Source organism: Lissotriton vulgaris, chromosome 7 (genome assembly GCF_964263255.1).
Source record: "Lissotriton vulgaris chromosome 7, aLisVul1.2, whole genome shotgun sequence".
Lineage (NCBI taxonomy): Eukaryota > Metazoa > Chordata > Amphibia > Caudata > Salamandridae > Lissotriton > Lissotriton vulgaris.
Window position 1 is genome coordinate 214,010,611 of NC_141695.1, and position 243,793 is coordinate 214,254,403.

At 45.3% G+C, this 243,793-nt stretch overlaps 1 protein-coding gene across 4 annotated transcripts; it reads left to right on the plus strand.

Annotated features, from left to right (window-relative positions):
- The first annotated feature begins 21,807 nt into the window (after nucleotides 1–21,807).
- LOC147701233 (retroviral integration site protein Fli-1 homolog) lies at nucleotides 21,808–242,195 on the plus strand. Of its 4 annotated transcripts, none has more exons than XM_086929976.1 (9): nucleotides 21,808–21,940; nucleotides 147,308–147,510; nucleotides 151,724–151,881; nucleotides 203,027–203,230; nucleotides 217,274–217,351; nucleotides 228,868–228,930; nucleotides 232,476–232,535; nucleotides 235,634–235,684; nucleotides 236,939–242,195. In XM_086929976.1, exons 1-9 carry the CDS (start codon nucleotides 21,923–21,925, stop codon nucleotides 237,472–237,474), a joined length of 1,371 nt encoding a protein of 456 aa, XP_086786102.1. In that variant the 5' UTR covers nucleotides 21,808–21,922; the 3' UTR covers nucleotides 237,475–242,195. The 4 variants fall into 4 exon arrangements, with proteins under 4 accessions (XP_086786102.1, XP_086786104.1, XP_086786103.1 ...); XM_086929978.1 differs by having other exon boundaries at nucleotides 235,637–235,684; XM_086929977.1 differs by having other exon boundaries at nucleotides 235,634–235,688; nucleotides 236,943–238,047.
- The last annotated feature ends 1,598 nt before the right edge of the window (nucleotides 242,196–243,793 follow it).

The window sequence follows — 243,793 nt, forward strand, 5'->3', positions numbered from 1 at the left end:
GCATAGGGGTTAAAATTATTATTCCAACTCCAGGGAGTGCAACAGTAGAGAAAGCGTTGTATAGCGTAGGGGGGTAAAAATTACTATTCCAACTCCAGAGAGTGCCACGGTAGGGAAAGCGTAGGATAGCGTAGGGGTTAAAATTACTATTCCAACTCCAGTGAGTGCAACAGTAAGGAAAGTAAATACTTCTTATATAAATATAAATACCATAAATAGTAAAATCTATTGCAAATTAATTTAAATATTTAAGAATTGTGTACATTATATTACATATTCTATTAAAATGATAAATAATAATTATTTAATAATATAAATTACCTACTAATACTAATTATTTACCTATTAACAATCAATTAATTTAACTTTTTTAAATATTTTACAAAATAAACTCAATATATTTATTTAAACAATTTAATTACTTACAATTTAATGACTTCAAAATCTATTCCTCTATAGACACACAGCCCACTACAGAAATTAAATTTATTAAATTAACATATTTATTAATTAATCATTTAAATATATTTACTAATTATATTGTAATTAATTCCCAATAAATAATTAATTAACAATTAATTTGAAATAAATACCTATAAATTAAATGACATATTTAATTCATGATTATTAAATTACTTCCCACCCTAATCCCCTATAAACCCACAACCCGCTACAGAAAATAAATTACTAAAAATAAATAATTAATCAATTAATCAATTATATTGAATTACCAATTATATTTTAATTAATTACCAATTAATGATTAATTACCAAATACTTTTAATTAAATACCAATTAATTAAATAACATTTTTAATTATTTATAATTAAATTACTTCCCACCCTATTCCCCTATAAACCCACAACCCGCTACAGAAATTAAATTACAAAAAAAATATATTTAACAATTAATCAATTATATTTAATTACTGATTATATTTTAATTAATTACCAATTAATGATTAATTAACAATTAATTTGAAATAATTACCAATTAATTAAATAACATATTTATTTAATTATAATTAAATTGCTTCCCACCCTATTCCCCTATAAACCCACAACCCGCTACAGATAATAAATTACAAAAAAATATATATTTATCAATCAATTAAAATTAATTACCAATTATATTTAAATTAATTACCAATTAATAATTAATTAACAATTAATTTTAAATAAATAAAAATTAAATAATGAACATATTTAATTAATTACAATTAAATTACTTCCCACCCTATTTCCCTATAAACCCACAACCCGCTACAGATTTATACTACACAAAAATTAAACATTAATATTAACTTACCTTAAATTCGATATTTTTGTTGTCTATATTATGTCTAGTCGATATTTTGTCCATTCTATATTTTTGATTCGATATTATTGCTATTCTAGTCAATATTACATTTTTCTAGTTGATATTTTTGTAGTCTATATTATGTCTAGTCGATATTATGTCTAGTCGTAATTAAAAACTCGATATTATGTCCAGTCGAAATTAAAAACTCGATATTATGTCTACTTACCCACCTGACATCTGGTGGCATCTTCCTATCGCCATCCTCGTCACTGGCTACTGCCGAGACTCTGTCTCCTCTGCTTTCATGTTCTTCACATCTCCGATCCACCCTTGGATCCACCCCAACACTTTTCCTCTGGTCACCTGCAGCACTTCTTTGCAGCTCTCCATAGGCATCGACGACGAAACTCGACACCAAAAGGCACCTATGCACCCGGCTTCCCTGGGTGAGGTAACACGAGTACTCTGGTGCTCCTGTGGGTCTTGACTCTCGAGGTGTCCTATTCTAAAAGGGTTCCGTCGTAGTTCAACTAGAAGTGTCCTTAAATTGTAAATTTGTAACTTGTTCGTTCTCCATAGAAAGTCAATGGTAACCCACAGCTGTGTTTAGACACTGCACGCGTCTCCTGTGTACCTCCTACATGCTAACCATTGGTGGTTCTAGGCAGCCCCAGTGATTCCACATGCCATAGGCCTGCTTTCTAACTCTCACGTGGTTCTTATACCACTATTTTAGTATATGGTTTGTGAGGTCCCTAGGGCTTAACGTATACTGTGCAACTTATCGTATGCTAATTAAGTTCCTTGTATTGTACTTTTACCTCTGACCTCATAAAGAGTGCAGAGGGGTTGTGTTTAGAATAAATACATATACATTTGATGTATACCTTGTGTGGTGTGCTTTCATTTGATACTCAAGAGATTATAAATGGTAAAACAACTCGCTTATTTCATCTCCAAGTCTTAGCCTGAAGGCTGCTCTCCACAGCTACCACTAGGATAGCTTTCTATAAGGATGACTTTATAACCTACCATCAATAAGGGTCAAATGGACTGGTGCAAGGGGCCCACTAGAATAGTGGACATCATATACCAGGCCAACTTCTCACATGGTCTATATTGATTTGTTTCTAAATTTATAATTAAACCCTACTAAACTCAGATTAAGTTGTCGAGTGGGGTATTGTGTAACGACACTAATTACACAGTAATGAGATGTTAATAAGGGATAGTTTTCTCCCTTTACCTCTCATGCAGCTATAACAATCATCGGTCTGGAGATAAATGTTTGAGTGGGCCCAGGTTCCAGCATGAGAGTGTTAGAGTCATACTTTGAGTACAAGGATTAGTCATTTTACATACATGGTACATTCCCAGGAGATACTCCTATTTCGAAACATGACTGGTATCTGATGTCATCAACTATGGGAGGTCTAACGGCAGCCATCTTGTGTCTGCAGGGATGTCGCCAATTAGCGAAGGGTCTTTACTCAGAACAAAGGGACATTCTCTTCTCTTGAGTAGGACAGAGGAGAGTTGGAGCCCTAGGATGTACTTTAGATCTCAGCTATGTGCTTTGCCGGAACCATTTGAAGCCCCTAGAGGTGATTCATCCCCTAATGCTTTCCAGAGAGGCACAGTTGTGCAGTAGGAATCCCAAGGTCTAGGACCAACCACTCCCTTTACAGCAGAATAAAGGCTCAGACCTCCATTGCTGTTAAGGTGACTGCTGTTACATATTACCCAGAGCAGGAATGGAATGCTGCCTTACTTCCTTTAAATTGAAGTGCAAATAGATATCACTTCATATAATACAAAATATAATATAATAAAACATTTACTTAATTTGATTACAGTCTTCAGCATTTGTTGCTTTGATTGTGACTAAAACGCTGTATCTCTGTTGACTCACTTCATTTAAATTTATTTGCCTTGTGCATCATAAAAGTATCTGAATTGATTGGGAACTATTAACAGTGAATTACTGCTTTATTATCTGATTACAGGAGGAACACTAGGACGTCAGCTTCTTCCCTGGTTTGGGATTACTCTTCAAGTTATGCCCATGAAGTTGCATTTACTGCACCATAAACCTCCAACAATGTCATACACTTGAGTAATCCACATGTGTGGTATTCTGTACCATATCCAGAATTCACACGCAAAGATGACTGTTACCAGTAGTCTGGGAGACCTTTCCGGGTGTTATCTACATGTCCTCACATTCACAAGTGTTCAAAGAGGTCAATTGATTAGCTTTTGTTTCTTTTTAGGTAAAGCCTACCAAGCAGTGTAAGCTGTCTGACTGCAAAAGACATATTATTAGCTTACCAAGAACTTAGAGTAGGCTTAAAGCCCAACAATGGTAGGATTTATTGTCACTCTCATTTGCTTGCTTCTTATTGGATGGCTTGTCTTGCCCATCTTGTGTTTGTCCCTCCCCAGGAGCATAGCCTCTTGATTTCTCCCTTCTACTGCCACTTTTAGGGAGCTACTTTTTATTTTATTTTTAAGCACTCCATGAGAGTGCATGTGTTTTAAAGCTGTCTCTGTTTTCTGCTTCTGTCCCCTCACTCAGTGTTGCTCTCTCTCGTCCATGTGCTTTTTGCCCCTATGATCCATGTTGTACCGCTCTCACTGATGTTCTTCTCTCCCCCTGGCTCCGTTTTGCTCTCACCTGTGTGCTTCTCCCTTCACCCTGAGTTGTTCTCTTCCTCCTGTGCATCTCCCATGCTTTTCTTGATGCTCCCTCCCGCATGTGCTTCTTTTCCTTTCTGGCTCCCTCCCACTATACTGACCCACCCTTCAGTTGCCCCATGCAACCTCCTACACAGTCCTAATGTTTTAAAATGTACAAACTAAGTTGCTTTTTAAAGCTCCAGACAGCAAATTAGTACTAGCCCTTCTACTTAATGCATAAAAGTACTTTATTTTCATATTGTGTTTAATTTATCAGTCCATCTCAGATAGGTGCATAAAAAAATGGTACCTGCATCATGAACATGAGTCCTGATGCATGCGTTTACCTACAAAATGACATGGCTGCATCATCTTGCCTTCCTTATTAGGTCTCGCCAGCTTAAGGATGCGCTATTGCATGCACTCTCACTTGCGATGCTTATGTGTTCAGTATTGGGCTTGGAGCCAGTGGCTTAGTAAAACTTGAGGGGGTCCGCTGCAAAGTATATAGAGGGGACCCCCACACTCAGGACTCAGCCAGGAGTTCTCGGGCTAGGGGCCTGGGCACAGTGCTGGATGGGGCAAATGTAGCTTGGGGGCCACCTTGCACCTTGGGGGGCTGTGGGGGCTATTTTACACCACTGCTTGGAACCAGCTCATTGCATACTGTTCGTTGGCATCACTGTTGCTCTTTTTTGTTGCCTTTTAATTGGAAAGCGCTTGCAATGCATCACTACCTTTTCTTGACGAACGAACCAAAAAAACATGTAATAAATGTATTATTAGTGACCCTCCATTGGCTATCCGCTGTTCGCCCTGAGAGTTAGGCACTATTTCTTTTGAAAAAAAGGGCTATGACACGGTCAACACTGGCCGTGTCATAGCCCTTTTTAGGTTTCGCCTGTCGAAAGCTGCGCAGCAGCATTTCGCGCAGGCAAAATCTTTTGTTTACAAGTATGTGGGCTTTGTCCCGCCTCTGTCTTCCATTGGCTAGCTCCATAAATGGAGGCTAGCCATTGGAAGAGAGAGGCGTCCGTCATTCTGCGAGGCGACTCGTGGGCTTTCCGGCGATTTTTTCTCATCCAGCCCCTTTTAGCACGTCATTCCGGCGGTGGGCGGTGGTTTATTTATTTATTTTTAATACATTTGTTTTCGGCATTTCTATGAAGATGGCGCCCGGTGGAGAGTGATTTCAGCCCCTGCTCTGTGTCTCGCAGGAGAGTGAGCTCTGCCCGTAATGCTTGTTACGATTGTAGCCCAAAAATGTGACGATTTTAAGTGCACACGCTAGTGCATGTAGTTAATTGATACTACTCGTAATTTACTTGCTTAGTTGCTGCGCTATCGCTACGTGACTTGTTGCATTTGTGAAAAAGGCAGCACGCCATTCGTTAAAGGTGTGTGAATGTCCCATCTTCTTTCCAATTGTAACCGCCCATTTTCCAACGGTGTCTGTTACGCGCAGAAGACATGTGTTTGTAATTAGCGCGCTCACTTGTCCCTGCTCTACTGCTGCTGGCCTGGAGTCTAACAATGATTTGGGAGCCCACCTTCCGTTGGGAGCCGCTGCTGCATCGGGTTAACTCGCAGGCAATGCTGCAGAGCGGGCTGAAGTCTGGCAGTGCTAGATGCAAGCTGTCCCCTGATCCGCGCGTGCACAGCCCTCCTGGTGTTTCGGAGGGAGACTGAAAGCTCTCAGCTCGGTGCCTAGAAGCCCCAGGGTGAGAAGAGAGAGACCAGCGCTGCTCGAGAGCAGACAGCGACCAAGCACTGAGTATTGGGGTGGAAGAGGAGACAGCAGGACACACCAGTGTCTCTGTGACCCGCTCTCTCTCATGCTGCTCCAGTCTCTCACTGTATAACATCCTATAATCTGATAAAACAGCATCGAGCAGACTAGCTACCTTCGGATTTTTTTCTAAGGTTGCCCCAGTCTCCCCCGCCTCTGTCGGAGCACTCCGAGGCTCTCTGTTACTTTCTTCTGTCTTTCTATCCCTGTCTCTCGCTCCTCCAACTCTGCCTCTCGTCGTCTCTCTCTGTTACCTCCTTCTGTCTTTTTATCCCTTTTTCCCGCTGCCTCCAACTGCCTCACTTTCCTTATCTGCGCCCTGGTGTGTCAATATCACATAATGTAAATATATGAAACTTCGCAATAGGTTTTGCTGACGCGCTTATCCGAACAAAGCAGAAACAGAATTCATCTCCTCCTTGTCTTTTATTTTAGATCGCTTAATTTTTTGTCCCGCATTGTATTTAAGGAACACATGAAATGGGAATGCTGTAATGGACAAGATGCCTAGACTGATACAGCTAGTCAAACGTTAATTTAACTCAAAAGGGAAGGAGTCTCATTTCCGCCCGAGGTTTTGCTAGTTAATAGCTATTTATTCATTCAATTTTTAGAAGATATGTTACAAAAAATTTTGGACATGTTATATACAGTACACATTGTCATGCAAATTTTCCATCAAATAATCTGATTGGTATTCAATTAATTGCCACAAGTGTAGTGTATTCTAGGTTGATAAGCAATTGTGTACTATACCTTGTATTTTGATTTATTGAGCAACCTTTTCTTTCTTATTATTATCATTTATTATTTATTATTATTTTTTCCTACTGACATTTCCGCAACTGAAGGAACTGTCAGATCTTGTATGAGTGTATGCATGTATTTTGTACGACTGTGATATGTCTGATGAGTATGAATGAGTATCTACATTGTTGTAATGGTGTAGGGTCTTACTGTATATAACATGTCCAAAAAATTTTGTAACATATCTTCTAAAAATTGAATGAATAAATAGCTATTAACTAGCAAAACCTCGGGCGGAAATGAGACTTCTTCCCTTTTGAGTTAAATTAACGTTTGACTAGCTGTATCAGTCTAGGCATTTTCCTTTGTTATATAGATAGAAGTGCTCAGCCTAACTGATTAGAGCCAACTCTTCGTTGCTAATACATACGTAATGGACAAGAAGCAAACACGTCACCTGATTCCATATCATAGACTGAGAGAATATAACAAATGAATACAGGCCACAACATTTAACGTGTTCTGATAGTATAGACATTCTTTAGTGGAACAGAAAATGAAGTGTAGGTAGATTAAGTAAAATTATGTTATGCCTACAGAGTCGCTATTGCTTGTTCTGTCGTGTTATTGTCTGTGTATTAACTAATATAAGCAATATATTTACGTGTAATAATGTCCATATTATTAAACGAATATCTGCGTTATTTATATATACATAGGCGCATAAAAGCTCAAATGCACAAATTGTATATCACATTGTATAAACATCATAATATCTTTAAACACATATGAATAACGTTTTTACAGTGCATAACATGAAGAGAATCACCTCTTGTTGTTCCCAAATTTGCCAGTGAAGAAACACGGGCCATACGCTGCAGGGTGGTCTGCCCAGGATCATACAATTTGGGTAAACGTGGACGCTGGGATTTGAGCCTAGGTTTTCAGTTGGCATATTCAGCCACACGAGGTATCTGCACAGTCTACTTTTGTAGAAAAAAAGACATTGCTTCGTTGATTTATACATTAATTGCAAGAGATTAAGCTAATGGCAATGCAAATGACAATGCCATTTATTTATCTGTTTTCAAAACCAACACATAAATACAAATTTTGTCATTTACAATGCCAATAGCTCTAACTTTTCCAAAGGCGAAACCATTGCATTGTAAATGCTTGTTTTACCTTCTCCCCTGTTCCTTCTTTCCTAATCTCTTTTTTACTCTCCCCTTCCACCCATCCCACAAGTCCCTCCTTGTTTTCTACATCCCACCCACCGCCTCTACATCCCACCCACCACCTCTCTTCTCCCAATAGGCGAGACCTTCTGGCTTTGTCGATGCTTGTTTTTCATGGTGTACAGTATTAACATTTTTTGTCAGTGCTGTAAAGAATGAGGAAAAGGCATTGGCTGAGCCAAAACGAAATTTCTAATAATGTAACAAAACATTTTGAAATAAAAAAAAGGTATCACTTAAGACCTTGTAACCAAATAGGTTTGAGACAATGAACATAAAAGTGCCTATTTGCAGGTGAAGTAGCTTTTTACGCTATTGAAGGTTCCAGTGAAAGAAATAAGTTTACTTATGCCAAAACACTGTGAATACTATTAGAACATCGGAATGTTGAGAGCTCAATCGAAGCCAATGGATTCGCTCCAGTCTTATAATGGCTGATATAAGCCTGGAGCTCCAACATTCCAATGTATATCTTCATGTATCCCCTTTTAATTTAGAACATTCTACCCTTAGTATGTGGAATGTTCTAATAGCCTTATAGCCTTTCTGCCTCCGGCAATACTGGTTGTTAGAGGCCCTCTCTCCCGTTATAGGACCTTGCTTGCGACTCAGGCCTATAACTTGGGTTCAGGGCCTTTAAAAACCGATATGAACCTCAACAGTGAGCTATAAGGCAATATTAGAACATTCGAATGTTAGACACTACATTGAAAACAATGACAAGGCTAAGGGCTATTAACGGCTGGTATAAGCCTTCTGGTCCAACATTCCAATGTTTGTCCTGTGTTTATCTTTTTGTTTCTTCCTTGTTAATTTAAAACATTCTATCCTTTGTGGGTGGAATATTCTATTAGCCTTCTGTGTCAGGCTATATGGTTGTTAAGGACCCCCTCCCTCGTTACAGGCCCAAGCCGCAGTTGGGTTCAGGGCCTGCAACAACCCTTGTAACCATCAGCAGTGGGCTATAAGGCTATACTGTAAGATCCAAATGCCTGAATTCACTTACAATAATAAATAGTACTGAAGCATAATGAATTATGTGCTACGTTTTTTTTTCGTACACCACAGTACTGATTGATATATTTATAGGCAGTTCACTGCATGTTGTATGTAGAATAGATTCCATCTCTTTGCCAATGGAAGCCAGCCTAAAAGTTCTCCAATTGGTTTTAATATGATTTTGGACTTCCTAAACCTCTCCTAGTTTACTCAGACTATCAGAAAGTAATGAGATTCCGGCCCGGAGGCGGAGATTCTGGCCCGTAGGTGGGACTTCCGGCCCGTAGGTGGGACTTCCGGCCCTGAGGTGGAGATTCCGGCCGGTGGCGGAGATTTAGCCATGGCCGAAATCTCCATCTACGGGCCAGAAATCCCATTCCTGGGCCGGAAGCCCCACCTTCGGGACGGAATCTCAGCCTATGGGCCGGAATCTCCGGCCCGAGTGCGGACGTATAGTTGGTAGTCGTAAATCCATTCTGTAAATACCAAAAGTAGTAAGTACATTCTGTGAATACCAAAAGTAGTAAGTTTAGGATTTTGTCTTAAGTTAGTTCTGTGAATCGTGCCCATAGTCTGCGGCAATGTTGGAGACAGAAGAGTGGGAAATAATCATGTCTGCTACAATGATGGTGAAAGAAGTCTGGGAAGTGACAATGTCTGCTGCAATGATGGCGACTAAGGAGTGGTAAGTGACCACGCCTGCTGCAATGATGGCGACAGAGGATTGGGAAGTAACCATGCCTGCTGCAATGATGGCGACAGAGGATTGGGTAGTGACAGTGTCTGCTGCAATGATAACGACAGAAGAGTGGTAAATAAACATGTTGGCTGCAATGTTTGTGACAGAAGAGTGGGACGTAACCATGTTTGCTGCAATGTTGGTAACAGGCGAGTGGGAGGTGACTGTGTCTGCTCCAGTGTTGGTGACCGAAGAGTGGGCAGTGAGCATGTCTGCTGCAATTGTGACAATGAACATGTAGGTAGTGATTCAGTCTGCAGCAATGATGGTGACAGAACAGTGAGAGGAGACCATGTCTGCTGCAATGCTGCTGACAGGATAGTGGAAAGTGACTGTGTCTGCTGCAATGTTGGTGACGGAAGAGTAGGAAGTAACCATGCCTGCTGCAATGATGGTGACAGAAGAGTGGGGAGTAACCATGCCTGCTGCAATGATGGTGACAGCAAAGTGAGAAGTAACCATGCTAGCTGCAATGATGGTGACAGGAGAGTGGGGAGTAACCATGCCTGCTGCAATGATGGTGACAGGAGAGTGGGGAGTAACCATGCCTGCTGCAATGATGGTGACAGGAGAGTGGGGAGTAACCATGCCTGCTGCAATGATGGTGACAGCAAAGTGGGAAGTAACCATGCCAGCTGCAATGATGGTGACAGAAGAGTGGGGAGTAACCATGTCTGCTGCAATGATGGAGACAGAAGGGGGAAATAAACATGTCTGCTGTAATGTTTATGACAGAAGAGTAGGAAGTAACCATGCCTGCTGCAATGATGTTGACAGAACTCTGGGAAGTGACCATGTCTGCTGCAATGATGGCGACAGAGGATTGGGAAGTGACCATGTCTGCTGCAATTTTGGCGATGAACAAGTAGTGATTCAGTCTGCTACAATGTTGGTTACAGAAGAGTGAGAAATGTCTGTGTCTGCTGCAATGATTTTGACAGAAGAGTGGGAAGTGAACGTGTCTGCTGCAATGCTGTTAACAGTATATTGGGAAGTGACCGTGTCTGCTGCAATGATGGCGAGAGTAGAGTGAGGAATAAACATGTCTGCTGCAATATTGGTGCTAGAAGAGTAGGAAGTGACCATGGGGCATATTACCAAGCGGCAGCGATAATTATCTCTGGCCGCCCTCAGCGTGAAAATGTTTAAAGCAGGCTATCGCTGATAATTATCGCCATGCTAGCGCTGTATTAACAACGCATGGCGCAATGGCGAAAATTATCCCAGCGATAGCGCTGTTTTCCTTGGAACATCGCTGGTTTGTCAGCAATGTTCCATTAAAAACGGCGATAACCTTGCTGATACGACCCTGTGGTCGTATCAGCATAATCTACCCCGAATGGTAAGTATAGCTAAGTCAGCATTTTAGCAGACGTTAGTTTTTGGCGAAAAGCGCGGTTTTCGCCTAAAACTCATACCTGCTAAAAAGCGTGGGCCACCTTGTAAATATCGCAATGTACATTTAGCGATATTTTACAAGGTAATCCGTCAGGGGTACGCCCAGTGACGCCCACTTTGCATCTCATTAGAGATGCAAAGCGAGGCATCAGGAAAACAGGAGCTAACATGCGCTAATGCATGTTAGCACCACCTTGTAAATAGGGCAAAACGCGCTGCTAAAGGGGCGGTACTGCTCTAGTTAATATGCCCCCATGTCTGCTGCAAAATTGATGACAGAAGAGTGGGAAGTAACCATGTCTTTCTATCTCCAGTCCTGAAGCAAGAATGCTCTCTGTGCTATCTGTGTGAGACCACATTTTATATTCCTCTGCAAAGGACTGGTATCTGGCCTGATTTTAGTCTCTAGCTCAGGGAACCACTCTGAAATCTCCTTCCAACCTTAAGATTCTGTTGTGTGAATGGGGTTAGATGCAACAGCCTCATCCTTCATCTGTTCTTCAGGGGTTTAGCCACACCAAACATCCTTAGAAAGAGGCTGCTGTGTGAAGGAAGTGACGTATAGGTTTTAGAGCCACAGCAACAAGAACTATCTGCCTGATTTATGGAATTTAATAAGCCCTCTGAATTAAAGAAAATGTGTTTTTTTCTATGTGCATATGCATTTTGTAGAACCACGGAGAGATGCAACCCTGAAGATAGGGCTGCCTCCAGTCCCTATCTTTGCAGTTCTTGTGTTATTTTCCATGTCTGGCCCATGGGGTAGAATACACATCAAAGCTGATTCCAAAATCGGTTTCCTGTAGTCTGTCTAGGAAGGATAACTGTAACGCCGCTTACTGTACTAATATTCTGGCATGGCACAAGTTCTGACTAGAGTTGGACTTTTGAACTACTCACATGAAAACAAAATACCTACTGTACTCTTAAAAACCCAATCACCTTTTAGACTCTCGCGTCTTGATCCATGTGAAGCTGTCATGCTACCTCATCATCATTTAGATTGAAACCAACCTGATGAATGTCTGCCTTTGTTGCTCTTGTTATGTCTACTTGCCTGGAGTATTGTCTCTATAAATGCAAAGTAAAAGGACATTTCAAGGAAGCCACTTATATCCACTTCCAACCCTTGAAATACAATTTCATCAGAGACAAAGTGCTGTCCTTAGAAGAATCAAGTGCAGGCATACCTGGAATGGCATGGCTTGCACTAACATAAGCCTTATTAAAATGAGATCCCTCACCTTACCATCCCCAAAACTCAGATCCTCCAGTCACATGGTGCCAAACACTGGCCACCCCCCACTCTGGCCTGATATTGGAAGAAAGATTCCTTGGAAACTCTCTGGGTTCCAAGATGCCAAGCTGGGCTGAGAGCCCGAACTGACCCTGCCTCTCTGAGCAGCCTGGCCAATGGGAACACTGGAAACCGCACCTTAATACAGCTACAAGGTTCATATAGCTTCAGAAGAACACGGCTACTGGTTCCATAGCTTGCGACTCCAATGGCCCCATTATGTGAGTAGCTTATTTTTTCATTCTTTGTCCCATAATCATGTTCCAACCAGAACCAATCCACCCCTAATTTTAAGAATTTGCTCATGGAAACAAGGCTCCTGTTGCTTCTTTCAAAGCTAGTTTTGCATTGATGACACAACTTACATTGCGATTCAGAAAAGGGGGTAATGATGAACAGAGTATCTGAATTAAACAGAACACTCGTACCCAGTCAACCCCCTTTTCTGAATCGTTTTGTCCACCATAAGCGTGGAAGGGTATGCTCAGACATGAGTCCCTTGCTCACTGCACCATCAGGATTCAAGCAAGCCGGGCCGAAGACGGCTGTAATGCCAGAAACCGGTCCCCGGAAGCTTATTTCCTTTCCAGTAAAAGAATTGGCTTGGTAGTTTGGTCTGCCCTGTTCCCATGATGCACTGGGCCAGGGACAGACTAATTTGCATGTAGCCAGGTTCTGAGCTGGGATGGTGCAGTGAGCTAAAAAACGGTGATGGATCAAGCCCTGATCTGTTGACTGGGTAGGAGTGTTCTGCTTAATTCAGATACTCTGTCCATCACCACCCCCTTTTCTGAATCGTTTTGTCCACCATAAGCGTGGAAGGGTATGCTCAGACATGAGTCCCTAACTCACTGCACCATCAGGATTCAAGCAAGCTAGGCCGAAGACGGCTGTAATGCCAGAAACCGGTCCCCGGAAGCTTGTTTCCTTTCCAGTAAAAGAATTGGCTTGGTAGTTTGGTCTGCCCTGTTCCCATGATGCACTGGGCCAGGGACAGACTAATTTGCATGTAGCCAGGTTCTGAGCTGGGATGGTGCAGTGAGCTAAAAAACGGTGATGGATGAAGCACAGATCTGTTGACTGGGTAGGAGTGTTCTGCTTAATTCAGATACTCTGTCCATCACCACCCCCTTTTCTGAATCGTTTTGTCCACCATAAGCGTGGAAGGGTATGCTCAGACATGAGCCCCTTGCTCACTGCACCATCAGGATTCAAGCAAGCCGGGCCGAAGACGGCTGTAATGCCAGAAACCGGTCCCCGGAAGCTTGTTTCCTTTCCAGTAAAAGAATTGGCTTGGAAGTTTGGTCTGCCCTGTTCCCATGATGAACTGGGCCAGGGACAGACTAATTTGCATGTAGCCAGGTTCTGAGCTGGGATTGTGCAGTGAGCTAAAAAACGGTGATGGATCAAGCCCTGATCTGTTGATGGGTAGGAGTGTTCTGCTTAATTCAGATACTCTGTCCATCACCACCCCCTTTTCTGAATCGTTTTGTCCACCATAAGCGTGGAAGGGTATGCTCAGACATGAGTCCCTTGCTCACTGCACCATCAGGATTCAAGCAAGCCGGGCCGAAGACGGCTGTAATGCCAGAAACCGGTCCCCGGAAGCTTGTTTCCTTTCCAGTAAAAGAATTGGCTTGGTAGTTTGGTCTGCCCTGTTCCCATGATGCACTGGGCCAGGGACAGACTAATTTGCATGTAGCCAGGTTCTGAGCTGGGATGGTGCAGTGAGCTAAAAAACGGTGATGGATCAAGCCCTGATCTGTTGACTGGGTAGGAGTGTTCTGCTTAATTCAGATACTCTGTCCATCACCACCCCGTTTTCTGAATCGTTTTGTCCACCATAAGCGTGGAAGGGTATGCTCAGACATGAGTCCCTTGCTCACTGCACCATCAGGATTCAAGCAAGCCGGGCCGAAGACGGCTGTAATGCCAGAAACCGGTCCCCGGAAGCTTGCTTCCTTTCCAGTAAAAGAATTGGCTTGGTAGTTTGGTCTGCCCTGTTCCCATGATGCACTGGGCCAGGGACAGACTAATTTGCATGTAGCCAGGTTCTGAGCTGGGATGGTGCAGTGAGCTAAACAATGGTGATGGATCAAGCCCTGATCTGTTGACTGGGTAGGAGTGTTCTGCTTAATTCAGATACTCTGTCCATCACCACCCCCTTTTCTGAACAACTTACATTGCAGCACCTAACATATACTGGGGCAGAAAAGGCTCCCTGCATGGCTCCGGATATGGAGCACGCCTGACCTTAGCTCCACATTAAATGCTCTCTGGATACTTTTGATTTTTTGCCTCAGTGCACACCAGACTCATACTTCCACATTGAGGTCCCATTGTGATGTAGAATGCAATCCACAACTGAGCTCTGTGAGCTGGAGGTGCATACCATGTGTGCCCCCTTAACTGAATATGACTACCATCAGCTCACCAGGATCTGGACAACGGACTGTGCTTGAAGCGACTGATTGTATCTGCAAGACGGGCCTTTTTGTTGTCACCTGCAAAGGGAGAGTTCCCTACTGACCTCTGCTGATTCAATTTTCCCTACTAACAGGTTGTCGCAGGGATTCTGCTCCTACACAGAACTGTGCATAGAGACTTGGAAACTCAGTGAATTAGGGTGTGCCAAAAACTCACCTTAGTATCCAAAATCCCCTACCAGACTAGCAATCAGTGTCTCATTGGTTCTTACACACCCCCAATGATTAGACAACCCAGAACATGAACTTAGAATACCTCAGGTAACGTGGAACACATGAACACTCTTTCGTTATACTATCATACCCGTCCAAAACGAGGAGTGAATGAAGACATGTGCAAGTTTGAAATATTTGTTTCTAGTACCGTGTTCCCAAGTGCAGTATCTTAGCTAATACAAGCAAACATATTATAAGCAACAAGGTTATCAGCATAGTTACTATTCCATAGAATACAAAGGAAGGGAGAAAGCATGTTAAAATGCTAAAGGGAAGAAGGCTAAATTACACCTCAGTCTTACACTCTCTTGCTAGTATATTATATTATATCTACAGAAGGTATCTTTGGGTTTACAAGGACGGCCCCATACCTCTGGTCCTAGGAGAAAGGTATCACATCATTTTCTACACCAGCTCTCTGCATGCGAATGTTCTCCAAGGGTGTGTGCATGCTTTGCGCAGTGCATTATTAAACGCGCCAAAATCAGAGGTGGCCACAGCTGCATATCTGTTATGTCTAGGACGTGCGCTGGTCAGACCGAACAACAAACACTGTGTTGAAATAACCTTGAAGGCCTCGGCACTCACTGTTCAGACATAGCTTACCAAGCAAAGCTGATACAATAGAAAAACATATTATTCTCGTGTGTAGCAAAACATTCTGCTAGACTCCAAACATTTATAATATTATGTGCCGTGTGCAAAAGCAGCAGAAAGGAAAAATGGCGTTTAAACTTCTTATAAGCTCATGCTAACTTAACACTGTGTAAAGGCAAAGCCCATCTCCATGACAAGGTCTTTCGCTCCATCCATGTGAACATGGATGTTGTGTGTCTGTTTAACCTATGCATGTGTAGTCGGATGGTCATACGGCGTAGCTATTGTGCTTGGCTGTTGCAATACAGGAGTCCATTTTGGATCTCCTGTGCATGAGTGATACATAAGATGGAGGTTGGAGGATGCCTGTCAGGCAGCAAGATGTATTGCAGGCCCCTTCCAAAGTCTTACTGAGATCTCCTCTAATACACAGATTTTGAGGCACCAAGTGAGATGACAGAGCACCTTTCAAATATAGGGTAGTTCCCCTCCTCCCCTATTAATCCCACTGAGCACCTTGTGGCGCGCTCCCTTGCCTTTTCTCCTCCGCTTACTTGTTTATTAATGTATCGCCCTCCCCAGCCCTCCCATCTGTTTCTGCCAGCATTTCAAGACTTACTAGCCACCTTAGCAATTAATCATGCTTCAGTCCTGGTACTGGGGGATTTTAATTATTGGCCCTTAGACCCTCACGAATGCACTGCTTCTAAGCAATTTTCCGATTCACTTGCATCCCTGAATTTTGTCTCTCACCTCCATATTCCTACCCATATTCACGGTCATGTACTAGACCAGGTTTGGTCTCTCAATACCTCAATCTCTTCCATGTCCGTGTCCCCATGCCCCTGGTCAGATCACGCCCTGATTTCCTTTTCCCTCTGCCTCAAGTCGGTCACAAAGATCCCGCCTGCCAAAAACATCTGGGCGCGGAACTGGAATAGGGTAGATCTTCCTGCTCTGTCATCCTCTCTTCTGAACTCCGCACCTATCTTAGAGGGTTTATCCTCCATCTCTCAAGCCGCTGCCATCGATGCCTGGCTTGCCGGAGGCTGCGACACGGTAGCCCCATTATGACGGATATCAACCCGAAGATCCAAGGAATCGAATTGGTGGTTTGGCGACGACCTGAAGACCAAGAAATTGACCCTCCAGCGGGCTGAGAGACAATGGAGAAAGGACTATTGCCCTCTATTAAAAACTCACTATCTGACTGTGCTGAATGATTACAAAAAGGCCATATTAAGTGCTAAAACTGAACATTTCTCAGCAAAAATTCTGACAGCGGAGAACAAACCTAGGGAGATTTTCTCCATCGTTCAGGACCTGGCCTACTCTGACAGGGCCACCCCTAAGCCCCCTCCTACTCAATCCCTCTGTGATTCCCTGAATGTTTACTTTTTAGAAAAAATTGGCAACATCAAAGCCAATATCCCACTCCCTTCCCCCACTTTTTCTGAGCCTTCTCCCCCTATTGTTCATCATTGTCTCTCTTCTATCCCTCCGCTTACCGAAGAAGTGTTTCTTACAATACTTCCCAAAGTAAAGTCTGGTTCCCCGGCGGACATCTGTCCAGCCCACATTTTGCAACAAATCTACTCCGTCTGCCCTAAACCGCCAATCTCCCTTCTCAACAGCTCACTGGCTCAGGGGGTGGTAATTCCAGCACTCAAAGTTGCCACCATAGTGCCCATCCTTAAGAAGCCTGGCGCGGACCCCTCTGCTCCAGCCAATTACCGCCCCATCTCTCTCCTGCCCTACCTGGGCAAAGTGCTGGAGCGACATGTAACATCGGTCCTCAGTGCCCATGTGGAAGCCAATGGGGGCCTAGCGTCCCGCCAGGCAGGCTTTCGGCCTAGGCATTCTACCGAGGCCGTCGTGGTGTCAGTCCTTAATAACCTCAGGGAGGGCATGGACCAAAATAGCCGCCAGGCTCTGGTGCTCCTCGATCTCTCCGCCGCTTTCGATACGGTGGACCATTCCATCTTACTTTCCCGTATCGGAGCGGCGGGGGTCGAGGGCTCAGCCCTGGTCTGGCTATCGTCCTTCCTGAGGGACCGCACCCAGGCGGTCCGGTTAGGGGACTTTTCGGCCACCCAACTCAAAGTCACATGTGGTGTTCCCCAAGGTTCTTCTCTTTCCCCCCTTCTGTTTAATCTCTACATCTATCCTCTGATCTTTGCACTTCAGCAACTGGAGGTCACTGTTTATAATTATGCAGATGACCTCCAGCTCATCTTTAATCTGTCCTCTTCTTCTCACTCTATTTCTAATTTTCAGTCTATTATGATTTTCATCAGGGACTGGATGAGCCACAACCATCTGAAGTTGAACCCTGATAAAACAGAACTGGTCCTTACGGGTGGTTCCTCCAGTCCCTGGAACTCTTCTTTTTGGCCCTCTTCTCTAGGATCCTCTCCCTCACCCTCTCCTTCAGTTAAGACTCTGGGCATCAAACTTAACAATCAGCTCAACCTTCACTCGCAAATCAGCTCTGTTGTTTCTTCCTGTTTTCTTGTTCTTCGAACTATTCGATCTGTTTCTCGTTTCTTCTCTCCTCTTGCACTTAAGTTAATCATGTCCGCTCTGGTCATCTCCCGGCTGGACTACGCCAACGCCCTTTACATTGGTATTTCAGCGTATAGTTTGCGGAAGCTCCAGCTGGTTCAAAACCAGGCGGCCAGATTGGTGTATGGCCTCCCCCGTTCCCATCACTCCACTCCCCTTTTAAAGGCATTACATTGGCTACCTGTTAGGGAGCGATCCCTCTTTAAAACAGGATGCATGGTCTTTCAGGCGCGCCAGGGCACTGCCCCTGCCTTTATCTCTTCTCTGTTAAAAGAGTATACCCCTGTCCGTGAGCTCCGCTCATCTACTCAATCACTCCTTCAGGTTCCCCGGTACAGACGTAAGAAATGGGGCGGAGCTAATTTCTCATTCCTAGCACCATCCTTCTGGAACTCCCTCCCCGATCACTTACGTCTGGCCACACATTATTCCACCTTCCGAAAAGATCTTAAGACTCTTCTGTTCACTCAGGCCTTCCCTAATGTAAACTGATTTCCTTTTTTTTCTCCAGTCTTCGTTCCTGCTGCTAAATGTGTTTCCACAGCGCCAAGAAACCGCATGGTGTATGTTGCGCTATATAAATATTTTAAATTCAAATTCAAATTCTTGCCCCCTGCTTTTCTAGATTGCCCCAGAGGTGTTACCCTCTAACAGTTTGAGAGGCAGCCGAATGATGAAGACTCTCCCTCTTTAGTGCCTTTGTTTTGGGTTCCCTAAAAGGGAAGTCCAACAGGGCCGTACAGGCCTTTTATTCAACAGAGCATTTTCCTGATGGGGTGGAGACCTTGGAGGCCGGTTTTGAAGCCCCGGGCATCCCCTTGAGTCTCGTCACTTTCTGCGGCTCCCCAGGGGAGGCTTGAAGAGAGAGAGGGGGAAGGAGGGAGGGAGAAGGTATAGAGCAAGTAATCGGAGAGGGAGAAGAGAGAGAGGAGAGAGAAGGAGAGAGAGAAAGTATGGACAGATGGAGCCTGAGATCATGCAATAAGAAGGGAACGGGGCTTAGAGAATTTTTGACAGGGCAGTTTTGGTTCCCTAGTCTGACCCTGAGCCCAAGCACACTCTTCCTGTCCTGCTGACACAAGAGGAGAAATAATATGGCGTGAAAAGTCTGGAAGGAATGTGCAAAAATCAGAAATTACCTGAACCCGGTCCCAGAGCAGGACAAATAGAGTACACAATCTCTCTCACTCCATGCTGGATTTGCTAGTCTTTGCGGTTTTCTTTCACTAGTGCCAGGGCTACCACATCAACAGAGACCAAGAAAGACCTCTGCACTCGATGGGTGGGTTCGCTGATGGCCAGCTCCCCTGCCTGATTCAAGAACTGTAACCTGGAAGTTGTGCATCATTCCAGGGAGTGCTGCCTTGAAACTAGGGAGCAGCACTCGACTGCTGAGAATAAGCACTGCAGGGACTTTTTCTCCAAGGAAAGGCTGCCTGGAAGGAGGGCCATGAGAAGCGGTGCTAGAACCATTGATGCTGGCCCACTATAGCCCAGGGAATGAACTGCACCAGCAGGGGAGTTGGTGAGGCCTTGGGACCCTGGTTTCCCTGCAGTATTCCCCCTGAGATTGCTCGCTCTCTGGTGCTGTACTTTAGCTTGGACATTTGGAGCCTCTCTCTGACACCAGAGAAGGCCCAGTCCTCTCTCTAGTGACCTACAAGAGCTCTGATGGCCATGCGCCTGGGACCTCTGAGTGCTGAGGAGAATCAAAACAACTCTCAGCGCTTTTGCCTTAACACCCTAAAAAAGTCTCAGCGTGACATGGGACGGGATCTTAATTTTATTTGGGGGGTGGACTTGTGTTTTACCTAAAACGTTTGAAGGCGAAATTTTAGAAAATTCTAGTATTTCACGTTATGCGACTTTTGCACTTTTTTTCCCGACTTTTGCTTATTTTCAGCTACAGAAGACTGGTTTGAGCAGCTATTGTCTCACTGGAAATATTCAACACTGGTCAAGAGGTATTTTCTGCGAGGGCCATTTTCCTACATGTATCTTCTATGACTTTGTGCAATAGGTTTTTGCCCGTGTTCAATCTTTACTTAAAAGTTCTTTGTGGAATTCTTTTTTTCTGTCCTGCACGGTGATAACTTTACTTCCAATGCCATTTTTCTAGTCGCTTGCAATTCTGCAGCAGCCTCTACTTGGCCTTACCTGCAGGCCCACTCCATCGTCTTCAGATAGTCGGAGCCCAGCCTCCTCGGACCCATCCTGAAGACGTCACTGGAGAGTGGTATGTCTCCGACCTGACGGTTCTCACCCTCCTCCTTACTGACAGGCACAGGCCATCACAGAGGCAACGGGGCAGAAGGGGAGGGGGCTCGCTTCCTGTTTGTAGTCCGGGTTTGCTTTTGAAACTCCTGCCTGCTCCCTCTCTCTGACAAAGGAAACAGTGCTCCAGTTTCCGTCCATTCCCAAGAACAGGTTGTTTACAAGATAAAATAGACAAGTCATATTTTAAGCAGCTGGTACACTGAGACCCCGGCAAGGCATGCTGACACTGCAGTGCACATTACATGGCACAACAATACACACCACACCATCACCACAACATGCACATTCTGATGGCCCAACACCCAACCAAAAACAGGCACATATCACTCACTCACATCACCCATTATAACACACTATACTCTTCTACACCAGTCAGCCTTCCACCTATGAGCAAAAACCATCACCCTCCTATCCACACAATATTGTGTACCCAGCCTCACACCCGTCACCCACCCAATCAGCAAGTAACTCAAGGACACTCCTCGCCCACTCAAGAGCACCCATTACCTACTCAAAGCACGCGTATCACTCAAGCACAGAGTGGGTTATGAGCACCAATTACTGTCATAACCACACACACCCAGGGTCTCACATCCTAGGTGCCGTTCACCTACTCAACCAGAAAGCATTCACAACTCTCACAACAGAGCACCTATTATTCTCATAACCACAAAAAAGCCTGTTGCCATTACAACCACAAAGTACCCCGCTACAAAACAATAACAGAGTATTCAGCACCTGCTCAACCATTTCTCTGAGCAACCATCACTCACCCAAACATGGGACATTTCATTCACCCAACCTCAATCCCAACCAAAAAGCACCCATTGCCTTAACAAACTTATAAAGCTTAATATCTCTTCCAGACACAGGACTCTCTTTACGCTCACACACTCAAGGACTCCATTGTTCTTGCAACTACAGGGCTCTCAGTACTTTGACAACTACAGAGCACCCTTACCAACCTAACAGCCACACAGCACCCCATTAAACACCCAACCTCGGTGCATCCATCACTATCCATCACAAACCAAAAAGAATGCTCTGAACCTTTACAAGACCCATTATCTACCCAACCAAGGAGTAAACAACAAACCTTTCACCAAAGATCTTCCAACACACTTTTAAAAACACAGCACACTAATCACCTGCCAAACCCTGTACCAACCCTTGTGCTTGCACCATCTAAGCAAACACCACTTGAGACCCGTGGCCTGGAACCACAGGAGTTACCCCAAAGTCCCCATGTCCAGAAGCTCTTTTGTTCATCAAAGAGCGCAGGAACACAGCGAGGATCTCAGTGGCTGGGGCTTGCATTGTTTTGTAACCCCCTCTCACGCACATACAGCCTGACAAGCAAAGAAAAAAAAAGAACTTGCAGCTCGAACTCAGTCACACCAATAGGAAACCAGCTTCAGTGGTTTTTGTGACTTCACTTCCCAAATATAGAAGTAGAAAAAAAAACCATAAGCTCTCATCCGGCCGTGGTGTGTGCAACCTGCTGAGCATAGCACTCTACGCTTGCCCATGGCGCGGTGATGGGACCTGTGAAGAAATTTTAACCAAGATCCGTGAGCCCTGAGAGAAGACACAATGGACTACACCATCAAGGTAGGGCTACCTGCCCCGGCCACCGCCCTGCGCTCCGTCCCTGCCTACGGGCGCCCCATCTCCCACCCCCTCTTCCTCCTCGGGCTACTTCTCACACACCCAGCAGCAAAGCCGGGGCGGGAATCTGAGGCCCCCACTCTTTCCTTTTTGTACAAAATTTCCTCTTCCTTCCCGTTCGTGGTTGTTCATGTCTGAGCTTAAATAACACATGAAACCACCCCCAGAGCTTCAGATAAAAGAGCGCGGAGAGTGTCCCGAAGGGCAGAGAGGACCTGAGGACACCCCACTCTTCTAAGGCGCTGCGGATGGGGTGGGGGGTCCCTGTTTTCAGCAAGAAGCGGGGGCTCTCAAGATGGTGGATTCTCCTGGTGGATGGCTGTGGTGATGGTTGTGAGATCTCGCTCTGACACCTGTTGATGCCTGGAGGCCTTGACTTTGAGGGTCAGTCTCCACTTGGGGTCAGACTGGGGGCTTCTTCCATGGCTTGAAATTACTACTTTTGGATGCTGGAGCAAGCAGTACTACCTCCTTTGAAAGAGCTCGGGCCCCCCATTGGTCTTCTGCATTATAAAGGGAGATGCGTGGAAGGTGCACCCATTTGGCCTAGATAATAGGGGGGGTTTCGCGTTTCCCTCCAAAATTTTGAAGGGGTCGGGAGAGAGCCGTTGTCACTCTGAGGAGATCCTTCTTTTACTTCTGAAAACGAGATTCGACGTTTGTTTTTCGAAGCTTGGACTACAGCGAAGGACCATACCAAACCCAATGTCTCCATGCCGCCCCCACCTCCCCCCCTTCGCCTTGCGCCGCGCCTCTATTTATTTTATTTATCATCCTCCTTTCTTGCTTCTTTCACTACATTATTTTCTTTTCCTTTTTGCTATTTTTTGTATTTATCCGTTTTCTAATGTTTACACACTCACATAAAGTTTTTAACACTATTTCTTTTCCTTGTGTATAACTTTGCTGTTTATTTCTGCATGGTTTGGTTATAAGCGTTAAAAGACTTTAATTTGTGTATTTTCTAATACTCTATATCATCATGAAGCATGAAACTCCCGCCAAACTTTCGTTTTTTTTCTACAAATACTTCTCTTTATCGCATAACACTTTTCTTTCTAGAAATCGAAGAATGTGTAGAAAAAGAAAATGTCTGTCTTGAAATATAAAACGGTGCAAAACTCTCTTTCCAAAATATAAAAACTTGTAATGTTGATTTTTATCAAAATGTAAATCACTTAGATCGGGCCTGCTGCAATGCAAAGAAAGGGTGTGAAAAGGGGGAGGCAGACTTTTTGGGTATAAATGCATCCTTTCACATTAAAATCGTTTCAGATTTTTTTGCTAAAATGTCGTGCGTGTACGCGTCAATAGTGGAAGTTTGAAGTGTCCCGCATTGCTCAACACCAAAGCAGAACTCGGAGTCGGGCGTACAATGCTGATAATCTTTACGGATACGTGCTGGTGAACAGCTATTTTGATAATTGCATATTTAAAAAAATAATAATAATATTTATACATATATGTGTATATATATATATGTGTGTGTGTATATATATATCTTTTTTTTTAATGTGTACTTATTGGATTTATTTTGAAGAGCTGCCTGTCTGGTTGTGTTCTGGTATTTAGTAGCTCGAGTTAAAAGAGCTAACACAATGAAAGCATTATTTTGAAATGCGTCGATGAGGGAAGGAAAGTTTTAAAAGTATGAAAGGTTAGCCCCTTTTCTCTGGCACTCTTTTCTCCTTGCTGGCTACTGCAGGAAGGGACCTCCATGGTCTAGAAACCTCGAACAATACACCGATTTTGCATATTTTTTGTGCATGTTAATTTGTTTTTACATAACACAGCATAATCTCCAGCATTTGTGTTTCTCCCTACCCTTCTCCCTCCACCCTCTCAAAGCACTCCTCCCCCACAGTAAACTGCCCTCTCCTTGCCCTCTTTTGCTTCCCCTCCCAGGCCTTTTGTCTCTGGTCTCCTATCTCTTCGCACTTTTCTTCTCTAACATTACGTGTATTTGTAAAGCGCACTTTCCCCAAGGGTATCTTGGCACTGAATCATTTATAATAAATGTATTGTTACCCAACTCAATGGTGCTCATTTTATAGACCCTAGAAGGATGATATGCTGAGTGGACCCGCCGTGATTTGAACCTGGGCCATGAGGTTGAACTCAAGCCCCTACTACAGTGGACGCATTAGTCCACTAAGGCCACCAGACTCTCCTCCACTTTGGTAACCCCTGCCCCTTCACCAGCCCCTCCATTCCTCTTGTCTCTGGCCTACACTCTATTCGCATTTCTATTGCATTTATATAGCGCTCATTATCCCTAATTAGACATCCAAGCGCTTTGGCTATTCCGCAACCCAAGGTTAGTGGTCAATCTTTGGGTACCGGTTATTGTTGGTTATTGGTAGTAGGTTTGTGTTCTCAAGGAAACCATTCTAAGCATTTACTCCAGGTCTTTGTGGTGGAACAAATTATTAGGAGATTAGGAGATGGGTGACCATCATCAGAGTAATGAGTAGGTGGGTTCATGCAGGTGGGTGGGGGGAGATGAATAGAGCTCTAGGAGATTATGTATTGTTAGGTAGCAGAGATATGGTTTTAAAACATGAGAAGTTGCGATCCCTAAACTTAAGTGCGAGCAATTTGCTACAATACAATATTACAGAATGAGGCAAACAGTGATGGACTTAGAGCCGGTTGTACTCAGCGAGTGAAGACCTGCAGACGGTGGATGGCAAGCCGGGGGGGGGGGGGGGGGGGGGGGGGGGGATCTAGGTCAATTTCCCATGCAGGTTTTTAGGAATACATTAGGGGGGAGGCTTTTTGAAGAGGCGTGCAAACTGAGGGTATTACATTCTAGAAAGAATCATGTGAAATAGTGTATTGTATGAGCCCCTTTGTGGTGTGGTGAAGCTCATATCCACACGGATAGGATGCTACACAATGTGGGTGTGTGGTCAGAACTGTGTTATATTTACTTTGAGTCTTTGCGGGATGTGTTTCCCTGTCATGCATGATGACCACCAAGGTGCGGTTACCATGTTATGGGATACAGCACTTGACGGTGTGATGGATGAGGAAGTGAGAGAGATAAACAAGCATTTGTATAGTTTGCATTAGGCTAGCAGCACTGACTAGCTCTGCAAGTCCCTTTATTGAGATGCTAATTTTTCTGCATGCTCTCAATCTGGTTACCTCTGCTGGCTGTGGCAGGAGATCATTCACTTTGTGATCTTATGGATCCTCAAGAGGTAACCGGTGTCGAGAAGGAGTGAGTGGAATTCAGAGTTCTGCCTGCATAGACTGTGTTAGAGTACTCCTTTATAGGACTGACATTATGAGACATGTATGAAGGAGATGCCCTGTGTTGTAAACACCCTTTCCTCATGATAGGATGCTGGTGTTCAGGATGAGGGAGTGATTGGAACTTGGAAGGTGGACTATGTGACCATCAGTGTGTGGCAGAACTCTCCAGACTTTGCAGAGATTTCTGGTTAGTAGCAAGGGACTAGTTAGATGGGCTGGCATGGGATGAACCTATCTCCCCCCTCCGGAGGACTGTAAGTTTCTCCACAACCTTTCAGACCTCAAAGGCCTGTCCCCTGGAAGATGAGGTATCCGGTTGTGAGTTGATATATGGTATCATAAAGAGACACAGGCTACATCAGATTGAGTCTGGGAAGACAATCAGAAAGACGACTAGTTAATGTCCTTCATTTTATCTATAAATAGAACTAGTTGCTACTGGTGTCAGAAAGGGAGTTGATGTCTTAATGGTGAGATAAGTTGTTGCCTAGTTGAGCTACTGGTGGGCTGTGCCCAGGGTGATTGGCTCCTAGAGCCCAGTAGGTTAGCTGTTTCCAGGAGGGATATTCACTTAGAACCCAGTAAGTAGGGTGGAGCTATGAGTGGTAATCACTTAGATCCCAGTAGGAGGGATGTAACCAGGAGTGATACTCACTTAGAGCCCAGTATCAACAATCCTTGCAGGGTGGTTGCATATGAGGGCTTGTGCTCAGGTGCGCTAAACCTAGAGTCCCAACACGTGTATCTGCTGTTGTGGTGAGTAGCTGCTTACCTGGTGGTCTGGAGGCAGAGAGGCAGTGTTTCTGACCCTGGGCCCATCTCAGGCCCTAACAGGCAGCACCCTTAACCTGTCACTCTTTACCCGGACGCTCGGTCTGGATGCCCTCACAGGATCTGTATAAGTAAGATGGAAAACCCTAGCTGTCAGGTAATTTGGCTCCAATGGGAAGCCCAGGAGTCACAAACTGGGGGGCCCAAAGATGGGCCAAATATGAACCCAATGTCCTGTTTACCAGGTGGAGCCCCACTGCAAGGCAGCACTCTGACTCAGAAGAGGTAAGGAGAAAAGGAGGTTAAGTTGATCAAAATCCGTACCAAGCTCCCAGAAACACATTTTCAACAAAAAGCCATGAAAGTCAAACAGTTTTTAGTCAAAATGTACTCACAATTGTTTAACACAGAAGCCCTCTCCTTACATTCATCCAACTGCTCTTCCCATCTTGTCTTGTCTCTTTGTTTCCTCTATGTTTGCACTTCTATGAGTGCCCTCTCTCACTCCTCTTACACTCCTTCCAGGCCCTATCTTGTCTCCTGCCTAGATACACTTCTCTTTTTCTCCCCCACCCTGTCTCACTCACCCTTCCTCAGCTCCTCTCTTGCCTTGCCCTCCCGTCTATCAGCATCTCTCGTTCTCAGTTGTCCCTCTCACACTGGGCAGCGGTGTCCTTCTGTCTACCTTGTCAGATGCCTCTCTGAGAGTTATCTGGTAATCACACATTAGAGAAGCAGTGGACGCCTAGGCCTGTATTCTGTTAGCAGGGTTCATTTCTGTAGGCATGTTTACTGTATGGATGGGTGGGGCAGATATATTGGGTGGATGGACAGACCTGTGGGAGGATGCATGAGGACAGGTGGTGATCTGGCCAATAGATGGATGGGTGGAACTTTTGGTATGTGCATGGGTTGTTGAGTGGGTGAATAATTGGAAAATGTGGGTGGATGAATGGATGGAAGGGTGGTGCATTTGATGGATGGGTGGATCATAAGTAAATGGATGGATGGTTAGTGGGTGAGTAGAATGGTGAGTGGGGCAATGAATGGACGGGTGGAGCGCTGGTAGGTGGGCTCATGGAAGCATGAGTGGGCCACTGTATGGAGGGGTTGGGATGGTTTTGAATATGAAGGGTTGAAGGCATCAGATAAAGAAGAATAACTGGAAAGGTGGAGGATTGAGTAAATGGGTGGATGGATGGACCAGCAGACAGATGGATGGATGAATGAATGGATGGATTTGGGGGGGGATAGCTTAGACAGATGGACATACTCGCCCAGAGGTGGGTGAGCTTTATAGGGGTGTTTAGATGAAAGGATGGATTTGATTTATTTTTAATTTACATTGATGGATGCATGATAGAAAGAAAATATTTGGATGGATGGATGGTTGGCTGGATGGATGGATAGCTGGATGGATGATGCATAGCTGGGTGGATGGATAGCTGGATGGACGGATGGATTGATGGATTGATTGATGGATGGATGGATGGACGGAGGATGGTTGGCGGACATACACTGACTAACCAGTGAACCAGTGGTGGGTAGAAAGGTGGATGAGTGGCTTTATAAGTGAGTGGATATTGAACAGATAGGTTGTAATGTTCTTGAAAATAAACATATGGGTTGCTGTTAGAAAGAAGATACATCAGTAGATGGATGAATGAGTGAATGAATGGCCTTTGGGTTCAGAGGAGCCAAGTATGTGACTGACCCTGCTCCACTCCTGCTAGCCTTTGTGATGAACTGATGTGTAGACATCTCACCTCTGGAGATGATGTATAGGAATGGGAGTGGTGGTGAAGACTGAAACATGCTGCATGAAATGATTGGTAGCCGCTCGTTAGTGCATTATGCTGTTGAAGCTACTTTTAGCATAAACATGAGCTATAACTCAAGCGCTCCTCAAAACAGGTTCATGTGAATATCAGACAGGCCTATTTGTCATGAAAGAATGTTCTAATCACCAGTGATTACCAGGAAGTAAACTGAGATCAGACCTCGCAGTGCCAGAACCGGAAGGGGAGGGTGTTGAACAATGAAACCTGCGAGGGAAGGATCACATGAGTACTTACTACGTTTGTAATTATAAATAGACACAAGCATTGACAAAGCCAATAGGTCTTGTTTTCACTCTGTGTACTGACTCAAACGTTTACAAACTCCCAGCAGTGAAGTGAAAAACCAACAAAAAATGCTTTCTGTACACAGTGCATCCACGAGAGAACGAATTTAATGTGTGAGATTCAGAGTACGTTTAAGATGTAAAATCGCCCATCATGCATGGCAATGCAAGCACTCCATAGGAGGTGCAGTGGTAGAGTTATACTCCTCTGAGTGCAGCCAAAGCCCTTTCTGTGCATACTTAACAAAATGCAAATAACAATAGACTTCAGACAGCTACACTGTCAAACAAACCTAAAAATAACTACCAGACTGGACATAAACAGAACTGTAATTTTCACAGACAGCTTCTATCACCTCCATTTCTGTTACCATCTTCACAAAATGCCGACAGATGTGAATAATTCAAATACTGTTTATTTATCCCACCGTCCATTCAGCCATAACCATATGTCTGGCTAGCCCTCTTTCCCTCAATCGGTCCCTCTATCACTCTTTCTTGCAACACATGCTTCTAGTCCTTCCTCTATTCTTCTGGCCCTCCCTACGTCCAGGCGATTCTACAGCTCTCCACCCAGGCCTTCATCTGTCACCAACCCATTGTCCTATCCCACCTCGCCATTTATATGTACACCTAGCTCGCTGTCACTCCTTGTGTTTCTCCACTAATCCCTGTAGATTAAAATCTGTCCATCCATGTACAAATTTACAATCTGCCCATATGCCCTGGTACCCATCTTTCATTGCCACCCACTTCCATCCGTTGACCTTACCACTCACATGCCCACCTAGCCCTTCTACTCTCCTTTATATCGATGTTGCCCCTCAGTCTAATCCCCCATGTGTTCATCTAGCCCTTCATCTGTCCATCGTGCCTCCTTTTGTGCACATGTGATCCATCTGTGTATCACCTCTGTCCAACATCTCTCTATATCTCCATCATTCTTCTATCCTGCCCTCCATCTATCTGGCATCTCCCAACACCCTTTATCAATATCTGCCATCATACCAATGTGTGCATACAGCAGTCCATCTAGTGTCCCATCTGTTTATCTAGTGACATATCTGCCCACCCAGTCATCCGTCTCGCGATGGCCTTCATATCTCCTTGCAGGGCTTCAGCTCTTTAGCTACTGCTTCACCTCTCCAGCCACCCCTCGGTGTTACAATCAAACACTCCTCCTGTCCAGCTATCACACTCACAATGCATTCATTTGTGGAAAGTTTAGCTGTGTGTGGGCCACACTACTAGCAGTGACCTCTGCGATAGGTCTTTATTAAGCCGTGAGGTCTTCCAGCTTGGCCACCAGTCTTCAGAAAACCCACTGGGCAGTGATTTCAAAAAAGAGGCCTTCTGACTTACATTTAAAAGTCTGATTCAGGTACACCAGGCACCGACATCAGATTACTCCTTCCCAAAGCATGTGGAAACCTCTTTGCAGCTAGTCTCTAGGCACACCTTAAGACAGGGAGGCAGCCTGTCCACCCTGGGCAGGGGGCAGGTCTATGGAGAGGCTGGCAGATGGGTCACCTGGTTAGAGCTGAGGTGGTATTATACCGGGTTGTGTCTGGCTTGGGCTGTTCCTCAACCCAACCCTACATTTACAGAAGTGGTCCATCTGATACCCAGCTCAGATGCCACCCGCAGAGGCAAGCCTCCATGTAACAATGCATTGATGGCCATCCGTACTGTCTCTGCCAGCCCGTCCTGAGGTTACTTAGGTAACACTTCCAAGGCAGGGCTTCCTAGACCTGGTCTCTCCATGGACTTCGAGGTCCCGCTCTCTGGCTGTCGGTGCTGCACCACAGTTTGTGAATGTTGTGGTTTGTGCATAACCTGATGTTTCCGTAAGACGTCTGCAGGAGAGTTCTAATCAATTCTGGGAGTCTTCGGTAACTTCATCTGAACCTTGAAGAGTGAAATAACTGAATGCCCTCGTTTTCAGAAGGCAAAAACTGGTGTCTTATCACCTGGTAACACAGAGTCCTGTGGTGCCTCTAAACGTAGGCATCTGGGCTCCTTCAGCCCCTCAATCAGGAGTGCTTGGGGTTCCCTACAATGCTCCAATCCCTGTTTCAGAGTAGGGATTCCCACCTCCAGCCTGCCCTTCCATGTACGATTGATTTTGTTACATCTGTCCATGGACCCGGGTCCTCTGCTCGGTGGATAACTCGAACGCCCCATCCATCCATCGGACCGCGTTGCCATGGAAACCCCCACTCCGGGGCCCATGGGCCCGCGCTCAGTTTCCAGTGGACGGAAAGGTTATTTAAAGCAGCCTCGATTAAAGGCTCTCTGCTCCCCATTCAGAATCAGGTGGCCTTATCAGGAGCAGCAGAAGCTTCCGGTTGCTCAGCCTCAAACTTCCTGTCCCCACATCCTGTGCAGCTCGCGGCTCAGCCGAGCCAAACGCAAACAGCTTCTGAAGTCGAGTGTCGCGTACACCCGGAGGAGCCCGGGCCTTTATTGGCCTCTGAGACTCATACCGACACGGACTGGTGAAGCCTTCGGCGTTCAGAAAAGGCTGGGGCAGAGTCAGGCGCACGTCAGTCAGGCTACTTGCATTTGATTTACCTGTGCCCAGGTCTACCCTTCTTTTCAGAGACACTGGTTTTCCTAAACGCCAGAGTGATTCTGCGTACATTTTTTATTTATTTATGTAATGCGATTTTATATAGCGCGAACATTACCCGAAGGTGTCAGAGTGCTTTACAAAAGAACCAGTTGAGTTACATAAGAGATAAAACAGAACAGGAATTGCAAATGTACAAGTGGAGTGAAAGGAGGGAAAAAATTGCAAATGTACAATCTGTAAAGTCACTCAAGGAAGAGATACAAACAGATAAGCTCTAAAATCACATAGAAATGGTAGTAAGTACGAAGGTCTACTACATATACTCGTGATTAGAGATAAATATATATACAAATTGTAAATTCACTCAGGATTACATTTTAACAGCGATTAGGCTTGGACAATTATATATTACATATTTACCGAGCAGGAAATTCTTGCCATCATTCAGCCAGGTGTTCAGGTGGTGTTGCACTCAAGGGTGGTTCTTGGGTGACCGAAAGTCTTGGGTCCAGAAATGGGAGGGGGGAGATGATGAGGATGGCATGATAGGAAAGGGTATGTAGTTTGGCTGCCATCTTACAGTGGCTTCGCTCCTGCATGTTGCTCCTCTTTTATACTTTCTTTCTGTGATATCATGGACTTTATTGGATTCGGCTGAGATGTTGTACTTTTGTTTAGGAAAATGTTTCAGCTTATTTCGACATAAGGGATACCCACATAATCAAATGATAAACTGCTCATCTATCGTGTCTTTGTAATGAGAAGGTGTCATGAATTTACCGCAGTCCAGAAGGAACTCTTCGGTTACATCTTCTTCAAGCAGGCTTTCGACCATATGTAGAGCCCGTTTATACAATTCAATCTTCCTTTGATAGCTTCCTCAAGAGCCTCCTTTCTCTTTGCAGCATTTTCACTTTTCATTTTCACACTTCTCCCAAGGCCAACTACGGAAACACGACAACCTTTCTTACTCCTCCAACATGGGCGTAGAAGCTGTGCACGACCCTCTGTGTGGGCAGTTTCCAATCACCATGAGCAAAAGACCAGGAGGCAAGACGAGATCTACGGTTCTAATTGGACCAGAAATGTAAGGCCCAATGGAAGGTTCGCAATATGGAAACGTTTGAATATGGGGAAAGAGCTGGTGCCTTATTAGCATGGAAGGCAAGAGTAGATAGGGCCAAAAACACCATTAGTCAACTTATAATTGATAATGTCGGAACCAAATCCAGTGAGACGGCAGTTATGCAGAATTGTCTTCTGTCCCGCTTTGCGAACCTTTATACGGAGGATATTGATCCTTCTTCAGAAGCTATAGGTTCGTGGTTGAAAGATAAAACTATTCCAGTCATTACGGATGCAACCAGAGATTTTTTAAACTCCCCTATTTCAATGGAGGAGATTAAGGAGCAAATAAAAAGGGCCAAAACTAAGAAGGCTGCGGGTCTTGATGCCCTACCTAGTGAAATTTTGCTCGATGAACTTTTACTGGTACTCCATACTTTATTTACGATGATATACAGCCCAGCAGGGAAGATCCCTAGCTCATGGATGGAGGTTACAATAGTCTTGTTATTGAAGCCTGGGAAGGACCCTCTGTTACCTGACTCTTATCGCCCAATCTCCCTGCTGAATGCTGACTATAAGATCTTCATGAGCATTTTGGCAGGGAGATTGGGTAAATTTGCTCCAAGTCTGATTAACACCGATCAGAAGGGCTTTATGCCCGGAAGAGTCATACAGGAACAAATCCAACTGTTAATTGGCAATATCGATCTAGCCTAAAACAGAGGGGACCCCTTGCCGGTAGTGGCATTAGATGCCGCTAAAGCCTTCAATCGAATGTGCTGGAAATATCTATGGGTGCCTGGGTGGTGTTGGAGGGAATGGATATGGGTCAGACGTTTGTTCAGACCTTAAAGAATAGTTATCATGGAGCATTGGCGAAGATCTTATTAAATGGCTCCTTGACCCCTAATTTTGAATTCAAAGAGGGACAAGACAGGGGTGTCCCCTATCTCCCCTCTTGTTCAATATTTATATTGAGCCCCTTGCGCAGGCAATTAGGCAGGATAACAACATAAGTCCTTTTAAGTCAGGAGATTATCAATCTAAAATGACCCTATATGTAGATGATGTTATAATATATACTGCAAATCCTGACATCTCTATCCCGCATTCAGAAAATCTGTTGGTGGAGTTTGGCGCCATCTGAGGGTATAAGGCAAACTCCAACAAAACCGAGATTATGTGTTGCAACTCTGCGTATAGTCATGGTCCTGTAAGTAATGAGTTTAGATACTTAGGGATAAAGATTGTAAAGGACTTAAATTGAATACCGTTGATCAACTGGAAAAAGATTGAAAAAGATGTACACTTTCTCTTCGCCAGGCGGAAACACCTCCCTTTATCAATCTATGGGAGGGTCAACCTGGTGAAGATGTCGGTTCTACCTAAATAGACCTTCCTTTTTGGTGCGGTTCCTCTTACCTTTTCGCTGGAATGCATTAATAAGATCCAGGGGAAGATAGGTAGCATTATTTGGGGGCAGGAAAGTGCCAGGCTATCTTGGAAGAAACTAAGAAGGAAGCTCTTGAAAGGGGGCCTGGCACTTCCAGATATAAATCTATATTTATTGGCCTTTCAATTTAAGGGCATAAGGATGCTACTATCTACACTGGTGGAAACTTCTTGGGGCAGAATTTTGGGGGAACTTGTAGTAGATGAAGGTGCTAATGGACAGGATGGGTTCTTATATAAGTTTGGCGCACCCAGATTTTTCAAGCGGGTACGCCTTAAGGTTTTAAAAACTGCTTTGCAAATATGGTATAAATTAAGGCGTATCTGGGGTATTGGATATTTTTCCCCTTTCTCTCCAATCTGGGATTCACCGGGGACCCCCATCTGTCTGGGCGATAGCTTAGCAATTCCGATCAGAAGAGCAGGTTTGGAGAAGTGGTCAGACTTGCTGGATTTAGACGGGGTCCTTCCTTGGGAGGTACTGCTAGATAAAAGTGTCCCTGCATTTTCAAGATTTAAGTACCTTCAGATAAGGTCATGGTTTGAGGCGGAGGCCCGAGATAGAGTTGGGAATTGGGAGCTTAAGCAGTTGTTTCAAAATGCCGGCTGAAGGAAAAAAGAGGTATCATTGTGGTATACAAGCCTTTTAAATGCAGTAGATCATGTGGTTCCCCCACAGTCAGCAGTATGGAACTCCACTCCCCTTCTCCGAGATATTGGAAGCCTTTTTGAGTTATCCATCAAGTTAATGTACAAATATATAAAACCTGGAATATAAAGAAAAATCTTTTTTATGTCCTAAATAGGATTTATTATACATCGGCCAAAATCGCAAAATTTGTCTCTTCTGCAGCCGCAATTCCTGTTTGCCCGAGGTGCTCTATTAATAGGGTGGATGATATTCATATGTTCTTAGAATGCACAGAATTAGTGGTATTCTGGAAAGAGGTGGGGGACACTTTGGCAGATATTTTTCAAACACATATAGAGGTTGATCTTTCTCTAGGGATATTTGGTTTTAATAATCATGATGCTAGGTTACTTCCACACCCTCAGATAGGTCTTCTTCTCTATCTTGTGATCCTGGCTAGAAGAGAGATATGCTTTAGATGGAAGGACTCTGTCCCCCCCACTAGAGAAGGTTGGATTAAAGCTGCCTTAAGAATGGCAAACTTAGACCAATAACAAGCCCCTGTAAACATCTGGTCTCCCTTGCTTTCTTGGGGATGCCGCCTGTACATGGTAAATAATTAAGATTGGGTGACTGGTATTTTTTGTCTAATGATTACACCTGTCCTCGGGATAAAGAGGAAGGCCATGGTCGGCCAGTCAAAGGCAGTGAGTCGAGAAGCTCCCAGTTTAGTACATATCGACTTGTTAAGATCTGCCGGAGTCTGAGGTGAGATGAGGACCAAAAAAAGCAACAAAAAAAAACCAGGAGCAAAAGACCACAGATTGGAGCGGGCGCAGCGTTTCTAAGGACAAAATGCCCCATTCCAGCCTCGGGGCGCTATAGTAAATTGGCAGACGCAGTCCTGTGACGAGACCTGTCAAAGTAATAGGTCATGCCTTTTCGATCTACGTGCTTTGCCAGTGCCTTTTGCTGATGCTCACCAACATCGGCAAAAAGAAAAATACTTTTTACCAATGCTGCTTCCACTCTACAAAAACACACTTCATTTCAGGGCACTTGCATGCGTGATGATGTATGCAAGCATATGCATCAGCAAGAGTCAGCACACCTAGGAAAATGACGTAATGACGGAGGTGCCATTTATTCTGCACAAAGTAGGAGGGTTGGCAGGTAGGGGGAAGGCAATAGGGTGTAGTTGGTGGGGGCAAGAGAAGCGTTTGAGGGTGAACCTGGAGGTAGTAAAAATAAATTATGAAAAAAGCGGGGAATAGTGAAGAAAGCAAATGAGGGTTTGGCAGGGGAGGGATGAGGGAGCAACATGGAGCACACCGTTTTTTGGCCACTGGAGTACGACACGAGGGAGCGAACAAGAAAACACGCTCACTATCACAAAGTGCTGGGAAAAATAAATTGCTCCTTGAATTTGAGAGGTGGAGGTATACAAGTCATCCAATCAAAATGATGGTAAAGTAAGTATGCTCCATGGGTAAGGCAAATGCATAAAGAGGAAGGCACACCATGGAAAAAGAAGCAAGCAAATGGGAGTTGCAATAAAACGAAACAGGCGGGATCAACCCCGCTGTAAGTTTATGGTATGGTTCACAAAAGGCTGTCACCTACCAACAGCTATAAGTTGTCTGATATGTCTAATAGGCAAACCCTAAAATGGCAGACCACGTGAGGAAATATAAGGCACATGCAGCCAAGAGATGCTCTAGAGCAAAATGGTATGCGTAGGTCTGAGATGCCCATAAGCAAAAGGGGAAATGCAGATCTCACATGCTTAAGGTTAAAATAGTGGACCTTATGAACATCAGAGCAAAATGACAGAGACTGCCTTGCCTATAAGTAAGTGTACAAAACACTGATGGGTGGAATGCTTGGATTCATCTCAGCCACTGGTAATCACCCAGGCCTCATCCCATTCTATTGTTATTCTGCACACCATGCAACCTCAATTTAGACCCAGCTATATGCACATCAGTCTTGACCCTACCCCAATAGGAACAGTCAAGGCCGAACTGACAGGACAAATCCTTCCTAAAGCAGAACACAGTCAACTCTGGACCGGTTTCGCCATAGTTATAGGCTCAACAGCCGGCTACAGCTTGGTTCCAGTGACACAGTGTGCACAGGACCCATGTTTGTGCATACCGTTCCCACTCAGGGCGACACAATAAGTATACAAAAAAGTGATGAGTGGAATGCTTGAAATAATCTAAGCCACTGACAATCGCTTGGCCCGCATCCCTTTGTTATTTTGCACACCATGCCACCTCAGTTTAGACCCAACTATAGCCAAATCAGTTCTGACCTTTGCACAAAAAGGAAAAGTCCAGCCTGAAATCTCAAGCCACCTCCTCCCTGAACCGGAACACTTGCAATCCATATTTCGCCCTAGTTATAGGCTCTTCAGCCGGGTACAGCTTGATTCCAATTACACAGTGTGATGGGACCCACATATGGGCTTACTTGTCTCATTTAAGGTGACACAATAAGTATACACAACAGTGATGGATGGAATGCTTGCATTATTCTCAGCCACTGGTAATCACTTGGGCTGCATCCCAGTCCATCGTTGTTTTGCCCACCGTGCCACCTCAGTTTGGACTCAGCTATATTCAAATCAGTCTTGACCCTACTCTAATAGGAAAAGCCCAGCCGGAACTGCTCATCCAGGTCCTCCCTGAACCGGAGTACATGCAACTCAGGACCGGTTTTGCCCTATTTGTGGTATGCCTAGACATGATGATTCAGGGCCTCATTTAATAGAAACGGACCATTGGCGAAGCATCAGTTGCCTTGCTCCTGTGTGAAATGCCATTACGACACCATGGATGCATTGTATTTATAATACAGGGCTCCATAGCGCAAGGGTTAACAGATGCATCAGAAATTCTGACGCATCTGTTGGTGCAAAAGTGGCGCAATGCTGGAGTTAGTCATATAACTGACGCATCTCCAGAAATACGTCAGAACAGAGAGGCCAGACCCATTGTAAAAGCCCTTCGTCAATCCTGATGCCTGGTCTGAGCAGCTATCAGGATTCTGATGCAGTGAAGTTGTAGATGTAATTTTCACTGCGCCACTTTTCCATGGCTTTTTTGAGGGAACGCCTACACTGCATACATTATACCTGGCGCAGGTATAATGCATGCAGGGTTCCACAAACTGAGGCATTGGATAGAATGCATCAGTTTGTGGATAAAGAGCAGTGCGACACACTGATTGCGCCGCCACTGCGTCAAAGAAAAGTGACGGCGCGGTGGCACAAGGAGCTTGTAAATTAGACCCTGAATGTACTTTGAGATGGAAAATAGTCCATTGTGCCATGCAGACATTGCAGACACAGGAAAAGATACATTCAACAGCCCATAGCATGAGCTGAGCGGAAAATGCTCCATTTAAGTATATTTTATTGGATTTGTATCAATAATTATTTTACAGCTGTGCTATCAAGCTAGACCTAAAAAGGTGTGATTCACAAGTTGGAATTCACATGGGTGTCTACTTGCACGTGTGCACAAATACAAAGCGAAGTGAACGCAGAGCCTTGTTATATAGTGTAAAGTTCCTTCCCTCCTCACCCTGTTGTGAGTTTCACCATCAAATGAACACTTGTGCGCTGGACTCAACTGCAGTAGTAGGAGGTGATGCGGTGCACGAGGCTACATCTGAAATCACTACGATCCTCCAAGCAGCAGTTCTACATTTCCGAATTATTTCAACCCAGTTGTTTCAAAATAAATAAAACCGAATCATTAGGGCTCTCTGCGTCCGTCGGTCTTCATCCGCGTCCGTCGGTCTTCCCTCGCGTTTGTTCGATAGCTAAGGGAATCGAAGATTGCTAGGGACAATCTGCAGAATTGTATCCTTTGCCAAGACATCCCGCCACCTTCCATTCTGCCTCCGGGTCATTTCGCAGAGTGGTTGTGGCCTGTGACCTTTGAACCTACGTAGACGGCGGAAGCTGTGCCCTGCTGATGCAGCGGTCCTCCTGGCCACAATGGACACTCGGGCCCTCTTATCCTCCTGCCCAGATCGCCAGGAGCAGCCAGGGTGTCAGAGCCTTGATGGACTGTCACTCACCAGAAATGGCGGTTTCCTGCAGGGCGCCCCCGGGCGCTGCCCTTTCCCCTTCCTGCTCACTTAAGGTGTTTGTGGCTTTTCATGCTTACACACTGTATACTGACCAGGAGAGGCGTCTGAATGTTTGCTGATGCTGAGTACAGTCACATCCTATACCATGCAAATGACAATCTCCTACCATAACTTTCCATCCCATCCCAGAACAGGTAGTTAGACATGTGGCTGTCTTGCCCCTTGCTGCTAATCTCCAAACAATCCTATAGCCCCATCAGCTCTGCTGCTTTAGAGCAGAAAGTCTGGCACAGATCTAAATAACCTCACTGCTCTACCAGCTAACAGCCAGATTTAGGTGAAAGCAGTGGTTGATGTGCATTAAAAAAAAGTATGGGACTGTGATGCTGTGTACAAAGGGCGCAGTGCTTAATTTGTAAAAAAAAACTTAAATGCAGGGGTTCTTCCCGGAAGGCCACTACAGCCTGCACCTCCCATACGCTGCCAATGACAGTACCTACATGACACCTACCCATTGCACTTCTACAAGTGTGACACTTCAGACTATTTCAGCCACACAAAGCTATAATAATGTTATGAGAGTCTGGTGGTAATCATTTTCAATACATATTAATTAAATAAACATGATCGTTGTGCTCATCTCGAAATAAAAAGACAGAGCCACCATGCGATGAACTGTTACTAGTGCTGGTGCTGACAATTAAGTGCTGGCGCTCAGCACCGGAAATCACGGGCACAAATTAAGCACTGCAAGGGGGCAGGGTGAATGAGTGTGGGGCAGGGTTAAAGACTTAGCTAAAGAAAGAGAATATTCTGTACCTTTTTTTGGTGTTTTCCCTGTAGGTAACTACATATAAAGCAAGGCACAGCTTAAATGAAAACAAAATGCAAGTTAAGTTAGTCAGTGGGAAATTAATTATTGTACATTATGAAACGTCTATTAGTTAATGCATGGTGGAGGTCTGTGTCTGTAACCAGAGCCACAGAAGTGAATCCTGGTTGGTGCAGCGAAGAATAGTGACTAGTATATGTTTTGTGCTACGAGGTCACTGTCTGTAACAGAAAGCACTGGGAATATTTAAGTAATTTTTTTAAACTTTCATTACACACAGTATAATATGGGCTGCTACAAAATGCGAAACAAGGTTTAAGATAAAGAGGTGCTTCCAAAATATAGATCTTTGTAATACTCAGCCTGCACATAGTGCATTAAAAATAATACTTTCCTTTAAAAGCATGCACTTCACCGTTTAGCTGTTAACTCCCTCGCAATACCACTGAAAATAATAAATCTGTGTCATCAGAAAGCCTGAAGTGATTCCATCTATGAAAGCCAATACGGGCTTCCAGGCACCCTTCACATTTGCAGATCAATCAGTTGTGCACATTTACATTTCTTTAGGCAGGCAGGCACCCTGGCAAGAAGGCTTGTTCAGCTGTCTGTCCCTTCCTCATCACAGCACAGGAGACTCCCTACCTTACATTTCAGATGAAACATTTAATCTCGCGAAATGAATCCTCCTGGAAGACTGTCTTTTCGCAAAAAGTAGGGGAATGTTTTAACTTAAATTTTAAAAGTATGGGCACATCGTGGCCCTCTGATCCTGCCCACGTCGACCCCTGGATCTGGAACAAAAAGAGACTTGGCTAATCCAGACGGGACATTCGCCAGGTTGCTTCACTTAATGCGTCGAATTCCTTGCACGCTAAACTCTGACTCAGTTAGTCCACTGCTCTTTTTAGCCATCTCTTCTCCTCCTCACTAGGCTGCTATGCTCCTTTCCCTGCTGGCTTCCCTCTACATTGTCTCTGCTCTTCAGTCCCCATCATTTTCTGCTCTTCCTCTTCTTCCGCTTTTCTAGTTTTCTTTGTATTTTTGTAATCTGGTGCCCATACCATTCTCTTTCTCTCCTTTTCCTCTCCTCTCCCATGCCTTTTCTCCCTCCTGTTCTAACCCCTCTATTCCTCCTACCAACCTCTAGTGTTCTTCGTCCGCAGTGTTCCTCCAAACGGGAAACATTGTTTACAACGCAGTGTTTACACCGTAGTACCTTTACAACGATGCCATTACAACGCAAGTCGTTACTACGATTTGCGCTGGATGGCGCTGTTGGATTAGGAATATCGTAATTTTATACTCCAACACCTTTCTTACTGTTACGTGGGCTGGTGTTGGAATATAAAATTATAATAATCCTCAATCCGCGCACACCAACGCAAGTCGTTGTAACGACTTGCGTTGTAATGGCAGCGTTGTAAAGTACAGCGATCTAAAAGATCGCGTTGTACTGACGTACATCCCTTCAAACATTAGAGTTTGGCGAGCCAACAAATTTACTGGGCGAGGAGAGCCAAAGATCTGGCCTGGCTCTTATCGCCCGTGTACGGGCCAAGCCCTAAAATTGTTTGCTATGTAAATCATACAACAAACATCACATAAAATATGATAAAACCTCTGAAAAATTAATTCAAAGACGTGGAAGCTTTGAGATCAATACATAACAATATATCACTGCACTGAGAAGTACTAATTAAAAGGGATAGTTTTAAAAATCAACTTAAACCATTCTACACCCTTGTTGCCACCCTGGCGGCGTTGCTATTAGTGAACTACGAGGAAAAACAGTAATCACATAAACCCTATATGTGGCCCAGATTCTTAGAAATGCAGGTTTCTGGTTTCATTTTGCACATCAGCAACTAAATGGGTATCTAGCTGTTTCTGCTTTTTTACCTTAAACGCTAATGCTTTCGTTTTACCTCTATGTGCATGAGGGAAGAGAGAGGGTGGCACACAGAAGCCACAAAGCCACATGGAAAGCTTGGCTCGTTATGAGCTTGAGTTTCCAACAGGACCTCGAGCTGAGCCAGGGCCAGGCTTCAGGCCCCAGGCTTGCTTGAGCTTTCAGTGGCTCGCTCACCTCTACCAAACACCCTATAAAAACTGTATTTTACTGTTCTCTAACCCTTTCCTCCATATCTTTTCATTATTCTATGCTCTCCTTGCTGTTCCTCTCCTGTTGCCTTTACTACGAACTCCAATCATGTTGGAAAGAGAAGAAACACTACAACAGCCCAGGGCAGATGTTACTTGCCTTAAATTTCTCTTTCTGTATTTTTTTTAAAGTACTTGTGTTTCGTACCATCCGAGCCCGGGCTTAATGACCTGCTTGTGGGTTTTATTTCTTCAAGTTGTCAATGTGACTGTGGCCTCCTTGAAAATCGAAGACCCGCATAAAACTCAGCATCAAGCAAGGAAAAAAATAAAGGGAGGAGTGTTCCACTTTAACTGTCAGGTTATGCTTATCGCTGATGCGTTTGCTGACACTCTAAAGATGACGATAGCAACCTGTCTGCCTTTGATGGAACTGGCAGGGCTACTGGTGAGGTCAGTGGTTAATTTGAAAACAAAAAATAGTGCCAGGGTTCTCACCAGGAGGCCACTGCAGCATGCACCACACATTGCTTGCCCCTGCTATGCTGCCAATTATAGTAACACAACTAACCATCACATTCCTACAAGCGGGACAATTCGGACTATTTCACACCCCCAAAGCTATAAGAATGGATTGAGCGGCAGGTAATAGCCATTTTTAGGTCTCAACTATTATATCCCGCAGGGATAAATAGACAAGAGTAATGTGGTTGAAACAAACTCTCTGACCAAGTAGATTCCATGCGGATTTCTCACAATGCATGTTAACTCTTGAAGCGTGACGCTTCTCTAGCGCATGCTTGGCCTCGCACACCACCATCAAAGGCTTCTGCTCCCCCTCACTCACTTTCATCCCCATATGCTCCTTTCCTTCCTCCCACTCACTGGCTCCCCCACCCCCCCCCCACCAGGCTCTTGAAGCGCGACGCTTCACCAGCGCTGCCCTCCCACTCGCTCACTCCCCTTCTCCCCCGCCCCCCCCCCACCCCCATCCGACTTGTTTTTGGGACTCGAACACTGTTTCCTATGCCCAAAGTCGGCAGCTCGCTTCTGCCCTTCTCTGCTCTTCAGGCCCAGCTTGTTTTGGTTGACTCTTCACTTTTGGAGCTCACACACAGCATTTGCAATTCTAGGTTTCCTGCTAATCCGACTCAGTCAGAGGGCATTTCTAATCTAACGTGGTTCCAGGGCTTTTTTCCATGCATCCCTTCACTTCCACCTCCCGCTTTGGCTTTCGAGCAGCATTTGAATGTCTTTGATCAGGGCGGTTTGAGGGCGCCTGCTCCGTGCATTGCCCCCAACCCTTGTTTTATTTTGCTCTAGAATGTTTGTTTACCGGATCCTGGATGTCTTTAAATTTCATTATTACGTCTGCATTTTTAAAATAGAGCCGGCGGGACTCGAACACTGTTTCCTACGCCCAAAGTCGGCAGCTCGAGCCACATCCCTATACGTGTATACTTGCAGCCAATCACAATATGGCCACTATTGACGGCCGATCCTTTCAACTCCTCTTTCCATGTCAATCATGTTGGTATTTATATGACGCCTGAGGTTTAAACAATCGGCCTCAGAGTTATTTACATTGTGTGTCTACTCTCGTAAATGCCTTCAGTTTCTTACACTTCTGACGGGCCTCAGACAGGGGTTTTTCAAAGGTTGACAGAACTAGATCAGTGATGTGCTGCTCACTTGGGTTAACTCTTGGGTTCACATGTTAGCTCTTGAAGCGTGACGCTTCTCCAGCGCACGGTAAGCCTCGCACACCACATCAAAGGCTTCTGCTCCCCCTCACTCACACCCCATCCCCATATGCTCCTTCCCTCCCTCCCACTCGCTGGGTCCCACGCCCCCCCACCAGACTCTTGAAGCGCGACGCCTCACTAACTAGATTATGTTGTATCCTGAAGAAATGATTGACACTGGCTGACCCAAACGCCCATCTAACTTGGAAACCCAGATATATACGCACTTTCTGTGACTTCTGCCCAAAGGCCAAACCATTTCTTGTTGCCGTGTGTTTCTCTTTAACTCGCTTCTATATTCCGCACCCAGTGCTTTCCCCTCCGGTGCTGGCATCTGAGATCCCCTTTAAATAAGAGAATCTAATTTCCATTCCTGTCAGACACGTATCTAGATGTCAATTACATGCAGCCTACCGACTCTCATTAGCTTCTCATGGAACGGCCTCTCTAGAGGGACGTGATGTAAACAATGTTATTTCCTCCTCAAGCTCCTGCAGCCCATTTCCAAAGACTAAAAGCATATTTACAGCCAAATAATTTCTCATTGCCGTGTGTCTCTTTAACTCGCTCCTATATTCCGCACCCATGTGCTTTCCCCTCGGGTGCTGGCATCTGAGCTCCCCTTTAAATAAGAGAATCTAATTTCCCTTCCTGTCAGACACGTATCTAGATGTCAATTACATGCAGCCTACCGACTCTCATTAGCTTCTCATGGAACGGCCTCTCTAGAGGGACGTGATGTAAATAATGATATTTCCGCCTCAAGCTCCCGTGGCCCATTTCCCAAGACTAAAAGCATATTTACAGCCAACATGATAACTTTCCACAATTTCCCACTACTGATCTTAAGCGCTCCCAATAGCAGAGGCATAGGCATGCTTTCAAGACTCGTTTTTTATTTGTTTCTTAGCCTCTTGTTTTATATTGTCACATGACTATTGCAATTCAGGAAAGTTGACATTTTCCAGCAAAATAACATTTGTGGCATGCTTTGAGGGGGAGCAGGCAGTGACTACTTTCAACACATTTTTTAACATTCTAAGACATACAAAACATTATTCTTTACATTTATGTTGCATCGTCACAAAAAAATAGGAAGACGATCTAATTAATCTATAGGTGTCCACAGTCCGCTCCTGCGCAATTAAACCACTGGATATTTTCTCCAATAGAATACCTCCAGATCTGTTTCCCACTTAAACATACCTTGTTTTTTTTATGTGTTAAGGCGCCATGAAAGATGCCCTCTCCACACTGCTGCATCTGTAAATTCAAGCCCCCCCATTCCCTGCCAGGTTCTTCTCCCCTTTCACTTCTGCCCGATTTTAATTATTTATTTAGTTGCACGCATTGCTTGTTTAGTGGAGCCAGCTTCAAAAAAACATCTGTTTGTGTTTGAGCGGCATCCAAGAGCACCTAGCCGCACTGCTGCATCTGTAAATTTAAACCACCCTTCCCTGCAGGTTCTCCTCCCTCGTGCTTCCTGTAACTGCCCATAGTCCCCACAGCTATAAGCACTCCTACAATACGGCCACACAAGGCAAAACCTTCTTCAAACAAGCATTTACAATGCAATAGGTCTCACATTTACGCAAGTTTAAGCTATTGCCATTGTAAATGACAATGCCTTTTATTTATGTTTTACAAACAAAAACATAAATAAAAGGCATTGTCATTTACAATGCAATAGCTCAAACCCGCATAATTGCGAGACCTCCTGCATTGCACCACTCAACGCCACAGCACCACTCAATGGCACAGCATCCCACAATGCCACAGCCTCCCTCAACGTCACAGCATCCCTCAACGTCACAGCATCCCTCAACGCCACAGCATCACCCAACGCCACAGTATCACTCAATGCCACAGCATCACTCAATGCCACAGCATCACTCAACGCCACTCAATGCCACAGCACCACTCAATGCCACAGCACCACTCAACACCACAGCACCACTTAACACCACAACACAACTGAACGCCACAGCACCATTCTATGCCACAGCATCACGCAACGCCACAGCACTACTCAAAGCCACAGCATCATTCAACGCAACAGCATCACTCAGCACCACTCAACGCCACAGCACCACTCAACACCACAGCACCACTCAACGCCACAGCATCACTCAACGCCACAGCATCACTCAACGACACAGCATCACTCAACGACACAGCATCACTCAACGACACAGCATCACTCAGCACCCCTCAACGCCACAGCACCCCTCAACGCCACAGCATCACTCAATGCCACAGCATCACTCAATGCCACAGCACCACTCAACACCACAGCACCACTCAACGCCACAGCACCACTCAACGCCACAGCACAACTCAGCGCCACAGCACCACTCAGCACCACAGCATCACTCAATGCCACAGCATCACGCAACGCCACAGCATTACTCAAAGCCACAGCATCACTCAATGCCACAGCATCACTCAGCACCACTCAACGCCACAGCACCACTCAACGCCACAACACCACTCAACGCCACAGCATCACTCAACGCCACAGCATCACTTAATGCCACAGCATCACTCAACGACACAGCATCACTCAACGCCACAGCATCACTCAGCACCACTAAACGCCACAACACCACTCAACGCCACTGAACCACTCAACACTAGAGCACCACTCAACACCACAGCACCACTCAACGTCACAGCATCACTCAACGCCACAATCACTCAGTGCCACAGAATCACTCGGCACCACTGAATGCCACAGCACCCCTCAACGCCACAGCACCACTCAATGCCACAACACCACTCAACGACACAGCACCACTCAGCGCACAGCATACCTCAACGCAACAGCATTACTCAACCCCACAGCATTACTCAATGCCATAACACCACTCAATGCCACAGCACCACTCAATGCCACAGCATCCATCAACCCCACAGTACCACTCAACCCCACAGTACCACTCAATGCCACAGCACCACTCAACACCACAGCATCACTCAATGCCACAGCATCACTTAGCACCACTCAACGCCACAGCATCACTCAACACCACAGCACCACTCAACGACACAGCATCACTCAATGCCACAGCATCACGCAACGCAACAGCATTACTCAAAGCCACAGCATCACTCAACACAACAGCATCACTCAGCATCCACTCAACGCCACAGCACCACTCAACACCACATCACCACTCAATGCCACTGCATCACTCAATGCCACAGCATCACTCAACGCCACAGCATCACTCAACGCCACAGCATCACTCAACGACACAGCATCACTCAGCACCCCTCAACGCCACAGCACCACTCAATGCCACAGCATCACTCAATGCCACAGCATCACTCAACGCCACAGCACCACTCAACGCCACAGCACCACTCAACACCACAGCACCACTCAATGCCACAGCAGTACCACTCAACGCCACAGCATAACTCAACGCCACAATCACTCAGTGCCACAGAATCGCTCGGCACCACTGAATGCCACAGCACCCCTCAACGCCACAGCACCACTCAGCGCCACAGCATCACTCAACGCCACAGCATCAGGCAACGCCACAGCATTACTCAAAGCCACAGCATCACTCAATGCCACAGCATCACTTAGCACCACTTTACGCCACAGCACCACTCAAAGCCACAGCACCACTCAATGCCACAGCACCACTCAGCACCCCAGCATCACTCAACACAACAGCATCACGCAACGCCACAGCATTACTCAAAGCCACAGCATCACTCAGCACCACTAAACGCCACAGCACCACTCAACGCCACAGAACCACTCAACACCACAGCACCACTCAACACCACAGCACCACTCAATGCCACAGCATCACTCAACGCCACAATCACTCAGTGCCACAGAATCACTCAGCACCACTGAATACCACAGCACCCCTCAATGCCACAGCACCACTCAATGCCACAGCATCACTCAACGCCACAATCACTCAGTGCCACAGAATCACTCAGCACCACTGAATGCCACAGCACCTCTCAACGCCACAGCACCACTCAATGCCACATCACCACTCAACGACACAGCACCACTCAGCGCACAACATCCCTCAATACCACAGTATTACTCAACGCAACAGCATTACTCAACGCCACAGCATCACTCAACGCCACAGCACCACTCAATGCCACAGCACCACTCAATGCCACAGCACCACTCAATGGCACAGCTCCACTCAATACCACAGCACCACTCAACACCACTGCATCACTCAATGACACAGCATCACTCAGCGCCACAGAATCACTTAGCACCACTGAAAGCCACAGCACCCCACAATGCCACAGCACCACTCAATGCCACTGCTCCACTCAATGCCACAGCACCACTCAACGCCACAGCACCACTCAGCACACAGCATCACTCAACATCACAGCATCACTCAACGTCACAGCATTACTCAGCGCCACAGCATCACTCAATGCCACAGCATCACTCAATGCCACAGCATCACTCAGTGCCACAGCATCACTCACCGCCACAGCATCACTCAGCACCACTCAACGCCACAGAACCACTCAACGCTACAGAATCACTCAGCACCACTGAATGCCACAGCATCACTCAGCACCACTGAATGCCACAGCATCACTCAGCACCACTGAATGCCACAGCATCACTCAGTACCACTGAACACCACAGCATCACTCAGCACCACTGAAGGCCACAGCATCACTCAGCACCACTGAAGGCCACAGCATCACTCTGTGCAACCATTCAACAACAACTGGTTCTAACATGTTCTCTCAATGTTTCAAGCTTTATTACAAATGTCACAAAAAGATGTTAATATTTCACTTCTGTTCTTGGATTTACATCACAATGAAATACACTGAACATAATCTTCCCAAAAGTTACTTACAAAAGTTTAAGCTATTGCCATTATAAATTACAATAACTTTTATTTAAGTATTAGTTATTAAAAAAAATAAAAGCCATTGTTATTTGTAATATTAATACATCTAAGTCATGTAAATACAACACATATTGCATTACAAATGCTATAGGTGTCACGTTTGCGAAAGTTAAAACTATTGGCATTGTAAATGACGAAGCTATTAATTTCACTATTTTCAAAACCAATTCATGAATAAAAAATGTGTCATTTACAATACCAATAGCTCAAACTTTCCTAATGCGAGACCTATTGCATTGCAAATGCTTGTTAATGTATATTGAATGAATGTTCTGGTCATCTCTCAATTAGCCAGACAGCACCACCTTGTGCATTGATGTCACAAGCGCCGGAGTTGACGATTAAGCGCCGGTGTCGAGTACCGGAAACCACCGGCTCAAATTAAGCACTGGATCAGGTACTAACATAATGTCCTGATCGCTTTACAAATTCTAGTGGTCGATAGTCCGCAGAAACGAAGCCAGCTTAGACCTTGGTGAACAGGCACTGTAAGATACTTGGCTTATCCTGGTAATTATATTGAAAAGTACCATGGCACAGATTCGCATAGTTTTCTTTTTGAGTAGGTAATATTTACTTCTGACTTATTTCTAAAGTTCCAGGAGTAAGTCACATCTCCTGAAACTAAGAGTGAGTGCCATTACTGGAAGAAAATTACCTTATACTCATCAGGGAGTCATCTCAAGACTAACTGCTTTGGATCTTGTTGACGTGAATCAGCCAGACAGATAACTCCGCTAAGGACTCGCCACATATGAATCGAGGTGCCTTCAGTTTCTCAACAAAGCCTTCAATCTGAAATTACAAGCAGTTCTTGAGCTGGGCTTCAGCAGTGAGCTAAGAGCAGGATCATATGATCAGAAAGATGGCTATCCACACTGCAAGTCATTGTAGGCTGGTATTCAGGCTTCCTCCATAGTGGCTCCATTGTTGAGATTACTGTACTTCCTCGATTATTGTCCACACATGGGGACCCATATCCCAACCTATGAGGTTACCAGATTTGCCAGAAAGCACTTACGCAACATAAATATATAATAAAGATTGTGTCAAGACAGATGTTTCAGAGGTCCATAATCCCCTCTCTCTTCGTCACTGATATCTCCATGCGAAGTGCTGTCTTTGTTTGCATCCTGTTTTCTGTTTCTGTTTTTCGCTAATTTGATGATGCTAGTTCTGGTGGATCTACTGTTATCAAGGAAGAAGACAGCAGTGAATCTCGTGTTGATAGGTCTACTGAATCTGGTTCGGACAGATCTACTGAAACTGTTTTAACGGCTGTACTGATGTCTGACATATGGGTCTACTGATGTCTGACATATGGGCCTACTGATGTCTGACATATGGGTCTACTGATGTCTGACATATGGGTTTACTGATGTCTGACATATAGGTCTACTGATTCTGGTGCTCCTGGGTCTACTGGTGCTCATGGTTGTGTGTCTACTGATGCTGGTGCTGATAGCTGCAGTGATGCAGGTGCTGACCGGTCTACAGATGGTGGTGCTGACAGGTCTATTGAAACTACTGTTGATGAGTGTCTTGATGCTACTGGGTCTACTGATACCGATAATGGTGTTGCTGTGTCTACTGATGCTCATTCTTATGTGTCTACTGATGCTGGTGTTGCTGTGTCTGCTGGTACTCATGCTTGTGTGTCTACTGGTGTTGGTGCTGGTAGCTGTACTGATGCTGATAGCTGTAATGGTGCTGATAGCTGTACTGATGCAGGTGCTGACCGGTCTGCTGATGCTGGTTCTGACAGCTACTTGAAGCTACTTCTGATGAGTGTCCTAATGCTACTGGCTCTACTGACACTGATGCTGGTGTTGCTGTGTCTACTGGTGCTCATGCTTATGTGTCTACTGACGCTCGTGCTGATAGCTATGCTGATGCAGGTGCTGATTGGTCTACTGATGGTTGTTCTGACAGGTCTAATGATATTGTTGCTGATGGGTGTCCTGATGCTGTTTCTAATGGGTCTACTGACACTGATGCTGCTGTGCCTACTGATGCTGGCACTGATAGGCATACTGCTGTAGTTGCTTAGTGAGCTGGGTCATCTAATGCTGGTGTTGATTAAACTGCTGATGCTGACTCGTCTCATGATGTCGATGGGTCTACTTTGCACTGACGCTGATGGGCCTACTGATGCAACTGCTGACAGATCTACTGACACTGTTTCTGACCGGTCTACTGATGTGTGTACCTATGGGTCTATGGCAAATGATACTGATGGTTCTACTGAGTGCTGATAGATCTGCTGACACTGATGAGTCTACTGACGCTGGTCTGATGGATCTACTGGTGCTGACACTGATGCTGACAGCTCTAAAGATACATGTGCTGATGGATATATAGATGATAGTTCCTATGGTTCAGCTGATGTGGGTGCTGAAAGGTCTACTGATTCAAAATGCTGATATGTCTATTGATGCTGGCGTTCCTTGGTCTACTGATGAGGCAGACAGGTTAACTGGTGCTGGTGCTAACAGATTTTATATGGCTGGTGCTGAGGAGTCTACTGATAGTGTCTCCAATTGTCAGCTGATATAGTCCCTGAAACGTATCCTGATGTAGATGCTGATGCTTTCACGGAATCCAGTGGTGAAAGGTCTGGCAGATGCAGCCATGCCGGTGCTGATGGCTGCTAATGCTGCTGCTATCGGGTATGCTGAAGGTGGTGCTCACGGATCTACTGATGTGTGTACCTAAAATGCTACTGATGTTGGTGATGACACCTCCACTGATGCGGGTGATGACAGGTCTACTAATGCTTGTGATTATGGGTCTACTGATATTGGTGCTGGTACCTCTACTAATGCTCATGCTGGTGTGTCTACTTGGCATTGATGCTGATAGATCTCTTGACGATGGTGTTGAGGTGTCTACTGAGACTGATATTGTTGCTGATGGGTCTATAGATGTGAATACTGATAGCAATACAGATGCTTGTGATGATGGTTTTACAGATGCAGGTGTTGATGGGTCTATTGATGATGGTGCTGATGGTGCTTACAGATCTACTGATGGTAGTGGTGACAGATTTACTTGCACTGGTGTTAACACCGCTACTGATGCTGACACTGCTACGGATTCTGGTGCTGATGGGTCTACTGGCACCAATACCTATACTGATGCTGACAGTGCCACTGACACTGCTGCTGACACTGCTACTGATTCTGGTGGGGAAGGGCCTAGTGGTGCAGGTGCTGGTACCTCTACTGATGCTTGTACTGGTGTGTCTAGTGTAACTGGCACTGACGTATCTATTGACAGTGGTGTTGATGTGTCTATTGATACTGATATTGGTGTTGATGGGTATACAGCGGCTTGAGAAGATGGTTCTGCTGATGCAGGTGTTGATGGGTCTACTGAGGATGGTGGTTAAACATTTATTGACACTGGTGCTTATGGTTCTACTGACAGTGGTTCAGATGGGTCCACTGACACTGGTGCTGACTGGTCTACTGATACTGGTGCTGACACCTCTACTGATGCTTGTGCTGGTGTGTATAGTGACACTGATACTGATGTATCTATTGACGGTTGTGTTGATGTGTCCACTGATACTGATATTGATGCTGATGGGCATACAGACGCTTGTGATGATCATTCTGCTGATGGAGGTGTCTGATAATGGTGTTTACAGAACTACTGATGCTGGTGGTGATGGGTCTACTTTGCTGATGCTGACACCGCTACTGATGCTGTTGCTGACACTGATACTGAGTCTGGTGCGGATGGATCTATTGGCACTGGTGCTGACACCTCTACTGATGCTGGTGCTGATGGGTCTACTGACGCTGGTGCTGGTACTTCTACTGGTGCAGGTGTGTCTAGTGACACTGGTACTGATGTATCTATTGACGGTGGTGATGATGTATCTGCTGAAACTGATATTGGTGCTGATTGGTCTACAGATGTGTATACCGAGGAGTATACAGACGCTTGTGATGATGGTTCTACTGAGGCAGGTGTTGATGGGTCTACTGATGATGGTGGTCAAAGATCTACAGACGCTGGTGCTGAGGGGTCTACTGATGCTGGTGCTGACACCTCCATTGATGCTCATGCTGGTGTGTCTAGTGACACTGGTACTGATGTATCTATTGACGGTGGTGTTGATATGTATACTAGTACTGATACTGGGGCTGAAGGGTATACCGACACTGGTGCTGATGGTTCTACTGATGGTAGTTCATATGGGTCTAATGATGCTGGTGTTGACAGGTCCACTGATGCTGGTGGTGACACCCCTACTGATGCTTGTGTTGGTGTGTCTAGTGACACTGATACTGATGTGTCTATTGATGGTGGTGTTTCTGGGCCCGATTCACAGAACTAACTTAAGACAAAATCCTAAACTTACTACTTTTGGTATTCACAGAAGTTAGGATTTTGTCTCAAGTTTATCTTAAGACAGACTTAAGACAGACTTAAGTTAGGATTTTGTCTTAAGTCTGTCTTAAGACAAACCTAAGACAAAATCCTAACTTCTGTGAATACCAAAAGTAGTAAGTTTAGGATTTTGTCTTAAATTAGTTCTGTGAATCGGGTCCTCTGTGTCTACTGATACTGATATAGGTGATGATGAGTATACAGACGCTTGTAATGATGGTTCTGCTGATGAAAGTGTTGATGGGTCTACTGATGATGGTGGTTAAAGATCTACAGACGCTGGTGCTGATGGTTCTACTTATGGTTGTTCCGAAGAGTCTACTAACTCTGGTGCTGACACTTATACTGATGCTGATGTTAAAAGCAATACTGGTACGGATAATCAACAGATGCGGTCCCTGACAGATATACTGATGTATCGCTGACATAGGTGCTGATAGGTGTACTAACGCTGATGCTGATCTGTTTACTGGTGATGATGGCGTGCTTCGTCTGCACTGTGTCTACTATTCAGAATCAGATTCCGATTTAGATGACTGTAAAGAGACTGATTCAGAAAAGGGGGTGGTGATGAACAGAGTGTCTGAATTAAGCAGACCACTCTTACCCAGTCCAAAGATCAGGGCTTGATCCATCACCGTTATTTATCTCACTGCACCATCCCAGCTCAGAACCTGGCTATATGCAAATCAGTCTGTCCCTGGCCCAGTGCATCATGGGAACAGGGCAGACTAAACTACCAAGCCAATTCTTCACCAGAAAGGAGACAAGCTACCGGGGACCGGTTTCTGGCATTTCAGCCGTCTTCGGCCCGGCTTGCTTGTATCCTGATGGTGCAGTGAGAAAGGGACTCATGTCTGAGTATACCCTGCCACACCTATAGTGGCCAAAAACGATTCAGAAAAGGGGGTGGTGATGAACAGAGTGTCTGAATTAAGCAGACCACTCTTACCCAGTCCAAAGATCAGGGCTTGATCCATCACCGTTATTTATCTCACTGCACCATCCCAGCTCAGAACCTGGCTATATGCAAATCAGTCTGTCCCTGGCCCAGTGCATCATGGGAACAGGGCAGACTAAACTACCAAGCCAATTCTTCACCAGAAAGGAGACAAGCTACTGGGGACTGAGGCAGCCTGTAAACTGCCATCTCTAATTAAAATAACATAATTCAGTGTTTTTCTGTGTAATTCTAATTTTTCATTGTTTTCCACTTAGTAAGTAAAATGTTTCCTGAAAGGTGACACTGTTTCAATCACTAATACAGTAGCTATCATCTCCGAAAGTCGTAAAGTTCAACTTTTGGTATTCACAAAGGGCATTTATGAGTAGTAAATGCCCTTTGTGAATATAAAAAAAGTCATTAAGTCAGACTTTTGTCTCAGTTTACTTTTGTGAATCCAAACCTATCCCTAAACCCTAAAAATACCCCTGCACCCCAAAACCCAAACCTAGCCCTGAACCCTAAAATACCCCTGTACCCCAAAACCCAAACCTATCCCTGAACCCTTAAAATACCCCTGTACCCCAAAACCCAAACCTAGCCCTGAACCCTAAAAATACCCCTGTACTCCAAAACCCATACCTATCCCTAAACCCTAAAACTACCCCTGTATCCCATTAACCCAAAACTATATCTGAACCCTTAAAATACCCAAACACCCCAAAACATATACCTCAGTACCCCAAAACATATACCCTCATACCCATACTTACCTTATTCAAACATTTAAAAAAAACATGCTTTTACCATTCATGCATTTACAACGAATTTCGTTGTAAATGTATGCGTGGTAAAAGCATATAAAGTGTAATGCCATGCGTTATAATGGCATTGCGGAGTCATGGTACTTTCGTAATGAAAGTATGCGGAGTGATGGTATGCAGAAAGAAAGTTGCGGAATAATGGGTGTTTACCCTCCCCCGGTAAGTACATTGGTGGCACGGCGGCCCACATCTCCAGCAACATACTCATATTTTTTCACAACCCATTTGAAAAATGCACAGGTCTCTCTCATAGATGGCCAGCACCGACATACACTTTTAGACACACCTCCCGCCACAAGTTCTAGAATTGTGAACTTTAGAGCTGGGGAGCTACGTTTGAATCTCGGAATCAGCTCAACATCCTGTGATTCCAGGCAAATCGCTTTGTCTCCCCGTGCCTACCACAAATGAATGTGTTCTTCTGTAATGTAAATTGTGCTCATACCATGTTGTCGGGTTCACGCTATATAATATTGCAAGGAAAAATAAAGTAGGGAAACTCGAGTTCACACACTACTGAACGCGCACACTTAAGTGCATCAGCAGTGCACTGTGAATTGGAGCGTTTCACAGGCCTGTCACAGATAAGAAATGCTATCAAAACGAAATCCTACAAAACAATATACTACTGGCCGGCAGCAATTCATACCCGGACAACGTCGGGACGGGCTGCTAGTGCGATGATAAAGGAAAACAAGGCATAGTGAAATAAGGTACTTGCCTAGAATAAAACAATATGCTCAAGTGGGAAAGCCGGGATTCATCTCAAGTCTGCTGGTTTAATGTTGTGCAAATCGGCCACAAGAGGAGTATTTCTTTCTCTCTCCTATTTTATTACAGAGCTCATTACATTCTCTTTAATTCTTTGAGGCCCTACATAAGTACACTGTGTTGAATACATTCACACATTTCATGTTAAATCAAGTTGAACCAAGAAGTCTTTCAATTAAAAATTACAAAGTTAATCCAAGGAAAGGCAAAGGTACTTTCTTTTAATGTCGATCCCCCCCCTGCCCCCCCCCCCCCCCCCGACTTAACCAAGAGGCTGATTTCAAGAGTGGCTCAACAGTTTTAGTGAAGTCAGTTTTCAGGCATTAACTAAACATGGGCCTGGAAAGGGCTGCCAGCAGGCTAACACGCCTTCCAGGCTTTACACCCTCGATGGCAAAGTTTTCAGATGGATTTACCATCAAAACACTGCAAAGTGCCGTGAAAGTGCTTGGAGTGAAATCCTCAGCATAGCCTACTCTTTTGCTGGAGTGACCGGGCGGGTAGAGAGAGCCGATTGCGCCCGGCACAAGCCACACGAAGGCTCGGCTCGATCTTGGCTTGCGGGTAGGAGTGGACCTCGAGCTGAGCCAGAGAAAGCCAAGAATCCGGCTCGAGGCTTCAGTCTCTCGCCCACCCATAATGACATCAACGGATTCCTGGAAACTGAAGGCTTGAAATCGGAACTGCGGCAGTCTGCTTTTCAGTAAACCCACACCCCGGCAGCGGTGACTGAAGAAGCTCGGATCAGGGCGCTACCTTCAGAGCTGGGACTTCAGCTTTCACATTCTTTCTTTCACCCCACACAGACCATATGTACACAGCGTTCTCAAATCTTAAAGGAGGGACATGGTACTTTATAAACACACGAAATTAATAACAAAATAAATTACTGCTGATACTTTATTACAATCCACCTATTAAGACGATTGCGGCGAGGGACCTTAGCATTGTAAAGCATCTATTAATAATGTAAAAACAGCTTACACCACATTTGCAATAACTCCTCGCTCACAAGGGGCCACAACCTTCGGTCTCTTATGAAGAGCTGCTCTGATCACGTGACTTCAAGGCCTGCTGAGTGTCTTGAGACTCCAAACCACGCCTGGTGTGTTCTTCTGCAACGTGAGCTCCGAGCAGCGTATAATACGGTACTTCCGACTTCCCCAGCGACGTCGCCTATCTTGGAAAACGTCAAGCAACATTATTGAGAAGGCTGAGGAGTTTCACACAGGTAGGAACCCCTTTTACGAAAGTAGGTAAGGTCCAAAATGTGTTCCACTTCAAATGTGAAAAGGGCACGGGCGTAGCACATCACATGCACGTGTGCCCTTAGCAAAAATGGCGGCTGAAGACTACGACCTGCCAATAGGAACGGTGAGTGGAGCCTGAGTTGGCTCCAGTAACGAATACTATTGATCGCCCATTGACGATTTGCTACGCCCTAAGAAGCATCATCACAGATGATTAACAAGAGGGTAGAAAAAGCAGCAACATTTTATTATGAACTCTTGGTTTTTGATCGGGTTATGGTTATGCACTCAATGAAGGATTATTTACACTTCCTCTTGACTTATTACATGGGCATGCTGGGGGCCCCACGAACGAGCACAGGGACCCATGCAGACCAGATTTTAACACTAGTTTTCAATTAAACATTTTTATTTCTGTCAGCAGTTGTGTAGGCAGGGCCCAGTGCATTATAGCCCCCACCCCCCAGAGAGGGTGGGGGCCCTAATTACAGCTCCTGTAAAATGGCGCTTGTCACTTCATTGCAAGGACTGACAGGTGCAAAATAACTGGGGAGACCAGATTTTATGACCCAAAAACGGGGACATTTCGCAAAAATAGAGGAAGGAATACAACTGTACATCAACGAAATGGCAAAGAATGACAGCCCTCATCAACATAGAATCACAGAAGGGGCACTAAGCAAATAAATGAAATGTCATTTTTAAAAACAGCACCATAACTGTTAATAAAAGTGCTTACTTATAACAGCTGTTAACTAGTCCTGCTTTGGAACACCTTGAAAAGTGCCCTTCACTGTTTTCAGTTGACCCTGCTTTGTTTGTACCTGCCTTGCACTTTTGCACTTTTGACCGGGGCCCTGCCAGCCGCCCCGCGGGAGGAGTCATCAGTGCAGGAGCGCTATTTCAGACGCGGGAGATCCTGCTGCGCGGGGACTCGTGCGCGGACGCCGAGCGGGCCAAGACCGGGCCAAGACGGGTCCGTCTGAGCCTGTCAGAGGCCGAAGGAGGCTGGGCTGGGCCACCCCATTTGGTCTTGCTGTTAACGACGTAACCCCGAAGAGAAAGACAAATGTGAGTACCCTGCAACTAGCAATCATTTTTGTGTTATTGCATCAGGGTGAATTTGCCTCCCTGTCTCATAATGAGTAAGCGGAGAGGGGTAGCTGGAACATTGGACAATTTCATCATAAGGGCGGAGTCAGTACTTATGCATGAGATCCAGATGACAGAGAGAAGACTGTCTCTGGACCCAGCTGCATTGCAATCACGTTTGTCGATGGAGGGCCAAGTCAATCTTTGTACACCGGACACTGCAAATATATCTTCAGCAATAGCTGGGCCCAGTACTCCTAATTTATCTCTGCTGTTAACACCACTTCAGGCCCCTCCAAATCAAAGTGTACGTGCTATTAATACACTGGGGAACGCTCGAAAAACAGCGAGAAGCCACATCTTAGCTGCTCCACCAGCCAAAGGGACGAAAAATGGTGGTAAAACAAGCCATGTTAGACCCAATCAGAAAGCCAAAAATGCTAACAAAGGAACACTAAGTAGCAGTTTAGAAGTTGTCGAGACTGTAAAATCAAACTCTGTCGCTACACAGACAGAAAACAGCCCAGAGAATGGTCTCCACACGTCAGATATGGGCACGGCAACCCTGGACACTGTAATGGAAATTAATCCTGCTCGCACAGCAGTAACTTCATCTCAACGCTAGCAGTTTGCAATTTGGTCCAAATAATTACCCTACCTACGCATAAAGCAGGTCACACGCTAGATCTGATCTGCTCCAACCTACCATCTATCCGGGCCACATCTCCTATCCCGGTTATATGGTCGGACCACTTCCTCATCCCTTTTGAAATCGACATTCCCTGTCACGTCAGACCCGCTATCTCCCCTAAATCATCAGGCAGAAACTGGAGTCGTATCACCCCTGAATCGCTCCTGGGATATCTAAAACACACTCTTCCCCGTCCGTCGTCCGACCCGGACTCACAGATTGACCACCTGGACGCATGGATCAGTCAGGCCTTAGACGCCCTGGCTCTTATCAAACCCCCTAAAACCTACAGGGCGGCACCCTCCGCACCATGGTACTCTGATGATCTCTGACAGAAAAAGGCCTCCTGTAAATCCCTCGAACGCCTCTGGAGACAGAACTACTCCTTGGATAGCAAAACCACTTATAAATCGGCCCTTAAAGAATACCGGAGAATGATCGAAAAACACAAACGAGATTTTCTGGCCTCCAGAATCAAACTTGCCAGCAATGGCGCTAGGGAAATTTTTAATATAGTGAGATCCTTCACAAACCCCAATACGCTGACTTGTACTCAGCCTGCCTCTCAGTCGCTTTGCGACAAACTTTTACAATTCTTTGATGATAAAATCGAGGCTATCTATTCCTCCTTCCCCACCCCTAACACAGAAGGGCGAAAAAAGGAACTCGTGACTTCCTCGCTTCCGCAGCCCATCCTACTCGAATTTGCATCCATATCAGAAGCAGATTCTATGGCTGAACTTATCAAATGCAAATCAGGCTCACCCAAAGACCCTTGGCCTGCCAAGCAATATAAAAATCTTGCATCCCTTCTCAACCCCCACCTCAACCTTATCTGGAATGACTCCCTCAGAACGGGCTGTTTCCCTGCCAAATGGAAACATGCCTCCTTAGTCCCCATCCTTAAAAAACCCAACTTGGATCCAGACAACACCAGTAACTACAGGCCTATTTCTCTCCTGCCTGCTCCAGCCAAGATCCTGGAAAAACTGGTACACTCGCAGTTGTCGAATAACATTGAAACCAATGGGCTTCCCCACGACTCCCAGCACGGTTTCAGGTCGGGCCACAGCACCGAGTCGGCCCTAATCGAAATGGCTGACTCGGTGAGGTGGACGCTTGACCAAGGGTAGAGGGCGGTGTTGGTGCTGCTGGATCTCTCGGCAGCATTCGACACCGTCTCTCACAATATCCTGCTGGAAAGACTGGAGGACCTAGGGTTGGGTGGCGCTATTCTGAAATGGCTCTCATCCTACCTTTCGGACCGCACACAGCAGGTCTTCACTTCTCCATTCACCTCTTCTGCCAGACCACTCAAATGGGGAGTCCCTCAGGGTTCTTCCCTGAGCCCGCTCCTTTTTAATGTGTATTTCACCCCCCTGGCCAAGCTGATTGCACAGACGGGGATTAAATCTACTTCCTACGCTGACGACATCCAGCTTCTCTTCACTTTCGACTCCCCCTCCGCCTCAACTTTTGATCCACTTAAATCCTGTCTTAGGGACATTTCGAGCTGGATGGATGCCAATTCCCTCCGACTCAATGCTGGAAAAACAGAGATCCTCTTTTTCAACACACCATCCCCCCTGGACTCTAGTATATGGTGGCCAGAAGACCTGAGCCTAGCTCCCACCCCCAAAGACTCGGTGAGAAATCTCGGATTTCGCTGGGACAATCAACTTAGCTTTAACAATCAGGTGCAAACAGTTGCATCCTCCTGCTTCGCTAAGATCCGCACCATAAAACGCCTCATTAACTACCTGGCGGCGGACTGCCGTAAGACTGTGATCCAGGCACTGATCATATCCCACCTCGATTATGCCAATGCCCTCTACCTTGGTATCACAGCAGGCCTCTGCCATAAACTTCAGACGGTCCAAAATGCCGCCGCCCGGCTGGTGGAGAGAATCCCTGCTAGACACCATATCACTCCACACCTCCGCAAACTTCATTGGCTGCCCATAGCTAAAAGATGTGTGTTCAAGGCCATGACACTGGCCTTCCGAGCATCAAAAGGCAGTGGATCGGCAGACCTGAAAAACACCTTGCAACCCTACGCCAACTCCAGGACTTTACGATCCAATACCCTCCACTTCCTGGAAACTCCCCGATTTAAACGCTCTCAGGCAGGTGGAAAAACTTTTGAGGTATGTACCTCTCAGCGCTGGAACAAGCTCCCACTAGCCTTACGCACCTGCCAGACAGAATCAGCTTTCCGTAAATCCCTGAAAACACATCTATTCTCCTCTTAACAATGGAAATCTGACCCCATGACCTCTATTTTTCAGAGTTCTCAGCGCCGGGACGCCCCGTTGGGGTCGCTGCGCGCTCTACAAAATTCTCAAATAAATAAATAAATAAAATGGAAGGGCTGGAGACAAGATTGGAATGTATAAGGGAGGAGCTCGCAAAAAAATTTGACCTGATCTGGGGCAACTTGATGCATATTAATTCATTTTTGGACAAGTTAAATGGGGAAAAGTTGATTAATGATTCCATTATGGCTACTAAAACCATACCAACTGTAGTAGCCAATCACAATAGTAGGATGCAATCATTAAGTACTATTGCAACCATGGTTTCTCCCTCAATTAACCCATGTGTATCTTGTGGGAAGCAAGGGGCTGCTCCCGTGCTTAATACTAACTGTACTGAGAGAGTCAGCCAGGTGACATCGGGATTGGATAATCCAGGTAACCAGAATATGATGACAGGAAGGGCCCCTGACAGACAGCCACAGTTTGGAACTGCTGAGGATGAACGTCCCGAAGAGACCAGAGTGTGACCCTGCAATTTAAACATAAATCCCAATTCCGATGTTTTAAATTTGCCACCCGCTGCCAGCCCTTATGTGCTAGTTTTAACAGGCATCCCAAACCTTGTTAATGGTCAGAGAGAGACATGGTCAGATTTGCGCAAGAAATCCGTGGACTGGCTTCAAAAACATAGAAATTTTGATCCCCGCCTAATGGATGAAATAATCATGGTAAGGAGAGTGGGGTGAGTTGGCCAATCAAATAAGAGCATTGACGGTGACTGTATTGTCCTCAATTTTTGTAGACCACAAATGGTCCGTCGTTTACTATCTATTAGAGAGCAGTCATTCACCATTACAACAGACATCAGTGCACTTCCTTTGGGCTACTTTTACGGACCCTCAACAACACCAATAAGGAGTTCAAGTCAAGTCAAGTCAGGATATTTTATTGCGCACATATCACGTCCAAAAGAGTCTCATGGCGCATTTTAACAACTAATAGGTTTTACGCACTTTCCAACCTTGACAGTCAAGACTGACTATTACCCTGACACTCATTACACAAACTCCTGAAGGCCCATTGTCATGCTCAACCCATACACCCATTACAATTACAGAAAGGTTAGTTGATAGCATGAGAACAACAAACCATCCAAGTTCATGTGAAATGGGCGATACCCTATTATAAGGTACTCAAGTTCAGGGGTGTAACGCTCAAGTAATTAAACAAGTAGGACATGACTTGGCAATCAAAGAGTCAAGGAAGGGTAAAGATTGGGAGGGGAGAGCAAGGGCGATAGAGCCGCAACCTATTTACGCGGGGGAGCGTGTAAGAATAGCCTATTGGAATATCCCCGGGCTTCAATCCAAAGTTAACAGTACAGTTTGGACTGATGTTGTTAAGGATTTTGACATTTTATGTCTACAGGAGACCTGGTTGCTGGAAGAAATACACTTTGATGGTTTTAAAACGTATCATGTCCTGGCATGCCGTTCAGCTCACGGGAGGCACAAAGGGGGGATTTGCATGTATATTTTAAATTTACTGAGGGTGTTACGGATAAAAATGTTAAAATCGACCAGTTATTATCACATTGTTGCTGTTGACATCTCCTTGCAGGTGGAATTGGTGGTGATCAATTTTTATAAAAACATAGATAGGAGTAATGTCTCCGATGTGTTATTCGGCATGAATGAGGAAATTAAGAAGCTAAATGAGACATCGGGGAAGGATTGTATTTTAATATGGGGCGGGGACTTTAACACCAATGTATGCATGCAGATTTTGTGCGGGTATTGGGATCTGGATGAGGAAGTTATAGGTCAAATGCCCCACTTTATACACCCAATGGTGGATGAAAGTTTTAATGAAGTCATGGCAATGCACGATATGAGATTCGCCAATATGATGTGTTTCCCAGCTATTGATTTTGGTCCCACATTTGTAGGTCGTGGTCATAGCACACTGATGCATTTTATCATTCTTCCTAACCGATATGCGACATGGGTGGAGGAGTTCATCACCCACCGAATAGGGATCAGTGATCATTTTCCCTTAAGCATCAACATCATATTGCCTGACAAAACCTCCGGTTCTGTGGTACAGAGTTTAGCCTGTACCCAAGGCTGTACCCTGGGTCGACAGAAAGGATACTCAATACGTTGGGCCAAGAGCGACCGTGAGGCATTGAGTTCTAAAATAATGTTAGAGGCAAAAATCCCCATAACAAAGTGTTTACAAGAAGAGATCTCTCCTAGTGAGATACTGGGTGCTTTTTCTCAAATTACCGAGATAATCCAAAAAAATTTTAAACGTCCGGGTAGAAATCATAAATTAAAAAAAAATGGTTGGTTCGACTCTCACTGCACTAAATCCTATTCTCTTTTAAAAGGTGCACTACATAAACCAGTAAAGGATTACCAGGAAATTAGGGGGCTGAGGAAGGCTTATACCGAAGCTAGAAATAAGCGAAAGAAGGATATCAAGGAACAAGCTTGGATAAATCTGTTTGAGGCATCTTTACGGCGGGATTGCTCTCTTTTTTGGGAGGCAGTGAAGGCCCCTTTTTTCTCGACCGGTGGGGGAGCAACGATCGAGGTGGCAATAAGCGTAGATTCTTAGGTTGAATTTTTTTCCTCCGTCTATGGATCTGGGGGTAGCGCCACTGATCTACTGAACGAACAAGCAAGATGTAATGAACATAAAAAATGTTTTCCAATTGATATCAAATTTACGCATGAGGAAGTACAAGTGGCCATAAGAGAGAGCAAAGGAGGGAAGGCTCCAGGGCCGGACGGGACTCCGATCGACCTGTACAAACACAAGATCGAGTTATGGGCCCCTTTATTAACACGTGTGTTGGAGGCCAATTGTGAAAGGGGTCTTATTGAAACTTGGTCAGAGTCCATAATCATTCCCATCTTTAAAAAAGGAGATCGGGAACATCCGGCATGTTACAGACCTATCTCCTTGCTCGACTCCCTCATGAAAGTGGCAGGTAGAGCCATATTGAATAGAATGCAGCAATGGGTGGAAGATAATAAGGTACTTAGCCCGGTTCAATATGGTTTCCGGGAGGGGAGGGGGACTATTGAGCAGGTCCTAAACTTTACCATGCTACACGGAAAATATACGCAGACTAAGCAAGGCTATCTATTTGCGGTCTTCGTTGATCTTACTGCAGCGTTTGACTGCGTAGACCACAATAGATTATGGCAGATCCTAGAATGTCTAAAAGTTGAACCTCCCCTTATATCTTTTTTGAGACAATTATATGCAGGGGCTACTGCCAAGGTGAGGTTCGGACTAAAAGGGGAATGTACAAAGCCTTTCAACGTAAAAAAAGGTGTAAGACAAGGCTGCGTACTCGCCCCGTTCCTCTTCAGTTTATACACCAATGAACTGGAGGAGGCACTGATGGCTTGTGTGAGAGACTCGCCAATAGTCAATAACAAAAACATTGTCTCACTTTTATATGCAGATGATGCAGTTTTAATGGCGAGAACACAGCTTGGTCTTAAAAAGGCCCTTAGCACTTATATCGACTTTATGGCCAATAGGGGTTTGAGGCTCAATGTTAAGAAAACATTTGCCATGGCCTGTGGCAAGGGTACGAAAAGGTCCTGTACCCTTGTAGCGGGGGAAGATAGGATTGAACTTACAAAAACATTCTCCTATCTCAGGATCCTATTGGAGGACTCAGGTTCTTGGGGACCAGCAATAAAGAATAGGGCCTTATTATTTAAGAGGTCGACAGCGGCAGTGATGAGTCTCGCCAACAAAATGGGTAAGAGGCCACCGAAAATTTTATTGAAAATTTATCAGGCAAAGTGTATTAGTGTGGCTATATATGAAGCAGGGTTGTGGGGTTTTCACAATGTTTTACCAATTCAAATAGTAGAGAATGCTTTTTCAAAGATTTATTTGAGCTGTTCCACAAAGTGCACCTGTTTTTAATTGTCATAATGAATTGGGAATCCGCTATATTACAGATGTTATAAAAATACAACCAATGCTATTATGGCATAAAGTTTGGACGTCACCAGATTTAGAATTCAACCTGGAAATAATTAAAGATTGTATGGGTTTGGATCAGGCGAGAAAGATTCTATGGTTGAATTACATCCATAATCTCTCAAATGACTTGGGTAGGCCAGAATTTTATAGCAACCCCTATTCTTTATTTAATGTTTCAAGAAAAGATCTTAAAGCACTGTGTTTGAACCATTTTGAATCGATACGATTGGGGCTGGAGCTAAGTAAAAAATCAGTGATGAATCACCAACTTACTATGGTTTCTACTAACATCCAGCCCTATCTAGTGTGATGTTTACGTGGTTATGGCAGGCATATTTTGACACGGTTTAGATTTGACAGCTTCTTCGCCTGGTCACATTCCCGAACACCAATGACTGGTCCAGAATACCTATTAAATGTCTGTGTGATAATATATCAAATCAATCCTTATTACACATGATCTTTTTCTGCAAATTTTATGCGACTGAACGGGCCAGATGGATAAAACCCTTTTTAAAGCAGGGTCTATGGCGGCAATGCCGACCGGCCCTTTTATTTTTGCAACTACTGAATGATGAGTATTGTGTGGAAATCATGTTGGGGTTTTTAAAAAGTATTTTGAGGAAAATAAAATGTATTAGCTGTTCTTACATTTATGTATGTTTGTATATCTGTAATGAATTGCTGCTTTTATGGTTTTATTAATTTGTGAAATCGAATAAAGCATTTTCCAAGTCTAAGTCAGTTGACCCTTTCTAAAAACCGCGACATGAGCCAAATATGCCAAAATCTTCCGGGACAGCTGTTGAAAAGCTGGGACTGTCCCGGCCTAGTCACCCTAAATATAACCCCTGTCTGGGTGATGGTGGACAGTCTGCTAAATAATTGAGATCAGAGAGTATCCTCATTCGCAGGGACTTTAATGACCTCGCACTCTTATATTTGAAAGCCCTTAATTCAAGGGGTGACCTGAGTGTACCATTCTCAATCCGGTGCCCTCTGTGCCTCATTAACAAACATCACCATCTCTTGCACATGCACTATGCCAGGGTGGAGCTCTCTGCACAACAAAAGAAAGGACAGACAAAGGTGTATGCCTCCACACATAGTTTTTGAATAGCATTTTGCTCTCCAAAGTGAGTCAGCACAGAACAAAATGAGTGCAATCAGTGCCACTCGAGCAAAAATGCAATGTGTAGAAGGAGAAACCAAATAAAGATTTAAACCCCCCCAAAATTCAGAATATATCATTTCTAATATCGCGTAAAAAAATCATGTATGTGGCAAAGAGGTATAGAAAGGCATTCTTACTATTGCAATGCAGATTTTCTTTGTTTTAACTGTCAAGGCCGAGGTGTGTCAAAGTGCTGTGATTCGTCTTTAAATTAACAATGGATATACTTTTCAAAGTGAGCATACCTTGTACGACACTTATGAAATTGGCTGTTTAGGGGCTGGCTTGACAGCGTTGCTGTCACCAGACAATTATGTGATAATCACGAGGAGTGGGCATTAGTTCCGCCCAAACTTCGGGAGCCGGGCGTACATGTTTTGATTGGGCAGAAGCTGTGTGCTTCCACAAAAAAAGTGCTTCCACAAAAAATGTTGTTTAATTATTCAGCTGCCTGAGCTTGAACTTACAAGGGCACACACATGACATTTTAATGTATTTAAAGTGCCTTAGAGAGCAAGATAATTAATGGTGATTTTTTTTCCTCTGGCAGCAGCACAGATGGGAGGAGGGCAGCCATTAACCTGCTTGGATTTCTAGGTTGGGATTACATTGAAACTGTCCCCTGAACTTTTAACCTACACCAATATTATTTTACTGTTCTTTGCTTCCACATAAATACATGTTCATTCCCACACTATGTACTTGTAATGCTTCACATCAGCATAAAACAGACCTATTGGCAGTGCCAATGCTTGTTGAAAATTCAGACAGTTTCCCACGGAGAAATATGCATTTCTTTCAAACCTTTAGTAGACATGTATGTAACATATTTTAATGATATAACACATAGTTTGAGAAATTCTGGACCACTGTTTTACCTGGGACCACAAGTTGATCCCTCATAGAAGAATATGGAATGGGGAATACCATGTGGAAATCATGCTATTGCTCCAATTTCCGCATGTAAACCTATAACCTCATTGCTTTTATTGTCCATGGAGAAGTTATCTCCGGTAAAAAAATGAGGTGTGATTGCACCCAGTAGGACCGCACCACTGGTCAGTCGGTCGGGATTGGGCAATAGGTGTTAACAGTCCCCTTGGGAACAACAGCAGGGCCACTCAGTGTGGTCATTATGAAGAGAGATTTCTATGCAAGCACCGTACATTTAAAGAAATCTTTTAATGTACATTTACTTTCTTCTTATATATTACCCTCGATATTACCCACAAAAAACGGATTCTATATCAGGTACACATTCCTCTGAGGATGTGACTGAACGAGGAAATTAGACTGTGAGTATAAAAGTTTGATTTTGGTCAGGGAAGTTTTGTTAAGGGCCAGATTGTTGTACTCGATGACGTTTCCAAAGTTCATGGGTTACCTTTGCCTTGACTGGCACAAAGTTTTGCTCCCCATAGTGAGATAATGTTCTCTATATTTTGAAATAACTTTATTCGAAGCTAGCCAAATTGAAAAATGCATGTAGATTTTGCAAATACAAATTTACCTTCTGAAGAGTTTTTCTATGGAAATTGCATTACTCAAGATAATAAAACATTTTCTGCAAAGTATATCTAAGTCAGAGCAATTTTTCAAACTTGATGCTTGATAAATGCACAAAAGGTCACCTAACCGCCAACTTTCATCAACGCCACAGAACCAAGCAAGACTGTACTGTTGCAGCAATACTGTGAGGCGCAGTAAATTGGACTTGCTGTTTAGAGTCCTTATTCTGATCCATTCTGTTAGGATTAAGGACATATACAAGATAAATTGGTGCGAAAGTTGCAATGTCGCAAAGTGAATAACTTCCAAAACATCACAAAGTTGCCATCAAAACCTCCTTTCAAAGGTTGAAAAAAATTGCACATTTACAAAATCTGTTCTGGAAGATCTGTCTGCTGATTTGGCCACAAAACTACTAATTTTAAATATGTAATCTAGAATAGAATACTACCCACCGCAGTTAAATATCTACTCAAAGGCAATAATTAAAATGCAAGACTGGAAATGCCTAATTGGTTTTCCCAAATGAGCCTATGTTTCTTGGAGGATGCTGTGGCCCACGATTGATGAACTGAATTTTGCAGCTGGGAAAGACCAGGTTCTCCATATAAATCTTGAAAGAGAGAGCAAGAGAGACTCAGAACAAGAAATAAATGACAAGTCCAATACTTCTCACCTATGGAAAATTGCTGAAAAAAAAGGCAAACGTATTTTAAACTAGGGCAACAGAGAAACAGGTCGGCTAGAGGGTGGGATGATGAAGAGAAACATCATGCACTAAGGACAGAGTATCAAGGAGAGTGGGGCAACGAAGATGGAGAAAACATCACAGGGGCTAAGGGAGATACACATTGGTGAGATAAACACATGTATGGGAGAGAATAACACAGAGTGCAGGGGTAAGAGAAGAACCCAAGTGAGACAGCTGTAAAACACATGCACACTCATGAAGTGTTTAAGCAAAAAGAAAAATAAGCAATTCCCTAAAAGTGAGAAGTGAAATGACTCAAGTAAACAGGATATTCTGTAGAGCAGTTATACTCATAATCCAGCCCCTGGGCTGCTTGCGGCCCTCCGAACCTTTACATGTGGCCATCTGGTGATCACTAGCACTGGGATGCTGTTTACTTGAGAGAGTACTAACATTCAGAAAGATGTTAAACGGGCAAGCATTTATTTACACACTAACTGAAGTAAAGGAAAATAAGCAAATAAAGTGCCCTGTACCTATTAACTTTAGGAACAAATTCATTTTTAAAGTTATCTTAGAACAAATGTGTACAAATATGATAAAGTCTCTACAAAAATACAAAAAGTGTTCATTAATGTGCAGAAGTAATTTCACCTTAATACAGCAGATTATATCAGTGCATTGCAAAGTATTTTTTAAAAGTGATTGTTTTTGAAAAGTGAACATAGAAACGTCATGCCTCCTTCCACCCTGACAATGCCAAGAATGAACTAAGGCAACCCGACTGTCATGTGTGCCCTTTTGGGCTACGTGGGATTAATTATACATAGACAACATTATAAATTATTAAATCAAACACAGGTAAAGGTTTTCTACAGTGCACATCCCAATCTGATGGATTCAAGGTGCTCAAGAAAGAGTAGGCAAAGTGAGATAAAACAATTATGTAGGCTCATGCAAATTGATCAAGTGAGGAAGCAATTCAAATTCAATAATCAAGTGCTTCCTTTTTAGGTTTTGCCTGCACAGTGCTTGCTCTCTGCTTGTCAATATGTCAAACCAAAATTCCCTTTGGATTATTCAGTGAGAAGACAACAATTCTTACAAGCTACCAAACAAATATCAATCATACATCAAGACCTAACAGTTGGAGCAATGCAGTACATAACAACACAATTCTGTCAAAACTAATAAATTCAGTGTGCACAGTTTATTCAAATATATAAAACACCAATTAAAAACAGATAAATGTTAAAATAGAATAAAATTAAAATTTTAAATTTTGGGAACACAGACAATAAAAACGGAACAATTCATATACAATATCTAAACCTAAACAGTTCCTAGTGCTAATAAGGGAGGTGCAAAGTAAAGGTAAAGATTCCACAACAGTCAGAATGATCCTTTGCAAATGTATATTGCACTTCTCCCTTTCACTCAACGCGTTTCGACGGACATTAACGATATAGCCGCCTTCATCAGGAATATTTTATGACTATTATCCCAAAATTCGTTTAACTTGGGTCCTTGGTTTATCAATAAATATAAAGGGCCATCCTCCTTTCAGTAATGAGCAGCAGCCGCAAATAAGTCAGCCGTGGTTAAGACAATGAAAAGATATCTTAGTATCCTTTATTGAACAGCACTAAGGAGTCGGTGTCAATAGGGACGTATTTTTCGATGCTTGACAATATACATAGGACTTTTTAAAGTTAAAGAAAGTATTTCAGCACGCGGTACATAACAAAGCCGCCCTTCATTCAGTTTAAAAACGTGCTTCTTTAAACGGGCGCCTGGTCAAATATCCCCGTTATGTTTATGGTTCGTACCTCAGCCTCTTCTGTATTAAAGCTTGAGGCGTCCCGCGTGAATACCCGATATTCTTCAAAAGAAAGAGTCTGCTTGTCAAACCTTTTGTTTCTAAAATAGATCTTGAAAAAGGGCTTACATCCTGCCCCCTCGCTTTCCATTGGTTCCTGTGTTTGCCACTTATGTTTTTCTTTCATTTCTATTGGCTGTAGCATATTTTCCTGCATTTACCAATGCTCGTTCATCGTCTGCTTCTTTTATCAGTTTCCCATAGCCAAAACACTGTTAACATCTGCTTTGGTGGCACTACTTTTTCATGAAGTTTTGCCTCTTTTTGCTTTTTCGTCTTGCAGCATAATTATGTAGCGCAACTAATCACCTGGATAGATTAAGTGATTTTCCCAAAATCACAGGCTGTTGCACCACCGAGAACCGGGCTCCCCAGCTCTTGAGTCAGCAGCTTTGGCTGCTGCGCCACATGCTCTCCACGCTTCTGTCTCTCACTCCCTAATACTGTCTTTGCCCTCCTAACGCTATCCAGTCCTTACTACAACTGTGAAAGCTTTCCAGAAAACACTAGCCAGATGGCCCGTTGCCTGTGCTAATGAGACCCCCACAATTTATATCTGAGGCTTCTCGGAACTGTTTAATTTTAACAGTATATTTAAAGCCTGCCCAAGTTTGTCTGTTTGCTTAGATGATGTATATATCACTATTGTGCCGCCTGGCCACTTTAAAGTGCCTTGCTGCACTGTAAATATATATAAATACGAAAAATGTTTAGTGAAATTCAGAAAGTACAGACACTCACAAAAAGCACAGCAGACAGTGTGCCTCAGTGAGTGCGGGTGAAGGTTATGCTTGCTGGGATCCTAATTCACCGAGATTGTTATCAGGTGAAAGCAGAGAAACATCATCAGGCCCGTTCGCTCCCGTTTGGCAAACGTTCACTCATATTCCAGATCCAAGGAGTGCATTCCATGGCCCGACATTACTCAGCCCTATGCTGTACTCATGTAGTGCTCTCTAATTGTGCTTATAAGATAGTTCGGTAATTATAATTAGTTCTCCCGGTTTTATGGATTTTTTTTTTGCCATTTATGTCTGTATTTATCCATATTTATTTTTTGCTAATTTTATCTATCTTTATCCATATTTATTTTGGGTTTTGTGGAAAAATTCAGCTGAAATTAGTATATTTCCACATTTATTTAGCCAATAAATATACGCTCATGCTTGAATGTCTGCCAGGTTTCAGTGCTGTGAACAGCTGCAGTTGATAAATCAGTGGACTTTTATGAAAATATGCAAATTTCAGTGTCAACCTTGTGCATATCTATTACTACTAAAGCCTCTTTACTAAAATCCCCTTCTTTTTTAACCCCCTTACCTATCAATCCACACATCTATTGGCCTGGCAGTCTTGGGAGACAGTATTTAGAACTACTCAAAAAGCAACCCAATTTTCGTTTTTATCCACATTTAAAAATAAATGCAGACAAGAAAATAAATGTTTTCTGTCTGTATTTATCTGTAAATATCAGTGAAAACATAAAACAGGGAGCCTTAATTATAATGCTCATCACTGGCATCAGCTGTCACCCCAATGGCATGATTTTGAATCCCGGTGAGTCCAACTTAGCCTGGCACTCTTCCCTGGGAGACAAATGGAGTGCCATAAAACTGGATAATATTCAGAAGTTTGGTTTATGATTTAAAATATTTGGTTTAAGGGTTGAACCGACTGCCATAATATGGCCAATCTTTACTTCTGGTTAGGAAAGTAGAAGTTAGTACCAAGCATTGCAAATAAAGGGCACTTCTGAGCATGTATTTATTTTTGCAGTTTTGCATAGTGCAAACTCGACTCAAAGGTATCAGAGCGCTTTACATGAGCACCAGTTGCATTACAGATGGCCACATTCATTTTTAGGCATCTGAAGATTAAGTGATTTTCCCGGAACCACAAGATGTTTTAGCCTCCCGCCTGAATCAAGCATGGTTCCCCTAGCTTCAAAGTCGGCCCCTCTAGCTCTTACGTGCCCCCAAATGGGGTTAAAATTCTTGTTAAGCCCTTGCTCAGTTCCCTTTTTTGGACACAGGGTGGGTTAGATTACACACATGGCCAGTTCATTGATCTCTAATTGAAATTACATTTTGCTTCTCCGACCCCTGGTAAACCAGCTATATTCGTCTCTATAGGAGTTAGTTATCTTTGACCTGATTATAGTGCCATGAGGTAGCTACTTAATTATGTTAGCAGTTTTGTGAAGTGTTGCACGTTGCCTATGTACCTTGACAAATATATATAAATACATGTATATATTCTCAAGATACTTATGTTTGGCGCTAAGCAGCTTAAATCTATACTTATCTATATAAACTTACCGTCACAGTGTTTTGGTGTATGATATTTTAGCCTCAGTCTGCTGTAGGACTTGCCTTTGGCGCTGTATTTTGGCTTGGTTTGTGCCTTACAAATAAAAAAATGCATACATCCGTAAGACTATATTTTGCCTATGATAGTCTGGTAGCATACCTTTCATCATCCTACAAATCCAGAAATCTTCCTGCTTCCGGGACTCCTAGCAGACAAAGGATATGATGTCACTGGAGCTTAGTCCTCATTCCTCCATTTCACTTCCCTTTTTGCCTGTCCTTCCAGTTTTAAATCATGAGAAGGAACGATATTTAAGTAACTTTGACATATACAGATGCTGTATGTTTGAATATTGACTTTTTAGCTGCACCTTCTAAGACCTTCTCTTTGATTCAAGTCCCAGGTGCTCCACCTGCCATGTTGTAACAGCACACAATCAATACATTCAATGAATACATTATTCCTTATCAATCTTGACCACTTCCAGGAACGTAGCTGTGCTGTGGTCGTACATTCTTATAACCATGCTTCTGCTGCTCCGGCTGTCGGTAGTAGCTTCCAAACACCAGGTCAGTGGACATCCTGCTAACCTCTTTTACAGAAATATGCATGCAAGGCTTGGGTTGGTCATTTAAGCTTCCAGGCACGTCTACCATGGAACAACTTAATTTTTTATTAGTGAGTATTATAATAAGACTGCTAAATGTTGCTTCGACCTAAGGACTCTGGACCATGGCCTTATGTTAAAGTAAGGCAACTTCCACCATTTCCTAGGGATTAAATATCTTTACGTCTAATTACATGTAGGATTAATGAAAAGATATTTTAGTCTGGTGTAAAATTTAATTCCTCTTCAATTTAAAGTCCCAACCTTACGAAACATTTTGTAGCTGACATTAGTTTCTCTCAATAGTGTGTGTGTCATGGCCAAGCTGCATTTCTGATGGTTACATCAGATCACAAGGAATCCAGACTAGGAACAGGCACAATTAAGAAACAGCTCCTGAGAGTTAAAGCTTTTCACACATCCTTGAGAAAGACCTGCCATTGGTTAAAACACGTTGGTTATAACGCTTTTTGTTAACATCCACACTGTACCTTTTTAGAACAACTAAATACATTTTTATTCAGATGAACATATACTTCATTAATGCTATGTCATCCCGCCCCTCGTTTTACTGGCTGTTCATTAATTTCTGTCCTTGCCACTTAGTTTTCCTCCATTTCTATTGGCTGTAGCATATTATCCTATATTTACCAATGCTTGTTCATCGTATTTGCCTCTTTCTGCTTTTTTAGGTTTCGCCTGCGCATCGCTTGCGTTGTGCTTGTGAAATCTCTTGTATTTAATATTCCTAAAGGGGGCTCTTATCAGTTCCAATTGTCGAATTACTGTGTTCATTCGCTTTTGTGTGAAACTTTTTTGTTGTTGTTAACTTCTCCTGGCTGCACGCATTTACGATGTATATCTACTAAAGCTGTTCACACTGTTTAAGCCCCTTTCACTGTCAACATAAGATCTCTTCCCACGGAAAAGTCAGACAGCCTCTAACATAACACTTTAACTAGCTATCTAGAACTTATATTGTACAACTACTCAGCAAGCTACAACTTACAACAAAAACAGCTAGTATTATTCACATAGGCGAAACCTAATGCTTTGACCAATGCTTGTTACACTTGACTCTCCAAATGCAGCACTATCAAGCAGAGAAGGGGCACCACAAGGTAGGACTGAAGGATGTCGATTCAGGTACAGCATAACACATTTCTGTCGAATCTATGACTCTGTTAGACACACAGTATGTGCCATGTACCTTTGGCTTCACCCTGCTGGCAGAAATGTGGCCTCGACCATGATTTTTGTTCCCTGGGGAAAAGTTTGCCAGTACCCATGTTCCAGAGGCTATACTTCAGGGGGGAAGGGCCGGGGAGGGAAAGTAAGTCATTGAATATGAGATTGACAATAGAGTCAACCAGTGGCAAGCAGTGGGCGGGCCTTTATCCGACTGCCCGACCTCTTGGTAAGCTAACAATAGGTCTTTCACACAAGATGTCTTGTAGGCTGGACCTAAAAGCGTCAGGCAGACAGAAAGCCAGAGACAGAGCATGAACTGAGGTGACTGGGCCAAGGGGGTGTGAAATAGAGAAAGAATAGAGGAGTTTGAGGCATGACAGAGTCAGATAGAGACACCAGAAAAGTTTGTGCAGAAATAGCGTCTCATTGTGAGATAGAAGAACAGGGTAATAGTGAAAGGCAAAGAGTGGGAGACACGAGCCGAGCGTTTGGATTAGAAAGAGGGTGGCACACAGAAACTGCGGGACTTTGGATCAAGGTAGAGAGAGACAGAGAGAACAACGAAACTTGGGGTTGAGAATGAGAGAGACATAGAGAGGAAAAAGAATGTTCGAGATAGGAAAGAGAGGGACAGAGAACAGCTGTTCGCCTAAGAGACAGGGAAGAGGGAGACAGAGAGAGGCCTCTAGTGGTACGAAGGAGAGAAGCAGAGAGAACAGAAAAGGTTGCATGGGGGACAGCAGAGGGACAGAGCTGACGTGGGAGCCTGCTGTCAGAAGGCCTGGGGTGAGAAAGAAGAAAGGAGTGTGAGTCCAGGGGAGAGAGAGAGAACCAAAAGGAAGAAGCACCGAGCGAGAAGAGGAGGACGGGGACAGGATTGAGGGGCCTAGGAATGAAGTAAGAGAGAGAACAGTGGCCTAAAGAGAGAGAGCAGAGATAGCAAGAGTCGCTGAGCTGGGGGCGTGAAGTGAGAGAGAACAAAGACAAACCACGAAGCTGCAAGAAGTTGCAGAAGTGATAACATCTCTGGTTGAGGCTGCAGAGCGGGGAGTCGGTTCTGCTTTTCACGGTGTGCACTGTCAGAGCCCTGGCAGATAGCATCAGGGCCACAGCCCATGGGTCAGGAGGAGGGGCTGGAGGGACGGGGGGAGCTAACAGACAAACTTAACACAGATAACCGCCTAATGACAATAGCGGCAGAAACGTTCCCTCCCACACCATCAACAGAGAGAGAGAGAGAGAGAAAGAGAGAGTGTGTGAGAGCGAGAGAGAGAGAGAGAGAGAGTGAGAGCGAGAGAGAGGGAGAAAAAGAGAGTGTGAGAAAGAGATGGGAAGAGAGCGAGAGAGAGAGAGAAACAGAGATAGAGCGCGTGAGAGGAAGCGTGTGAGAAAAAGAGGGAGGAGAGAGTTAGAAAGAGCGAGCAAAAGAGAGAGACTGTGAGGGGGCGGGGAGAGAGAGGAAGAACGAGAGAGAGAGGGAGGGGGAGAAACAGGGAGAGGTGTGAGAGGGAGAGAGACGGGGAGAGAGAAAAAGAGAGAGCATGTGTGAGAGAGAGGGGAGAGAGAGAAAGAGCAAGCATGTGTTAGAGAAAGAGAGGGAGAGAGAGAGAAAGAGAGAGAGAGAGAGAGAAAGAGAGTGAGCGAGACGGGGAGCGTGAGAAAGAGAGAGAGAGAGAGAAAGAGCAAGTGAGAGAAAGAAAGTGTGTGAGAGAGATGGGGAGAGAGGAAGAGAGAGTGAGAGAAAGAGAGAGAGAGAGAAAGAGAGAGAGAGCATGTGCGAGAGAGCATGTGTGAGAGAAAGAGGGGGAGAGAGAGAAAGAGAGAGCGAGAGAAAATCAGAGAGAGAGAGCGTGAGAGAGAGGGGGGAGAGAAAGAGCAAGAGAGACAGAGGGGGAGAGAGGTGGGGGAGAAAAGAGAGGTAAAGGTAGGGAGAGAAAGAGGGAGAGAAAGAGTGATAGAGGGAGGGGGAAGAGAGAGAAGTGGAGCGAGGGAGAGGGCGAGAGCGAGAGAGAGGGAAGGTGGGGGGAATAGAAAGAGCAAGAGAGAGAAAGAGAGAAAGAGCGTGTGTGAGAAAGAGGTGGAGACAGAAAGAGGGAAGGAGGGAGACGGAGAGAGAGAGAGCTCTTGTTGAAAACCAGACAGCCCCTCCAGCACCATCTCACCCTCGAGAAAAATCCATACCTCCTTTCTCCTGTACCATCTCTTCAAGAGAAACATCCCTTTCTGCATCATTTCTTATTCAAGAGAGAGAGAGAAAGACAGAGAGACATCCCCTCCTGCATCATCTCTAGCTCAAGAGAGAGGCATTTCCTCCTGCACCATCTCTGCCTCAAGTGAGACATCCCCTACCGCATCATCTCTAACTCAAGAGACATCACTTCCTACATCATCTCTTTCTCATGAGAGACATCCCCCTCTTCATCATCTCTAACTCAAAGAGAGAGCCATCCCTTTCTGCACCATCTCTAATTGAAGATGCCTCCCTACCTGCACCATTTGTAATTCAAGAGACAAGCCCCCTTGCAACATCTCTCCCTCAGTGGCAGATACTCCCCTATGGCGGAGGAGCATAGCCTCACTGCTTTTAAGCAGTGGGAAGCAGAAACATAAAATTGTAATAACTTTGCCTTATTATCATTTTATTCTGCTTCCTGCTGCTTTGCGAGTGGGCGAGGCTGCTCTGATCTTGGAGGAGGGCAGGGGAGGAGTCGTTTGCCCACTCCTAAGTGTGCCGTCCAAACCAGTCATGCACACTTTCCCCGTTCTCCATGCAGGCTGCATTAGAGCCTGCATGGAGAGCATGCCCAGGCCCCCATTCCCTGATTGAGCGTTGAAGCAGGACGTTCAAAACCAATCACAACGCTGCAGTATTTTAATTGGCATGGGGAGCCTGCTCCTGTTCCTCGATGTACAAGAGGAGAGCAGGGGCAGAGACGCAGGACCAGGGCGGCGGCAAGGTAAGTAAATGTTTAGGGCTCGCCTGCTAATTCGCTTGCGCATTGCTGGCGAGAAATATTGGGGCTTAAAGAGAGCTTAACTATCGGGCGATTTCATGCAGTGCCCGTGAAAAGCGCGTGCACATCAAAGCCATCTGCTTCCCTCCCACAGCTTCCTCCAGCGTGCGCTCTGCCTCAGGCATTTCTCCTCCCCTAATTATTCACGGCCGGCCGGCCGTACTTTCACTTTTACGGCCGCCAGGCCGTGTCTCGTTCTTTCACGGATTCCATACACATCCTTCAAGATTACAGCAAACGTTTCCCAGAGCCCTAAAGAGAACATATCGAGACTGCCACTTTTTCACAACTTTGAGGAATGTGCTAATGTTGCTGGCATAGCTGACATAATCACACTTATAGTGCCATTGCGCCCTTCCTTCGTGTAGTCTTCTATTTCCCTTCAGCTCCGGATTAATTATGCAGACCATGTTAGTGACTACACCAGAATCTATTCTGCTTTTCATATACTAAATATATCGGTATATAGAATGATGTTAAATCTACAGATTGAAAAAATGCATAAATATTTCTCTGTGCTAAAGCATCCCGTTACGTTGAAATTGTTCTCTTTCTGCAAAATTCTCACTCTATCTTTCTGGTCTATCTCTGTCTCTGCTCTCCTCCCCCTGTTCGCCTCCCTGTCGTCTGTCCTCTGTCTCTGCATCTCCCGCTCTCTCTGTGCTGCCCTCTGTCCTTGCAATCCTCCATCCCTCTCGCTGCCCCTGCTGCTGTTTCCCTTTCTCTGCAGCTCGCCTGTTCTCTGGCTGTCTACAGTGACGTGACCTGGTCTCTCTCTCTGCCACACTTAGGCTGCTCTCTGACTGTCTTCAGTGACCTCTCTCTGTCGCTGCTCGCCCCTCTCTCAGCCGCCCTCTGTCTGTCTAGGCTGCTCTCTGACTGTCTCCAGTGGTCTCTGTCTGTCTCTGGTCACCCCTCCTCACCATCACACACCCTCACATCCACTCACCCTCACACCATCACCCTCACCCACCCTCACACCCTCACCCACCCTCACACCCCCTCACCCTCACACACCCTCATTCACCCTCACCCCCTCATCCTCACACACCCTCACTCACCCTCACACCCTCACCCCCCTCACAACCCTCTCACCCTCACACCCCCTCACCCCCTCACCCTCACACACCCTTACCCTCACCCCCTCACCCTGACACACCCTGTCACCCTCACACCCTCACCCTCACACCCCCTCACCCTCACCCCCATCACCCTCACCCCCTCACCCTCATACTCCCTCACTCACCCTCACACACCCTCACTCACCCTCACACCCCCTCACTCACCCTCACCCTCACACCCCTCACCAACCCTCACACACCTTCACACCCCCTCACACACCCACTCACCCTCACGCACCCTTACCCTCACCCCCTCACCCTCACACACCCTCAGTCACCCTCACACTTCCTCACCATCACACACCCTCACATCCTCTCACCCTCACACACCCTCACCCTCACCCACCCTCACACCCTCACCCACCCTCACACCCCCTCACCCTCACACCCTCACTCATCCTCACCCCCCCATCCTCACACACCCTCATTCACCCTCACACCCTCACCCTCCCTCACAACCCTCTCACCCTCACTCACCTTCACACCCTCACACACCCTCACCCTCACACCCCCTCACCCTCACACCCCCTCACCCTCACACACCTATACCCTCATCCCCTCACCCTCACACACCCTCAGTCACCCTCACACCCCCTAACCCTCACCCCTCACCCCCTCACACACCCTCACTCACCCTCACACACCCTCACCCTCTCACCCCCTCACACACCCTCACCCTCACACCCCCTCACCCACCCTCACCCTCACACCCCCTCACACCCCTCACACACCCACTCACCCTCACCCTCACACCCCCTCACCCTCACACCCCTCACACCCCTCACCCTCACACCCCCTCACCCACCCTCACCCCTCCTCACCATCACATACCCTCACATCCTCTCACCCTCACACACCCTCACTCACCGTCACCCACCCTCACACCCTCACCCACCCTCACACCCCCTCACCCGCACTCACCCTCCCCACCTCATCCTCACACACCCTCACTCATCCTACCCTCACTCACCCTCACACCCCCTCACTCACCCTCACACCCCCTCACTCACCCTCACCCACCCTCACACACCTTCACACCCCCTCACACACCCACTCACCCTCACACACCCTAACACCCCCTCACCCTCACACCCCTCACCCTCACACCCCTCACCCTCACACCCTCACTCACCCTAACACCATCACCCACCCTCACTCACCCTCACGACCCTCTCACCCACACACACACCCTCACCCTCACACCCCCTAACCCTCACACACCCTCACTCACCCTCACACACCCTCACCAGCATAGTATAACAAAACCTAGCATAGCATAGCAAAACATAGCATAGCATAACAAAACAAAGTATAGGATAGCAAAAGAAAACCTAGCATAACAAAACAAGAAATAGCATAGCAAAACACTACAAAGCATAGCATAGCATAACAAAACACAACAAAACATAGCATAACAAAACATAACAAAGCATAGCAAAACAAAACATAGCATAACAATACACAACAAAACATATCATAAGATAAAACATAGCATAACAAAACAAAGCATTGCATAACAAAAAATAGCAAAACACAAAGCATAGAATAACAAAACACAGCATACATAACAAAACATAGCATCCCAAAGCATATCAAAACATAACATAACTTAGCATAACAAAACACAACAAAACATAGCATAGCATAACAAAACACAACATAGCATAGCATAACAAAACAAAGCTTAGCATAGCATAACAAAACATAGCATAACATAGCATAGCATAACAAAACATAGCATAACAAAACATAGCATAGCAAAACAAAGCATAGCATAATAAAACACAACAAAACATTGCATAGCATAACAAAACATAGCATAGCATAACAAAGCATAACATAGACACACTCCACACAATACCACTCAGTGCCACATAATTATGTTACATAATTACACTACACTCAATGCAACATACACTCCAAACAATACCACTCAGTGCCACATAATTACACGCCACACAATTACACTCTACTGAATACCTCAAACACTCCACACAATACCACTCAGTGCCACATAATGATATGCTACATAATTACACTGCACTCAAAAAAAGTTAACTTACCTTTACCGGCCCGGTACGGTCCTGTGTCGTCCAGCGTCGTCACTGCTTCTCTGCTCTACACGGGAAGCAGGCAGCCGACCTCCCCTCCCCTAAGCCAATCACAACATTGCAAAGGCAGCGTTGTGATTGGTTGGGACGCCGACCACACAGGCATCTATGGGGAGGCCATTTTCTCCATGTAGGCTACATGGAGAAAAGGGAGAGTGAGTATGACTGGTTTGGTCGGTCCTGACCCTCAGCGTAGGCAAGCCACTCCTCCCCTGCCCTAGAGCAGGACCACCCAACCGCCCGCCCCCAGCCAAATCTGTCAGCTTTCTCGCAGTGCGAGAAGCAGAAACATAAAATGGTATTCATATTACCATTTTATGTTTCTGCTTCTTGCACTGCGAGAAAGCAGTGGGGCGACGCTCCTTCGCCCACGTGGAGGAGCCGCCCTCTCCTGCACCTTCACTGTTCGAGAGAGAGGTGGTGATCAGGGCACAGGTTTCACATATAAGGATAATTCCCGTCCCAACAAGGTGCAGGAGTAGATGTCAAGAGAGAGACATCCCCTTAAGAACCGCCTGTCTCTAGAAATTGCATGGGGTAGAAAGAAGAGCAGTAATGCCACCATTCCCTTAGAGTTCACACCATCATCAGTGTTACACTCTAAAATGGACACCCCCTGCTGCACTCTCAACTCAAAACAGCCCCTTTGCAGCAAAACTGGTGTAAGAAACACGCGGGGTAACGCCCGACTGCTGTAGTTTGATGCTGTGGTCAAATGTTTTAAACATTTGTTTGTAAACAAACAAGCATACACAAAATTGCCCTGATAAACAGATGTGTTACAGCCTTGCCAAGTTTCCCAGGTCCATTATGTACTGCTCTAGTCCAGTTTAAATTCTGGGACTTGTAGTCTTGTTTACCCCATTATAAAACAGGGACACAAGTCCCAGAATTCAGAGGTAAAAACCTTGACTGGTGCAGCACATTACTCATGGACCTGGGAAACTTGGCAGCAGTGGTGATAAAAATGGAGAGAACAATCTCTTTCCTACATTTCTATTGGGTTCCTTCCTGGGCGCCCTGCAGATTCCATGTCTGTTTGTAGCTTGTTCCCTGCGCTCAAGAGGCACATGTGCTTTACAGGGCTACCCAGGCATCTGTATCACTAAGAGGGAAGCGAGGAGGTGTAGAAGGGGAACATAGGGCGCACATTCTTGTTCATCTCACTGCAGAAGGGTTCATCTGGGATCAGGGGAGCACCAGGCTCAATCTCCCCCTACATCATGATCAACGAGACAAGACAGAGAAGGAGCTAGAGAGTGACAGTAGCAGACAATTTATACATGAGTCGAGCACAAACAGAGAACACTAACTTGAGAAGTTACCTAAAGCAGAGGGGAAAGAAACACTGGCCTGAACAGATACCCCTCAAATCATTCTTGAAGAAGGTACCTGCCCAAATCAGACTCACGACACAAGCACAATGAAGGAATAATGTCCAAAGAAGCTACCCAACAAATCAGACTCCATGAATCGAGTACAGAGAGGGACAATAGCCTGTGAAGAGTAGCAGGATGCAAAGCTCCTCCCTGATCCATTGATCAGGCAAACTACTACTGGTAAACACAGCAAACCTCAAAGGCTAGTGAGGCAATTACATTAAAGTGAATGTAATTTTAGCTTACTACTAGGCCATGTTATGTTATTTTATGTAAAGTGACGTTATGTTATGTTTAGTTAGGTGTATTTATAAAGCCCACAACTCACCCCAGAGGGTATCCTGGTGCTGAAGCAGGAGCTGTATGGGCTGAGCCAGGGACAGGGGTAGGTGTAGAACCAGGGCTCATCAATGGAGGTGGAGGCTTTGATGTGCAGGGGCAACTCCTTGCAAGATTTGGAAGTGAGGTAGAAGACCCGGTTGCTGGATTGGATTTTGCGTATACGAAGGTGGGGTGCGAGTAGGAGTTCCAATGTGCAGAGGTGTCTGGTAGGTTTTTGGAAGTTCAGTCGGTTGTTGAGGTACATGGGTCCAATGTGGTGAAAGGCTTAAAATGTGTGCTGGGTGAGCTTGAAGGGTGCTCGTTTGTGAATTGGGAGCCAGTGGAGCTTTTGAGGTAGAGGTTGACGTGCATGCGGGATGGGAGGTTGGGCCGAATGCGTTGAGCAGAACAGTATTCCCAGAGGAATATTGCAAGTCCAAGTGGCCTGCTATAAATATACATGAAATTACAAGGTATGATGATTTGAGTGTGAATCCTGGTAAAACCATCATAGTTTCACGGCATGCAGAGAGAGGGCACAACCCAGCATCATAGGCCCTGACTTATAGCACGCGGAATCAGACCCTGCTTCCCCCAGCAGACCTTGAACTTGACATGCCCCCACATTCTGCCCATCAAGGAGACCCCGCAGAGCGACTGAGCGGGCCCTCTTACTCACATTTGCCACCTGTTGGGAGGTGGTACGGGGTCCACTTGTGCTCTCCTTCTTCCAGGAATGAAATCTGGTCATTGCCGTAAACTCATGAGGAGCTACCGGCCGGAAACGTAACCCTGACCTGGGTGTCTCCCCACAGAGGGCAATCTTGGTTCCAGTCTTAGAGGTGGACTGTCTCTATAAAATGGATAACCCAAGTGGGACATTCAGGTTTTGCAGTTGATGGACCACTAGCAGGAACCATAACATTGACAGTGTTTAAATCTGGAATTGATGCACAGCACACTCAGTGAAGGTCAAACTCGGCCAACCAGAGAGGTTCCTGTAGCGGGCATCCCCTGTGAAGAGTCCCAGGTCTCACTGGAGTGCATCCATTACAAGGCAACCATTACTTTGCACTGCTTTTACAACGCAACTGTTACAACGCAACTGCCTTTACATCGCATGCCATTACAACGCATGCCATTACAACGCATTTCACTCCAACGCAGACCATTACAATGCATGCCATTACAACATATTATGTAATGGAGATTTTTAAATTTTAGGGTGGGCATGGGTATTGGGGTAGATGGAAATAGTAATTTTTACCCCTACACAATCCAACACTAACCCTACTGTTGCACTCACTGGAGTGGGAATAGTAATTTTTACCCCTACACTATCCAACACTTACCCTACTGTTGCCCTAAAAGTATTATGCGTTGTAATGGAATGCGTTGTAATGGTAGTTGCGATGTAAAAACTGCATTGTAAAAGCATGTGTTATAATTGCTTATGTTGTAACGTCATATATTCGCCCTAGAGCCAGCAGGGCAGGTAGGTCTGGAGAAGTGAACATGCCCTCTGTACACATATGGCCAAGTCCCACCCACCCTAGGGGGAATATCGGTCTGCCATTATGCGAGATTTCCGCTGTTTCTAACCCCATATCACAAGGTCCATAAACACCAAACCCGGAACTACAGGGCGAGGATCAGAACCTGGCAGAACCACCGGACAGGTGTCGGAGGCTGTAGGCACAGGCACAGTGGGACTCCTGCCCGACCCCTGCACGCCACAGGGGACGCAGAGAACACCCCCCCCCCCCCCCCCCCCCCAGCCCGGCCACAACCTGGCATGGCCCCGGATGCAGCAGACACACCGTCCCCTATTGCAAGCAAAAACAAAATGCCCGGAATCGGGAAAAGTGTAGATTTTCACCCGTTATTCTTGGATCCGTATAGTGTTCACCATTGTGGGGATTATAAATCGAAGGGGCAAGAATGAGGAATTCCAGTCAGAATGAGAGATCGCTGCACCTACGTCCAGAAAACTGATCATACGGACCTGAGACTCCAAAGGGGAACATCAGTCTGAGTGGCACAACTTCCGCTGCCAGGCTTCTTTATTCAGCAGAAGTGATGTCACAATTATGGAAACCTCTTTCAAGTTCTCTTATTTTCTCCTGTTGAAATTCACTTCCTCTCACAGGATTTCTCTAGATGCACTTCTTGTTTTGGCTGGCTTCTCCAGAAACCCCTGGTGTCAGTGCCGAGCGCCAACTGCAGAGGAGGTAAGATATCTTCTTTAAGGCACTACGTACAGTCAGTTCAGAAGGCCCTACAAACAGGGAGATAAACGAAAGATTGCACGTCAGGATTAATGTGTTTCTACTGTAGTCTACCCAAGTCTCTTGCATGATAATTCGGGCCTTTTGGGCTTTGTGAAGTTCTGTTCGGGCTTTGTGATTCAGTTTTAGGCTATACAAGAGTCTTCTGTGCATTACATTGGGGTCTGTCGGGTCTTTGTGAAGGTCTACTGCAGCCTAATATAAGTCTAATGTTGAACGTACATGCTTTTACTTGGGGCTATTTGATGGCACATAGGGGACTCGATTATGGATTTTTTTCATGGGCACATTTTGTATCTGATGGGGCTCTGTGAAGGTCTGTTGGGGTCTTTACGAGACACAGTAAAGGTCTATTGTGCGTGTTACAAAAGTATGTTTTTCATGATATAAGAGTCTGTTGGAAAAGTGTGATGGACTATAAGGAGCTATATGGTGGTCTATTATCGACTTTCTGGTGGGTCTAATGATGAGGCTCAGACTGAGCTGGTAGGTTATTGGGGTCAGGATACACCTACGGTGTTGTCTGCTATACTATAGCAAGTGGATGAAAGACAAACTAGAGGAATGTGTGTCTAAATGTAGAGGCTGCTGAGTCACCAGGCCCCATGTAAGGATGGGTTCTGCTCCCTGGACCATGAATATACACTGAATGCATCATGATGGGTTATGACAGAAGAATTTGGACAGGGAATGGGCCTTTATGCAGCACAACAAGTTTTGGGCGTGTGCTACAAAGGCAGGATTTAATGTAAACAAAGGAGAAAAACAGGGCTGTTCAGTGACGCTTTTTCTCAGATGTTGACAGTGCAGTATGTAGCACAGGAACCAATACACCCACCAAGGAAAATAATCCATTCTGATTTTTGTTGCATGCCCAATACATAGCACTCTTACTCGACCACTGTGGGTATTAAAATCTCCCTGACCGGTGCTTATGAATAGTTTCAGGCATTCTCTGTTCTGCTCTGTACTGTAGCTTTGTAGAGTACACTCTCACCTCTGAAGGTATCCTGGCAAGGAGAAGGCGATAGTCTAGCCACACCGCGGTCCTAGCGGGACTACTCAAAAAACCAGGTCTTCGGCTTCTTCTGGAATTCTAGGAGTGAGGAGGAGGTGTTTATGTCTACTGACTGGTTGTTCCATGCATTAGGAGCGATGTAGGATAAGGCTTGATTGCATAGGATTTGTGCAAGCAGAGTCCGGACAAGCAAAGGTGTCTGAAAGATTCGCTGGGTGTGGATTGGAAGCCATTTGAAAACCTTCCTCAGCATTTTCAGGGTATGGACAGGGATAGCATTGACTTGGGTGGTCATGTCAAGTTTGCTGTCCATGATGATCCAGAGGTTCTTGGTGTGGGTGGTGGGGGTGGTGTCAGACCCAGCTCTGTCGGCCAGCAGGTGGAGTCCCATGGTGATGCACTTTTCCAGAAGATCACAATTTTGGTCTTGTCTGTGTTCAGCTTTAGACAGTTGGCTATCATTCACTGGGCAATTTCTATCATGCAGCCATTGAATTTGAACCAGGTACTGGGCATCTTGTCCATAAGAGAGATAATGGGTTGCATGTTATCGACGTAGGAGAGGACGTTGATATTGTGAGAGCAGATGATGGTGGCTAGAGGGATCATGTATTGGTTGAAGAAGATTGGGCTTAGAGAGTATCCTTGTGAATCTCCTCAGATGAGGTCTCGGGCATCCAAAGTGTACAGGGCCAGGCTGATTGACTGGGTCTTTCCAGTCAGGGAGGAGCAGATCCATCTTAGCGCATGTCCTTGGATTCCAATGTTGTATAGGCATTGGATGAGGATGGGTGGAAGTCTGTGCTAAATGCTCTAGAGAGCTCCAGGAGAATGAGGGCCGCCATGTCTCCTCTGTCCAGAGTCACGTGGGTGCCCTCCGTGGCAGTGATGAGGCCAGTTTTGGTGCTGTGGTTGAGTCTAAAACCAGAATGAGTTGTGTCGTACAGTTGGTGTTCATTGAGGCATTCGGTGAGATTTTTGTTGATGATTTACTCTAGGACCTTGGCCGGGAATGGTAGCAGGGAGATCAGTCTGTAGTTGACGAGCGTTGAAGGGTCCGCAAAGGGTTTCTTCATCAATGGGAGGGTAGTTGCGTGTTTCCAAGTACCTGGGAAGGCTGTAGAAGTGGTGAAGGCATTCAGAATGGGTCACTGATATGTTTCAGTCCTCTGGAGTAGACGTGGTGCTGGCTGGGGTTCGATGGGAGCCCCGAATGGAATGACTTCACGGTGGTGGCCGTTTATTTTGGGGTGATGATAGGGCATGTGGCAAGTTTTGGTTCTTTGGATGAGATCGAGAGGCGTTTCCGGTTGTGGGCTGTAGCTGCTCTAAATGGTGGTGCTTTTGTTGCTAAAGAATTGAGAGAGATTACATTTTTTGCAATGGCTAAGATTGCTTTCCTTCTGTAGGTACTGGCATCAATGCAGTCACCCCGAGCGGCATGTTTAGTGGTTCGGGTCATTTGGTGGTAACGTCTAAGGGCAGATTTTTACATCCTCCTGCCTGCATTGTCCTGGCTCGGTCTCCATTTGCACTCCAGTTGTTTGTAATGGTGTTTCATCAGTCTGAGCACCTTTGTGTACCAACTTGCCTTGGGCCTGGATTTTGTTGTATTGCTGTGTTTGACTGGCCCCAGGGAGTAGGCGCAGGAGGTGAGCCAATTATTGAAGTTCTTGATGGATTTGGGGAGGCTGTTGCTGTGTTCAGGTGAGTGGGTGTTGAAAGTGGTGTTCCAGTCCTTATCAGTGATGCTGTTCCAGTTGCAGAGGGTGGATCTGGCAGCGGTGCATGTGTGTTAGACCAGGACAGGGATGTTCAACTTAATGGGGATATGGTCTGTTTAGGAGACTGGTGTCGACTTGTTGATTTGGATGTTGTCAAAGTTGTTGAAGATAGGGACAATGAGGTGCCTGGTGTACTGGGTAGGTCCCATTACTCACTGGGTGACACCCAAGCTTCCAAGGTCTTTGATGAATGTTCTTGAGTCAGCATGGTCTTGCAGGAGGAAGTTCAGGTCTCCAAGTAGGATGTAATTGCTAGCATTGACGGTGGTGCAAAAAACTCCATGATGGTGTTGGTGAAGTTGGTACATGGTACTGGTCTGTAGATGATAGTGCAGCTTGGGGTGAAGTTTGCTGTGACGTGGAGCTTGAACGACAAGTGCTCCATGTTGGAGGCTGACATGTCTGTGGATGCATTGCAGCTGATGGTGTTCTTGCGGATGCTAGCAATTCCACCTGCGAGCTTGTGAAGTCTGTCCTGCCTGGTAATCTTGTAGGTGCGGGCGGGGTCGGTGGGGTGACTTCGACAATGCCAGGTGCTGATGCAGGGTGCAGCCAGATTTCCGAGAGTAAAAGTAGGTCAGAGGGATTGCCATTCAGCAGGTACTAGATGTTTGTGGCGTGTTTGGTGAGTGAGCAGGTGAGCTGCACAACTATGGTCTGTGAGAGAGTGTGGTGTTGGGTGCTGTTCATGCAGTGAGTGTTGGGTGTTGGTAAGTGCATGAAAACTGTATGAAGCACAGGAGAATGCTCCCTTGGTGTTGTGTGGTGCTGCAAAAGCAATAGTGTGTTGAGAGCTCCTGGAGTTGAGGAAGATGAGGGTCACAGCTGTAGCAGTAGGTGGGGCCAGAACCAGGGTTCCTGGCCCTGGGTGTTGTCCAGGTGCAGATAGGTTCACCTTTGGCACACCAGCGGCATGCCCAGTGCCCATGCCTGCTGTGTGTTCATGCTGTGGGTGCCATTAAGTAGGCCCTGTGAGGTGATAGGAGTGTTGTCACTTCATGTATGGAGCGTGTATATAGCACGAAACTGCCACCCTTGGGTATCCTGGCGCTTCGACTTCAGACTAGTCAGCACGAAGATTAACCTGACCTGGTAGTGAAGATCTAATTTTCAGCCCTTGTAAATAACCAGGTTTTCAGATTCTTTCTGAAACAGGACAGTGAATCGGCCTGTCTAATGGTCTGGAGCAAGTTGTTCCAGAGACATGTAGCTGCCACGCCAAAGGCTCTGCCTTCCATCCTGGTTTTCTTGAATCTCGTCATTCATATTAGGCTCGCATTGGAGGAGCGGAGCTGTCTTTTCGGATTATGCCAAGTAAAGCTTTCCTGTAGTGGAATGAGGCCCAGGCCATGCGCTGCTCTATACACTATACAAAGAGATTTAAAATACACTCTCTCTTTAACAGGCAGCCAATGTAGGTCTCTTAGGGCGTGGAGGCCCTACGGGGTCTGTTCAGTGCCAGCTTTGCTGCCAAAGACTGGACTCTCTGCAATCTCTGAAGAATGTACTGCGGTGCACCCAAATACAGAGCATTGCAGTAGTCCAGTCTACTAAGGATTACGCTCCTTACCACAAGCGAGCGAGCATCTTCTGGCAGAAGTGGGAGGATCTGATGTAACATCCGCAACAGAGAGAAGCAAACATTAGCAGTTTTGTTTGCTTGAGACTCCATTTGGAGACTACCATCCACTAATACCTCCAAATTGCGTACCGTTTTGTCAGGGACTAGGGGATCCTCCTCTGAAATGAGCTTAAACTCTTGCATAGAGTACTCCTGCAGGCTGGTAGGCGGGCAAAATAGCACCTCTGTTTTTCTGCTGTTAAATTGCAGAGAGTTTTGCCTAAACCAGCTTACTGTCTGGAGCATACACTCTTGAACTTTGTCCATGGGCTCCGCCTGTTTTTCTTCAAGGGAGAACACCAGTTGAGTGTCATCCATATAGTTAACCAGGTTGATTCCATAGGACTTGATTAGCAGGAGTAGAGGGCGCAAGTAAATATTGAAGAGGATGGGACTAATTGCAGACCCTTGTGGAACTCAAATGCGTACGGGAGGCTGACTGGCCTCAAACGGTGGCATAGTCACCGTCTGTTGCCTTTCTGAGAGATAGGATTGTACCCATTGCAGAGCTCGACCTTTAATTCCCAGATTTATTAGTCTTTCCAACAGAACTATATGGGTCACTGTATCAAATGCGGCCGGCATGTCTAATAACACTAGAACAGAAAAATCCCCCTTGTCGGCAAGCATCCGTAGATTATCCATTACAGTGACCAATGCGGTCTCAGTACTGTGTCCCGGGCAAAAGCCAAATTGATCATTGTCTAATAGCTTGTTATCCTCTAGATAACCTGACAGCGGTTTACTGACCCATTTCTCGAGGATTTTAACCAGGTAAGGCAACAGGGATATAGGTCTGAAATTGGCCGGGATCAGTGGATCTAGGGAAGGTTTTTTAAGAAACGGGGTTACTACTGCCCGTTTCCAGGCCTCCAGGACCACTCCTTCTTCCAGGGATTGGTTGCAAATTAATCACAGCCAGGGAAGAGTTTCTTTTCCAGAGACTTTCCAAATTGTATGTGGGAGCGGATCCCAGGAGGAGCCCGAGGTAATGATTTGGGCAAGTGTGTCAAAAAGGTCCTCTGTGAGGACTTGAACGTTTTCTAGACAAGACGTTGCCCTAAGCCCTTCTCCTGGTCTCTCTGGTGGGCCAGTCTGATTATCAGTATTATTGGGATGGAGTTTGCCCACTATTCTGGTGATTTTTTCTTCAAAATGTACGGCAATTGCATCGCAGAGTTTCTGTGAAGCAGTCACCTTGCTGCTGGTGCAAGCTGGGTGGGACTGCTCCCTAACGATGTTGAATAGAGCTTTGGTACTATTTGAAGCTGTCAGGATGGAATTGGCATAACAATCTGCTTTAGCCCTAGCTATGGACTCTTTATATCTGGTCTGTATTAATTTTGGTTCCTTTCTATCCATCTCTGAGTAGGCCCTTCTCTATTTTCTCTCCGCCTGCTTACAAGTCAGTCTTAGTGATTTCAGTTCCTCACTGAACCATGGAGCAGAGGCTTTGTTTCTGTTTTTAAGTCTCTTTATAGGGACTATGTTGTCCAGGGAGCTGGCTATAGAGCTACAATATACTTGATAGTTTTCATCAACGGATTTCGTTGGGACAAACAGATTTTGATTCGGAATTGTAAGGTGTACCTTATTTTTTTCTAGCTTGGCCCATTCTCTTCCATGTCGGTAAGTTGTCCGACAGTTATTATTAACCCCCTGCTGGGGTATCGATAGGTGAAAGTGAACTAGATAGTGGTCCGACCAGCATAGAGGCAATATATCCACTATCTTAGTATCCAGCTGGTTGGCGAATAGGAGATCTAAAACGTGTCCTCCTTGGTGCGTTGGATTCTGGACCAATTGAAGTAGGTTACAGTTCTCGCACGTTTGTTTTAGGTCTCTTAAATAATTGCCTAGAGTCCCATTTTCCCACAGATTAAAGTCGCCCAGTATAATAATTCTAGAGTGGGGGAGGGTCAGATCAGAAATAGCGTCAAGTATTGTTTGATAACGAGTGTTTGATCCTGGGGGCCTGTAGGAGAGAAGCCCAATGTCTCTATTCCTGTAATCATCTCTATCTCTAGGGGGCAAAGTCCCACTTCTCCTTATATAACACCCCAGCCCCTCCTCCTCTCCCCACTGCCCTTGGTTTATGGAAAATTCTATAACCTTCCATGCATACCAAGCCTAATTCCAACAGAGAGTCCGTGCGTGTCCACGTCTCTGTAAGGAATAGAACATCTAAGTCCATATCCTCTGCCATATTGGAGATCTCCATATGATGTTTTATCAGAGACCTGCAGTTTATCAACCTGCAGTTGAGGAAACTGTTGTTACCTCCTGTATCCATAACTTGTTGATACACCCCCTCCTCTCCCCTCTTACCAATATTAAGTAGTCTCTCCCTGGAGTATTCTATCCTGCCTTGAGCTGCACCCTGTTGGGCAGCGTGGCTGGCGCTGGGCCCGACCGGTGCGCGGACGGTCGCATACGGGCTTGCCTCTGGCTCGCCATTGGCTCGCACGCTGTGCGCTTGCATAGCATGCCATAGGTAGGCCTGCAGAAGCTATTTCCTCAGACACTAGCACGCGACCCAAGATGGCGTCTCGGAAGCGTGCAAGAAGCTCTTGGTCCCTCACTCAAGATGGCGACTGGGGGCGTGGGGGTCAAGGATTCTCAATAAAACAGCAAGATGTGCAATCAAAATTTTAAGTGCGTGTAAGCGGACCTGAAAAGGTAGGACTAATTTATTAAAAAAACTTTAAGAACGTTTTTAGCAGTGAGCACATAAAACACAAAACTATTTTTAAAAACACTTCGGCGTAAATTAAGAATAGCGGGAAGGGACCTTCCCCTCCAAGAGCGGCAATACGAGTGTAACTGATGGATAATGGGAAATCCAGTGATGTCACTTCCTGTGCTGTAGGATGATGGTAAGGGCATGGAAAGATGCCCTTGAAAAAAACAGAAGTTGGAAAGGGGATGATGGCAGATAATCAACATGGAATTTTAAAAGTAGCGTCTTCAAAATGTTCCTAAACAGTAGTAATGATGCTGACAGTGCATTCCACAGTACTGGAGCAGCCTCTGAAAAAGCCCAACCTCCTAAGGACTTACGCGAAAGCCTTTTTCCACATACATGGTTAGGCACTATCGGCCTAAGTTGGCAGGGTATGCCCAGACGTGGGTCCTTTGCTCACTTTGCCACTGGGTTTTTAAAATTTTATTTAATGCGATTTTATATAGCGCAAACATTATCCGAAGGTGTCAGAGTGCTTTACAAAAGAACCAGTTGCGTTACATAATGACTTTTGGATTGCATGAGTTACATAAGAGATACAAACAGAAAAAAATGCAAATATACAAGTTGTAAAGTCATTTATGGAAGAGATACAAACAGAAGAAAATTGCAAATGTACAAGTTGTAAAGTCACTCAAGGAAGCGATACAAATGGATAACTCAAAATCACATTGGAATGGTAGTAAGTACAAAGATCTACTACATATACCAGTGGTTAGAGTACTATATATACAAATAGTAAATTCACTCAGGATCACATTTTAACAGCGATTAGGCTTGGACAATTATATATTACATATTTACATATATATATATATTTATGAGTTACAGAAGCATGGCTCAGGCATAGGGAAAAAACAGGCAAGGGGAGTGAAATTCAGGGGAGAGAGGAAATGATTAGAGGTAGAAAGAGAGTGTGGGAAGGAAGATGTAGGGGAAGGGGTGATGAGTGATGGGATCAGGGGCATCCGCATTATTCACAAACGACGAGTAGTTCTGTGGAGAAGATAGACGATCGAAAGGTCACCCAGCTAGAGATCAGCTGGACCGGAGGTATGGACCAAGGTCGCTAAGATGGCGCATCGAAAAGTCGCCCAGCTAGAGACCGGCTGGACCGGAGGTACAGACCAAGGTTGCTAAGATGGCGGATAGGGCAAGAATGTCACAAGCTAGCCTGGCTGATGAGGGGTGTTATCTCAAAACCGGTCCCAGGATGCTTGTTTCCAGTCCAGGAAAGACATGGCTTGGCAGTTCGGGTTGGACTGGTCCCATGAGGCACAGGGTCAAGACTGATTTTCATATAGCTGTGCCTGAACTGGGGTGGCAAAATGAGCTAAAGAACGATGATGGATTCAACCTAGATCTGTGACTGGGGGTGAGTGTCTGAAAAGTTTCAGCGCTCCGTCCATCTTCTCCTTGTGTTTACTATTGTTAATTTAACATTAGAATCCATATAAAATGTTATCCCTCAGAGAAGGATCCTGTAGGTTCAGCAGTCTTTAAATCTCCTTGGGTTTTTGGGTTACACTGTAGGTTTCAGTTTCCATACTTAGGGGGTTACAATCCCCCCCTTTTTGTCCTACTATCACTCTTAACTGTACAGTCTGGGGTTCAAGGAGAATAGTTCATCGGACCTGGGAGAAAACAGTATTTTGAGTCTAGTTACTGGGGAGCCGGATACATTGGGCTCCTGGGCTCTAATGCCTGTAGTCCGTCAATATTGAGCACAAAGAAGTGGATCAGTTGGAACTCAAACTAGTCTCCAAATTTTTAAGTTGCCAAAGTGAGACCAGAAGAGAGAACAGTACCCTGCAAGAATCTTGGAATTGGACCTTCTTAGTTGAGACATTTAATATTGGGGCACTTGCGGCACTAGGGGCACTGGGGGCATCTACCAAACAAGGTAGTTCCCATCAGGATCTGGGACTTTCTAGTTTAGGGTTAGGTGACACCTAAATCTTTTAACCATGGTAACTTAGAAAGATGCTCTCACTGGCCCTGAGCTCAGTGTGACCAGTGCCTCATGATGACGGACACTCGTGGGACCCTTGACGAAAGGTTGAGAAATGCTAGTGTCCTCTGTGGGCTCAGACCAGGTGATACAAGTACTCCACAGAGTCAATGGTTTTTCAGGCCACACTGCCCGACTACCACACAAGTGCACAGTATTAGACTCTGGGATAGATGTACAGGTGAGCAGGTCAGAGAGGCAGTGCAAATCAACCTACAATCATTGTTGTTAAGTGCCTCTAGCCTTGAAGCACTTTAGATAGAGACAAAGGCTCGTGTTATCTTCACATGCACCCCAAATCATAGAGTAATGTTCTTTGCTGGTGAAGCAACAAAGGCAATATGGATCACCTGCAATGGCCTAAAGCTTGGTGCCTGCACCCACACTCTGTAGACAGTATTGTTTCTGTAGACATCTTAATAATGCTCACTCCAGGAATTGATATCCTAAATTAAGGTCTGTATCCGTGGGATGGTTTGCAATAATCTTTAGGGGGGAAACAACTAAACTGTCAGGACTCATAATAAACAAAAGGTGAGTGAATCTGCAACTTTGGCCTATAACTTGGGTTCAGGGCTTTTAACAACTGGTATAGCACTCAGCGACCGGTTTTAAGGCTATATACTCTAGTGGACAGTAGCTATGAGTTAGATGAGGAACCTGTTATTGTCCTGATAATTTGCAACTCGGCCGTCATAATGTGATCTAAGGTGCTTTCAGGGAATAACCTACTCAAATCTTTAGCCAATGTAGAGATCTTGTAGCCATCATTGCCAGTCTCAAGGCAAAGAGGTGCTGTGTGGTATGTATGGAAGTTGTTTTTCTTCCACCTTGGTCTCCTACTGTATATTTTAGTTGTATTTAATGGAGAAATGTTAATTACTAATATCTGCAAATCGTTTTGTATTATGCACGTTGCACGCTACCAAATGTTCTAAAGTTCTCTTTGGAGAGACCATGAAGAAATGCACTTCATATTTTAGTCTTCATCACCAGTTCTTGTGATTTCAAAGTAAAAAAAAACTAAAATGGTGCACGTTTACTTTAAGGGGAGCTTGGAAAGCCACCGTGGAACCCTACTTTTATTGGAAAGAAATATAATCGACCTGGACTTAATTTGAGCTTAATTAATGAATAGGACTTACCCAAAATCCCAAGGTTACTATAAGTCTGGGCCAGTTTGTAATTTGAGGAAGAAATGATTTGGAGAGGTAATACAGAAGATTGATAAAGTAAAACATATTTAAATGCCACAAAAATGTATCCTGCAAAGCGGTGGAATGGTAGGTCCTTTCACCCATTGTGGGCACACAGGACAACACCACCTAGAACTGGGCCCGAGCACTAATTCCTTCCTCTGGGCAGACCATGACCCTCCCTTCCCAGTGAGTCTGTGAATGTTTCAGCCATTCTGATTTGTTGTCTAGGACCAATCATATTAGGCAAACTACTGGTCAAGCTGATACTGTGAAGTTGCCAAATGTCTGCTCATCAGAGCACTATACTTGCGAGGACCTGAGTGATGGAGAACGTGAATGTCCTCATGTCTGGTGACTCAGTGAATGAGTCTCAGTGAGGAGACCGTCAATCGCTCTGGAAGACTGAGCATGCCATGGGTGTGCAGGACTAGCTATGCAAGCATGACAATGAAAGGACTCCATGTAAGAGCACATCATGGACAGGGCAGGCTGTTGAGGTTCTCAGGAGTGGAGATCACTAAGGGGCAGATGTATCAAAATACCTATTTTCGATTCTAAAATAGCAATTTTTTGAGAATCGCTATTTGAGAATTGCAAAATGGTATTTACATAAAAAATCACAATTTTTTTGCGATTTCTTAAAATTCCTTAATTGCGATTAGCAAATTGCTAATCGCAATTAAGGAATAATTTCCCATTCATTTCTACGGGCCAGGAGGCCCATAGGAATGGATGTGAAGTTATTCTCAATTTGCGATTCGCAATTTGACAATCGCAAATTGAGAATAATTTCAAGGGTGCAAGGGTGTCATAAGGACACCCTGATGCACCCCTGAAATGTACATGTGTGCGCTTATGGTGCACATACATGCCCTAAGGGCATGTATGTGCACCATATGGCACTTTCACAAATGCCAAAAAGTGCATTTGTAAAAGAAATTGGTGTTGGTGGTAATTTGCGATTTCTTAAGGAGAAATTGCAATAATTGAATGCTTGATGCATAGCATTTAAGGAATCGAAATTTGCGATTCCTTAAATGCTTACGCAAAATTAAGGATTCACAAATTTTGCGATTCCTTAATTTTGCTATGCAATTTCCTTCATACATACAGTTTAACGAAATTTTTATCGCAAACGGTGCTTTTTTGCGAATCGCAGCGTTTGCGACTAAAAATTGCTTTAATACATCTGCCCCTAAGTGCCCAGATGATAGAGCACTGCATCGGCACACATCATTGACTGGTGTGGTTCTATGCTGTAGAGAATATAGTGCTTCCAAATGTCAGAGCACTGCATTAATGTTCAAGGCTGTCCTGGTTCTCATTAGTGGAGACCCTGAAGAGATGTATGATGTTACAACGCATACATTTACAACCCATGCCTTTACAATGCAGCTTTTACATCACAAAATCCTTTACAATGCTTCATTTTACATCGCTTGCCATTACAATGCATTTTTAGAAACTACATTTACAACGCATACCATTACATCGCATTATACCATTACAACGCATACTATTACAACGCATGCCATTACACATTGCATTTAAGGTAAGTGTTGGATAGTGTATGGGTAAAAATGACTATTCCAACTCCAGTGGGTGCAACAGTAGGGTTAGTGTTGGATAGTGTAGGGGTAAATATTACTATTCCTACTCCAGAGAGTGCAACAGTAGGGTAAGTGTTGGATAGTGAAGGGGTAAAAACGACTATTCTAACTCCAGTGGGTGCAACAGTAGGGTAAGTGTTGGATAGTGTAGGGGTAAAAATGACTATTCTAACTCCAGTGGGTGTAACAGTAGGGAAAGTGTTGGATAGTGTAGGGGTAAAAAGGACTATTCTAACTCCAGTGGGTGTAACAGTAGGGTAAGTGTTGGATAGTGCAGGGGTAAAAATTACTATTCTAACTCCAGTGGGTGCAACAGTAGGGTAAGTGTTGGATAGTGTAGGGGTAAAAATGACTATTCTAACTCCAGTGGGTGTAACAGTAGGGAAAGTGTTGGATAGTGTAGGGGTAAAATGATTATTCTAACTCCAGTGGGTGTAACAGTAGGGTAAGTGTTGGATAGTGCAGGGGTAAAAATTACTATTCTAACTCCAGTGGGTGCAACAGTAGGGTAAGTGTTGGATAGTGTAGGGGTAAAAATTACTATTCTAACTCCAGTGAGTGCAACAATAGGGTAAGTGTTGGATAGTGTAAGGGTACTATGCGTTGTAATGGTATGCGTTGTAATGACATGCGATGTAATGCCTGCAAGCGCCTTGAGACCCTCCGGGTGAGTCGCGCGCTATACAAATTTCCTGATTGATTGATTGCGTTGTAGACATTGCGTTGTAATGACATGCGTTATAGTGACATGCGATGTAAAGGCGGCGTAGTAATGGTAGGCAATGTAAAGGATGTTGCGATGTAATGACTGCGTTGTAAATGTAGTGCGATGTAATGACTGCGTTGTAAAGGTTTATTCCCCTCTGAAGTGCCCAAGGGCATGAGACCTGCATAGATGGGTGGCAGTAGACGATCAATGCTTGTAATGGTGGAGAACACAGTTTCAGGATGTCAGAGCCCTGCATTCATGGGTTAGGTTGTTGGCGATAGTTGCGATCTACAAGGGTCCTGCTGTGACTGACTTGGCGTGCACTGACTTGGCGTGCAACACTATACTGGTCAATTTCTTGGTAGCGGAGACCATGAAAGCTCCGGATATTGCATCATGTGGCCGTTCCCGGAATATAGCAGCTAGAAGCAGTTTGCACACACACTGTCCTTCAGACTGAACCTTTGTTTTTACGGTTAAGACCTGCACATTTCACAAGTTGTGCTAAATACTCGTTTCCGGTCTATCCAGCAGCTTCCTGTGATTGTCCCCAAGAATGTGACAAATGTAAACTAGGGCAAGAGTCAAAAATAGGAGAGGACTGCACAGTCCGATGTCCACTACGCAGACCCTTCCTGTGCCTGGTGGGCGGAACCAGTCCATTTTGAGACGGACTCCTCCTCAGCCAGCGGCCGCCCTGCGATTCAATGAGAGGCCTCCTGGATGGGAGACAGAACTCAGAGACCTTTTAAGTCAGTGGCAAAATGGGTAATTGCCCTGGGCCCCCACCTTCCAAGGATTCCACGGGGGGAGGGACATCTCGCTCTAGCTCAATTCTGTGTATTTCTGTAATTTAAGCTTTAATGTATCATTCAATATTCTTTGGCACTTAGACAATTTAGAGGTTGAATTATCAAAAAAGTAATTATTTAATTTATTGTTGTTTCAAACAGCGGCCCCCAAAATATGTCTTGCCCGGGGGCCCAACATCTTTAAAATATCACTGAGGCAGCTGTCCCCCGTAGAACTCACAATGCTTAATTTGTAAAAGAGTAAGTGCTGGTTCCGAAAGATCTGCTCAGAAGCCATGACCGGCACTCTCGAGGCTGAGTGGCTTTGATTTCACCTCATGTCTCTTTCATCCAAACCAGACTCTACCTGCCCCTTTATGTCACTCTTGCGGGTTCTTTTAATCCCGGCTTACACCCTTTGTCTCTATATTTCCTTCTTTCTCTTCCTCCTTCTTTCTCTCCTTTGTTTTTGACTCTTGCTCTGGGTCAAAGTCCGAAAAGGAAAAGGATGTGCTGGTCCCAAAAAATAAGTGCCGGTGGGCCCCACCTGCGAGGATCAAATTAAGGGCTAACTTCTGCTGTCTAGGAAGATATGCCTCCTGTGACGCCTGCTGCCTTGTCTTCTCCCTAGAAGCGCCCAAGGCATGCAGTCTCTTTCTTTAAAGACAGGCAGAGAGCTGCACCCCCTCCCACCACAGTGCCTTGAGACCCTCTCGGTGAGTAGTGCGCTTTAAAATTCCCTGATTGATTGATTGTGTCCTTGCACTGGCTCCCATAGGCATATGCGGGTCATATGTCACTCTCAACCTCAACGGCTATTGGAGGAATGGAAAGGCTAGGAAGTGGCTTAGGGCATCAGGTCTGGGGCCTGGAATTAATGCAGGACACATGGTGGTGTGGGCCCAGTGCCTTGCTCTTGGTGCTACTGGCCCACTAATGCATGTGCTTCTGGTAGCCAAGATTTAGAGATTTCATTGTTTAATGTAGGCTGGTGCTTTTGTATTACTTTGAGATGCTCACCTTAGCACTTAATCATGATATTTTCAAATAACAGTAATACAACTGGCAGAGGAAAGTGACAATTTGGGCCCAATTTGGCATTAACATACACGTTCTCTGCCTGCGCATCATACGCTGACATGGACCGAAAAATAAAAGAGAAGTAACGTAAAAGAGAAGGGAAAAAACGTATAACTTCAACTTTATGGATGATGTTGGCTTACTTAAAAATCACTGATGGGCTTGGTAATAAACTTAGGGCGGGTACCTGGGACCCCTCCCTTAAAAGCCACGTGCCTCACCGCCAGTCACGTCACACTTTCAATTTAGAGGTCTCGGTTCAGCCGCCGTGGCCGGCACAGGTAAACGCTGTTGGGTGGGGTGGGAGGGGTACGAAGTCGACAGACGACAGAATAGGTATAATAAAATAAATAAATAACACCTATTCCATCGTCTGTCGGCTTCCCCCACTACCACGCCTTGCCCCACTCACCGCGCTTACCTGTGACGGCCGCTGCTGCTGTTCAGGGTGTCTCGTCCACGAAGGGGGTCTCCCAGGGTGGCGTCATCATTCATTTTTGAACAATTGCGTCCTCTTATGAGGAGTCTGCTCTCCCTTCACCCTTGGTTTTCACTAGGCGGAGAACTACCTCTTCTAAACTGTTGTATGTCCAAAAATAGGGTCAGATGTACGAAATTCTTATTATGCACTTATTATGCCCTGTTTAGGAAATGCAAAATGGTATGCACAAAATTAGCAATTTCCAATCAGCGATTCCTAAGAGTAGGAATCTCTATTAGGAAATCTCATACAGGAAATGCTATTGTATTCCTACTTATGGGCCAAATAGGAAATGTTTTGCATTTCCTAAATTGTTATTTCTTTATAGAACATCACAATTTAGGAAACACAAACCCAACAGTGCCTCTAACCTAAAGGCCCCCCTGGAGGCACCCCGAAATTAATGTAAGTGCACATATGCTCTAGGGGCATACATGTGCTTCAACTGACATTAAAAAAAGCCTTTTTAGGTGCATTTTCAAATTTTTAAACATTGTTATCATTGACTTGGAGTTGATGGTATTTTCAGTTCCTAAATGGCCAATTCGCTTTTAGGAAGTGTTTTGTACATTACTGGCAGTCGCCAGTAGGTAGTTATAGTTAGAATTTTGTTTCTCTAGAAAAAGCACTTTCTGACTTGCTTATATCTTTGGCGTGGTTCACTGACAGAATATCGACACCTAAAATATCCCCATACCAAAATATCGAGTTTTAAATATCGACGTCAAAAATATCAACATCCTATATTTATAATGGAAAGTACAAAAATATTGAGAAAAAACAAATTGATGTAAGAAATATAGTTGTACAAAATATAATTTTTATATATATATATAAATATATATAAAATAAATATTAAATATACTAAATAATAAAAATTAATAAAAAAATATAGATTTAATAAAAATGTTAACAAATAAACGTATATAATATATAATAATGTATATATATATATATATATATAATTTCTTTTACTTAAACAATTATTAAACTATGAATTTTTATTTATTTTATGAATTCAAAATTATATAAAAATGTAAAAAATATATATATTTATATATATATATATATAATAACATAAACTCTATTAAAAAAAACATTTGACTATAAATTAAAGAATTAAACTATTTAAAGATCTTTTATCTTACATTTCTCCTTTAAGTCAGTGCAATAGTAGGTAGGGAAAGTGTTGGATAGCGGAGGGGTAAACATTTGTATTTCCACTACAATGAGTGCAACAGTAGGGAAAGTGTTGGATAGCGGAGGGTTAAAATGTACTATTCCCACTCCAATGAGTGCAACAGTAGGGAAAGTGTTGGATAGCGGAGGCAGAGCTGGACTGGCCATAGCGGGCACCAGGCGTTTTTTCCGGTAGGCCGCTATGGTGGGGGCCGGTTTTGTTACCGGAGATCGGCAATATCGGCCCCGGTAACAAAATTGGTTGAAACCGGCCCTGGCGAACTGCTCAGCTGCTCTCCCCCTCACCCCAGGGGCGGCAGCTGAGCAGTTTGCCAGGGCCAGTTTCTGTTCCCAGTCCGGCCCTGAGTGGAGGGGTAAAACTTACTATTCCCACTCCAGTGAGTGCAACAGCAGGGAAAGGGTTGGATAGCGGAGGGGTAGAAATTACTATCCCCACTCCAGTGAGACCTACAATAAGGAAAGTGTTGGATAGATGAGGAGTAAAAATTACTGTTCACACTCCAGTGAGTGCAAAAGTAGGGAAACTGTTTGATAGTGGAGGGATAACATTTACTTTTCCCATTCCAGTGAATGCATCAGTAGGGAAAGAGTTGGATAGCAGAGGTTTAAAAATCACTATTCCCACTTAAATGAGTCCAACAGGAGGGAAAGGGTTGGATAGCAGAGGGGTAACAATTACTGCTCACATTCGTGTGAGTACAACATTAGGGAAAGTGTTGGATAGCAGAGGGTTAAAATTGATTATTCCACCTCCAGTAAATGCAAAAGTAGGGAAAGTGTTGGATAGCGGAGGGGTAAAAATGACTATTACCACTCCAATGAGTGCCACAGTAGGGAAAGTTTTGGATGGACGAAGGGGTAAAAATTACTATTCCCACTCCAGTGAGTGCAACAGTAGGAAAAGTGTTGGATAGCGGAGGGATAACATTTACTATTCCCACTTCAGTCAGTGCAACAGTAGGGAAAGTGTTGGATAGTGGAGGGGTAAACATTACTATTTCCACCCCAATGAATGCAACAGTAGGGAAAGTGCTGGATAGCGGATGTGTAAAAATTACTATTCCCACTCCAATGAGTGCAACAGTAGGGAAAGTGTTGTTTAGCGGAGGGATAACATTTACTATTCCCACTTCAGTCAGTGCAACAGTAGGGAAAGTGTTGGATAGCGGAAGGGTAAAAATGACTATTTCCACTCCAGTGAATGCAACAGTAGGGAAAGTGCTGGATAGCGGATGCGTAAAAATTACTATTCCCACTCCAATTAGTGCAACAGTAGGGAAAGTGATGGATAGCGGAGGGATAAAAATTACTATTCCCACTCCAGTGAGTGCAACAATAGGGAAAGTGTTGGAGAGCAGACGGTTAAAATGTACTATTCCCACTCCAGTGAATGCAACAGTAGGGAAAGTGTTGGATAGCGGTGGGATAACATTTACTATTCCCACTCCAGTCAGTGCAACAGTAGGGAAAATGTTGGATAGCAGGGGGGTAAAAAATACTATTTCCACTCCAATGACTGCAACAGTAGAGAAAGTGTTTGATAACAGAGGGGTAACAATTACTATTCCTGCTCAAGTGAGTGCAACAGTAGGGAAAGTGTTGGATAGCGGTGGGATAACATTTACTATTCCCACTTCAGTGAGTGCAACAGTAGGGAAAGTGTTGGATAGCGAAGGGGTAAACATTACTATCCCCACTCCAGTGAGTCCTACAATGAGGAAAGTGTTAGGTAGCTTAGGGGTAAAAAAATACTATTCACACGCCAGTGAGTGCAACAGTAGGGAAAGTGTTGGATAGCGGAAAAAAAATACTATTCCCACTCCAATGAGTGCAACAGTAGGGAAAGTGCTGGATAGCGGAGGTGTAAAAATTACTATTCCCACTCCAGTGAGTGCAACAGTAGGGAAAGTGTTTGATAGCGGAGGGGTTAAAATTACTATTAACACCCAAATGAGTGCCACAGAAGGGAAAGTGTTGGATGGCGAAGGGGTAAAAATTACTATTCCCACTCCAGTGAGTGTAACAGTAGGGAAAGTGTTGGATAGCGGAGGGATAACATTTACTATTCCCACTTCAGTCAGTGCAACAGTAGGGAAAGTGTTGGATAGTGGAGGGGTAAACATTACTAGTTCCACCCTAATGAATGCAGCAGTAGGGAAAGTGCTGGATAGCGGATGCGTAAAAATGACTATTCCCACTCCAATGAGTGCAACAGTAGGGAAACTGAAGGACAGCGGAGGGAAAAATTATTTTTCCCACTCCAAGTGAGTGCAACAATAGGGAAAGTGTTGGAGAGCAGAGGGTTAAAATGTACTATTCCCACTCCAGTGAATGCAACAATAGGGAAAGTGTTGGATAACGGAGGGGTAATAATGACTATTACCACTCCAATGAGTGCCACAGTAGGGAAAGTGTTGAATAGCGAAGGGGCAAAATTTACTATTCCCACTCCAGTCAGTGCAACAGTAGGGAAAATGTTGGATAGCAGAGGGGTAAAAAATACTATTTCCACTCCAATGACTGCAACAGTAGGGAAAGTGTTTGATAACAGAGGGGTACGAATTACTATTCCTACTCCAGTGAGTGCAACAGTAGGGAAAGTGTTGGGATAACATTTACGATTCCCACTTCAGTGAGTGCAACAGTAGGGAAAGTGTTGGATAGCGGAGGGGTAAAAATGACTATCCCCACTCCAGTGAGTCCTACAATAAGGAAAGAGTTAGATAGCTGAGGGGTAAAACATACTATTCACACTCCAGTGAGTGCAACAGTAGGGAAAGTGTTGGATAGCGGAAACAAATACTATTCCCACTCCAATGAGTGCAACAGTAGGGAAAGTGCTGGATAGCGGAGGTGTAAAAATTACTATTCCCACTCCAGTGAGTGCAACAATAGTGAAAGTGTTGGATAGCGGAGGGGTTAAAATGACTATTACCACTCCAAAGAGTGCCACAGAATGGAAAGTGTTGGATAGCGAAGGGGTAGAAATTACTATTACCACTCCAGTGAGCGAAACAGTAGGGAAAGTGTTGGATAGCCGAGGGTTTAACATTTACTATTCCCACTCCTGTCAGTGCAATAGTATGGAAAATGTTGGATAGCAGAGGGGTAAAGAATAATAGTGCCACTCCAATAAGTGTAACAGTAGGGAAAGTGTTGGATAGTGGAGGGGTAAAAATTACTATTCCCACACCAAAGAGTGCAACAGTAAGGAAAGTATGGGATAGCAGAGGGTTAAAATTTACTATTCACACTCCAGTTAGTGAAACATTAGGGAAAGTGTTGTATAGTGGGGGAATAACATGTTCTATTCTCACTCCAGTCAGTGCAACAGAAGGGAAATTGTTGCATTGCAGAGGGGTAAAAATTTGTATTCCCACTCGTCAGTTCCAAATTGAAAACAAAGAAAATATCCACAACAAAAAAACCAAAATAAGTACAAAATATATAAATATGTTAACAATGAAAATAAAAATATTTAAAATGTTAAAAATAAAAACATCTTATAATGTTAAATATATATAACAAATACCTACAAATATTATATTAAATAAAATAAAAAAATAATTTTCTAACAAATAAATATTTTTAAATAGAAATTGTTTAGAAACAAGTACATTTTATATAAATTAGGTTTTTATTTTCCACGCTATAACACCACCCAATTCACAACCCACAACTTTTGTTTTTAAATATACTTCCATAATTCACACAATTAATGATCAATTAAAGAAATAATATTCATTAAAAACAAATTAAAACCCTTAAACATTAATTAACATCCTATCCTTTGCCCCTATAATCCCTACAACCCACAGCTAAAATTAAACATTAAAAAAAGTAACTACACAATAAAAATGTATTGTCATTTAAAAAAACCAATAGTTTTTACCAACTAATTGTTAAGTAACATTAATTTACTCCCCACCCTTTACTCCTATAAAAACCAAAGCCTAAATACAAAAAAACAATTACCCTAATTAATTTTCAATTAATTAATTAATATTACTGATCAACTAATTATTAGTTAATTAGAGATAAATTACTTCCCACCCTATACCCCTATAAACTCCACAACCCACAGCTAAAATTATCCTGTAAAAAAATTATTACACTATTAACATTTATTTTCAATTTAAAAAAAACTAATAGTATTTAACAACTAACTATAAAGTAAGTAAAATGTATTTACTCCACACCCCTTTCCCCTATATAACCAAAACTCACACACAAAAAAATAAACATCTACCCTCATTAATTTTCAATTAATTATTAATATTAATGATCAACGAATTATGAATTAATTAAACATAAATTACTTCCCACCCTTCACCCCTAGAAACCCCAGAACCGGCACTGAAAATTATTAACACAATTTCCATATTTAATTTTCAACTAATTAGTAATTGTAATTAACAACTCATTTTAAATTAATTAAAAATAAATGACTTCCCACCCTTTGCCCCTATCAACCTTACAACCCGCACCTATTTCTTTGACACAATGACCATAATTAATTACCATTAAATCAATTAATATTAAATAACAACAAATTATTAGTTAATTAATAATAAATTACTGCCCACAAATAACACTATAAAATCTCAATTAAATAAATATTAATAAATAAAATACAATTATCAATTTATTATAATTAAATTACTTCATACCCTGTTGCCTTATAAACCCAAACCCGCTACGGAACTAGAAAACGCAAAGGGACTTCTCCGATCAGAGTCATCCGGAAACCATTCCGGAACCGATTTAGTCACAATGCTTTCCAAACTTTGATCGGACTCGGGTCCAAAAATGTAACACATTTATTAAAAAACATAAACAATACTTCTACAAAAAAATACATCACATACAGTTAAAATATATACTAAAATACATAACACTAATGAAAAAATCGATATTTTAAACAACTATAAGGGTCATTACGATTGCGGACGGACTTCAGTCCGTCTGCTATCGTGTCAGCAAATGGGACCGCGGGCCTACAAATCGGTGGTCACACAGGGGGGTATTATGATGCGAGCGCCACCGTGCCGGTTACATGTGCTATGTTTAACACTGCGGTGGGTGCTGCTAGCTGCAGCACCTGCCACAATGTTAAAGTGCATTGCTTACATTTCCCTGCACTACTTGGCAGGCACCACGCGGTCCCTGCCAAATGTGCAAAAACTAACTGCCCCATGTCAAGTGAGGCCCGCAACGGGCCTCCAGAGTCCATCCCCGCCAGCCTTTCCAAGGCGGGTGAACCACCATGGAAAGCCTGGAGGGGATCCAGCATCATTATCACACCAGCTGGGCCTGCTGGGCACCACCAGCATGTATTGTGTGCTGAAGGCCTCTGCCACCCTGGCGGGCTCTACGAGCCCATTGGATTGCTGGCAGTCTGAGTTTCCAATTGTGGCGGACGGAGTTCCCGACCGCCACTATTCCACACGCCATCATAATATGGCGTGCGGGAAATGACCACAAGATCGTGGTTCACCGTGATCGTAATCATCCTCTAAATCTTTGCAAACAATATTAATGACTTCTATACTTTTATTAAACAATATGTCTTACCTTACAATCGATATTTATGACCACAAGATTCTTGCTGTCGATATTTCTGTGTCGCGATATTTACAACTCGATATTTGTGTAGGTTGACATTTCAAACTTGATATTTTGTCTAAATACTCTTTGACATTGTGTGACAAATCTTATTGATATTTTCCCCCCAAAAAGTGTCATAGTGAGTCTTATGGTGCATGGAAAGTTTTGGTCAAGCGGGGACGGAGAAAAAGAGGGAGGGGTAAAAAAAGTGTTTTGCTTGTGAATTACCATAGACTCTTTAGACATGCGTGCAGCCCGACAAAGTTACACCAAATGTGACAGAAAACTAGCTTTTGGTCTGCAGCTTGTGCTTTTTGTTAAGTCGTGTAAATCCATTCAGTAATTGTATGAGAAATTTAAGGAAATTCAAATTTATCGTGGCTAATCCAAGAATAATAACAAGCTTGTGCAGAGATCTGCTGAGCTCTGATTGGCTGCCAGCACTTCAACCTGGAAGTTTTCATACCCATCTGGAGACTCGGCTTCAGCTGAGTCCCAAAATAACCATGAAAAAAAGAAAAGGGGTCAGGGTAGGAATGCCCTGACCCACACACCACAATCTTGGGGTCCTAGAAGGAACCCAGCAGAGCAAAAGGCATTTAAAAAAAATGTTTGCCACAAATTTACAAAATTCACAAATTTGCTGGAAAAGAAAGAAAACAAACAAGTGTGTGCTCCTGCGCTTGTCTCGCAAAGGGCCCACAGGTAGACCAGGTTCCGAGGTCATTTTCTAAAAAAGAAAAGGGGTGCACAGGGCCACTCTCCGGAGGCGTTTGAGCCCCAGAGGCTGTCACCTCCCCATGGCTTATTATTAATATAGGAGTGTGGCCACACAGAACCCCCTCCATGGGCTCAAGTGAGTCCTAAAGACTACCACCTCCCCAGGTCTTTATTTAATTAAAGGGGGAGGGCCGCACAGGCCCCTCTCCTGGGCTGTTGAAAGCCCCTGGTACCACCACCTCCCCGGAGCAAATACAATAATAGACCCCGGCGACCTGGGTATCACCACCTACCCTGAGCAAAAAATACTAAATATTATAGGGGGGTCTCCCAGACACCCCCCACGCCCTGGGGACCACCACCTCCCCAGGGCCAAAAACAGTCTCTTTGAAGTGGGAGGGGAGGCACAGTACGCCTTTCGGGCCATATACGACCACAGCAACCACCTTCTGTTATCTCCAATAAGTCCCACACAAAAGGATTGCTAAGAAGTCTTTGGAGGCAACGCCCCCTTGCACCACTCTGCAAACGTGTCATGTGGTGCCCTATTAGTTAGGGGATGAAGTCCACTTTACTTGCTACGTCCTGTAAATCCTTCACAGAGGGATTTCTGAGAGCTGGTCGGAAACCCAGTCCCCTTTTTCCACCACTCTGCAAACGCAAATACTAGTTAAAAAAACAAAACATAAAAATTCACTGAAAAAACCAAAGGTTATAGGGATGTAATATTTAGGAAATGGAATAAAGAGAGTTAGATGAGCTAACTATAACTTACGCTGTCGCAATGCAATGCAATTGACCTCACATATTACATCAGTCATGATATAGTCAGTGATATCACTGATGACATACCAAATGACATCACTGACTTTTACCCAGTTTGACGGATCTCCATAAACCTTTTCATAAAGGTACTACTTTTTGACTAGTTTGTTCATAGAGAGTTTCAAGGTGATCCATCAAATGGGGGCTGAGAAAAAAGGTGAGTCCCAAAATGCAAACTCCCTTTGCATTTTCCATGTACTTCTTTAGATAAGGCTAGAGCAAAAACTGCTGAATGGAAATACACATAATTTGGTAGAAAGCTAGATCTTGGTCCACAGATTGTGCTTTCTGTGAGTAGACTAGGCCTGGCCATAGTTCACAGAGTTTTTATGCAGAACTCTGCGAAGTTAGAAAAAAACGTTCCGCGAGTGGCGGAGTGCAGTGCGAACTGCAGTTTTTGCTGGTATTTCTGCTTCTCGAGTAGAAATTCTACCCGAGCATCAGCTCACTCTCATGAACTTACTGTTCAGGATTGCGAACTTACCGTTCGCGATCTCGAGTGAGGAAACAACTCCACTGCACATCGCAAAGCACAGTTTTCTGCACTCCGCGAACTCCCCGAAGTGCGGAGTGCAGAAAATTCTGCAAACTCCGCGAATGGAGCCAAGTTCACCGCCCAGGCCTAGATTGGATGTAAATCTGTTCAGAAGTTTTTTGAGAAATTAAGGTAAAAACAATATAGATATCTGGATGGCTGAGTTTGAGGGACTCACAAAGAGCATTCTGATTGCCCCAAAGAACTTTTTTTCCATTGGGCCAATTTGCTCCTGCGAGAGTCAGACCCTGCGGGAGTGAGCACTCTGATTGGCTGCCAGCAACATGAGAAAAATGTTACTGGAAGCAATTGCAAAACTCAGGCTCTTAGTCGCCTGCCCTTCAAAGGCCCAAGGAGCCCACTATGTGGGCCAATTTCTATAATTAAGGGAGGGGGGCCATGAGTCCCCCCTCCCTAAGCCTTCTTTTGCCCTAGGTGCCCACTCCTGGGACTGGCTCTCAAACTTAGTCCCGGGGAGCCCACTACCGGGACACAGTGGTATCCCTGTCTACACCGCGTGGGCAGGGAAACCTGTGTTCGCTCCCGCCTGGCGGGAGCATTTTCTAAATCTCCCACCAAGTGGGAATTAACACAAACTCTGCTCCCAGTGGGCGAGAGCTTTGAAAATGCTTCCACCAGCTGGGAGCAGATTTTCAAATTGTTTCATTGCCTTCACTGATGTTGGTAGTGTAACAGGTCAAGATATTGCTCCCACAAGAAGGGAGCAGCATATATAGCTGCTCCATGTGAGCGGTACCCGGGCACCCACCTATATTAAACACATGCCACGTGCCAGAATAGGCTTGGGGGGGCAGTGCTGCCCTTCACCCCTACCACTTAATTAGTGGCTCTGGGGAATTGATCTCCACAACTTTTTAAAGGTTGGAGTCCCTGTGGCCTAATAAGGCTTCGCCATTGAAAAAAAGGCCCTGGGGTCCCTAGGGTCTAATAAGGTTCAAGGAGAGGGATACGGTTCGGGGAGGGGGTTACGCACCTCCCTCCCCTTTAATAAAATGAGGCCCTGGTGAATCTGTTCCTCAGGGGTTCTCAAGGACTAAATAAGGCTCGAGGGGGCTCTGTCTTGGCCCCTTTCCCCTTTAAAAAACATCTGTAAAGTTTTCACATCAGTTTGAAGGCTGCAGGTAGTATAATCCTTAGCACCTTCCGACCTTGGTTATTTTAAGTTTAATAAACTTTAATACATTTTTTATATAACACTTTTTCAAATAAAGGAGAGTATTCACATTGCATGTAGTATAGCATCAGCAAACACAAAAAGAAAAAGCATAACGTTCCTGACAGTTGCAGCACAATCGCAGACATTATCCAAATCAGTGGAATGGCAATATTACAACTATTTTATTGACATAAAATTCATCATACAACATAGGGGAAAAAAACATAACAATATTTAAGAATAATCAATATGTGAGGTATAGAATATGCCTTTTACAGATTTTAGGATCTATAAGGGAAAAAAGGGTGGGAGGGAAAAGAAGTATAGAAGTAAAAAATACTCTACAATCAAGGATCTAGGATCAATAAATATACATGGGTACAAAAAGGAATACAGTTAATATTAAATTACAGTAATGAATATTTGTTAAAGAGAAAAAAGGCAAAGAAATAGAAAAACAAACATGGAGGTTGGAAATTTTCAGAACGATTACGGGATAACTGGGGAGTGGAGATTTTATTTAAATAAACAGTTAGTGGTAACCAAAATATATCTCTATTTCTCTGTGGATTATGACAGGATGCGAAGGCAGTATCCAACCTATGATGATGGCATAAGGTGTTCCACCAAGATTTGACTGAGTGTTTGATTGAACATTTCCAATTACATGTAATCTGTTCCTGAGACAATAAGCCAAGTGATTCTGCAAGTTATCCATGAAAAGAAGGATATTTGATAAAGGGGTATGAAGATTAAAAATAGTCGAAACCAAATTTGTGACCAAAAGGAGGCTACGTGAGGACATGAGAAAAGGTGGTGACATAGATCAGCCGATGGGTGGTCACAAGACCAGAAAGTCTTCTTGTCAGAGTGTGTAAAATTAGCAATGGAATTGGGAGTAAAAAATAATCTGTAATCTGTGGCATAGAAAAAACATTGATTGAGCAGTAGGTGCAGATCTAGAAATTTTTATCGATCTGCTCCAGTTTTTGCTCCAAAAATCAGTGCTCCATTCACAACCCAAATCTGTTTCCCATATAAGTTCCACCTAAGTCTTAACTTGTTCCGGATCAGCGGAGTTGAAAAATGTATAAATGAGAGAAACCTTTGGAGACAGCGATAACATTTTGATCAGCGCGTCTTGAGTAAACAAGCAGTTTTCAGGGGGAAGATAAAAGATTTATGTTAGATTTGAGGGTCTCTAGTTGGCACAGGTAGGTACATTTGACAAATATGAACCCTTGCCTCTAGTCAGGGTAAGGAGAATACGCTCCTAAAATAATCCCTGCTCACCCCCTTGGTAGCTTGGCACAAGCAGACAGGCTTATCTCAGAGGCAGTGTGTGAAGCATTTGTGAACATATACAGTAATCAAGTGACAACACTACAGATGGACACCGCACAGGTTTTATATAAAAAATAAGTATTCTTTATATAGACTTATCACAAGACCACAAACAACAAAAATCCACAATACTGTACTTAAAATGGTAGAATTAGCTTAGTTCTCTTTAGATCTTAAAATGTGACACTTTGAGTCAATGTACCTTTAGATGTGACACGCAGGGCAACAAAAGTGTTGCAAGAAAGGTGATGCGGTAGTCCCTGTCGCGCAAGGACGGTGATGAGTTGAAGATCTGGTGCAAAGAAACAAAGATGGTGCTTTCCCCTTGATGCGACATGCTTCCCGGTGATGCGGCGGCATCTGCTGCAACATTGATCCTCTCCCCTGGCGATGCGAGATGCTTGACATGATGTGAGATGCGACAGGCCCTGCGACACGCTTCCCAGTGATACGGCGGCGTCTGCTGCGACGTCGATCTTCTATCCTGACGATGGGAGTTGCTTCCACAACGATGCGAGCCACGACAGGCCCTGCAACACTCTTCCCGGTGATGCGGCGGCATCTGCTGCGACGCCGATCCTCTTCTCCGGCGATGAGCCGTGACAGGCCCTGCGACACGCTTCTCTGAGATGCGGTGGCGTCTGATGCGACGTTGATCCTCTACTCCTGCGACATGATTCCAGGTGATGCTGTTGCATCTGCTGCGACTTCGATCCTCTCCTCCGGCGATGCAAGGTGCTTCGTGTTGTGAAGCAGCAGTTCTGCGGCACGCTTCTTGATCTTGAGTGGCGCTTCCAGCTCCTTGCGACACACAAGTCCCAAAAAGTCTAACACAACTGCAGCAACCAACAAAAAATGAGTAGACCATGGAACAAGATTAATCTGGACTCATTTATTACCCATTTCCCCCCCCCCCCCAGATTACCGACTCCACTGATCCAAATATAGCAGCCATTGATCTTGAACGCGCTATCTCCTCGACCTTAGATATAATTGCGCCACTAAAGGCTTTTGCCACGGCAAAAAAAGTCCATCTCGAGGCCAGAATAACTCAGGCAGCTAATTCCCAGAAAGAGCTATATAAAATCGTGAAAGAATTTACAAATCCCCCCGCCTGCCAGCCAACTCCTACCTCATCCCAAGATTGGGTTAATTCTGTCTCTTCGTATTTTCATGACAAATTGATGTTATACATAAACTTTTCCCCCAACCAACTTTGTCTAATCAGCTTGCTTTCCCAGCCAATAAAGCCACCACCAACCTGAAACCTCCAGGTATAGCCCATAAGGAATTTATTCCTTTTTCAGAAGCAGATGTAGAATCTACTCTCAGAAACATCAAATCAGGATCCCCGGGCGACCCTGCTTCCTTGCAGATCCTGGCGAAAACTGCGCCCGCTTTAATCACTGACCTCACAAAGATCCTTAATCTGTTCGTAGCCCATGCTTCGGTCCCCACGCACTGGAAGGAGGCCATTATTAGACCTATCCTTAAGAAACCATCGTCCGACCCTAAACTGCTTGCACACTATCGGCCTATCTCTCGCCTCTCTTTGTTTGGCAAGGTTATGGAATCCTTGATCACTAAACATATAGGCTCCTACTTCGAGGATAACAGGTTTTTAGACCCCTCCCAATCCGGCTTTAGGGCGTACCATAGCACCGAGACCGCCCTGCTCGAAATAGTAGACAATGTTAGGATGACCCTTGATACAGGACAATCGGCCATATTGGTCCTGCTTGACTTGTCTGCTGCCTTCGACACCATCTCGCATAACATTCTCTTGGAGAGGCTTGTAGAGATTGGTGTCGAAGGCTCAGCGCTACTTTGGATTAAAAGTTATCTGTCCAAAAGGTGCTCAAAGGTGCAAGTCGGAATGTTCTCCCCCAGCCACCAGCAAAATGATAAAGGTGTTCCCTAGGGCTCGATATTAAGCCCAACGCTTTTTAACCTATATGTTTCCCCCCTGGTGAAAGTGATCAGAGCCTATGGCTTTGACACAGTATCTTACGCTGATGATACCCAGCTGCTGATCACCATTGGCCCTGATCCTGCGGAAACCAAACTAAGATTTAAAAAATGCATGGTCGTAATCGACAGCTGGATGACCAAAACATTTTTAAAACTAAATGCCAGCAAAACGGAGATTGTGCTTTTTGGAACAGCAGACAAATCTTGGACTGACAATTGGTGGCCAACCACACTCGGACCGTGCCCTCCCCCTAGGTCCTCGTCAGGAATCTGGGGTGATAGTCGACAATAGGCTATCAATGACTGAACACGTCAACAAAGTAGTGCAGACTAGTTTTGGCCTGATGCGCAGTCTGAAGAAAATTTTCAAGTGGCTCCCCCTCTAGTCCCGTATGCCCCTAGTCCAAGGCCATATCAGAAGTCGCATTGATTATGGGAATGCCCTACTAACTTCCATAAATGAAAACCTTCTGGCAAAACTGCAGATGTTGCAGAACACCGCGGCCAGACTGGTGCTTGGCCTTCCTCCCCATACCCCATCAGATCCTTCCCGTAGGACCTTGCACTGGCTTCCCATTAAGAAACGTATCCAATTTAAACTGTGCTGCTTAGTACACAAGACCATCCATTGGCAAGGGCCGGTTTACCTGGAAAAAAACCTCAAACCCCACATACCGGCCAGAGCCCTTAGATCCTCCAGCAAGCAGCTCTTAAAGGTTCCGAAAGTTCGTACCTTGAGAAATGGCGATAGGTCCTTCAGTAAAACAGCTCCTGAAACCTGGAATTCCCTGTCCCTATCTATTAGGGCACAATCAAATCCTTAAAACCTGGCTTTTCTAATTTTCTTTGTCCTTCACTTTCTGTCTGATGTCTGTGCAAGCGCTCTGAGACCTTCGGGTGATTTATGCGCTATATAAATGTAATTTACATTTACATTTACAGGCACTTCAGGAGAAATCTTGAGGTGCTGGTGGGTGAAGTCTGTTGTCCCTGCAGAGGCAGGCTTGGATAGTTAGACAAGAAAATACCTACTTTCTAAAAGTGGTATTTTCAAACAAAGAATGTGGTGCTGGTGGATCAACTTCACTAAAAGATGTATTTTATCATTCTGAGTTCAGGCATACTAAACTTGAATTTCTACCATGTTCTCTGAGTCAGTTAAGATTATAAAATGTAATCATCTAACTGCCCATTCTGTGAAAAACTAAAATAGCTGCAATTCACTATTAAGACATTCCACACACACCAGGGCATGTCCTACCTTATACTTGCAATCCACCCTGCCCTTGGACCTACCATAGGGGTGTGTGATATGAAGAAAAGGGAAGGTTTAGGGACTGGCAAGTGGGTGCATATGCTCAGTCAACATGGCAGTACCACACTGCACACAGGCTCTGCAATGGCAGACCTTAAATACACTTTTACAGGCTGCTTCTGTGGGAGGAACAACCAGTGCTGCAAGCCCACCAGCAGCATTTGGTTTAAAAACCCTAGCCACTACCAGTGCACTGTACAAGGGTCTGATAGGTAAACCAAGCCAGCCAATCATGAAATCACTAATCCATACATCAATTTACAATAGGGAGAGCATATGCACTTTAGCACTGGTAAAGTGCTCAGAGTCATAAAACCAACAAAAACAGGTCAGAGAAAGTACAGGAGGAAGGCAAAAAGTTTAGGGCTGACCCTGAAAAAAGAGCCAAGTCCAACAATTTCTAAAATTGTTTCCATCAATAACAAAAATTTGTGCAAAAACGAACGAGGACATTGAAAAGTGTTTTGGAACTGGGGAAAAAACAAGTAGAATGACCCTCAAACATGTCTTGAATCCAGATGATACCCTTAGATCTCCAAGAGCTCCAAAGCAAGGATCTGTTGTTAATAGTGAGAAGGCGATTATGCCAGAGAGGAGAACGTAAAAAAGAGTTCCTAGAGATTAATTTTGGTTGACAGTGAGGTATTAATAAAGAGCAAGTGTGTTTAAATAGTGGAAGAGATGTGAGACTATTTTTGACGGTAAAAGCGAGAATCTCTGTTAAAGAGAAAGGGGAGAAAAGACAACCTTCAATATTGAACCATAAGAGAGTAAGAGAAGAGACACCTGTATGAAGCCAGTAGGAAGCCTGCATAAGACAAAAGACTTTACGGTACAATCTCAAATTTGGGAAATTCACACCACCAATAGATTTTAACTTTCTGAGAGGAGATAAAGAGATTTTGGATTTTTTACTATTCCATAGGAATTTAGAAAGAAGGAAGTTTAGTTTGTTGAAGTAAAAAGAAAGGATATGAACTGGGAGCATCTTGATGAATCAAGGCGTCCCACCAGGAAAGAAAGAGAGGGTTCCAAGAGGAAAAAAGTTTGGAAACACGATCAAGGATTTCTTTCATATTTATTGTAGTCGAGTCCGAGTTAGAATTGGTAAACCATAAGCCGAGGTATTTAATTTTAGAATTATTCCAACAATATCATGTTAAGTCAAAATGATGTTTAGAACAAAATTTGATTATGGGGAGGATTTCCGTTTTGTCAGAATTAACTTTGTATCCTGATACCGCCAAAAAGTCTGACATTTCTTGTAATAAGGGGGAAAGAGAAGATTCCGGATTGGAAATAAAAAGTCAGATATCATCTGCATGTGCAGAGAGCTTCAAGTGTTGATCTCCATATAATAACCCAGAAATGGAAGCGTTGTTACATAATTGAGACAAAAAAGGTTCCAGGGAGTTGACAAAAAGAAGAGGGGATAAGGGACAACCCTGTTGGATACCACAATGAAGCAAAACGATTTGAAACAAGACCATTAACTTTAGTGGAGGCAGTAGGTGTAGCGTAAAGTAATGAGACCAGGGAAATGAATTTAGGTCCAAAGCCATGCCAAGTGAGTGATTTAAATAAGAAAGACCAATCAACTCTATCAAAAACCTTCTCCGTGTCAATAGATATCGCAGCTAAGGGATAGGATAGAGTAGACGCTGTTTTTAGGACAGTAAAGAATAGCCGGGAATTATCAGAAGTTAGTCTACCTTTGACAAAACCACACTGCCCTGGACCAATTAAATGGGGTAAGAATGATTCAAGGCGTGGTGCTAACAGTTTAGCCAAAAATTTATAATCCACATTTATCAAGGATGTAGGACGGTAATTTTTGTAACATTTTGGGTCTTTACCTTCTTTATGAATAAGACAAATAGGGGCTTCTAGGAAAGTACACTTGCGGCACGAGTAGTGCAAAAAAACTGAAAGAGATTAAAGAGTTTTGAAAGCAAGAGATTAGAAAAATGTAAATAACATTCTATGGAAAAGCCATCTGGGCCAGGGGATTCATTTTCTTCAGTGAGCCTAGAGAACTATTGATCTCCTGGATCGATATATCCGAATCCAGGGAGTCAAAATCAAGATCACCGGAGCATGATCAGAAATCAAAATAGGTTCAATCAAAGATGAAATGAGATATTGGGCCAAAGGTTTGGACAGGAAAAGATAATCTAATCAAGTTAGGGAGCCATGTGGAGGGGGAGAAAAAAGAAAATTCAGTTTGGTCTGGGTTACATACTCTCCAATGAACAACAAAATGGTGTACAGAGTTCCCCCGGGAGAGCTTAAGAAATTTGGCTCAACCTGTAATTCTCTCTCATAATACCTACTCTCCAAGCATCTACGAGATGTGCCTGTGTGATGGTACTATGAATTTGTTTGTAGGCTTTGTGAGGTATAAAGCGCACCTGGGACTTACGATCAATAAAAGGGTCCATGAACTGGTTGCAATCTCCACCAACGATAAAACAATCATCCTTGTGCTGCAAGCATTTATTTGTAATGGTTGGCCAGAAAGCATAATCTCGTTTAGTTGGACCATAAATATTGAACATAGTTAAAGAAATATTATCATTATTAAGTAACTTTACTAAAATCCATCTACCATCTGCGTCAATTTCTTGTGATAAAACAGAACATTTCAATTTTTGTGGCATAAAATATTGACACCATTCTTCTTTGTAGTGGGAGGAGAAACAAGAACAGAACCAACCCAATTGCGTTTGAGTTTAAGAGCCTCCAACAAATGAGGAAACTCAATTGTTGGAGGCTATTTAATGTCTTGTGGAACTGATGGATTATAGGAGGCTAAACGTAAAATAATTCTTTGCCTTTTTGTAACCTATGTGCTCTTGAATATTTAAAGATGTTGATGCTGGTAGATCCAGAAGTTTCGGAAGGAAAGTAGAAAAGAAGGACACTGGGTCTCCTCCTTCAACACCCTCCGGAAGACCATACAAACTAATGTTATTAGGTCTATTTCGGTTTTTCAGGTCCTCGGGCAGGCTTTTTTAAGAGCAAGATTTCCTTCTCCAGAGAAGAAATTTTCGTAGACGTGGTTTGTACTTCACCAACGTTGCTCAACAATGGAGATGTGATGACCACTTAGTGTCCATGTCTTGCAGATGAGTGTTAGTATCCTCTATAAATGGCCTCAGTGCCCTTATTTCCTCCAAATTGTTGTCCAATGATACAAGAAGGACCCACTTCGGTGGAGAAGGAGGGTCCTGCTTAAGACGTTTGTTCGCAGGAGAAGGCGACTGCAATTTAAGAGGAGCAAGGGGTGAAGAAACTGCCTTAGAAGAGTTGGAGTGCAATATCATTGCAGCAATACACAGAGAACCACTCAGGAGACCAGAAGCAGAATCTTGCGGTACAGGTGCGGTAGGAGCCGATTTCCTGCTTGAATTTAACAGTTTTTTACTCAAGCACATGTACCTGAGGAGATGTCTCGGACTGAGTGAGTGGAAATGTAATTCAGAAAGACCAAAGTGATAATAACTCCTCTAAAAGAACGGAACAATGAGCACTTGTGCAGTACGTTTTGTTAATAAATGTGGAGAGCAACAAAAGTTCCTGTCAGGAAAAACCAAAATTGCAGCCGGAGAAGAGCTGGAGCGGCGTCACCTGAAGCAGCGGGCCCTTAAATGGTAGTCATTGGTATCCTAGAAGTAACCAGGTGTTCCTACAGGCAGGCATCCCGTTTTTAGCGAGAAAAACAGCGAAGAAACGCCGAAAAACAAAGTGGTAGCTCCTATGCAGAGCCTCACATCAGGCGGCCATCTTAGAAATGCGCCATGCCATAGAAGCCAATCTGACATCAACTAAGGGACATTCTGGAATCCAGAACTAAACCAATCCTCACGAAACAAAGAGACAATCTGGAATCCAAAACCAGACCATTCATTATCAAAGATATGGATATTCTGTGATCCAAAACCCACTCAGATGTCACCTATGGGTCATTCTGGAATCCAAACCTAAACCTATGATAACCAAAGAGACATTCTGTGGTCCAGAACCGAACCAGGCATCATCATTTTTGCATCTTCCATACATAATGCACAGCTGTGCCTTTCTTTTGAACTTTTACCATGCAGGAGCATGCTTGCACGGTTAGGAAGAGTATTGGTTTGTCTGACCGTTTTATGGAGGGAGGCACCCTTCCCTTATTCCAGTACACAGTGCATTTCTCAAACACTTTCTGTAACCAAGGGCACAGCACAATTCCAGCACACTTGCCTTATCCCAGGATGTCATGCACAGTTTCTTATTTGACGTTTTAGCACACTTCTGACACAATTTCATTAATCTAGGATCGAACACACTACATACACTTCTCTGGCGCCAAGAACATTGCACAGTAGGTGTGCACCACGTGCATATGCCTGTGTATGTCTGAATGAGTGAGTGTGTGTCCTGGGAATCCTGTCAGAGGCTAGATAGCACCAGTGCTTTCAAGTGCTACGTATCTCGTTTTAGACTAACGCATTTGAATATATATCTGCATCGGTGCTGGGTCCAACGTTTGTCACACAAATCAGCTGAGCAGCTCAGACAATTTCATGTTCTATCATGAAAACAGTGCTGGCTCTATTCTATACTCAAACTTCTTTCTGTGAGTACATGGAGCATGTGCTGTATCTTTCAGGGGGGATATGTTTGGTCTAAGTGCTAAGTCTTTCTTGGCCACATGTTTTCACCTACGGAAGTGACTGTCTCTTTCACTATAGGCGTGCGGCTACAGTGAAGTGACCCTGCAGGATGAGACGACGGGATGTCAACATCCTATTTAATTACTAGACATGTTGCCACTTCCTTCCAGTTCTGGGTGTTCTTCCAGCTAGACTGCAGCTTACATGCCTGACAGTCTCCCCCTAGGATGAACGCAGTGTGCACAATACTTTTCATTAGCTGTCAGGCACCTGGCATTCAAGATTCATTTTTAAATTGTTGTGCCACAGACTTCATTGCTTGAATTGTCGGTGAGTGTACTTGTGCTATGGAGACAGGACCTCAGCTAGGGATGTGTGATGCTGAGTGTTCGGAAGTTCAGCACAGTAATGCAAAGTTGCACTATGCACTATTTTGCTTCAATTGATTGTTCCATGAGTGGTACATTGGCATTCCCATGCAACTGCCCATGGGCTTTGGATCAGATCCCTACCTACTAAAATTCTTCGACAGGGATTTGCACAAAACCCTTACACTTCCTTGAGACAGGCTTTAGAGAACACACACACCCATACACTATGGTGCAAGGTGTGTGCACTGGCACATGGCAGTCAAAAGTGCACCAGGGCAGGGTTGAGAAACAATGAGCAATGCCTTAATAGATACATCACTTTTTTTCTCTTTCCCTTTGACGCAAGGCAGCGCAGTAACTTTGGGTGATGTGCTGCTTTACATCAAATATCAGTAAAGCCGGGCCCAGATTCCCAAGACAGAGGCTCCTGAAGTGGCTCTGAGTGTCAGAGCAACACTGAGAGAGGGGGTGTGGCTGGTCTGTGGGCTGCAGCACAGCAGGTGTCCGCCCTGGTGCTCTCACTACTAGTCGGCACCAAAAGTGTGGGTGCAAAGGGGATGTAACTACATTAAGAGAACACAAGGAGCAGGTAAGAGTGAATGTTGGGGGCCTTGGCTTTACATAGTGGAGGGTGGGGGCTGACACTAAGAAAACAGCGCCAGGATACCATTTTTGGTCACAGTGCGCTCTATAAATAACCCCTACAATGCAATCCAATACAATACTATGGTCCCAGGATCTGACTTGTGGATATTTGTCTTTATTTAGCTGAGTATAAATGCCCTTGATTTCATAATAATATTTCTTGACTCCCATTAACATGCTGGGAGCATAGCTTCAGGGAGCCACGTGATACCATGCTGTGACAATTTCAGCTGATTCTGGCTGTTATAATCAATACATTACATCATATTTGTGTGCGAGTAGCTTGCTAATGCTGGATTTTGCCTTTGCAATCTGTTACTTACTTATAGCTCTGTTTATTCCATTAGAAGTTCCCAGAAAGTACCAGAACACAAGAAAAATAGGATTAGATAACCTACTTGTATTCATGGAATCAGAAAACTTTACAGTTGACAGATGCAACGTTTCTTTTTTTCTCTCTAAAAATGTGTGTTGCTTTTGTGGAATAAAAATTTCCTGATATTCAGCTGTAAATTTCCACTGCTGAGATATGCAGTGATTTGAAGTTTATGACTACAAATCTCAGCAAAGCCTACTCCGCCTTACATTCTTCCTATGTCGATAAATTAAACACCTTTAAACTGGCTGATAGTAACATCTATCATCATCAGCGCTTAAAATTACAGCATTGTGGTATGATGCACTATCTCTTTTTAAATCCATTGTTGAGTGCAGATCTCCATACTGAACCTGGTGAAAGGAATTCCATGCTAGTACAAACCTGTCAACTTTTAAGGAGCAAAATAAGGCGTATATTTGTTAGGCCTTCGTAAGTTGTATGGGTCGCCAGAGCCAGCAACAGCGTAATTGAAACTTTATATGGTTCTACTGCCAGGGGCACAATCCTTTATGGTGTCTTTTACCACACTGCATTCGATTATTTTAAAAAGATCACGCTGGTCGTGAAGGCACATGACCATACTTTAAGTTTGACTTTTTCCCCCGGAGTTTTATATAGTGCGAACTTGACCCACAGGTATCAGACCGCTTTACATGAACACCATTTGCTTTACACAAGGACACATTCATTTTTGTTAGACAATGGGAGATTAAGTGATTTGCCCAGAATCGCAGGATGTTGAGCGCCATTGCAGAGACTCGAACATGGTTCCCCAAATTTGAGATCGACCGCCCTATCCATTAGCCACATCCTCTCCCCATTTTTACTAATGTCAATGTAATTTTAAACATCAAGTAATAGTGATAAATGATCACAGATTAAATACAAATGGCTCATATATAGATTATTCTCGATCAACAAATATTTTCGGAGCAATCATTCTAGAATTGAAGCTGTAGTTGAGTTACTTGTGTAAGCAATTTCAAAAAGTTGTATCTGTCTTAAGTCTATTTTTAGACTCTAAAATCCCAAAATGGCGTAATGTTTTTGATTACATGGAAACAGCTGCTCAGTTCTTATTATGATAAACTCTCATCCAAAGAGTCACACATAAGGCATTAAAATATGACATGTAAACATACTCTAAACATGAAATGTCGTGCACAAGTTAGTTGAAAACTTGACAGCTATGCAGTGCTTAATTGGTGGTTTCCTGTGCTTAGCACCGGCACTTAATTGCTAAAGCCTGCACTTATGACAGCTGCCACATGGTGGCGCTGTTTGTGTAAATTAAAGACGAGCAGAAAACAGTTGTTTGTTAATTCAATACACATTCAAAACAACTAATATCTGCCACCAAAGCCATTCTTAAAGTTCTGGCGGCCTCGAACATAGTGAAGTGTCACATTTGTGGCAGTGTGATCGTTAGTAGTTGAGTAAGTACAGTGACAACGTGTGGTGCAAACTGCTGTGGCCTCCTGATGAGGGCCCAAGCGCTTATTGTTTAACAAATTAAGCACTTCAGCTATGTAGCATGTGCTTAACAATGTTCTCACCCACAAACAGTGAGCAGCAGGTGGTGCCACAGCCCAGAACCACAACTTCCTCCTACAAAGTGTTTTGTTTCTGCACAGATTTTGGCACAGCTACACAAACACTTGTTTCAACAAGCAGCTTTCTTCTCCATCCTGTGATGCCTTGGATACCGACAGCTCACAACAACACACACTACTGATGCTAATCATACATCATTCCATGAGATCACATGTGACACTCAATGTGACCATAGATGGTTTCTTTGTTTATTGTTGCATTTCGTTAAGTTTAAGCTTCAAATTGAAAACTCAATTTTTGAAGATTCCAATGGTTTACACAAAAACATTGAACAAATTTAACATAATCCACTCTGGAGCGGTTACATTCAAGCAAACGTCCTAAAATTAACATTGAACTTTCTGCCTACACTCCCTTTGCACATGGTTCACCAACTGGCAACATCAATGAAACTTCTGTCAACTCCTGCAAAACTTTCGAGGCCACTGCCAAGCACCTGTCCCAAGGGACAACACACACAAATAACCCCTACACACCTGTCTCAACAACAGAGCCCAAACCAGCACACAATCACTGACAACACAGGTCCCACAAGCTAGGGACAGGGGCGGGTGAGAGTTGAAAATCGCCAATGAAGTTCTCCCTTCCACCTGTCACCAGGTTAGCTGAGCCTAAAATGGGGATGTATGACGGTACAACGCGTACCGTTACAACGCGTCCCTTTACGACGCAGTTTTAACAACGCAAGTCGTTACAACGACTTGCGTTGGGGGGGCGCTGATAGTGAATAGTTTAATTTACTATTCCAACACTAGTCCCCGTGGATAGTAGGGAAGGTGTTGGATAGTAAATTAAACTATCCCCTATCCTAGAGCGTCCTCCAGCGAAAGTCGTTGTAACGACTTTCGTTGTTAAAGCTGCGTCGTAACGGTACCGCGTTGTACCAGTTACGTTGTAAAGGATGTTTCCCTAAAATGGTAGCAGGGAGCCCAACTAACGCCACTTTGGGCTATGATGGCTATATATGTAGTCCACAATAAAATTACAGTTTTGGACTATGCCACCCTCCCAATCTGCCCAAGAGGCAGACCTCCCTGTGGATGGCTGCCCCCCAAACTCCCCCTTGGGAGAAAGGGGCACAGCACAATCCACTGACCACTTTTGTTGTGTTAAAAGGCAGCTTTATTGAAACGGTTGTATGATGGAACAACGCATGCATTCACCACGCAGGTCTTTACAACGCGTACACTACCACGCATGACCCACATTTTTGTGGACTTGCATAAGAAGGAGAAAGCAGCGAGGTTGATAGAAGACATAGAGTCTCCATTTAATAACTAAAAGTAACTTTTTATACACATTGTATCCAGGTCATAATGTACAAAATACGCCAGGCTGTCTTCTCGAACTGTAGGTTTACATTTTTTCTACTTTTTTTTATACCTATTTATGTATTTTTTAAAGTAATTTTTCTTGATATGTGAGGTCAAATACCTATGAATTGGAGCTCTTTCCTGGTAATCAATTTTACTTGTGCTTTTATGATCTGTATTTAATTGATCGAATAGAAAATTTATTGATTGATTGAGTGGAAATGTTAAACAATATTGATAGTTCTGCCTTATTAAAAACGAATTCGGCAGTCAATAGATAGATGGACCTTTTAGGAGCACATCTTCCTTCGACCCACGCCCATCCTTTCAACACATCAATCAAAGTAACAAATCCCTCCATCCAACAACTAATCTATGTGTTCAACATATTCCTATCCATCACTTAACCCAACCACTTCCCAATAATCCTAGCAACTCAAAAACATGTAAAACATGTAAATCCAACACATTCATCCACCCAACAAATCCATTCATCTAAAACATCCTTCCAACACGTCTATGCAGTGTGACTATATGGATCTATTCCAAGCATGTCTATCCTCCCACATATCATTACATCAACACATCCATTCAAAACACACTCCTTAATCCATTACATATCCATTCCTCTAATATATCCAGCATCTACTACACTCACCCCTCTAACATGGCCCTCCATCAAACACATATCTACTACCATCCATCCAAAGCATTCACATATTCAGCACATCCAACACATCAGTATATCCAACAAATGTCTCACTTCAACATATTCACATCCTATTCATCAGTTACTCACCCATCCAGCCAACATGCCTGCATCCAACACACATCTACCTCTAACATATCCATTCACTCCATGACACATATCTACACATACTACATCTCTTATGTAAACATCATTGAAACATCCATCCGTGCAACTCATCCCTGCTTCCAACAGATTCATCCTATCCCATACCCTATTGTCAATACATCAAATCAATTAGTACATGTCTTCATCCATCATCTTTACATTCAACACATCTATCGTCCAACACTGTCCTGCATCCAACATGCCTCCGCCAACATATCCTAAGATCCAAAACAATCTTCCATTGAACAGATTCCTACGTCCAACATATCCCTCTATAATGCTTACTCCTACATTCAATACATTAATTTGCAAAACACACCCATCAACAACTGCATCCAACAATTCTCTCAAACTAAAAATCCCGTCCACCCAAAACTTAACATCCACCACATTTGCATTCCTTCCAACACATCCTCGCATCTGATGCATCAGTCCATCCAACACACCTATACAGTGCACTTCATTATGCTGCACATCCCCAGATCCAGCACATCCCTTAATCAAACACATTCTAGCCCAGCACACCTCCACAAGGCACCTCATCTAGATACCAATGCACCTCTCAATTGCTCCCAAGGATATAGATATATCCATCTAACAGGAGCGATGTTGAAGTGGTTTGAGTCATTCTTGGCCGGCCGCTGGCAAACGGTTTGGGCGCCACCTTTCTCCGCCGACATGCCGCCATTGGAGGTGGGGGTGCCTCAGGGATCCATCCTGAGCTCCACCCTTTTTAACATCTATATGGCCCCTCTGGCGGCAGTGGCGGAGTCGTTTGGTGCCCAGATCGTATCCTACGCTGATGACACCCAGCTCCTTTTTACCTGCACTAAGGACTCTGACTTTGACGGTATGCGGATCAGAGACTGTTTGGGAGCGGTCTTTGACTGGTTCAAACAGCACAGTCTGAAATGCAATTCCGATAAATCGGAACTGATTTTCTTTGGTTGCTCTCCTGATCCGAGGTGGAAGGCCTGGTGGCCGCCCAACATGTACCCTCCGGCAAACGCCTCTTCCAAGGCGAAGAATCTCGGTTTCCAGATTGATGATGGCCTTTCCTTTGGGCCTCAGATTCGCAAGCTCACAGGGAAATGCTTTGGCATTCTGAAAATGCTAAGGAAATTCCTTCCGATCCTGTCCCTGGAGCATAGAAAGACTACTGTACAGGCCTTGATAGGTTCACGCCTAGATTATGCGAATGTGCTCTACTTGGGATTGCCAAAATTCCTTCTTGCGCGCCTTCAGCTGGTGCAGAACTCCGCTGCAAGGGCAGTCTATGGCCTTCATCGAAGAGTGAGTGCATCGAAGTTGCTTAAAATGCTTCACTGGCTCATTGTCGCAAGACGGATTACTTTTAAAGCACTGACTCTTGCCTTTAAGGCGCTTCATCTTGCAGGGGCCAGATACATCAGGAGGCGCCTAGCCTTTTATCTGCCCTCTAGATCTCTGAGATCGGCGTCCCTGGCCAAGGCTTCTGTTCCTTCCATCAGGCAGGCTAGAATTAGAGGCCACTCTTTTCGATACTTGGCACCTCGATGTTGGAACTCCCTGCCCGTCTCCCTTAGGAAAATCAGCAATCTACTGGTTTTCAGGAAGGAGCCGAAGACTTGGCTTTTTACCCAGAAATTTTCTGCTGCCCTGCATCTGCCCCAGATTTCTCTCTCTCTGGTCTTTGTCAAAGCGCCGGGACACTCCTCGGTGTAACCGTGTGCTATAAAAGAGCCGCACTAACATAACATAACATAACATCTCTCTTTCTATGCATCCATACAGTGCATATCCCATTGTCCAAGCATTGCATCTCCTACTACTGCATACAATGCATCTCTAATCCGTCCATGGTGTGCCTTCCCAGTGCCCATGCAGTGTATTTTGCAACCCTACAACCAGTGCACCTCTTATTAGCACATGCGGTGCATCCCCCCTCCATCCATGCTGTTTTTCTATCGCTTCATGAAGTGCATTTTCAGTCCTCCATGCAGTGCATCTCCCAATCCTGATTGCAGTGCATCCCTCATTCCTCCATGCATTTCCCACCTGTCCATGTACATCATCTCCTACCTGTCCATGTAGAGCATCTCTCATTCCTCCATGCATCTCCCACCTGCCCTTGTAGGGCATCTCTCATTCCTCCATGCATCTTCCACCTGCCCTTGTAGGGCATCTCTCATTCCTCCATGCATATTCCACCTGTCCATGTAGCACATCTCTTATTCCTCCATGCATCTCTCATCTGTCCGTGCAGAGGATCCCGCATTCCTCCATGCATTTCCCACCGGTCCATGTAGAGCATCTCTCATTCGCCCATGCATCTGCCACATGTCCATGAAGAGCATATCCCAATCCTCTATGCATCTCCCACCTGTCCATGAAGAGCATCTTTCACTCGTACATGCATCTCCCATCTGTCCATGAAGAGCATCTCCCATTCCTCCATGCATCTCCCACCTGTCCTTGTAGAGCACCTCTCATTCGTCCATGCATCTCCCATCTGTCCATGTAGAGCATCTCTCATTCATCCATGCATCTGCCAACCTATCTATGTAGATCATTTCTCATTCATCCATGCATCTCCCACCTGTCCATGTACACCATCTCTCATTCGTCCATGCTTCTACCACCTGTCCATGTAGAGCATCTCCCATTCATCCATGCATCTCCCATCTGTCCATGAAGAGCATTTCCCATTCGTCCATGCATCTCCCACCTGTCCATGTAGAGCATCTCTCATTCGTCCATGCATCTCCCACCTGTCTATGTAGAACATCTCTCATTCGTCCATGCATCTCTCACCTGTCCATGAAGAGTATCTCCCATCCCTCCATGCATCTCCCAACTGTCCATAGAGAGTATCCCCCATTCCTCCATGCATCTCCCACCTATCCATGAAGAGTATCTCCCATTCCTCCACGCATCTCCCACCTGTCAATGTAGAGCATCTCTCATTCCTCCACGCATCTCCCACATGTCCATGTAGAGCATCTCTCATTTGTCCATGTATCTCCCACCTGTCCATGTATAGCATCTCTCATTTGTCCATACATCTCCCGCATGTCCATGTAGAACATCTCTTATTCGTCCGTGCATCTCCCATCTGTCCAAGAAGGGTATTTCCCATTCCTCCATGTATATCCCACCTGTTCATGTAGAGCATCTCTCATTTGTCCATACATCTCCCACCTGTCCATGTAGAGGACTTCCCATCCCTTCATGCATCTCCCACCTGTCCATGTAGAGCACTTCCCATCCCTTCATGCATCTACCAGCTGTCCATGTAGAGCATCTCACAATCATCCATGCATCTCCCATCTGTCCATGAACAGCATCTCCCATTCGTCCATGCGTCTCCCACCTGTCCATGTAGAGCATCTCTCAATTTGTCCATGCATCTCCCACCTGTCCATGTAGAGCATTTCTCATTAGTCCATGCTTCTCCCACCTGTCCATGTAGAGCATCTCCCATTCATCCATGCATCTCCCACCTGTCCATGTAGAGCATCTCTCATTCGTCCATGCTTCTCCCACCTGTTCATGTAGAGCATCTCCCATTCATCCATGCATCTCCCATCTGTCCATGAAGAGTATCTCCCATCCCTCCATGCATCTTCCAACTGTCCATGGAGGGTATCCCCCATTCCTCCATGCATCTCCCACTTGTCCATGAAGAGTATCTCCCATTCCTCCACGCATCTCCCACCTGTCAATGTAGAGCATCTCCCATTCCTCCACGCATCTCCCACTTGTCCATGTAGAGCATCTCTCATTTGTCCATGTATCTCCCACCTGTCCATGTAGAGCATCTCTCATTTGTCCATACATCTCCCACATGTCCATGTAGAACATCTCTTATTCGTCCGTGCATCTCCCATCTGTCCAAGAAGGGTATCTCCCATTCCTCCATTTATATCCCACCTGTCCATGTAGAGCATCTCTCATTTGTCCATGTAGAGCACTTCCCATCGCTTCATGCATCTCCCACCTGTCCATGTAGAGCACTTCCCATCCCTTCATGCATCTACCAGCTGTCCATATAGAGCATCTCCCATTCATCCATGCATCTACCACCTGTCCATGTAGAGCATCTCTCATTTGTCCATGCATCTCCCACCTGTCCATGTAGAGCATCTCTCATTCATCCATGCATCTCCCACCTGTCCATGTAGAGCATCTCTCATTCGTCCATGCTTCTCCCACCTGTCCATGTAGAGCATCTCCCATTCATCCATGCATCTCCCATCTGTCCATGAAGAGCATCTCCCATTCCTCCATGCATCTCTAACCTGTCCATGAAGAGTATCTCCCATCCCTCCATGCATCTCCCACCTGTCCATGAAGAGTATCTCCCATTCCTCCATGCATCTCCCACCTGTCCATGAAGAGAATCTCCCATTCCTCCACGCATCTCCCACCTGTCCATGTAGAGCATCTCCCATTCATCCATGCATCTCCCATCTGTCCATGAAGAGCATCTCCCATTCCTCCATGCATCTCTCACCTGTCCATGAAGAGTATCTCTCATCCCTCCATCTCCCACCTGTCCATGAACAGTATCTCCCATTCCTCCATGCATCTCCCACCTGTCCATGAAGAGTATCTCCCATTCCTCCACGCATCTCCCACCTGTCCATGTAGAGCATCTCCCAATTCCTCCATGCATCTCCCACTTGTCCAAGTAGAGCATCTCTCATTTGTCCATGCATCTCCCACATGTCCATGTAGAGCATCTTTTATTCGTCCATGCATCTCCCATCTGTTTTTCTATCGCTTCATGAAGTGCATTTTCAGTCCTCCATGCAGTGCATCTCCCAATCATAATTTCAGTGCATCCCTCATTCCTCCATGCATTTCCCACCTGTCCATGTACATCATCTCCTACCTGTCCATGTAGAGCATCTCTCATTCCTCCATGCAGCTCCCACCTGCCCTTGTAGGGGATCTCTCATTCCTCCATGCATCTTCCACCTGTCCATGTAGCACATCTCTTATTCCTCCATGCATCTCTCACCTGTCCGTGCAGAGGATCCCCCATTCCTCCAAGCATTTTCCACCAGTCCGTGTAGAGCATCTCTCATTCGTCCATGCTTCTCCCACCTGTCCATGTAGAGCATCTCTCATTCGTCCATGCTTCTCCCACCTGTCCATGTAGAGCATCTCCCATTCATCCATGCATCTCCTATCTGTCCATGAAGAGCATCTCCCATTCTTCCATGCATCTCCCGTCTGTCCATATAAAGCATCTCTCATTCGTCCATGCATCTCCCACCTATTCGTCCATGCATCTCCCACCTATCCTCCAGCAAACCCCTGAGCTGCGGAGTACCACAGGGCTCCTCCCTTAGCCCTGTGCTGTTTAACATCTACATGAGGCCGCTGGCAAGTGTCGTCGAACCGCATGGCATCAAAATCGTGTCATACGCCGACGACACCCAGCTGGTGGTCTCGCTGGCCACCGAGAACAGCAAATGCTCCCCAGCCGATCTGCTACACTGCCTAGAGGACATAAAGGGTTGGATGACCAACTCCTCCCTTAAATTAAATGGTGATAAGACGGAGCTCATGCTCCTAGGCCCACCCTCTCCAGTCCCATTCACCTCCCTGTGGCCCAATGCACTGGGTCCCCCCCCCCACCCCAAAGGAAAGCGTGAAGAGCCTGGGAGTGTGGTTGGATAACAAACTCACCTTCTCCACCCAGGCCGCAAAACTATCGGCCACATGCTTCGGCCTTCTAAGAACCTTGAGGAAGGTTCTTCCGCTGCTGCCGCTAGAAGCCAAAAAGATTGCGGTCCAAGGGCTAATCCAGTCTCGCCTGGACTCGAACAATGCCCTATACATGGGGGCACCTGAGTTTACACTTCGGAAACTACAGCTTGTCCAAAACTGTGCAGCTCGTTCCTTGCTAGAAATCCCGCGCACTCAGTCTGCTAAACCTGCTCTAAAAATTCTCCACTGGTTGCCAGTGAGGCAGAGGATAGCCTTCAAAGCATTGTGCCTGGCGCACCGCACTTTCTGGAACACAAGCCCAGCGATCAACAGGAATCTTGTCACCCCCTATCATCCTAACAGGAACCTACGATCAAAGGAGGCCTTCCTTGCCGTCATTCCCAGAGTCAAGCGAGCCAGAGCAGGGGGAAGAATGTTCTCGCTGAACACCGCTAGGCTCTGGAACGACCTTCCCCTCTCACTCCGGTCCAACTCAAACCTTCTTTCATTCCGCAAAAACTTAAAAACATGGTTGTTTGACAAACCCACTGTACCATAGCACCTTCTCCGTCACTTCTGGTCAGCTCAGCGCTTGGACGCCCGCGGGCAGCAATCGCGCTCTATAAATACCGTTACAATTACAATTACAATTACCTGTCCATGTAGAGCATCTCTCCATTGTCTATGCATCTTCCACCTGTCCATGTAGAGCATCTCTCATTCGTCCATGCATCTCCCACCTCTCCATGTAGAGCATCTTTCATTCGTCTATGCATCTCCCACCTGTCCATGAAGAGCATCTCTGATTCGTCCATGCATCTCCCACCTGTCCATGAAGAGCATCTCTCATTCGTCCATGCATCTACCACCTGTCCATGTAGAGCATCTCTCATTCGTCCATACATTTTCCACCTCTCCATGTAGAGCATCTCTCATTCGTCCATGCATCTCCCACCTGTCCATGTAGAGCATCTCTCATTCGTCCATTCAGTGCATCTCTCCCTTCTACGTGCTGTGTTTTCATGGCGAACTATGATGGCTGTTCGAATGGTCTTAGTGACTGAAGATATGTAATGCCCAAGATTACCTGGAAGTCCAAATTCTTTGAACTCAGGCTGCTTGCCTAAGATAGTCATTCAGATAATAATACAATGCTGAAAGTTCTTTATAATGTAACTATTTTGAGGCATTTGTGACACTCATCCCTTTCACCGGTCGCCTCCCAAACCTTACACATGTGAAATGGAAGACTAAAGCCTGGGGCTCCTGCTGACAATAATAGGCTCTGATTACGAAATAGTTTGAGCGCAGTTGACATTTGGACTTCCACTACATCTCATTATAAGGTAGTAGCTTTTTTCACAGCAGATTTTATGGGTGTGATAAAGGCAACCCCGATTTTTAAATCGCATGAGAATACTCCTTCCCTACAAAGTACCTTCCCTTCCCTCTTCTACTTCCTGCACCCCCCTGACTCCCACCCAGTGATCCATGCATGCATGTACCAGCTGCTTCGTGCAGGTGTTAAATGTATGTGTTAAACCACAGGGAAAGGTAAATTCGATGTGGTCTTATGACCTGAAAACTTAGGGGCAGATGTATCAAGATTCCGATTTGCGAATTCTAAATGGCGATGTTTTGCGAATCGCTATTTAGAATTTGCAAAATGGAATGTATGTACAAAATCGCTATTTTTTTGCGATTCCTTAATATTCTTTATTTGCGAATTTGCTTTTTGCGAATTCGCAAATAAAGAATAATTTCCAATGCATTCCTATGGGCCAGGAGGCCCATAGGAATGATAGTGCAATAATTCTCAAATTGCGAATTCGCAATTTGCTAATCGCAATTTGAGAATTATTTCAAGGGTGCAGGGGTGTCTCAAAGACACCCTGCTGCACCCCTGAAATTTACATGTGTGTGCATGTGGCACACATACTTGCCCTATGGGCACATGTATGTGTGTCACATGCGACCCTCAAAATTGCCAAATTTTTGTGGTTGAAATGCAAGCTTCGTGCAGCTTTGGTGCTTGAAATAGGCTAAGACCCTTACCCCGAGTTTCAAGCATCAGCAAAAGCAATGCTTGCAGCGGATTTAAGATTTTGAGGGCAGACATACTTTCTGTCTGACCCTGGGAACATATTTGCAGGATGTTTCCTGCCCATTCGACCTATGATATGTTTGTTAGTGTGGTTATAACATTTGGGAAAACCGCAACGTCATCCTAGATGCCTACGTTAGAATGGGGGTAGTAACAGCCCTGGGATAAAATGGTAATGCCCCAGTATGCCCCCGTGCTGTAATATTGAGCCTGATACAGAGTTTGCTGGACATGGTGCAAACGTGATGGAGCACCCTGGCTGTCAAGATATCAGTCTTCCTGACGCCACACCCAGGAAAAAAAAATCCATGACTGTGGGGGGTCACTAGTTATTTGTTTTTCAAAAACAAAATCCCATTTGGAAGTATGCTTTAAAAAACAAAGATTTGGACGGATGGCGTCAAAATCGATGGCTGCTCTCCACCAAACTTTTTAAAAACTTTTTGATCATCGCTGAGCAGGTGGGGATTTGTAAATTTGGCAGGCGGTAGTCCGCTAGGGTGTTAAATGTTATGTCCTCCATTACCTCTGTTGATTGACTACTGCCAGCCGCACATCTAATTCAGACCCATAGTGTCTTGTTAGGGAACCCTTGAAGGCCTTTCCTCCTCTTACCAGCTGATTCCTTCTCTCTTTTTCCCGCCTTTTCCCCTCCCCTACATGTCCCAAATGTGCTCTTGAATTCATACACAAACATTCTGATTTGGTCAGTGAGCGAGCAAGTAACCAATGTCACTGAACCGACTTGGTGGTGCTATAACCTATGAAATTATCGTCCTTCAACTTATTTGGGATCCAGAGTTTTTAATTACATCACTGGCGACCAAGATGGGATGCCTTCATCACAAAACACTTCCCTCATGAAGTTGATTGCCATATGGCTAAGATGTGCATGCAGTTGGCATGGGTCAGTAGGATTCCTGGGGGGAGAGTTGCAGAAGAAGATCTGAGCCTTTCTTACCACCCCTGCTCCATTGCTGGCATGTCCCTATTCCAATCTCTCAGAAGCAATGAGGCTGGAACCAAACTCAAGCCTGCGTGACTCAACAGTAATTCTGAAATGAAGGTAGGTAGGGCATAAGTGCAGAGAAAATTCGAAGTCATTCAAAGAATTGTACTTCACTTTACAAATTACCACAAGCACTGGCAAAGCCAATAGACCTAATGTTGGCTGCCAGCCTTTTTGCTTTATCATTGCTTGTCTGCTTTTCATGATTTTTGCTAAATGTTTAATGTGAGGAAACAAAACTTCCTGGCGCTCATCAGTTAAAAAAATATCTAAAAACATTTTTTTATCTTAAAGGCACACATTGCATAGTAGTTCCTCGCAATGAAGTGAACTATTTTGTGTGCAGATGTTCTCCTTGTTAAAGGGCAGAATGCCATCACTCCCAGTGAAGTTAGCCAATGGCAGAAGTGGGCTGAACCATTACCCCGTGCTGTAGTGGGTGGAATAAAAATGTGAAGAACACATGAGTGACACAACAACAGACTAAAAGATGAAGAGGGCTGGTTGAAAACCCCTAAAAGTGAGTACATTATATATTTAATTTTAGTAAAATCAAAAGGCATTGGTTAGCTCCAGACCTCATGCTTGTATGGCGGCATTGAGAGATTTAGCCCACATCAAGAAATGTGTATCTTTCCAAGGCAATAAGCAGTACACAATCTGATTGAAGCAGAACAATACCCAACTTTGAACAAAACCATTCCAAGGCAGAACACATAGAAAGTTCAAGGCATTATGTAGACCGCTAACCCGCATACCCCTTCACCCCCATCACTTTGGCATTCCATGATGCAATGGAGGACCTGACCAGCATGGCACCAGAGGAGGCATGCACAGAAAAGAATCGAACACCTATTTAACCCCTCTCAAATGAGACTTGGGGGAGGGTAGTGGGGAAGGGGGTGCACAGTAAATTGATCTTTTGTGCGGTTCTTGGCGGACTTTGCATAACGTTAACCCCCACATGCATCAAACTCCCGTTTTGCGTTTCCAAATTTGCGATTTTTACCGAATCGCAAATATGGATTCGCAAAACGGGATGCATCACAGAAAGTGCATAATTTTTGCGATGCGGTATAAATCGCAATTTTTACCGAATCGCAAAAATTATGCGAATTCAAAATTGCGAATTCGCTATTCCCATTGATTTCTATGGGCCAAAAGGCCCATAGGAATCAATGGAAATTGCGAATTCGCAATTTTGAATTCGCATAATGTTGATGCATTCCATGGGTGCAGGGGGGGTCCAAAGGACCCCCCCCTGCACCCCTGAAATGTTTTTTTAAATGGATGTTTCACACACACATGTCCTAAGAACATGTGTGTCTGTAACATGACATTGTGTAAAATGTGAATTTGACCATTTTAAACATTTTTCGCAATTTACCGCGAGGTTCAACCTCGTGGTAAATTGCACTTGCAATCTTCAAGATCGCAATTTTTTAAAGAATGATGCATTGCATTTAAGGAATCGCAAAATTGCGATTCCTTAAATGCAATCGCATTTTAGAAAATCGCAAAATTAGCGATTTTAAAGAAAAAGCAATGATGCATCCCAAAAAGCATTTTTGGAATCGCAAACGGCCGATTTTAAGGAATCGCACCGTTTGCGATTCCAAAAATGCTTGATGCATGTGGGCAATGTAATACTTTCCCTTACTGGGAGCCAATGTTATGCCCAAGCATCAGTGGGTACCATGACACTTTTTGTGAGACGTCATGGATCTTGGCTGCCATGTTTTGGTGAGAGTGAAGTCAGAGTAACGTTCTGAAGTCTAACTGTAACATTTGACAAAAGAGGCTGGGAATGTGAAATCACTGTGGAAGCACTTGGCCTAAATGTATGTCACCTCACCACGTCATGGCATGTCGTGGACTTGTGTATAGCTCACATTTGACTTCAAAGCACTTTTGGAAAGTCATAGACTTTCCACATGGCTACTAGGTTACCATCCAGGCCAGTGTGTGATTCAGCTCGTGATGTGTCTGTGTTCAGTCATTCTCTCGATTAAGTGGTTTTGTTTAATTTGTTGATCTGTGGGTGCACGATTTTGGTGCTTGAGGGCCAAGGCCAGAGAGCTTTGCCAATTTCTTACACATCTTCTTTGTCCAGAGAAGTGGCCGATTGCGCCAGGAGGCTGGGATATGCGTGTCTATGTGATGGAAAATACCTGGTCACTTACTTCTCTGTCGGTTACAGAACTGATCTTGATGAACAAAAGGTGACAATGATTTGGAACGGGGTTGTTAATTCCGAAGCTCGTCGGAAAAGTAAAAAGACAGACGCAGGGCGGGCTTTGACCCACAGGTCAGACCCTCCTGGTGATGTCACGGTGGCATGATCCAGGCACGGTGCATTTGAACGGTACTGGGTTTGATCTGACAAGCGGTTTGTGCTTTCTCATGGCTCCAGGTTTAATGAGACATGTGATTGGTGGATTTGCATTGTGCTGTTATTCATGGGACAAGTGGTTGCTGCATCTCAAACGTAATGGGTTTGCTGGAACAAGTGATTGGTGTATTCTGCTGGTACTGGGTTAAATAGACATGTGATTGGCGCATTTGAGCGGTGCCATGTTTGGCGCTCTTCTGGTTTTGAAGGGACAAGTTATTGGTGCATTTGAACGGTGCTTTCCATGATGGGACAAGTGAGTGGTGCATTTGAGCGGTGCCACGTTTGATGGGACAAGTGAGTGGTGCATTTTAGCTGTGCAATCCATGATGGGACAAGTGAGTGGTGCATTTGAACGGTGCCACGTTTGATGGGACAAGTGAGTGGTGCATTTGACGGTGCCACGTTTGATGGGACAAGTTAGTGGTGTATTTGAACGATGCTATCCGTGATGGGACAAGTGAGTGGTGCATTTGAGCGGTGCTATCCATGATGGGACAAGTGAGTGGTGTATTTGAACTGTGCTATCCGTGATGGGACAAGTGAGTGCTGCATTTGAGCGGTGCAATCCATGATGTGACAAGTGAGTGGTGTATTTGAACGATGCTATCCGTGATGGGACAAGTGAGTGGTGCATTTGAGCGGTGCTATCCATGATGGGACAAGTGAGTGGTGCATTTGAGCAGTGCTATCCGTGATGGGACAAGTGAGTGGTGCATTTGAATGGTGCTATCCGTGATGGGACAAGTGAGTGGTGCATTTGAACGCTGCTCTCCGTGATGGGACAAGTGAGTGGTGCATTTGAACGGTGCTTTCCATGATGGGACAAGTGAGTGGTGCATTTGAACGGTGCCACGTTTGATAGGACAAGTGAGTGGTGCATTTGACGGTGCCACGTTTGATGGGACAAGTGAATGGTGCATTTGAGGGGTGCTATCCGTGATGGGACAAGTGAGTGGTGTATTTGAACGGTGCTATCCGTGATGGGACAAGTGAGTGGTGCATTTGAGCGGTGCTATCCGTAATGGGACAAGTGAGTGGTGCATTTGAGCAGTGCTATCCATGATGGGACTAGTGAGTGGTGCATTTGAGTAGTGCTATCCGTGATGGGACAAGTGAGTGGTGCATTTGAATGGTGCTATCCGTGATGGGACAAGTGAGTGGTGCATTTGAGCGAGGCTATCCATGATGGGACAAGTGAGTGGTGCATTTGACGGTGCCACGTTTGATGGGACAAGTGAGTGGTGTATTTGAACGATGCTATCCGTAATGGGAAAAGTGAGTGGTGTATTTGAATGGTGCTATCCGTGATGGGACAAGTGAGTGGTGCATTTGAACGGTGCCACGTTTGATGGGACAAGTGAGTGGTGCATTTGACGGTGCCACGTTTGATGGGACAAGTGAGTGGTGCATTTGAGCGGTGCTATCCGTGATGGGACAAGTGAGTGGTGTATTTGAACGGTGCTATCCGTGATGGGACAAGTGAGTGGTGCATTTGAGCGGTGCTATCCGTGATGGGACAAGTGAGTGGTGCATTTGAACGGTGCTATCCGTGATGGGACAAGTGAGTGGTGCATTTGAACGGTGCTATCCATGATGGGACAAGTGAGTGGTGCATTTGAACGGTGCCACGTTTGATGGGACAAGTAAATAATTGGTGCATTTCAATGGGAGTTCGTGAAATGGGCCAAGTGATTGGTGAAGAACCTTTAATAATAAATGCACACACACGTATTCAGGATTCAGAATGTTCTAGACCTATCTGGTTGCCACAGAGTTAATTTTTCATCCATCTGCCATCTCTGCATACCCCCTTGGTTAAGATGAATGTACAACTCCTTGAGTCTGGCCATCCTCCGTGTATCTATAGAGCTCAGGGCTGGAAAGAGAACAGCAACCAGCCCTGGCAGATTGCTGCTCCACTGGGCATGAGAGAGGGGGCAGGGGCGGGTGCTAGCAAGAAGCACTTCTCCAGCTTTTGTTACAGGGGGCCAATATTGCAGCACTGCTGCAAAACTGTCCCCATGGGCACAAAACCAGCCCCCAACCATCCGGCCCACAAGGGAAATGCCGGTGTCCGCTACGGCCAGACCAGCCCTGATAGAGCTGGCAGACCTTTATAAATATTTTACGTTGTTTTTACTATTCCAGTTTTGTGGCAGATCATTCCAGGCCTGTGCTGGTCTGGAGTGGAGTGGGGGTGTGGGGAGGGGGGAGGGGGGAGAGTTTGTGTAAATACCACCTGCCAGCGGTAATTGATAACACCACAATTCCCTGGAACACAAATACCCAACATTTAGTGTTGAAGATTTTTTTATTGCAAAGTGTTACCTGGAAGCCTTCTTTAGGACTTTTTCTAGCTCTCAGCTAGATACAGGTTTAACTGTCTTTAGGCAGACCCACTGTTTTCAATATCATTTATACTTACAGTGGACATTGTTTCTGTCCTTTGTTTATTATTGGATGGCTTTGGTGTCTTTCTAAGATGGCTTTTCTTGGTTTACTGGCTTTCCTTCCTATTCCTTTAGCTTGTGGATGTCACAGTATTCTGATTGAATGAGTTATATCCTTCAAAGGCTATGGAGCACTCCATGGCAGTGCATGTGTTTTCTTGTTTTATTTGGTATTGAGCACTCCATGGCAGTGCATGTGTTTTCTTGTTTTATTTGGTATTGAGCACTCCATGGCATTGCATGTGTTTTCTAGTTTTATTTGCTATTGAGCACTCCATGGCAGTGCATGTGTTTTTTTGTTTAATTTGCTATTGAAAACTCCATGGCAGTGCATATGTTTTATTGCTTTATTTGCTGTTGAGCGCTCCATGGCAGTGCAAGTGTTTTCTTGTTTTATTTGCGATTGAGCACTCCATGGCAGTGCGTGTGTTTTCTTGTTTTATTTGCTATTGAGCACTCCATGGCAGGGCATGTGTTTGCGATTGACCACTCCATAGCAGTGCATGTGTTTTCTTGTTTTTTTTGCGATTGAGCACTCCATGGCAGTGCATATGTTTTCTTGTTTTATTTCCTATTGAGCACTCCATGGCAGGGCATGTGTTTTCTTGTTTTATTTGCGATTGAGCACTCCATGGCAGTGCAAGTGTTTTCTTGTTTTATTTACGATTGAGCACTCCATGGCAGTGCGTGTGTTTTCTTGTTTTATTTGCTATTGAGCACTCCATGGCAGGGCATGTGTTTGCGATTGACCACTCCATAGCAGTGCATGTGTTTTCTTGTTTTTTTTGCGATTGAGCACTCCATGGCAGTGCATATGTTTTCTTGTTTTATTTGGTATTTAGCACTCCATGGCAGTGTATGTTTTTTTGTTTTATTTGCTATCTGAGCACTCCATGGCAGTGTGTGTGTTTCCCTCCTCTCTCTCCCTTTTCCCACGATTGCCTCCCATAAGTAGACATGTGCTCACGCGCCATGGCCAACACATTTTGGCAAGGCAATAGCTCATCCTTTTGCAAAGCCGAGAACTTGTATTGCCCTTGACAATATTTATTTTGGTTAATGTTGTGCTGAGCATCAATATTTTTTTTTAATTAACTGCTTTGAAATAGGGCTAATTCATTTTGATTAACTTACTGTCCTTGCTTTATTAGTTATTTTATTGTATCTACTGAGATCTATACCTATGGCATATGTGTTGTTTTATTAATTGTTTCCTCCTGCAGGAACTATTTTGCTACTAAATACAGTTTAGTATTCCAGTTGACGATTGGTTTTTACTACCTACCAGTAGGTGGCAGTATCTGCAATGTTTTCCCCTCAGTTTTAGGTGGAGAACAGTTTCTTTATATGGAGCACTCTACAACACAATTGACTCCCAGGTTGGCCTGATTGGTATTTAATCATTCAATGCCTTGAATGGTAAAATGCTTTTGGCATTTGTAAGGCATGTATAGCAATCCTATGCTTAAAGACTCTGGGGTAAAAATGGAGGAGGACAGATTTAGGGTGTCGGTGGAGTTATACAGTGTTCCAGGGGGTAACACAAGCCTCTGCAGCCCCTGCGGAGCAGTGGGATCATCAGCCTTTCAGGGGCCCTCCAATACTTTAGGTGGCCCCCATTCAGCTCCCAACTAACTAATATCTATGAGATACAGGAGACAAAAGGGCCCGCTTCACATCCTGAAGGGGGAGGGGGTACCACTGCACTATGCTACTGCAGTGTTTCATATAAAGGAAATGTTCTCCACCTAAATTATGGGTGCTACCCAGTTGTGTGTGTGTGTATGTGCCTGTGCATGCACACGCACATACACACACACACATGTGCATGTGTGTGTATATTTCCACTGGACCAATATGTCCCTACATAGCATTATCAGATGCTTTTGAACTGAAGAGGTCAATTTTTTCACTCTTTTCCTCCTTTCAGACCTATTTTCTCTATGCCACTTTCACCGTGTGTTTCCTTTCCAAATAGGCATGGGGGAAACAACCCAGGAGTGCAGTGCATTCGTACAGTTTGTAATCCCACTTAAGATGCTTGAGCACAGATGGAGGTCACCAGGCTGCTAATATCGCCTGCCACTGGGCATAAGCAGGGGTTTGCCATTGAGCCCAGCAGCTGCTAGCAGGGCAGTTAACAAATATCAGGCGAAAACAAACTTTAAACAGCAAAACACATAGAAACAACCGCATCTGTTAAAAACAAGCAGGAGCCAGCGGCTATGTTTAGCTGCAAACCGCAGCCATGAGTCAGTTGGTTGCATCAATCATCTGCAGCCCCTTCCAAGGAAGAGCAGTAGAGGCCACTTCAATAAAGGTGCCCAATTTAGCCTTATCTGTCTTCCTGCATAAATACAGGATTGATGCCTGGCGCCATCTAGTGGTAAATAGTTACAGAAAATCTGTAGAAAGTTTGTGGAGGGTTGAACATGTACCAAACACTGTAAAATGGAATTGAAAAGCTGAAATTCAGTTGCTCGGCTCTATCACGATGGCTGCTCCACGAGGCACCGCTGAAGGCTAAAAATAAGAACAAGTTAAAGGTAGCACTGGCAATGGAAACATAGATGCCTTAGATAAGAAACAGAGCAATTCGAGGAATTAGAGAACAGTTAGTGGAGCAGAAAGAACATTTTAATAGGAAAGATGAAGAAATAGAAAGGACAAGAGTGAAAAAGCGGGGAATGGAAATGTGCAAAGAAGTGGTAATGAAAGAAAAGAAACAAAAGGGCAGGTGGCTTTTTTCCCCTCTACACATTTTTCCTTTTTTTCCTTTTTCTTAGCTCTCCCTCCCTCCCTCCCTCCCTCCTTTTCTCTCTCAGCTTTCTTAAATATTTCTGTTTCCCATCCCATTTGGTGTATTCCCAGTTTCTTTCCTCTCTTCTTTCTTCTCCATTGCTGTCTCAAATTCTCTTTTCATGCCCTTGTGGTTTATGTCTACCTCATTTTGTAGAATAACCAAATTAGAGAACACGGCCCTGATGATAACCCCAGTCTGATGACACGCCATTTTGCTGGGGTTTAAAAAGAATGAAAATATTATCCTTGAACAAAGTAAGGACTTGCAACCAAAGAACACCAGAGGAAGAGATGCAATGGCAAAGCAAATGGTGGAAGGAAACAGGAAAGGAGGAAATGAAACATGAGTAAGAAGGAAGGGCCTATGGGCAGAAGAGTTGCTATAGTGTAGGTGGGGGTTGAGGTGCCGGGGAATAGGAAGGGGCAGATGTGATAGGTATAGGTGTGGGTAATGGTATTATGGTGTAGGTGATTGCAGAGTAGTGAAAGACATACTAGGGTATGGTTGTAGGTAAGTATATCATTCTCAGAAATTTCTTGAGAGGTAAGTATCTTGCCCTAAATAGCGTTTACAAAAATGCCATCCAATTATTACCTCCAATGGAGCGATGTTTTTGTAAACTATATTTACGGCAATATATTTGCGTCAAACAATATTCGGACAACAATATACCCGTTACCAAACCACAGGGTATTGCTATGAGTAGCGGTACCAGGCAAGAGGTACTAGGGCATAAAGAGGAGTACTAGGATATAGGTGGGTGCAGTACCGTGTGTAAGTATACACGTAAAGGAATATAAGTAGACGTACTAGGGTATAGGTAAAAATGAATTGACTAAAGTAGAGGAATGTGTAGAGATACTATGACAGAGGTAGCCGCTGAGTTACTAGGGGATAACTAGGGGTTAATGTACATAGGTGTGGGCTGCTCACCCATACCAGGGTATAGGTAAAAGTGAATTGACTAAAGTAGAGGTATGTGTAGAGATACTAGGCCAGGGGTAACAGCAGAGTTACTTGGGTATATTGTACATAGGTATAGTCAGGTCAGATGGAAGATGGTATAGTCGGTATTACCTACAGACCTTTGCCTCCGAAAGTAGAGTTGGGGTGTTCTCAGAGCCAGTCGACCACATGGTTGGTCCTACGCTTCCACTCACTTCTGCTGAACTGTTAAAATAGACCACAACCTGCTTTGTAGACAAACACAACACAGAGGGCATTGACCACATGGGCAGGTGTGTTTGTATTTGTGCATTGGTCTTGTAGAAATACTGTTGTGTGACTTCGTGAATGTGCGTGTGTGTGTGTGTGTGTCTGTGATAAACTAGTTTTTGCGTCTGGTGTTGTATGTGTACGATTCTCATGTGCTTGTGCGTTTCTGCGTGAAATATTTTTCTATTTATCTGTCTGTGGTGGGCCTCTTTCTAATGTCCCAATGCTGCTTGTACCTATCTGTCTTATTTATATGATTGCTTGTCTTTGTGAGGTGTAGTTGTTTATGCCTCTGCTGTGGCGTGGGGGTGTTTGTGTGTTGTGTCGGCACTCGTCTCTGTCATTCATGACTTCGCAGGTGTGTCTCAGTTTATTTTGGAGGGCGTATTAGTCCATAATATAATGTGTGCTCTGTGTCTGTGGCTTCATCTGTGCATGTCTCTGTACAGCAATGATGGTCTTCAAGACCTGGCCCACCCTGAGCTTCACACAATGAAGTCTGGGTTCAGGATTCGTCCTGCTGACAAGAGTCTTAAAAATGTCCAAAACAGGAGGTCCCAGCCCTGTCAAGAAGTAAGCACCTGTGCAGGCAAACCTCCTTCACTCTCTGCAGCCGTGTGACGTAGCCACCACAACCACAGGCACATGGGCTCATATCTGCCTCAATCTGTAACAGGGCTGGTTCTAGGGCACAGGAAGCCAGGTCATCGCTCAGGAGGGCCTTCAGCGAAGAGGCGGAGAAAGAACATTGCTCCTACTAGCAGCAAACACAGAAGCAAGGCAGAACAGAGACCGTAAAAGCACCCACCACTAGTTATTTGCCGCTAACTATGCGAAAACTTGAGAAGAGCAGAAATAAACCATGTCATTCAATGGGAGGAAAATGATTTAGGGTTTTTAATGAGGTTGACATTATGCAGTTTATATTTTACAGCATTTCTTTGTGACACTACGGTCCAGGCCAGGGGTGGAGGGATGCACCTCGGCTTGGGGGCTGAAATAGATCCTTGCCCCAGACTCGAAGTACACTGCTTCACAAAAGGTGGCACAGTTCCTCCCAGGTGCTGCTCGCTAGAGTAAAGATAAGGTGATCACCCGGTGTGTCCAGAACTATAGCAAGTTTGCAGGCATGGTCTATCAGTGTGGGTTCGAGTTAACCAGGCTACCTGGTGTCGTTCTGCGTGGAGGCAGTGTTTCCGAAGATCAGCACTTCCTTCTTGTTCGTGTTGAGCTTCAGGCAGTTGGTCTTCGTCCAGTCCCCGACGCTCGTCATGTTGTGTAAGTGGTGGTGGGTGAGGGGTCTTCTGAGGACAGGAGGATGAGCTGAGTGTCGTCAGCTCAGGAAATGATGTTGAGGCAATGTGTTCTGACAATGTGGGCCAGGGACAACATGTAGGGTTTTTACAGGATGGGGCTGAGGGGAGAGCCTACAGAGATGCCACAGATGATGCTCTTGGGTTCTGACGTGAAGGGAGGTAGGCAGGTTCTCTGGGTTTGTCCTGTGAGAAAGGATGCTGTCCATTTGAGGGCGTCTCCCTAGATCCAGATGTGGTAGAGTCTCTTGATTCGAGTGTGGTGGGATATGGTATCAAAAGGTGCAGAGATGTCGAAGAGAATCAGGGCTGTTGTGTCTCCACAGTCAAGTAGCATTCTGATGTCGTCAGTGGCAGCGATCAGGGTGGTCTGGGTGGTGTGGTTGGTTGGTGTGGAAGCCAGTTTGGGAGGTATTCAGCAGGTTGTTGTTCACCAGGTGTTTAGTGAGCTTTCGGTTGATGGCCTTCTCAAGGACTTTGGCTGGGAAGGGGAGCAGAGAGATGGGGTGCTAGTTCTTGAGTTTACTGCTGTCAGAGTATGGTTTCTTGAGGAGGGGTCTGACCTTTGTGTGTTTCCATTGATCGGGGAAGGTGGCTGAGGTGATGGATGAGTTGAGGATGGAGGTGAGTTCACTGCTGATTTCCTTGCCCCAGAGGTGGAAGAAGTGGTGGCAGCAGCGGTCCCTGGGTGCTCCGGATTGGATGGAGTTCATGATGGTCATGGTGGTCTATGTTCCCAATGGTTCCCATGCGGTGAGCACAGAATTGTGGGTGGTGGTGTGAGGAGGTTGTAGAGGTCTGTGGGTTTGGGGTTCGAAGTTGCTGTAGATGGTGGAAATGTTGTTGTGAAAGTAGTCTGCTAGCGTGTTGCAGAGCTCCTGGGAAGGAGTGATTGCGTTCTTGGTGATTAACAGGTAGGAGAACTCTCTGGCATTGCTGAGTAGTTCCTTGCCATGGTTGGCGGAGACTTCGATACGGTCCCCAAAAGGCAAGATTCTTTGTGTCTTTTAGGCGTTGGTGTATGTTTTGAGGACAGACTTGAAGGTGGCTCAGTCTGTGAGTTCTTTGCTGGTATGTCATCATCTTTCTAGGTGTTTGCAGTTGCGTTTCGTGCTCCCGAGTTCTGGTGTGTATCAGTCGGCTTGTTTGGTGAATTTACTGGTCTTGGAAGGCTTGACAGGGCAACACTGTCAGCGCATTTGGTGATACAGGCGGAGAGGTTCCCGGCAGCCTGTGTTATGGTGGTTGAGGGGTTGGCCTGGGTGGTGTTGTGGAGGCTCCTCCATTGGGTTTCAGTCACTTTGTTCCAGCAGTAGTGGGAGAAGCTGTGGGTCTTCGTGGTGGTGCATGGTTCTCCTGCGATGGTAAGGTGAACAATGGTGTGGTTGGTCCAGGTGAGCTTGGTGGCGTTGCTGTACATGACTTTGTCACTGACCTTGAAGATTGGGTCAAGAGTGTTTCCTGCACTGTGCATGGGGCCAATGACCAGTTGGGTGAGGCTGATATTGTTGAGGTTTTCCAGGAGGTTGGTGGTGTTCATGTCTTCAAGGTAGTCAAGGTGGAAGTTGAGGTCCCTGAGGAGGATGTAGTAATTGTAGTCAATCGCGAGAGGGGTGATGAATTTGGGGATGGTGTTGCAGAAGATGGGGCGTGGGCTCGGGGTCTGTATGTGAGAGTGCCTCTGATGGTCGTTATGTCATTGGGTTGTAGTTGGAAGTTGAGGTGCTCCATGACTGGTGTAGTGTCAGCTTATGTGGTGGTGCAGTGGATGGATGACGGCCATACCGCCTTCGTATTTGTTGGTGCCGACACTGCATGTCATCTTGTATACATTGGGTGTTGTGATGGCGATGTAGGGGTGGTTTAGGCGTTGAGCTAGGTCTCTGTGATGAAGACCACATTGGGGGGAGGGTGGCATTGAGGTCCCAGACTTCAGTGGCGTATTTGCAGACTGATCAGGTATTAAGCAGGAGGCATTGAAGTGGTTCCTTGGAGTTCAGTGAATTGGTTGTGGTGAGGGCGGATGGTGGTGTGTAGGTGAAGAGGCAGCTGCGACAGGTCAAAGGTCCTGCCATTCATCGGGGAGATGGGAGGCAGCAGTTATTGCAGCGTGTGGGGTCCAGGGTTCGTAGATATTCAGCAGAGTATCTGTGGTGGGTGGAGGGCCAGGGCTCCTTGTGCTAGGCGCAGTCCAGGCACAGACAGGCTTACCTTTGGCATGCCTTTGGCGTAGCCAGCGGCACAGTCCATTAAGTAGGTCTTGGAAGGGGGTGGGCGCAACCAACAGGCGGAAAAAGAGTGGGCGACGTGGCAGCTCCAACCACAGCTTGATAAAAATGCAAAGTCTGCCTAAAATCAACTTGGTTACAGAAAAGCAAAGTGAGGCGGTTATCAGTTAATCTTTAAACTGAACTTGGTTACTAGAAAAGAAAAGTTAGTCCTGCCTAGGTGGCTGAAAATACCTTGCTGACTCACTGGGGACAAATGAAAGGTGTGGAGACTAGAAGGAGGCGCTGGTAGTAGGCACGCGAGGCAGAGTCTGGGAGACCTGCGGTGCTGGGGGTTCTGATCAGAGATGTACAGTGTAGGAGTGAACCACTCAGAAATGTTCTGGGTGTAGATATAAACAATACCCTAAGGGTCAACTGAGCTTGTAGTGTGTTAACCCAGTACTTGGGGTTGTGTATAGGGCTAAGTGTAGGTGCAAAGTCATTAGCCAATGCTTTCTGCACTTTGCAAAGGGTAAGTTCAACGTGGATTGGTTGCTCACAGACGGTTTGGCAGGCTGCTGGTCTAATGGCTCATTCCCTCTGCACATTGGCACTTGACGCATGGCCGGCCTCTGCACTTTCACAGCGCGTGTTACATGCTCTGCATGCCAGTACCTCAGACATGCTCTGCACCTGTGGTTTGCCGCGTGGCACTCACCTTCTTACCCAACTGCATGGTGGTGTCTATTTGCTATTTGTAAATGTTGATAGGAACAAAGAGGGGCCAGGATAATTACAGCGGGGGCACGGGCCCTGCATGCCAGACTCCACCCCCAATGATTCCACTGCTTCAAGGTCCACATGAATGGGGGAGAGGGGGGCACAGTGGTCATTATTCCGAATGCACTGCCCCTTTTGAGGGCCTCCTACATGTGCTGCATTCTTTTTTCTAGATTTCAAAGCAAGCCTGCCCTATTTCTTAATGATAATGCAGCTAAACTCTCTCACATCACTAGATGGCGACATGTGATGGCTCTGCTGTATTTTTATCTTTCCCTGGATGAAATATTGTTTCTCACAGTGCCAAACCTGCTTTGCTGTGATATGCTTCACCCAGCATCAGGGGTGCAGGGAGGGGTCATCTCAGCATACACCCATACACCCATAGGTTTAGATGCAAAGCCTGATCTAATAAGATAGCCACATCTGATGGGGCTGACCATTTTGTTGTTGTCAAAGCATAGCAATGTGTCTTGGGAGGGTATGCTTCCAGCAGAAATCCTATGATGGACAGTGCACTTACAGCTTTTACAATATTGTGATTGTTTTTGGCCAAGGATAGCAAAAGTGGTCTAGATTCGTGAGCAGTGTTATTTTGTGCAGCAAGATGTCGCTTGTATCACAATGCATCTCTTAGATGGCCAAGCCCACATAGACGCTCTGAACTTCTTCACCCTCAGTGGTCCATCTGCAATTCAGACAGCTGAATATTCATCATTCTGGCCACGTGCTCCATCATTTAACAATCAGGATTTCTGATGGTTACATGGGTAGTTACAAATCTAATCAGGTTGTTCCTGGTAGTTTTTTTTCTTCCAAACACAATGTTTCACTCTTCAATGCCATCATCCTATCCTGCCTGGACTACTTCAATACCTTTTTTAAAAAGCATCCATTAGGGCCCACAAAAAAACGGCAAACTACCCAAAAGAGATGGGCCTTCTATGTTTCATTCTTAGATCCTAGGGTACACATGCAATGCAAGGCACTGTGCGCCACACGCAACGAGACCAGGTCCAGTAAATGGAAAATCGCTGTTCTCAGACCAAAAAATCTGGAACCACTTTCAATTTGAAGCAGAAGATGTTTGTGTTTCAGCAGCAGTAGCATGAAAGACGACAAACTGATATCAGCATCTCCCCACTGCAAAAAGAATGTGGTGTCCAGTGCTCAAGGAAGAGCCTGGTCCCTTTTAAAATACATTCTTTAAACTGATGTGACTGTATAGATTGATGTATTCCTTTGCTTGGATGATGATTGGAAACACCACTGTAAGGGGCAGTCAATTTCCTACAGAGAGATTTCCTAAACATATATTTGTTACTGTTCTGAATTTATTGATTGGGACAAATTTATTCTTTGGGTCATAGAACTCTTAGATGCTCACTGCACACAGAACTATTGTTTTTAAACTCCCTGTCTTGTTGTATGCATGTATATATTCACGTGTAGTTCACAGCTTTCCTGGAGAAATCTCTTCTGCCATGCTCAGTTTCATTCATTTAAATTAGTTGGATAAAAATTATAATATTGTCACATTTCGTTTGGTTTGATTCGGTGCCATCCATCATATTATTGTACGGGTTGTATAGAGTTTATTTTATTTTTCTGTGGTAGTAAAGCACATGTAAACCAATTTTTTTAATTCTACTTGGATACCATTATTCCACCTCTCTGGCCAGCATGTGTTTCACCCATCTTGGGAGATACACCTTGAAATTTGAAGGCTTGGGTGATCTTTAGAAAAGAATTCTGATGTTCATTAAAGTTTTGTGATTCGAAACTTTCTCAGTTGTTTTTAATCATGGTTTTTGGCTTTACGAATTGCATATCTCAGGATCAAGGTTTCGTTGGGTCCCTTTGCACTGGTAAATATCATGTATTTTAAGAAGTGTTTTTTTCAGTCAGGGTCATTGGACTATTTCTTTATTTCTTATCAACTGGAGCTTTCACTGGATGATATATTGCTGTATTGGAAAATGATAGCTCCTTGCAGGATATTCACCCGCTCAGAAAACACATAGCGATATCATGTTAATCCTCTTACATGATTCAATATTACCCTTAAAAAAAAGATCTAACCAACTTCACCGAGAGCAACCTTCTCCATCCTGCAGTAATCAATACTATCATCAGCCAATATCTGACCACATCACCTGTACCAATGATGACATTCACTACTACACACTAATGAATACAACCCAAATGAAGCCCTAGTCCCTTGAACAGCAGTTAAACACTGTGTTACCATCATGAACACTGTTGATGACTAACATTGAACCATCTCACCATCCATCCTGTGCTTTCTTCTTCGCAGGAGGCTTTGTCCGTCGTAAGTGAAGACCAGTCAATTTTCGACCAGACCTATGGCGCTCAACACCTCATGAAAACAGAGATGACACCAGCAGAGGAATACAACCAAACAAGCAAAGACAACTCAGAAGCAGACCAGGAGTGGGTCACGCACAACAGTCGGGGACAGATAGTGAAGCGGGAGAACGACCACATCAATGGCACCAGGTAAGAGGTTCTTCTTATGTGGGAAATCTTCAAAAAAAGTTCAGCCCTCAGCAGTACAAGACTTCTGAAGCAGTATTCCTTCCTCATCCCTTCAAAGAAATCATTCATAGCCCTCAGAGCCTCTCTCCAACTCCTTCAGATACTGTTCCAAACTATGTGTGAACAACAAGAGAAAAGCTACTGGTAATGAGGATTCATTGGATTTCAACAAAAAGCGCTAAATTCAGTAAATAATGTGTGTGACCATCGCCAGCATCAGTGGCTAATGCAGTGAGTGTGTAGCTTAAGAGACAGACAGCTTCCCTATCACTGGCATGCCGGGCTCAGCACCTGAGTCTAATGCAGTGAGTCCACAGCTTAAGAGACAGAATGCTTCCCTATCACTGACATGCCATCTTCAGCATCTGAGTCTAATGCAGTGAGTCCACAGCTTAAGAGACAGACAGCTTCCCTATCACTGACATGCCAGGCTCAGCACCTGGGTCTAATGCAGTGAGTCCACAGCTTAAGAGACAGAATGCTTCCCTATCACTGACATGCCATCTTCAGCATCTGAGTCTAATGCAGTGAGTCCACAGCTTAAGAGACAGACAGCTTCCCTATCACTGACATGCCGGGCTCAGCACCTGGGTCTAATGCAGTGAGTCCACAGCTCAAGAGTCAAGCAGTTTCCCTATCGCTGACATGCCAGGCTCAACACCTGGGTCTAATGCATTGAGTCCACAGCTTGAGACACAGACAGCTTCCTATCGCTGACATGCAGGGCTCAGCGCCTGGGTCCAATGCAGTTAATCCACTGCTTAAGAGACAGACAGATTCCCTATCGCTGACATGCCATCCTCAGCACCTGAGTCTCATGCAGCGAGTCCACAGCTCAAGAGACAAGCAGTTTCCCTATCGCTGACATGCCGGGCTCAGCACTTGAGTCTAATGCAGCGAGTCCACAGCTCAAGAGACAGACAGCTTCCCCATCACTGACATGCCGGGCTCAGCACCTGAGTCTCATGCAGTGAGTCCACAGCTCAAGAGACAAGCAGCTTCCCTATCGCTGACATGCCATCCTCAGCACCTGAGTCTAATGCAGCGAGTCCACAGCTCAAGAGACAGACAGCTTCCTATCGCTGACATGCTGGGCTCAACACCTGGGTCTAATGCAGCGAGTCCACACCTCAAGAGACAGACAGCTTCCTATCGCTGACATGCCATCCTCAGCGCCTGAGTCTAATGCAGTGAGTCTGCATCTTAGAGGCAAAGAGCTTCTGTATCTCTACCAACTCAGTTCAGGACCAGAGTCTGATGTAGTGTGTCCACACTCCTGAGTGACAGGAGCTTCTCTGTCCCTAAGAAAGGAGTGTTAGCCCCCATGCATGTTGTAGGGTGCCTGCAGACTCAGAGAAAGAGACCATTCTAAACTAACAGCTCATTCCCAAGCCACAGTCTCATGTAGTGTCTGCAGGTGCAGAGAACCTCTCTATAACAACCTATCTTCAGCACCAGAGTTTAATGCAGTGTCTGCAAACCACAGAGACGGAGCGATCCTCTACAATTATTAAACCGTCTTCAGCACCAGAGTCTAATGCTGCATGTCTGCACACCTCAGAGACAGGGAGTGTCTCTAACACTAACTATTCCTAGCATGAAAGTCTAACCATTCCCAGCACCAGAGATTAATGCCATGTCTGCACACCTGTAAGAGATTTCTATTATTAACAATACATCTTTGGCTCCAGAGGCTTATGCAGCATGTGTGCACACCTCAGAGACAGAGAGCGTCTCTATCTCTAACCATTGCCAGCATCAGAGTCTAATCCAGTGTGTATGTACACCTCAGAGACAGAGAGCTTCTCTATCCCAACATCAGAGTCTAATGCAGTGCACACCTCAGAGACAGACAGTGTATCTATCCCAGCATCAGAGTCTAATGCAGGTCGTAAGCACACCTCAGAGACAGACAGCGTCGCTATCCCGGCATCAGAGTCTGATGCAGGTCGTAAGCATACCTCGGAGACAGAGAGCGTCTCTATCCCGGCATCAGAGTCTAATGCAGTGTGTCAGCACACCTCGGAGACAGACAGCATCTCTATCCCAGCATCAGAGTCTAATGCAGGTCGTAAGCATTCCTCGGAGACAGAGAGTGTCTCTATCCCGGCATCAGAGTCTAATGCAGGTCGTAAACATACCTCGGAGACAGAGAGCGTCTATATCCCGGCATCAGAGTCTAATGCACTGCACACCTCAGAGACAGACAGTGTATCTATCCCAGCATCAGAGTCTAATGCAGGTCGTAAGCACACCTCAGAGACAGACAGCGTCGCTATCCCGGCATCAGAGTCTGATGCAGGTCGTAAGCATACCTCGGAGACAGAGAGCGTCTCTATCCCGGCATCAGAGTCTAATGCAGTGTGTCAGCACACCTCGGAGACAGACAGCATCTCTATCCCAGCATCAGAGTCTAATGCAGGTCGTAAGCATACCTCGGAGACAGAGAGCGTCTCTATCCCGGCATCAGAGTCTAATGCAGTGCGTCTGCACACCTCAGAGACAGACAGCGTCTCTATCCCAGCATCAGAGTCTAATGCAGGTCGTAAGCATACCTCGGAGACAGAGAGCGTCTCTATCCCGGCATCAGAGTCTAATGCAGGTCGTAAGCACACCTCAGAGACAGACAGCGTCTCTATCCCGGCATCAGAGTCTAATGCAGGTCGTAAGCATACCTCGGAGACAGAGAGCGTCTCTATCCCGGCATCAGAGTCTAATGCAGGTCATAAGCATACCTCGGAGACAGAGAGCGTCTCTATCCCGGCATCAGAGTCTAATGCAGGTCATAAGCATACCTCGGAGACAGAGAGCGTCTCTATCCCGGCATCAGAGTCTAATGCAGTGCGTCTGCACACCTCAGAGACAGACAGCGTCTCTATCCCAGCATCAGAGTCTAATGCAGGTCGTAAGCATTCCTCGGAGACAGAGAGTGTCTCTATCCCGGCATCAGAGTCTAATGCAGGTCGTAAGCATACCTCGGAGACAGAGAGCGTCTCTATCCCGGCATCAGAGTCTAATGCAGGTCATAAGCACACCTCAGAGACAGACAGCGTCGCTATCCCGGCATCAGAGTCTGATGCAGGTCATAAGCACACCTCAGAGACAGACAGCGTCGCTATCCCAGCATCAGAGTCTAATGCAGGTCATAAGCATACCTCGGAGACAGAGAGCGTCTCTATCCCGGCATCAGAGTCTAATGCAGTGCGTCTGCACACCTCAGAGACAGACAGCGTCTCTATCCCAGCATCAGAGTCTAATGCAGGTCGTGAGCATTCCTCGGAGACAGAGAGTGTCTCTATCCCGGCATCAGAGTCTAATGCAGGTCGTAAGCATACCTCGGAGACAGAGAGCGTCTCTATCCCGGCATCAGAGTCTAATGCAGTGTGTCAGCACACCTCAGAGACAGACAGCGTCTCTATCCCAGCATCAGAGTCTAATGCAGGTCGTAAGCATTCCTCGGAGACAGAGAGTGTCTCTATCCCGGCATCAGAGTCTAATGCAGGTCGTAAACATACCTCGGAGACAGAGAGCGTCTATATCCCGGCATCAGAGTCTAATGCAGGTCGTAAGCATACCTCGGAGACAGAGTGCGTCTCTATCCCGGCATCAGAGTCTAATGCAGGTCGTAAGCATACCTCGGAGACAGAGTGCGTCTCTATCCCGGCATCAGAGTCTAATGCAGGTCGTAAGCATTCCTCGGAGACAGAGAGTGTCTCTATCCCGGCATCAGAGTCTAATGCAGGTCGTAAGCATACCTCAGAGACAGAGAGTGTCTCTATCCCGGCATCAGAGTCTAATGCAGGTCGTAAGCCTTCCTCGGAGACAGAGAGTGTCTCTATCCCGGCATCAGAGTCTAATGCAGGTCGTAAGCATACCTCGGAGACAGAGTGCGTCTCTATCCCGGCATCAGAGTCTAATGCAGGTCGTAAGCATACCTCGGAGACAGAGAGCATCTCTATCCCGGCTTCAGAGTCTAATGCAGTGCTTCATACTCAGAGTATGGTCCTCGGAGCATAGGCCTCTCCAGTCACCAGACGCGTGGGCTGCTCTAGAAAGCTCCCCAGGTCCTTCGGGTTATTTTTGGGTTTCCCCATTGTTTGTAATTGCTCTGGAAAGCTCAACACAGACCCCTCAGGTCACTTCTCACCACTCTCTTCTCTTTCTCTCACTAAAGGCAGCCCCCCATTGCCTGCGGTGCACCTCGGCGGAGTAAGGTGGCAAACAACACAGAGGTCTCCCACGTGACGTACCAGCAAACCTATGTCGAGCCACGGCCCATCACTCCCACCAATACCGGCCATACCGAGGAGAAGAGGGTCATTGTGCCAGCAGGTGAGTGTCCATCCATGGATTCTGTTCAATTCTAGTGCCTCGTTGCATGTCAACACTAGTAAGCATCAATGGCTGCATGGATCTGCTAGTATGTAAGTGTGATTCCATGCCAATGTGTTTGTCTACAGTAGCTTCATGTCAGTGTTCGAGAGCAGCCATTGCCGTAGGTCCATGCTAGGGTTTAATCATTCTTGAAAGGTCAGTGCAATTGCACCACCATGGCTGTGGATCAGTGGTGGGATTCATGGAAGTTGCCTATTGCAGCTGCTCTGTGTGGGTGCCATTTTGGCTGCAGGTCAGTTTTAGTGCCTGGCTATGCTGTTGTTCGATGTTAGTTTTCAAGTGTAAATACAGGTCTTTGTAGTTGTCCTGTCTTGGTTGCGGTTTAGGGCTTTTGGTGAATTGCAGGTCCTGGTGAATGCTTGTGTAAAACTATGGCCAATGGTCCATGCTAGTGTCCAAAGTAGCCCTTATTGTGGCTACTGATCATTGCTAGCATCCCGTGCCAAATAGTGAGAATGGCTTGTTTGTTTGAAGTGCCGAATCGAGTGCCAGAAACAGGTGTCCTGGGACTGAACTGATCTGCCGTAGATTTGGGGGAACAGCTTCATTTCCAATCACCTAGAGCATCTCAAGGCGTTGGTTTCTGACCTGTGACTTAAAGGTACATTATTACTCCACGGTTTAGGAGCCAAAACTGAAAAAGACCTGTCTCCCTTTCTTTCCAGTTTAAACCTAGGAACAATTGTTAGATGAAAGTCTCTTTACTTCCGCATCCTTCTCAGATGGGATTGTTCAACTGACCCCCCTGCGCCTGGACACCCTCACAGTGCTGAGCCACGCTATACAAATCCTGATTGAGTGATCGATTGATATTGTGCTAACTTACCTGAGATGCTCACTGGACCTGTTTAATAAAATGCCTTTTGAGCTAGACCCTCTGTTTTTGACCTGCATTCTCCGATCCATAGATTGCCAGTGTAGCTCTTTCCTAGCACTGGAAGCTGAATCATATTTTTATCTCCCTGTTACGAGTTTGGCTGCCCGGTTCTGACCTCTTTGGACATGTAGCGTAGGTTCCCAGAGACAGTACATTGAGTAGTCCAGGCGGGAACAACTCAACGCCTGGACCACAGGTCTATAAGTCTGCGCGGGTCATCACAGAAGCATCTCACGTAGAAGCCTCAGGTGCATAACACATGATGCTGAGACATGGGTGACATGTTTGTTCAGGTTTAATTCTGAGTTAATGATCACTCCCAGGCACTTTGTCACTGACTCTGGGGGCGGTGCATCTCCTAGGCTTTCAGGCCACCAGTTTCGCACCTTTGATAGCGAAACAAAGCAGATTAGTTCTGCTTTTCCTCCATTTAATTTAAGTGCATTTACTGCATTACTGCACGCCCATTTCTTGACCACTAGCATACAATTATGGAAATTCCCTGCCTTCTTTGTAACTTCAACCACTGACACGACAAACTGGATGTCATCTGCATATGACGTCAGTGACAACCCAAATCCTTGTATCAGAGAGGCTAATGGGGAGATGGAAAAGCTGAAAAGGGTTGGGCCTAGTATTGAACCCTGGGGAGCTCCATATATCTGAACCCTCTGTGTTGATGTAATAATCGGATATCCTAACTGATTGAGAATGGTTGTTTAGAACAATCTTTGACCATTTTAGTGCTTTACCTTGGACTTCCTCGGGTTTCTAGTCCATGGATCAGAATCCGATGGGAGACAGTGTCAAAGGCGGAACTAAGATCTAATAATACTAGAGCAACTCTTTACCCTCATCTGGTACTGTTTTCACAGCTGTCTCTGTGCAGTGTTGTGATCTACACTCATCCTGTGTCTTATCCAGTAACATAGAGACTGCTGGACAATGTTAGTGTCCATAAGTGGCTGCTGCTGCTCAGTGCATGTGTCCAATCATGACTGCCACTGCCCAGTGCAAGTGTCCAATCATGTCTGCCACTGCTCAGTCCAAGTGTCCAATCATGGCTGCTACTGCTTAGTGCAAGTGTCTAATCATGACTGCCACTACCCAGTGCAAGTGTCCAATCATGTCTGCCACTGCTCAGTCCAAGTGTCCAATCATGGCTGCTACTGCTTAGTGCAAGTGTACAATCATGGCTGCCACAGCTCAGTCCAAGTGTCCAATAACGGCTGCCACTGCTCAGTCCCCGTGTCCAATCATGGCTGCCACTGCTCAGTCCAAGTGTCCAATCATTGCTGCCACTACCCAGTGTAAGTGCCCAATCATGGCTGCCATGTCTCAGTCCAAGTGTCCAATCATGGCTGCCACTGCTGAGGGCAAGTGTCCAATTGTGGCTGCTGTGAGACAGTGTTAGAGTCCAATCATGGCTGTCACTAGTGGTTGCATGACAGAGGCACGCATGGTTGAACCACGGATGCCTCTATCATGCAGCCTGAACAACCAATGCGTCTCAACAACGCATTCCTTTACCAGCAATGCCTTTACCACACAATTATGTGGTAAAGGCATGTTTGGTAAAGGAATGTGTGGTAAAGTTCATGCTCCTTTCCCTCCACCATGAGTCCTAATATCCTGCCCTCCCCCAAGCCCTAAAACGACCCTACCCCTTAAATCTTAAACTGTTCTGAGTCCCACTGCCCTAAAAACGTCCCCCTTGCCCTGAATACTGCCGCATCCTCCGGCACTGAGCCCTAAAACTCTGCCCCTCTACTTAAAACCTTCCCCGACCCCCCTTGCCCAGAGCCCTAAAACTGACTCTCCTACCCTAAAAACTGCCTCTTCAGCCCCCCTGCCATGTGCCCTAAAACTCTGCCCCCCTACTTAAAACCTACCCGGCCCCCCTTGCCCTGAGCCCTAAAACTGCCCCTACTACCCTGGAAACTGCCCCTTCCGCCCCCGTCTGAGCCCTAAAATTCTGCCCCTACCTTAAAATCAACCCCGACCCCAGCCCCTTGCCCTAAACCCTAAAATCGCATCCTCACTTAAATCCTACCCTCCACCCTGACCCTAATACTGACCCCCTCCCTTAAAACTTACCCTCCAACCTCATCCTCACTTACCTCATTGTGTCCCTTTTTTCGCGCAGGTCTTCCTTTCCTGTTCCTCTCCCCGGCTGCCAGCAGATAGAATACTGACTGCCTTAACCACACATATGTGTGGTTCAGCCATATGCGCGGTTAAGGCAAGCGGTGTTCTGCTTGCGTTGAAACGGAATGCGTGCTTGAAGCCACTTTGTAAAGTCTGTTTCGCGTCGCTAGTCATTGCTAGTGTCCAAATGTGGCAACCTGGTCTGGCCATCAGACAGCTGTAGCCGAGACTTAAAAAACTAAAACCTGAAAACGAGGGAGAGATGAAACATTGAAGACATTTTTATTTTCCTGTTTATTGAGAACATCAAAGATATTTCCGAATTTATCCAAGGAAGATGGTAGTTAATATAAGGGGATAGTACCAAAAAAATCATTGTCACAATCTTGTCTGTTATAAATATAATTTCCTTAATATAATTGAGAAAAATATTGCCCTATTTTAGACAATCTTCAAACAACATTTTTATAAAATATATTTAGGACACAATATTTAACTCAGGCGGTATTTCTGCATATCATATTCTGACATTCAAACAGGAAAAGGCCACAGTCCAACATTATTTAATTGCTACTCCCAGTTTGTGAGTCCACAGTTTTCAAGCCTTTCCTGCATTGCAAGTAGTTGGGCTCTGTGCTCAAAGCATTCCACAGTCTGTGCCCCTGATTCCCCAGACTTCCATCTCAATGTTTAATCAAGTTGAAGGTTTAATGGGTTGTGCCATCCTTTTGGGAATCTAATGAGATTTTAGTTTTTGATGGCATATTGTACCTTTGTCCTTGTTCGCCTTATGAATAGAGCACAACATTTGATTGCCATGGACCAAGAGAATGATTTTAGGGATAGTTTTATGTGGTCATGCACCCCCCCCCCCCCCCCAGCAAGCCACAGCCTACTTTTTGAAGAATTTACAGCCTTTTCCCAAACTGGTTTGGAGCCCAGTACAGATGACGATGAATAAAGCTAGGTGTTCCATCCCCACAGCTATCATTTTAATGGTCTCAATAATACAGAGGAAAGGTAATTAGAGTTTTATGTACATATGCATGTGGAACGTATACAGCACAAAACCAGCTGAAAGGCAAATGAAATGTGACGGGAATGGCACCCAGCTTAGACACATAAGGGGTTTCAATGAGCAGCAGCAGTTGATTTGGAATGAAGGTGGAGGGCAGGTTTAGGAGTAGATTGCATGGTTGATCCTTAGAACACCGACAGTGTTAGATCTGTCAGCCTTAGTGTGGTCTTCCCCCAAACCTTCTGGCTGCTTACCTCCCTGTTTTTGCTGCTTCATTTTGTTGTCCTTAGGACTCTGAGCACTTTACCATTGCTGAACAGTTCTAAAGTGAATGTACTTCTCCCCTAAACATGGCTATATTTGGTATATCCACAATTATCATATTTTATTTATGTGTATGTCCCTAGTAGAGAGCACTACTTGTGCCTAGGGTCCGCAAGTAAAATGCTGTTAGTCTGCCTGCAGCACTGATTGTGCCTCCCATACAAGCAACCCTTTAAACATGTCTCAGGTCTGCCACTACAGAGCCTGTGCATGCAGTTTTACTGCCATTTCGACTTGTCATTAAAAACTCTTTGCCGAGCCTTAAATGCTCATTTTATTACACATAATTCACTCCTAAGGTAGGCCCTAGGTAGCCCATAGGGCAGGGTGCTGTGTAGGTATAAGGTAGGACTGTACTTCAAAGTTTGGCATGTCCTGGTAGTGAAAAACACCTAAATTCGTGTTTCACTACTGTGAGGCCTACTCCTCTCACAGGTTATCTTTGGGAATTCATTATGTCACTTTTAATCTGTAATTCCTGATTGGAAAGGAGTCACTCTGTCATGTTTCATATCTTTGGAATGGTATTGATAAATCCTCTTTACTGGTAAAGTTGGATTTAACATTACTATTCTAGAAATGCCACTTTAAGAAAGTGGACATTTCTCTAATCTTAAAGCTGCGTGTGCCTGCAGGCTGTCTCCAATACACGTCTGGGGTGGTTGACAGCTTGACTTTGTGCATTCCCTCTAGACAGCAACATACAAAAGTAGGTTAGGTGTGTCTTGATGGCTCATTCTGGGCAGGATGGGAGGGAGGAGATGACACACCTCAAAAGGCAATGTCCCGAGCCCACACAAAGGGTTGATTACCGCAGCAGCCCCCTGTAGGAAGTCTGGAGCCAGGGCTGACAAGAAAGAACCTCTGTGTACTTCAAATATCTTTCTTTGAAGTCACCCCCACTTCAAAGGCACAACTGGGTATAAGTACTGGGTCTCTGACCCCACCAAATCAGACACTTCTGGACCTGTAAAGAAACTCTGTCAGATGAACTGCTGTGCTGCTACAAGGACTGTCGCTCTTCTGGACTGCTACTTTGGAAGAACTGCTTTTCTGCTGTGCTGCCCTGCTGTCTGCTGCTCTCTGACCCTGCTAAGGGAGAGCTGGACTCTGCCTTGAGCTCCAAGGGCTTGCTGGCTTGCCTCCTATTTTTTGAGACTCAGGGATATCAAAGTCTCACTGCCTTCTTTGCCTGGTCCATTGGGAGTGTATCCAGGTGCTTGCTACAGTAAAATCGACATATTTCCTGTCTGCATGTAGCATAACCAGGGCATCAACCCTTTTTCTGGTGCAGAATCGGTGCATCTCAGTCGGAAACAGCACATGGCCTTAAAGAACCGACCCATCAGAACAAACAAATCGCCGGCACCGCAGTGTGGGAAGATTAACGGATCCCCTCGACTGTATGTAGAAATCTGGCGCATTTTCTACTGAACTAACACCTCTTGGCTCTGTGCTTCATCTTTGGAACAGACGCATCGCAACCACTGCAGGAAGAAAATCGACGCATCGCTTCGAATGCAAGATCAACATCAACGCATTGCTTGGCAGCACCCCGCATTTCGGTGATGCAGCCAGGATCAAGGTACTTTGTTCAGTGAGCCTTGTGAGACATGGAAGGATAGAGACTCACACATTGTTAGAGGACATGGGAGGGCATGGGTCCTCAAATTGGCAGAGAAATGATGGAAAAGCAGAGCATGCATACTGGCAGAGGGGACATGGAAGTGCAGAGGTCCGTATGCTGGCAGACAGGGCGGAAAGGGCAGAGGCCTGTACGGTGGCATAGGACTTGGAAGGGCAGAGGCCCATAATCTTGCAGAGGCCATGGAAGGACAGAGACCCACACATTGGTAGAGGAAATGGAAAGGCGGGTGCACACATTGGCAGAGAGAAGGTGTAAGAGCAGAGCCTGTATGCTGGCAGAGAGGGCAAGAAGGACAGGGGCTCATACAATGACAGAGAGGGCATGGAAGGGCAGAGGTCTTTATACTGGCAAAGGACTTAGAAGGGTAGAGTCCCACACATTGGAAGAGAAATACACTGGAGCCCATACACTGAGAGTGTGCGAGGGAAGGGCAGAGACCTATAAGCTGGCATAGACGGTGGGCAGGATAGAGGCCAAAATCATGGACATTGATTCATCAAAATGCCTTGGGTAGCAGAGGTGACATCACATGCAATGTGACCCTCACCTGAAGTTACAGGAAGTGACATCAAATGAACTTTGACCTGGCGACTTCACAGGGAGTGACATCACCTGCCCTTTGATCCACCACTATAATATCACAGGAAGTGACATCGTAAGACATTTGACATTATGACATCAGGTGACCTTTAGACCCCATGAAATCAAAGTAAGCGACATTGCATGACCTTTGGCATGATGCTGTCACAGGAAGTGATGCATTTAACTTTTGGTTACTTACATCACACACAGAGGCTAAACAACTCTACAGATACAAAAGAAGTACCCTATAAAAGACATACTGCAAATGCTATTGAAAATGCAGCTGCATATATTGTTTCAGGTAGTATCTTGAGATCTACAATTAAGATAATGTAGCATTGATTAAGAACCTATCAAATAGTGTACAACAATGGTAAATAAGTTAGTCAAGTTGAAATCAGCCGTTATCAATATCAAATAACTTTTCAAATGGGAAGACAGATGGGCCTACAATGTTCAAAACAAGTTCACTTCATCGTTTGCTTTAGAAACTGAGAATACTGTTAGACCTGGCATCATTGGTGTGAGTCTCCCTTCCATTTTGACAGATTGTCACCTCTGTTTTGATATGTTTTTGCTGGTTATATGCTTTGGGCACTGTGCCACTGCTATTCAGCGCCACAGTGCAAGTGCTCCCTATGTTAAATTGATGTACTAATTGGTTATTCCTTGAGTGGGTTATTTGATTTACCTGTTAGCCCCTAGTACAGTGCACCATGTGTGCCCAGGGCTTGTAAATCAAATGCTGCTGGTGGGCTTGCAGCACTGGTTGTGCCACCCAGAGAAGCAGCTTGTAAAGTGTGTCTCAGGCCTGCCATTGCAAGGCCTGTGTGCAGTCTAGTACTTCCATGTCGACTTGGCAAGTACACCCAATTGCAAGTCCCCAAACCTTCCCTTTGCTTCATATTAGACACCCCTATGGTAGTCCCAAGGGTGGGATGCATTGTAAGTATAAGGTAGGACATGCTCTGATGTGTGTAGCATGTCCTAGTAGTGAATTACAGCCATTTTCGTTTTTCACTATTGAAGGCTACCTGCTCTCCATAGGCTAGAATGGGCAGTTACATTATTACATTCTTATAATCCTAACTGACTCAGGGAACATGGTAGAAATTCGAATTTAGTATGCCTGAACTCAGGATGATAAAATACATCTTTTAGTAAAGTTGGTTTTAATATTCTTTTTTTTTTTTTTTTTTTGGAAAACCTTTATTTTCAAGTCGTTGCACACAGCTATTTAGCCTTACATCCCGGAGGCTAGGCAGCATATCATCGGTCAATCGTCGGGTGTACAAGAAGCATGTCACCAAATCGTACAAAGGTTTTTATTTGTAAATTTAAAAAAAAAAAATTAACTAAGATGAAGAAGGGAAGCACCAAACTAGTGCTAAGAAACAAGGCAATTTAAACATTCGTGTAACAGAGCCCGATCATAGGAAAAGCTAGGCCCAATAACATAAAAACAATCTGAACAGCACCCGTTTGCAAGACCATGGAGGGGGGAGGATACAGGATACATCCGCTAATAGAACATGTGTTGGAGCCATAGGCTACGGGGACAGTCGTTCTTCCAGGGGGGCGGTGTCAGGCGGTAGGCAAATATCACCCCTATACTCGTTCCAGGCCCCCCATATCTTTTGCCACTTTTTGGGTTTACCCCTGGCCACGTACACCGTCTTCTCTCGGAACATACACCAATCCATGTTGGCCTTCCACTGTACCACCTTTGGGGCTGTAACAGCACCCCACATCTGAGCAATATCTCGTTTCGCAACCATGTTCCCCAGGGTGACCCATTGTGTTTGTGCACTATTATAATCAGTAGGACTCCACACATTCAGGAGGCAGCGCCGGGCCTCTGCCATAACGTCTACCCCAGTCACCTCGCTCATGATCATATGTACCCGCCTCCAGCAGGAGGCGACCATCCGGCACTCCTAAATAATATGCATAAAGGTGGCTAAAGCACCACAGCCACGCCTGCAGAGGCCGTCCACTGAATGACCCATATGTATCAACCTGGGACCCGTCACGTACACTCTATGGAGAATTTTTTATTGAACCAGCCGCAGCCTGGCCGGGATCGCCACCTCCTTAGGGGAGGACACTGCATATTGCCAGTCTTCATCATCCAGCTCAATCCCATCACGCACCCACTGGTCTCTCACCCCAAGGAGGAGGTCCGTACGGACATTAATGAGTTTTTTATAGATTAAGGAAATGGCACTATCGGGCATATGACCGTCCAGCACCCTATCCTCCAACGGGGAATACTCGGGGATCTTCTCACCCTCCGGCATCGCTGCCAGAATGGCATGACGCAGTTGAGCGTACCGGAAATATTCCGTTCCACCCAGCTGGAACTCTGTCTGTAAAAGAGTAAAGGACTTTATCTCCCCTTTCACAATCATATCTTCCACCTTAGATATGCCTATCATGTCCCACTTGTCGAATCCCTTCGTGTGCCATAATTTGCCCAGTATTTCAGAATCAAAAAGAGGAGTTGCCATCGTAAGCCTACCCTTCCACCCCTGTGACTTTGTAATTGCCCGCCATATGTGTACGGCTGTCTTCATCGGCCCCGACATTCTACCATCCAGAGATCTCGAGTATAGCGCTCTATGATACTTCCCGTCGTCCAGGAGCCACCGATCCATGGCATAACCTGATTGATATTAACAAACAATGGTCCGAGACCTATAACTTGGTACAGAAGAAATGAATCAGAACTTATTTGATTTCAGAGCATAAATAATTTGGCACTGCTCAAACCAACCAATGGAAAACATAAGAATTGGCAACAACAAAGAGGTCCAAAAATATATGCAATATTTTAATCTATTGTCATATATAGCACTAATATTGCAATTTACAAATTTTTATAATATTTTCCGTATACATGTAGAATCATGAATTGTAAATGCCCCGTACATAACGTGCAGGAGAAAAGGGGTGTCAAAGGGAGTGCATGTGATAGGGTGAAAAGAAAGAAGAAATCACACAAAATTTATAAAAACAACAATTTTTCTATTCCGAAGGGGTACCAGCCAATAAATGCTGGACCAAAATACCTGACCACATTCAATTTGTCCAAGAGGACTTCTTATTCATTTTGTCAGACATAAGATGTAACAATTATCTGCACTATATCACAAAAAGAGGGGGGGATATAGGTAGTGGTCCAGGTATCAGATAGAGTGTCGACGTTTCGACTCGTCTTGCGGCCTTGCGGTTAGTTGTGCCTGGGCCATGCGAGTCTTCATCAGGACATATTAAACGGGGCAGCACAGGGTTATCTTGGTGACCCCTGTGAGTGAAGCAGTAGTCGTTAGCTGCTTAAGTTGGGTTGTTTTCTGCGGTCCACTGGCTCCTATTCTATGTACAGTTGCCAGAACCTGCACAATGAATCAGATTGGTAAATGTTCCCAGGTAAATTCCTTGTGACCACGAGGCAATTGGTCCCAGTCCAGAAATCAATCTGGCAGCTGTTGTGTACAACTCTGTTTTAATTTGAATTCCTCACACTTGTACCATGATCGTTGATCCAGTGTACAATATTCCAAAATCGGTGTTGAAGATTCAATGTGGTGGTAAAGTCGCCGTATTTAACTCCCATTCATTTGTCGGTGATGTAGTACAGGTTTTCAATGCCAAACGTCTACCAGACGAGCGGAGTGGCAGCAACTCACTCCCGGACTAGCGTCTCCCGGCATAACCTGGGCTTACTGCTGGACCGTAGAGGCCGTGATTAAGGGCCGCTAGCTGGGAAGCCCAATAATATCTCCGGATGTCAGGCAACGCTATACCTCCGTCATACCATGGGAGCGTAAGCTTCGTAATGGCGATGCGTGGCCTGCCATCCCAGAGAAGGGTCCGCTGCAGACCCTCGACCTCCCTGAAGTAGCTGGATGGGACCGGATCCTGGGTATTTTGAAGAGCATACAGGAATCTGGGCAGGGACATCATTTTAAACAGTGCCGCACGCCCAGGGAGGGAAAGCGGGAGTTTTCGCCATCCCTCTACGTCACGCCGGAGACGTACGAGAGGGGGGAGCAAGTTATTCGTGTAGCGTATCTTGGGATCCGTTGAAATATAGATCCCCAAGTATTTGAATCCCTGCTGCGCGACCTGTATGTTGCGACCTGTATGTTAGGGCAGTGTTGCGGTGTGGAATAAAGCCCGACTGGTCCGGGTGAACCAAGTCGCCAATCGCTCCAACCAAACGGTTGGCCAGCAGTTTAGCCAGAATCTTGGGTTCAGCATTCAACAGAGAGATGGGACGATACGATCGACACAGGTCTCTGGACTTCCCTTCCTTATGAATGACCACAATGGTGGCCAGTCTCTGGTCAAGGGGAAGCATGCCCGTCTCCCGTGCCTCCAGGAACATGTTCCGCAGGGGCAGGGAGATGGCATCAGGCTTAATCTTGTTAAGCTCCACTGGTATACCATTGGGGCCGGGAGCTTTGCCAGATCTAAGGGAACGTATGGCGTGGGCATTCTCATCGGCGGTAATATCTCTATCCAATTCGTCCCGCTCCGCTTCCGACAGGCACGGGAGCTCCGCTTCTGCCAAGAGCTCCCCAGAGTCAGTCTCGGACATGTCGGAGACCGAGGTATAAACGGTCTCGAAATAGTCTGCAAACGCCATAACAATGGCACTCGGATCGGTGACAGTCACCCCGTCCTCCCCCAGCACCTCCGGGACCACACGGCTGGCTCTCTTTTTTATCCAGCCAAGCGATGAGTTTGCCCTCCTTGTCCCCGACATCATAGATCCTACCCTGTTGCTCTCTACCCATGACCTTGGCAGCATCAGTAACAGTAGCTCGATACTCTGACTGTTTAAGTGAGAGAACATGGAGTAGGTCCGGTCGACTTCCAATTGGGAGTCCAGATCTTCAATTTCAGATTCGATCCGCACCACATCCGCGTCCCTGCGTCTCCGAACCTCGGCAATAAGGGAGAACGCCTCACCCCTCAAGACCGTCTTAAATGCCTCCCATAGGGTAACAGCCGATGTAACTGACCCTGAGTTTTCAGAGAAATAAAGCTCAATAGCCTTGGCCATAAGTCCACGAGTCTTGGGGTTACGGAAGTACCACGGATTAACCGATACCACCCTCTCGGTCGCCACGATGTCGAAGTCAAAGGACACCCAGACCGGGGAATGGTCTGAGATGCCCCTCGCCAGTAATCGGGCTTCAGAGACTGCCGACGCGTGGGCCGCTAGAGCCAGAACATAATCGATTCTGGAGAGGCTTCCGTGTGCCCCTGAGTGGAATGAGTATTGACTCTGGGTAGGGTGCATGAGCCGCCAGCAGTCAATAAGTCCCATGGTGTCCAGGAAGTCGGGGAGCCATGATTGCGAACCTCGGAGATCTCTGGGTGGATGTCTGTCCAGGGACCCCGAGCAAACTGCAATGAAGTCACCTCCTATAATAAGCAGACCCTCAGGGAGACCTAAAATGGCGCTCCCAATGTCCCGAAATGTGTTGTTTTGCAACCCAGGGGGAACATAAACCGAAAGCAGAACCAGGGACCGTCCATCCCATCTCCCCGAGACGGCAACGTACCGCCCCCTCTCGTCGGCAACACTAGAGTCAATCTCAAAAAGGAGAGATGCGCGCACCATGATCCCCGCCCCCCGGGACCCCGAAGAGAACCCCGAGTGCGCCACCATCTTGAAACCCTTCCTGTTAAGCGCTTGGCACGTGTTTCCCACCAAGTGTGTCTCTTGTAGCAAAATAACGTTGGGCATACATCTTTTAAACAGTTGCAGAACCACACCTCTCTTTATGCGATCCCCCAGCCCGTTGACATTCCACCACAATACTTTTAGGTTCCTACCCCCCATCGTCGAATTGTGGGCCTTCGCCAGTCCCGGCAGGCATCATATATACAGAACCATAAGAATTGCAGTTTTTACATTGCCTTGGAGAAGAGAAAGAGAAAAAAGGAAAAAACATACAACCAACAACCAAACTACCCCCCACCCTGCACCCCTGCATCAGACTAAGTAGCCCCCCCAACCAGCAGTGTGCCCGTCGCCCCAGAAAACTACACTACAGAAAGACCTTAGAGGAGAATGGAGATCACGCAGGCCCCCCCGCCACCCTCCATAACAAAGTAAAGGATATTCATTATAAAGTGCAGGAATGTGACACCGGTTGTCACCAACAGTCCCACTGTCCGATAATGTTCCGAAGACAAACTCTACTCCTGTTGCTCAGGGCCTCCCGAGGCGCCCTCCGATTGTTCTTCGCGTTCATCATGTCTCTGCGGCAAAGTGTCCAACCACTCGCTCACCACTTCAGGCAAATCAAAGAATATAGCACGGCCATCATGCTCAATGCGCAGTTTCGCAGGGAACATCATCGAGTACTTCATCCCCAGGTCTCTGAGTCGCCTCTTCACCCCCGTGAAGCTCTGTCGCCGCCGCTGTACCGACCGAGTAAAGTCCGGATAAAAGTTTATGTCAGCATTTTGGAACTTAAGCGGCCCGTTTTTTTTTTAGGCCTGCAGGATAGCATCCCGATCCTTGAAGTTAAACAGCCGTGCTATAATGGGCCTCGGCGGGGCACCCAGTTTCGGGCGTCCCCCTGGCAGTCTATGTGCTCGCTCTACTGAGAAGAAACGGCTGAGGCCCGCTGGGGCCAGATGAGTTTGTATCAGGTCTTCCACGAAAAGATCGGTGGCCGAATCCTCTGCCCCTTCTGGTACGCCGATGATTCGGACGTTCTGTCGCCTGGCACGTCCTTCAAAATCATCCAGTCGCCTTGCGAAAAGATCGTTGGCCGATCTCAAGTCTTGGACCCCTGTTTGTAGGTCCGATACATCAGTTGTGAAGCTCGCGGTTTTAATGTCCAACGATTTGACCCTATCGTTGGTCTTGCCCAGATCGGCTCTAATCAAGTTGACCTCAATCGCCAGGGTGTCGACTTTATGCGTCAGGACCTCATGTTGTTTGTGCATCTCCGTTTTGATGCCCGCAATGGCGCCCATAACGTCACGGAGTGTCGGGTCCGGCGTGTCTGGCGACTCATCTCGATGTGAGTCCTTAGGCCGGGCAGCTGCGCCTGGCGAGCTCTTCTGCTGGGCATAGCGATCCATTTTGTTCGATTGGGAATACGTAGTTTTCCTACTCCCTCGGATCGTCGCCTTGTCCGACTCGCCTTTGCCCGCCATGATGGTTTTAGGGACCCGAACAATGGATCACACACCGGGGCCTCACCGGCTCTTCGATGCCACTATCGGGCGCCGCGGACACCAGTTGCTGATCAGCACCGTCCCACTCCGCAATTCCGCGTGCTTCATTGGGCCGGCGGAGTAGTCACTCTCACAACACACCGCTTACGTGTGACAATGTCGCCGTCGTCAGCCACCGCACAGGCAATAGCACGGCACTGGCGCAAATCTTCTACACGGTGTAACTCCGCCTAGGAGTATCGGATTTAGAATCGGACAGCGAGTCCCGCCTCAACAACCATTCACCCACAATATTCCACTGTCGTGGATCAGGATTCTCATCAGGATTTATGTGGAGGATCGGAGGGTCTCCGGAGCTCCGAGCTTACGCGGCCATCTTGCTTGCCCGCGAAGCTCCTCCCCCGGTTTTAATATTCTGTGTTTGAAAATACCACTTTTTAAAAGTAGGTATTTTCTTGCATAACTGTCCAGGCCTGCCTCTGCTAGGTTGTGTATTCCTTGTCTGGGTTTGTGAGTCTCAGGGCGGGGGATTCCAGGAGACAGGCTGGGCCAACCCAGTGGTGAATAGAGAGATCTGCATCTAGATGGGAGGGAAGAGTTGCACATGGGACCTCAATAGGGCTGGGCCTTCCCTCTACAATGCTGGCTCCACCTCCTGTGGCTTGTCTGATGTCTCTGCCCTGCACTGTGAAAGGAGAGAAAGAATCTTGTCAACAAAGTGCTCCAGAGCTGTATATTCCCTCCCCTGTGCTGGCTCCCCCTTCTGTGGGGCGGCTGATGTCTCTCCCCTGCACAGTGAGAAGAAGGAGAGAGTCATGTAAATAAAGTGCTCAGGAACTGGTTTGGACTAGTCAGAGGCCTCTCTGCCTTCAGAGAACGAAGGATTTTGGGGTATAAATATTGGGACCCTGATCCCAAGAAATCAGATCACTTCTGGAGCAAGAAACCTTTTGCCAAGGAGAAGAACCAAGGAAGCTGCAGGTGTTTGACTGCCCCTCTGCCAGTGTGCTGTTTGCTGGGTTGGCCCGCAGGGGTTGCTTCATTGCCAAGGAAAGGAGAAGGAACTTTTAAGGACTTTCATCAGACTTTCTTCAGAATATTCTCCAAGGGCTTGAACTGTGCTTCCCTCCTGCTGAAGTCTCAGGGACAAAAGACTTCAACTCCATCTCCCCTCTGAATTTCCTTGCTGGGAATTCTCAACTCCAGCCATTTGCGTGTCGCTGGGAGATGGAAATGCGACGCATCGAGAGGAAGCATGTCGCCGCCGCAGCTGAAATCGCCGCATCGCCGGAGAAGCGAGCCTTCAGCGCATCTCCCTGGAAGCGTGTGCTCATTGAAGCTGCCTGCTGTCGCATCACTGGAGAAGCGTGACACCATCGTGAGAGACGCCATCGCATCACCGGAGAAGCGTGTCGCAGGGCCTGTCATGGCTCTAAAGTACAGAGTCATCGCAAGGCTGCCGGGGCCTCTACGCATCGTGATCGCCGCATCAAGGGCGCCATCTTTTTGCGTCGCAGCCGGTTCATCGCATCGCGGCGCCATCTTGCGCCCCGCAACGGGCCTGCAGGCCGAGAATCTACGCATCACCTTCACACTGGTAAGGATAATGACACATCCCCTACTCTGCACAAGCATTGAGGCACGACGCATCATCTCCCCCGGATCACGGAACCGATGCATCTCCCCTTTTGCTAGCGTTTTGTTTACTTTGCGTTACGCATCCAGGTACTTTGTTGAGAACTTTGTCGCATTTATCATCAACTTGAACTAAGTAACTTTTATCACCTTTAAAGCAATCTTAAGCTTAGTATGGTGGATTTTTGTCGTTTGTGTTCTTTTGTTTAGGTCTATATAAAGAATAAGTATTTCTATAAAACTTGTGTTGTGCCCATCTGTGTTTTCACTGTATTACTGTGTATATTCACAAATGCTTAAAACACTACCTCTGAGATAAGCCTGTCTGCTCGCGCCAAGCTACCAAGGGGGTGAGCAGGGGTTATTAAGGAGTGTAATCCCCTTATCCTGACTTAGAAGTAAGGGTCCCAATTTGGACAAAGGTGAATGCCATTGCCAACTAGAGACCCCCAGATCTAACAAGTACCATGTAATTAAGGGGCATACGTATCAAAGCATTTTTTTGTCACAAACGCTGCAATTCGCAAAAAAGCAGTGTTTGCGACTAAATATTCGCTAAACGGTATGTATGAAGGAAATTGCATAGCAAAATTAAGGAATCGCAAAATTTGCAATTCCTTAATTTTGCGTATGCATTTAAGGAATCGCAAATTGCGATTACTTAAATGCTATGCATCAAGCATTAAATTATTGCGATTTCTCCTTAAGAAATCGCAAATTGATGGTAATTTGCGCTTTCTTTCACAAATGTACTTTTTGCCATTTGTGAAGGTGCCATATGGTGCACATGCATGCCCCTAGGGCATGTATGTGTGTCCTATGCGCACACATATACATTTCAGGGGTGCATCAGGGTGTCCTTATGACACCCTTGCACCCTTGAAATTATTCTCAATTTGCGATTCTCAAATTGCGAATCGCAAATTGAGAATTACTTCACAAAAATTCCTATGGGCCTCCTGGCCCATAGAAATGAATGGGAAATTATTCCTTAATTGCGATTATCAATTTGCTAATCGCAATTAAGGAATTTTAAGAAATGGCTAAAAAATTGTGATTTTTTATATACATACCATTTTGCAATTCTCAAATAGCGATTCTCAAAAAATCGCTAATTGAGAATCGAAAATAGGTATTTTGATACATCTGCCCCCGAATCTCAGTCTTGGAATGTAGATAACTTTGCTATTTAATGCAGATCAAGTTCTCACAGCAACCTTCTTTTCCAAGACATTGTATGCATACTTTTAAACATTTGGAGCCATTAAACCTCTCCAGGTTAACGACCATTAATTTCTTCGACAGAAAACATGCCCATCACAGATTCAGTACTTGTGTTGATCAATAATATGCTTGTTCTGCATTAGCAATTCAGAAAAGGGGGTGGTGATGAACAGAGTGTCTGAATTAAGCAGACCACTCTTACCCAGTCCAAAGATCAGGGCTTGATCCATCACCGTTATTTATCTCACTGCACCAACCCAGCTCAGAACCTGGCTATATGCAAATCAGTCTGTCCCTGGCCCAGTGCATCATGGGAACAGGGCAGACTAAACTACCAAGCCAATTCTTCACCAGAAAGGAGACAAGCTACCGGGGACCGGTTTCTGGCATTTCAGCCGTCTTCGGCCCGGCTTGCTTGAATCCTGATGGTGCAGTGAGAAAGGGACTCATGTCTGAGTATACCCTGCCACACCTATAGTGGCCAAAAACGATTCAGAAAGGGGGTGGTGATGAACAGAGTGTCTGAATTAAGCAGACCACTCTTACCCAGTCCAAAGATCAGGGCTTGATCCATCACCGTTTTTTATCTCACTCCACCATCCCAGCTCAGAACCTGGCTATATGCAAATCAGTCTGTCCCTGGCCCAGTGTATCACCAACAAACATCTTATCTAACAGCCAGAATGCCCAAAGACATGAATGCTTGCTTTACAAATGCAGATTTTACAGGCCGCATATAAAAAGGACTCAATTAATCACTGTCCTAAAGCAAAACCTTCCACATTTTCAAAATCCATCACACACACACACACACATACACACACAGATAATGAATCATAAATGTGTACATCGGTGTATAGAAAATATTACATAAGGTAAAGGAGACTACAAGGTGTAGGATTCACTTGCCATCAATTCTGGTAAACAATTTTTAAGAGTGCTTGGTCTAGAGAAGCACAAACACAGGATTCAGAACATAAAACATTGGTTAGAGTTGACTTGAATAATAAGGATGCATTTCTACCCAAAGAAACATATCATACCAACATCAGGATAGAAAGACAGGGAAAAACATATCTTTCTAACCTGTACCATGCCGTTTGCATGCAGCTCTTAGATGGCAGTTCATTGCTCCCTGTGCCAGATTACGAATGTACCCTGTGAACTGCACAGTAACAACAGAATCTCTATGTCAAAAGCAGTAAACCAATGAGCTATGCATATTAAATATTGTTCTTTCATATGCATTGTACACGTTCTTTGCAGCAGGCATATTGACACTCTATGCCACTTTAGATAAGTGAAAACTGCCACTAGACAACACTCTCATCTCTCTCCAGAAAGTACATTAATAAATCAGCAGAGTTAACTTGACACTTTTATTGTTGCCTAAAACTGCTGAACATACAAAGAAATGTGCAGTGCATTTAAAACTGCTGCACTACTACAAAACCAGCCCTCATTAACAAAACCTGCCCCCCACCCTTCCAGCCTCCTGTGGAAATGGCCACCCGCTGCCCGATGCTACCAATGAGCATTCCGCCCTTGGTGGTGTTCAAAACAGACAATATCTTGTTGGCCAGTCCACCAGCCCTCACTGACCAGTGTTCATATGCTGTGGCTACATGGGTGCAGTGTTCGAATTAAAACAATGGCAATTATTGTGTTTCTCACATTACCTAAAGAATGGGTAGACCTCTATAAGGGTTGAGCCTGAAATGTGTGCTCTTTAACAATCATTTCTGTAGTCTTGCAGTGGATTTGAAAATCTTGTGTCAACTCCAAAAACAGATTATCTTATCTTGCTTTATTTGTTTTTCTTTTAGAGGTTTGCCAGGGTCTGCAGCTCACAGGAGTCACAATGACCGACACGTGCACAAGAGTTGTTGGACAGTTCAGACTCTAGTCGAGTTAATGTGATGACTCAGCCAGTCTCATATGACATCACCTGCCCTACGGCCTGCCTGAGGTCCGACCGTACAACTCAGTCATAGAGTGACAATTAAGAGAAGCAAATCACTCATGGCTCGGTCCTGCACTTGCATTGATTCTAGTCAGTCACTCTAGAGTCTTGACACCCAGCACCCATGCAGCAGACATGAGTTTGACTCGAATCTGACTCCAAGACCGTGCCTCGTCATCGTGGCTTTAAAAGCCGCGCACGGGTTGGCCAATAATTTTTGCCAGGGTGATCATCATTCGTTGCGCTTTCGCGCACTACCAGATTGAGGGCCCTGGGACGCGGTCAGCGGTCCCACAAATGGTGATACACATACCGCGATAAAGACTATAGCAACAGGGAAAGAGACTTCCCCTATGCCGTAGGGGCTAAGAGGATTTTTCACGTGGGAGTACGTCCTCCCGTGTTTTACCGCTAAACCACAAAAAATACTCCATGACAATGTGAACGAGGTCCACGGTCTAAACTAAGATGAGAGAGGGAAGCCACTACGTGAAGACATGAATCTGTACCCACTAGGGAGTGGGGAAGGAAAGGATTCCTTTTTTTTTAGTTACCCTCACACACTCTAGTGGTGTCATGCTTCATCGGGTCACCCTGATGCCTAAAAGTCAGGGTGGGCTTGACCATATTGCAGGGAGTGCTTAGTGAGATTTGGCCAGGGGGGAGTATAAAGATTAAAAACCCTCAGACAGATCCTCGTGTCTCTTTATTAGTGGATCTGTCCGGGATATTAAAAAGTGAATAAAATGGATCAGTGGGAGTATTATGGTCCTATTAGTCACACATGCATCATGGGTCCTGCCCTGCAGAGTAACCTAGATGCATGTGTGACTAAAGGGCTACCCCATCACGTCCTGAGGTCCCCAGTGACACAGTTTCTCTCCCAAAGAGGGATGGAGATAAGAGTGTAATATCAGATAAAGTATCTGTTCACTTGATTCTAAGGAGCAGCTATCTGCCCTTACATAAAAGCATGATAGGGACCCCCCATCTACTGCTTTTTCCATGGAGGACTCGCGTCTGTGCCCTGAAGAAAGCCTGGGACCTTTCTGGCCTACACTGGACTGAAACCTGTTGGCATTAGGGTCATAGGACCATAAGAATCCAGATACACTTACTGCACCAGGCACCATGTCCTCAGCCGCAGTAGGGTGCAGCAAGTGCCTGCTTGCACTTACACACATGCTGCTAGCTGCATAGTTAGTCACTGTCCAATCATGCCTAGCGTGTCTGCTCTTCATGCTCATTCGCTCTGCTACCTGGCCCTCAGCAGATAGATACAATGTTTCAAATCAAGGATTGTGCCGGTCGGCCTGGGGTCACCACAGCAAGGAGTGAGATGCGTTCTTTCCTCCTCCCAGACCCAGCTTGTAGGCCATCATGACTCTGCAGGCAGAGCTTCGGCACAGCAGTGCAATCAAGCGTTGCTCACAATGCAGCTGATTTTATGCCACCAGGGCACTTGCTAAGGCTGACAAACAGCCAGGGGTCACAAGCAAGGTGGCCGGGGTCACAACGGGTGGCTTTCGGGTCGCAGTTGCGACCCCTAATTGACGTCCTTGGCCCACATGCTTGGAGAGGACATGGAAGAGCGGAGCCTGTACACTGGCAGATAGGGCAGAACGGGCAGAGGCCGTATGCTGGCAGAGGGAGACAGAAGGGCAGAGGTATGCACTCTGAAAAAAGGGCATGCAAGGGTAGAAGCCCATAAGCCCTTACAGTTTTCAATATTGGCTTTTCGCATTGGGACACTCATGAGTAGCCGTGCGTGTTATAAATCATTGTAACATAACATAACATAACCTGGCAGAGAGGGCGGGAAGGGCAGAGGCCCACCCGTTGACGTAAGAAGTTGAGGCTGTTCTGAAACAGGGAGAGATCTGTTTTTTTGCTCCGCTTTCAGTCCAAACTGTCGCGTAGCAGCTCTGACACACATGGCGAAGTGAGCCAATCAGGGCTGGTCTCGCAAGGCCCAGGGTAGGCAGCGGCTAACCACAGCTCCCACCGCACGGCTCCCCGGCTGTGGGGGCATGACAGCTCCCACGCAGTGTGTGCAAGAGCCGGAGTGAAACCGGCCTTGAGTGAGTCATAACGACAGCTTGAAACATCTGCGGCAGGGTTTGCACTTGGGGTGTGGTCTTGTGTGCACCACATGGTCCTTTGTGAGTGCCAGTTTTCAACTCAATTTGAATACTAAAAATATAATTGTATAAAACATTATAGATTAGGTCCCATCTTCTACATTGCTAACCAGCATTCGTACTCAAACATACAATAATAAATTTTTTTACCACACTCCCATATCAAATAATTAAATTCTCTGTAATTTTAGAACATTTATCAGTCAGTAGGGTGCATGATTATGGTTTACTCAATATAGATTCAATTGTATGTTTTCAGGTCAATCTTAAAATCTCAATAATCTTGTAGAAAATCCTGGCGAAGTTGAAGGAAACTGACACATTTGGCGCTTCCTGAAGTTGTAAAGCGTGTCACCCTGCATGCAGCAAAGGCAATTTCTGCGGCAGAAATGCAATGTTTACTTTTTCCCCTCACTTTTTATCTTTAATAGATAAATGGTTTATTTTCTCTGGTGCACACCGTTTGCTGTTTTCCCTCAGCCTCCACACAGTCTAGGTTAGTTCTCAGGTTTCATTTACATGGACTCGTCCAGGTTATAAATACGGATTTTCTTTCTAAGTTTTTTAAAATCAAGAAAATTCTAGCCTTGTTAACCTTTAAAAAATAAAAATTCTCCAGCATCTCTCCACTTTCAAGGTTGCGAGGAAAGCGTGTTTCAGAGCCAGCTAGCTTTTTTTAATTGGACCAGTAAAACGAATACATGATGTAAAGTTAGGAAACACACAGTGCTTAATTTGAGCTGGTGTTTTCTGGTGCTCAGCACTTGCACATTATCATCAATACTGGTGCTTTTCATGAGCACCAGTTAAGGAAACATTAGTTTACGGGGAGACAAAGTGATATGCACAGAGTCACAGGATGTTGAGCCGATGCCGAGACTGGAACCTGGTTACCCAGCTCAGAAGTCGGCAGCTCTGGCTATTATGCCACATATGCTCCCCACTTTCATAGTTAGTAGTTGGTTCTGTTTTAGACAGTGCTAACAGAAGAAAAGAGATGGTGCAAGTTGCCTCCTGACTAGAGCCACAGCACTTATTTTTTTTACAAATTACCCACTGGAATCACAGGAAGTCCCATGAAATACGGTTACCCAATCATCGGGATCTACAATTCGCTTGCGTCATAAAATACTTGCACATCTGTGCTTAGAAATTTTGCCAATGTCAGTCCACATCTGTAAGAACTGGAAGCAGCTATCCAGCCAACATACTTACACCTATTCATGAAAAGGTGTGAATACAAACTCAGAAATGATTGACTAAACATAGGTTCAAGAGTGCTGGATCTGTAACAAAGTTTCAGGAAATCCACAAAAATAAATGTACATCAAAATAAATGGAAATGGAAATGATCACTTCGTGCATTCTCTGAAAATTGATGGATCCAGACCTTCTGGACTAGTGCTGATGGCCCAGGGACTAAACAATCTATTGTATGGTGGGGTGATGAGTTGTGGCAAGTTACGTTACTTTATACCAACTCAGCATCAGGGTAGAACAACAGCACAGTTTTATCCTCCCACAGGCAGGATTTGGGCAGTGTTGCTCAACCGTGCTTCACTTGTTGCTCTCCCATTATATTCTGTCTTTGTCATCTTTTGAACTTAGAAAGTGTGAGCTACTACAAGGATTACTTTACCATTGTATTTGTTTATTTATAGATAACCAAGTAATTAAACTTGGGAAACTCATATTATCAGCAGTTATCTCATATTATCAGCAGTAATCCCCACTCGCTAGTGTTTAAAGTAGAGATTGTGTTGACCTATAAGAAGATGGTTGAGGTCTTTCAGTTGACATTTAGTGGAAGTTCTAGGTGTATAGAAGGTTTGGTACTGCTTAGTAGGAGCTTAGTTTTCGTCCCTGGTTGACCTCACTAAATGGAATGTTAGATTAAGTTATATATCACATAGTCTGAAATCCGCAATCTGTCCATGTTATTGCTTAAAATTCCCTCGAAAATGCAAAAGAAACCACTAAGGTAATGAACACAAGGATAGAATGCAGTCTTCTGTTCTTGAATGTTTGAGGCATCCGACAATTGTTTTGCTCTGTGAACCTATGACTGTGAGCTTTCCCAAGCCCAAACTTTTTGGTCCCATAAATTCTCCTACTGCAATTTTCAGGGTTTGGTGCAGTTTGATTCCCTTGTCATTCGTAAATTGTGGTCACCCCATGCATAGACTCCTCATACTTTTTTGATAAAGTCAGGTACATTCAGTGCGTGGGTTCATGCTGCTCGAGTTGTGGTTGGGGTGTGGTTGAGCCGCGGTGATTTTTAGACCTTATTTTGCAGATCTCCTGGAAACACTGAGTGAACTAAGGTCTTTTCTGGCATGATGTCATGATAAAGAAGAACTTGTTCTTTCTACACTGCGTAAATTACCTTGAGAACTCGCAATTTCTTTTTGTATTTAGAAGCATTCCACCAGGACATTAACTTAGAATAGTAAAACCGCCTAAGTGCATGATTATTGTGTTACACCTCCCACAACTTTGCATTAGAGAGGATACTGTCAGTGATTGATATATATATTGTGCAAACAATTTGTCAATTCTTGATTATGACAAATCAACATTTAAGGAACAGATTTACCATACAAGTGTGCAGCTCAGTGCAGCAACCATGGTTGCTTCTGGTATAAAATCCTTGTCTTAGGCAATGTTATTTATGTTTCAAACATCAGAGGCATGCTGTACTGTGCAGAACACATGCAATGCCTGAAATGAAAGGCAAAAACAATACATTTCTCCTACCTAACGCCTCTGACAAAGAAGAGTTATTTTTTAACGAAAAAAAGGCATGCCAATCTTTGTAGATCTGCCCCTGCCTGCGTCGTAAATCATGGATGGCAGCATTGGAACACCCAAGTACCACCCACTTTAAGCCACCGTGGCTTAAAGTAGCAGAAAGCACTCTCTTTACTGCTTTCAGGGCATCTTTGCAGTGTAAAAGTTTTGCTCTAGAAAGTAAAAACTTTTTCAAAGACTTTGCAGCAAAACACCGCCTTCATAAGTCTACTAGGTTTTTTAGTGTGAAACACAGGGTGGAAATTTGTAAGTTTAGAAACACAATGATTGAGTGTGTTTTCAAATTTAAATACCTGGGCATTATTTTGATGAGAAATGCATATGAAAATCAATATCCTCTCAACAAATGGACATAGGTTGAGAGGATATTGATTTTCACGAGTATAGAAGGTCAAATCTGGGGGAAAGACTTACTGACAGCCGACTTGGATTTAATTTGGGAAAAGTCCGTGGGGAAATGTTGGTCGACTCTTAAATCTGCGGCACTGAAAAGAAACCATCTATATACCATACATCGAGCTTATTGGACGCCAAAAAAGCTGTCCAAATTTAAAAACGCAGGAGCAAAGAAATGCCCGAAATGTGGGGAAGAAAAGGCAGACGACATTCACATGTTTAGAAACTGCCCCCTACTAAAAGAATTTTGGAATGATTTTGGTAAGACCTTGAGCATAATCATGAACAAACAAATAACTGTAAGTACTACCCTTACTCTTTTTGGGATCGAAGATACAGTAGATGGAGGGGGTCTAAAACAATGTCAAGAAAATCTACTCTTTGTGTTAATTGTACTTGCAAGGAGGGAGATTTGCATTAAATGGGTTGGATCTTCCCCCCCAACACATGGAGAGTGAATGAACTTGGCTGTAAGGATTAATAAAGTAGATAGAAAGGGAAACATCTGTAAGAGATTTAAGTATTGGGAAAGTTTTGAAAACCACCTAAATCCTAATACAGGTAGAAACATCGGTCCTATGATTAATGCGAAACAACTTCTGGCGAACAAGTATGGTACTTGTTGAGTAGCCAAAGTGGCTAGCTCCCCCCGTTTCGAAACCAGAGTTTACATTATGTGACGGCCTAAGGATACTCCTCTAAAGATCATCGGGAAGATGATAAACTCCCCAGACAAGAGAGACCAAGGGGCAGAATCGGAAAAGAACAAAAAACTAGAGGCAGACACCTGAAACTCCGAACACATAGAGCTTCGCAATATGAGGACAAAAAAAAAAAAATTGACATAGGTACATCACAGTTCAACTCTAGTTCGACTTCATGTGAAGCATTGTGGACATTCTGAGAAGGTGGTATCGAAACTGGGCTACGATATGCTGTTAAAGCAATACCAAAGGGGATGATGTACGGAGTGTTGAACATTGCAAACACTTACCCCCAGTCAACTGATCTGGGTTTAATCCATCATCATTCTTTAGCTCACTCTGCCACCCCAGTTCAGACATGGCCATATGCAAATCAGTCTGACCCTGTGCCTAATGGGAATAGTCCTGTCCGAACTGCCAAGCCATGTCTTCCCTGGACCGGAAACAAGCATCCTGGGACCGGTTTCTGGCTAATCAGACATCATCAGCCAGGCTAGCTTGAATCCAGTGGCAAAGTGAGCAAGGGACCCACGTCTGGGCATACCCTGCCAACTTAGGGTGAACAAAGCAAACACAAGGAGATGATGGACGGAGTGCTGAAACTTTTCAAACACTCACCCTCAGTCACAGATCTGGGTTGAATCCATCATCATTCTTTAGCTCACTTTGCCACCTAGATTCAAACTGGAATGGCATGGTGAGCAAAGAAACGATGGAGTTAGGCCCTGATCTCTGTACTGGGTGAATGTATGACATTGTTCTGCTTTCTGTCCATCAACTGTTGTTTTTGCATTTATCATATGTTGTTAAACACCTGCCAATCGTCCTGGGAAGAATTTGATCAGAGACTGTGAAAAGGTTGTTGAAGAGCATTAAAGAGCGTTTTGGAGGGTGGAAGCAATCAGCAGGGAGCTTGTCATGGTTCAATACATCAGTTAGCATCATGTCTCTATTACACATTCATTGATGAATATCAGGAAAGTGTCAATGAACGATGGCTCTTATAGTGATCATTATAATTTAGTACAGGGATTGGCCCTGCGCTGTAAATGAGGCGTGGAAAGTGCTTTCTGGGATGTCTCCTAAGGTTAAAGGAGGTAACCCATCCCACCCTCTCTGAAGGTGAGAGGAAAAGCACAGGAAACTGGCCATGTGTCATGCCACACTGATACATGTTTGAGACATTGCATTGCATTGTACCTTAATTGCCTTTGTATAGTGCTTACTACCCATAAGAAGATATTTAAGCGAATGACACCAGGCAGAACGCTGTTCAGGAATTAGAAACATTGCGAAGCAGAAGGCTCGCCCATGCTTTCCTTTTGGCTCCTCTCCTGCCCCTATGCACATTTTTTGTTTGTAAAATCCCCTGGTCTAAGCTGCCACTACTTTTATTATATCTATTTTTATCACGTCTTGTAATCATCTTAACATTTTAACCTAGTGATGTGTTGTACATGCTTATGGTTTCAATTAATTGAAATAAACATACTTTTACCTTTGACCTTGGCCCACTCTGGAACCCAAGGCTAGTGTTTTTTCAGTGTTTACTGTTGGTTGGTGGGATTAGTGTTCTTAATGAAACCCTGCCAGGCATTTATTTACTCCAGTTTCTATGGGATAGAATAAATTGATGGTAGTGAGGTGTGCTCTTTAGTGGAAGAGGCGGTATGTGAATTTATGCGGGTAGTTGGCGGTGTTAATAGGTGTTCTGCAGGATAATAGCTATTATTAGGTTGTAGGGGCATGACTTTTAAAAGAGAGGGTTGTAATCTTTGAAATGAGCTGTAGGCAATTTACAGAAATGCATTAAAGGGATTGAGGTAAATGAGAATGTGACACAGACCAGGCGGAGAGAAGAAGCATGGGAAGGGGAGAGGAGTAAGGAGAGAGCCATTTGAAAGAAAAGGAGAGGCAACAATTGGAATGTTTTAATTAAAGGTATATTTTCGTGGGAATGCAGAGGGGGCTTGCATACTATCAGAGATTGCAAAATTGTAGGAAAAAACCCCATTCTTTGCATTGAGATAGTGCTTAAGTAGGTGATTTTGATTAGAACTAGAATGAGGCAAACCGTCTGCACGCTGGTAGGATACTTCTAGAGGACAGCTTCAGTAAGAACAGCTCATCCGCTCCAGGGGGGGTGCTCAAAGTAAAGGCAGGGCCCAGATCTGGGGAAATGTAGAGAGCTTTATGCTACACTCAAAGGGAGCAGTAACCTCTTGATCATAGCAATGTGAGAGAATATAGGGGGTAAATAATGCGAGCAATGAAGATGAGATCCTACAGATGCTGGGGATGTCTTCTGATATTCACCCTTATACTACGAAAAAGAAGTGAAATGTGTTGTGAACGCCCACGGGTGTAGCATTGACAAGACGGGGGTGAGGCTGGCAAGATGCGTGCAGACTTCAGCAGCGAGTTCCTAGGTCACCGAGCTGTTTAATTAATAAACAGTAGATCCACAAAATAAAATGATTCATAAAGTAAAACAAAATACCATATCAGATTATGACATTGTACACACTCACCTTAATCAGAAGGGAGGGAAGAGGAGTCGAAGTCCATTCAGTTCCCCTGTTAGATACTAGATAATCAAAAAAGGAATGGACACTGGTATCTACTATAACCATTGGTTATTTTTGGTAACCCTCATAGACGCTCTGATTTTATCGATGCGGTGTATATCTTTTTTCCGCCCCATCCGGCGTCATGCCATAGTCATCGGGCTGTCAAAATGTTGTGCTATATGCCTGCCTCACCCGAGGCAACCTCTGGTAACGGTAGAAGTGTCCAGAAATTTTAGGACCCTCCGCAGAGGAAGGAGATAGAAAAGTGAAGGTTAAAAAAAGTAGCTTACCAACGGAATTTTTTTATTAAAGAAGGTAAGTACTTTAGTAAAAAATGGTGATATATAGGGTAACCGTGCAACTAGATTCCCATATGTCTATACGGGTAGGTCAACATGTTTCAGCTCCGTTTGGCCCAGCAGGGTCTGTGGAGCTTTCGTCAGGACAAAATACAAAAAACGATAATGGTACTCACACAACTTGTGTAGTTTCCAAATTTAAGTATGGCAGTCTCATACTTATTTTCCTGCACTTATGGCGGAAATAGGTTTGTTTCAGCAGGGTGTACTAGGCCGCTTTCCGTGGTCTTATACCGCGTTGGAGAACACTAACTCCTTGTGCTGACTCTGCCCCTGGATGATCGATCCAGGGGCAGAGTCAGCACAAGGAGTTAGTGTTCTCCAACGCGGTATAAGACCACGGAAAGCGGCCCTGTACACCCTGCTGAAACGAACCTATTTCCGCCATAAGTTCAGGAAAATAAGTATGAGACTGCCATACTTAAATTTGGAAACTACACAAGTTGTGTGAGTACCATTATCGTTTTTTGTATTTTGTCCTGGCGAACGCTCCACAGACCCTGCTGGGCCAAACGGAGCTGAAACATGTTGACCGGACTACCCGTATAGACATATGGGAATCTAGTTGCACGGTTACCCTATATATCACCATTTTTTACTAAAGTACTTACCTTCTTTAATAAAAAAATACCGTTGGTAAGCTACTTTTTTTAACCTTCACTTTTCTATCTACTTCCTCTGCTGAGGTTCCTAAAATTTCTGGACACTTCTACCGTTACCAGAGGTTGCCTCGGGTGAGGCAGGCATATAGCACGACATTTTGACAGCCCGATGACTATGCCATGACGCCGGATGGGGCGGAAAAAAGATATACACCGCATCGATAAAATCAGAGCGTCTATGAGGGTTATCAAAAATAACCAATGGTTATAGTAGATACCAGTGTCCATTCCTTTTTTGATTATTGTACACACTCATGCATGTACGCATATGCACATGTGCAGGCTCTCTCTATCTTTCCAGAAAAGCAGAAATCATATGTGCCTATTATTATACGGTTCAAGAGTGAAAAACTTGTGAACCTCAATAGAATAAACAGCAGTCAGCCCTAGCAGAGTTGTGATCTCTGGGTTATGCCCAGATCTCAGCAACAGGCACTCAACCAACCCACAGAGCTACTGTGTTGACTTTTAAAAAGATATTTCCATCAAGTAAAGATTCAGCTATATGATTTTTGTGCAGAGAGGTCTGATGCAGCACTCAAAGCGGCTAAGGGGGGTGGAGGAGGGGAGATGCAAAAGAGAAGTAGTACCCTTAACTACTGAACATTGTCAGACATGGATTTTGTATCGCTAAAACCATGGAAGTCAATTCACCAAAATGCAGGGGGTAGCGGAAGTGAGATCGCATGCCATTTGACCTTTACTTTGACTCTCACACACATGCTTACTTACACATACTAACACATTCACACACTCTCGCCCACATAAACATACTCTCACCCACTAGCATGCATTCAACATACATTTAATAACACTTTTTATTTACCTTAGCTTCCAGATAGGTTCATATTCCAGCTAATGTACTCCATTTTTTATTACACTAATAGTGAATAATATTATTCATGATCTGTATAATAATAAAATTACCACACCAGGCAGGTGGAGCTCCAACCAGCGTCCATTAGGAAGAGCTGCCCCTGTGTTCCAGGCACTGATTTTGCCACCTCTGTGGCCAGGGGTCGCAAAAGCAGTGCCAGGGGTAGCAAGGGATAAGTCAGGGATCACAGAGGCGACCCCTGGCGACCCCTAAATAACATAATTGGCTAAAGCTCTTTTTAGAAAATGTTCAAACCCAGATGAGATTCTACCAGCTCACGATATGTTACACAGCACCGAGAACCCCCAACCCAAAATAAGGACTTAGCAGCAATTCAAGGTACATTCTGTTCCAAGGTGGGTACCTCGCCCTCCCTTGGAAACACAATGCTGAGACCCCCTCCTTCCCACGCCACATTCTAATGACCATATTTCAGAGTTGTCACCTCCCCGGCAGTGGGTTTATAGTCAAAACTCAGCACAGTTGTCATGTTTTTGGACATAAAGAGAACCCTCTTACCCCAATAATTCTGCATCTAAGTGCCTGGAAGCCCCTCCTCAGACAACACTTACTTGAATACCACAACAGAAAGCACTGTAACAGTACATCCTAATAAACCGTACCCTAAAGAGAACATTTCAAAACATTAACAGATATTATATCCTGAACATTCTCTAATACAGCTTTGCAACACAGCTTAAATAAACTATCCTAGTAAGGAAAGAGCCATAACAACGCATGCCTTACATCGCATGCCTTTACAATGACCGCGTTGTTACAACGCAAACCATTACATCGCAAGTCGTTTCAGCGACTTGCAGTAGGGGGCGCACTGGTGTTGGATTTAGAATCCAACACCTTCTCTGCTGTTGCACAAACTGGAGTAGGAATAGTAAACTATACGATTCCTAAATCCAGCACTCCCCCTTCAGCAAGTCGCTGAAACGACTTGCGATGTAATAGTTTGCGTTGTAACAAAGCGGACGTTGTAAAGCATGCAATGTAACGCATGCGAAGGAAAAGTATATATTCACATACAATTAGAATGGCATATATCAAATACATCATAACAAAGCGGAGCATAGCATACTATAGCACAACAAAACATATCATTGCATATCATGTGGCAAAGCACAACATGATGTAACACAACTGATATGGAAAATTGTAACCATGAGAATGCAGTTTATGGAAGAGGTACATGCAAGGCGAAATCCCCGGCCATTGAGGCAAATGTTCTTATGCCCAAATTAAAAATGCAATTTTTAAAGCATTGAAGGGGAAAAAAGGGGTGTGGGTAGAGAAGGTGGAGAAGAAGATACCTTGGGATATGTTATGGAGATCCTGAAGGCAACCCTTCAACATATATAAGGATTAAAAACTCAGACACAATAGATGTAAGATGCTGTTTGTTCTTTTTCTTTATACAGTATTCAGATAGAAAGTGTTTGCTTGTGAGGCTAAGTGGGTGCTAAATATAAACCTCTTAAAAGTAAACATTTTCCATTTGACCTTCAAGTGCTAGAACAGGAGTCAGCCCCTTCCTTTGTTAAGCCTTTCATGGCCTGGGCACTCTTGAAGAAAGACAATCCATACCACAAAGTGTACTTAGTCACATCACCACTGAAGCAGAAACTGAAAATTACATTTAGTTTCATTTGAATGTAATTCACATAAATGTACTCAAACAAAATAGCAGTTCTACTTGGAATTCCAGTTGACCACCTACAACTGGCTTCCACGGAATCTACATGAGACGTGCTTTCTGCAACATTGGTCTATATATGTCAGGTGGAAAAATCACTTAAACTCAAGCTGTTAACTTATACCATGGTGGAGAAACTATACTATTAGACATATTAGACATTAATATCCAGTTTCAAGGCACAACCAGGTTCTTCCAGAATCTTCTAAAGTGTAGTTCTTACCTTGTACAGATGGGCACAAAAGTTTTTTTGGTCACATTTTCAGTTTATAAACCATTCAATGTAAGACTTTGTACTGCCCCTACTTTACCTTGAAATGTCTATTTAAAAAAAAAGAAATTGCTCGAAATGTGTTCAATTAATGAACAGTATTGTCTTCAATCCAATAGCATGTCCCTTTTTCTGCTGCTATGGTATATTTGTACTTATTTTCTACAATATAATAAATTAAAAGAAACATATTACATCATATATTATATTGCATGATCCGGACCTCCATCTTAACCATAGTTCTACTCCATTCCTAACCTACGGCCAAATGAATAAAATCATTTTGTGGTTGCAAACCTCGCAATTCACTAAATCATAAGGTTTGCAATTGCGAATTTTTTTTTTACTATGTACTATCTCCCTTTTAGGTCTCGCCTCTCAATGCGCATGCGCATTGAGCGGAGCGAGACTATAGGGGCTTAAACAGACCTTACCTAGACTGGCGATTTGATGCTGTGCCTGTGCACTTTTAGGTCAATGCGCAAGCGCATTGACCTAAGATGCGCATGCACAGCATCAAATCGCCAGCCATCTGTTGCCCAGCTTGGTGCCGCTCCACCCCCTGCAGCATCAAAGGCTTTCACGGCCGGCCGGCCGTGCTTTCAGTTTCACGGCCGCCAGGCCGTGTCTCCTTATTGAACTTGTTTAACTTGTTTTCCCTGTGTCTGTAACCATGTAGTCCTCTCTAACTTTCTACTGCACTGTAGCCACTTAGCCCTCCTTCAGTTTCGCACGCTGTAAGCAACTTGCTGCCCTTCCCGAACGGCAGGCTCCCAGTAAGCACCGTTTCATATTTAAAGTTGCTCACAGAATGAAGTCATTTGCCATTCTGGCTGCAGTTAGTAACTCCCCTGTAACTTCAATTTCGCCGGCACTGCTGGGGGAACACTCAGCCGGCAAAAGTCAGATCTTCCACCCACTTTTGACTAAACCGCCGCTTCAGTTTCATCTATAATTCTCTTATGGGGTGACCCAGTATCCCTCAGAACCTGGGCAGTATATTTTCAAATTAAACAATGGTTCAGTCGGGTATGAACCTAGTTTCCTTAAATCATGTAAAAATCTGAAATATCTTATAACCAATGCTTCATCATATTTCAAATCCGATAAGACTATTTACAAAAAATTAGCCAGTACATACAAATCCAAACCAGCAAAATGAAAGGGTCATAGAGAGTTTAATTCACTCAGTCTGCTTATTCATAAGTCATTTCTTTTCGGGACCCATTAGAAATGCATTAGAAAATCAGTCTCCACATGTTATTTTCAAATAAACGGCGCAACATAGGAAGTGAGTGAATTGTGACAATTTGTGTATAAGTGATACAAGCATAGGCGATTTATATACATAAGTGAGTGAAAATGGGGGTGAGGGTAGAAAGCAATTTAATAGGCCAGCTATTTTCAAGTTCAGTTATCTTGTAGTCCAGTGTGCCAAATTATTTGGCTTTTGTATCCTGGATTCAGTCCACTGGTCCTATAATCTATTGTCGTCGACGTTTCGACCCTATTGACGCCTAATTGGTAGGTCAGTGCGGGTCTTCCTCAGGACAGGAACGTGGAGAAGGGTGTTGGCGCCTGTTGATAAGACGGAGTTTGGATTTGTAATTAGTGTTTATTAAAAACAGTAAAATTTGCAAAAGGCGATTAGGTGATAAGGGACTCACCTACTAATCCAATGCTGGATTAATATTCAGAACATGTCTGTCGAGTTGTCATCAAATTAGAGGATTAATCTGTGGGTTATAATGTAGGTTTCAGGACAAGTCTTTAACTCGACATTATAAACTAAGAGAGTGGCCATTGGCATCACTATCACACACTCACCCTGTATAGATATTTCCAAAGAATCAGGCTCACGTTACTCGGCGTGATTCACTGTAAATGCAGGCTGTTGGAATTACTGAGGGATAGCTGGTCGTTTGCTATTTGGCCATCTGAAAATTAAGGTGAGTAGCCATTACTATGTTGTGTGTTTCCTAGATGCAGGCATTTGATTAGACCGATGTCATAAACGTATCAGCTTCGTTTAGAAACGAAGCTGATACGTTTATGACATCAGTCTAATTAAATAACCCACAGATTAATCCTCTGATTTGATGACAACTCGACAGACATGTTCTGAATATTAATCCACTTCTCTTTGAAAATGCTGATGGTGGCCTTTGAGGGCAGTAGGCTTTGCTCTCCCCAATGTTTCCCAAACAAGAACCATTTTGTTGAACAGAACTGGTTCCTTTAAGGAACTCAAGTCCCTTTAAAAACTAAGGGGCATATTAGCAAGAACCTCGTAAAAATGATCGCTGTTTTAGCAGCAGGAAACTGCTGCTAAAACGGCGATAATGGGGTTGCTAATATGCGTTATAGAATTCCAATACAAGCCCAGGTTAGATGTGCAGGACATAATTTTAACGAGCTTCTTGCTAATATGCCCCTATATTACTCATTTTGAAATGCTACCCCAGGGCTGGTGGTCTGCTCCCATCCCAATGCTTGTAGTCAGTCAAAGCAGTCTCTCTATTTAGTATTCATTAGGCAGGTTGTTCTGCAGCTGGACATTTACCAATATGATTTAATTGTACATTGGTCATGTTCATATCACATAATTACAGACAGGTTGAAAAATGTCAGTGCACAGTTTGCGCCCTCCCTATGCGTCTGGCCTCTTAGGACACCAGGCCCTTAATCTCTAACGCGTGCCTTGACCCTAACCTCCATCCTGATTCTAACCTATTTCTAGTCTTATAACTGACCCTAACGCTAGTCTACCCCTTATCCTAACACTAATCCTAACACTTACTATTATCTGTAGCACTTTCTTTGACTCTAACCACCCCCTTATCCTAACCGTTCAATAACCCTAACCACACCTGTGACTGTCACATTAGCCCCAACCCTAACCTTCAACCATAACTAATCCTTAACATTTTCCTTGACCCTGACCTTTATCTGTAGGCTACCCTGTCTCTGATATTAAGCTAACCTCAACCCTAATCTAACACTTACCTCAACCCTAACTTTGACCTAAACTTAAACCTAACAGTTTCATTGACCCAAACCCTTTCCCCACTCCAAATTTATTTCGGATCTTAAAAATACCCCTAGTCCTAAACTATACCTAAACTTAGGCCTTTCCAGCCTTATCAAGACCAAATGGGAATCAACAGAGATGTCTCTGCAGAAATGACCGTAAATTAACCCTAACGCCGGCCCAAATTTTAACCCTTTACCTTCATTCTAACATAACCCTGTTCCTAGTATTTGTCCTGAGCCCAACCTTTGGCCTTCATCCTTTTTAATGCTAATTTTGTCAAAGATGTCTTTTTTGTGTTGTCACCTGTGAAGAAGCTAGGTAAAATAACTGTAATACCCTGTTCGAGTGCCCTGGGGCACACATGGGTTACTGTGCCTCAACCGTGGTGATTAAATCCGTCTGGCTGTGATGTCCCGGGGTCGTCCTACTCTTGCACTTGACTCCCAGGACAGCAGGTCGAGCAGTCTAACACTTACTCAGGAAGTTGGTGTGAAATTAGAGATTCAAATCTTAGTAGCACACAACATAGCTCTTAATAAATGACTCTCCAGCCAGTCTTTGTCGTAGATAGAAAAGTAATTAAATCTACACACAACAATACCATGAAGGTACTGAGACATTGATAGGGAATACCTTAGTCACCTATGGGAAAATAGACGTGCAGTGCTCACAATCATCGAGAGCTTCGGCCTCTGTCAAGAATGTTCAACCTGTCAGTCCATAAGCCCATCATTCACACAATCGTGCCTCCAGTGTACTTTTGGCAAGACTGCCCAAATGTGTCCAATACCCCGGGGAGCCTCAAGAAAAACTCAAGTGACGGCGTCTTTAGTCCATGGAGAGCACCCACAAGTTGTAGTTGCCCACTTGCAACACAGCTAATGCAAGGGCTGCCTCTCCCCAGATGCTTCTGCAGGTATCGGAGCATTCTAGCCCGGTTGTGGCTGCAGTTCTTCGCACAGTGTTCACAAGCCCAAACAAACCCACCATTCAAACAAAGAGCCCACCCTAGGAGTCTTCAATGATTGTGAAGCAGAGAGTGATAGGGGGGCAACAGATATTTCTGGAGCCCATGCTCCAGGATCAATGGTGGTTACCGAGGATGGGGTTAAAAGATACAAGTTGCATTTGCTACTACCAAGACAGGTGTAGTACATAAAGGGGAAACCACTAGTCACATCCCAGTTCTAAGTAGCCCAGGACTTCAGGAAGGGATGTGAGCCATTGGGAGCATGGAGAAACCTCCTAGAGCCGTTGGGAGCATGGCAGAGCATCCTAGCTGAAAGGCACTGCACTGCAGATGTCGGGCAAACGTGGGCCGCCCTAATAACTCTCCCAGACAAGGGAGGAGGGCTTTAGCACCGTCGAGGCCCAGTTGAGGTCAGCTGGTGACACGCATGCCACCAGCATGACCCTGGAGCTCGCCACAGTCTCTTGTCCGCTCTCTCCTCTCTGGCACCACAGTGTTCACGTTACTAATAGTAACTTATTAAGTCCTTGTTGGAAGTGGGGGTTCTTATCACTCACCACCACCACCAAATGCACGAGGCAGAAGTCCCTGACCCCTCGCTTCAATGTTAAGCTAAGTAAGGACACCGTCTGAGATAGCCCTGCTCATCCCCTTAGTAGCTTGGCATGATCAGCCAGGCTTATCTCCAAGGCACGAGCGTTCAATATGTGCAACCACGCTCACAGTAACCCCATGATGTCACCACAAATAGACTCCACACAAGTTTTAATAAAATGAGTATAATCTTTATATAAGCAATTATACATTACGACCACACAATACAAAATCAACATAAAAGAATGGGTAGTATTCTTTCCGGTGGGTTGGTAGGTTTTAGTCCAAACCACTGCCCCTAAACAACAGTTAAGCTCACTTCTAACCGTTCCCAAAGGTTAGGCCAGTCGTATTGCTAGAATCCCACACGTTGCAAAAGGAAACAAATACTGCAATGCATAACAATATTCTCTTATACTGTGCAACTGAGAAAAAAATGTCATTTGTAGCGCCACAGTCATGTACTGTGCAATTGAAGAAATAATGCAATGCGTATCACCAATAATGCAATGCGTATCACCACCAGCATTCCCTGTATCAGGAAAAAACAAAGCAATGCGTCACGCTACAATCCTGTACAGTGCTATGAAGAAATAATACACTGCGCCACGTTGTACTCAGATACTGTGCACTGAAGAAATAATGCAATGCGCCACATTACAATAAGGTAATATGCAAGGGAAAAAGAACGCAGTGCGTAGCGCACCAAGCATGTAGTTCATCAGGCCCAAATGAGGTCAGGCGTCATATTACAGTTCGTTAGCAGCAGCAATGCAAAGTGTAATAAGACAGTTTTACTTGCTACGTTAACAGTGCCCCCATTATGGATTAAATGATGACACAAAAGTACTGCTTCCCACTCCAGCCTAAGCACTGCCCCTCTTTCGGTCAGCACAGGTCGGGATCCGAGCCAAAGCAACGGCTTGCGCAGCTGACTGAAACAGGAGGCCGAGAGAGTGTCCCTAAGGGCCCACACCCCACCCCAGGTGTTGATCCACGTTACCTGGGGGGGGGGGGGCTGGACCCCACTCTCTTCTCCAAAGTCAGCGACTTGGGCCTTGATCCAGAACTCCTATTTTCAGAAACAAGGGGGACCCAATAAGTACCTAGGGACCTTGGGCAATCAACTATTATGAAAATCAGTGGTCCATAGGATTACATTTTCACAAGAACAAATGTAAATATAGACTCCAATCAGTACTATATTGATTAGTTTTTTCAGTGCCCAGCCGGGCCTGAAATTTTATTTCAAATATAAACAAAGAGGTCTAATGCAAAAGTTGATAGGGTACAAGCCTGTACCTATCCAGAGTACACTCAAAAAGAATTTAAGGGTGAGAAAGTAAGCAAAGAAAAAGAGGGTAAAGAATATCAGGCAAAAAGAACATGGGAGCCAATTGTCCCTTGCATCAATAGCATATTCGCAAGGCAAGTTCAGACAAACAATTCATGTAACAGTATCAACACAATGGGAAGGTTACAGAACTGAAAAAAGTGTCGACGGCGTTTTCGATCCCTGGCTCCTAGTGAACTGGGATCATCATCAGGACTTAAACAATGTATTGCCTGTATGTGCTTTTTGGAAAAACCTGTTGGGAATGAAAATTTTTCAGAAATGGGAAGAAAAAAGAGAAAAGAAATTCTATTTAAATACAGCACTACTTACAGGTACAATGCACATGATATTCAGTTATGCCATGCCAAAGTGATCATGTTGATTTCATTCAACAGTCTTCCAGTGTGACAATCTCATGCTTTCCGAGAAGGTGCACAGAGTATGAGCCCAGGACGACTCGATTTTTACACCGTGAGCGTTTCGACGCTATCGTGGTTGTGGCTACAAGTGTCGCTTATAGGGGTGAGGCAGTCGTGATGAGTAATGTGAGCTTCATTTTATTTCGATCTTACCGCCTGGTGAGCTTAAAAACCGTATATGACGCTTGGATCTGTGGCTAAATCATCATATTGTGATTGAGATTATAGTGACTGCGAAAACATGCGTTACGTCAGCGTGGCAGTGTTGTCTACGAGCCTATAGAATTGGCGAAGATGGTAGTGGAAGAACACACCTTTTCGAGAGGTCTACAGGAACCTCCTGTGAGTCAAGGCGCGATAGTTGGGTGGGGGGCTGGTGCCTAAAACGAAGGGAGATCGATTAGGCTCATTTAATGACAACATGCGTCAATGTGGGGGAGAGCAGGACAATTGTTTACCTCGGTTTCCTAATCCGGTAGGTATAGGATTGTTGAGAAAAGCTGATGTCCTGTATGGGATAATATCCCGCTTGGGACGAGTCAAGAATCACGTGGTGATACAGTGTATCCCGACCTCTTGTGAGTAAATACTCAAATTATTCTGGAAACAAACAGGATTGAAATTAACAGTGGGGAAGAAGGCAATACGTGCTTGTAGCAGGGAGGGAGGGGGGAACCGGAACCCTTACCTTCGCGCAGAGTCAATGCTCCTTCACTCGTAATACGAGCATTCCGCGGGCGGTGTACACAAGGGCAGTCCGCCGGCTTCACGATAATACGGAAGTGAGCCCAAGCCCGACAGCGCGTCAACTAGTAACCAGCGATGAGGGAGTGAGAGCGACAGGGGGCGGGGAGAGTGTCCAAGTGGCGGACATCTTGGAGTGGTGTCGATCAGACAAACTATCTGATTGTGCTCGTGCTCATGCATTTAGGATTGTGTCAGGATTACTATTACAGCCTAATATACATGATTGAAAAACTGACATTTAAAACCATTCAATTGCGTTTCCATAAAACAGGTTCAGTTTTGGTCGGAATAGTATTGAATTAAGAAGACAGGCAACGGCAGACATTACGTTGGAACACCTCATCCATCAACACAACAAGCACTGGAGCCATCAAAAGAGATCGTAATCGACTAATGTTCCAGTAGTATCTGGGGTTTGTTTCAAATTAAACAGTCTCTCACGTTGCCATATAGCAAATTACAGCAATCCAGCCCAGTCCTCAGTGCGGTTAAGACCATTCTGTATGGTATCCAGAAGTATAATGCATTTTAGTTCTTCCTTATTGAGAAGTTGAGCCATGCATCCTCCTCTAGGTGGTAACTTTAGTACCTCCAGAACTCCGTCACAGACTGCGGCGGGCTCGGGCCGGAGGCTAAGCTCCTCCGTGGCTGCTGGTCCGGGCCGCTGCGAGTGACTCCGAGGGCCCAATAACTTGGCCCTCCTTCTGGCAGTCTCAGTCCACCCGAGATCCACCCTCAGCACTGTGGACACTTTACTTCCAATTCAGTGCACCGCCTACTCAAGCACTCCTCACCAGCGCCTCCTGCTGCACTTCAACATGCACACTGCCGTCCGAGACTCGCCTCTTCTCTGATGCTCACGACAATCCGGTGCTCTTCACCAACGCTCCACTTGCACGTCAACACACACCCTGCATGTTTGAGTCTCTCCTTTTCTACCGGTGCACACGATGTCCAGGCGCTCTTCACCAACGCCCTGGCGCACCACGACACGCACTCTGCGCGTCCGAGTCCCACCTTTTCTCCCATGCACACGATGTCCATGCGCTCCTCACCAACGTCCTGGCTGCACCACAACACGCATCCAGCGCGCCCGAGTCTCACTTCTTCTTTTGGTGCCTACGAGGCCCAGGCGCTCTTCACCAACACCCGACATGCACCACGACACGCACCCAGCGCGTCCGAGACTCACTTCTTCCCTTGGTGCACATGAAGTCCAGGCGCTCCCCACCAACGCCCTTGCTGCACCACGACACGCACCCAGCGCATCCGAGTCTCGCTTCTTCCTTTGGTGCACACAAGGCCCAGGTGCTCCTCACCAACACCCAGGCTGCACCACGACACACACACTGCGCGTCGAAGCCTTGCCTTGTCTCTCCGTACACACCACGACCAGGCGCGCCTCACCAACGCCTTGGCCTGCACTTTAACACGCCCTCTGCGGGTCCGAGACTTAGCTTACTCCTTCATTCCCACGATCACACGGCACAACTTCTGAGTGTCTCAGGCTGCAAAAGCACACGCACACCGCATTGCTTTGGACTTCTCCGGAACTTTTATGATCCTGTATTTCCAAACAGGGAGCCAGCTCACCTCGGGCCCTTGGGGGTTAAAAGACACAGCACAAAGCACAGTGTTCTTCAAGCAGGGGGACCCAGCGCCTCCAAGCACAGTCCCAACAGCCTCTCTCTTAGTTAGAACATCAAACTGCAGATCAGTCCCAGGTCACAAAGCAAGGATTGGTCTGTCCCCAGCAGTCTCTTCAGTTGCTCCTTCTTTAGCAGAGGTTCCTCTTGACCACAGAATGGGTCCAAGCCTTTACAGTCTCAATTCATATCTGTTTAATTCCTACTTTCAGGGGTTTCAACTCTCCTAGTTATACGCCTTAATGTCTTTGAAGTTTGTATGTGCTCAGGGGTCCCTGACCCCTCCCTAAATCAGTTCTGGGTGTCTCCCTCCCGGTGTCACTTCCCTCCCTTTGATACCTGCGATCAGGATCCTTAACCTCATCGCTGCTAAAGGAATTCTCCTCCTGTGCTGGCCCCGATTTTAATGGGTGTGGTTGTGACGGAACCATTCCGTCATCAGCACAGCCCAACCGTGACTGATGACGGAATGGTTCCGTCACAAGCATCGAAGGGGCTAACCACTAAGCAGGAGATGGGTCAATTGGTTTATAGCACATGCCCAGGCCTTTTCACCTTCCGGGCTCAGTCACTTTCTAAAAGATTTGTTTCTGAACATACAGTGACAAAACCACCTTCACAGAAAGATGTTTTATGACACTGTGATGTCATACATACGAAACCTCACCTCTCCATTATAAACTGACAGGAAACTAGGCTAACAAACACAACACCCAGCCTCCCCCATTCTGTCCTATGGGCAGGGTGGCCTTTCAGCAATGAAACACGAAATGAAGAGTTCTTCACTGTCAGTACATAGCACACACCTCAGTATATGTTCTGCCTTTTACCTATACTGCACCCTGCCCAGGGGCTACCTGGGATCTACCACAGGGGTGCCCAACATGTATGTAATAGGGAAAGACAGGCCTGACAAGTGGTTGCACTTGTCAGGACAACATGCTAACTTTCTACTCCCAGGCCCTACACTGAAGGCCTGAGTTCCCATCTCTGCGCGCCTTGCATTTCTAGCCCTGACACACACAGTGCACATCGCTAGGGACTTTACTAGTAAGGCAAACATACCAATCATGGCCAACCAATCGCCATTACATTTTACATAGGGAACTCTGTGACAAAGTACCCAAAGCATCTAAATTGGCTATTCTAAGTCTGGAAAACGGTCTGGGGGAAAGCGAAAAGTTTAGGGAACTTTAGCCAAAAAGGCCAAGTTCTACAGTCCTCTTCTCTGGACAGCCCATCCACCAGATAGCTACTGCTGGGCTCTCTCCTGGAAATCCCCTCTAGAATGGTCACTTCCAGGCTGACTCCTTATCCAAGCCAGGTTCTCAGCGGCTCCACCGAAATGCTGTTCGCATCCTTTGAAGCTGGATATAAACAACACCAGTTCAGGATTTCAGGCGTTTCTCCAACATACTGCAGGGTGTCGCCTAACACCAGTCAATGAGTAGTCCTGGAACACAGAGGTAGTGTTGCAGTCCCCTTCTTAAACCTTTTTTGTCCGATAGGGTTTATGGATTTCACATTTCAATGTTTGTCTTGTCGTGTCAAAAAGAAAAAGAGTTGGGGTTGGAATTCTCCTTCTCAGAGCAAACACAAGTATAAAAGAGACAGAAGCCTTCAAGCTTTATACTTGTCAGCCTGTTGGGAGCAACACTTATCAGGGAACAAAAGAACAGGACACCACAAATGTTATCTCTGTACTTCCAAATAGTCTGCTGACTCCAGTCCCCTTGCACCACCTATCAACCTGATAGGGCTAACACCTGAAAGGGGCAAGCGTAGGACAAAGAAAAAGGCCATCCCTGCACTTCTTAAGGACCGCAGTCTCCAGTCCCCCCACACCGCCTATCACCCTCATTGGGGCAACACGTGAATCAGTCAAAGAATGGGACACAGCAAAAGGGTATACTTGCACTTCTAAGAAGAGCACAGTCTAGTCCTCTAACACTCTAGAATCTGGCTAAACACAAAAGCTCAAGGGATGTTAATGATATATATCTCTTGTCCGGCTCGCCAACTCCCTCCTTTTGTCTTTTTGTGCATCATCTCTACAATGGAGACCTCAAAATGGATTCCACTGTGGCCATAGTCACCCATGACTTACAGGCTCCTCATACTTTCTGCATTGCAAATACTGCGACACACAAATATGTGGTATCTATGCTCACCATATGCCACGAAGGACCACGTTTTCAAAGACTGAATAGGTAATTTACACAGGTGAGGCCTGTGGGCCACTCACTTTATTCCAGTACATGAAATACACCTGTCCAGGAGCTTATAATTAAGGATTCCATAAATAAAGACATAAAACAATCTTTTTCCTCTCTGTATTTATTTTAAAAGCAGAAGAATACAGAAACTCCTGCTCCTTGTGAGTGACTCTCCTTCTTGTCCTTCTTGAATACCAGCCCAGCTGCTAAGCAGATAGACACCGTAGGGATTTAAAAACAGGATGAGATTCCCTTAAATACAGTCATATGTTAACATATATTTGTATATAATGCTAATATCTGTCGGTGTAGTGTTTTGTTATATGTGGCTGCTTAATTTGCTAAAACGCGAGTGTGAGTGCATGTATATCATTTAAATAAATGTACCAATATTCCATTGTATAACTCCATTTATTGTCAAAACATAAAATAAATATGGATAAATACCAATAAAGTGGCCAAAGAATAAATATGGATAAATACAGAAGGAAATGTTAAAACATGAATAACATTAACGTGGGAGCTGTCCTTATAATTCAATGCTGTTACCACTGTTAGTCTAGGCGAATCCGGCGAGCTGGGAGTAATCAGGCTCACTGTAGAATGTACGCATGGTCTGCTCCCTGGACCTTTGATCCTCGCTGCGTGTCTTAAACCATAACTCCAGCAGACTTCAACACACATGTCTGACTGCTATGCATGTCATGCGCAAACACAGGCCAAACAAATCAGAGACTCACAGGGGCATATGTACAAGCCCCTATCATTTTGGGAACGTCATTTTTTAGGACGTTCCTGTGGTGATAGGGGCTTCGCCTTACTTACAGCGTTAAGCCACTTAAGGTGGCAGTGTGCTGCGTTGGGCAGAACACATGAAAACAACAAAAGGCCAATGATTGTTTATGTGCACAAAATGCTGTTTCGCATCTTCTGTGAGAACTGCATTAAGCAGCACACATTGAAGTTACAAAGTGGCATTTAAAGATTGTTTATGTGCAGGAAGGAGGACCTTCCTGTACATAAACAATCTTTCCCTGAACGCAGACACCCTTGCATTATGGTGCAATGCTGCCTAAGTTGGCGCTGGGCAGCTAACTGCTAAACTTAGCGCCAGCGCAGGGGGAAACGCTGGGCTGCACCATATTCTTCTAAATATGGTGCAGCCCTGCGTTTCAGAAGTGGCGGAGCATGCAGAGAAGACAAGGAGACTAATGACATGCTCTACCACTTCTTTGTACATATTACCTACAGTGTGTTTATTCAGGACAGAAGTGCAGGGCTCACAAAACCATGCAGGTGACCCCTCCCGTTCCATCAATGACATAATACCAAACAATTCAAGATCTGAGTGAAAACTTGTCCCATAGGGATCAGTACATAGTTCAGACTGAGGAGAGATTTTGGGGGTCAAAAAGAGCCCCTCTTCCATTCAGATCTATATTGTGTTTATAGCTAGAGACAGGTGTGTGCATTTTGCATGACAACCTGTCCAAGAGGACGGAACCTTTATTTCTTTTTTTGTTCTGAGGAAGGATTCATTTGGTGGAGGGAACTCTTCGTTCTGATGATCTCACTAAAAGGACCATGCAGAAATGTGGTGATTGATATTATGGGACCAATCACTGTTCTTCCCCAGACTGAGGCTTACACCATTGTTTAATTGTTTATTACTCCAGGGGTCCAGTAGCCAGAGATACAGACTGGTAGTTAGCATGATCACTGAAGTTGTAATACATTTTTTGACTGATGTGTTTTGCCCCATGAGCATTCTTAAAGAATTGGTATCAGATAATGGTGTGCAGGTTTTTGGAATGAGTGGTCCGCCCCTGCCAGCACCCAATGGCGCTGATGGTCCAAAGATCGCTGTATTACGAGTTGACCAGGGGGCTGGCGGTGTGGAGGCAGGGATCTTGCTTTGGTCCTGAGTATTTGTTACAAATATATCGATGTCTGTGTGTAACTTTCGCCTGCAGATATATTAGATGCACACGTATGCATGACATATGTGGAACAATAACATATACCCATTATAGGGGTTCAACCCATATGTGGACAGTTTTGGCAATGGATATATGGTTCAAAAAGGACTCACCTGAAGATTGCCGCAAACAGGGTTACAATCCTCGGGGTTAAGATCCGGCTGTGAATGGGGAACCTGGAGAAAGGGATCCACATCAGAATCTACCGGGAAGAAGAAAGGGGTAAGCACCCCCTCCAAATCCTCTGTCACCGCCACCTTGAAGCAGGCAGTCAGACTACTCATGGAGCAGGCAACTCATAATACAGACAGTGTTGCAGCTCCCCTGTACCACCCTATGGCGGCTGCCATTCCATGACCATGAACCCGGAGGTCGGAGGTCAGCTGGAGGTCTCAGCGGCGCTCTTCGCAAGGCCGATGCACCCATCTCATAATACGGTGGTCGGACCGCCGAGCACACCACGCTCGGAGCACCACCGCCAATACAGCAGTCCACAGGATCACCAAACTCATAATAAGGCCTACGTTGGTACTGTGGTGGTTAATTTGTTGTAAAGAAAAAAGACAGGGTTATTTGGAAGATGAAGAAATTAAGAAAAGGCTCAAAAGAAACTAGAGGAAGGAGGCATCAAATCGATAGGAGAAGAGGTGGGATGGGAAGAGTCTGGCCAGAAGTTAAGAATGAAGAAATCTGTGATAGTTACCAAGGGAATTACAGGCTGGTCTAAGCCACAAATGGTGGTGCAAGTAATGAAATCTGCTGTTGGAGTGAATGATTGTTGGGGAAGGAATATAGTAAGAAGTTCTGTGTGTTGTAATGTGGTGAAAAGAAAAGAGATAGAATAAGGGAAGCCTGAAGAAGAAAACTTTTTGATATGTCGATAGTCATGATGTTGAGGTTGAAATTAGATTGACTGAGCCATCAGACAGAAGTTCTGGATCTTGCTGCTCAAGGAGAAGCCACCAACACGTGAAGAAATCGAAAGACTCCAGCTGGATTAGTAACTTGACAAGGGGTTAGGTCTGCTCAGTTTTAATGTGCTGTGTGCTCAGAGAAACACTCTGCAGTATTACTGAATGGGCATTAATCAAACAGTCAGCATTTGTAAAAGGCAGCACGGTCATCCCTGGGGGTATCTGGCCTCTGGGGTAGAGAGATCTCCCTTGAAGCCAGGTCTTGAGAAGCGGCGGTGTTAGAAATGGGGATTTCTGCTTGGCTAAGGCTTGCGCCAAAGCCAGGCAGAAACCACCATTCTACGTCAGGGCAAGGAAGTCACCCGCCAAAGATAACCCCTGCTCACCCCCTTGGTAGCTTGGCAGGAGCAGTCAGGCTTATCCCGGAGGCGATGTTTAAAGCATTTGCGCACGCAGCCACCAGCAACAACATCCAAGGCCCCCCACAAAAGGAACTCTACACAAGGTTATATGTAAAAATAGCCTTTGTATTATACCAAACACATTAGAATAGTAATCACATTATGTACACTGTGCCAACTGGCACTGGGCAATATTTACAAGGGATTATGTACACCTGACAGGGCCACATAGACCACTGTCAGGACCATCACAAAGTGAACTTGGTAAAGGTGAACTAAAATTGACAAGTTACAATAGGTCGTAGAACGTACAGTAAGTAAACACTGATAATCACTGTGCTTGCAACAGTCTGCGCCATGAAATCTATCATGCACAGTATCCCACCAGTCTTACTACATTAGACCCTCACCAACTAAGTAAAACCTTACACTAGGGGCGTAAATCACACAGGGAAGTATAATCTTTCTAACATAAACCTAAACTGGTAAAACAACCTCCTATGCATAAACCATATCTAAAAGCATCAAACACAGGGTGCGCAAAACATACTACACACAGTACATTTCCTAACACCCAAAGCATTAGCACATAAATCACATTTAGCGCATCAATCACATTTGCACATAACTCACATCAAGGTCCAAGTTGCGCCACTGAGCCAAAACCTAAACGTAGCAGCTGCCCACTACTTGCTGGGCAGCGGAGGGACAAGAACAGGGCCGAAACGCTGCAGCTGGCACTAAGTGCTGCACAGCTGGGGAAGGCCAAGGTAGGGATGAAGGAGTGCGTCTCACTCCTAGATCCAAAGTACATGTCCCTAGAAAGAAAAACCTAAATGTAGCAGCTGCCCACTACTTGCTGGGCAGCTGGGAACTCAAAACTGCGACTGGGGCTTTCACTAGCCCTCTGGAAGAAAGACTGCGCAAAAGGTTGGAGTCCTCTGGCTCTAGAAATACATATTGCGCATTTTGGAGCCCTTTGGCTCTGAAACAACTGTGTGCATGGGAGCACTCTGGCTCCTTAAAAGAAATAAATGCCCCCAACGTTGGAGCCACGGGGCTCAGCACGGGCTCCTCTGGCCCTTTAAATCAATAATGTGCCCCGGGAGCCATCTAGGCTCTGAAGATAATGGGGGCTTTGTTGAAGCCACGCATGGCTCGATAAACTAATGGGGGGGTGTCAGAGGAGCCACCTGGGCTCCTTGAACAAACATGCCCCCATCGGTGGAGCAGCCCGCTGACAGACGGGCCGCTCTATCTTAGTGCCTCGCACCGGCACTGGGATCAAAAGCACCATCTGCCCCCAAGTGCCGCAGTCAGCACGCACAGACACACCCATGGAGTCCCCCAGCCCTTCTCTGACTCACCGGGCTGTTCGCGGGGGACTCCTCCTTCACCGTGGCTCCTCTCACCATGCGGCAGGGGGATCGCAGTCTCTTCTTTGTGGTCTGCTGGGGCTCTCCCTCGTTCACGGGAGCCCCGGCGGCTTCATTGAGGCAGCGGGCGGGGCTCTCTCTCCCTCCTGAGAGCCTCGCTCGTAGCGGCTGCAATTCCTGTGGCGCAGGCAGCATCCCCGGTCTCCCTCTCCACACCGAAACTGGAAAAACGGGCAATGGCTACCCCCAGGCAGGGGGAAGCTGAAGGGACGCACTCAAGGCCCCGCCCACAGTCAGGCCGGCGCGGGCTTGGCTTCCGGTTTTGCTGCGGCGGTGGCGCCATCATTGTTTCGGGGGCAATAACGAGGAGTAGGCACCCTCGAAATAGAAAGTAAAAATAGAAACGGGGTGGGCACCCGTTAAGACGCCTATAAAAAGGGGTGGTACCCTTAATTAAATTAACATAAGCGGGGTGGCGCCCGCAATCCCGGCATGACGGGGGAATCCCCGAGGGGGGGTTTCCTCCTCAAGAGCAGACAGCATCGCGCTGCTCAGCCCCCGGCTCTCCCTCGCTGGGGGACAATCCAGGAAACAAAGAAAAGCGCTCACAGGGCGCTAGGGCAGCCTTAAGTCCAGAAGGCTAGCAAAAAGGAAAGCACAACAAGGATAAAGGCAGGACAGTGCTCCCATTCTGCTGGGCAGGCTGAAAAAGCCTTGGCAACATCAAAGAGCAATCAACAAGCCAGACAGTCAATTCACATTTACTGCACAGGCAGGCCAACTTCTAGAAGTGGCACTTCCACACTAGATACATTAAAGCCGCACCGATCATCGCGCAGCATTCAATCTCACGAGTTCGCACATACCAAACTCATCCTCGCACTCCCCACGCATCAGGAATTACCATGGACACACACGCATTCCTATTGGAGGGCGCAGGCCACTCTCACACACGCGCTCAGAGAGCGCACGCACTTCGTACTGCGCCACAGTGCTAACGTGCGCAAAGACCAGAAATCACTATAATGATGTAACATTAAAAGGCAAAATGTTCAGGGGTGAACCTGCCAGAAGGGCCAAGTCCAACAGGCGGGAAGAGGGAAGAAACAAGCAGAAAAAGGCAAAACAGAGAGTAGAAAAATGAGCGAGCAGGAAAGGCAAAACAGAAGGCAGAAAAACAAGTAGAAAAGGCCAAACATAGGGCAGAAAAAGGAGCAGAAAAAGGTAAAACAGATGGCAGAAAAAGGAGCAGAGAGGCAAAACAGAGCAGAAAAGGGCAAAACAGAGGACAGAAAAAAAAGAAGAAAGACAAAATAGAGCAGAAGAGGGCAAAACAGAGTGCAGAAAAACAAGCAGAAAAGGCAGGACAGACAGCAGAACAATGAGCAGAAAAAGCAAAATAAAGTGAGAGAGGGCAAGATCGAGATAAGGAAAATAGCAGAAAGGGTAAGACGGAGGGCAGAAAAATAAGCCGGAAACGGCAAAACAGAGCAGAAAGGGCAAAACAGAGAGCAGAACAACGAGCAGATAAGGCCAAGCAGAGGGCAGAAAAGGCAAAATAGATGGCAGAAAAATGAGCAGAAAGGGCAAAACAGAGCAGGAAACGAGAAGAGGAGGAACAAATAGAGGGCAGCAGGTAGACAGGCAGCAGATGGTGGCGAACTGCGGGCAAGTTGGACAGGTGAACTGTCAAATGGGGATCTGACACGAGGGCATGAGGAGTGGACACCCTACCAAGACCCTAACACATGAAAAGAGGGTACAGCATAGTTACATATGATACCTTGATGGATTCTGGAGGACTGACAGGGGATGCTTTTGTGAGACAAGACCCTTTAGCAAAGTACTAGACTAGATTGAAGGTAAAATAAGAGCGCACTAGAAACAAGGAAGACTGAAGCATACTTTAGCAAAAGACCAGAATCAAGACAAAACAAAGGACTAGCAACAACACAAACGAACAAGTAGCGCGGAAGGATTAAGGGCTGGACAAACTAAAGGAAGTGGCAGTAAATGATTAGCATCTGGTGAACAGCAAGGGATAGCAAATCACTAAAGCAAGACAGATTAAAGCAAGCTGGAGCAAAGCACCAGAGGCAATGCAAGGTAGCAAAACACTGCAGACGAGGCACATTAAAGCATGCTTTGGCAGAAGGCTAGAGACCAGACTCAGCAAACGACAAGAGTCAAGGCCAACTAACTGTCGGCCCCAAAGGACTATAAACACCACAAACTGAAGCAAGCTGCAGCAAAGGAATAGAGGCAAAGGAAACTAGCAGACAACTAGAAACACGCCACTCTGAAGCATGCTGTAGCAAAAACAAGAGTGAATTAAAGCAGAGCCCTCAAAAAAGGCCAACCAACAGGCAGTGACAAGGGTCTAATCTTGATGTAAACTAAAGCAAACCTCTGCAGAGGACTGTCGACTAGACACCTTGTGACAGGCAGCAGTAAGGCTTTTGATAAGCAAGCACAAGCACAGGGTCACAAGCGTGCAGGAACAGTAGGTAGAGGCTGAGGGGACTTACTGCAGAAGGAGTGGATTGTGCATGAGGTACAGGAAAGACCTAAGGTATTCAGGGACAGCAGAGTGAAAAATGCCATAATAGTAAAAGAAAACCTAAAGGTTAATGCCTGAAACTACAGAGAACCGAGCAAGGACACAACGAATAGAAGATTCTCGGGCAGCAAACCTGCAGACTTACAGAAATCTGAACCAGGACCAGAGAAAAGAGAAGTGGCAGAAGAAAGTGAAAAGCTGAGCGGAAGAATCTATCAGGAGCAAGCCTTGAATGACGATTGCAAATGCAAGAATACAAATTACAACACAGAATCAGAAACATATCCTGCAAGCGTCACAAAGCAAACCGATCTGGAAGAAAAAGCACCCCAAGATTTGGAAACAGTCCCAGGAGCAAAAGATTGAAGAGAGGCAGCACAGGCTGTAAAGTGTTAGCATGAGCGAAAGAGCAGGAGGCAGTTCTGGTGACCCATGAACCCATATCTTATAGAGCTTTCAGCTCCATCCAGTTGATGAGGTCTAGTTGTTTTGTCATTGGTTGGTAAACCTGGAGACCACCCTCCACCTTACTTAACCACAGTGAAAGGGCAAACGGGGCAAATCAATTAACTATGGGGTTGTCTAAAACACACCCAGGAGGGTGGGTTCACACCAGATTTTCAGTATATCCAAATAAGCAAAATGTACATACAATAAATGGAAAAGGAAATTATTTACATGGTCGATAGTTATCCTGAAAGTCTGCCCTGGTTCCAGTCCTCATGGACGCTCCTGATTAAACTCTCTGTACCTCACTTCCCTTGTTTGCCAAAATACAAGCACAGGTAGAAACCAAGAATCCTCGTGTACAATTTAGGGTAAAAACCAAGGGCCACATTTATGAGGCCCCTTGCGCCGACGTAACAGCACTTTTTGTGACGCCCCGGAGGTGCAGAGCCTGCTCCATATTTACCAGGCCGCACTAAGCCACTTTTATTGACTTAATGCTGCCTCGTAAATATAATTTCCTTTAATGTAGTTTTCTGCATTAAAGGGGCGTACAATGGGCGTTGCTGGGGGCGTACCCAGCAACATCCTAGGCTTTTTGACACTGCTCCAAGTTTACGAGAAATCGTAAATCTGAGGCAGCACCAAGAACGTATGCCTCCCCAGGGGAGGTCAAAGGAAGGCACAAAGAGGAGAAATATCTTTAATTCTCCTCGTTTTTCATTTTCCTATGCATGCTGCATTCTACAGCACACATAGAAAGAGGAAAGAGCCTCTAGTGATTGTTTTTGTGCAGTAAGGTTTTCCTTACTTCACAAAAATACTCATCCCCGCAATGGGGGCACCCTTGCAGCATGGTGCAAAGGTGCCTGCGTTGGCGCACAGCAGTCCATTGCTTGCCGGCGCAGGAGAAAAGGACAGGAAGGTGCCATATCTGACAGAATCAGCGCATTCCTGCCCTTTACTTTTGCCGTCAGGCAGTGCAGCAGGAAGTCTTGTGGCGCTGCCCTACGGCAAAACCTCATAAATGAAGCACCAAGTGTGTCTCTAGTGCTCCTGATTGTGATTGTCCACATTCTTGACAAGTATTCGGAATATTCGCTCTTAATGTTCTAATGGAGGAGAGGGATTCTGGGTCTCTGTGAAAGATTGTTTTAATTGTGTTGTGCTTGCCTTCAAGTCTTATTTGAGGTACGGTCGCACTTCACCCCCTCAAATGCTTTCTAAGCTCTGTATGTAGGGAAACCCCTTATATCCTGCAGGGCTAGTGTTTGAGCATATATCTCCTCTCTCACAAGCTTTTCTCCATGTCCTTGCAGATCCCGGTGTGTGGACACATGACCACGTGCGACAGTGGGTGGAATGGGCAGTCAAAGAATACGGCCTGCTGGACATGGACATGGCATCATTCCAGAACATCGATGGGAAGGAACTCTGCAAAATGACTAAAGAGGACTTCATGAGCATCACATCACCCTACAACACAGAAATCCTGCTGTCGCACCTGGGCTATCTCAGGCAAAGTATGAGCCCCCTAAAGCAACCTATGACCTCCAGATCTTTTCTCAAGCCTTAATCTTCTGTCTATGATTATTAACTGGTCTCTGTGTGAATGCTCAAATTGTTGTGGAGAAATGATCAATCTGCTGTTTATGAATATTCAGTCTTAAGTTTAACTTTAACCTTCTGTGAAGGGACCTTGCATCTCTGTTTATGAGTGTTTCAGTATTGATGTTTAATGTCCTGCATATGAGCCTTCAATCTTCTGTGTATGAATGTTCAATCTTCTGCATAGAGATCAATCTTCTAATATGAAAATTCAATCCACTGTGTATCAACATTCGCTCTTCTCTTTGTGACCACTGATTCGAATATGTAAGAAGGTTTAAGTCTTCTATCTGTACACCCCTATACTCAACATGTGAATTCCAATATCAAATGGTGTGTTGGTGGAAGTGAAGGTGGCTGTTAATGTATACCGGTCCTATGTTGCGCCGGGCCCTCTATGCATGAGTGAAAGGTTTGAGTTGACAGCTTTTGTATATAGGCAGCCAATGGAGATCTCTGAGGTGTGAGGTGATGTGGATTTAACAGGGGAGGTCTAGGAAGAGTCTTGCTGCGTCATTCTGGACGGTCTGAAGTCAGTGGAGGAGGTGGTTAGAGAGTCTGGCATATAGTGCGTTGTCATAGTCTAGTCTGCTGGTAATTAGGTCTTAAATTATGGAATGTCTGGATTACCTGGGAATCTTTTTAAAGCTTTTTCGAAGCATGTGAAGTATATGGAATAAGAAGGAGTTGACTGTGTTTATCTGTGCTGCCATGTTGAGAATATTGTTTAAGATGATTCCCAGGTTTCTTGAATGGTTGGCTGTTGTGGGCTTGTCGGATTTAAGTTTCAGGCAGTTGATTTTCATCACTCTGCTACATTGAGCATGCATTTGGAGAAGTTTATTCTGGTGGGGGTGTACTTGTCGAACATTGATAAGATGAGTCAGGTGTCATCGACATAGGAAATGATGGATATGCTGTGTGCTCTAATGATGTCGGCTAGTGGTATGTACCATTGAGTTTGGTAACAATAAGCATCTGTTATTCAGTGCCCATATACCATGCTGGGTGAATGTGCGCTTTATACAAATTCTTATGTTATGTTATGTTATGGTGTCGTGTAAATGTTGAACAGAACAATTGATGGACAGAAGGCAGAACAATGTCAAACATTCACCCCAGTACAGAGATCAGGGCCTAAATCCATCGTTTTTTGCTCCCCATGCCATTCCAGTTTGGACCCAGTCATATCCAAATCAGTCTTGACCCTGCACCCAATGGGAACAGTCCAGCCGGAACTGCCAGGCCTTCCCTGGACCACAAACAGCATCCTAGGACCGATTTCGGATGTTCACCTCTCATCAGGCGGGCTAGCGTGACTCCACTGTCATGGAGAGCACAGGACCCACGCCTGGGCATACCCGTCCCACTCGGGGTGACAAATGCTGAAAGAGCAATTGATGGACAGAATGCAGAACAAAGCCATACATTCACCCCAATACAGAGATCTGGGCCTAAATTCATCGTTTTTTTTGCTCCCCATGCCATTCTAGTTTGAACCCAGCCAAATGAAAATCAGTCTTGACCCTGCGCCCAATGGGAACAGTCCAGCCCGAACTGCCAGACCAATTCCTCCCTGGACTGCAAACAAGCATCCTAGGACCGGTTTTGGGGTTTCACCCCTCGTCAGCCAGGATAGCCTGACTCCAGTGGCATGGGGAGCACTTGACACACGTCTGGGCATTCCCGTTCCACTTGGGGTGACAAATGCAAAAAGAATAATTGATGGACAGAATGCAGAACAATGCCATACATTCACCCCAATACAGAGATCTGGACCTAAATCCATCTCTTTTTTTTGCTCCCCATGCCATTCTAGTTTGAACCCAGCCAAATGAAAATCGGTCTTGACTCTGCACCCAATGGGAACAGTCCTGCCAGGCCAGGTACTCCCTGGACTAGAAACAAGCATCCTAGGACCGGTTTCAGGGATTCACCCCTCATCAGCTAGGATCGCTTGACTCCAGTGGCATGGAGAGCACGGAACCCACAAATCCATTGTTATTTGCTCCCCATACTATTCCAGTGGTGACCCAGCCATATGCAAATCAGTCTTGACCCTGCACCTAATACGAAATGTCCAACATTAACTGCCGGGCCAGGTCCTGCCTGGACTGGAAATAAGCATCCTAGGACCCGTTTCGGGGTTTCACCCCTCTTCAGCCAAGATAGCTTGATTCCAGTGGCATGGAGAGCACAGGACCCATGTCTAGGCATACCTGTCCCACTCGGGGTGACAACTGCAAAAAGAACAATTGATGGACAGAATGCAGAACAATGCCATACATTCACCCCAGTACAGAGATCTGGGCCTAAATCCATTGTTTTTTTGCTCCCAATGCCATTCCAGTTTGGACCCAGCTATATACAAATCAGTCTTGACCCAGCTCCCCATGATGAATCTTGGGCGGCTCTGCAGAGGAAGGAGCAGATCCAGTTGAGGACTGCACCTTGGATGCCTTTGTCATGCAGTCTTCAGATAAAGCTAGAATGTGACACAGTATTGAACGTAGCTGAAGGGTCAAGCAGTATGAGGGCAGCCATTTTTCCATGGTCCCCTATGCTGCAGATCTCATCTGTGGCAACAGTGAAAGCTGCCTCCATGCTATGGTTGCTTCGAAAACTGGAGTGGGTGTGGTAGAGTAGGCCATGGAGTTCAAGGTGGTTGTAGAACTTTTGTTTGATTGTTGTCTCCATCACTTTTTGGCTGGGTACAGGAACAGGGAGATAGGATGGGTGTTGCTCATCTCGCTGGGGACGGCTGAAGGTTTTTTGAGTAGGGCCTTGACTGCTGCCTGTTTCCAGTCTTCCGGGAAGGAGGTGGATTTGATTAAAGAGTTGGTGATGTGAGTGACGATTTTGCTGATCAGAGGTCCTCCCATGATGTTGTTATGATGGGGAAAGGGTCTGTTGAGGACCCAGAAGAGACAGTTTTCCTCATAGCAGCAATGTCTTCATCATTGAGTGTTCTCCACTTGGTCTTTTTGCATTTATCACTCCGAGTGGGACGGGTATGCCCAGACTTGGGTCCTGTGCTCTCCATGCCACTGTAGTCAAGCTATCACGGCTGATGAGGGGTGAAACCCCGAAACCGGTCCTAGGATGCTTGTTTTCAGTCCAGGCAGGACCTGGCCTGGCAGTTCAGGCTTGACATTTTGTATTAGATGCAGGGTCAAGACTGATTTGCATATGGCTGGGTCCAAACTGGAATGGCATGGGGAGCAAAAAACGATGGATTTAGGCCCAGATCCCTGTACTGGGTGAAAGTATGGCATCGTTCTGCATTCTTTCCATCAATTGTTCTTTTTGCATTTGTCACCCCGTGAGGGACGGGTATGCCCTGACGTGGGTCCCGTGCTCTCCATGTCACTAGAGTCAAGGATGCTTGTTTCCAGTCCAGGGTGGACCTGGCCTGGCAGTTCAGACTGGACTGTTCTAATTGGGTGCAGGGTCAAGACTGATTTTCATTTGGCTGGGTTCAAACTAGAATGGCATCGGGAGCAAAAAAACGATGGACTTAGGCTCAGATCTCTGTATTGGGTTGAATGTATGGCCTTGTTCTGCATTCTGTCCATCAATTATTCTTTTTGGTTTTGTCACCCCAAGTGGGACGGGTATGCCCAGACGTGGGCCTCATGCTCCCCATGTCACTGGAGTCAGGCTATCCTGGGTGATGAGGGGTGAAACCCCGAAACCTGACCTAGCATGCCTGTTTCCAGTCCAGGGAGGAACTGGCCTGGCAGTTCGGGCTGGACTGTCCCATTGGGTGCAGTATCAAGATTGGTTTGCATATGGCTGGGTCCAAACTGGAATGGCATGGGGAGCATCAAAAACAATGGATTTAGACCCAGATTTTTGTATTGGGGTGAATGTATGGCATTGTTCTGCATTCTGTCCATCAATTGTTCTTTTTGCATTTGTCTCCCCGAGTGGGACGGGTATACCCAGACATGGGTCGCGTGCTCTCCATGCCACTGGAGTCAAGTTATCCTGGCTGATGAGGGGTGAAACCCCGAAACCAGTCCTAGGATGCTTGTTTCTAGTCCAGGGTGGACCTGGCCTGGCAGTTCGGACTGGACTGTTCTAATTGGGTGCAGGGTCAAGACTGATTTTCATTTGGCTGGGTTCAAATTAGAGTGGCATGGGGAGCAAAAAAACGATGGATTTAGGCCCAGATCTCTGTATTCGGGTGAATGTATGACATTGATCTGCATTCTGTCCATCAATTGTTCTTTTTGCATTTGTCTCCCCGAGTGGGACGGGTATGCCCAGACATGGGTCCCGTGCTCTCCATGCCACTGGAGTCAAGCTATCCTAGCTGATGAATGGTGAAACCCTGAAACCGGTCCTAGGATGCTTGTTTCCAGTCCAGGGAGGACCTGGCCTGGCCGTTCGGGCTCGACTGTTCCCATTGGGTGCAGGGTCAAGACTGATTTTCATTTGGCTGGGTCCAAACTGGAATGGCATGGGGAGCATCAAAAACGATGGATTTAGGCCCATGTCTCTTTATTGGTGTGAATGTATGGCATTGTTCTGCATTCTGTCCATCAATTGTTCTTTTCGCGCAGATCTCATCTGTGGCAACAGTGAGTGCTGTCTCCATACTATGCTTACTTCAAAAACTAGAGTGGGCGTGGGAGAGTAGGCCATGGAGTTCATGGTGGTTGGTGAGCTGTTGTTTAATTGTTGTCTCCATCACTTTGGCTGAGTGCAGGAACAGGGAGATAGGATGGGTGTTGCTCATTTTTCTGGGGACGACTGAAGGTTTTTTGAGTAAGGCCTTGACTGCTGCCTGTTTCCAGTCTTCCAGGAAGGTGGTGGATGTGATGATGAGTGATGATTTTGCTGATCACGGGTCCTCCCATGTTGTTGTTATGATGGGGAAAGGGTCTGTTGGGGACCCAGAAGAGAAATTTTTCCTGAAAGCAGTGGTGTCTTCCTCAGTGAGTGTTCTCCACTTAGTTAGGAGAGAGTCTGAGCCATCGATGGGCAGGTTGGTGGTGCTATCCTTGGAAATGAGTTGTGCAATTACCGTAGATCTATTACATTTTTTATTAAAGAAGTTGGAAAGGTTTTCTCAAAATTCCTGAGAAGGAGTGATGGTTTTGGCTGTGGCCTTTGGTGTGGTGAACTCCTTGTTGATAGAGAAGATCTCTTTGCAGTTGTTGGAGCTCAATCTGTTCAGTAAGGGCTCTTCTCCTGGTATACCTCAGGAGATGGTGGTCGTGCATGAGTGCAGCCTTGTAGGTATATCTGGTGTTGGCTTCATGTTTGGATCTCCATTTCCTTTCCAGCTGCTTACAGAATCTTTTGGAGTCCTGGAGCTTGTCTGCATGCAATGTTGCCTGTCAGTTGGTTCTGCCATGTTTATGAATTTTAATTGGTTGGAGTGCGTCTACCCAGGTTTTGACCCACTGGTTAAAGTTGCTGATATCTTTCCTCAAGGTTCAAGGGTGTTGCACCAGTCAGCTTCTGTTATTTTGTTCCAGTTTTGACTGGACATATTGATGCTGGTGGATGCTTTGGCTGGCAGTGTGTAGATTTGGAAATTCATGATGGAGTGGTCGATCCAAGTGAGTGGAGAGGCAAAGTTGCCTTTAATGTCGTTGCTGGGGGATGAAAATACTATCAAGGATGTGGGTCTGTGACGATCTGGGAAAGTCCGATTTGGCTCCGGCTTTCGAGGAGGTGAGTGGAGACGTGGTATAACTCCTGTCAAATCCAAAAATGTAATTCATTTGCCAGTGTTTGGCTACAGAGTCATTCGGATCACAATGTTTCACAGCTCTAATATGTTCCAGTATCCTTTTCTTGACAGGAGGGATCATGCTGCCCTCATATTATATAGCGGTACAAAAGGGGGTGGTGATGGACGGAGCCTCTGAATCAATCAAACACTCACACCCAGTCAAAAGATCTGGGTTTAATCCATCACCGTTCTTTAGCCCACTCTGCCACCCCAGTTCAGACATGGCTATATGCAAATCAGTCTGACCCTGTGCCTCATGGGAACAGTCCAGCCCGAACTGCCAAGCCATGTCTTCCCTGGACCGGAAACAAGCTTCCGAGGACCGGTTTCTGGCATTCCAGCCGTCTTCAGCCCGGCTTGCCTGAATCCAGTGGCAAAGTGGGCAAGGGACTCACGTCTGAGCATACCCTGCCACACTTATGGTGGCCAAAAGCGGTACAAAAGGGGGTGGTGATGGACGGAGCCTCTGAATCAATCAAACACTCACACCCAGTCAAAAGATCTGGGTTTAATCCATCACCGTTCTTTAGCCCACTCTGCCACCCCAGTTCAGACATGGCTATATGCAAATCAGTCTGACCCTCTGCCTATAGCCATGTCTGAACTGGGGTGGCAGAGTTGGCTAAAGAACGGTGATGGATTAAACCCAGATCTCTTGACTGGGTGTGAGTGTCTGATTGATTCAGAGGCTCCGTCAATCACCAACCCCTTTTGTACCGCTTTTGGCCGCCATAAGTGTGGCAGGGTATACTCAGACGTGAGTCCCTTGCTCACTTTGCCACTGGATTCAAGCAAGCCGGGCTGAAGAAGGCTGGAATGCCAGAAACCGGTCCTCGGAAGCTTGTTTCCGGTCCAGGGAAGACATGGCTTGGCAGTTCGGGCTGCACTGTTCCCATGAGGCACAGGGTCAGACTGATTTGCATATAGCCATGTCTGAACTGGGGTGGCAGAGTGGGCTAAAGAACGGTGATGGATTAAACCCAGATCTCTTGACTGGGTGTGAGTGTCTGATTGATTCAGAGGCTCCGTCCATCACCAACCCCTTTTGTACCGCTCATACTATATAGGCCCCACGGACATTCTAGGAGATAGATTCATGGTCACTGCCGCATACTATGAATTTATTACTGTTGGCAGTTCTACCCATTGGTAGTCCATAATTCTTATTTGTACAGCACTTGCATGCTTTGCACTTACCACACTGAAATAATCCTTCTTGTTCCTTTAGTCAACCACCCTTGTTCTGTGTGCCCAGGTAACTGTGCACCAGGATGTCTTAACCCCTTGAAAGCTCATGAAGAGCTGAACTCGTCATGAGCCACGGCGCTCCGGTGCTCATGATGAGCTCATCTCGTCATGAGCCGTGGAACGCTCGCATGCAGAGATAATTCCCCTGCTGTGCTGAGCGTTCCACGGCAACGGGTGTGGCCGTGACGAGCTGAGCTCGTCATTAGCACAGGAGCGCCGTGCCTCATGACGAGCTCAGCTCGTCATGAGCATGTGAGCACTGTGCGCGCCCCCCAGCACAGCGGGGGAATATCCTCCGCAGCGAAGGGGTTAAATTGACTTGGATTTTCGCTATGTTACAAGTGGTGTGGTGTAACCAGACTGCCTCTTATGGAGTCTGATTTCACTAAGTGCCAATGTTTTATAGCTGCTGACCAGCTTTTGTATATAGGGGTCAACCCGACTTCATGGGGTTCTGTTGCTCCCCCGCCTTAGCTGTCTTAGCTAGTAGACTTTCCCTTAACAGTTTACTCTGCCTCTCATTGGCAGTTCTGAGTTCCAGGAACCCCTGGCTTTAAATTTGCTGAGCATCCTTTTCTCCTCCTCATTAAAGGCCTGTTGGGTGCTGCATCTATGCATGGCACTAAGGTATACTCCATTTCAGACTTTTAAGAAGATGGTTGCGTGCATGCAAAATGCTGTTACTAGGGGTACTCTAACAATGAGGGCTGGTGTGTGTTGTATTGTCTTTTTAGTTATAGAAGCATCCTAGAAATCTATCTGGGATTTATGGATCCTGTGTGTGAATCGAAGAATTAAATCACTCATCAAAATGTGATTCAAGAATTCCTATAACTTCACGTTAGAACCATCCCAAACTATAAAAAGATTGTCTATGTAACACTATATATTTGGTCAAATGTACATTGACCTCGATCCACACATATTCTTCCTCCCACCAGTCCATAAAAATCCCTGAGTACCTGGGCGCAAAACAACTGCCCATCACAGTCCTGATGAGTTGTTTGTACCAACGGTCATTAAAGATGAAAAAACGATTTTCCACGCAGAAATGCAGTATCTAAAGTAACATCATTCAAGTGGTCATACAAATAAATTGACTTGTTCCTAAAATAATGCCTGCTTGCTTGTATACCTAGATCAAGTCTAATACAGGTATAAAGTAAGACCACACCTTCGTACAGGATGTCAGTTACGTATAATTGATGAATTTCATTTTTTTGTTTTAAAGCAGTAGGTTTTCTATTATTAGAAGACCTACATATAACTCCACTATAACCTTTGGTTTCTTCAGTGAATTTGAAAGGTTTTTTATTTAACGTACGTTAAAATCATATTACCTTACTGTTAAAAATGGGGATCTCTAGTTGGCAATGGCATGCACGTTTGTCCAAATAGGGACCCATCCTTCTGGTCACAATAAGGGGGATACACTACTGAAATAACCCCTGCTCATCCCCTTGGTATCTTGGCACGAGCAGGCAGGCTTATCTCAGAGGGATTGTGTGAAGCATTTGCACATAACCAACAGTAATACAGTGAAAACACTACAAAAGGACACCATACCAGTTTTAGAAATATAACCAATATCTATCTTTGCAACCAAGACCAAAATGATAAAAGACCAACATACAGTAATCAAATAGGAGCACTTTGCAAGAATAACTTTAAAATGCAGTTCCTTGAAGCCGTTAGCTCCGTCCGGTGCTAACGCGATGCTGAAAACAACAGAATCCAACAGTTCCAGCTGACTGTGTTGATGCAGATCGGCGTTAGTGTCAGCAGACTCGTAAACAGTACTGTTGGTTCTGGCCGACCGCATCGGCGCGGGGTGGTCGTGGCAACCGTCGCAGTTGTGATGTGAAGGGTAGCGGTGCAGTGCGCGGTGCCCTCGAGTTGCGGTGCAGGCAGCAGCTCAGTGACAGTCGTCCAGCGGTGGCGGGTAGACCAGGGCTGCGGTGCAAAGTGAGGCATTGCCTGTGGCGGTGCTGACAGGTCACGGTGCAAGCGACAGTGCCGGTTGATGAGAGCTGGTGTTAATCAGCTCAGACTGCAGTGTGGAACGGGGCAGTGCGTCGTGTGACTTATGAGTTGTGCCCCCAAACCCTGGTGCGGTCACAGCTTTTGAGGTCAGCGGGCAGCAACATCGTCGGTGACAACAGGATGGCAGAGTGGTGTGAGGCGGTGCGAATGTCCAGTGCCCACAGGTCAAGGTTCAAGCAGCGGCTCAGTGGCGGTGGCAGTCGTCGTCTTCGTCAGTGAGACCAGGGTTGCAGTGCAAAGTGTGGGGGTGCCCTCTGCGGTGCCTTCAGGACGCAGAGCCCGCAGTGGTGTTGGTGATGGTGTCGGCTGTTTTCCCCCCTCTGTGGCAACTGAAACCCACAGTTCCAGAGTTAAGTGACTTCTTTGCTGTCCCTGAGACTTCGAGAACGGGAGGCAAGCTCTAATTCAAGCCCTTGGAAATTCTCAGTAACAAGTGAAGAAAGTTCAGTCCAGTCCTTTCACTGTCCAAGGCAGAGCAGTAACTGCAGCCCATCCCAACAAAGCAACACCACAGCAATAGGGCATTACTCCTTCTGGCACTCTTCCAGCTCTTCTTCTAGGCAGGTTTCTTGATCCAAGCGAGTTTTAAAGTTCTGGGGTCTGGCCCCAATATTTATACTCAGTTTCTCTTTGTTCTCTTGGGCAGAGAGTGTCTGTGTTCAGTCTTAACCAGTTTGGTCCTCTCTGGCCCAGCTTCCAGGCAGGAAGTGGAGACAGCATTGTCCAAGGTAGACCATGCCCATTCAGGTGCCAGGAAATCTCCACCCCTACTCTAAATGCAGCCCAGGTCTATTTAGTCTAGCTCTGAATCATTCTGGAAAGGCAGGACACACCTCGCCCCCCCAATGGTTGTCTGAAGAGAATGCACATCACCATCCTCTGTCACTCCAAAGCCAGATAGTCAATCCACAACACAGAAGAGGCACACACGACGGCAACGGCTAAGCGAGAAAATACCTACTTTCTAAAAGTTCTATTTTCAAATACAGAACATAAAAATTATTTTTACTTAAAGATGCATTTCTACATTCTGAGTTCAGGCCTTCTAAACTCCCTTTCTCCATCTTGTCCCAATAAGAAAATATACTCATAAAATGTTACCAAGTATTCCCCATTCGATCCTATGGGACAGATGGCCTTTTACCAGTGAAAAACAAGCTACACTGTGGTTCGCTATCAGGACATGTTACACACACCACGACATGTCCTACCTTTCACATACACTGCACCATAGGGGTACCTTGGGCTTACCTTAGGGGTGACTAACATGTAATAAAAGAGAAGGTTTAGGGCTTGGCAAGTGAGTGCGGTTGCCATGTCGACATGGCAGTAAAAACTTCGCATAGACGCTGTAGTTACAGGTCTGAGAACCCGTTGAAAGGCTGCTCGTGTGGGTGCGACAATCAGTGCAGAAGGACCTCTAGCAGCCTTTAATTTACAGGCCCTGGCACTCTCAGTGCACTTTACTAGGGACTTACCAGTAAATTAAATATGCCAATCATGGAAATACCAATCCATAATACAATTTTCAATAGGAGCACTTGAACTTTAACACTGTACAGCAGTGAGGAAGTGCACAGAGACACTTCACCAGCAAAAACAGAGTCAAAACTAGGAGTTCAAAAAGCAAAAAGACAGGGGAAACATGCCAAAAGATGCCAGGTCTAACACTTACTTATGTATAACTCCACTTTAGCCTTTGTTTTTTCAGGGTAATATATTACAATATGTCTGAAGGCAGCCCTCCCCCCCGCCACACATGACCCCCACCTCCCATTCTTTCTTTTTTTGTTTTGCAATAATTTTCTCGATCTTGTGGTGGCACCGCCCAACTTTTTTTATACATTTTTCTCCAGAGGATTCAGCGGATCAGGATACCTCTAGCCTACCACTTATATAATTTTTTTAATGTGCAGGACACAGGGACACAGTCCCTTAATTCTGTAATGGTGGGTACAACAGTGTTGTTGAGATTGCAGCCAGCCAATCACAGTCAAGCTCCCACATGACTGTTTTGCTCCAATGGGAGCAAGACAGCCACTGGGGAAAAAGCCATCTTGACCAATTTAAATAATTTGGGGCAGATTTACAAGCCCCTTGCGCCGCTTTTACGCCGCCGTTGCGTCACTTTTGTGACGCAGCGGCGGCGCAAAAGATGCGCCATGGTGCGGGGTATTTACAACGTGACGCATCTCCCAGATGCGTCACGTTGTAAAGCCCTGCGCCAGAAGAGGCTTACCATCGCTGGGGGAGGCGTTCCGGCGCAGGAACGCCTCCCAAAAGTGGCTGAGTGAAATCTACAAGATTTCACTCAGACACTTTTGGGCCGATGCTGCGTCAAAACCCTGCGCCTGCTTGAAGCAGGCGTAAGGATTGATGCAGCATTGTGCACATAGGGCCGCCCTGAGCAGTGCTGGAGCTTTGTCGCGCTTGCGACGCAACTCCAGCAATGCGCCGCCTTTACAGCACAGATTCGTGACGCATCTGTGCCGTTTTTGCCCCATGGTGGGCCGCATTGTAAATGTGGCGCATCAAGGGTGGTGGAGCTGCGGCGCACAATTACTGGCGCATCCCTACCATATATGCAGGGATGCGCCAGTAATTGTAAATCTGCCCCTTTATTTTTGGAGTTTGTGGTCCCGCCGAGTCTCCCTTGTGACCAACTGTTAATATATCTAACCATTTTGAACCTTAATTTCTCAAAAACCACTGACAACATTATGGCAAATATAGTGTAATTCTGTTCAGCTGCTTTCTCTGGATCGCTAATTTTTCCTATGGAATTAAATGAGGAAAAAAGAGTTTTTGGGCCCTGCTTTTTCTCGGGCCCCACTTGACATATCACTTTGAAAATTTCCAGGAGATGAAGTGGATGAATTGTTATTTTTTTAAAATATTTCGTGAACATTCATCAAAGGCACCAAAATTATTAGCAAAACAGAAGTGCTCTTTCTATCGAAACTCTGATCCACGTAAAGTTACTATACACACTAGCGACTGTCACTTTGATGTGTGTATGTGTGTGTGTGCGTGTGTGAGTTTGTGTGGTTTATGCACGCATATTAGTTCACTATGAGTCTGTAAAGCTTTTATAACACATATTGTGCTACCCACAACATCTGGATACCAAATCCTGTATCGAGCCTTGTATAAACCCTTAGGGCCAGATGTAGGTAATTCATATTTACCGACTCTTAAATACCGAATTTTACCGATTCGGTATTTAAGAGTCAGTAAATATGAAGGGGGGAGATGTAGGTATTACAGATTCTGTAAATATCGAATCGTTAAGATTCGGTATTTACCGAATCTGTAAATACCGAATCGGTATTGCCCATTGATTCCTATGGGCCTTAAAGCCCATAGGAATCAATGGGCAATACCAATTCTGTAATTACAGAATCGGTAAATACCGAATTTTGCAAGGGTGCAGGGGGTGTCACTTTGACACCCTCTGGCACCCCAAAAATAGGCATGTGCGCCATGTGGCACACAGACATGCCCTAAGGGCATGTCTGTCTGTCACATGGCTAGGTGTGCATGCACACATGTGCATGCACACCTGAATTCGGTATTTTAACACCCAATTGGATTGGGTGGTAAAATACCGAATTTGTAGGGGCTTTGGGACTCAGAAGAGTCCCACCTACATCTGGGAATTACCGAATCGGTAAAAATACCGATTCGGTATTTTACAGATTCTGTAAATTTACTGATTCTGTAAATTTACAGAATCTGTAAAATCTGGCCCCCTACAGCTCAAGATGCCAAATACCGGTCGGAAACGGCCGAATTCGGCCGTTTCCGACCGGTATTTGCCACCTACATCGGGCCCCTAATTCCTTGGAAGTACTAAGGGCCCGATGTAGGTAAACTCCAATTTACCACTTCTTAAATACCGAATCATACCGATTCGGTATTTAAGAAGTGGTAAATTGGAGGGGGGGAGATGTGGGTATTTCAGAATCGGTAAATACCGAATCTGTAAGATTCGGTATTTACTGATTCTGTAAATACCGAATCGGTATCCCCCATTGATTCCTATGGGCCTTGAAGCCCATAGGAATCAATGTGCATTACCGAATCAGTATTTACCGATCCGGTAATTACCGATTTCTGCAAGGGTGCAGGGGGTGTCACTTTGACACCCTCTAGCACCCCCAATACTGGCTTGTGTGCCATGTGGCACACAGACATGCCCTAAGGGCATGTCTGTCTGTCACATGGCATAGGTGTGCATGCACACATGTGAATGCACACCTGGATTCGGTATTTTAACACCCAATTGGATTGGGTGTTAAAATACCGAATCTGAAGGGCCTGTGGGACTGAAAGTAGTCCCACCTACATCCCGATTTTTTAAAATCGGTAAACTTACCGATTCGGTATTTTTCCGATTCGGTAATTTTACCGAATCAGTAAAATACCGAATCGGAGAAAAAAAGGTCCCCTACATCTCAAAAGGCCAAAAACCGGTCGGAAACGGCCGAATTCGGCCGTTTCCGACCGGTATTGGCCACCTACATCGGGCCCTAAGCCTCAAATTCCATTCAACAAGTGCTGAAACCACCATCCACATCCTTTTGTTCTTTTTCTTCCCAAATCCAACTAAAGTGTAGGTCTTATAGCTACATCTTCTTCTATGTCTGCTCACAACCTAACATATACTTGATAATGCAGCCCCCACTTAATTTACTGTCTGGGATCAGTAAAAACTACACATTTCATTAACCCATAAATCAGCTCCTCAGATTGCCCTTGAATGATGTGTGATCTGACAGGCACTTTCATTATACATCAAGTATTGAGAAAGGGGTTCATAACGCCCTCCAGCAATGTGTGTTTCTGCCTTCACTTTCTCATCTACTCTGACTCCTCCTCCAGAGCCCATTTGAGCTAAAACCCTCTTTTCTAACAGGCAGCCCGACGTTCACCTATCCTGTCACTCCTGTGATTACGCAGCAGCCACCACCTCCGCGGATCCAGGTTAAAACAGGTAAGCATCTTACCACAGTTTTAAACTGTAGAGGTAATGAGTCTGGGTATTATTACTCTCTGACTCCTAGTCACATGTTCATACCCTTTCCATCCAGATGTATGTCAAGTCCACACCTCACAACTGCCAAAAGTGTTTGTCTACCCCACATTTAGTGGTCCATTGAGGACCTTCTATTCATGTGTGCATTCCTCCAGTGTGGGCCCTCAATCTCAGCCTGCGTTTCTGTCTGCTGAGGTGTATCAACTAGCTCAGGAGCGTCTCCATCTTCTCAGGAACGTCTCTATCTTCTACGCAGTATCTCTGTCTGCTCTGGTGTCTCTTTGTATATGTCCAAGTGGCCCTATATGCTCAGGAATGTCTTTCCGCTCAGTACCTCTGTCTGTGCAGGTGAATCTATCTGCCCAGGTATGTTTCACAGTTGTCTGTATCTGCTCATGCTGGTGTCTGTCTGCTTTAATGCATCTTTACCAGGCCAAGTCTCTCTTTATATCTATTCAGCTGTCTCCAAGTACTCATAAATGTCTCTATTTGTTCTAGTGCCTCCACTTGCTCAGAGGCCTTTAGCTGCTCAGGTTTGTCTAACTGCTCTGATATCTATTTATAGACCTTTCTATATGTAGCATGTGCCTCAGTCACCCCCATCATGTCCCTATCTGCTGAAGACATGTATTACTCTTCAGATGTATCTATTTCTATTTAAATTGATCTGTCTGATCAGGTGCATCTATTTGCCTTATTGTACGTTTATTCTAGTGTGCCTGCATCTACTCAGGTGTGCCTCTGACTGCCCTTTGAGCCTCTAACTGCTTATGTCTGTCACGCCTGCTCAGATTCCTCATTACCTGTTCATATGATCCTCTGTGTTTTCATTTATCTATACATGCTCAAATATCTCTATCAGCTCTTGCTTCTCTTCTCAGTTGTATCTCTATTTGTTATTCATTTTTATCTGTTCAGATGTGTGTTTGTGAGTGTTTATGTGTTTATAGCTGCCCAGGTATTTCTCTGTCTGTCCCGGCCTGTCTCTATCTTCAGGTATGTCTCCATCTGCTTAGGTGTATATCTATCTGTTCAGTTTTGTCTCATTTACTGGTCAGTTATGTGTCTATCCGCCCAGGTGTATCTAAAACTAATCAGGCATGCCCTGATCTATAAAATATCTCTATCTGTTCAGGCAGCTCTGTGTACTCGGATGTGTCTCTCTTCAGATATATCTGTATCTACTCAAGCCTACTTCACTCTACCTAGATTTCTTTATCTGTTCAGGATTATGACAATCTGTTTAGCCGTGCCGCTGTCTACTTAGGTGAGTTACTGTCTTCTCTCAGGAGAGTTGTTCTGCTCAGATGTTTATATTTGTCTGTCCTGGTGTGTTATTGCCAGCATAGAGGTGTCTATCTGCTCAGATGTGCCTCTCTCTGTTTAGATGTGTGTTTGCTTGCTCATTTGTCTCTCTTTCTGTACAAGTATGCCTCTGTGCTCTGTGTATTCAAGTATGTCTCTATCTGTTCAAGTATGCCTCCATCTCTTCATTAATGTCTCTATCTGTTTACATATGACACCATCTGTTCATGTATGCCACTATCTGTTTAAGTATGCCTCTGTCTGTTCAAGTATGCCTCTATCTGTTCATGTATGCCCCCATCTCTTCATGTATGCCTGTCTGTTCAAGTATATCTCTATCTGTTCAAGTATGCCTCCATCTCTTCGTGTATGCCTCTGTCTGTTCAAGTATGTCTCTATCAGTTCATGTATACCTCCATCTCTTCATGTATGCCTCTACCTGTTCACATATGCCACCATCTGTTCATGTATGCCACTATCTGGTTAAGTATGCCTTTATCTGTTCAAGTATGCATCCATCTCTTCATGTATGCCACTATCTGGTTAAGTATGCCTTTGTTCGAGGCATGTGGGCTGCTGAATTCATATCTGTGCATAGTCCGCCACCTAGTGTTGGGTCCGGATGATTGCACATTGTTGTCCTGGAAGAGTCTTCGAAGTATCACGAGATAGGTGGCTCCTCCCCTGGACTACAGTGCGCATGGGCATCGCCTCCATCCCCAGATTGTTTTTTTCCGCCATAGGGTTCGGATGTGTTTTCGGTTCCCTCCATCGGAACCGATAGTTGTTCGATTTTACTTGAGACCAAAAGGTCTTTAGGCTGGGCGTCGGTATAGTTGCGTTCGGGTTTTCTTACTGACTCTCAGCTCCGATCTCCTACTGCCCTTCCACGTGCTTCGACGCGGACGGGCCTACACTACAACCTTTGCTATGGAGCGGACTCCATTCAAGAAGTGTCCGCTGTGTCACTCAAAGTATTCGCACCTCGACGTGCACCCCGTGTGCAACACATGCTTGTCACCGGATCACCGTGAAGACACCTGCATGGCGTGTTCAAAGTTTAGGAGTAAGAAAACTTTGAAGATTCGCCGGGCTAATCGACTCCAGGCACAGTTGTCGGCTTCGGCGCCCCCACCTGATGACATCTTTCAGGAATCGGTCGAGGAAGAGGACGACGTACAAGGGTCGGACTCTGGCCCCGCGTCCGAGGAAGAGCCCTGCGACGCGGATGAGGAGGCCTACGACGAGGTCTCCGGTGAGGTAGGGGACGACGAACTGATTTGTGCCACGATGGGAGATAGCTCAGAGGAAGAGCATCCCCAACCAGACTCCGGGGTTACTCCCCGTCATACGGCCCAGGTCGAGGGATCGCCTTCGGGCCTTACCCAAGATCTAACTATGAGTCCTACGTCCCCGCCTCCGGGCCCGGTCACGGACATTTCTAACAAGAAACCGAAAGTGAAGCCAACTGGTCTCGCACCCTCGGATGCGAAACCGAAACCGAAAGTGGCGTTGGTGAAGAAGGTTCTGGAGGCGTCAACTTCCACGAAACCAAAAATGGCCGACTTGAAGAGCCACGCCAAAATGGCCGACCACAAGAGCCGCGCCAAAATGGCCGACCCGAAGCCCTCTGGGTCGGCGCCGAAGGTGAAGGCACCCGACGCGGCTGCGTCGGCACCGAAAGGGGTCGCGGACCCGAAAACGACTTCGAAGAAGCGTCACGCCGACGGTGCGCCAGGCCATGGGGCGTCGGCACCGAAGAAGAGGCCTACCGGCGACCGGGCTCTCGGAGACGAGGAGTCGCTCGCGACGGTTCAGCCCTCGGCATCCCTTACAAAGAAGGTGGGAGAATCCTTAAAGCGGATCCAACAGTCCACTGTTGTTCCCAGCCAGGACACTGTAGTGCCTAGGCCCACGCCGAAGCCTGCCAAGGAACAAACGCCCATTCGTTTTACCCTTCCTCCCAAGTCGGCGCCGAAGGCCTTCGCGCCTAAGCAGAGCGGACACTCTCAGGAAGTATTGACGCCGAAGGCTGCCTTGGTGGTGTCGAAGCTTCGGCTACAGCCGCTCGCGGTGGAGGAACGTCGTGAGGTGACCATCGACGCCAACACCGGAAAATTGTCGCTCCTCAAACGAAAGATTACGTCGGAGCCGGCGTTGGAACCTTTTAGGATTCCACTTAAGAACAAAAGGTACTCTGCGGACTCTTCGGCTCTGATGGAACCGCTGTCTCCACAAGCCCTGGAACACTCGCCGGCCCATTCCCCCGTGCCTGATGTGGACGAGGAAGAGGACGAGTACGACTATCCTGCGTACTCGGATCCGGAAGAGGAGCATGTGCCCTGGACAGCAGGAGGCGACACAGACGACCCGCAGTCGGGCCAGGACACTCAACTTTTCGCCGCAAAAACGTCCCCGACAGAGGACTCGGCGGCGTTTAATGCATTAATAGAGAGAGCTGCAGCGAACCATGACGTCGAACTGCACTCAGACCCCGTGGATGCGGACTTCTTAGTCGACACCTTCTCGGTAGCCGAAAAACAAGTCAAGACACTACCGATGCTTAAAGGGGTGCTGAAGCATGCACAGGAGGTATTCAAGGAGCCCACCCGGGCGCGGGTGGTCAATCCTCGCATCGACAGGAAATATAAAGCGGCGCCCACGGATCCCACGTATATTAAGGGACACTTGCCATTGGACTCCCTGGTGGTGTCCAACGCTCGAAAGAGGGCGAATTCGCAGACTACTGGTGATGCTCCTCCCCCAGACAAAGAGTCCAAGATCTTTGAGGCATCAGGCAAACGCATTGCTGCACAGGCAGCGAACATCTGGAGGATCTCTAACACTCAAGCCCTGCTTGCACGTTATGATAGGGCCCATTATGACACATTAGAGGCCATCCTACAACACTTGCCTGACCAATACAAGGAGGCGGGGGAGATGCTCATTCAGGAGGGTAAACTCATTACAAATGCATCCATCAAATGTGCCCTAGATGTGGCAGACACTGCCTCCAGGGCAATCAATACAAGCGTGTTACTTAGACGCCATGCCTGGCTTCGAATTTCTGGGTTCAAACCCGACATACAAACCACAATACTGGGTCAAACAGTGAATCCTGACCATCTGTTCGGCCCTGAGGTGGATGCCTCCCTGGAAAAATGAAAAAAGATACCGAAACTGCCAAGTCTATGGGGGCTTTGCAAAGTCAGCAGTTTCGGGGTGGTTCCTTTCGCCGCTCCAATTCAAGAGGCGCCTCGAGAGGCCAGGCATCCCAGTCCACGCAATACTACAAGGGTAACACCCAGTCCTCGTATAACAACAACAAGGGCAGGGGTGGCTACAGAGGCAATAATATCAAAGGCAGGGGACGTGGAAACAATGCCTCCAGGTCCACCACCTCAAACAAGCAGTGACGTCTTGTCACTTCCCCCCGATCACTCGACACCTGTCGGGGGGAGACTCCAGCAGTTCCTGCCGGCGTGGAGGTCCATCACCACGGACAGGTGGGTGAGGTCTCTTATCCAGTACGGGTACTGTCTAGAACTTACGTCCATTCCACCGGACATACCGCCAAGAAGCCGTGCTATGTCCGACGAGCACTTGACCTTGTTGCAGCAAGAAGTACTGGTCATGCTGCAAAAAGGGGCGATAGAGCTCGTTCCATTGCAAGAACGGGGAACAGGGGTTTACTCCCTGTATTTTCTGATCCCCAAAAAGGACGGATCACTCAGGCCGATCCTGGACCTCAGGCCCCTGAACTGGTACATCAACTCGGAGCACTTCCATATGCTCACATTGCAGCAGGTGCTTCCCCTGCTTCAACGGGGGGACTTCCTAGCAACGCTGGATCTGAAGGATGCCTATTTCCATATTCCCCTGCATCCTTCCCACAGAAAGTATCTCAGATTCACGATCTTAGACCAGCATTACCAGTTCAGAGTCCTGCCGTTCGGGGTCACCACGGCACCGAGAGTTTTTACCAAATGCCTAGCGACTGTGGCGGCGCATCTCCGTCGCCAGCACGTCCATGTCTTTCCATACCTAGACGACTGGCTTATTCAGGCAAAGACGGAACAGCAGTGCGTAGACCACATGTCACGCACCATTCACCTCCTGCACGATCTGGGATTCTCTCTGACCTACCCAAAGTCCCATCTCCAGCCCGCCCACGTGCGACAGTATCTGGGCGCGACAATCGACACTCTGGCAGCCACTGCGCAGCCGAGTTCAGTGAGAATCGCCAGTATCCAGGCGCTGATCCAACGATTCAGACCCCAAAACTCGCTTCCAGCGAGGGTGTTCATGCAGTTGATAGGCATGATGGCCTCCTGCATCTCCATTGTCCCGCACGCGAGACTACATATGCGTCCGCTTCAGGAGTGCCTGCCACGTCAGTGGACTCAGGCTCATGGGCAACTGACAGACCTAGTGTTGGTGAGCGGTCGGGCGTACAACTCTCTGCATTGGTGGAATCCACAAAACCTTTGCAAGGGCCGACCATTCCAAGAGCCTGTCCCACAGATCATCCTGACAACGGACGCCTCTCTCCAGGGATGGGGAGCGCATGTACTCCATTACACGGTGCAGGGACTATGGACACTTCAGCAAAGGAAGATGCACATCAATGTGTTGGAACTGATGGCAATCTTCATGGCCTTAAAGGCGTTCAAAGTACATCTGTGCAACAAGGTCGTGTTGATCCGGACGGACAACATGACGGCCATGTACTACATCCAGAAGCAGGGAGGAACACACTCTCCACAGCTGTCTCATCTGGCTCAGAGCATGTGGAAGTGGGCCATTCAGAGGAACATCTTCCTCATGGCAGAACATCTCCCAGGCAAGGACAACCAAATGGCGGATCTGCTCAGCAGACACAGCCGTCAGATGCACGAGTGGGAGTTACATCCATCAGTACTCCAACCGTACTTCCAAAGGTGGGGTCATCCAGAGATCGACCTGTTCGCCACAAAGGAGAACGCAAAATGCCAAAGCTTCGCCGCCAGATTCCCACACCCCCAATCACAGGGCAATGCGATGTGGATGAACTGGTCAGGCAGATTTGCGTACGCTTTTCCCCCAGCACCTCTGATACCGCTGGTGGCACGCAAGCTCAGGCAACACTCGATGACTCTCATCCTGGTTGCTCCAACGTGGGCACGCCAACCATGGTACACCACGTTTCTGGAACTCTCCGTGGTACCGCATCAAAGGCTTCATCTCACTCCCAGCCTTCTGACGCAGAGCCATGGCGACATTCAGCACCCAGATCCGCAACAACTCAACCTGGCGATCTGGCTCCTGAAGTCCTAGAGTTTGGCTACCTCAATCTTCCTCCCGATTGCATGGACATCATTCGGGAGGCGAGAAAGCCCACTACTAGAGCTTGTTATGCGGCTAAATGGAAGAGGTTTGTCGTCTACTGCGTGGAGCACAGCATTGACCCGCTAGACGCGTCCATTCAAAACATCATATGTTACCTCTTTCACCTGTATCGGTGTAATCTAGCTTACTCTTCCATCCGCATTCACCTGTCGGCTATGGCAGCATACCTCCAAAATAGGCAACACCTGTCACTCTTTAAGGTCCCTGCTATCAAGGCTTTCTGGAAGGACTCAAAAGAGTCATTCCACCAAGGACTCCACCAGCTCCGGAATGGAACCTCAATGTGGTTCTTACAAGGCTGATGGGTCCTCCCTTTGAGCCACTACACTCTTGCGAGCTGCAGTTTTTGACCTGGAAGGTTGCGTTCTTGGTAGCAATCACATCGCTACGGAGGGTTAGCGAACTGCAGGCGCTCACCATCCAAGAACCTTTCTTCCAGGTACATGCCAACAGGGTGGTGCTCCGCACTAACCCTAAGTTCTTACCCAAAGTGGTCTCGCAGTTTCACATAAACCAAACTATTGAATTGCCGGTGTTCTTCCAAAACCCAGAGACGCTGGCGGAGCGGATGCTCCACACCCTTGATGTGAAGAGGGCCTTGATGTATTATGTGGACAGGACAAAAGATTTCCGCAAAACCAAACAACTTTTTGTTGCTTTTGCCACACAACACAAGGGAAATGCAATCTCCAAAGCAGGAATAGCTAGATGGATAGTAAAGTGCATTCAGATCTGCTACGCTAAAGCTAAGCGCACTCTCACTATCCCACCGAGGGCCCACTCCACTAGGAAGTTGGGGGCCTCTATGGCGTTCTTAGGTAACATTCCCTTAGAAGACATCTGTAGAGCAGCCACATGGTCTACCACTCATACTTTCACTAAGCACTACTGTGTAGACGTGCATTCAAAACAACAGGCAGCTGTTGGTCAGGCTGTTCTAAAAACGCTTTTTCAGACTGCTGCAGCTGGCACGGGCGGCCGCCGCTAATGGAGGGACTGCTATGTATTCTATGCACAGATATGAATTCAGCAGCCCACATGCCTCGAACTGCAAATGCTACTTACCAGTATGCATCTGTTCTTGGCATGTAGGGCTGCTGACATTCATATCGCCCACCCTCCTCCCCGGCGCCTGTAGCAGCTGCAGTATGTATTCATATACACACATATGCTCATAGCATGGTCATCACTCACTTCTTCACTCCATCTCTGCCTATGGCTAAAAACAATCTGGGGATGGAGGCGATGCCCATGCGCACTGTAGTCCAGGGGAGGAGCCACCTATCTCGTGATACTTCGAAGACTCTTCCAGGACAACAATGTGCAATCATCCGGACCCAACACTAGGTGGCGGACTATGCACAGATATGAATGTCAGCAGCCCTACATGCCAAGAACAGATGCATACTGGTAAGTAGCATTTGCAATCTGTTCAAGTATGCATCCATCTCTTCATGTATGCCTCTGTATGTTCAAGTATGTCTCTATCCGTTCAAGTATGCCTCCCACTGTTTAAGTATGTCTCCATCTGTTCAAGTACACCGCTATCTGTTCAGGAATGCCTCCATCTGTTCATGCAGGCCTTTATCTGTTCATGTTTGCCTCCATCTGTTCGTGTATGTCTCTATCTGTTCATGTATGCCTCCATCTGTTCATGTATGTGTCTATCTGTTCAAGTATGCCCCTATCTGTTCATGCATGCCTTTATCTGTTCATGTATGCCTCCATCTGTTCATGTATGTCTCTATCTGTTCATGCATGCCTCCATCTGTTCATGTTTGTGTCTGTCTGTTCAAGTATGCCTACATCTCTTCATGTATGTCTCTATCTATTCAGGAATGCCTCCATCTGTTCAAGTATGTCTCCATCTGTTGAAGTACGCTTCTATCTGTTCATGTATGCTTCCATCTGTTCATATATCTGTCTATCTGTTCAAGTATGCCTCTATCTGTTCATGTACGCCTCTATCTATTTAACTATAGGTCAATTTGTTCATGTATGCCTATCCTCTAGCTGTTCATGCCTGTGTCTATCTGTTCAAGTATGTCTCTATCTGTTCATGTATGCCTCCATCTGTTCAAGTATGCCTCTATATCTTCAAGTATACCTCCATCTGTTCGTTTATGTGTCTATCTGTTCAAGTATGCCTCAATCTCTTGATGTATGCCTCTGTCTTTTCACATATGCCACCATATGTTCATGTATGCCACTATCTGGTTAAGTGTGCCTCTTTCTGTTCAAGTACATCTCTATCTGTTCAAGTATGCATCCATTTCTCCATGTATGTCTCTATCTGTTCAAGTAAGCCTCCTGCTGTTCAAGTATGTCCCCATCTGTTCAAGTACGCCTCTATCTGTTCATGAATGTCTCCACCTGACAATGTATGAGTCTATCTGTTAAAGTATGCCTCTATCTGTTCATGTATACCTCTATCTGTTCATGTATGCCTCTATCTGTTCATGTATGCCTCCATCTGTTCATGTATGCCTCCGTCTGTTCATGTAGGCCTCCGTCTGTTCATGTAGGCCTCCATCTGTATATGTATGTGTCTATCTGTTCAAGTACACCTCTATCTGTTCAAGAATGCCTCCATGTGTTCATGTATGTGTCTATCTGTGCAAGTATGCCTCCAGCTCTTCATGTAAGTCTTTATCAGTTCAAGTATGCTTCCATCTGTTCAAGTATGTCTCCATCTGTTCACGTATGCCACGATCTGTTTATGTATGCTTCCATCTGTTCATGTATGTGACTATCTGTTCAAGTATGCATCTATCTGTTAATTTATGTCTCTATCTGTTCAAGTATGCCTCCATATGTTCATTTATGTGTCTTTCTGTTCAAGTACACCTCTATCTCTTCAAGTATGCCTCCATCTGTTCATGTATGTGTCTATCTGTTCAAGTATGCCTCCATCTGTTCATGTATGCCTCTATCTGTTTATGTATGCCTCTATCAGTTCAAGTATACCTCCATCTGTGCAAGTATACTTCTATCTGTTCAAGTATGGCTCCATCTGTTCATGTATGTCTCCATCTGTTCATGTATGCCTCTATCTGTTCAAGTATGCATCCACCTCTTCAGAATTTGACTCTGCCTGTTTAACTATGCCACTACCTGTTTAAGTATGCCTCCATCTGTTGTAGTATGCCTCTATCTGTTCATGTATGCCTCCATATATTCATGTATGTCTCTATCTGTTCAAGTATGCCTCTATCTTTTCAAGTATACCTCTATGTGTTCAATTATGCCTCCATCTATTTGTGTGCCTCCATTTGTTTGAGTATGCCTCTATCTGTTCAAGTATGCCTCCATCTGTTCAAGTATGCCTCTATCTGTTCAAATATGCCTCTATCTGTTTAGTATGTGTCTATCTGTTCAAGTATGCCTCTATCTGTTCTTGAATGGCTCTATCCGTTCATGTATGCGTCAATCTGTTCAAGTATGCCTCCATCTGTTCATGTAAGCCTCTATCTGTTCATGTATGCCTCCCTCTGTTCAAGTATGCCTCTATCTGTTTAGGTATGCCACTATCTGTTAAAATATGCCTCCATCTGTTCATGTATGAGTCTATCTGTTCAAGTATGCCTCTATCTGTTCAAGTATGCCTCCATCAGTTCAAGTATGCCTCCATCTGTTCAAGTATGCCCCTATCTGTTCAAATATGCCTCCATCTGTTCAGTATGTGTCTATCTGTTCAAGTATGCCTCTATCTGTTCATGTATTCTCCTTTCTGTTCATGTATGCCTCTATCTGTTCATTTATGACTCTATGGGCCCGATGTACGTAAATTCATTTTACCACTTCATAAATACCGAATCATACCGATTCGGAATTTAAGAAGTGGTAAAATGGAGGGGGGGTGATGTAGGTATTTCAGATTCTGTAAATACCGAATCGTTCTGATTCGGTATTTACCGATTCCGTAAATACCGAATCGGTAATGCCCATTGATTCCTATGGGCATTGAAGCCCATAGGAATCAATGGGCATTACCGAATCGGTATTTACAGATTCGGTAAATACCGAGTTTTGCAAGGGTGCAGGGGGTGTCACTTTGACACCCTCTAGCACCCCGAATTCAGGCACGTGTGCCATGTGTCACACAGACATGCCCTAAGGGCATGTCTGTCTGTCACATGGCACAGGTGTGCATGCACACATGTGCATGCACACCTGTATTCGGTATTTTACCACCCAATTGGATTGGGTGGTAAAATACCGATTCTGTGAGGCCTGTGGGACTCAGAAGAGTCCCACCTACATCTCCAAGTTACCGAATCGGTAAAAATACCGATCCGGTATTTTACCGATTCGGTAAATTTACCGATTTGGTAAATTTACCGAATCGGTAAAAAAGAGCCCCTACATCTTAAATGACCATTTACCGGTCGGTAACGGCCGAAATCGGCTGTTACCGGTCGTTAAATGGACACCTACATCGGGCCCTATATGTTCAAGTATGTCTCCATCTGTTCAAGTATACCTCTATCTGTCTATGTATGCCTCCATCTATCCATGTATGTGTCTATCTGTTCATGTATACCTCTATCTGTTTAAGTATGCCTCTATTTGTTTAAGTACGCATCTATCTGTTCAAGTATGCCTATCTGTTCAATTAAGCCTCTATCTTCTTCAGTCTATGGCCACAAGGATATCATAGTCTGCCCAGGTCCCCCCTTTAATGAGTGCTGTAATAATGAATATGATAAATTCAAGCATTGCAAGGCGGAAGAGGGGTAACTTTATATCTGAGATATTTCTTATCATTTAAAAATCCACAGAGTCCACATATGAGGAGGTTCGGAGAGCCAGCTGGAGCGGACCTGCCCCTGCTACCCCAAAAGGTGCTATCTGTTTACATCATGGTTGTTTACCCACCTCACATGTGCCCACATTTAATGGTTATTAGAAGCTGTGATTTAGCATTATTACAAACCCTGTCCATCCATTGTGTGCATCAGTGACCCACATGTTGTACATGCAGCATGTGCTGATATCCATACAGGGGTACATTGTGGAAAATGATTCATTTGGCTATGGCCTAAAAGTAGATTACACTAGATTAAAACTCATTGAAATGCCTCGTTGGATTTTTCCTAGCTTTTAAATACTGAATACATTGAGAGAGGTAACATATCAGCTTTTCTTTGTAAATATATCTAGCAGGATACATTTCAGCATTCTTATCTTTACACCTTAAGCAGTAAAACAAAGGAAAGCTTATGGAGGTCCCAATGGACAGGGTGCATCCAGGATCTGGGTGGTGCTTTATGGAAATTATTAGCTGATGCAGCCATTTCACTGGTTAATTTTGATAACACATGAGACGATAAGGGGAGCCGATGGATTTGTATCAGGATTGGCATGATTTGATAATATTTCTACTAGCCCTGTGTACGAGAAGGATGCCCTTAAATACCACCATCCGGATGCAAGAGTACGAGGGCATGAATTACAGGTGTGAAGTTGCTTTCTGGAAGAAACAGTTTCACTAAGACGAGAGAGTTGGTGCTGGCCATCGTTATATTGTTTTTGGCACCTTGGGGCATATTAGCAAGAACCTCGTTAACATTATCGCCGTTTTAGCAGCAGTTTCCTGCTGCTAAAACAGCAAAAATTTTAATGAGGTTCTTGCTAATATGCCCCTACGTTGAATGCAAGTGATGTGGCATTCAGTGAAAGTTGTGGTTTAAGGCTGTCAAAGTTCTTTAGCCAGTTTTGTACAATTTCTTATTTGTTCTGGTTGGGTTGAACCTCAGGTAGGCACTGGACATCCAGGTCTTGATGAGGTGCAGGCAGTGTTTAGGCATTGGAAGTTCTAGATAAGAGGAGACTTTCAGGTAGAATTGTGCATTGTCAGCATGTTGGTGAATTCTGATAATGTTTTCTGAGAGTAGAATCCAAAGGGGATCCATGTAGATGTTGAAGATGACAGGAGACAGAATGGAATCTTGGGGAATGCCACAGGTGTAAGCAATCTATTGGGACCTGCAGGTGTCTGTGTGAACAAATAGTGTCAATTAGTAAAGTAGGAGGACAACCTTGCAAGACTGCATAGTATGGTCGATGGGTGGGTGTCTGACTGTGTCAAAGGCAGTTAAGAGGTCCTGAAATATCAGAAGGCAGGGGTCATCTTTATCTGTGGTCAGGAGAGTGTTGTTATTGGTGTGTAATGTAGTGGTCTCTGTGCTGCAGTGAGATCTGAAGCCAGATTGGTAGTCATGCAGCAGATGCTTAGTATTGAAGTAGTCTTGGGGTGGAGAGTAGACTGTATTTTCAATGATCTTGGCCATGAATGGTAGGTGAGTGATGGGCTGAAAGATGGGTAGGTCATAATAGTCTAATGTACGTTTCATTAGGTTTGGGATAAACTGGCCAGACTTGAATGCTTTCGGGAAAATGACTTTAGTGGGGGAGGTGTTGACAATGGTGAGGAAGCTTGAAAGAGCTTGGTCAGAGTGACCTCTGATGAAGAACAAGAGTAAGGATTCATCTTCTTGGGAAGCCGCTTTGTGGATGTTGAATTTGTTGGTATAGAATAGAATGTCTACTCTAGCGTCAGAAAGGAGCAGCGGTCTCCGCACAAACCCCAGGCACTACAAATCAGTGCGAGTAGCCCAACTTAACAGACTCTGCCCCTGGCGGAACTCCACGAGTGCAGCAGAGTTTTTCTGGCACTTTGCTGAGTTCTGCAGAGTAAAACCCTGCAAACTCTGCCCAGGGCTAACTAAAACCACCTCACTTCTTAAAAGAGCATGTGATACATATGGAATTTTAAGGAAGGCAAAGCACACTTAACAAAGTAAAGTGAATATTTTAGGGTAATGAAGAGATGACAATGTTGCTGATGCTTGAGATTTGAGAGAGTCAAGGCTTTGACTGATGACCAGGTTGGTATTCAGTGAGAACGGGGGGGGTGTAATAGGAGAAGCAAGCTTGGAATGTTTGATGTGCTGTCAGATCTTGTTTATTTTTTCACTAAAAGAAGAGGGTGATGACATTGAACTTGTCCATAGAGTGTGTGATAGATGGGTCAGGCACGGGGTTGATGTAGTGGCTTGATTGTATTGAAAAGTGTTCTGCTTCTGTTGAAGGCTTCGGTGATGGTGTTGGTATAGTACTTTACTTTGGCTTATGTGATATGATGTTGCCTGGATGGACAACAGTATCATGATGTCAACACTATTACTTTTTTTGTTCCATTTTCTTTCCTGGGTCTGAATGGATTTTTTATTGTCAGTGAAGCCTTTAGAGTACCAGGGTGCTGAAGGTTTTGACTTGCTTGTTTTCGCTGGAGCGTGCATGTTCATGCATTTTCCCCCCAAAATGTGAAGTTGTTTAGAAGGGTGTCACAGTCGGAAGTGGAGTGGACACAGCATGGTACATGTATTAGGATGTCAATGGAGAAGTCTTTAGAGAATTGGAAAGGCTTGTCTTCTCTTTTGGGTTGACCTCAGTTTGTTGGTGGGATGCTGGCCAGGGGGACAGATCGGCAAGGTGTTCAGTCCCTGACACTAATACTATTACAACTACCTCAAGAGAAAGGACAGTGAAGGAGAAAGTAGGAGAGAATAAGAATAGGAGAAGAGTCAGACTTCGCTGCTTATGAGTTAGCATACTTATGGACTGGTGATGGGGGGTTTATCAAATTTACCTTATTTTGGTAAGGAGCCATCACACAATCCTGGTTGTTCGAGTGCACGTGGTGAGGGGACCACAGATAAGCGAGACTATATCTATTTCTGAGGTTGGTAAATCATGGGGGTTTAAAAACCTTAGATGCAGAGTCAAGTGCTTCCCATTGACGTCGGATTTTTAATAGAAAGTGGCCCATGGCCGATTTGTTTCTAATTTGTCTCCTTTCATGGATCTGTTTTGGTGGAAAATGTTTGTCTGAAGTCCTCAGGGATTGGCTGAAAGCTGAACAACAATAGCGAAAATCCACTGGACCAGATTTTGCAAATAAAACAAGTTCACTCTGGTCTAAATCCAGATGGGTGTCAACTCTAACCATGGATAGTTTATAGGATCAACTCCTTTGAAAAGTCTAATATTCCGCGACGATACACGTTTTGCTGGTTGCTAACAATAATGCAAAATGTAAATGTTGTGTTAAAGATTATAATCAGATTGATCATCACACTAAATACAGCATCCTCGCTTATAAATAAATGTAAGTCTACTGTTCTTAACACCATACTGTTCGCAACACTCCTCGGTTTTAAAACACCCAAATGTTCAGAGAAGCAGCAATGCTAGATACCTCTTCCAAAGCATAGCAGATTTAAGAGCTTTTTGGCCAACTAGTTTGAACTATTCACTCCTGTGAATTACTTAGGCATGCAATGTATTTGTAGTAATGTATATTTTCATTTCTGTTTGGATACAGGTTCTCCTCCTCATGTTCCAAATGTGAACAGGACAGCTGAGCCTGCCAGAGCCATGCAAGGTGTGTTTTAGCAGCTGAGCATGGAGGGGTCTGAGCCCAGGGCTCACGTGCAGTCTGTGCACACGCTACAAGCTGATAAGTACCGCCAGTATTTCACTGCCAGGTGATGAGCAAAGGGCTCAGAAAACATAATGGAGGCCACCAAGAATAGAGAGACCACCATGGCTACTAATCATAAAATATAAAGAAGAGGGAGGCAGCGAGGGATGGCTTTCACCTAGACTTGTAATGACTGGGGGATCATATTGTAGAAGGAAGGTATAACAGAGGCGAAATTCTGCCCACTTGACTTTCCATCAAGAAGGCCATTTTAAGGTGACGGCATGTGGAATATGAACATATGAAGTCTACCTCAGAGGCAAACCTCTCAAAGGATAATCAGGGTACCAGACATCTGACTTTATGGAAAGTTGAATTAATTAATTAATTATGAAGATATTGTGTAATGGATGAGTGATGATAGGCCTGATTAACTCTTATAAATAGGTTTTACTTAACATATTTTACTCTATAGGCTTAAAAAATTTTCATGCAAAGATATTAATTTAGTGATAACTCATGCTGGTGACAAATTGTCAGAATATGAGAGCATGGGTGTCGGACAAACCTACCAAACGTTCTGCACGGCTGACCTCTATTTAACAACCAATGGCTGTGACAAGAGCTTTATATGACACATGTAATGTTAGTAAAGTGTACATTTAGTCAAAGTTTCTCTTTTTGATACACAATGATCACATTTAGGCTGAGGAAACAAATTCTTGAAACAAAAACAAAACAAATAAAATAAGTTGATTAAATAAGTTGATTGAACAACCCTATTGGCAACTGTGGGATGAGATGAGTCCCATAATACTGGTCTCGTTAGCTTGTTGACTATTTCAGGATATGTAAAACATTAGGGGTAATTCTGCTAAAAACCTATTTCATTTTTGATTTATTTGTTTTTGATTTAGTGGTTTCCTTATCCAACCTAAACGTCATCCGCTTGTTTCAATAAAAACAACGTAGACATGAATTTGAATTCCACTGTATTCACACTAAAGTGATCATAGCCATATCTTCTATATCCAAAGATATCACCCATTTAAAAGAGGCCAAACAAACACACATTGTATGAATGTATTCTGACTTGCATACTGTCATGATTTGATGCCTTGATCTGGCATCACATAGAACACAAAAAACTCTTCTCCTGAAGAATATTTAGAATTTTCAAAATGCAAAAGTAATTTTTGGAATGAGTTGTCTGGACTTCTTTACTCGAAAGGTCTACTGTAAATGGTGCAATGCAGGGCATGATGCAGTGAGCTGTGGTTCAAATCTCTCTTCTGCTTTAGAGAGAGGCTCTTTTAGATTCTAAGGACTAGCATCATCTTTATGGTGGTATAGTATAATATATCCTTCTCTTGCTTTTTGCACATGAGTTTATGCATTTGGATAATAGACATGCCATCTTGCAGCACAAAGTTCTGAAGATAACCTGTAAGAACTAGGAGACCCCCATTGGGGTAGAAACTTGTCTTTTCATTGTAATTCTTAGGATGATGTAGGAATCTGGGGTAACAAATGTCTGATTTAAACATTTAAGAAGGAGTTTTAGTGTAAGACGTGACTGACCTAGAGTTAGATTTTAACTGACAGCAGTGATCAGGGCGTTATATGTGGGAATATGATGGGCAAAAATAGCAACATACAAAAATATCATAGCCTAAATATGGAGTGCCAAAAAACTGTATACTGTAAATCGAATGCAAGTAAGTATAAATGTACAATTCTTAACTCCCCATCCACATACTATAAACATATACATATTTTCAAGCTAAATTTATGTGGATTTAAATGTAATAAACCCTCACTTATCTCAATATGCTTATCATAATTTTTCGATTCTTGATATTTAGAATACAATATTTTTGTATATTGTCACTTTGCCCATGATATTCTGATAATACCCCGTTCACTGGGATAGGAGTAGAAACACAGTCCACAGTGAGTTGAAAATGCATGCGCACAGGCATGTAAAGACCAGATTAAAATATGGACACTTCAACTCAGATTATAGCGTTTGGGATAAAACTAGGGGGTAGGGGAAGAATTCCGCTCCGCCGGCATAGTTTGAGGAGTTTTGCCCACTCCTCGCTTCGTGCAGAGCGTGGAGTTCCAAAAATCTCTGCAAACTGATGTGGAGCAGAGTTTTTTCTCTTTATCGACTGCTCGAGTTCAGAATTCTGCCGCTCGCATTGAGGAAGCTGCCGCTCGAATAGAATGTCTACTCTAGCGGCAGAAAGGAGCAGCGGTCTCTGCACAAACCCCAGGCACTAAAAATCAGTGCGAGCAGCGCAACTTAACAGACTCTGCCCCTGGCGGAACTCCACGAGTGCACTGGAGTTTTTCTGGCACTTCGCTGAGTTCTGCAGAGTAAATCCCTGCGTACTCTGCCCAGGGCTAACTAAAACCACCTCACTTCTTAAAAGAGCATGTAATACGTATGGAATTTTAAGGCAAAGCACACTGAACAAAGTGAAGTGAAATGTTTAGGGTAATGAAGAGATGACAATGTTGTTGATGCCTGAGATGATTCGTGGTTGGAATTAGAAAGGCCGGAATAATAAGCTGGGGTAACAGGTCTGACTGAAAGGAGATGATCCCCCGATGGGAGTTGTGAGGGCGAGATGATGTTTACGACAATAATGGTACAGAATATCAAATGGTCCCGGTGTTATGACCAAAATATCGAAAACCAAAATATCAAGGAGTGTACAGAGGGAGGTATGGATTTACTATTCTTAACTTCACATCTACGTACCTTGAAGATAAATATCATCAAGGTAAGTAGATGTAGTGTTAGGTATGGAAAGTGTATACAAGCTCACCTGTCGATAGTATTCTGGTCACAATATTGTGACAACTCAACATTCCGTCCTTGATATTTAGAATCTGTGGATGCAGAAAGTGGCTGGCACTGAAGTAATAGGCAGATTCCTGCCTTTATTCTGCCCTCGTCCCTGTGTTAGTAGCTGCAGTACAGAAGAGGTAGACACACTCAAAGGCTCGGATGGTCATCTTCAAACACTTATGGCATCTCTCTTTGTTAGCAGATCCCTATCAGATCCTGGGACCCACAAGCAGCCGATTGTCAAATCCAGGTAGGTCTCTAGATCCCGTCTCTGAGTGTCTCTTTCCAAAGAACGCATTTTGCAATTCTCATTAGAATGTCTATATGTGTCATTAATTCTTGTTTGTTGTGCACATTCCACATCGCTGCCTAGACTCAACGTCAACCATCACTCTGTCTCATCAGTCCTATACTTTCTCTTTCCATCTCTTTCTCTCTGTCTTTCCTCGCCCTACCTTCATTGTAGCAGCTACTACAGGTAAACAAGCACCACAGTCACTGAAAGAGCTTGTGACACACATGACATCCTAACATATGAGAAGCATTTCTAGAATTAAGAGTTGATTTGTTTCACTGCCCTACACACATGCTCAGTATCACCTAGTATCATGGGAGTTTAACCTTTGTAGGGTATATTTTACTCTAGATCCAACTGCAAACACACATATTATCAGTGTGATTGGTAAAGTTCATTCATTAAATTGTACACTGACATTTTGCAGTTTGTACTGCACAATTCGGTAAGAGTAGAAATATGTTCCAGCATCCTAAATAAGAAACCCCCACTTTTTTAAATAAAGCATTAAAAAGCAGCTTTACCTGCAATGTATAGCAATTACCCATGCAAAGACGTCAGTTTTTTAGAAAACCAGGGACAGAAATGGCAATTGTACACCTTCGAAAAATGAAAAGAGAAAAGCATAGCTCAGCGGGCTAATGCATCTGCAGCAGAAATCAGTGTCCAATCTGAATCTAAGTAGTGTTGCCTCAGTCTTTGGTCATTCTGGATGAATAGAAATGTGCACCATAAACTGGACCAGATTAGGCGGCAGAAACGGCTCTTTAAGTAAATATGTACCTTTTTATTCAGTGTTTGTCAGTGATCGAGAATCCTCTTGACTGTGTGAAAGACCACCTATCACTGCAGCCTGCCTAATGTGCCTTCATGAAACGTGGGTGATAAACCTTCCCAAAAGCTCCTGGGCTTCCACCTGTGATGGAAGGAAAGCATCTTCTCACTCGCCTCCCTGCTCTCATCTTTGCCTCTGCATCATGCATTATCTCTTTCCTGTAGCTGAACCTTGGAGAGTGGTCCATGTGCACCTGTGAAGCTGCTCTCCTCTCAGAGGCTCTGGAATGCATGGGAAAGATTGAATTTGCTTGCATTTCCACATTTTCGTCCTTCTACTCTTTCCATTCCTCACAGATTCTGCCTCAACTTTCCTCTCTACCTCAAGCTTCCCACTCTTCTTCTTATGCTCCAGTTTTCTTGGTCCTCTTTCAGGCAGCGGGCAGATCCAGCTTTGGCAGTTCCTCCTGGAGCTCCTCTCCGACAGCAGCAACGCGGCCTGCATCACCTGGGAGGGCACCAATGGCGAGTTCAAGATGACCGATCCCGATGAGGTGGCGCGGCGTTGGGGCGAGCGCAAGAGTAAGCCCAATATGAACTACGACAAGCTGAGTCGCGCCTTGCGCTACTACTACGACAAGAACATTATGACCAAAGTGCATGGCAAACGCTATGCCTACAAGTTTGACTTTCAGGGCATTTCCCAAGCCCAGCAGAGCCACCCAAGCGACCCGGCTATGTATAAGTACCATTCGGACTTGCAGTACCTACCGCCGTACCACCACCAGCACCAGCAGAAGCTGGCCTACCCCATCTCCCACCCGTCACCAATCCCGGTCACCTCCCCTAGCTTTTTTGGTTCCCCAACACCCTACTGGAATTCAACATCCACCAACGTCTACCAAAACCCCGGCGTCACACCACGGCACGCCGGCAACCACATGGCGTCACACCTGAGCTCTTTCTACTGAACAAAGGAAGGGTCGCAGCTTGAGGACACCACCTGCACCTCCTTCTCTGCAGAAGCATCTTCTCAAGTGGTGCTTCCACTGCCAATCTCACCAAACAGGGATATCTTGGGTAAGGACAAAGCCACCTTACTGGACTAAACAGTGTGCCACCTCTGAAGGTGTCCCTGCATTCAGGGACAGTTTCTATTTTATATCAGCTGTTATTTATGTCTGTAGTAACTGGATTCCGCTATTTCAGGGGCAGGACAGGACCTATCTGCTCTCTGGGAGGATCTTTGTGGACAGGAGAGAAGGCGAGGCAGGTCAAGGCAGAAAGAGATGAGAGAAGTGAATGAGGAGCAGAAGAGAGTTGAAGTAGAGGAAAGGCAAGCAGGGAGTGGGACATGAACGACTACAATAAACTATAGTTGGGCTCCGATAAATAATTAACCAGGAAGAAAGAATGGCAGGAGGAGGCGCAGGAGATGAATGAATAAAGTTTGGAAATACAAAGGTGCGGGCGAGAGAATAAGGATAATCATGATACAATTGAGATAGTTAAGGCAGGCATTCTGTGCGAGAAGAAAAAAGTAAAGTAGGAGAAAGGGAATGGAGATGGAGAGAATTAGAACTGAAAAGGCAGTGGGAAAAGAGAGGGTGGAGAGAACATATGCGCGAGAAAAGTTGCAGAATTTGATAGGGATAATAGATATGTGGACCGAGCATTAAGATCTGTATTCCAGACATCAACGAGGGGAGGCAATGATGCTGTAATTGTTGTTGGGGTATTCAGTGCTGGAAGGGTTCAGCCCATACACCCCCAACAATTCCCACGCTGCAGGTCAGGCTGGGAGACGAGGGCCACAAGTTCCACAAAGGGAAAGACCCTGGATAGCAACAGGTTGAGCATGGGACTTGTGCCCCAAAGGCTGACGTCACTTCCTCTATAAAGCTGGGCATTGAGTCTACAACTTAGAGGACCTTTCCCCTCCTCCCCAAAGCTGGGTTGGGAATCTGAGCTCCTCACTGGATCGCTACTTACCTGAGAGTTGGGCAAGGATTCTGCACTCTAAGGGATGGCATACTTCTTCTCACTAAGGCTGGCAATGGGGGAACCTGTACTAGTTACATCTAGCGCATCCTGTCCAGGACAGGCCATGGCCAGGGAGCACCTATTCTGGGGACATGTGATGCCTTCTCTTCAGGAAGGATGGCCAAGGAGCCTGATGCCATGGGACACTCACCCCTCGGCTGCACAGATGACCATGGCACAGACTCGCTAGGGTTACTCCTCACCTGATCTCCACACCTGGACATGAACTCTGCACTCCGTGTGCATGCCTTTCTCTCTCCTCCTCTCTGAAGATAGCCATGAGGCCTCGTGCCAGGTGGTACCCTTCGCAGTCCATCCAAGGCTACTTAAGGTTGGGTGTGGAGCCTGCCCACCAGAGGTACCCCTCACCGCAGAAAGGTGGTACACACCTCACTTCCCCTCTAAGATTGGGCATTGGGCTTGGATAATAAGGCCACACCTTAGTTCCTCTCTAAAGATGAGCATGAACCCTCCACACCAGAGGCATGCCTTCCCTCCTCCCCAAGGTTGGACATTCATACCTGTGGCTCGCCTCTGTCGAAGAGTGAACATAGGGGCACATATAGCAAATGTCGGCTTTCTCTCCAAGGCTAGAATTCTCTGAAAAAGCAATCTGTGTAGCAGAGCTGACCCTTAGGCGAACAGATCAGACTTTTAGAAACTTTAAAGAGACGTAAAGCTCCTGCACAGAGAAAAGTAAACAGTGGACAGGGCAATCTGAATGTAAAACTCACCAACAGAAAATCTGGCTGTATGAACTTTCCTTCATACAGAGGAATAGGTGTATACAAATCTTTGATTTAACTATGCAAATGAAGAAGTCACAAACAGGCATTCCTGAGTCTAACATCTCATATTCACAAATAGACCACGCCGGGATAACCTCAAGGGTGGCTAGCCGTGCTCTACAAATTCACATAACATAACATAACAACATTTATGTTCCCTATACACAAACTTGTGCTAAGTAGAATTCAACATCAGAAAAACCTGAGCATGGACTGCAGAGATGTGTCCCATGTAAAAACACACATGTCTATTTATAAATTCAGATGGACGGACTTGGGGTGCATACACTTTTCTTCTCTTGTTCAGCTAACATATCCCTAAATAGTGTGCAGAATTACCCTTTTCTAGATATTTTTAAGGAGATGGTGCAGACTACCATCCAAAGAGATAATTACCAAACATCTCTAAAAAATACCACGCTCCCACAGGTAGAGATATGTTTGTGGACAGACTCCCACAGGTGCAACCAGTGATAATATGCAATTTATGACACTCTTCATTAAGCAGTTATGTGAGTTTGTTTCTAGACCAGGAATGAGGTCCCTAAAGTTTCTGCGTCATCTAGCCCTGCTTGTAGCCCTGCCAATTACGATTGCAAGCTCTATGTGTGTTTCTCTGAGAAAAGTGTTGAGCCCTGGGCGAGAAAAACTTCCAAGTGGACCCACTGCCCATTGTTCAAAGCATGTAGACTCTTCCCCAACAAACCACAATCGAATGAACCCTGCAGGGCCTAAAAGTGGGTGCAACTAGTGTGCAGGGATCCCTTTTGCCTTGTAAGTAAGGATACCATACTCACCTCTGAATGCACCCTCCTTGGACTCATCGTCACCCTTCAAACACATGAAAAACCTCTGAACTTTGTAGGTTTCATTGTGATCATCTGCCTCAAAGCCTTCTTCATCCTCCAAAGCCATTCGGTCTCTCCCTCCTTGGCCGCCAAAGGCTCAGATGTATGGCTTCCATTTAAGGACCCAGTGCAGTCTGGGAGTTTTAGACCCTGTTGCTTGCATTGAACCAAAGGAACTGGTCCATTTGATTACAAGGTTTGGTAAAAGGAAAGGCTAGACCTGGAAGCATGGAGGCTGTACCACATGGAGCTTCCCATCTGTCCTGTCCTGTTCAGTACAAAGCTGCCACCCTACTCCCAGCTGCTCTCAAAGTTTGACTGTTGTTTTCCACCACTGCTAGTTTACCACTGAGCATTACTTAACATGCTGCCACTGGAGGTCGGGATCTTGTTAATCTCTCCTGCAAAAGTTTGCAAATTTTATAAAATGTGTACTTTGTAAAGTTATCTATTCTTGTTCAGTTCATGAAACTTCACTTGCGGCCAAACATGGTCAAAAAACACAAACAGTTAAAAATTGTCCCTCCAAGATCTTGCCCCTCAGTCTTTCACAGCAGGAGGAAGAAGCACTCATTCCTATAATCGAAAGTAAAATAAGGTTGTGCCTCGCGCCCCACCCCCAGTCATGTACCAATGGCGATAGTGAGGAGCTGGGAGATTAATATTCCCCCCAAAAAATCAATGTCTAAGAAGATTTCATATCACAAGCGCACGGCTTTTCCAGTCGTGGGAATTCCTGGCGCATGGCATCGATTCCAGGAGAATTTGTGCAATTAGATCAGTTGAACGGAACCAAGACTACAATTCCCAGAATGCATGCATTTTTCTTATTGGACGTCTGGGATATGCACAAGGATGCCACAATAAAAGAGAAATCGTCTGGTAACTCTAGTTTATAGCCAGTCTGCAATCAGACTTGGGTCATTGAAAGTGTGTTGCCATAAAGAGGATTGTATATGCACATATGTGTGAAGGCTGAGCCTTATACAAACGACAGCCTTAGAGCGCAAATTTCCCTGGTCCGTGTAATGAATAGTTCATCTAAACCAGACTTTTTTTTACATTCTGGTACATTTCGTCAATAGAACTTGAATTATGCGATTCTGCAGTCACTGCATTGTCTGCACAGTTATAGACGTGCAGAACTTGCCCCTTAATCCACTGCCTGCTGCTTAATTTGCAGACATCATCAAAAAACGTTTTGAGGTGAAAGGCATAAAAATATGCAAAACAAAGGGTGCCACACGAGTGTAAGACCCCTGCCAGGCTACCTGGACATCGTCCAGTTGCTGATAATTGTATTCAGGAGTTAAACTTGTGCTAATGATGTGAATCTAGAGCCCAGATAGGATTACTGTGTTAATATGTCAGAATATTACTGCATAAAAAGTGCAGCATTATGCTGCATAAATTTCCTTTTCTTGCCACATAATTTGGTTCCGCGTGGCCACATAATTCTAGTGGCCCTGCTTGTAGCCCTGGATTTATAGTTGGATAAATAAGATTACTAGTATGAGAATGCAAATATTAGCCTTGGGCTAGATGAGGTATTCACCACGGACCTCGAAAATTCAGAACTCCAGGTTTTTCGATGTACATATCACTTATAGTGCGAGAAACACAAATATATCAGTAAAATTAAGTGTAGTAAAAAAGTCACTGTCAGTGCCTAGAAATGTGGGTGACCCGAATAAATAACTTGGCCCTGACACTGTTTGCAATCCCACTGGACTCCAGAGTCGTGCATCTGGGAGGAGGCGGCCATGTTATGTTTGGTTCTGCTCTGGAGCAACTTCTTCCTATAATGGCTGCCGCCTGGACATCAGGAAACCTGCATTAAATGATAACCATTCTCCCCGTGTTTCTTGGGTTCCTTTCTCAGATGCCTGTAAATGCAGCCTTGTGTACAGTTTGTATTTTTTCTTTATGTAGCAGCATTTGAAACTAGAATTGTCAGTACTGTTTTGTGTCTTTTGCCTGTTTTATATACACATAAATAATGTGATTTTAAAACAACGCGTTATTTTTTATTATGTAATGCGGGGTGAAATCAGTAGAGAGGAGCAACATTGTTGCAATTCAGTGGAAGAGAATGCTGCAGCTCTGGGCAGACAGTGCCACAGTTCCAGGTAAGAGAGTGCTGTAGCTCCAGTGAAGACAGTGCTGCAATTTTGGGTAGATAGTGCTGCAGCTCCAAAGAAGACAGTGATGCAGCTAGAAGGAAAAAAGTGCTGTATCTCCAAGGAAGATAGTGCTGCGGCTCCAGTGAAGACAATGTTGCAGCTCCAAGGAAGACAGTGCTGCAGCTCCAGGGAAGACCGTGCTACAGCTCTAGAGAAGACAGTGTTGCAGCTATGTGGTAGACAGTGCTGCAGCTCCAATTAATACAGTGTTGCAGCTCCAGGGAAGACCGTGCTGAATTTAAAAGGAAGACAGTGCTGCAGCTCCAGGAAAGACGGTGTTGCAGCTCCAGTGAAGATAGTGCTGCAGCTCCAAGGAAGACAGTGCTGCAGCTTTAGGTAGACAGTGCTACAGCTCAAGGGAAGACAATGCTGCAGCTTTGGTAGACAGTGCTACAGCTCCAGGGAAGACAATGCTGCAGCTTCACGGAAGACAGTGCTGCAACAAGAAGGAATACCGTTCTGCCGCTCCAGGGAACACAGTGATGTAGCTCCAGTGAAGATAGTGCTGCAGCTTTGGGTAGACAGTGCTACAGATCCAGTGAAGACAGAGTTGCAGCTAGAAGGAAGACAGAGCTGCAGCTCCAGTGAATACAGTGCTGCAGCTAGAAGGAAGACTGAGCTGCAGCTCCAGGAAAGACAGTGCTGCAGCTCCAGTGAAGACAGTGCTGCAGCTCCAAGGAAGACAGTGCTGCAGCTTTAGGTAGACAGTGCTGCGGTTCCAGGGAAGACAATGCTGTCACTCCGGGGAGGACAATGCCGCAACTTAGGGTAGACAATGGTGCAGCTCCAGAGAAGACAATGTTGCAGCTAGAAAGAAGACAGTGCTGCAGCTTCAGGAAAGGCAGTGCTGCAGCTCCAGTGAAGACAGAGCTTTAGCTCCAAAGAAGACATTGGTGCTGCAGCTTTAGGTAGACAGTGCTGCAGCTCCAGGGAAGGCAGTGCTGCAGCTGCAGTAAAGAGAGTGTTGCAGCTAGAAGGAAGACAGAGCTGCAGCTCCAGGAAATACAGTGCTGCAGCTCCAGTGAAGACAGTGCTGCAGCTCCAAGAAAGACAGTGCTGCAGCTTTAGGTAGACAGTACTGCAGCTCCAGGGAAGACCATTCTGCAGCTTTGGTAGACAGTGCTACAGCTCCAGGGAAGACAATTCTGCATCTATAAGGAAGACGGTGCTGCTGCGCCTCTGAAGACAGTGCTGCAGCTCCCAGGAAGACAGTGTTGCATATCAGGTAAGACAATGCTGCAGCTCCATAGAAGACAATGCTACAGCTCCGGAGAAGACAGTGCTGCAGCTCAAGGAAAGAGAGCACTGCATCTTCTGGGAAGGCAATGCTGAGGCTCAGGGTGACAATGCTGCAGCTCCAGGGAAGTCAATCCTTCAGCTTCTGGGAAAACAATGCTGCATATCAGGTAAGACAATGATGTGGGCAGC

Bases quoted from the DNA above. Each gene is read 5' to 3' on its own strand.
- LOC147701233 (XM_086929976.1), top strand. The intron at 228,931-232,475 runs GTGCTATCTGTT...GTTTGGATACAG, and splicing joins TGCCCCTGCTACCCCAAAAG to GTTCTCCTCCTCATGTTCCA. The intron at 232,536-235,633 runs GTGTGTTTTAGC...TCTCTTTGTTAG, and splicing joins GCCTGCCAGAGCCATGCAAG to CAGATCCCTATCAGATCCTG.